General features: G+C 40.5%; 2 protein-coding genes across 3 annotated transcripts; both read left to right on the top strand.

The window, feature by feature from the left end:
• Positions 1 to 39,155: 39,155 nt before the first annotated feature.
• NDNF (neuron derived neurotrophic factor) lies at positions 39,156 to 43,742 on the top strand. Its single transcript, XM_065405659.1, has 3 exons — positions 39,156 to 39,343; positions 40,689 to 40,813; positions 42,349 to 43,742. Exons 1-3 carry the CDS (start codon positions 39,156 to 39,158, stop codon positions 43,740 to 43,742), a joined length of 1,707 nt encoding a protein of 568 aa, XP_065261731.1.
• Positions 43,743 to 81,941: 38,199 nt separating this feature from the next.
• On the top strand, positions 81,942 to 222,817 carry PRDM5 (PR/SET domain 5). Of its 2 annotated transcripts, XM_065405376.1 has the most exons (15): positions 81,942 to 82,156; positions 94,610 to 94,693; positions 106,031 to 106,153; positions 118,367 to 118,562; positions 119,295 to 119,469; positions 121,957 to 122,078; positions 131,884 to 131,963; positions 137,849 to 137,933; positions 139,192 to 139,349; positions 146,404 to 146,497; positions 155,648 to 155,808; positions 168,755 to 168,848; positions 190,565 to 190,650; positions 211,903 to 212,007; positions 222,653 to 222,817. In XM_065405376.1, the coding sequence occupies exons 1-15, from the start codon at positions 82,064 to 82,066 to the stop codon at positions 222,815 to 222,817; spliced, it is 1,821 nt and encodes a 606-aa protein (XP_065261448.1). In that variant the 5' UTR covers positions 81,942 to 82,063. The 2 variants fall into 2 exon arrangements, with proteins under 2 accessions (XP_065261448.1, XP_065261449.1); XM_065405377.1 differs by lacking the exon at positions 211,903 to 212,007.
• Positions 222,818 to 270,531: the final 47,714 nt, after the last annotated feature.

Below are 270,531 nucleotides of genomic sequence, written 5' to 3'. Positions count from 1 at the left end.
GCACCCTTTTGCTGCTCACATCCAAAGTTATAGAACGTCTCCTATGGGTAACAGGAGATTCCTATGTACTATGTTTATTTGACCCTGCCTTGTCTCAGATTTGATCCTGTAGACCAGAAGAGTTCCTTATGTTTCCACTATCACGTAAGGTAGTGTCTTCAATGTCTGCTATCATGTGTCTGCCAGTAACCCAGATTTTTCAACAGAACTCTGGCTGGAGCATTTGGGAACACACCCTAGCATCATGCTGGTGGTTATTTCTAAGGGCTCCTATGGACCCCAGTCAGACCTAGGCAGCAAGCATTTCTTAATTTTTCTCTTAAATTGGCAACATTGTGATGATGCATTTCATAAGCCATCTCCATTCTCTGATATGCCAAAGCATGAGTCTATGGATGATCAGGATTCTTGCCCGAACATCAGGAAATACAGCCTGACTCCAGTAGCACCGTTCTTTGTGGCATTGTATGCATGCACCAAAAATGCAACATGCAACATGCTGACTCCAATTTGATTTCTGCTCCAGTCATAAGGTCTCTAGCGTATTCAAATAGGTCTAATTAAACTGCTCTGACTGAAAATCACCTTGTGGGTGAAAATCACTTTGTGGGTGATAAGGGGTTGTTCTGGACAATTCCTGCCATCCTTCAGGAGGTGACTTTCAAAATCCCTTGCTTGGACTGAGCATATCCAAGCTAGAAATCCATACACTGAAATGTATTTCTCCTATAGCACCTGAGCAACAGGGGTGGCTCTATGGTCTTGGGTTGGATATGCCTGTTCGTACTGAATAGAATAGTCAGAGTGTCCTGGATATCATTGTCCTAGAACTGGGCTTCTTGCCAGTCAGCTGCATTGAGCTGAGATAATGGAGATTGATCCAACACAACAGCGTTCAGAGGCTAATGGAACACTTTCAGAGGGCTGACCCAAAGTTTCTGTGACCCTAGGTGATTTATACTGTAAACAGTTCTTACTCCTTCCATAGGAATCACAACCATCTCTATTGCATGTGGGTGGCAGGATAATGCATCAGATCTATATCATTTCTCCCTGATTGGTACTGAATTCATATCTAGCTAGCCAAAGTGGATACTCATCTCTGCCCTGTAGCATCCAGGTTGGGACGTGTTAAGACATAAGTCAGTAAATTGTTGTCCATTCACATTTGAAATTGAACAACATACAGATAATCTTGAAATTTTAAGACCAAAATTCCAGCTTGTGAATGGAGCACTGAGTCTCATTATCAGAATCCTCAGCTGGCAAAAGTGACAGGTTTCTCATTTGCCTTCACCTTCTTACTTTAGCACTGCTTCCAAACTAGCATCAATTTGTAGAATAAAGGGCTTGTTTGGTTCAGCAAAGACTAGGACTGGGGCATGAATTAAGGAGTTGTTAATCTCCTGAAAGGCCTTGTCTCATCTCATCGGGTCCCAAAGGATTTCCAGGGATCATAAAGTTTCTGTTCAAGAAGTAGGGTTGCCAGGTATCCAGTTTTCAACCGAACACCTGGTCGAAAAGGGATCCTCTCTAGCCTGGTGAAAATGAGTGAGTGAGTGAGGGTGGGGGAGAGCAAGCGATGGGGGGGGGGGGGGGATGGAGGGAGCGGGGCCTCGGAGAAGGTGCAGGGCAAGGGTGTTCAGTTTTGTTCGGTCGGAAAATTGGGAACCCTATCAAGAAGCTTTGTGGACTTAGTTTTTTACTTGCATTTCCTTTTCTCCGTGCTGGGCTAGTATTCTCTGGTATTCATTCAATGGCTTCACACTAATAGCATAATTCTTCACAGATCTGCAGTAGTTGCCACTAAATCATAGAAAGGTCTTGAGGTCTATGTAATGTTGTGGGCACAGCCATATAAGTGTGTGCCTCTATTTTATCAGGATCTGTACCTTCACCTTTTTAAGACACAATATGACCCACCTATTTGATCTGCGACAGAACTGACATTTATCAATTAATAGCTTCAGTCTATAGGCTTCTAACCAGTCTAATGCTTTTAGAAATCTTTCTTCATCTTCCGCCAGAGTTCTTCCAAACACAATCAGGATATCCAAATAAACTAATACTTGTAGCAAATTCATGTCTCCCACAACTTTCTTTGTGAAATGTTAAACACGGCAGTAAAGAAGTAAACTTCAGATCCTACCTTTGGTGGGAAGAAAGCTCTCATTCTTGTATTACATTGATTCAGTTAGAGTCATAATCAGAGCCAGCCCCTACCCCCCAACTTGATTTACAATAGAATCTCAGAGTTACAAACACCTCAGGAATGGAGGTTGTTCGTAACTCTGAACAAAATGTTATGGTTGTTCTTCCAAAAGTTTGACTGAACATTGACTTAATGCAGCTTGAAACTTTACTATGCAGGAGAAAAATGCTGTTTTTACCATGTTAATTTAAATGAAACAAGCACAGAAAGTTTCCTTACCTTGTCAAATCTTTTTTCAAACTTTCCCTTTATTTTTTAGTAGTTTACATTTGACACAGTACTGTACTGTATTTGTATTTAATTTTATTTGTCTCTGCTGTTGCCTGATTGTATATTTGCAGTTCCAAAGGAGGTGTGTGGTTGACTAGTCCGTTCATAACTCTGAGGTTCTACTGTACCTGGAAATGTTAGAGCCAATCTCAGTTTTATTTTAAAGGATATTTGTTGCAGGCAGAAGGTGAGAAGCTCTCAAAGCTCCTTTGAAAATGTAACCAATGCAAACCCAGGGCTGCCCAGAGGGGGGGCAAGTGGGGCAATGGAAGGGGCCCCCGAAATTGCTTTTTGCCCCAGGCCCCCTGAATCCTCGGGGCGGCCTTGTGCAAACCTTTAGCTGAGGATGAAAGCTGGTTGCTGATTTTTAAGATATAAAGACCTTGTTTTAATTCACGTTCCCTCTATGATGTGGTGTCCTCCCCACACTTGCCCTGACAGGGTTAAGGCAAGTCTGAGGGGCTAATTAGCCTATTAGGCAGCAAGCTGGGGGGAATTAAGACTGCAAGAGAAGTCTTAATTGAAGAAAGTCATCTGGGCAGGAAAAGGTGGGGCCTATATAAGCTGGGAAGCTGGTACAGATGGAAGTGCTGGGAAAGGCTGTAGTCATTCCCTGGAAAGAGGGAGGAGTATTTGAGAGGCTGCAGAAATGTACAGGCTGCAGTTGCTCCCTGGAAGGAGGGAGCAGTGAAGCTGGCAGACCCAGAGTAGGAAGGAAGAGCAGGTAGGTTAGGAAAGGATTCAGGGAAGGTACAGGAAGGAACAGACCTTGACTGCTGACTAGAGGATCCCTGAGCTGGAACCTGGAGTAGAGGGCAGGCCTGGGTTCCCCAACCACCAGTGGCACCAGTGGGGCAATGCATAGGCAGACTGAGTCACAAAGAGGCCGCAGCAGCTCCTGGAGCAAGAGAGGGGTGAAGACAAAGAGATAGAGGTGGAGGGATGGCTTGCAGCCATGGGGAGAGGGGTCAACCTGGTGAGCTATTCCTCAGAATGCCCAGGAGGAGGCGCCATAACGATGGTGAGTACAGCAGTCCATCACACAGCCACGCAGGGCTGCCCTTTGGGGACTGTTGAATCTATAGATGTGAGTCCCTTGATTTGGGTGAGGAGCACCGCTGCCCAGGCTGCCACCGGTGAGACTAAGGTCACTGCAAGCCTGCCACAAGAAGGGCAGCTCAACAACATGAGGGCTGGTGTGGTCTCCTGAACAGAGCAAGGGCCAAAGAACAAAAGGATGCCTGCATTTTAATCCCCCGAGCATGTACTCTATCTACAGCCTTGTTCATGGAGTTTAATCTTTCCTACACTGTAAAATGGGTATTATAATAATGCTTCCTCACTGCCTAGTTTTAGCAATGCACGTTTGCATACAGCTGTATTAGTGCTCATAATCCCCAGAAGGCTCACACACACCTGCAGTGGTCTCCCAGACTCAGCTTATTTGGATAGTTCTCCCTTGCAAAAAAATTTAAAAGATTGTCATATATGTATTAACCCCAGCCCTAGCTGCTTGGACTCCAATTCTCCTGTAATAGGCAGTTTGGGGCTCATGACAATTCTTGCATGTGTATTTTTATATTAAAGTAGATTGATTAAATGTTGGGGTGTCCCAAAGAATCATCTTGATAACCATCTTCAAAATCCTCAGGCCTAGTTGTGTTTACAATGGACAAATGTTGGTTATGTTTGCTGGGTGTGAAGCTCGGGAGGCAAACTGATCAGGCATGAAAAATTGTTTCACTGGCTTGTCCAAAAATGCTTACAGTGACTACATAGAGTAACCCATCTTTAAGTAGATGATTCCAGTTTTTCCAGGCTTTTAGTTCAAGAATACTCTTTCCATCCCATATATCTGGTTTACCTGATTTTTCTGTGCTCCTGCAATCAGTATGCTAAAAATGAGAGGAAGGATTCAATAAGTTTATCCTGTCCATTGCTTGCTGGTCTTTAGGACTTTGGTTGTAAGCGTGTCTACACAGATTTCCTAATATCTTTAGGAATATAAATATCAATGACCATGGGTTCTCCATAAGACCACACACACATCTTCAGTTCCTTCTCCAGTTCTCTTTGCTAACTGTCCATCATCTAGCAATCCTCACTGTTATCAGGATTTCCAAATAAATCTGTTTTGAATATCCTCTGGTGTGCTGCGGAGCTTCCCCCAGGAAAGTGTAAATAGAATTTCTCTCTGTTGTCTTTTGTTCTTTATGAAACATTAATAATAAGGGAAAACCCCATTAACACTGTTTACTAACTATACATAAACACGTATAGCTAAGCCTTGCATATCTTGTTGCTCTGGCTGATTTCTGGTGGCTCCCATAGCATAGAACACAGTGAGCTCCACTAGAGGGCTCAGGAAACTATTTAAAGGGCTACCACTCTATTCCTATACACTACACTCTTTTTAACCAAGAAAAGATTGCTGGTGTGGTGGGTATCCATAGTCTAATTTTTCCAGTTGTTATACGATTGTGTATTCTTTGGATTTGCACATGTACCCAGGTACACTGTATTGGGCAAAAATAGGGGGGAAATATTACAAAATTAAATATTAATTATTGATTTCTTGGCCAATAAAGTCAGTGAAGTGTTTGTTTTTTCAATGTAGAATTCATTTGTAATCTTCTGCATTGGCTTTTAACTTCCATTCATTTAAGACAGGAAGCACAGATCCTTGAAAGAGCTTTCGTAAGTAGACTCAGCAAAATATCTGTAATAGTAACTAAACACTGACTCAATGTCCTATTACAGAATTCACAACTATAACAACAGTCTTAAGAACAAATTTGGAAACTCTCTCTGGAATATCTGAGTTGTCTGTTTGTCCCATTAGGTGATTCTTAGTTATACAGAGAGGCCGAATTTCTAGAGGCTAGAATAGGCAACTGGGAATGGTTTCCACTCCTGATTCTGTCACTGACTTGTGTTACCCAAAGCAAGTCACTTACTCTCTCTCTGCCTCATTTTCCCCATCAGTAAAATGATGATACCTGCCTCACAGGGATGTTGTAAAGTGTATTTAATATTTGCAAAAAGTGCTACTCTGTGCTATTTTGACCTTTTTTATGATAACCCACTAGATGGAGCTGTTGTTTTGATGGATAAAGCTCTTCTGAAGAGGTTGCTGGAAGAGCTGATAAAATAGGATGTAGAACAGATCTGCACTGAATTTTTCATGTCACAGAGCTAAACTGATCAACAGTTCTGACTTTTAGAGATGCTTGCCTTTAATGGACAACTCCTTTGGGGTTAAACTTTCATATTTGAGAAAGAAATGCTTTTCTGCGGCCATCCTTATTTGTCTGCTTCAACCCTCTTTGATTTTTTTAATCTCTAGTTGGGGGACCTGCTGAAAAGTTGCTGTGTTCATTCTTCCTCAAACATATCCCTCCCCCGCTTCACGGACAACAGTTTAAAACAACTTAAAACACCTTAGTTATAAAACATGTCTAAAATCTGTGCACTGAGAAAGCTTGCTTAATGAGTTAGAGAGAGAAATATACCATTGGGAAGGGGGAGAAGGAACCAACCGTAAGCTTACAGTGCTTAACAAAAAAGTTATTCAAACCTTTAAGTGTGAGAAAGAAAACAAGGATTAAGTGTGATTGTCTATTAAGCATGTTTTCCAAAAGAATAATATTATGGTGTATTCAGAAACCACAGATACATCCACACACCACTGCCACCGATACCTCCGCATATGCTATGCGGGTACCCATGGCTGCTCACAGAACTGTCTCAAACCTTTTCAGAAGCACATTTGTTATCCAGGTAACCAAATAACTAACCTAATACATTACTGAATAGTGTAAACAGTTTGCCTGTGAGGGGGTTAAGCTTATCTTCAAGATGGGTGGTGCAGACAACAATGAGATTACCCCCCTCCCAAGAGTATAATGTGTAGTGACCTGTCCTAAGAATACTTCACCCTCTTCAGATAAAGGGGAATGAGTGTACACCAGTTATACAACATTCTAATACAATAGTCCAGAAATACTGGCTAAATTCTGTTCTATTACCCTTATGTAACCCTTCTAACATCAGTGGAGTTGCTCTGAGAGCAGAATTTGGCCCATTGGTTCTTAGGCTTATTTCAGGCTTAGAGTTTAAGCAAGCAAACAATGTTTAATCTTTCTGTTTAACTATCTGATTCCATGGCAACAAATTTCCCTGGGACCTAGATCAGACCCAGTGCCATTCAGATTGGGATTGCAGCGCTGGGAGTGTTTTATGGGAGAATTATTTGGTACCAATAAGTAGCTTCTGCCTCATTTGAAGCTAGCTAGAATGAGTGTTCTAAAACTGAAAGCTGTTAGACACAAATTCCAAAGTTCAAAAGCATCTAAAGTATCTTTCTGTAGCCCAAACTTCCAGAAGAGGCTTTCCAGAATCCGGAAACATCCAGAGCAGGCTTTGCATGAATCACCCCAGGTTCTCTCTACAGTTCCATGACATCCATGACACTGTTATAACAGCAGCTCTCCTTAGTTTATAACATTTGTCTCCACTTATTTTTCCTTTTTTAAATGTTGGATGTCAGAAAGGAACTAATATGCAATGTTTCAAAAGGAAAAATAGTAAATCCCTGTTCTATGGGGAAAGTGTGATGCAAGCCAACACTTCAGAGAGAAATGAAAAGTTTCAACCATGTGGTGAACTCTGCACAAAGCACCATGGCTTCAAAGGCACTTAGGGCCAGATTTTTAAAGGTATTTAGGCACCTGGTGGGATTTTCAAAAGCATCTAGGCACTAAAACTCACTTATTTCAATGGGTGCTAGGCAACTAGATGCTTTTGAGAATAGGGTCTAAATATCTTTAAAAAACAGGCCCTTGCTGATTATCTACTGTATTTGTGTGTAATGCTTTCAATTCTTATGTTTACTTCAGTTTGTCGAGATGTTAGTCAGATGCTGCTCATAACCACCAGAAGTATGTTCATTTGGCTCTGTATTTGTACCTCTGAATTCAATCTTAAAGCAATAGCCGCTCTTCAACAATGCCTTTGCTGTAATTTGCTAACTGGTATGTCGTACCTTTCTGTCCTTTTTCTGCATAAATGAATGTCTAGCACACATGAAATGTTGTAATTAGTTGTTACACCCAGTGGGAGCGCTTGGGTGAGAGAAAAAAGAAGTAGGACATCTAAGTTAACATAGATGGATACACTCTTTGATCTAAGTGCTTTATAGCTGCTAGTTATTTTATAGAAGCCACATGCTCTATCATGCCTAATTTAGCTGTGTTTAGTTGCTAACGTTAATAATGCAGAATTTGAATTAAAACAAATAAGGCTGAAGCCCAGAGGCCATTTTCTTTTATTTTCAGTCACTCGGATAACCCCTAGTCATGATACCAGCTTGTCGTCTTCTATTGCTCCATGTCAATAATTGGGGAGAATCAAATATGATTTGAACTCTTCCAGACAAAGACAATAACGTTACCTTATTTTTCAGGATCCGGCCAATAACCAACTATTTTCCTTTAGGTTCTTTTTTGGTGTTCCCCATAAAATAAGCTGTTCCTTCCAGACTGCGTGTTCAGATTTTCTCAAACATAGTTGCTCATGAATTAAATAATCCTGTCATGTGAGCTTGATCAATGTATTTTCAGTGTTATCTTATACAGTGCTATATACATTTATGGTGATATTGTATACAAATAATCCTCCTAATAATTCTGAATTTAATTACCTGTTGTCTAGGCACTAAATGATCCCTTGTGGATCCTGGTTTTTCTGGGGAAATTATGATAGAAAAAGGCCTTCACTAGTTAATTCCAGAAACTTTTATGCAGTTCTGATGAGGTCAGTTTTCAAACTGTTTTCCCAATGTCACTGGAGTTACCAAATGGTCTTAAAATGACAGTTCAAGATGCCTAAAGACCGTATATTGCCTTGAGATCAATGGAAGTTCCATGCACAAACTGAAGGCAATATATAGCCTTTAATGCCATTAACAGGTACCAGATTGATATTCCTTGGCCTTGAGAGTGTCACAAATGCCTTTGCAGTGTCATAGGTTCTATACAATAGCTATTCCTTCTGAGTCATAAAATAAAACCAAATCCCCAGTAGTTTAAAACTATTCTAATTTTATGTTTGTTTTTTACCTATACATGTTAAGTTAAAACCATATAGAGAGAGGGAGGGAAATGTTTAAGGGGGCCTTAGGCTGGGCCTCAGAACTGTAGATGTCATTTTCACATTTAGGATTTTTCATATGCAAAAAGTCAAACTTGTGTGTGCAAGCTGCGTTTGCACGTGTTAGGTAACGAGTTTTGCGTACAAGTTCATAACTCGGGTTTTGGGTACACAAAAATTAAAAAAAACAATTTGGGATACAATTTTAAAAGCCACGTCTGAATATCTGGCCCTTAGTGTCAAGAAATCAATTTGTTGGCCACTGCAAGAATATGATACATAAACCGCTTTTGACAAAGGGCTTAAGAAGAAAATTAACAAAGGAGAAAGTACAATAGGAATCTTGGCCTGGAGTAGCTCTATGGGGGAATCTAGCTCCATCAAAATTAAAGAACAAGTGCTCAGGATCAAAGTGGCCTACACCTATTATTTAGTGCACTGAATTCTCACACCACCTCGCCTTTAACAAACTCGCATGTTTTAACTAGAGCAATACACATTCTTACATCAAATTTTAATGGGGCCATCGTGTACTTGAAATAATTTAAATGATTCATAGACAATTTATTATCCAGAAAATCGTTTAATCTTTTTTAAATAGCTTGATATAATGCAGTTCTTTTTTTCCCCTTCCCCTCAGAGTGTAATTAAGATTGAGAAACAGTGCTTGGAACATGAGGGAGCCCTGTTTCTCATTACCTTGCACATGCAGATTTTGGATTTTACAGTGAAGCCACTCATCTTTGATCTGGTTTTATACTATTATTCAGATTTGGCAAGCTAAAACAAATACCCACACATTTTTTTTCACAATAGATGTTTTTCAGTTGAGATGTGACAGCCCTGTGTTAACTAGTCTGATTTAATAAACCATATTTTGGTGTTTATATTAATCAGTTCATAATACAGTAGGATTTTAGGGTGAATATACTGTAGATATAAAATTACCTGCATGAAGAGACTTGTGTCCCAAATAAATAGTGTGTGTGTGTGTGTGTGTGTGTGTGAATATATATATATATATATATATATATATATATATATATATATATATATATATATATATATATATATATATATAATATTGTCCACATTTTATTAACAGATTGGATAATGAGTCCAAAACCAGCTCCAGATAAAGAATCAAAAACAGCCCTCGTGTAAAGTGGTATAATTCCATTGATTTTAAATGTTAATATGACAGTTTAAACCACAGCTGGATTTGGCTTATTGGGTGTGTCTTAAATTTACATAAATCACTGTTCACTGCTGAGTCTTCTCATTTCATCCTGACCTTCACTCACACCAATGCATTTAAGTAATGCAGTATAAATATTCTGTTGAATCACAAGCTGTGCTCAAACTGCTGCATATGATTTTGATTTGTTTTCTTGCTCTTGTGAGAGAAAATAAAATCTCTCATTAAAATCTATAAGAAACCATAATTGAAATGACAGTAGATCCAAGACAACATCTACAGAATTATTATAGTCCTGCCATTGATTGTAGTGGTTGCTGTGAAGTATTATGATCTGAGTGGAAGTGTTAGACACACTGCTTTATGCTCTTTGAGGATTTGAATTGTCAAAGTGGCAGTGCAACTAATGCAAAGATCGAAATAACTCAACAAATTTACCAATCTGATTAAAACTTATGCAGTGTATACAGAGGCCATCATTTCATCCATCTCTGAAATGCAACTACCTGTCAGGTGCGTGCAAGTCATCATACTTCAAGCCGCACCTGCTTCAAGCCACACAACAGTTGAGAAAAGAAAGCCGATGTCTTATGCAATTGAAACTACAGGACAGCCTTAAGTAAGCCAATATAATTGCCAAAGTAGAATGTATTTAGGACACTACCATTAACACTTCTATTCTAGTGAAAAGTGCCATTACAAGGTCTTTCAGCTTATGACTCATGTGAAAGACAACAATAGCCAGAAGGATGGTCCCACTAAGACATACCAGGGCACTAGTTCTCTGCTGAGTTAGAAAAGTGACAACTAGAGAATCTCAAACTCCACTTCCTAGATTTCTATGGAGGCCTCCACTTGGACCTGCTTTGCTTATGTGATGGGGTGATCACAGCCTGAGGTGATATGGCAGCAAACCTTGATGGTCCATGAAGCATTCCCAAAGCACCTCATAATGGACTGACATAAAAATCCTCTAATTGCCCATTATGCTCAGAATTTGTTAGTCTGCCATCCCAATGGTTACTTGGGGAATCCTTAATTTGCTGAATGTTGGCACACTAGACTGTAAGTGCTTCTGTTTTGTCAACATATATTTAGAAAATTTTAATCTATGGATAATTGACATAATAGACCTTCAGTAGCTACTTAACTTTCATGTAGATGCTAGACAACATATTTTGAAAAAAAATATTGTCACTGCAAGCATGGGTGTTAAATTTCTTTTGGAAAATGCCTTTAAGGTAAATTAGCACAGAGAAAACAATTTACAATGAATTATTTAATGGACGAATTCAGCCTCTTTTTCTGCTTAATGGAATTTTCAAAGGCTGATTTACATTTTCTCAAAAGTATTTGTTCAATTTTATTCAATAGATGTATTTCTGAACTCTTACTCCCCTTTTTATAACAATAATTAATACATTTTTATAATGGCAGCATCTAAGAACTCTAGTCTAGTAAATAATAATAATAATAAAAAAAGTCAGTTCCTACTTCAGAGAGCTTGCAGTCTACTCCATGGACTTATTGCAAATATTCAAGATTTGAGATGTTTATTTGCAGTTGGTCAGATAAGTCACGTGGTATTTATTTTCTGTTCCCTGACTGAATGAATGCTCAACAGCTTCCAATGGCAGTAAATGTACATGTGAATGCATCATTTGATTTCCATTAATACTTGCATGTACAACTTTGACACTTTTACTGGCAAAAATACTCACAAAAATTTGATTGCTTTAAAGTTCATAGTGAACACAAACAGGGAAGAAGAAACATGGCCAAAGTAAATTAATTTAAAAGTTCAAAAAATTTTCATAGAAAATGTTTTGTATTTTACTCAGCTCTACTGCACATACATAAATAACTGCCTTTCAAACCTGCACTGCATTGCATACCATTAGATGCCATACTCTGACTCCAATCCTGCAAAGACTGTACCTGGTGAGTCTTTGCAAGATCCAGGTGAATAACTCCCATGGTCACAGGTGCTTTAAAAGTCCCTAACATCAACAGATTTTCAAAAATCTTTGTCCAATAGAAATATTCCCTATTGTGGATTAACATCATTTAATTTAAAAAAAAAAATCAAAAGTGCGTATTCTTACTGGTAGGTATTGAAACCCAAAATGTCTTTAGACTACAATTCTATATTTCTGCTCTCTAAAAAAGGTTTATGCTTCCTAAATTTACAAAAGTATAATTGTTCTTTTGCCTGAGAAACTTCATGCCATCCTTTCCAACCCAGCAAATATTAATAGCATTGTACACATCTAAAACTTAGAAATCTTGTTCTTCCCAGCAAATCACATCCTTTGTGTGTTATCTTACTTCCACTGAAATCACAAATAGTCATACACTCCAAGAACAATAGCACTAAAAATTGTCCTCAGGTTAAAAATAGTCTGCTTGTTTGTGTTATATGCACAATCTCATGAACTGTGGTTTTTTGTTTGTTTGTTTGTTTGTTTGTTTGTTTTTTCTCACCAGCGATATTTTACAATTGACCTCAGAGAGGCAAAATCAAAGCCAGCCTTAGTATTTTGGGCAGGCTCTAAAAATATGTTGCTGCTATCTTCCCAAATGTAACTGCTGCCCCTACTCTGATCAGAGAGCACTCCAGTATGTTCAGGGCTGGCCTGACGGTTTAGGAGAGGGTTAGTGAGATCATTCTTTATACACACTCCAAATTTAACTGACTCATTTTACATAAAAAGTGTGCATGCAGGCGTTCATAAGCGAGAGATCGTTAGGTCACCTGAATCCCTGAGGCAGAAGTGAAGTCTGTCTGACTTGATCTGAGATTCTGGCAGATATGCCATTATTTGAAAAGATTTCTTTTTCCAAGAGCAATTGTCAAAATAAGAGGGGGTCTTGGAGTCCCTGCAGGGCTGTGTATGAATTCTGGTGACTTTTAGCTTTTCTACAAACAGTCACAAATTAATTATGAATGCCTGTTGCCACCCACCATGTGAATCAGATAAATATTATCCCAGTTTTTAAAATAGGGAAACTAAGGGAGAAAAGTTCAAAGATTCGACCAAGGCTCTCAGAGAGGCCTTTTTCTTAATCCCATATTTTGTATTTTTGAGCTACCCCTTGCAAGAATTCTACCAGTAGTAGAAGAATTAAGTCACCTTCAGGTAGCCAGGTGCAAGGAAGTTTGCAGCAGTCCTAGTGTCATTAGCAACTATCTGGCAGAATTGGCCCCCAGAGCACTGAATTTTCTATTATAATATATTCTCAGGGAGGCGAGCTGGTGTAAATAATTTACACTCTGATGATCTTCCCCTAGATTTATATTCCAATCCTCCCCCCACTCCATGGCTTGTGTACTCCAAAGGCCAAAATGTGGGAGGGCATAGGAACGAGAGTGAATAAACTGATCTTTAGGAAAAATCAGTAGCAGACTTTTATTACTAGTGATTAGTTTAAATATGTTTGCAACAGTTCATATTTTCAAAAATAAATTACCAAGAAAAACCAATACAGATTCTCTTTCACATTACTGCCCCCAATAAATAATAGTGAGCCATGTGCTTCCTTTCACAAATGCCAAAGCTGTCTCTAGTTGTGACATCAATGTGATAAATTCCATTTATCATGCACTCTTGACTACCTCACCTGCTCTTTTCTAACTCATCCATCTCTTCTGGGCTGTTTCCTAACATTCCAACAACCTGAGCAGCTTCAAACCATCTCACTTTGTAAAGAAACTAGAGCAATGTTTCCTCTTTTACCCCAATTTGCAATTTACTCCCCAAGCAACTCTGGCCTGAGTTTCAGGATGAATAATAGTCCTTTTCCAGTCTGACATCTTGATATATAACAGGGATAGAAATGAGTTGTATATAAGGCCCTACTTAAATTGTGGGATGACTGTCAAAAAATTGTAGCTGAATTGTGGACAAGCCATGGAAAATTGCAGAAAAATAATTATGGACCTTATTGTTTGCAGTAATAAATTCCATTATTATTTTTCTGAGATTTTTCTGCTGTTGGCTGCCTGGGGCTGAAAACAGGGGCTCCCACTGTCAAAATTGAGATGGAAGCCTAATATTGCAGAATCTGCAATATTGCAAGTTAAGTAGGGGCTTAGTGTTATATCATTGGAAAGTAGAGATTCATATTTCTAAAAGAGCTGTTGGATTTTTTTTCCTCTGGCATATGCAGAACCCATGACAGTGTGGTGGGGTATAATTATTTTTTTTGGCACTCATTTGGGATAACTCATTGTTTTGCCACTCTTGAGTAATGTTGCCATCCCAAGTTTTCATATCAATCTAGATCAATACAGCTCTTCTAGAGATGGGCCTGAGCCAAACCTCCAGAACTGATCAACCCAGAATACTGGGAAGGGGTAAAAGAGCTCAGATCAGAACTGAGGTCAACTTCTAAACTTCACAGCTGGTCCCCATGTCTTTAGTAGACTGAAGTAAAAGCATGTCTCCAAACCCCCACAAACTTTAATAGATTTGAATCCACTCATCTTTTTTACAAATGAGGGCCTCCTTCAATCATTATTTATACAGCGCTATAAATGAAACATGCCTCCTCAGTGACTTACTGTGTGACCTTGGGCAAATCACTTAACCTCTCTGTGCCTCAGTTCCCCATCTGTACAATGGGGATCCTATTAATGACAATGCTAATCATAATCTTTTACCAACCTGGGAAAGGTGCAGCAAGGATACATTTAACTATATATTAGTGAGACACTGGGCTGCTCTATGGACACGGGTATGAATGGCGTTAGTTAGCCTGGTCCTGCAAAACTCTACTCTTAAGAGCAGGTCTGTTGAAGCCAGCGGAACTATTTTTGCCCATAGGCATTGAACCTATGAGCAGTGGCCTGGAGGGTCAGCTCCTAGCTAACAGAGGTGCCCTGCCCTGCTCCTGTTCTGCATGCCAAGTGCCATGCTCTAGCCCGAAAAGCACTCACTCCCTAGTGGTGGTGAGGTGGGCTATAGCCCCCTCTCTCGCCCTGCCCTGCCTTGGCTCTCCAGCGGGGGGAAGCCCTGGCGCTTCTCCTCCCTGGCAGAGCCCCCACCCTTGTTCTCCAGACGGGTGGGCTGCGTTCCCTGCGGGCCGGGGCGGTGATAGGCTTTGCCTAGCTCGGTGTCCCTGCGCTGTGTGTGTGGCAGCGAGGGGAGGAGGGAGGGGAGCGGGCTGGCTGGGGGAGCGGCTCTGCGCTGCACCAGTGACACTCGGTGCGAACACGCTCCTCACCCAGCAGCCGGGGCGCCGCGCAGCGCCGAGAGCGTCACCCAGCGCTTCGCGTGGCAGCCCCACGCCCAGAGCATCTGCCGGGCGGCGGCCGAAGGACCCTGCTCGCCCAGCCTCCGCTCCCTCTGCCCGCGCCGCAGCATCCTCAGCCCCGCACCGCCGGCCGGCGCTGCCCCTCTCCGCCTCCGGCTGATGCTGCTCCGGCCGGGGGCTCGCCAGGAGTTGCAAAGACCCGAAAACACCTTGTCGCCGTCTGGTGCGGTCCCGCCCGGGCCACTCGTGCACTTCTGGAAACTTTGTCCGCCCGCCTGCCCCCGCTGCTCTCTCCTGGGGGCTGAGCTTCCCTGTTCCCGGGTCGCTGAAAGGCAAAGCGGGGACTCGCCTTTTCTTGTGGCTGGGATCCTGGCTGTGCTTGGGGGGAGGGAGGCCAGACAGCAGGAGGGACGTTCCCCGTGTCCTGTAACCAGCACCTGCGAGCCCGGGGCTTTTACACATCTCCCCGGGAGGAGCAAGACTTTTAAAGGTAAGCAAAGCGGAGCGACGTGGAGTTCCTCTTGTGTGTGTCCCGGGGGGAGCTGAGTCCAGACCCGGGGAGAGGGGGCTCATCGGGGGCGTTAGAGAGGAGGGTCCCCATGGATGTGGGGCGGGGGGAGTCATGCAGCGGGTGTCATGCATCGCAGGGCTATGAAGAGAGGGGGACCATGCATTGGGCGCCAGGAGCATTAGGAGAGGTCCGATGTGTTTTAGGCGATCGCCCATCTCTTCCCAGCACTGCCCCCCAGTCTGTGCGCAGGGCTAAGGACTCTGGGGAGTGGGATGAACTCTTGGGCAGCAATGCGATGGGGAGTGGGGCCCCTGACTCCCGGGAATCCCGGGGCTGAGCAGCAGTGGCCCGAAAGTTGTCTTGCCTGAGAATTACCAGTATTGGGGGGTAGGAAGACGGGGCGATAGAGTACCAGGAACGTTCCCGCTTCATCAGGCACCGGTGCTGATTTACTCCAGATTTGGAATGAGCTTTGGAAAGCAGGTTGGTGGATGGGGACTGGTTGGTTAACCTTGTGTGTGTCCCCCCTACACACACACACACCTCTCTCTTCCAGCTGCGGGTTGCTTCACATAACACACCAACCCAACCCACGGGGATCCAGTGGCAGGAAACTTTTGCTCTATGAATAGATTTAATGAGCAAAACCTCGTGTCTGTCTGCCCTGATACTGCGTCTGATATTTTGTGTCTTCACCCGCCGTGGCTTCTTCCCTGCAGGGGCGGAGGGGTGAGAATTAGCCCAGCCACAATTAAAACCCCTTTAGCTATTCAGAGTGCCAGCTGCCATGCTGTAAACTCTTTGTAAGGTGCTGTTGTTTTATGGGTACTTCTTACTAAGGGAGAGCGATGATACGGGTGATGAGATGCAGACAGCTCAGCTAAAGGGATCAACACAAGTTCAACCACTGGAGGCCTCTGTATACCAGCTGCAGATACTTGTCTAAACGGGATGCCATCCGCTCCCCCACGGGATTGGATTCCCCCCTCTCACAATCCTCGATCCAATCCCGTCCTGTCCCTTCTCTTTCTTCCCATCCTATGCAGGGTCAAATCCCTGGGGCCTCAGGTGGGGTTGTGGACCAAGCGGTCACACAGCTTCGGTTGTGGAAGGCTGCCTCCTAAAAAAGTCACCAGGAGCATGCGGCTCTGATCAGATTTCCTCTTTTCTGTGACGTTCGATGGTCTTGTTTTGTGTCTTTTTCTACTTTCTCTAAACTCCCAGTGTCTCTCCCTGTATTTATCTGCCGCATCCCAATACATCCACTTGAGAAAAAACACTTTGGCTCCCTATATTCTCTTTCTCTCCCGCCACCGGGAGCAGTTGTTGGGGATTTGCTGGGGTTTCCTTTTTTATTATGATTATTATCCCGAAGAATAGGATGGATGGAAAGGTGAGAAGGAAATAGGCAGGGATATAGGCCAGGGAAAGTCATGCTTTTTAATGTACTTTTATGCCCCCCCTTTTGTCAAGCTCTGATCAAACAGTGCTAAAAGTCCTCTGGGTATGACACTTTCCCACAGCTAATCGCATGCTGCTCAGAATAAATATCAGACAAACTGCATTTTAACGCTGAAGTTGGAGTGATTACTTGAAATGCTGGGCTAAGGTTTTCAGTGGGATCTAAATGCCCTTATTTTTCTCTTTCCTTTTTTTTTATTTTTATTTTTTATTTTAACCCTAAAAGGGACAACTAAATTATTTACATTCCCATTTTCAATGTCAATGTGTTTTAGGGATTATTTTGAAATTCTTCCAATACATTTTTATTTTGAAAGGATGAGAGGAGATGGTTTAGATAAAGTTATATTCAATCCTTCTGGGAAACACTCCTATTCAAGAGAAAGAAAGCTGGCTGCTGACACCTTACCCGCCCCCCGCCAACTCTAAACTATGAATCCTTACCAAACACGCTAGAAACAAACATTGTTTTCAAACAGCCTATGTTGTTTTTATTTTTGTCTGCACTTTTTAAAATAGAGTGAACGGGTACATCAACTAAGCAAGCAATTCAGGCAATCACACCATTTGAATTAGTAACTATAATTTAAAAAGAAGGCTGTAGCAAGATGAAATTGCTACAAATTATGTGTCGTTTGGGTTACACATTTACTTCAAAAGAACAGAGACAAAGACTAAATAGTATCTTTTAATCACTTGCAGATACAGCTGTTATCCCTTTTAAAAAGTATTTAATTGAAGGGTGTCCCTAATCTAAAAAAGCCAGTTCCACAAGTTTATTTGTTCTGGACCCTTTTAACATTCAAGTGGTAAAGCATCGTGCTTTCCTCAAAAGCTGGTTCGCTTATTGTTATGGATAAATGCAATATCCTTGCCAGTGTCATAATGACAGAATGCTGCATTAGAAATAGCCACAGCGGGTCACTCTAGGGATAAGGTCGTTTCTTTAATTATTGGTTTCAGGAACCTGCTGGTGCAGTTTTCAGTGCCTTCTTCCCCAACCAAAGGGTGGGGAAGAGTGTCTTCTTCCCCAGACTCACAGAATTATATCATTATAATTGCTTTTTTTTTATTTATGTCTATTAGTGTGCTGGACAAAATCTAGAAGAAGACAGGGGCCCTAACAGTGAATATATTCTGTTTGTTTGTCAGTCGATATCAGACAAGGTTTTATGACTCAAATGGAGAATCCGTTCTCAATCCTGGGATCTATGCCAAGGCCCGTGTAAGGCAGTGGTTACTCCAGTTTTACACGAGTGTAATTCTGCTGATTTTTAAATCTGATGAAATTTAAATCAGTAGTTATATCTGGTAACACTGGTGTCCTGTCACAGTGAATCAGATACAAGATATCCAGTAGTAGGCTAATATTGAGCTATTATATCAGCCGCTGACAGGTAATGCTGATTTAGTCATAGTCTACCTTGCATAAAATAGCACTTAGATCTGTGGTGATGAATGCTATCAGCATGTGGAATTAGAGATTTCCAGATCCATTTTAAGCCCCATGCTCCCATTCTATCCACTCTCAATTCCTGCGCCTTACCTATTTTAAGAATGGCAAGTTTCAATTGATTCTTGTCAGGAATAACTTGTGCTCCCCACGCCTTTCTCATATTTACTCAGGAGATATGTACCTGCAGAAATAGATCTGCTGAGGTCAAGCTCACAGTACCACTGAAAAAGCCCTTTTTATGTATTTGGAACATTGTCAAGAATTTGTTAATATTTGAGGGTGGAGGGATTTTTGACTGATGTTGCCTCCTCTTTCTCCTACAGTTTTGACCTTGTTCTTAAACAGAACTTGACACCACAGAATATATGCACAATCTTGCTTCTACGTTTTATGCTATTTAAAGGGGAACTGTAACAACGTTTCTTAGACCTACATTCTGATATGTCAAAAGATGACAAGTATGTCTCAACTTGAATAAACTCTAAAATGTGTCAGAAATGTGTTGGGTTTTGTTGATGTTGTTTGGTTGGGGTTTTTTTAGTGTCATCTTTAGGCATGGTGTCATATTTCCAAGATGAGAACTAAATGGTAGAGCTCACAGCAAAATAAAAATTGTTTCTCTAATTTTAGGGTGGGGAATTCAGCTCTTTGTCATATGCATGTAAATGAAGTGAAGATATGTCACACATCTGTGTATAGACTGCTACGTGCTATCTAAACTGTATCAATCTTATACCAAATTAGCAGTGACATTTCATGGCATACATGACATGTCAGAGCCAATAGCATGTGTATGACATGTTTTTCATTTCATGGAAATATACCTCATGCTACACAATGCTGCAACCAACTTTCTTTCTTTTGGAAGCTTAGCACAATGATAATAAGCACAATTTAATGGAGAACAGAAAAGTTACACAGTCCAGGGTTGAACAGCATCTATGTTGTGGAGCAGTTACTCATGCGAGTAGTTCCATTGAAATTAGTAGGGCTGTTCACCAATATCAGGAAGAGTTCCATAGTTAGTTGTGTGTGACTATTTAGTTTTGGCTGACTGCTTTGGAAAACATTATCTGAGTATGGAACAATATTTAGGTTTGCACAACATTTAGGTTGCAAACAGTCAAGCAAGCTGTTTAAAATCATGTAGTGCCTGCGCTATGTCGCCAATTAAGTTTAGATGCATTATCCACCATATTTTCGATATTCGGCTGATAATTGAAGATCCCAGCATAAAACTGTGGGACTATCTGTCCTATTTCCAGTGTTTTACAAGATGCTTCTGATTCTCATATCAGCTCCATTGGAGGTTCAGGATTAGACTGAGTCAGATCTCCGAGTATTAATTTACTAAAAGGTCTAATCCTGCAAGGTGCTGAGTAGCAACTCCCATTTAGGGCAGTAGAAGTAGAGGATGCCTAAAGTCTTTCAGGTTCAAGCTCCAAAATTGTAAAGGCAGAGTGGTGTGTTTAAGCTCAATCTGTCACCCACTATGTCCTTAGTCTTTTTTGTTTGTTTAATTTGAATTAAATTTATTACACTCAGAGCCATGCTTTTTCTTCTGTACTTTATTTGGAAGGACCTTAAAACAGTTTACTAAACGAAATCCCAGTTCATTTCTACAAGTGGTTACACTTCAAGATGGCATCATACAGATCTGTAAGAGACCACCTTTTATGCCTCTCATGTCAGTTTAAAAGATTGCTAGAAAAACAATCCAAAAATCTGACCAGGTTTGGATAAAGGAGAGCCAGTAATGTGTTTCACTGTATGTGGTACTTTTATGCAATGAAGCGACAGATTTAACCACAGAACATCTGGGTACTGGCTTCTGTTACAGTAAAGATTTTTAGGGGAATAACAAGCCTTGTTTGACTTTGCATTCATTTTGAAGTCATTAAACTTTACATTAATAATAAAAGCCATAAAACCATTACATCGCTATTTTCAAGGGGTAATGTCAGTCTTCCCTCAATATCTTACTTTTCAGAATCTGCATTTGTTTTGCTATGTGTGTATTTATCTTTTCACTCATTCTTCAAATTTCTTTTCAGGAGGTAGACTTTGTAATTTATGCCAGTGGATACAGTACAGATTTAGTGTTTCTACACATTTTTGCTAACTTGGTACTTTTTCTCCATTGTAGGTCGTCTAATGGAAACAGCACATTTAACATTGTTCAATACATAGAAAACTTAATTAATGTGGAACAGTATGTAGGTTCTTTGGACTGCCTTTTCAAACACTAATATTTAAAATAAAAGAAAGTATTTGGGTTGTTTTTAGCTTTCACTGCTTGATTAAGAGACAGAGCAGAGTGGGATTGAAATAAAGGATAGAGGGTGTGCATTTTATGAACAAATATGCTTGTAAACAGCAGAAATGCCTAAGAATACTCTTGAGATGTATAGTTTTTATTTAATTACAAATAAGTAATATGCAGCTGGAATAAGGGGTGTATAATATAATGCATGCACTATCCATATGTTGTAATGCTTACAAATGTGGTGAAGCTGATAAGGTCAAAGTACTTTTAAATTGTACATTTCAATATCTTTTAGTGTGCCTTATTTTAAATGAAAATAGAAAATATTCTCCTTTCTCTTACATCAGTGCAAATCAGGAGTCACTCCATTCAAGTCCATAGAGTTACTTTTTTACATCTATGTAAGTAAGGCTAGAAGAGAATCAAGTCCTGTGTATTTAACGTTTATAAATGTTATATTTTCCCAAATGCACTTTTCTTCATAACTGGAAATAAACTCACTGATAACAATGTTTAGCCCTTACAAAACAGAAATATCTTCTATATGCAGATGCTTTACAAGGTGAAATAAATGATAATTTCTTTCTGAGACAAGCATTAAAATAAACTAATGATGTTATAAAGAACTGTGAAGGGTGAGGAATGTTTTATTTTTGAAAACTTGAATGAGGGAGAAGTATTTGCCCCTTAATTTGGGGAATGAGTTAGAGAAATCAAAACTCAATAAGAACATTTTAAAAGATGAAAATAAATGAAGATCTAGGAGGTATGCAGTTACTCTGAAATCTGTAAAGAACAAGAGTAAATTCAAAAATAATTTGGTTATTTTAGGATTAATTACTTAACCTTAGCTTTGTTAGTTCACCCACTGGACTGTAGAAGAATCAATGTTTTAGCACACTGTAGTGAAACGTAACCAAAAGAAATTCATATGAGCGACATAGATGGCTTTGATTGTACTCTTGCGTGCAGGTCATGTGTGAGGTATGTCAAAAGCACAAAGTTCTTGCCAGGGACGACAACATTTTTTCAGAGTAACTTTCTGAGTTTCAAAATGCATGTTTAAGGAAACAGGTGTGAAATCTGATACTTCTTTTTTGAGAGAGAACAGAAGTGTTTTATGGGATGGATACTCAGCGCACATAAATCAGCATAGCTCTATTATAGTCAATAGATATATACCAATTTACACTAGCTAAGAATCTGGACTTCTATTAAGTATTCTGATAAAACAAAAATGTATTTATGTTAATATGTAATAGCTTGAAAACATCAAATTGTCTAACACTAAATGTTACTATATACTTAACAGATACCCAGTATGACTTTCATTTTCTGCATCTCATGGGTACACTGAATAAATTCAGATAATTGAGATAATTTTCATTGTAATTAATAGTCTATTGAAGGATACATGAGATTGTGATAACTGAGGTTCTGGTAATTATACCACCCTGTTTTTTGGATAATGGAATCCAGTAATTGAGGAGATGTTTGTCTGCATTATGGCTGAGATCAGAAGCAGTGGTGCTAGCCCACAACACCTGGAAATCTGAAAAACAAAAGGCAATAATTTATTTCTTCCACTTCATTCCCCTCACCACTGGTCCCGGATATGAGTGCCCTTCTAAGTATGACCCTCAGACACTTACAATGTGACACACTAATGAAACTGACACTTCTACCATGAATCATTGTCTTCTTAATTAAGTATATTATTACTTCTTTCCAAAAAATAACTTTAAAGAATATTATAATTTTATTAGGCTCAAAGTTCGATACTTTTAATCTCCTTCCATTTTAAACTCATTGCTGCCAAAAGAACAGTGTTAGGGAAAGTGTTTCCTCTTCTAAAAACTTTAATAGTTAAATGAGTCACACTTACTAATGGGGTGTAACAGATTCCCAGGTTCTTTGCACAGATCAACAAGAATGAAGTAGTCTGCCTCATTTTCCAAAATTTCCATGATGGCGTGAGGTTGAGAGCACTTTGCTTTTTTGTTTAGATAGAGTATATTTACTACTAATTTGTTTATATTCAGCCATTCTAAATTTAATTTGCATCAGGTTTCTGGATTTCAAAATACTGAGATAAACTGTTTACAAATTGGGGTGATGATGATTGTTTAAGAAAGCCAAGTATCTTAGAACTGCCAGCTGGGGTTAGGATGCAAAGGGAAACAAAAGGAAACAGACATAAAGGTTCCTATTCTACACTAGTTCTGTTCCTCTAACAAAACATTGGGTTAAAGAAAATAATTATTCTTGAAATGGGGGATTGGCTACTAAAGCTAGGCTCAATTCTCATGGGATTATGTTCCTGAGTAGAAATTGTGCCTATGAGTATAAGTTGTAGGACTAACAGTGACTTGTATTTATTTGGGGAAGAACTCTCTCTCTGTCTGCTTTTTCACCAATGGCAAATAATGAATAAAAAATGTATAGTCATATGTGATATTGAATTTCTAATTTCATAAGAAAGATTTTATATCAGTCAATTAAAACATTTATACTAAAATTAAGGTGGATTTGTTAAGTTTTTAAAAATTACCGTATTAAAAATAAGTATAGTTAAAACCTTTTCACCTTGCATGAATAAAGCAAACAGGATTTGGCACTATACTTCAGTGAGGTTTTTTTTTTTTTTTACTTAATGTAACATATGGAACAATCAGGCATTTTAATCCAAAATATCACATGTTCCTTGAAAACATGGAATATTTGAGATGGAATGGCTGAGAGCAGACTCTGTAAAAGAAACATATCAGTTTAAGAAAAGGAAGCATTTTCAAACTCTCAGTCAAAAATAACAAAACAGTACAATAACGTCCAAAAAAAATTGGACAACTGGCTGTTTCGATAGAAAGCTCTCAAAGTTCATAACTCCCTGTATTAGAGCACGTATGTTCAATGGGCAGTAAATTGTGCTTTCATGTAAACTTATTCTCACTCAACGATTCAGAATTGTGTATGATATTGTTAAACCTCTAAGCGTATGTGTATGCTGCACACTGTGCCTGGGCCTGTGAGACCTGGGCTTGTGAACTCAGTGTTTCCAGGCCCATGCTTGAGCGTCCACACTGAATTGTAAACCTAAGTTTACAATTGCTGCATCTGGGTCCCATAGTCATGCTGATATGTCCATACTGCATGAGGCAGACCTTCTGAGTCAGGTCTGTAGCTTGAGCTGCATCCACACTGCAAAGTGACAGGGCTTGGACCCAAGTCACAGCAGGATCCAGGCTCTAACCTACCCCCTAAGAAAGTGCTAGGACCCAGGCCTGAGTGCTTGCCAACCTGAGTCAGACTCATCTGTGTGTACATGGAAGGAGGGGCTTGGGCTCAAAATATACAACAGTCACTTCAGGAACAAAAATTGACTTGAAGTTCTTGGAGATATTTGGGGTCTGATTCTGAACTTATTATCATCAGTGTAAATTAACAGTAACCTACTGAAGTCACATTATGGTAATACATTCATATGATAACTGAGACCAAAATCAGGTTCTTTTCTAGTTAAGTTTTTAGTCCTAAATTAAAAAATAACAGACCATTTATTAAATCTTTCCCTATTTGGCAGGATGGACTTTACATTCTGACAAATGTAACATTCTTTGACCCTGAAATCCCATCATCGGCAGCCTACTCTTTTGCTAATAGTGAAAAAATATTTAGCCAGGTTTCTGAATCTTCATGTCTGGATACAATAACAGACAGCAGTAACTAGGTCCCCTCTTTAATTTTACAGTAGCAGCATTAACAATAAAACAATATTTTGTGTTGATTAGTAACTTTCATCCAAGGATCTCAAAGTGGTTCACAAACATTAGCTAAGCCTCATAACATCCTTCTAAGGCAGGCCTTTGGCCCTCATCAAAGCTCTCACCACATCTTCTGCTTCTGCAAAATGAAATTCCCTTGACACACATACCAATCATCTCTTAATCCGGAAATAATAATGCAAGACAAGAAAGAACTGAGGCAGATCTCCCACTGCCTAGTCTCTACATATGTCCTCGAAATCCCCTGTCTTTGCCAGAAGCATGAACATCCTGAACTTTGAACTAATTAAAGCCTTTCTTCCAGAAACTGTTTTCATTCTCTCTCTCTCTCTCTCTTTTTTTTTTAAGCTATGTTAAAGCTCACAGATGAGGAGGTGGCATGGTGAACATATAGAAGGTCTGAAGGTTTCCAAATTGTTTCCATGGCCATTCACCCAGAACAGGCTGACCTATCTGCCTGTATGTGTTCCTTCTGGTTTTGTTCAGAGTAACTACATAAAGAACTAACCTTTCACCTGCAAGGCTGGACAAATAAACACTAGACCAGCAGCAGAGTGAAGCTGATATCTATCCCCTTGATAATCTGATTTTGAAACCCCGTATCACATCTCTGTATTTGACCATGACAGTTTTGAATACCCCTTAGCACTCTTGTTTAGACCATAAGTCTTTCCAGTCTCAGCAGAGTTTTTGCAGCTTTTGATCTCACAGTAAGTACATGACTAGAGCTGTTTAGAAAACAGACACCAATAAATCAAAAAGCATCACAGTGACTCAGTCAATGTACTCAAGCCTCAAATATGTCCCCATCCCATGTCACTCTTACATTGTTCTAGTCCCAAAATGACTCTGGAAGGAAAGTTACAGCATCTTAAAGTCAAACGAACTAATTGCCCCTACTTATACTTCTATCTAGGAAGGAGCACAGAGGAAAGGATTATTCCACCAAAACAGTGTGTGCAGCCAGTGAAATGGTCATGGGCAGGGTTGGGCTTGACATCGGTGGTTCAAGCTTCAGAAAGAGCCACAGCTGCTTACATAGGAGATTTCCCTCCAGGTTTCCACTATATCAAAATTATGCTTACTGAAGGAGCCTCATAGGGAAAATAGGATAGGTTCAAAAAATATAAAACTAAGCTAAGCAATCTAAGAAAGGAAAAGAGCGCAAGGGCATATGCAGGGTTAATGTGAATATCACACTGTTTGGTCTAGCACTGTCAGCTGTGTTCTTCCCCTCACACCCCACATGTACCACTTAAGGCTCACCCTCAAGTTAGAACTCTGAATGCAGACTGACCTGTGTGGGAGGAGTTTCAGGGTCTGCTCTTTGGGCACAGTTTCACCATATGGAGGCTAGTACCTTCTCTGCTGCTTGGATTCTTGGTCCTGGAAGCATGGAGTGAAGGTGTCTGCTTCTAGCTACTTAAGAGCACACTCCATTGCCAGACAGACTACCTCTGGGAGTGTGGTGTGCAAGTTATTGTCTTGTGGCTCCTCCGGGAAGTGAGCATGTCTGTTTTTTCTGATAACACACTGACTTTTTGGGCAGTACAGTAGCTTGGAATACGCCATGTCTGGGGAGTAGCTGTGGGAATAATATCAGTGCACTCTTTTGGGGGCTGAGCTCCCCCTTTAGATGACCAAGAGGTGCACATTGCTTGTTATATTTCTCTCCCTTGTACAGAGTGACTAGGCAGCGAACACCAGTTCCATACATTTTAGGATTCACAACCTACAGACAACATGTCCAAGATTTTGAATGTCTAATGTTTCAACATTTTCCTACTGGGAAAACAAGAGAACCTCAGAAATATTAGAAGTTGAACATTCCGGAGGTAGAGTATGGTGGTCAGTTCCCACAGCTAAAATGCTTTGTTTCTAGTATTATTTTTTAATGCTGCTGATACATCATTAATAGAATGATATAAAAATACTGTAGATGCAGATAATTTGTATTGACAAAGAGAATATTAATGTTCATAGCTATTGCAAGCTCTTTTGTCCTGTAGCAAGGCAATTATAGCAGAAAACATGACAATTGGGTTCCTAGGTGTTCGGGTAATACAAATAATAATAATTGCCAGGGAAAACATATTGTCAGCACAACTGGGGGGAAAAAACAAAGAAAAAAAAAACAATCATCCCCATCTGGACTAAATAGAGACAGTTATAGGAAAAAAGTCATCAGTGATGAAACAGAAAGTAGGTCCAAACCTGCAAGTTTCACTCATGTGACTAGCCCTATTGATGTCAGTGAGCCTACCCATGTGAAGAGTCCTGTGTGAGTAATGCTGAAGACGGTAAGCAAGGGCTATGAGCACAAGTAAAGCTATGCAAGACTTTCTCTCTCTTTTTAGTCCAGATGGGGATGCATGTTTTGGTTTTGGGGTGGGGTTTTTTCCAGTTGTACATATCAATGAACAAAACAAATAATGCAAAGAATCTCGCAGCGAAGCTATAGAGAATTTAATGTACAATAAACATTCAGGGAAAAAATTGCAGGGATAACAGTTTAATTTATATTATGGACATATCTGTAAGTTAAGGACCATGCTGTGCTCTTGTTCCATGTACACAACTCCCAATGACGTCAGCTGCAGCTGCACCTAAGGACCAAAAGCTGTATGGCCATGAGTATGACATTTTTCAGGAGTGATGGGAATCAATTTAGTGTTTATCGACCTTGACAGTGTCATGAAAAGTCTTTGTTTCTGTAACTGTGGATGATGTCTGAGTGTATAAAGAAGGGACCATCCCATCTCTTCGGTGCTGAAAGCATTGGTAGAGATATGTAAATAATTGTTAATATTCTTAGCACTTACATAACACTTTCCCATTTCATAATACTCTAATACATTCCTGCTAACAACACTCCATTTTATAGCTAGGGAAAATTAGGCACAGAGAATTTGTAACTAATAACAATAAAAAGCAAATAATTAAACCATCAGGCATACCATTTGGTCCCATATTAGTTCAGTAAGGACTAGTAGGGGTATCTCATGCCTGTGCAGTTGAAGGTATATAATGTTAGAGATGATCCAAAATTTGGCCCATAAATTCAAATTCAGATTAAATTTTGTAATTTTGAATTCTGGTAAATGGCTGAATTATAAAAACAAAACTTCTGTAATCCAGCTGTATCATTTATATTAATGTGCCCAGTAAAAAGACAGGTCCTGACTCTCAACTAATGTAAATTGGCATAGCTGAGGATCCGGCCTATACAGTTCAGATATATCCAAAAATAAGGCAGGTGAAATGCCAAAACCAGTAAAACAAGCAACATTACAAATTTAAATATTTTTTCCAAAATTAAATAGTCTCCTCTTGCTCTCAACTACTAAATAAATTACTGAGCCTTCCAGAATTAATAAAAAGCCAGTAGCCCCAGTTTACAGATGTATTTGGAGTGGGTTGTCTGTTAAAGTTTTTGCATTGTGCTCCATGGCTAGTTCACTATTCCAAAGGACAAGGGTTCATGTGAGAGCCATAAACAAGCTGCCCATACAGGACACTGCTTCACTTGCATTTCAGTCACTGGGTCAATTACCATGGAAGCAGGGAGTAGCCTACTGGATTCATGCAGTGTGGTATGGGCCATTACAAAGGCTACTGCCCTGGTGCTTTGCTCTTACAACTGAGAGATAGCTATTGAGAGAGCTGTTGTTGTTACCACCCTGGGTGTTCTGTATGTTTGCACTAGTAGTTGTTATCTCTTAGACAGGAACCACTTGTCAACCATTGAGAAACAATAACCACAAATGCAAGGTATTGTAAAATTACAAATGAGGAATTTGAGTAGCTATTCAAGGAAAACAATTAAGAAAGGAGGGAGAAATAGCCTTTGTGTGCTTTGCAGACTCTTCATAAAATAGTGGAACAACCTCTCCCTACTTCTAACCCACCAAAAAGTAATACAAAAATGTGAGGAGTTTCAGTGCACTCACAACCACTGTGCACAAGACAAGCACTCCTATGTAGACACACATCTTTGTGGACTCAGCCCCTTTAGCAACAGGATGAGATGCAGAGGTAATTCATATCCAGATTGGCCCTGCCCTCCCCTGCCTTTGTGCCCTGCTCCTGCTTTGGGCCCTGTAAATCACAGAGTTAACCTGGAGTCACTCTCAGTGCTTCAGTGCTCGCTCTCTCATAACTCCCTGTGGTACTCAGTCCTTTTATTTTTTCCCTCTTCTATAAACAACCTCCTCAGCTGTTGGCATCTGCCAAGGCTCAGCAAACAAGTGCTCCAAGGCTACTAAAAATGGTTCAAGTAACTATAGCTGCTAGTTTATACAGGTTGTTGTTTATTTATGTGGAGAGCTTTCTGAAGATCCCCTCTTACCTCCAGTCACAAATCCCAGTAGACTGATAATGGCATCCAACAAGAAGTGTAGGTCCTGTTAACTCCCCCAAATCTCTGTTTGGTTTTTCATGCTAACTTCAGACCATTCTAACCATAGTCACCATTGACAGTCCAGGGTTTCTGCAAAGGCATTTAGTCCCATCATCATTCAGAACTGCCCATATTTGTGCTTCTATAATAATAGTGACAAACTTGGTTTGATCCGAAGCCCATTTAAGTCAATGGAAAGACTCCCATTAACTTCAATGGACTTTGGATCAGACCTCAACGAAGCATTCTGAGATCAGTATTTGACATGGAAGACTAGACTTCTGTCAGGGGAGGTAATGAGCTTTGATTTTTTTTTAATTATTTTAAAAAGATGTTGAGGGCTTTTGTAAAGTTTTTGCAGGGTGAGTGAATATGATGGTAACAGTTGGACCAACCTTTATTCAGTCTGCAAAGTGAAACTCTAGGCTGCATTGGAGACTAACAATGAGCAGGCGCTCATCGTTATTACTACAGTACGTCTCTTGGCCCGCATCACTTCCAGCAGCTCCCATTGGCCTGGAGCAGCGAACCGCGACCACTGGGAGCCGCGATCGGCCGAACCTGTGGGCACGGCAGGTACACAAACTGGCCCAGCCCGCCAGGGGCTTTCCCTGCACAAGCGGCAGAACAAGTTTGGGAACCACTGCTCCAGGGAATTAGATTCTCTCCACAGAAAGATATACAAAAAAGCCAATTCATAATTGAAGTGCTGTGTGGGTTTGCAAAGAGATTATTGCCAAACAGGAGGCCAGATTCTCCTTTCATTTTCACCAGTGTAAACCAGAAGTGACTCCACTGAGTCACACCAGTGTAAATGAGAGGAGAATCAGGAACATCGTGTGTGTGTGTATGTAATATATCTATATCTATAATGTCTTTCCTCACAATTTACCTTCCTGGAGCTATAGCCTTTTGCTTTTGATGGCAGTATGTATAGGCCGAAATGTGCTGGTTCACCTTTCTCTGTAGCATCAGACAAGCTGGACCAGTGGTCTGCTCCAGAATGGCAACTCCACAGTAGTCATAAACTATTGTAATTACCTGAAAAGTGGAAATATAAATCTTAGTTTAGAAAACAAAATACTCCTTATAACGTTTGATATTTTTGGTACTATATTTTCATGAGTATTTCTATTTTCCTTTTCACCATGCCAACACTGAGACATTTCCTGAATATTACTATCACAAAATCTCATCACTTTGCAGGTAACCTATCCTATTTGTTGCAATACAAGTCTCTAGTGGTGTTCAATCAATTGAAAATATAAACCTGACCTTTATTGTATTTTTATTTTTCTACAGATTTTTCTTTTGTATGCTACTGTGATTCCCTTTGTTAAAACAACACTTACAGCAAAAGAAAAACAAGGTTTGAATTTGAACTGCAAGAGAAGGTCTCTTAATCCACAGATGATTGACATGATGGACCCTAAAAGCTTCAAAGGGGCCATTATAGTCCATTTTGTCAGTCTGGATTTAGGGAGCTTTAATCCATGGATTATGGAAACAATTGCATAAGTGCTCTTTCCCCCACAGTTATAGTCTGCCACACCAATGAAAGATCGGATGTTAATCTGGACACTGTGCTGCACAAGCACACTCACTATGTGTATTAAAAATCTTCTGAGAAAAGTAAATACTGTGCATGCCCTTATAGCTGTTTTCCTTTGTTTGTCTTTCTAATCTATACTTCTGGACAAAGGGGCAGATTCTGAAAGGTGCCAAGCACTTTCTTCAATAGTCCATGTGAATTGAAGTGAATGGAGTGCAGGGGGAGGAGGGAGAGGGAGTTTGCTGAGCACCTTTCACAAGACCCTGAGCACTAGGAGGAGCAGACCTAAATATGCAAAGTTCAACTTTTAAAAAAAACAGATACTTGCTGGAGAAACAAGTAACCCTTCCTCAAGTAATTTGAAAATACAAACTGTCCATTTTTCTCCCTTATATACTAATAGCCAAATACATTTCAACCAAATTTGATAAATAATTTTTAAAAAATGCTCTTTAGCTGAGACTCTGTATTGTTCTCTGAGAATTTTTTTTGCAGATGAGTTATAAAACCCTGAAAAATAGGGGTTTATAACGGAAAAGCTTGTAGATCCTTAACACTAGTGTTCCTATAGTAAGTCAGAGCCGACATAGCATGTCCTTTTATTTTCCAAGGCTATGTTCTCTTTACAGTTTACAGTTAAATCAGATTCTACAGATTTATTATCAGATGTGGCATGGTTAACACAAAGGAAAAATGAATGCCCTCAATTTTAAAAATAGGACGTAGATTAAAAAAAAGTTTACCATTCATACAATAAAAAGAAAAGAAACACAACACAGGAACCTCTGTGGCAGACTGTGCCTTGAAATTATCCTCACTAAATTACAATCATGCACTTTCCACTCCTTGTAATTAAACATTAGGTTTTATTTATTCCAGATGCATTTGCTTCAAGTAAACCCAGATCCTTTTTTGTTGTTGTAAATCTTTTACAGGACTCTGTGACCTACAGACAGTTGGGGAATAAAGGAAATATTTTCCATAGATAAGGCATTTGATGAATAATTTGTGTATTAAAATTTATGATCAATGCAATTTGTTGACAAATCTCTATTGGTCAATCTAATATTCATGCTACCTTGTAAGAGAGTATTGTGTGCCTTGTAAGAGAATCACGTGTATATATGCAGTATATGTGCAAGGAAATCTTTTAAAAAGTATTTATTTTCATCTTTGCTCTGATCACAAACAGCAAAGCAAAATGGAATCACAAGCAAGCAAGTTTCATAAGAGACTTACAAAAATCCAGAATGCTAAGGATAGTATAATTCATATCACTATCTCTTACCATCCTTGGTAGATTAGTGAGTTTTAATAAGTTTTTTATTTATTCCACTCAGTGAATGATGTTTTATTTGCAAATAAACATGTAGTTTAGATCTGTCTGAAAATGTTTGAAATTCAATTTTTTAGATGAAAAAAGGGACAATTTGTTCACAAATTACAGAACAAAATGTATTCCTTTTGTCAACCAGCTGTAATTTAAATCAGTATGTGTGTTGTCGAGAAAGACAATGTGATGCTATAACTAATTTAGGGATAACCCCTGGCTTTCACAGAAGCAATTCCATAGACCTGAAAGTTGGATGGGCCCAAGCTGGAAGCTAAAATATGAAACATGCACCCTAAATTTTGGGAGAGGTCTCCATATACTGGAAACTACTACCCCTAAGGTTTTGTTTCCAGGTTTGACCAAAATAGGGTGACCAGATGTCCCGATTTTATAGGGACAGTCCTGATTTTGGGATCTTTTTCTTATATTACCCCCCACCACCTGTCCCGATTTTTCACATTTGCTGTCTGGTCACCCTAGACCAAAACCAGGAGGAGTCTATTTTTGTATCTGGTTCAGATGCAGCCCAACATGTAGAAATTTCTTACTACCTGTGTATCCTGCAAGAATACTACCATTTTGGCTCAATATTTTGTGAGAATATCTTGTATGGTTTTGTTGCTGTTGGACCTAAACTCTAATCTAGTTTGGCCCCAAACATAAATTCAAAACACAGGCTAAACCTAAATCTAATCCAGATCCAAATACAGAGACTGATTTCTCCCATCATTCTTCCCTTCCCGCTTTACTTTAAAAATACAAATTATCCAGATGTTTGTATTCACTTTCTGAGCCCTAAATATATAGGTAAACTGCAATTATATAAATGTTTTATATAATTTATATAAATGACTTGCATCTGAAGAAGTGAGGTTCTTACCCACGAAAGCTTATGCTCCCAATACTTCTGTTAGTCTTAAAGGTGCCACAGGACCCTCTGTTGCTTTTTACAGATTCAGACTAACACGGCTACCCCTCTGATACATAAATGTTTTGAAGACCATCCAAAATGTTTATGTAATTGGAGTTTTGGATAAATGAGATTGTTTGCATATGAATTTTGCATTCAGGACACAGACATGAATTATGGATAATCACAGCCTGGATGATCAGGTTTAACCTACATAATTTTCATGTGTGTGTTTTTGTTCATAATAATACACAATATGTCATACAATATTCATTTATTATGGTATTTTTGAAGGAACAGTATTCTATCTGTCTATCCATCAAAAGGTGCCTGCCATTGTGGCCTCTAAGCTGTTTTATTTGCTCTTTTGAATTCACAAATTAATCGTACTGTATGCATCCATTGATATATTTAGATAACTATTCAGAAGCATATACTTTTAGCCCATTACACAGTGTAGCCAGATATTGTATTTCTATTAGAATGAGTGAATATTCAAACTGTTTTAAAAGCTGATAATTTTTTCAGTGGCAATTTGTTTGGCTCTTTTTATTCTAGGTCTAGGGCCTGTGCGTGTGTTCTTTCTGTATATCTGTCTGTCTCTGTCATTCAAATGGTGACTTATTTTTCTTGTCCTTCAGTGAGCTACTTGTGCTTGCTTCGCAATATTTTTCTTTTTTGCTTTTAAATGAGGAAGATTGGAGTTATGGCGTTGTAAGAGTGACAAGTAGTCCCATTTCTTTTTGAAGTTAGCGGGAAAGGCCATGTCAGTATTTGCCCTTCTGAGGATCAGCAGCACAAGCCATGTCTCCTAATCTCCTGTCTTCCAGTTCTAAATATCCAGAATTTAGAGATCAGACTCACAGAGGCGACCAAGCATCACATTCGCATCCAGATTCAGGCTCGCAGCTGGAGAGAGAGTTGGGGGGGGGGGGCAGGGAATGGGGAGAGGTAAAGATGGGCCATTAGAGGGCACTTTTGCAATCCTAGAGAAGGAAAACTGTGTTTATTATTTCACTTAGGACTGTCTACTCCAGCTTTTGCTTAAAATCAATGATAAACAGCAGGCAAATCCTTCCAGTCAGCAGGAATATATCAATAAAATATTGACTCTTGCTTTAAAATCAAACAAACAAAAAAGTAACCAAGATAAACCTGCAGAAAAGGGAATAAAAGATATTTAGGAGGTGGCACAGCCAGGAGAACAAGAAGTCACACAACATATTTCAGATAGTTGTACAGTTTCAGAGTAGCAAAGTTTAGGCCTCTTCTTGTACATGTGTTCTAAAAATAAACCAGGCTCCGACCTGGTTACACAGAACAAATAAAAACATTCTTGGTTGAATGTTTCCAAGAAGCGGGGATGGGGAGGGGGTGAGGTGGTTTGGCAATAATTATGCACTCTCAAGCAGTAAATGAATTTTAAGAGAGATGTCATTGAAATCAATGGAGTTTCACCCACCTATGCCAGTGATAAATCTGACCCAAAATATATTTAAAAAACAAGAAGGATTTACTGCCACAATGCATATGTTGTGTGAGTAATCTGTACAGGGTGTAACTCAGTTTATGCCAAAATGTAACTGCTCTGTTGTAGAAAATTATGTTTAGTATGAAAGGATTGTGCAAAACTAGTGCCTTAAATTTTCAAAACCAAATAGTGATTTTGGATGCCTCAGTTTTTCCGTGTCCAATTTCAGAAAGTGTTGTCCATGAAAATTAATCCCCTTTAAAGTACCTCAGGTTGGGTATTTGAAAATGAAGGCACCTAAAATCACTATTCACCTTTAAGTATCAAGGCGAGGGATTATAAACCATTCATTTTCCATTTACAATTTTAAAAAGTATGGAGTGGGCCAGGGCTGTCATCCTCACTCAGGTAAAATTCCCATGGACTTCATTGGGTGTCATGCCTGAATAAGCACTACAGAACTGAACCCAACATATCTCTAGTGTTGTTTTTAATCCAAGGAATACTTTGATAATTAGATACAGAAAATGAAGGTAAAACTGAATCTTTTCTACCTCTCCAGTTGTTAATGTTGACAACCCATCCACAAAAGTATTTTGTGGAGGGATAGCTCAGTGGTTTGCGCATTGGCCTGCTAAACCCAGGGTTGTGAGTTCAATCCTGGAGGGGGCCGCTTAGGGATCTGGGGCAAAATTGAGTACTTGGTCCTGCTAGTGAAGGCAGGGGGCTGGACTTAATGACCTTTCAAGGTCCCTTCCAGTTCTAGGAGATAGGATATCTCCATTAATTTAATTTATTTAAAGTGGATTATCTGGTGAAATAATTTAAGAAGTCTCGCTAATCCTATAATCAAAAGTAGTTTATTTTAATAAAGGTTAAATTGCATTGGAGCTGACACTGAGAATATACAGTATTGGGATATCAGGGGGGTTAATTTAGAGGACGCTGTCTTCAGAAACTATCAGCGTTTCTTACCTTACCATCATCTGCTGTAATTGTTCTGGTTAAGTCAGAATTCTTCTCCCCATTGGTTGAGGATAATACTTCAAACATCAATAAACAAAGTGTTTCATTACACCCAAAACTCATTTGACATGGTATAAGGAAAGAGTTTTTTGCTGACTTTGGTGATTCGAGTCAGCAAATATTTTGATTTATGATCTTTGTTTCCAACATGTCAAATGTCATTAGCTTTGCTGATAAGTATAAATGCTTCAATCTGAGTTCAAGAAAATAGGAGCTAGTTAGGATGAAAGTTGACAAATTTTGGAGAGACTGAATCATGATTTGACTATAAAAAAGACTAACATTTTGTCACAGAGGTCATGGAAGTCACGGAATTTGTGACTTCCAGAGACCTCCATGACATTTTTGCTTCAGCCCCGGTGCAACTCCCAGCTACTGTGGGCAGGGGGGGGGGGGGGGGCCTGCAGCCCCGAGCCGCTGCAGCTCCCAGCTGCCATGTGCGGCAGAGACTCCCACAGCTCCAAGCCACTGCTGGCAGGGGGATTCCACAGCTCCCACCCAGAACGGGTGGCAGGTGAAGGACCCCGCAGCTCCCAGCCACTATGGACAGACTCCACAGCTCAAAGGGCTGCCGGTGACGGGGGACCCCATGCTCTCAGCCACCATGCATGGGGAACCCTGCAGCCCCAGCAGCAGTGGGTGCTGGACTCTCCTCCCTCCCTATTTTCTCATAGTTATTTTTAATAAAAGTCAGGGATAGGTCACAGACTTCTGTGAATTTTTGGTTATTGCCCATGACCTGTCCCTGACTTTTACTAAAATTAACTGTGACAAAAATCTTAGCCTTAACTGTAAACAGTAATACATTTTCTTAAATAAAGCACCCATGCCTTTTTCCTACCAAAGTGCTTAGCACACTGCAGCATAATAACAATATAATTAAAAATCAGTGAAGAAGAAGAATAAAACATGCATTTTAAAATACTGCAAGGGTTACATATGCAGTATTGTAAGCTCTGCGAGGGAATTGTGATCACAGAGCCTCATAGTCGTGAGGGCATGTTACTATTGTGAGGCTATCACAGAATAAATAAGGGGGCAACCTACTCAGATTGTGCAGCTGAAAAATAACCATGTCCAATACATTGACGGCTTTCCATAGAAACGGTGTAAATGAGAGTAATGTGTAGCTTTTTAAACTTACTTTGGTGGATTCCACCCAGTTTTCTGGGTGCTCTAAAAGGGGCCTTGAGACCATACCAAGGTGAACCATCCTTAAAAAAAAGAAAAAAAAAGAAAGAAAGACGAATATGCAACTCTGTGAGGTGAACCTCGCTCCATTTTCTTTCCTTCAAGTCTCTTTCCTATGGATTTTCCCATGGGGTGTGGAGTGTTCTGGCCCTAACTTTAAGAAAAAAAACATGCAGAGGGAAAACAACACAATGAGGAGTAGAGGTCTTATTTGTAAGGGATGACAAGACTAAAATTAATCAGATGATGATGGGATAGGTTAGCTTTGCTATAGAGGCATCTGGATGTGTCTGATCTTTTTATAAATTTGGGTTTTGTTATATAATATTTTCTCCCTCCTCATTCCTTCTCTTCTATCCAAGCCTTCCACTTGTGGGGAAGTGCAGCGATAAGGGTAAGGAGTTGAACTGGAATGTAGGCGTGGGAGAGGATGGTAGGCAGGAGAGTTGGAGTCAAGTCCGGGGAAGGGAAGAGGAAAGGAAGATGCAAAGAACAGGAGGATACATGAAGGTAGAAAGTTTAAAAGGACAATGTGGATGGAAGGGGCAATGATATTATAGGCAGATGTAGCAATTTAGTGGGAACAAGAATAGTATCAGATTCCATGAGAGTTGAAGCAATCTATAGTTCTTGCTGTGTATGAAAGGGGAGCTGACTGTATCCCAGAGAGAAGATCTCTGAAGCTGTTCTCAGGGCAGAATTGGAGAAAATGACGATGGAAAGGAGGAAGAGGCCTTGCTTGTGCTCCATATGGCGGGAGTAGAGAGGAGAGAGCTGTTGGGGACCAATGTCGCTAAGCAAGTTCTACCAAAGGTCTGTGTGGAGGGAGGAGAGGGAGGCTGCCAGTCTCCTCCTCTGTTGATTGCCTGCTACCACTCTTCAGCGGGAAATGGAGCCTTTGGTAGACTGGCCCCCAGAAGAGAGAAGACGGAGACCCTGCTGGGGCTCCATAATGTGGAAGGGAGTGAGGGGGAACCCTTGGGATCTTGTGTCTTTGGTAGTCTCTGCTGAGGGTCCAATGGAAGAGAACAGGGGATGGGGGATTAGAGAGAAGGGGGTACACCGGCTGGCAGGGACCTGCATTCAGCTCCTTGCTGGCTGCTGCTGTTCTTTGGGAGCTTGTAGTAGGCCTTCCCCTGGAGTGGGAAGGAGGAGGCCTCTGGTGCTCCCATTGGGGCTGGGTGTTTATATTTTCATAAAGAAGTTGAAGGGGAAGAGTAGGTTTATTATGACTGAAATTACACACGCTGCTTCTCAAGGAGCCATGGGTTTGATATTTCACATAAGCTGTCAGAGAATGGTCAAGCAGGGGTAAAAAACACTTTGTAAGATTTGATCTAAAGAAGAAAGTGTGTGTTATAAAGATATAATCAACCTACCCTGTAGAATAGAAGAATATTGTAAATCCAAATACATAGCCCTAGTAATAGCAAGGAAAGTAAAATAAAAATGACAATACAAACTGGATCCCCAAACTCACTGAAATACACATGGTTTAGGCAGCTGCCTAGAAATCTCAACTAATTTTGTAACTTTCATCAAAATATAATTTAAATTCCCTTTACTATTCTTATAATTGGGCTGTTCTTTTTTTATTTTTCCAAATCCATTGCATATTAGATCATGTACTGTACTGAATGGGGAATTTAATTCCATCCCACTGTATATCTAGGGATAGTCATTACTGACCTAGTTGTAGACATAATAATGAAAGTCTGGTCTTATGAATTATTGTGCCTAATTTGTAAAGGATTTTTTGCCTTTGTGTTTTGGAATTCCCATCAGGCCCAAGGATTAAGCACTGCTGAATTGCATGCTAATATCAATGTGCTTTGAATGTATATGGGATAATATTTCATATTTTCCTAATTCACTATTTTTATAAAGGGTAATTTGATTGGAAATATTTACTTGTCAAAAGGATTGCTAGGAGTCCAACCAAAATCTAAGGAAAGTGAAGTCGACATAACCTCTATCTGCCATGTGTTAGTGCTCGCTCCCAGGTCCAACAAGTTATATTTCATTGTGGCAAAATGTCAAATTATAGATCTACAAAAATATGTGGAAGGCTTTGCTCACTGTTAATGAGTAGAAAGAGAGAGAAATACCAGACAATGGCTCATTTTGAAATCAGTGGGTGGGCTCAACTTCATAGAAGTTGGAGATGGAAAAAAATTCTATTTAGATACTTTAGTCAGTCCCTCTCGTAAGATTGTTCCTTACCATATATATTACTAATGCTTGTATAGTTATCCACATGAACTGAAGGCTTCCCTGAAATATAAAGCACATGTGTAACTACTACCATTAGTGTTGTATGTGCATATCAGGAATATACTAGTCCCTTCAGTTTGTATTCTTGCTAAAAAAAATTTTTTTTTACAGCTTTGGAAAACATCTACATATTCTGGTACCATTTATTTTAAATATGACTTGCTTAAGAACACAGTAGGTATAAAGGGCCAGGTCCTCAGCTAGGGTAAATTGGTGTAAGGTTCAACACCAGCTTACACTACCTAAGAATCTGACCCAAAGTCATGAGAAAAATATTGCTTTATTAAAATCTCATCTTTTCTGATTAGATATATATGCATAATAATAAAGCCATACTATTAAAATGAAACAATAACACTGTGTATCAAAAAGTAGCAGTTACTAGTGAACTTTCCATTTAGAATTCATCAGACATGAATTCCTTTTGTTGCTGTAGGATGCTCTTGCTCCATTGGTTTGTGTTCTTGCTGCTGCTCCCGCTCAACTCCAGGACACAGAAGTTGCCTACCAGAGATGAGGAACTTTTTCAGATGCAGATCCGGGACAAAGCATTTTTCCATGATTCATCAGTAATCCCAGATGGAGCAGAAATTAGCAGCTTTCTCTTCAGAGATACACCTAAAAGGTATGTTGACTAGTATAATTTATAGGGTTGTACATGTAACTTAATATTTATATTTGTTTTGGATTTGTTAGAATCAATTTTTAGATCCAAATATGAAAAATACAAATATTATCTTCTTGCATCAAAAAATAACTGTGTGTTTCAGTCCCAGTAGGTCACACTGACCCAGGCTGAACCCCAACCCCATCCCCATTCAATTTATTTTCACTTTCTGTGTGAGTCCAGAGGCCGCACAAACCACAAAATTTTCCTGAAGTGAGGCCACAAACCAAGTCGGGGGGGGGGAGGGGGAAGGAAAGGAAACCAATTATGTAGGGGGTCTTCCACCACCCCATTTTCATATACTTTTACTGAGACCCAAATACACACAAAACAAACCCCAATCACCCCACCAAAAATAAAACAAAAAATAACAAAGATCTTTAACGGAATTCTCTCTCTGGTATGTGGAAACCAGAGTATTAATTTTACTTTACAGTACTGAATGGATTAAACAGGCTATGTGATAAATTGAAGAGAACTAGTCATATCCTACTGAAAAACAAAACAAAAACCAACCAAACAAAAAACCCCAAATAAGTCCAGGAATATACATAATATTTAACTAACCACAAATAAAGAGTTAAGTGAACACTTTTTGCTTTTCGATATTTTGACACTTTGAATTAAGTATGGAGAAGATAAATTTTCAGTTGGTCTGAAAGAACATTGAAGGAATACATCAAGTGTGAAATCAAATCTATAGGAGTTTTGCCAGTGACTTGAGTGAGGGCTGGATTTCACCTCCAAGTAAAAATTGTTGTAGTGTAAAACCATCAGAGTCTTGAGCTGATAATATACAAAACAGAAAACATTGCTTTTCAAGGATTTGTGTTTTCCAGTTTGCCTTCTTCCCCCCCCCCCCCCATGTAATAATATCTATGTATAAAATAAAAGCAAAATTTGATTGTTCATTTGAAAGCACAAGTATTTTCACTCACTTTGGGGGTAAAGCAAGAACTGTTTACATGGACTTCATGGTACTTGGTATACCTCAAACAGTTAATAAAAGCACTTTAATATGCCAGAAAGAGAGAGGCAGTTGTGTGTGTGATTTTTATATATATATATGCATGCCTAGAGGGTCCCATTGTGCTAGACACTGTACAAGCACATGACAAAGAGATGGTCCCTGCCTCAAAGAGCTTTCATCTTAAGTGGTAGGTAACATCATATTTGTCCTCATTTACACCTTTCTTGATTTGTCTCAGTTACCCCATGAGTACCAGTCCAGAAAATTTAATGTCAACCGCTATTTCTTGTCATTATAGTTTATTAATGTTATACTTTTGTTAATCTTTCATAGGTATTTCTTTGTGGTTGAAGAAGACAACACTCCCTTAGCAGTTACTGTAACACCATGTGATGCTCCTTTGGAATGGAAGCTGAGCCTGCAGGAACTTCCAGAAGAGGCCAGTGGAGAAGGTTCAGGTAATAAACCAGTGAAAACTCTAATTCTGGGACTTTATGGGTCAGAGAACTGATAATGGGAGACTTTCATCTCTACCTGATTCAAGTCTGCCCAAATCAGTAGTGATGTGATACACACAGTTTTGTGGTGTGTGTAACATTTAAGAGGATGTCTGAGTCCTTACTGTTTGAATATGAATCCCAACCTTGCATTAGTTTAGAAGGCAGGCAACAGTCAGTGACATGGAGAGTGAAAGAGAGGAATACACTCCCCTAGGGTTAAATAAAGGAAAAGGTGACTCTGTCAGTCCTCCAGGTGAGTTTGACACATTGGGATGCACTAGTCTCATCTAAAGGGAGCTTCAAGAGAAAGAACTAGGAGTAAACAGATCAGAAAGTATGTTATAAATCTAAGCAGAGCAATGATCAGGGAATGTAATGGAGAGCAGAGGGAGGGAGTATGCATATTTGAAAATAAAACATCTCATTTTATATGGAAATATGATAAAGTAAAACTTTGCTTATTGATATCACGTGGATTTCATTTGTTAACAAACCACATCATTCTGAACACTCAGCCTGACCTCCTGTGACACTGGCCATAAAAGTTCCCCAAAATTATTCCTAGAGCATTCCTTTTGGAAAATCATCCAATCTTCATTTAAAAATTGTTAGTGATCGAGAATCTACCGGAATCCTTGGTAAATTGTTCCAATGATTACTTATTCTCACTGTTAAAGATGATTTATTTCCAGTCTGAAATTGCCTACCTTCAACTTCCAGCCAGCCATTGGATTGTTTTACAAGTTTATCTGCTAGACTGAAGAGCCAATTATTAAATATTTGTTCCCCATATAGGTACTTATAGACTGTCATCATGTCACCCCTTAACTGTCTCTTTGTTAAGCTAACTAGATTGAGCTCCCTAAGTCTATTACTAGAAGCCACATTTTATAATACTTGTGGCTCTTCTCTGAACTCTCTCCAGTTTATCAACATCCTTCTTGAATTGTGGGCACCAGAACTGGACACAGTATTCCATCAGCTGTTTCACCAGTGCCAAATGGATTTGAGTTCTCTCACTTCCCTCTCACCCCTAGTGGTGTTCCTTTGAGAACATACCTGTTGTGGGGTAGTAATATGGGGAAGCCTGCAAATGGGGCTTCTCTCCAGGTGGTAGCTGTTCTATAGAGAAAGAATGTGATATTTGGTTTCCAGAACCTTTTGTAGAAGCATTAAAAACCAAATACCTGCCTTTAAATACAAAGTGAATCAGTCTTCAAAAATGATCACATACCGTACAATTTCTGTTGTACTTGTAAATAATAGGATCTCTAAATCAGTTTCACTGTCTATTTAGACTCAAGTACTACTTGCTCAAAAGTGGATTGATTTCACTAGTGCCTGATCATTATTTACGACTGGAGTATCCTATGCTCCAGAAACTGTTTCATCTGGCTCTGACATTTTACTTACAAGTAGCTATTAGAGTTTCATTTTCGTATATCATCATATATTGACACATTTTCTAACATTTTTCTATGTTCATATTCTAGGTGAATCAGAACCACTTGAGCAGCAGAAACAACAGATTATTAATGAAGAAGGCACAGAGCTGTTCTCTTACAAAGGCAATGATGTTGAATATTTTGTCTCTCCTAGTTCCCCATCTGGTTTGTACCAATTAGAACTGCTGTCAACTGAGAAGGATACACATTTTAAAGTATATGCCACTACAACTCCAGAGTCAGACCAGCCTTATCCCGAATTACCTTATGATCCAAGAGTCGATGTCACCTCTCTTGGACGCACAACAGTCACATTGGCATGGAAACCAAGCCCTACAGCATCTTTATTGAAACAGCCAATTCAGTATTGCATAGTCATCAATAAAGAACACAACTTCAAAAGCCTCTGTGCTGTTGAAGCCAAGCTCAGTTCTGATGATGCCTTCATGATGGCTCCAAAACCAGGCCTGGATTTCAGCCTCTTTGACTTTGCCCATTTTGGCTTCCCTTCAGACAACAATTCTGGCAAAGAACGTAGCTTCTTAAAATCATCATCAAAGCTTAGTCGCCAAATGTCTTCGAAGCCAAGAGTTGACCTGCAGAAGATTTGCATTGGGAACAAGAACATTTTCACACTATCTGATCTAAAACCTGATACACAGTACTACTTTGACATGTTTGCAGTAAATGTTAACACAAATATGAGCACTGCCTATGTTGGCACCTTTGCCAGAACTAAAGAGGAAGCCAAACAGAAGACAGTTGAACTGAAAGATGGGAAAGTTACAGATGTGTTTATCAAGAGAAAGGGGGCCAAATTTCTACGGTTTGCTCCTGTTTCGTCACACCAAAAAGTCACCTTCTTTGTTCATTCGTGCCTGGATGCTGTTCAGATCCAAATTAGAAGAGATGGAAAACTTCTCTTGTCTCAAAACGTTGAGGAGGTCCGTCAGTTCCAACTTAGAGGAAAACCAAAAGCTAAATATCTAATTAGGCTGAAAGGAAGTAAGAAGGGTGCTTCCATGTTGAAGATCTTAGCTACTACAAGACCTAATAAGCAGTCATTTCCTTCTCTTCCTGAAGACACAAGGATCAAAGCCTTCGATAAACTTCGCACATGTTCTTCAGCCACAGTGGCCTGGCTAGGCACACAAGAAAGAAACAAATTTTGCATCTACAAAAAGGAAGTCGGTGACAATTATAGTGAAGAGCAAAAGAAAAGAGAACAGAACCAGTGCTTGGGTCCAGATACAAGGAAGAAATCAGAAAAAGTCCTCTGTAAATATTTTCATAGCCAGAATCTACAGAAAGCAGTTACCACAGAGACAATTAAAGGCCTGCAGCCTGGCAAGTCCTACCTGCTGGATGTTTATGTCATAGGGCATGGAGGACACTCAGTAAAATATCAGAGCAAACTGGTGAAAACAAGGAAGTTCTGTTAGTGACCTTGTGTATAGAAATATATGGAACTCCAGTCTGAACATTATCCTACTTTCAATAAAGAGATTGACTACTTTCACAGCTGAGAAGTTGTGACCTGTATTTGTACTGTGTAGAAAAATATCAACTTGTATATTTATGTTTACATAAGTAATTGTCTGGAGAGACTAAGCCTGGTGCTTTCTGACGGCATCTGGCAGTTGTATTATCATGTGTTCGGTGGTCCACGTTTGATGCTCAGTAGATGTCCAAGGTAGCAGGAAACCTTGAAGGAACTTCCATTCTTTTGCTTCCATATTGCATGAACTGCTTCTAAATTATTTTATTACTTAAAAGGCTGAGACAAATCATTCAACTGCCTTGTTATTCACACACACAACACACACATACAAACACTTCCGCTTTATGTAGATGGTAGGATTTCTGTAAATTATTTTATAAAGTTTCATTTTAAATGTTTGTTTATATGATTGTAAACTATTAAAATCATGCCCTATTAAAATACAGATTTAAACTAAGTATTAACTGGGCTGCACATGAGTGTTTCATTGCTAATGTAAATTCTTATCTGGTTGATTTTAATGTTTAAATACTGTATGTATTTCATGTACAAAGTTGTCATACATTATATTCCTGTACATAAAATTAAAAATATTAGATTATATATTGCTTCTCTTCTCTTGGTATTCTGAGGAGGAACCTAGGCACCCTGATACATAAAAGTGTGACCATGAACTAAGAGATGGGGGAAAGCCGTCTGCTGCAGAGGAGCATGTGGATTGGACAGAGACTTCTCTTAGAGGAGAGTCTAATGATAGAGATTCTCTAGGTTTTAGTCAGGAGGAGAGGATGGAAGAGGATAAAGTAGGGGCCAGATCAGACGAGAAACATTCACATAAAAAAGAATCTGACACATCAGAAAAGGGCAGACAAATAAACAGTGACAAGTTTTTAAAGTGCTTGTACACAAACGCTAGAAGTCTAAATAATAAGATGGGTGAACTGGAGTGCCTTGTGATAAAGGAGGCTATTGATATAATAGGCATCACAGAAACCTGGTGGAGTGAGGACAATCAATGGGACTGAATCATTCCGGGGTACAAAATATATCAGAAGGACAGAATAGGTCGTGCGCGGGGGGGGGGAGAAGTGGCACTATATTCTTTGCTTCAGTCTTCACAGCTGAGGATGTTAGGGAGATTCCCAAACCTGAGCAGTCCTTTATAGGTGACAAATCTGAGGAATTGTCACAGATTGAAGTGTCATTAGAGGAGGTTTTGGAATTAATTGTTAAACTTAACAGTAACAAGTCACCGGGACCAGATGGCATTCACCCAAGAGTTCTGAAAGAACTCAAATGTGAAGTTGCGGAACTATTAACTATGGTTTGTACCTTCCTTTAAATCAGCTTCTGTACCCAATTACTAGAAGATAACTAATGTAACGCCAATATTTAAAAAGGACTCTAGAGGTGATCCCGGCAATTACAGACCGGTAAGTCTAATGTCAGTACCGGGCAAATTAGTTGAAACAATAGTAAAGAATAAAATTGTTGGGCAAAAGTCAACATGGTTTCTGTAAAGGGAAATCATGTCTTACTAATCTATTAGAGTTCTTCAAAGGGGTCAACAAACATGTGGACAAGGGCGATCAAGTGGACATAGTGTACTTAGATTTCCAGAAAGCGTTTGACAAGGTCCCTCACCAAAGGCTCTTACGTAAATTAAGTTGTCATGGGATAAGAGGGAAGATCCTTTCATGGATTGAGAACCTGGTTAAAAGACAGGGAACAAAGGGTAGGAATAAATGGTAAATTTTCAGAATTTTCAGGAGAGGGGTAACTAGTGGTGTTCCCCAAGGTTCAGTCCTAGGACCAATCCTATTCAACTTATTCATAAATGATCTGGAGAAAGGGGTAAACAGTGAGGTGACAAAGTTTGCAGACAATACTAAACTGCTCAAGATAGTTAAGACCAAAGCAGACTGTGAAGAACTTCAAAAAGGTCTCACAAAACTAAGTGATTGGGCAACAGAATGGCAAATGAAATTTAATGTGGATAAATGTAAAGTAATGCACATTGGAAAAAATAACCCCAACTATACATATAATATGATGAGGCTAATTTAGCTACAACTAATCAGGAAAGCGATCTTGGAGTCATTGTGGATAGTTCTCTAAAGACATCCACGCTGTGTGCAGCAGCAGTCAAAAAAGCAAACAGGATGTTAGGAATCATTAAAAAGGGGATAGAGAATAAGACGGAGAATATCTTATTGCCCTTATATAAATCCATGGTACGCCCACATCTTGAATACTGCATAGACATGTGGTCTCCTCATCTCAAAAAAGATATACTGGCATTAGAAAAGGTTCAGAGAAGGGCAACTAAAATGATTAGGGGTTTGGAACGGGTCCCATATGAGGAGAGATTAAAGCGGCTAGGACTTTTCAGCTTGGAAAAGAGGAGACTTGGGGGGGGGGTAAGAGAGATTAGCCGGGGCTCATCTCTCTCCGGGGTGGCGGGGAACCACACCGCCTCACTAAATTGGGGAATAGATCTTGCGGGGAATTAGTCCGGCTGCAGGAGTCGTCCTCTGCGGCCTTTGTGAAGGTAGAAATAAACCCAGTAAGCCCAGGCCCTAGGTCAGGGTGGGGCACTGGTGAGTCAGGCCCTCAGGCAGGGGCTGAGCAATAACAGTATATAATAGCAAACCCAGGCCCTAGGTCAGGGCGGGGCAATGGTGAGTCAGGTGCTCAGGCCCTCAGTCAGGGGCTGAGCAGTAACAGTATTTAATAGCAATAGGCCCAGGCCCTAGGTCCCAAAGGGCCTGGGAGAGGGGGATACTGCCACCCGCGAGTTGGGTGGCAGGGGGGACGCAGGCCCTCCCACTCCACTGCGTCCCAGCCCGGGGCCCTAGCAGCGGCAGAAGACCCGCTGCTGTGTCAGCAGGGATCCTGGCCACAACACACTGACATGGGCTCTGGCAGTGCTGCAGCCAGACTAGGGTCGGCTGCCCCCGGGCTACTTCCAGACTCCCCCTCATATGGTACCTGGGTCAGGGTACCTGGCAAGGGGTAGACTTGGCAACTCCTCCGAGTGGCTGGCGTGGGGCAGGCTCGGCCACTCTTCTGGGTAGCTGGCATTGGGCAGGTCGGGCCAGTCCTCAGGTTTACTGCAGGCTGCTGGGGTTTCCCAATTGTGAGCTATGCTGGAGGCATCTGGCCTCCCCGGTGACTGCTCTCTCTGTGAGCCCTGAAGTCGGACCTTTTTACTTCTGGGACAATGCCTGATCCTCTGGGGGGGTGGGCTCAGAGCTCCCTGGCTCCGCCCACTCTGGTGTCCAGAGGGACTCGTCTCTCTCCGGGGTGGCAGAGAACCATACCGCCTCACTACAGGGGATATGATAGAGGTATATAAAATCATGAGTGGTGTGGAGAAAGTGAATAAGGAAAAGTTATTTACTTGTTCCCATAATATAAGAACTAGGGGCCACCAAATGAAATTAATGGGCAGTAGGTTTAAAACAAATAAAAGGAAGTTCTTCTTCACACAACGCAGTCAACCTGTGGAACTCCTTGCCTGAGGAGGTTGTGAAGGCTAGGACTATAACAGGGTTTAAAAGAGAACCAGATAAATTCAATGAGGTTAAGTCCATTAATGGCTATTAGCCAGGATGGGTAAGGAATGGTGTCCCTAGCCTCTGTTTGTCAGAGGGTGATGATGGACGGCAGGAGAGAGATCACGTGATCATTACCTGTTAGGTTCACTCCCTCTGGGGCACCTGGCATTGGTCACTGTCGGTAGACGTAATACTGGACTGGATGGACCTTTGGTCTGAGCCAGTATAGCCATTCTTATGTTCAGTTAGGGCTTGTGTGGTGTTGAGTTTTTAATGTATTTAGAAAAGGATGTCTGAAGAGCTCTAGAATTACTAATGCTACTGAGGAAGTTTGTTAACATTTGTAATTGAATATAGGACATTGAAAAAAGGGCAGCTGTTGCAACATTGAGATTGCCATGATATAAATATTAAAAGAACAGGACAGCATAGAAAGTCTTTAAAATATACTTTGTGGTTGAAAATAGATTCCATTTTGTTGTGGGGTTTGGGTTTTTTTTGACTACTGACAGTATGCTTGGCACTGTACATGGTCTCACAATCTAAACTGAACAGACAGTACAATTCAAAGATATAACATGCCAGATGACCTAATGATATGAAAATGGTTGACGTATGTATTTAAAAAATATTTTTGACAGATTATCATTGAAAGCTTTTGTCTTTTGGACATATAACACCTTCTGTTATAAACCGCAGAAGTAAGAAACTCAGAGGATATTTTTCCATTGATTCAATCGATGTTGCTAAAGTATTACATTTAAATGAAAATATTCTTCAGTTCATACCATGGTGAGCCATGGTTGCTAATAGGAGAATTATCTAAAACTTTCTATCACACATATTAAGCTCCTAGGTTTAACTTGTTTCCAATCTTTTTTATTCCTTTGGTTTTAAGGTTTCACTTGTTTAGACTCAAATCTTTAGGCTTGATATTAGGAAAATTTCTTAATAGTAATAAGAACTAATGGGTAGTGAAAAGCACTCCTAAGAGAGGCAGATAACAGGGTGTCATTATAGACGTGTAAGAGCAGTTAGATACAGCATTGGTGGGAATACTACAATAAGATTCAGGGCATCAGAAAAAGCTGTCCCAAGTGGTCATTGTGTTATTTTCTGGTCCTATATTATGTATGGGTGCAAATTGTTAGGCCCAATACACGAGGCAGTGAATGCTAGGGCTCATGCAAGTAAGGTCCCTATCCCTTTTCATCTCAAATGGTTCTCCACAAATTGTGTTCCCCATCTCAGTGCAAGGAATATGGACTCTACTGAACCTTTGAGGCTCTAATAATATATATGGGGCAACCATGGGAGGAAAGAGAGGACCAAAATCCATAGTTCCTCAGAAAATTAAAACAAACAAATATTAACTTGATGGTAGTAGCCATGTTGTGTCATCATTCCTCCCCTTTTATCACACAATAGAGAAGGAAGAGTCTTCACCAGCATGGGGTTGCCAGCCTTTCCCTGGCTGATAACTTCACTTCAGAGCTGAAAATCATGTGTCTTTGGCTTTCCATTCTATTTCTTCCTGAGATTTCCCCAGCTGCAACCAGGCTCTGGGTCATGCATGTATTAGAGAAGGTGGCACGCGAGCTGATTTTCAGTGGCACTCACACTGCCCGGGTCCTGGCCACCGGTCCGGGGGGCTCTGCATTTTATTTTAATTTTAAATGAAGCGTCTTAAACATTTTAAAAACCTTATTTACTTTACATACAACAATAGTTTAGTTATATATTATAAACTTATAGAAAGAGACCTTCTAAAAACGTTAAAATGTTAAAATGTATTACTGGCACGTGGAACCTTAAATTAGAGTGAATAAATGAAGACTCGGCACACCACTTCTGAAAGGTTGCCGACCCCTGTATTAGAGTCAGGATTTGATGCTATGAGTCTATGAATAATACACTGGACATTTCTTACAGACAAACAAAAATGGCTGTAGTCTTTAATGTGATTATATAGCATCTATAGTTACTGAAGTTCTGAGGCCTATGTAGTATGAAATCTCAGTTATTAATTGCTTCACTAAAAATTTGGCTGCCAGTTCTCCATTAAAATATATAGTTCTTGTAAGGAATAGTGTCTACAGACAGAAGTCCAAATGTGGGACTGGGATAACAGCGCTAGCAAATGCCAACTCAGTTGTTCTCAAGTAAAGCAGCATCTTTCCTATGTTCCACTGCCCAAAGAGTTTTGTGAGGGTTACACTTGCAGGGAGAAGTCAACTTTCTGCAGTTCTATAAACATTCCTTTTGATCTTATAGTGGCACTGCTATTAATAACAGAACACATAGCACTGACATTACAATGTATATTTGAAAAGGCATTTTCATGACCATTTGGGGTCATTTAGGTACACTTGAGCCTTCTTTCTCTATTTGGACTTGCAGCCAATTCACCTTACTCTTCCATACTCCAAGCATTTCTTTAGCTGGTCAGAAAGTGGAAATTTTCACACACAAAAATGTGTCCCTCTTTTTTTACTGAAAAATTTCAAGAGTGAATTTTTCATGAAAATGTTCACCAAAAAATTGTCCCTTTTTGTTGGAAGAAATTAGTGGGTTTTTTGTTTTGTTTTGTTTTTTTAACTAGCTCTATTTATTTTTTCTACTGGGTGCAGCAGAGAGAATACTTACATTGTTAATAATCACTCTAGTATGGTCCGGCTGTAATGCAATCAGGTAAAGTAGGCATGAAGGCATGTCGGTCTCACTTTGGAGGATGGATTAGAAGAAGAGTATGGATTTTTGTATGAAAATATGTCCACAAACTGGAGGTGGAAACAGAGTGGAGAGCATTTTAATGTGAAGTAAGTGCTGATGGAAAGGTCCACTTTGGCAGTGCTGGAAAGCAAAGCCCTCAGATGTACTGTAACGGGCAGCAAAAAAAACTTTCTTATCATCGGTACACCTCAACCTTGATCTGAACTGATCACTTCTGAACCACAGTTCAGGCTATGTATCTGTCCAGTCTTTGGTTTTTTGCTGATCTCTCTCCACTGAGAGCTAAAAATTAACTTCTTAACTCATTTCACACAGTCCACAAAATAGTTGTTAGATGGCAGTACCTTTTAAGCTACTGTCATGGATGGGATTTGATGCAGTCACCATTCTCCCTGAAATCTCCAGTATCCCAATTTTTATATCAAAACCTGAATATGAATCACCTCAAAGGTATCACAGATGAGGATCTGTCACTGGAGAAGGACATTTTTAAAAAAAAATCTACATCCTTTAAATCATATGGTTCAAGAGGGGGTAAATAAACAGGACTCTGAACCTGGAAACAAGAAGGTGCAAGGAAAATCAGCAATCTTACTAATAATGCATGCCTTGGGGGGGAACCAATATCACATGCTGGAATCTGCTGGTGGGGAAAGAGCCAGGCTATGGGAAAACAGCATATTTTAGTGAATGTGGGTGACCGACTCTCATTCAGAAATATGTAGGGCAGGAATGTGTAATAGAGAAGATATACTGTGCCTTTTTTTCATCTCAAGACCAGTGAGGAGTCACAGAGCCATTTCACACCACATCAAGATAATCTTTAACATCTTCATCAATCAAAGCCTATCTAATTTGACTGATTTACTTACTGACAGCAGCCGTACATTTACAAGCTTCAAACAGCCCACGAGACAAAATGGTTTATGAATTACAAAACTCAAATTAAGTTTTTGATGGTAGTAGCAGTGGGAGAATAAATCAATGAGCTATAAACCGCTTTATAATTATACTTTAAGAACAGCAGCTATGAAAATTATCTCTTTGCCTCAAAGCAACAGTTGCTTGTGTAGTATTTTTATGAACTGAAGCATGCAAGGGAAAAATTCCCCCTTCAGAGCAACAAACAGTTCCCTACCATAACACCTGGCAGAAAGCATAATCTTTGTGGTTGACAAGCATAAGCTTTGTCGTTGACTATCTAGCACAAAGGCCTTTTTTTCTCTCTCCACATTTCTAGTTATTCATTGATGTAGGATGTGAGAGTGAGTATGTGCTTTTTGATTATCTAGTCCAATGCATAGGTAACTGTGTAGGGCGAACCACATGGAATCCTAGCCCCCATTTGTGGCACCAGAGAATGCAGATCATCCCAAGAGTCTTTTCGTGACTTTGCGTATCTTTGGTCCAATAAGCCTCATCTGTTTGCTCTTCCTTCCCATATCATTTAGTCAGTAACCTGCATGCCAATACTGAGTCAAATTCAAATTACTATTACACCGAATGTGTACCACATTAGAACAAGGAAAAGCATTTAAACTTACTCTCACTGAATGGTGGGATCCAGGTAGCATGCATATTTAGTACAGGCTGTAAGAACTGTTGCAAAGATTAAAGGTTAGTAGTCATAAGCTTTACTTACATATTAGTAGAGGTTTTGCTCTCTGAGGCACCCATAACCGAGTCCAACCTTCACCTACCCCCAGTTCCATTGGGTGGTCAGCTAGAACTGGGTGAACAAGTTATTCTGCAAATCTCACAAAACTCATCATACCCATTATTTGATGAACAACTTTATCCATTATTGAATTAGCTTACAGAGCTATGTGAATAATTTGTGAATATATTAATCAGACCAATGTTTTGAAAATAATAGAACAAAGTATTCAATTATTCATTTTATTATTGGCATAGCTCTAGGCATGGGCAAGCTGCATTAACAGTGTGCTCCCAAAGTCCAACATTTTTGTTTGGATCCATGGAGATCTTATGCAACAGGGCTCTCTTTGTTCTTGGGGAATATTTCACTAGCATTTTGGGAAACAAATTCATCACACTTCTGCTAGTTCATAAAATATCAATTTCTGTCTGCATATTTGAAAGGCCGTTCCATCACTTCAGAAGGTACTGCTGAAGCTGCATAAAGTGTAAGACTTATGACAGGATAGCTTTCTCTCCAGCTCCAGAAGACGTCTATACATCTTTGCTAAAACGCATTTCTTTAGTATGCTAATTGCTGCTGCTCCCCAGAAATTCCTGAATGTATTCCCCGCCCCCCAAAATTACATTTTAACAGATTTCCTCATATTGATTAAAAAGTACAGAGGCAATGTAACTTATCAAACAGTGACAATATGGTTATCTGTCACAACATAAGTTAGAACACAATGGATAACTGGGGAAATCCACTCTCCAATACATGGGCAGGATATGAGAAAGCTCCATGGTCCTGCCCCTCCCACCGTTCCAGTGCTTGTGTGTTCCACAAAATGTCATGATACATTGTGTGTTTGCATCAGACATGTACAAATAATAATAATGATGAAGAAAAGAAAAGAGACAACACAACCAAACAATAACTTTGCACTTGGGATTGTAATTTTTGGCCTAAAATTTAAACTGCCAAACAATTATTATAATCTGGTAGGGAATAGCTTCTGGATTCTAAGTGCCACATTCAGTGGAATCAGTGTTCAGTGGGCCACTGATTTCAATGGAGTTATTTGAGGGAAAGCCCTCATTTTGTATCTTAAATAAACAACCAACCCCAAAAGCCACTTTTAAGGTAATGCTTACATATTGTGTCATCACACCCATGCAAGTCCAGTGATTTCATTAGTATGTCATAGATGTATAAAGTCACAGTGTCTTTTGTCTGCTTCTGCCGAGCAAGCCCATTCACCAGAGGAGTCAAACACACCTCCTCAGAGCTGTGCTGGCATCATGTATGAATATAGCATGCAAACAAGACAATATGCAAGGAAGAGCCATAATGCTAACAGCTCTGGAGATTGGTTTGTATCTAAACTGTTTTGTCTGTATATTTTAGGCCCTACAATGGGATCCCCATACATTGACTGGGGCTCCGCATAGGTGCAGGAGTCTGTCCAGACAGATCCAGTTACAGGATTTGGGTTTTAGATTGTAAACAGGAGAGGGACTCTGGTCCAGATCCTGAAGAGCTGGGCCTACGTCTTCTTCTATGGATTGTACAGGGCTATGCAAATTGACAGCACTCAATAAATAATAAAAGGTGTGGGATAAATTATATGAAAATTATGTTGCATTTTCCAAGACTATATTTGACTGGGACTTTTTGCAGTAGTAAATTTTACTCTTCTTAACCCCAAAGTAATTGCTTTCTGTGAACTAAAATTGACCATTTAATTGTATTTTTCTATTCTATTTCCTTGCTCCAATTTTACAGTGCAAGCATTCCTCCAGGTCTAAGTTAAAATACACATTTAAATTCCTGGGCTATGCAAAGAAAATATTTGATAAAGTTTTGGGTGCCAAAGTATACAGGAGGGTCATGCACCATTCTGGAAAGTTAGAAAGGGAAGAAGCACCTCTGAGGCATTTTTTCTTTTATATACTATTCTGTTTCACAGTGTTAGCTATTACTTTAAAACTCTTCTGGCATTCAATGATATTATAAAGGGGATGGGGAAGTGTGAACGTTCTTTCTTGCCTCTTGTGGAATTCTAGCCCTCTGATTTTAAATCAAATACATCTACTTAAAAGTAGGAAGTAGCATTAGAAGGGGATATACCAATACACTAAACAAACTCAGAATCATTTCACCAGTGGCAAAGCAAACACCCAGCATCTTGGTGAAAGATGAGCAGCCATATAAAGGCTGTTGGTGGTGGCCTGTGAAGCCAGTTACTGCTCACAGAAAATTCAAAGACATATATGGCCTGATTCTCTGTTGTCCTGCAATTTGTATAGGCGTGTACAACAATGCAAGGTGAGGGCAAAATGGGTGTAAAATGCTACCAGATCAGAGTGGTGGTATTTCACTCCCACTTTACACTGGTGTAAATGACTATGCAAGGTGCAAGGCAATGGAGAATTAGGCCCCTCGGGCCAGATCCAAAAAAGGACTTAGGTGCCTAAAGCCCAGATTTAAGCACCTAAGTCTCACTTTTATGCAATCCACACAACCTCTTCTGGGCTGCAACCTAACTCTGTAGGCACCTAAACTCACTCAGTGCCTACTGTAAAAGTCCCCTAGCTGCCTAAGTTTCTGCCTCTGGTCACGTGCACCCAAGGAATATAGACATTTCTCTGCCAGTCTTGCCTGAGGGTTCCCCCCATCTCAGGCGAGTGGACTATAGTATATTGTGATGTGGACCTCTCTCCGTTTCTCTTGTTGAGTCATTCCATGTTAGTGAAATATTAAGTGGGCCAGAGAGAGAGTCTAGAGGCCAGTAGTTAGGGCATTCATTCACCTAAGAGGTGAGAAACCCCTGTTCAAATCCCTTTTCCTCATCAGGCAGAGGGGGAAATTGAACCAGGGTCTTTTACATCCTAGGTCAGTACCTACACCCATGGGATGAAGGGATGCCTTCTCCCCTAGCCAGTTTGTGGCAAGTACCTAAGCCATTCTCACAATAAACAGCTCAGCCTAAGCCTAGCCTAACAGGAGCCTAAACCGCCTCCAGAAGACGGGTTCCTAGTTTTGGATCACAAGCACAGATAGGCACCTTCCTTCAGCCCAGACTTGGCACTGAACTCTGTGGGGGGGCAGAGCTTAGGACACACCCTTTTCATCAGCCTCTCCCATTGGCTAGTTTAGGGAGCTCCCTGCCTAGCATGCTGGCTTTTGTGGATCCCATTCTCAGCATCTATGTCTCCCCCTCTGTTCATTGTATAGAAGCCTTGGCACCTAAATAAGGCTTTTTAGATCCCTGTGATTTTCTAGGTGCCTAAGCCTCTTTGTGGAGCTTGGGCCCTAGTGATCAGGAGTCTACTGGAGTCTCATGGGTCTCTGGTAGTGGAACTCTTGAAGATTAGCTGGGTTTGAGTTCTTCCCTCTCCAGTTTGTCTAGGGCTAAGTGGAGGCAAGTGTGCCTCATTACTAACTCAAATAGTACGGTCAGGTGACCTTGTTTCCTCAAACAAGCCTTTTAAGGTGAACTATAAAAGGTGCTTGTCCTGGTTTAGAAAGGTAGGGAGGCTGGAGAGTAGGGTTAGGTTTTATTCTGTAGGGAATGTTGGACTACAGAAGTTGTGTTCTAGTTTTTGTTTGCTATTAGTTTTGTTGGGGGGAGTATAGCCTAACCGTAATACTGTTATTTCAGCCAGGTGTTTACAAACACACTGTAAATATAACATTATTAGGGTTTTTTTTCTTTCACCTGAAAACCTGTATCTATGTCCCTTGTCTTTTTATCCCTATCAGATCTCTCAAGCTAATCTGGGTCTCCGCTTAACTGTTCCTAGGAGAGGACTCTTCAATGTGGCAAGTGTTGCAAAAAGGCTTTATTTCTGAATGTGATTCTCTTTCCTCTGAGTGAGTAGTGACTTAACGTCTGTGGAATGGTATATCAGTCTCCAAAACTATTGTAAACCTATTACAGAAAAGTAATTCCAACAATACACTACTCCCTAGCAGCAGGCTAGGATGCTGACTCAAAGGGTAGAATGTTACCTAATGCATATTACAATACTTCCTATAACATCTGAATCTATATATCTATCTAGGTTCTCATACTGTGCCCATATCTGAGTGCTGAATTCAGATGTCTCCCCACCATATATTGATGAGCAACCCAGATCCTTCTTAGTTGAGGGGATCACAGATCTAGGTAGCAGAGCTGCAAGTCAGGCATTCGTTTATTTCTGGCTACTAAATGTTGTTTGCTTTCTTGCCTTTTCTATTTTGTTTAATTACAGTTAAGTCAACTGTAAGTGCTGGATGTACTATTAGCTTTATATCTATTAATCTGTTTTATAAACCTTAAAATGCTTTCTCAGGAAGGTATATAATTTATCTTCGTTAGCAACAGGTATGCCAATATGTTCCTTGGTGTCATTATATCCTATAAATATCTGCAGGAAACAATTTCCTGTTTCATACAGCTGGGGTGAAATTTGGCCCCAGTGAAGTCAATAGATTTTATCTCTGTTCTTTACCAATCATGTATTTGTCCAATAATCTTACCAGCATAGGCAATTCTGAAAGTAACCTCTTAGATTCAACACCAGACATTAACTTATTTTTTCCATTGTAAAGCAAATGGGATTTGGGAAGTATTAAGTAGTCTTAGTAATTAGAGGAGGGGTTTTCAGAAGCAGTGAGCTCCTCATCCCATTATTTTCACTTGTGATAGAGTTTGGCAAATTCTGAGATGTAGATCCGAAAAGGTATTGAGGCACCAACTTACACTGATGTCAATGGAAGTTGGGAACCTAAATGCCTTAGTGAATCTGGGCCTGAGCTCTTTTGAAAATCGCACTTGCGGTGTCCAAGTCAAGCGTGGATAAGTATCTGGAGAGTACAGAGCTTGTACAGCGGTTTGGCCTGACTTGTTTATATCCTGTTGCACCCATCTGAATCTCCTCTCAGATTTAAGCAAGGTATAGGAGGACATCCTTCCAACAGAAACAGATATGTGCAATTGGGTTAAATCTGTGCTCATTGACAACTGAGGTAAGTGAAAACTGCTTTTACGGTTTAGCTAAAATAAGTTTGCTGTAACACGATTATTAACTGTTAATTTTAATAAACTTGTTACATGTACTTTAAGTGTGCAAGAGTGTCTCTCTGACTCTAATGACGACTAAGACTCCTGTCCTGCAGTCCCCAAGAGTCTGGCCACACAGACCCAACTGTGGGACAGGGCCCAAGATGACTCTCCTGCTGTAGAAGGAGGAGCACCGATGATTCAGGAAGCCTCTGTATACCATGTTATCTGTGAATTTAATTAACCTGCTTTGTTTCCTCACATGTGAGTGGGACTATAAACACAAGAGAAATAAGCTCTGTTTGTTTTAAAAACAAAATGTACTTTTCAGACAGCACAAGAGCTAGGAGGACCTGAATTAGAACATGCAATATGATTAAATATGATTCAATGCCTGTTACTCATTGGTCCCATGTAAGTCCTGAAGCTTATAACAGTTTTGATATCTGTGCTCTTGTAAAGCGTGGGATTGCTTTAAATGTAACTGAACTTCATGAATATAGAGTTAAAGCTAACTGAAGTACAAAGTATCATGGACAAAAGAGCATCTATTATTTTGAGGTTATAATGCTTTGCTAAATGAAAGGTTTTCACATTTTCCAACAGCTTATTTTTCAGTTGCTCTCCTGAATGTTTCCAGCATGATTATTTCTATTTGTTTTGTTCACTCAAAGCTGCTGTTTTGCATATGTAGCCTTCTTCTGCTGAGCAGCAGCAGCCGTTGATGGCTATGTAATTTAAGTCCACATGTAGTACAGGCGGCTCAGTTTTCACATAATTTTCTTATTAATTTTTTTCCAGTTGTTCCATATTTATGCCTGTCATTGGGGAAAGCTTTGATTAGTCTCCTTTGGCTACAATACGGATTTACAATACATTTAATAGCTTTTGGAGTAAAGCAGATATATGCTACTATTAGCAATTGGTACAATAAAGAGAAGATTTAGCCTACTAAACAAAATAGTGTTTAAAGTAATTTATAAACATACAGTATTAATTCAGCTGGTGATGATACAAATTCTTATTTGACTTCAATTATTAAACAGTTTCAGCGCAGGAGTTCCAGATTCAACTATCCTGCATCATAGTTTTTCTCTTCTATCTGCCTTCCACCTAAATCATTATGGCTATAGGCTGCCCTCAGCCTGCGCAAGCAACAACTTTTGTTGTCCATGTGAGTTGCGTGTATGGACTCTATTTCAGCATTTTTTCTTTAAGTCTAGCAAAAAATGAGTCATCTTTAAAGTTAAATGAACTAATAATGGTGATCACTTCCTAAATACAGATGGCTGTAACTCCAGTACGAATAACCTTTTAATAACAGGTTTCAGAGTAGCAGCCGTGTTAGTCTGTATCCGCAAAAAGAACAGGAGTACTTGTGGCACCTTAGAGACTAACAAATTTATTAGAGCATAAGATTTCGTGGGCTACAGCCCACTTCTTCAGATGCATAGAATGGAACATATATTGAGGAGATGTATATGTCTCCTCAATATATGTTCCATTCTATGGATCCGAAGAAGTGGGCTGTAGCCCATGAAAGCTTATGCTCTAATAAATTTGTTAGTCTCTAAGGTGCCATAAGTACTCCTGTTCTTTTAATAACAGATTTCCTATCTGTAAAATGGGGACAACACCACTTACCTCAGTCACAGGATTGTCATGATTGATTACAGTCCTAGATTTTAAGGGAACAAGGGACCACCAGATCATTTAGTCTGACCTCTTGTATATCACAGGCCACTAAGTGCCATCCCACACAAATCCCAACCAACGGAACTAGACTAGACCAAAATTTTACAGCCTCAGGAAACTATTGTGTGCCACAGACAGAGAACGGGCAGTGCACCAATGCTCACGTACCCTGCAATGGCAGGGAATTGATTAAGTGAGAGAGATCCAGATGATCCTAGCGAGTGTCCTGCACTCCCTGCTGCAGAAAAAATTAAAAATAAAAAACCAAGGTCCCTGCCAATCTCACCTGGGGAGAAATTCCTTCCTGACCCTGCATATGGCAATCAGTTAGACTTGGGCATATGAGCAAGACCCACCAGCATCTGAGAGAGAATTCTCAGTGCCACCTGAGAATTCATTTTGATGTGCCTGATCTTGCATTCCTTACACATCCAGCACTCCCACTGACTACAAATGGATTTCTGGGTGCTCAGAGAAATGCAGAATTGGGGTCCTTCTTTGTGAAGAGCTAAATAAATGCTCATGATTCATATCAATTCTCTCTCTCTCTCTCTCAGAGCGACTCCGTCAGTGATATTATCTGACATAAGAAATGTATGGAAAAGGGTGAAAATGTTCATACTTAAAATGCTCTGCTTATAATCATGCTTATTTTTGTTTATTAAACATCTCATTCACGGCATGGATCCTGTGAACACTTATTACTGGGTGAAATGCTTACTACTTTTAATTACTGGTATTTAATTTTATTTATTTGTAAAAATTGCTCACAGGCCTGGGTAAAGGGCCATGTGGTGCCACGGTGCCCTGGGGGAGTTCTGACTAGGAGGCAGAATTTCTCTCCCAGTGTCTCTGCTGCTGCATCCCTTCAGATGGTGCAGCACACTCTGCGGCTGCTGTTTGCCAGTGCAGTTGTGGCCTTTCTCATCCCCTTATGGGTGGATTGCATCATTTGGGGCATAGGGCTAGAACACTACTTGGGCTTCCTCAAGAATAGGATCGGCGATAATGGCAGGCCCTTATGAAAGACATAGATCCTTGTGCCTCTCCCCTCCCCCACCCCCTCTTCCCATGCACTTGTTTGAGTGCCAGCCAGTCTGGTTCTTCTCTCCCCCCTCGCCCCCCCATCCTCCCACCATTACTGTGTTTAATTTTTGTTCAGCTTCCCAGATGCTCATGATGGGCAATTTAGGAAACAATAAAATAAACACAAATACCATCTGCTTCAAGATATCTCGTATAGCATTATAATTAGACGCAAAGAAGCCAGGACAACTCTCTCCCTGGATTGTTTGGTGAGACATTGTTTTCTCCTCTGTTCTTGCTCTCTCTGTTATGCTATATTTTTTTTTATGGTTTCAAGTAGTGAAAAGATCTTTAATGGTTAATGAACTATGCTAATGCATATATGTTACTTGCACCGTAATTTTATTTTGCCCTCTATATAAAACTATAATATAATCAGTTTTAGTACCATTCACAATGAGATTTTTGTTGACTACCCTGCAGATGCTGACTGAGTGCTTCCATTACTGCTCCTCTGATTCCTTTTGGCTGGTACTGGGTAATTGCTCATCAGCCCTTGGGGTTTTCTGATGTCTGGTTCCACTGGCTTCCTTTCTGCTACCTCCTGCTGCTCAAAGTGCACAGGAGGTTTGCTGGGGAAGATGGTGAGAGAGCTTGTTGTAGGCTGCAATACCATTAGTGTGTGGATGACACACAACTCTACTGTCCAGCTGCAATGGAAAAAATATATATATAGTGTCTTTGCTTTCCAATAGCTGGTCAAATGGGGCGTTGGGTGAGAACAGCTGGCTAATGTACCATCCAGAAAATACATAGATGACTTTGGTAGGCTGGGGAAATACAGTTGCTTGTCTCTGTGATGGAGGGGGTTTGTTGAACAGATTTGCAGCTTGTTGGTGATTTTGGATCCCAATTGCTCCTCAATTCCCAGCTGGTATTGGTGACTGAAGTCCCTTTTTTTCTACACGAGTCTTGTAGGTGTTTGTGACCACAGGTCTCTGATCTGAGCCTTGCCTACTTATATATGACTTTGCAATAGTTCAATCTAGTGGTCACAATGCACTTTTCATGGACTTCCCTTGAAAAGTTTTGCTAACTGGAAGTTGAGAGCTATGAAATACATTTTTCTTGTTTCATCTGAGCCTGACAGCTGATTTTATACATCAATACAATGAAGGCAATAGCGTTACTGTGGATTTACAGCACTATAACTCAAATCAGAATTTGTCCCTGTGTCTTTTCATCTTCAAGCCATGACATGGCTTCTTTTTTCTCAGATATTTGTATGAATGAAGGTGGGTAAGAAGACTTGATGGAGCTGTTTTAAAATCTTCTTTATAGTAGCCAGAGACTTTGGGAAAAATTTAAGACTAAAATGTGTATGCTAAAATACAAAACAAACAATAAACATAACTCTTAATGTATTTTCAATTTACCTGCAAATACAGTTAACATCTACATTGTGAATGAGATGTACCATATAAATGTTATACAGTTATGTAAATATAATGTTTATATAGAATACCTAGCTGTGACCTGTCATCACTCTTGCTGGTTATGTTTTAAAGATTGCTTGTGGATTTTCCCCCTGTGTGTGTGTGTATATATCTATATATTTTTATCACCCCTTCTCTTTGGATGTGTGGTGTAAGAACCACTTCTACATTTTTGAATGAGTAGATTTTTAGAAAATCAAACAAGTTAGTCCTTTGCAAATGAACATACTTTCCATCTCATGCAATGATCACACTATGCTCCACCTAAAGATGGATCTGTTTTTTATAGGAGCTTATGATCCTGGGGGTTGGGCACAGCATTCTAATTTGTATTGTCTTGTTCTAATTTGCCCATGTGAATTTAACTGATAACATGCCAGGAGACCTTACAGAAGTGGTGAAGCTGGACTTAGTGATAAATGGTCACTTACACTAAAGATCATAATATTCAGGTTGCTTCCAGTCCCAAGAGACCAGTCACTTAACCTAAATCAGCTGCTACCCCAGGTCTGACACCAAAGACAACGCTTGTAGCCAATCCTGTAATAAACTATTTAAAGGTTTAACAACTCATTCCCCCCCACCCTCCCGAGTTATTTACCAGGTTAAAGCAAGCAAACATACACATAAATGAGGTTACCATCTATGGTTCCTAAAGGTCCCAGAGATTTAGTAATCTACACATTCAAAATGTCTTTCAGGGCAGACCCAGGTTGACCATGGGAATCTCTGCTTTCATTTAGTGTCTCTGGTCCTGTGGCAGCTCAAATAGCAAAGAGAACCATTTATTTTTGTGAGTATTTTTATGTCCTTCTCCCAGAGTTCAAACCAATGAGAGGAGGGCTCCTGAACGTACATTCTTCATGGGTGGATGGGGCAATCAACAAAGCTTTTTGTCCTGTATGGCCCATTAAGTCTTGATAGCCCTTCTTGAGAGGGAGTGGGAGGTGGGAACCACTCTGCCCAAGTTTACAAGTTCAGACCAGGCATATTTACAATTATAAAATAAACTTATATTTTACCTTGTAGCATGAAATACAGACATTACAAATGAGATTAATGCATGTAGCAACTTACAAGCATTTCATAGAATCTAAACACAAAATACATTCTTATAATACTAATACCTATTTTGAACAAAACTAACATATGGGTGAGCCGGTTTGATTTCCAGCCAGGAGTTTCAGTTCTTGGCTAATGCCTATGGCCTGGGCCAGAACTGGTACTTGATTTACCAGTGTCAACTACATGTGTAAGTGAAATCCGTTTGTAAATAAACCACCACTATCATGAAAAAAATTATACAAATATACAGCATCTACAACAGTTCCCACCATCAACAGAGAAATAACAAAATTGTGTTAAAATGTTATGGTAAAGATATTAAGGAGTTGAACATACATGAAAGGAATAACCAAAAACAACAATAAAACTAGTAAAGAATCAGGCTCATTAAATGAAACAATCTTAAACAGTGACCTTTATGACAAACCACAAAAGTACCAAACATGCAGCCGTTAGTAAGGCTTTCCTTTTGGATTTTTGCACACCTACCCCCAGGAAGCTTAATTCAGTACAAATGTTTTTGCTGTTGCTGTGGTTGTGCATTTCCTCTTTGCCACATCTGTTCAGATGAACAAGGGGTGGTTTGCAGGTGACCCAGACAGTACAAGACTATTGCCTGAAGCCCCCTTCCCACCACTCCCTTTTCTATTCAGACATGAATTTCTGTTGTTTTGTTGTTTTACAGCCCCAATATTCTCTGCCCTCAGAATTTTGGGTGAAACTGTCTGTAGATGACCTATCCTCAAAAGGTGAGTGTAGCTGTGACAAGGTTATTTTACCCAGAATTTTGGGCCTACAGTCTGGAGCTGTTTTGTAGTGAGAGAGATGTTGTACTACATTTTAGTAGTATAGTACAGTGGAAATAGATCTCTTGATTTTATGATGACTAAAATTTTGTTACTTTTAACTTTGCATATATTTACAAAATGTTTAGTGGTCAAAGTTAAAGGTGGGTGGGTGGTATAAATTAGATGGGTTGACAGTGAGTGATGGCCAGATCCCCATGGACTAGATGGCAATGAAGGGTTCACTCCCAGATTTTCTAATATTGTTTTTTTTTTTAAAGAGTGTAGAATTTTTGTGAAGAAAATCATTAAAAAAAGGGGTGTTAATTGGACTCTGTTGAAACACTTTTAGTCTGACTCTTCACTAGCAAAGGGGTGTTTGTTTTGTTAGAATGGTCTATCAGATCCAGTAACTGTTTGGTTCTTATGTCAGAAGGCTCTTGTGTGTCTTTTACCTGTTAGAACGATGTGCGTGTTAATAACACAAACTGTAAAATGGCAAAACCCAAACCTAGAACATTGTGAAGATTAATTGCATTCATCTATGGATAGATTATTAAGGAGGAAAATGCCTCCAATATAAGATAAACATACCTCCACTATATCTGTTTAACACTGTCCCTCACTTCTATGATTTTTTTTTTTAAATCTCTTACACAAATTATGCTGCTCCTGAGTGGTGTGTAGCTGTTAAACTTCAGCTATTAAAAATTCTATGGCCTTTAAACATTTTCATTAAAAATAATGCTTATACCTAATGGCTGCAAATCTGTGATATGATGAAACACATAGGTTTAGAGGACCAGGAATTATCACCACTCAAATTTAATGTCCTTATTTCAGAAAGGAAACTCCTTTCTTCCCCATCCACCTAGTACATTTGCTTACTACAGATGCAAAATAATCTTTTTTAAAGTACATTTTAAAAACAATTTTTTACATACAGGGCAAAATCCAGTGATTCCAAATTCAGAGAAAGCAGCATGTTTCCACTATAGAGAATGATTTAAGCAACTGGAGACCCTATAGAAGTTCTTTGCTCTGTGCTGGTGGCTCTCCCTTTTGGAGGGAAGACTGTGTGTGTGTTGGGACTGTTGGAGGTGTGACCAGTGGTTTCAGTAATTCTGGTCCAGAATCAGGTTGCAGATTTAGTAGCAGCTCTGTAGTGGTTGCTCTGTATTCTACATACTCTTCTCTTCCCCCACAGCTCATTTAGGCTCTGTCTACCCTACAAGAATAACACAGTTGAGGCCAATCCATGTTAGTCATGTCATAGCCTTGGTAGCAACAGAAGTTATAAAGGTTTCCGTAATATATTGTTTTTCTGTCAAAACACAAAAGAATAAACCATATTCATAATAGAATTTGGCCCCAAACATGTTTAGCCAAGGGTGTGTAACATGTTTAGTTCTGAAGTGTAGATGGCGTTATTCAGGCTTTTTGTGGTAAGTTATTAAAGCTTAATAGCAGTCACAGACTTTAATGTAAAACCACTTCAAAATAGGGGCACGTCTTCAATTCTTTGGAAGGCCCCCCTTTTAAATAAGATACAGATACGTTATATTTTCAATCCATTTTCCCCTCTTTCTTCTTTAAGCGAAGAGATGACTAATCCTTAGTTAAGGCAGTACCAAGTAGTAGTAATTTTTCAAATTTATGTGGAAACCCAGTGACTGAATGCCTCTGGGCACTTGACAGACTAACTAAAAACATAATGTTAAAAAGCAATGTGACCTAACACACAACAGAGCTGATGGAGAAACAGAAACCTAATTGCACAATAAATAAAACAGCAACCCACAAACAATATAATTTGCAGCCTGACCCAGAAGGGAATGTAGTTGTTCTCTGAGAAATGTGAAGGAGAAGACTCTAGAGTCAAGAATAAGCAGGCGTTTAGGTCTTCTCGTATGATGCAGTAGAGTCAGTCATAGCTGTAGAATTTGCTACTGCAGCTTGTTTCCCTTCTTAACCTAAGAGGGATATTTAAGAAGAAACAACCTACATTTGTAAATATTTTATAAAACCCCTTCCTGGGATACCATATTGTTTTTTGTGTCCCCTTTTCCATAAGAGGTGCACAAATTGTATTTCTTTAATTTCCACGGAGCTCTTTCTCAACAAACGTATTTGGAATAATATGTTTTAACACTTTCAAAATGACCCTAGTTACTTTCCCTCCTCTTTCTCATGTTTGTTTAATTTATAATGGACACAAACCATGATATAGTCAATCCATAGATTATTGCTGCTAATGCCTATACACCCAGAGCTGTACACTTTTTACTCTTGTTAAAGATTTCTAAAGCCAGAAGGGACCATGAAGATTGTCTAGTCTGACTTCCCACATAACACAGGCCCTGGAATCGAACTCACTTCTTCCTGTAGGGGAAATTATTCTTTCCCACTACAGAGATATTGTGAAAGATTGATCTTGTGCAACACTTCTCTCTCATCATAATAGCCCTATGTTTATAGCTTTTAGTAGTGGTAGCTTTTGTTCTTGTATCTGGAAGTAAAATAGCCTACTAAGTCTTACACACAAACAGGACTATTTGCAAACAAAACCCAACCAAACAAAAAAGCATATTTCAAAATCAAATATTGACCCTGAGGCATCTTAATTAAATGGCACTGACAAACAGCATACAATGCCCCCCGAAGTTCCTTATTCATAGTCTGTGTGTATGATGGTATTGGAATATGTTGTGTATCTTGCCAAGGGACGGTGAAATTCAATTAAAACATTCATTCCAAAAATGTGCACTTTCACACAGATATAATAAATTAAATGGATTGCCCAATTGACAGGTTTACAACTCACTTCATTTTGCATCAGTGTTATTCAGTGGATGGCTATGAATCAAATGGCAGATTTTTATTGAAATAAGTTCCCCCAAAATGTTATGAAGTTGCTTTAAAAGTTGCCAGAATATAATCTCCTTTTGTTTATGTTCTGTACACAGTGTATTTAGTGTTCTGTGCAAGTTCTAGGTCATATGGCTTCATGTAGTATTAAATATGAAGACAACAGTGCCCACTATCAAATGCTAGATTCAAGCCATGTACCTGGATGTAGAATACACCCTAATAAGGTAAGTGAAATATTAATAACTATAGCAGACACTTTGTTGTTTGGCACAATAATTTTTACTCTTGCAAAAGAAAGCAATCCATGCCACAGACTATAAAAATTCACACACAGTTCTACGTCTGCAGTTTCAAAAGGTGGCTTGTGAGTCCGAGTGCCTCTAATTTGGAGCATACCTAGGCCACAGCCTTCAGAGCTCCTAAGCACCCATAGGTTGAACTGAAATAAATGGGAGCTGTAGCTGCTCAAGCAGTCACAAGTTGAAGTACCCAAAATTGGAAGCCATTTTTGAAATGTTGGTCCTAAAAGCTTATTAAAGACCTAAAAATCATACCAAATGCTGTTTTGTCGTGTATGTGAGATATATATATAATGTGTGTGTGCATGTATGTATGTATGTAAAATAGAATCTACGTGTCCGTGTATATATATCATTCAGGTCCTTGAACTACACAGAGGAGTTTATACCCGCAGGTACCATACCCAGTAAATTCTACTAAGATACATTACTTAAATAGTTACATAAGTCTTTATTTTAAATTGGGGTATACAGCACTGTGCAGCCTAATTTTCCCCTTTTGGAAACATACAGGTGCAGCTGGAATTGGGGTGGTCATAGAGTGTTATGTACATCTATTCTGTAACATTCCTTTAAACAGGCCTCAGAAGTCACCATTTAAGACTATGCCATTACAGCATCAGTACTGTCAGAAACACAGTCGGTATTTATTGAGAGTTATTAATCCTTTACCTATTGTCCTCCACTAAAAGCAGTATTGCTGTGAATTAAAAATTATCCGTGCAGAAGCACCATAACGGGGGTACTCCCAATTGGCAAAACAACTTCTGCCCATCCTTAAAACTGGTAGCTCTTGCTTGGGTAATCTAACTTAGAAATTAATAAAATGCTCCAGTAACATCCAGAGAGGGTACGTCTACACTGCGATAAAAGACGCTGTGGCTGACTTGGGATAGCAGGGCGTGGGCTGCAGGGCTATAAAATTTCAGTGTATATGCTCAGGCTGGAGCCTAGGCTCTGAGCCCCTCCCTCCTTGGGGTGGGGGTGGGGGGCGGGGGTCTCAGAGTCCAGGCTCCACCCTGAGCCTGAATATCTATATTGCAATTTTTAGCCCTGTGAGCCCAAGTCAGCTGATCCAAACTCCCCCATCACCAGCCCAGTGGCTGAAGCCTGGAGCCCCGAGCCCCCCTCATTGGTCCCTGGAGTTTTTATAGAACGTTGGGGTTGGGGATTAGAGTAATAATCTGAGAATTTAAACCCTGCAATAATGAGAGATTTAGCAAAATAACATTGCTTCAAAAATCATTAAAAACCAGAAGTCTGGCTGGTGAGGAAGTTTGATTTATACTAACAGATTTTGGACAAATAAGTTTTTTAAGGAGGATTTGAATTTTGCCTTTGGCCAATGTTCAGACAAGACTTTATATGAATCCAAGAACACTGACTTCTGTTTGTAAAGAAAAAAGATACTGATTCCTTAAAACTGATTCCTTAAGTACCTATCTACTCCTGCTAAACGGAGATTGAGTTGGTTTTCCTCAAATCATTTATTCTGATCTTGACTTCAACAGATAGTTTGTAGTGTTGGTCCCAGGATATTAGAGAGACAAGATGGGTGAGGTGACAGCTTTTATTGCACCAGCTTCTGTTGGTGAAACAGACACGGTGACCTGAAGAAGAGCTCTATGTAACTTCAAATCTTGTCTTTCACCAACAGAAGTTGGTCCGATAGAAGATATTACCTCATCCACCTTGTCTCTTCAACAGATAGGACAGTTACAACAAGAATCTACTCCGAGTTAGAAAGCTGACATGAGAGATCAGAAATGAGACTAGAACAGGAGCAACTTTTAACTTGTGGTACAAGCAGGGCTCAGTATTAAAGTCGCTGTTGCACAAGGATATGTAAAGGTATAAAACTTTATCTACATCTATTAATGTAAATGCAAATTACAGGACATGTAATTTTAAAAAAATTAGCAACACTTAAATGAATGTGTACTAAAATTGACTTTCCTGCCACTCTTAGTGTGGTTAGCGGTACTGAGTATACTATAGGCAGTTTGTATGCATGGGACTGGTCAGGAGTTCCTGCGTTTTAATTCCAGCTCTGGGACTGTTTAGCTTTATTGCCTTGGATAAGTTATACCACAAAATATTGAGAACATGGATTCCAATAGCCCTAAAAATATCAAAGGACTCAGTTATGCTCTTGGATACTGCATACTTGAAGTCCAATGAGAGTTAGGGTTGCAAACCAGGAGGCACAGAATTGTTTTTGGCTACCTGATTTTGTTGTGTGTTTCATTTAAAAAAAAAAAAAGCCAACAAAATCACACCAAATATTATGGAACGATATTAATTAAACACTTCATAAAGAAAAATCAGAGTTCTAAAAACATCAGTTAATTGTCTTTCATTGCTTCCGGTTTCCACTTCTGGGCATATTCCCTTTGAATCTAAGCTTTACACGATTAGTCTCAGTTTTGTAGCATTTCTGGTGTGGCGTACAGACAACACTGATGTGACAGCATACAGCAAGAAGGTTTGGAAGAAATGTTCTGAAATATCAAAAATACTGATGGGCTGGAAAAACTGTTTTCAGCCCAGCTCTATGGCTTTCCACTAAAGGAAAGAGGGGGAAGCCTTGTCCCAGGAGGGGCTGTAAGGGAAACCAGGGCAAGGTCATTGTAGGAAGTGTCCCTCAGAAACAGAAACAGGGTAGTTTTGAACTGAGGGCACAGTCCATGGTGTTAGGATTCCAGGCCCAAGGGCTTGTAGTAGAAGGAAAGCATGACCTTGCCTTTTTAAGATAAACCCACTCCTGACCTATTTCAAGAAACTCTCATTCTTATGCTGTGTGGCACCAGCTGCAGGGGTGTTGTGTAATCTCAGCATCCCTAATCATCTCAAAATCATGAGACTGGCTTAACTTTTCCTAGTGTTTTTTTTAATAATGAATTTTGCAGTTTTATTTGCCTTCTGGTTTCTGAGCCTTTAGGTTGTTCTAAGGTCACATTCTCATGCTTTTCTCTGCAACCATGAATGAAATGAAAGCTGAAAATCTCTAAACACTTGATTCCAGCAGTGGGGGCTTTAAGAAAAACACCGGAATGGAAAGAATTGCTCAAGTAAGCAATTCCACTGTTGCCATCTGTTATTCATGGTGGACTTGCCGAATGGTAGAGTTGCAGGGCCCGTACATCCTGTATCTAGAATGGTCTGAAAAGGCTGGGGGTGTTAACCAGCTGCTCAAAGCAACAGAAAATCCTCCCTCCTTCTGCTAGGCAATAGGCAGCTGAGGTACAGTGATGCTCCATAAGCCCTTGTAAATAATTGCTAGGTAAACCCAAGGGTTATGTTCCTGGAAAAATAAGGTACTATCTTTTTTTTTTCCTGAATGGCTTAAAGAAAACACTCAAAATGTAGCAACACCCTCTAAGAAAATGAGTCCAAGTTGCTTCTTCTAACCCACCTAGTTACATGCAGTAGGGTCAGCCAAAAAAAAGGATCAAAAGAAATACCATGTGACTTCCACTATGTAATTAGTCCTAGCTCAACTTTTGAAATTTCCCAGAAAAAGCTACCTTGGAAAGTTTTGGAACATCCAGGGTGTGCAAAATAACTTATACTCTAGTCTTCCACTTCTTTTGTGAACATGAAATCCTCTCTGCACAAATCACTGCAATTTTGCTGAAGGCTCTCATCTCAAAGTTAGCAAAGTGTGAGCCAGATACCTGGCCTCACATTACCAGTTCAGTTTCCCCCTTGCCTTTGCCATTTTAAGATAAATCCCTCCTGCCCTATTTCAAGATACTCTCATTCTTATGCTGTGTTTGCATCAGAGCCGATATGGGTGTAGATACATTGAGACAATTTAATTTAAATGCCAATATAAAACCATAATTTTGATGACTGACCATAACTCAATCTAGCATTTACTTCAAAAATAAAACTCAAACAAAACCCCTCAAGTACTACTTTAGAAGGAAGCACCATGAATGAAAACTTAGCGTGCAGACAGCATGGAACTGAAAGGGCAAGTTGCTATATTTTTGATGTAACCATTTGAGTAAAAAAAAAGAATGTCAATGTATGTTCTAGGAACCTATTTGAACCTCTTCAAAGTTCAAATTTCTGAGCAGTAAACTTCATGCAGCTATAACTAAAATGTGAAAGCAAGTGATTTGAAAGCAGAAAACTAAATTTTCTTGGATTTCATGTGAGGTAGCAAATGATATTATAACACAAGTTTAATAAGCAGTCCACAATGATTTTTTTTTTAAAAAAAGAAACACCCACATTGAATACTTTATTGATTGATTGGGAGGGATTTTTGGGGGTGATAATCTACACTGAAATGTTAATTAAAGCCAAAAGGCTTCGAAAGAAGTATTTTTAAAAAAATGCAACTCTTTTTAAACAAAAAACTTTAAAAGGCATTTGCTTCTAGCAAATCAAAGTATAGTAGAGAAAGAATAACATATGTTTTTCAAATCACCAAAAATGTAGACAAAGCAAACAACATTATAGATCTGAAAAAACGGAGACACTTCCCTCTAGGGCAGAAGGGGTTTGCTTGAATCCTGACAAAAGGCCTGTTTAATTGTTTAAGAAAGTAGATTACGTCTTTGATTTCTTGTACGGGATTTAGAGTTTAGAATCGGTAGTGTAACATGTGGTTTGTGTTGAGTCCATGTCAACACAATTTGTTCCAGGTCTCCTGTCTATAACTGTCCTGTTGCTATCAACACCAGACTAAGACAGAAAAAAAGAAATCGAGGAGCTGAGACAAAATGGTGACTTAAAAGACATAGTGTTCCGCACAAAAAGTCCTTCATGTGACCCTTTCTGGTTGTGCCCTGCAGTGATTCCACAGCTTTTAATCCTTTCCCCTCCTAATGCTGCAGGGGGAATCCCCCATCATGAATAATTAGTGCAAAGAGACAAATAAAAGTGTCACTAGTAATTACTGTAAAGTGGCAGTGTCACTTCAGCTGGGAACTGTGAGGACACTGCCATAACTCTTACCCACTGATGCAATGTTCTCACCTCTTTTATTTTTAACCAAATGTTCTCTTTACTTAAGTGGATGTTTTAAAAATGTCTGGCTCTAATTTTTTTCCTTTGAAAGTAGGCTTAAAATAATTGCTTATTTCATACTTACAACTTCTCTGATTTTTTTTTTTTTTTATTTGTGTGATTTTGTTTTTACATGGTCTGGATCACAACCCTACACTGAAGGGAATTATTTGAGTGTTAACAGAGAATATTATTTAAGCTGTTAAGAGCAGTCCTACAATATTTCATATAGTCATCAACCTTGGCTGTGAATGAAGTGACTACGTTACCTTGATTCTTGTTGCCTCAGTTCTACTAATACAGTAGAACCTGAGTTATGAACACCTGGGACTGGAGGTTGTTCATCGTAACTCTGAACAAAATGTTATGGTTGTTCTTTCAAAAGTTTACAACTGAACATTGGCTTAATACAGCTTTGAAACTTTACTATGCAGAAGATAAATGCTGCTTTTAACCATCTTAATTTAAATGAAACAAGCACAGAAACAGTTTCCTTCCTTTGTCAAATCTTTTTTTAAACTCGCCCTTTATTTCTTTAGTAGAAACACAGTACTCTATTGTATTTGCTGCTATTTTTTTTTTGGTCTCTGATGCTGCCTGATTGCATACTTGTGGTTTCAAATGAGGTATGTGGTTGATCGGTCAGTTCATAACTCTGGTGTTCGTAACTCTGATGTTCTACTGTATATCTAATCCGTAGAGGATGTGTCTAGTTCTCTCTGCCAATGTGTGAGAAAGGAACATGAATGATGGGAACAACAAGGAGTCTGGTGGCATCTTAAAGACTAACAGATCTTAGTTAGTCTGTTAGTCTTTAAGGTGCCACCAGACTCCTTGTTGTTTTTGTAGATACAGACTAACACGTCTACCCCCGATACATGAATGATGGGAGGAGCTCTTAAATAGGCTCTTGGGGCCTGATCCTTCACCGTTAAGTCAATAGGAGCTGGATCAGTCACACAGCCAGAGACTCCAGCCAGTAGGAGCAGCCACAGAAACAGCCAAAGAAGGTACTGCTACACTGGTGGGGGAAAGGAAGTACAGTACGGTCCAGCTGGGGCTGCTCCTTCCCATAGCACTCCCTGGACCCCACACTGTGAGGGGGACACTAGGACCCACATGATGTCAGTCTTGGGTGACCAGAGAGCAAGTGTGAAAAACCGGGACAGGGGGTGGGAGTAGTAGGTGCTGACAAAGCCCTGAATATCGGGACTGTCCCTATAAAACTGGGAAATCTGGTCAGGTCACCCTATGTCAGTCTCCCCTACACGTTGTGGCCTTAAGTGGAAAACTGCAGAGAGGAACCAACCAGAGACTCCATTTGATAGGAACAGAAACAGCCAAAGCAGGAACCTGGACACTCAGAGAACTTTCTACAGTTTCCTCTGGACTTTCTCTGCCCTGGGTTGCTTTCCCCCCCCCCCCCCAAGTCTCATTACCTCTGCTTCACTCCACACCTGTCCCTCTTACCCTCTTCTCCTCTGTCTGTCCTCTCTCCTTTCCCTTCTTTTTCCATTCAGCTGAACCCCTCCCAACTAACCCCTTTCCTCATCAGTCACTGTTGTATTTTAGTGCCTTCCAGGAGTGCCTTAAGCCATGTGACACTGATCCTTGAAAATGGCCAGAGCTCCCAGGGACAGTGAGAGTTCGACTAACCCCAAAGTGGGGCAGTGCTTGAAAGGCAGAAACTGGCTCTTTCTAAGCTGTGGTTTTTGCCTTGAAGTCTTCTGTTTGTAAAGGTTTCTTTTCTAAAAGTTAATATCTTTGAAAAAGAACTATCGTGTCTGTGTGCTGGGCAGAGGCTTGGGCTCCAGGGCCCCCACGTTCAGCTAGTCGGACACGTTTCAGCCACAACTTCTGTTGCTCGCTCTAAAAGAGTGTTCTTTCTCTACGTATTTGACTGCAAACTCTTTTCTGTTCACCAGTATGATTGTGGGGAATAGCTAAGACAAAATGAAAAAAATTGGACTCTGTTTTAAACCACACTCTGCCTGGCTGAGCAGTGAACAAAGCACAGAGGGCATGTCTACACTGCAGTTGGGAGTGCACCTCCCAGACTGGGTAGACAGACTTGCACTGGTGGGGCCCGAGCTAGTGTGCTAAAAATAGCAGTACAGTATGTTTGTTGTGGCTTGGGCTACAGCTCAGCCTCTCAAGCCTAGGGGGTCAGGTGCACTTGTCTGAGAGTTATGCTTACTCACTGGTTTTCAAGACCTTGATTAGGGCATGGATGCCACTCATTAGTTTAATTAAACAGACCACATAACAAGTTCTATTTTTATGCAAGGAAGTTCCCTCCTCTGTAATAAAGCACGTGCACATATGCCTCTATACTCAATTGCACCTGTTGATCTAAGGGCCAAGAAAAGAATACGTGAAAAATGGAGGAAAGAAACAGACATATTATGGCTGCCAAGATGAGTTGCTTAGCAGTAGATTCCTTGAAAAAATATGAAGACCACTAGCAATGGGGGAGGGTGAAGGCAATTACTGAATTCTACAGAACTGGTAAATCTTGCCAGCAGAGACTACATGTTTGAGTAGTCTCATTAGTGAGATGAAAACAACCAGGCAAAGTGACTCATAATCCAGAGCCTAGAAATACCGGTGGTCAGGAATAAACACAGACCGTGCTTTGTCTTTCCCTATTTTCACTCTGAGACTCTGCAAGTGGGCTAATATTGCTGTCCCTTCCTGCTTCGCTTAGCAGAGTCAATACAGGGAAGTGGAGAGTGCTAATGAACTGTTCCATTCTAGTTAGGAGGGGTGTGTGTGTGTGGGTTGTATTGTCTAAGTTCACAGGAACTTTTGATGCCCAAACCTGAGTTAGATTCATGGCAGTTGGACTGTAGAAGATGATTCAGGAGAATCTGTGGCTTACACTACAGATAAGACTTTTTGCCAAGCCATACCTCTATTCAGTCAGGGGTTTTCTGATCCCAACAACCGCTTTTTGGCTTCCTTGAGAGTTATCCATCAAATCTGGATGGATGCTCCTCAAACATCACTTTTTTCCCCCTCCATAGAGAACTTAAAAAATAAATTTGGTGAATATGCTGTGGTTTTTACATAGATTCAAAAGGTCTGCAGTGTATTGCTCTGAGTTGTAACGTTTCCAGATTTAACATGATGGAGGTGCCGTGGTAGTTAGGGTTGTGTTCTAAAATAGTCTTAAAATGGGGCATAAATCACTGTCTTTCCTCTTAAAGTAGGTGGCCTTTTGGTGTGAAATTATACACCGGATAAATTTTTAGACCATTTGAATTTTCTGAGTAATTTTGGTTTGGTTTCTGCTCATGTTTTAATAAGAAGGGTTAGAACTTTGGTTCAGGCTGAAACACTTAGTGACACTAGCCTTCCATGGCCATGTTTACCAAACTGCCTTAGCAGTTAGCATAGCAAACCACTACTCCCAATAGTGTAACAGTGTTAGGTGGTGGGAGGAGGATAGATTGGTAAACGTGTATATGGAGAAGGGAAGCTTGAGGGAGGCAGAGTTAAGGATGCAATGTCTGGCTGGTGATGCATCGGAGTCATAGCATGATGAGGGGTTTGCCTGTGGGTAAAGGAAAAGAAGAAATGTACTGTTAGGAGGCTTAACTTTTCACTTCCTTGCATCTGTGGGTTTGTATCAGGTATGTTGTATGTAGGTAGCCAAGCAACCCTAATTACTTAACACTAATGGCAAGATGGGTATTTATTATTAGCCTATCAAAAAAGTTAGGAATAGAGAAAATGAGATCAACATTTTTAAACAGCAGTGCCTAAAGGTAAGCACTTTGGCCTCAATTCAAGAAAGTATCCCTACTTGAGAAGATCAATGCTGGACTGGATGTCAGGAGAGCAGGGTTCTATTCCCAGCTATGCCACTGACCGGCTGGGTGACCTTGGGCAAGTCGCTTCTCTTCTCTGTGGCTCAGTAGCTGCAGCTGTAGAATGGATATTGATAGTAACCTCCTTTTGTAAAGTGCTTTGAGATCTGATTACAGCTCTATATAAGAGCTAAGTATTACTATTAAAATTAAGCATGTGCTTAAGTGCATTTCTGAATTGGGACCTTTGGGCCTGGTTCCAATAAAGGCAATAAGAATGTAGCCATTGCCTTCAGTGAGAGCAGGGCCAGCTATTTAATCCATGTTTAGGCAGTTAAAAAGGTGCCTTATTTTCAAATGTGCTGAGAAGCCACAGCTTCCATTGACTTAAATTGATTTAGACACCCACATTTGAAGTTCTGGTTTCTATTGACAGCAGATGAGTGGCAGTTCTAGAATTAGAACTTGGGTGTCCTCAAATACTGTTTCCAAATCCATTTCTCTAGACATGCTGCATATAACAGAAGCAGCCACCTCCCAAGCACACCCTTCTCCCCCTCCCATGTCCAGATTTCCCTTTGCAGCAGCCTCCTTCAGATCTCCCTCTTGAGGCATGCCTACACTGCAGTTAAACAGCTTTTTAGCCCAAGCCAGCTGGCACAGGCCAGGCTTGGGTATCTAATTGCAGTGTAGACATACCCTTAGGGTATATCTAGATTGCATACACACACACAAAAAGGCCAGGGCAGCAAGCATCATAGCCCAGGGTCAACTGACTCAGGCTCACACTATGGGACTGAAAATAGCAGTATAGATGTTCCTGTTCATGCTCTGAAATGTAGTGAGATGGAGTGGGTGTCAGAGCCCAACCAGGAATGTCCACACTGCTGTTTTTAGCCCTGCACGGTGAGCCTGAGTCAGTTGACCCTGGCTCTGAGACTTTTGGGGAGGGGCAGTGTAGGCATACTCTTGAGAACACCACAACCCACAGGTAATTCACACTATTCCCTCAATTGGTCCCATTTATTTAGTTTTCTGGGAACACACGGGCCCTTCAGGCCCCAAAGTTAGTTCAGTCTCTCTCGATAATCCAAAATAACACACAGTCTTTAAAAACAGAACACTAAGGGCATGTCTACACTTACCTCCGAAGCGATTGATCCAGCAGGGGTCGATTTATCACGTCTAGTAAAGATGCGATAAATCGACCCCTGAGCATTCCCCTGTCAACTCTCGTACTCCACCGGAGCGAGAAGCGGAGGCGGAGTCGATGGGGGAGCGTCAGCAGTCGACCTACTGCAGTGAAGACACCATGGTAAGTAGATCTAAGTATGTCGACTTCAGCTACATTATTCACATAGCTGAAGTTGCGTAACTTAGATCAATCCCCCCCAGTGTAGACCAGATCTGATTCTCACAATCTTCTTCCAGTTTCAATTGGGCACCTCCCCTCCTCCCTGAAGGCCTGTCTGCATCCTTCCCACTACTTCTGCACTGTAGTTTTTCTTTTCCCATAGGCTTTCCCCTAGCTATTACCTACCCTGCTGACTCAGGGCCCTGCAGGAGACTTCTTACTACTCACTACACTGTCTACAACCATAATTACAATTTCTTGTGCTTCTCCCTTCATTGTAACTTCCTGTTTCTTTTATACTGGAATCACCTACTGCCTCTCAGGTGGGGCTCATTGTGAATCAGGGTTGGCTTAGCCCCAGGTTCTCCAACCCATGGGGCAAGCCATGCTGTTACAATGCACAAGAGATTCTATATTTCTTTCAGTTCTTTTATTCTTTTTTGCTATCGGGTAAAAAGCATATCTAGTCAGGAGTCACAACTGACTTATTACAGCTGTTGTCCATGTATCAAAAGAAACTGTCACACAGGTAATTTAAAGTATAAAGGCAAAACGGTTGTTTAAATGGCTGTAACAAACCATATGCAAACTATAGCATGGCTATTTTAAAGAAGTGATTGACTGCAATCTAAATGCCTGTCACTTTTGTAATATGTACTGTTTTGAGTATAGATTACTGTAGTGATTTGGAAGAGTATGATAGAATATCTGTGTACTGTACAATAAATAAAGGCACTCTGTGTATTGTAATGTTGCAGTTAAGCTTCAGAAGGCATCTTCATTCTAAGGGCTAAGTCCTGCTTCCATTGATGTCAGGGGAAGTCTTTCCACAGACTTTAATAGGAGTTGGATGGAACTCTAATAATAATAATATATGGAGATATACCTATCTCCTAGAACTGGAAGGGACCCAAGGGTCATTGAGTCCAGCCCCCTGCCTTCACTAGCAGGACCAAGTACTGATTTTGCCCCCAGATGGCCCCCTCAAGGATTAAACTCACAACCCTGGGTTTAACAGGCCAATGCTCAAACCACTGAGCTATCCCTCCCCTACTGTCAACCACTTGTAACTTTCTCCCATCTATAAATTAATTTGTGGAAGTCTCTAAATATTATAAGGAAAATAAAGAAATTATACTCTGTAGAATACTTCGCAAGGGCTGCTATGTTAGTGAGGTCCTTCACAAGACAGCCTAATTCAAAAGAACAAGTGGCCTACTTATTAAAAGTATAAGATATGAACACAGAATTTTAAATATATAGTCTAAAATACCAAGTGTTTATCAATAACTTTTTTGATCTTTTCCCTTCCCTTCTGCCTGCTTCAAATGCCTTTACACTTCCTTTTAACTTTTTAATCAGATTTAAACAAACCAACCTCTCCATTGGAAAAAGAATGTTCTTTTGCCAGTTACAATCTTCACTACATTTGGTAAATTGTTTATATATTGAGGCAACTATATATGCATTCTGGATTGAATTCACAGCTAAATTTAATCTGTTTATTAATGAAAATACACTGTCAGGTCCTGCTGTCCTTTGTAATACTGCAGTCTTACAGTTTATTATATTATCAAACTGTTAGGGTGGTTAGTATTCAAACTAGGTCTGTGTACAGTACTTTTCAAAATGTAATGTCACAGTTTGTGCTTTATTTTTAACTATATATTTAATTTTTCTGTATAGAAAAATATACAGATTGGCAGATGTTTTTGGTTCTCTTTGCTCATGCTTTCTAAGTTTCTGAGATTTTATCTAAACTTCTTTGAACAGCAGTGCCTAAAATTGTAGCATTAACTGATGTCAAAAGTGAAGGTAATAGTCAGAATTTACCATTCATGCAGTGAGTTTAAAGCAGGGGTGAATTTGGACTAATACATAGATTGGTAAATGGTGTCTAAGCGTCTCTCCTTAATTAAAAATGTTTAGGGACATGTCATGCTCATAAAAGGTCCTGGCTTGACAGACCATGTAGAATGAAATCTGTTCATAGATCAAGCACAGGCAGCAGCCATACAAGTTAATATTGGCTCGGAGATGCTGCAAAAAATATCAGTACTTGTTTCAACTTTTATCTATGCAAGAAGAAAAATATGTTTTTACGTTGCTAACATGCAGATTCTGGCTTTCATTTTTATATGAAGGAAGGAAAAATAAACAGAGATTTTTTTTTATGTATACATTATTGGCAGAGCTAAAAGCATTAGGGCTGGCTGAAAATTTCCCATCAGCTTTTTCCAACAGAAAACTGGGTTTTCAACTAAACAAAACTTTTGGTGGAAAGTGTTTGCTTTCTTTGAAAAAAATTGATTTATTTTTTTCACCAGAAAACCATAAGCTCTGACAAGATTTTGGTTTGGAGGATTTTCTGTAAAAACTCAACATTTTCTGTGACTCCCCCCCCCCCCCCCGCTCAACCAACTCTATTTCCTGTAGTTAAGGTTGAAAACGGAATTATAATAGAAAGTGTTAAGAAATTGCCAACCTTTTAGCAGGTCAGGCTGACAGCTTCCATGCTTGGTTTCTGCTTCAGACTGATTTTTTTTGTTTTTGTTTTTGAAAGATTCAACAAAAATAGTTTAGCTGTTTCTAAAAATGGGATAAGGGAAACAGGTAGTTTTGTCAGTGTTACTTGATAAGGAAAGGGCAGCATAACACATTAGGAAAAATTCCCTGGTTGGCAAGGCCAAAGACAATGAGAGGGAGTTTAGGTACATCAGGAACAAAATAAATCCTAACAAAGGAATAGGCCCATTACAGCAATTTTTTAATATATCAAACGCACTGCTCTCTGGACACGGGGAAATGATACAGATCTAGAGCTCTGGATGGGGGAAGTGATACAATGGCAGCAGCTGCCACCTTTACCCTTTTGGTCTATGGAAGGGGGAGTTTACCAGAGGCTATGACCATGAGTTCTAGTCTCATCTCTTCCAATGACTGGGGTTAATAAATCTGTGAAGTACACAGAATTAAAATGGAGTAAGGCTCATAACCAATATTGCCAACCACAAGCATTAAAAATCATGAGTTAGGACCCCCAAAATCATGAGCTTGATGTAAAAATCATGGGTTTTTTTTTCCATGGGATTTTTTAAATATATATATATATATTTGGTTCTTTTTATTCACATTCTGGTTTCTGAGCCTTTAGGGTGACCTCAGCTAATGACTGAAGTTATTTTTTCTCTCTGCAACCATGAGGCCTAGAATTAACTTAGTTTTTCTTTTAAAGTGAAAACTAAGATTTTCATGCAATCTTTTGACTCCAGCAGCTGGATTTTTAACAGAAACATGAAATACTGCAAGACTTGTGATTAAAATCACAGGCATACTACATAGAGGTTACACCAGGTCACTTCTGGCTGGGCTAGGAATAGAACAAGGACCAGACTCTGGGCTGCATCTTTCAGGAAGTATAGCACAGAAGGTACTGACCTGGAAAGGGGGTGCAAAGGTGACTTAAAGCCCCCAGCATAACTTGGAGGAGCCCTGGGGTCTGCTCTAACTTACAGCAGACTGACTGTGGGCTTCTCCACAGTGCAGAATTACCAGACTGAGTGCTCTAGCCATTGCCCCTCTTCTCCTTCCGAACGACTGTGCTGACTGCCACTTCTTGTCCCCAGCATAGCAGGCTGCGAGGGGAGAGCTGTATAGTGCCACCCTAAATGGCCCTGGTGCTCGGGTTCTCCTTCCAGGGCTCCTCTGTCTCTCTATGTCCTTTGTATAGTACACGAGGAGCACAAAGACACTAAGCAGATCCCAAGTCTCAGCTACTCGGCCAGCCTGCCTTTCAGATTGAAAATGCCAAATGTATATGTTTGACTATGTTGTCTGTGACCATTAGACCTCTCTCTCTCTTCCAAAGCCAGGACTAGCACTCAAGGCTTCTGGTTCCTAATACACAATTATTGGTTAGCTAATAGAGGAGTAAGTCAATGGCAAGTGTCTTGCTTTCCTTCCAGTGGCTGATCCACATAGCACCTACTACTGGTACCAGTAATATTTTCAGCTCAAGTTGTAGAAGTCTGTGCTGTGTACTTAAGAGTCCTGGATTCCAAATGTGCTGATGATCCATGCACAGGGGGTCACTATAGTTCCACATGATGTAATTTCTGATTTACAAAAAACAGAAACCTAAGATGATATATACAAATCAACCCCCCCCCAAGTTACAAATATTAAGGGTTTTAAAACACTCAGAAGTAAGGAAATGCCAAAATTAAGGTTGCTTAATATGATACCTTTGTGCATATGCATTATGATAGTCTTTAATTACATGATCACATGTTATTTGTTCTGAGACCCCTGTGTCATTCAGTGCACAGGATGGAAGGTGAGTGAGGAAGAGGGGTGCTAGAAGAGTAAGGAAGTTCCTTTGTATTTAAGGCATTGGACTGGGGACCTAGGAGAAATAGAAGTGTAAGTGGTTTTTTACCCACAAAAGCTTATGCCCAAATAAATCTGTTAGTCTTTAAGGTGCTACCGGACTCCTTGTTGTTTTTGTGGATACAGACTAACACAGCTACCCCTGATACTTTCTATTTCTGACTCTGCAACACATTTGTCGTGAACACAAGGGGGGCAAATTGTGGCTCCAATACTTCAAGAAGATCTGCTTGGATGGATTCTTGCACCTGTGCAGAGTCCCAGTGAAGTCAGGTGTCTCTCATTACTTGGATTGGGTCTTTTTGAGTCTGTCTCCACTGCAGCTGGGAAATGTGGTTGAGTATTATGCAACACAAATTAAAGAGAAATAACATAGATTCAATAAAGAGGGAATAGAGAGTTTAGCTTTGCCCTTGATGAAGAGCAGGATGCTTCCTTTGCAGGCAGAAGAGAGCAAACCTGTATGGAAATGAGACAGGGCATACAGAAGGTGGCAGGTAAAAGGTGTATTCACAATGTTCTCTGCCCTAAGTAGGGTGACCAGATAGCAAGTGTGAAAAATCGGGACGGGGGGTGGGGGTTAATTGGCACCTATATAAGAAAAAGCCCCAAATATTGGGACTGTCCCTATAAAATTGGGACATCTGGTCACCCTAGCCCTAAGAGACTAATTGTTGGTTAACTTTCACTGGTGTTACAAAAGGAGAATCAAAGCCTGAAACTGGGGCCATTTTTTGTCCTGAGTGCTGGATTTTCCACCACATCCATATTTGAAATCGAAATGCCTTCTTAGGATAACAATTCATAACTTGCATAATCATAATGAATTATAGTGGCAGTGTGTTCATTGTTGCAGGGCTTCAGTCACATCCATGCATGGCATTTGGCAAAGGACTGTCCAAGATTATGCAGGATCTCAAAGTTATGGATCTTACTTATTGAGCTAAACTGGGTCAGGAGCAGCCTAAGCTCCCTCTCCCGTTTCCCTGAAGACCGCCAAAGGATCGGGTCCAAACGTGTGGGCCTGCCTCTCTGTCTCTAACGGGCTGAACTAAGCGGCGCTGGATCAGAACATCACTGAACTTCCGTTAGATCCGGAGCCAGATCTCGTGTTTTCGGCCAGTCTGGGCCTGAGCCCCGGAGTGTACAATCTGTGGCGGCTGAAAAAATGTCCCCCCTCCCCCCGGGCCCTGCAGCCCCCGCCCGCCGCGGTGCTGCCTTAAGGAGCGGCCCGTTCTCTCTGCAGAGATCTCCCCCGACCAACTTTCAGCCAATTGGAGGCCAGGCTTTCCCATCCAGCTCCTGCAGCCGCCTCTGACTCCACCCCTCTCCTCCAGGAGCCAGCCGGGGTAATCCTGCAACCGGCCCCTCTGTCCCTGCCCCCTCCCCCATCTCCTGCCCTTTGCAATGAAAGCCCCTGTTAACTCTTCTCCCCTTTAGCAGGCGGCCCGAGTCAGTGCAAAATGCTGGGCATGTACGTGCCGGACAGGTTTGCCCTGAAGTCGTCTAAAGTTCAGGACGGGATGGGGCTCTATACGACCCGGAGAGTGAAAAAGGTGGGTGATTTCGCTGCTGCTCCTCGGCACCCATGGGGTCGGCATGACGGGGAGACCAGGGCGCATAGGGGGCTGTGCGCTGTCTGGTGGGTGTATTGAAGAAGCAGCTAGGGCAGCTGTGTTGCTTGCAAGCTACTCCACCCCCCCTCGCTTAGTTTCCAAAATGCTGGGTTCTCCAGAGAAAGCCTGCCACGTAGTACCGGAGTTCACTGCAGCGCCTTCTCCTCTCGCTGCCTGCAGGGTTTTCGAGTTCAAACTTAATCCCAGACTCTCTCTTTGCCAGAGCTCTCTCCACCGTCTGCTTTGCAGCGGGCAGTGTCTTGCTGAAATGAAAAAACCTCAGTGTTAAACTGAAGCATGTTCTGGTGCATTTCACAGAATCTGTTGTTGGCACCCAAGGACTGAAACCGTGATCAGAAACAACAAAAAAGCACCGTCCCCTAGGGATCTTTGTTTCTTTGGGGAGTGGCATAAAATGGTTAGCCCAACTAGGCATATCCCCGCCCCTGTACATGCATAAGCAAAGAGTGGGTTAATCGTGTGCATAGGAAGGGGTTAGTAGGATGTTTTTATTTTGGTTTGGTGTTGCATTTTTATTTGTGTTTTAAAACAGTTTTTAAAACCCAGGCAGTGCCCCTGTCCTGACCTATTTCTCCATTTCCATCTCATTTTCCATCTAAATATACCTCCCTCCCCACCAAACTCTTGCTGTTTTTTCACTTTTATCAGAATAAATGATTTAATTTGCCTTACAGAATAATGAAACTGTGGCTGCTAAAGATGTGATACAGCTGAAACCTCAATTAAGTGCAAATCCCTCTTATTCAAAACAGGTCACATCCCCTGACATCTGTTAATTAAATTGAGAATTCTCTTGATTATCCACAATCTCAGTTATCCAGAAATATTCAGTGTCCCCCATTCAATTTAGATAATTGAAGCGGTACAGAACTAAAATGATCAGTCCCACATTAATTTAAGCTTCTACCTTTTGTTTTTCTTGGATTTTTTGTGTCTGTCCCATTTTTGGATCTTACTGGTTTGAGAGAGGTGCTGTTTGGGCTTTCTTGTGGTGTGTGCAATTCACCTGACTCCATAGAATACAGTGAAATTCATCAAAATTATCTATTTCAGTAGTCATTACAATTTTGGGCCTGATTTCCCTCTCTCTTAAGTATAAATTTCACTGCTGTGAAACTGGTGAAAAAGGAAAGTAGAACTTGCCTACACTAAGTGCCAGAATTCCTCCATATTGTTTAGGCAGATGTCACCAGGTGGTGCTTTTACACATAGCCTTCCAAGTACTTTTTTCTTAGTTTGGTGGCAAATGTTCAATGTTAGGAAGGCATGCTAAATATTGCTGTTAGTTTTGTTATGCAAGGCTCTGAGTAGAGGTATCTGTGTAAGCAGCAGACCTTGCTCTCTTCCTTGGTCAACCGAGGCCAGTGTTACTTCCTGGGAACCAAGCATTGGTGTATGGCTGAGATTCCTGAAAGAAGGACTTGGCCTGCATGCTATTTGTGACCACCTCTGTTCCAGGACTGGTGTACATGCATAAATAAAATAAATTGTTCATAGGATGTAACCAGACTCCATGTCACTGGGAAGCTTACCTCAGCAGAGGGGGAACAATACTAATTATACTATATAATAGCCATCTATTGTAATGGCCACCAAAGTCATTCCATTAACAATTTTTGGGAGGAGGTGCTGAATGTGAAATTAGACATATATTTGAGTAGCAAATTCTGTAGTGTACACTGTGTTGTCTGACATCTTAACTGTATCTTTCTTTCCTGTGGTTAAAGTGCTCCTTTCAGATGTCCTTGTGTTATCATTAGTATTGCTAACCCCAATTGCTCAAAAATAATGTCACGCCCCTCAAAAATCGAGTGATTTTAAAAAAAATATACCATATATACTAGTTCGTAAGCCGAATTTTTTTAGTAAAAAAGGGAAGCACCAGAGAAGCGGGTCGACTTATGAACGGGTTTAGAGAGGGAGAGGTGGGACACAGCCCTTCCCCCCAACAGAGGCAGCACAGCCAGCAGAGCCAGAAGGGAAGAGGCAGGGCCAGAGTCTCTCCGCTTCTGCCCATGCTGCTCTCCCCCCAGCCTCTGAAGCAGCTGCAGCTCCAGAGCTGGCAGGCTGCAACCCTGCCGTTCGGCTCCTCCTCTCTCCCCCCCCCCCCCCCCCCCCCGAGCAGGCTGTGGCTGCACTGCCCGGGCGCTGGAGCACGCTGTGGCTGTGCCGCCCAGCCCACTGGAACGCGCCGCCCGGTCTGGCCTGCTGGAGCAGGCTGCGGCCGCACTTCCCAGCCTGCCAGAGCAGCTCCAGCCAGGTCAGAGACATCCTCTCCAGTTAAGGTGGGAAGGGATGGGATGGGGAGAGTGTGGGGGTTCTGGGCTAGGAGTGGGGTCATGTGGGGGGTGGTCACAGGGGTTACTCCCCTGACTCCTAGCTTCTCCCCCCTTAGCCCCCCAAATTTCCCCACCAGTTGCTGTCCCTTCCCATCAGGGTAAGCAGCTGGCGCGCCGGGACACTTTGTTTACTTAGGTTTACCTCTGTGCCTGCGGACGCTCGAGGTAAACAAACCATCTCGGCCCACCAGCGGCTTATCCTGATGGCCCGGGAGCCAAAGTTTGCTGACCCCTGAATTATAGGTTCGGCTTATGAACAGGTTATAAAAATTTTCCATTTTTACTTATCCATCTTGGGGAGGGTCAGCTTATAAATGAACCGGCTTATGATCGAGTATATACGGTAATCCATTTTGCATCCTTTTTAATTTGCCTTTCGGTGTGAGCCCTTAGGTTGCACTCGGGTCATGTTTTCAAGCTTTTCTCTGTTACTACAAGGGCTAGAAACTTCATATTTTATTTTATTTTTTTTAAAAGAAAGCTGACATTCTCATGTAATATCTTCTCTCTATCAGCTAGACTTTAACTCAAACACCCAATATCACAAAACTCTTGATACAGTCATAAGCATTGGCACTATTGGTTTCTCAGTGCTTTGCTGGAGATGGAACAAGATCAATTGTTGCTGCCTGACTTTCTTTAAAGTTGATCCCTACTGTGTTTTCTGCCATTTTAGTGATATGGCAGTTTGTCTCCTTTTAGTCACTGTTTCATTCATTATTTTTTATTGACTTGAGAGGAAATGAAGTGTAAGAATCTGGTATTAGTTAATATATATTGGCATATTATAGAATATCTGTTTGCTAGAACTGGTAAATGTGTATATATCTGAAGAAAAGAAACTTGTAGTCATCAAAAAAGGCTGTTACTTACCTCTGGGACCATTGTGTTGCAGGACATATTGGTTAGCTGCCTACAACTTCTGTTTCCTCTCCAAGTCTGACAAGGTTATTTTTACATTTAAAAATGCCTGCAACTTTTTAAAAAATCACTTTAAAATTCAGGTCTTTGGGCAGGTCTTCACTTACAACGCTGCAGCTGCAATGCTGTAGTGTTCGATGAAGGCCTTGTCTACACTTCCACTTACAGCGCTGCAACTTTCTTGCTCAGGGGTGTGAAAAAACATCCCCCTGAGCGCTGCAAATTTAAGCGCTGTAAAGTGGCAGTGTAGACGTGCACCAGCGCTGGGAGCTACTCCCTTTGTGGAGGTGGGTTTTTTATAGCCCTGGGAGAGCACCCAAGCGGTGGGGCTTCGGCTTTCTTCCCTAGGCCGCAGCAAGTCTAGTGCTGGCCCTGTTTGACAGACCCCCTGAAACCTGCTCGGAGGGTCCCCCCCATGGGCCCCGGACTCCTGGTTGAGAACCACTGGTCTAGGGTACGTCTACACTTGGAGCTAGGGGTGTGATTCCCAGTTCGCCTACCTACTCATGCTAGTTCTCATCGAGCTAGCATGCTAAAAATAGTGTAGGCGTGGTAGCGCAGGCAGCGACCAGCTGTGGCACGTGCTAGCCACCCTGAGAATGTACCCCGGGGGTAGCCTGTGCTGCGGCCACTGGCCACTACCCTGCTACTGTGGCTACACTGCTGTTTTTAGTGTGCTAGCTTGATGAGAGCCAGCACGAGTGTGACATACCAGGGTACAATCCAGACCACTGAGAAGCTGTGTCACCCCTGCCCTCTAACCTGGGGTGCCCTTTACAATGCTTTGCTGCTGTATCCTCTCCAGCCTGGACTGCTCACAAACTGCCTCCAATGTGTAAGTCGCTCCCAGCTATGTCTGTGTGGGCTACAGCCAGCCAGCCACACCTTGGCTCTTACCAGCCTTAAATATTACCACCGGGTGACCCCCCAACACGCTCCCAGTCCTAGATTCTCCTGCAGAAACGTGTGTCCTGTACTGCCCAACCCTCTCCTGGACAGTGCAGATACACTGAGTCCGTTATTCCTTTAAGGGAATAATATGCACACAATTTGTTACCCAGACACTTGTCTAATCCAGTGTGTTCAAGCTGAAATAAATAGAACAAGTTAATTAACTACAAAGAGAGATTTTAAGAGTACAAGTAATTAGAAAAAAAGTCAGAAGTAGTCACAAGAAAAATAAAGACAAAACACTTACTGGTGCTTAACTTTGCTATGAATCTAATGTAGTTTAAGTTTTCTCACCCCATGCTTGCAGCAATCTTACTGACCCAAATCTTTAGGTCAGGACCCCTCCCCCAGAGTCCAGTGGCTGCTTCCTTTGTCTCTTCAGGTACAGTGAATGCAATAGGCAGGGAGAGAGAGGGTGTCTTGGGGTTCTGCCCCTTCTTTTTTTAGTCCTGCCCCCTTTTGAGAAGCATTTCTTGCTGAGAGCAAGGCAACAGGCAGTCTGTGGAAGGAAACTCCATGCTGTTTCTTTGCTAAAATGTATTTTTGCCCCCCACCATTTCCTGCCAAAGAATGGCCACTTATCAAGTAATGGTCCATCAGCCTTGTTTACACCTGGTTGAAGCATGAGCTTGCTCTTCGTCTCTGAGGAATTGGTTTAGCCACTCACCAGATTTATCTGGAAAACATACTTTTAGTCATGATCTCAGTTGGTTTATAAATTCACATATAACACTGCTATGTGCATTTTGCCATGATATTACTGATCAGCAAATTCAGTTTTTAAATGATCCCTCACAAGACACGCCTTGTGCAAAAATATTACACTAGTGTGTAGGATGAGAACGCAGGGGCGTATTCTGTCACAATGAGTATGTATACTCAAGCAGGGAATCACACTCCCAGCTCCAAGTGTAAATGTAGCCTAAAGGTTGCAGTAGAAGTTTATTGGTTTTGTGTGATTGGTGTATGAATCACAGAATTCCTGACTTCTTGTCCTTCAACATTATGCAGTATGAAACTATTGCTGTGTTCCACCCCAGAGATGTCTGCATTTTGATGGTTGGTGAAGTGATTCCTGTAGGTACTTTGTAAGGTGCCTGGGGATCCTTTAGGATGAAAGGATTTGTATAAATGTAAAATAGTGGAGCTAACTGACCCAGGGACAGATATAGTCAGTGTCCCAGGGCAAGTCTATACTACATTGGTGCAGCTGCACTGCTGTAGCGTGTCTGGTGAAGACGTGCTATGCCAACGGGAAAGCACTTTCCTGTCGGCATAATTACTCCACCTCGGCAAGAAGCGGAAGCTGTGTTGGCGGGAGAGTGTCTCCTGCCAACATAGTGCCAGTGGGGACAGCACGAAGCTTGCATCGCTTGGGAGGAGTGTGTGTGTGGGGTTCACATCCCTGAGTGACATAAGTTGTATTGATTTTAGACTGTAGTGTGGACCTGTCCTTAGTCTGCACTACAAAGTTTTGTTTGCATATGTCAGCTAAGAGTGTAAAAAAAATCATACCCCCTAGCGCTGGCACAGCTCTTCTCCCTTGCATTAATCCTATCAAATCTACGAGTCCTGCCCCCATCACTCCCCCCCCCCCCCCAAAAAAGTGCTCTGTCCAGTGCCATATCCTCTATCACACATCATTTTCCTTTATGACATCCTACCACTTCTTCTTGGGTTGGCCTTTCTGGGTTTTTTCCCTTCATTCTTGATCTGTTGGACTCTTACCACATAGTTGTCAGGACTGTGCTTAAAACGACCAACCCAACTGAGCCTGCATTCTCTCATTTTTGCATTTATTGGTATTAATTTGAGCATGTCTCTACATACACATTTCATCCATCTCAATATTTGCCTTTCTGTGGAACAGATCATTTGCTCATGTTTCTTCTTTGTTGCTCAACACTCAGGGCCATACATTAAATGTGGACAGACCACTCTTTTGTAGATTTTGCCTTTTAATCTTACTGGTATCTTCCTGTCACACACTATACCACTTAGCTCTCTCCATTTGGGCCACACATTTATTATCTAAGCTCTAATTTCATCTTCCATTTCCCCATTTTCCTGGACTCTAAAACTCAGATACTTGAAGCTTTGCATTTTCAGAGTTGTCTGCCTGTCCAGTTTCAAGGATAATTCTTCAGTGTTCATATTATTGAAATTACATGCCATATATTCTGTTTTTTCTCTGCTTATTTTGAGCCCATGTCTGTCCAACACATCTCTATTTTTCAAGAAGCTATCTTTCTCCTCACTGCATAGAATATCATGTGCACCAAGGTGCCGCCTTCTGTATGTTCCTTGTGAGGGTGTCTAGTATGAGGACAAACACTAAAAGGGCTTAATGCTGACATAGCTGTGCTGCAAAATCCTCAGTGTATACAACACTGCCGACAGAATGAGTTCTTCTGTCAGCTTAGTTAATGTCATTCGGGGGCGTGGTTTAGCCATGCCGGCGGAACTCCTTCTGTTGCTGGTATAGCTATGATGGTAAAACGTTTGTAGCCTGGGAAACTGATGGTTTGTCTAATCTTCTTTCCCTCACACACCTATGAGGATAATTATATTAAAGATTGTGAGGTCATCAGATACTGTGATAATGGAGGCCATATAAGTACTTGAGATAGGTACATTCAGCTTCTCATCCTCCCTTTGAAAGTTTGTAAGTAGATTGTTTTCTCACTGTCATCCTCACAAAACAAACCTGGTCATGATAGTCAAACTTTCTACATTGTTAATTGCCATCAATAATTAAGGTTCTGCAGATAAAATTATGTCCTCACCTTCAGCCATGCAGCTCCCTTGGGCTGGATTCTGTGTGCTGCTAAGGCTATCTTGTGCTATGTAAGTGGCTGGAAAAGGCCCAGTGGAGAATTCCCCTACAAAAGGGAACTTCACTGGCATAAAGTTGCCTAAAGTATCTTTACTGCCTTTTGTGCCAGCCACTCCCCATAAGAGGAAGGATGAGCTCTGTTACACCTGAGCCGCCAGTGGCATAGAGTCCTTGCACTGAAGCTAACTTGCTATGAGATTGGGTTGCCCTACATCAGGAAACCCCAACCAACTCCCAGGCCACCTCCTTCTGCTCCATCTAAGCACACGATGTGGCAGATTATGCCCATTGCTCTCAGATTATGCCCCGTGTAACCCTGCACCATTAGAGTTATGTAGGTTTGCTAGGGTCTCATTGAGGGCATAATCTGAAAACAATGAAGTCTGCATGGGTGTAGCTGTGCGCCTAATTTGACCTGCAGAACTTCCATTACTGGTAAGGTGCAAGAGGGAGAGAATCCAGTTTCAGAGCCAAGGATGGCATGCTGAGGACATTTGTTATGGAGATAAGTGAGGCACGGGGAATATGGTGCCTTAGAAAGCCAGCATTTACGGTCACTTTTAGGTCCTGCCTGTGTGTACACCTAATGTTCATCTCCATCATTCCCTTGGGCTCCAGTCTTCGGCTTCGTCTTCACTATGGGGGGGGGGGTGTCGATTTAAGATACGCAAATTCAGCTACGCGAGTAGCGTAGCTGAGTTCGACGTATCGCAGCCGACTTACCCCGCTGTAAGGACGGTGGCAAAATCGACCTCTGGGGCTTCCCGTCGACGGCGCTTACTCCCACCTCCGCTGGTGGAGTAAGAGCGTCGATTCGGGGATCGATTGTCATGTCCCGACGAGACGCGATAATTCGATCCCCGAGAGGTCGATTTCTACCCGCCGATTCAGGCGGGTAGTGTAGACCTAGCCTTCTTGTTTTGCTGCTCTGTCTCTTCCTGCTCTCGTTGTGCCTTCTTTTCACACAGCTGTCTGCAATGACCTCCTCCTTCCTGTGCACCAAGTGTCCTCACTCTCCTCTTTGAAATCTCTCTTCTGCACTCTATTTGCCTTGCTTTCCACTGCTGATTTCTCTTCCACTGCTGTCCATTCCTCTTGCAGCTTTTATTTTAAAATATAAGAATTTACATTGCCTGCTGTGTAATCTCTTTCCTTCTCCCATACTCTTAACCCTCATCTATCCTTTCCCAGGACCCTTCCTTTGTCTGTTATCTTAGTATTCTGTGTTTTGTCTCTTGCCCTGCATGGGCTACCCTTATTGCCAGTTACAGAGCTGGGGAGGCTGGGGCGGGGGAAGTGATCAGGCACTGCAGGACTGCCCCTGCTGGTGGGTGGTGGATGGGGCCACGAGGGGTGGGGTGGGAGTGGGGAGGTAGGCAGAACCATGATTCTCCTTCCCCCACAATTCTCTGGCCAGAGGAACTAAGCCAACATAAAAGAAGTAATCTGCTGCTGGAGAAGGGCGATCACAGACTACTTTGCCTCTGGATCAAGAGACAAACCAGGGAACTAATTGTGACAGTCAGTCTACACGCTGGCCTGCTCCTGGGGCAGTGCAGCTATGCAATGTAAGAGCTAGTTAGTATTATTAAACACTTCCCTTTACTTGGGGGAAGATTGCAAAGTTACAATCCTATCCTTATGTTATAAATTCTTTTGACTAGTGACCTTTTAAAGATCTCTGTTCAGAACCCTCCAAAATTATGGAGCTATACAAATGTTTATCAACAGTAACCAAAATGATCCATATGTCTACACCAGGGGAGGAAGTGTATTTTTAACATGTGTTGGCAAACACATATTAACTAGGGTAAACAAAGCAGTTACAGTTTTAACATGATTTGGCTGGTAAAGTAACCCCTTACCTCATCCAAGAAACACACATTAAAGCTACAGCTGCCTTGTCTACACTAGAATTTTAACATGTTTGCTAGCATGTGTTTAAAAATACCACACAATTTTTCCAAGTGATGACAAGGCCTAAGTGTATGTAATATTGTGCTTGCTGATATTCAGGTTTAACAGTGTTTTCTAGAACTATAGTGCTATCTTGTGTGTAAAGGAGAATCTGGCATTATGTTCTTTTTGCTTACAGGAACTAAATTATAAAAGTTGACTTTTTAGCTGAGGTTACCTTGACAGACAGGTCCTATTTAAAGTGCACTCATACATAGAATACTTAGATATTTAATTGGGTTGTGTTGATACGTTTTTATCTCTGATTAGATCTGTGCTTTAGATTTCTGCAGTTGTTTTATCCAGTTCCAAGAATAAACATTGCATTAGGGACACAGTGATGGAGAGAGACAGTAAATAGAAATGGATTACAAATACTAGACTGACTGACTAATGGCCTCTAAGCATTGCTAACCTTACTGCTTTAGTATATGACTAATGTTAAAAGATGATGGAATATTAAAACTCACATTTAGAAATGAAATGAAAAATGAGAATTAAATACTAAAAATAAAATATAGTTTTCAGTCAAACTTTTAGAGAAGGACAGTACACAATATGGTATAAGTAGTTGTTAATTTGCTGGGGTTTCAGTGCTGAAAAGTAAGGGATTGGATGATTCTGTTTGATTAAAAGCAGGAGCCCTTATTCATTGTCTTTATACTTAAGAGTATAAAGACAACTAATTTATTATAATATTGGTTTGGCTGAGCATAGCAACACAGAGCCTTTTTCATGCAATCAGCTGCAGCTATTGGAGTGCAGTAATCATCCTGTTTCTAGCTTCTGAGACTCCTTCCTCTCTCATTTTTACTTATGTGCACCTAACTTAACCTCTAGACTTCAGCCTATGCTGCTGATTATGCTTCCCCAAAATTGCTGCCATAAATGCTCACTCTTCCCTCCTAGAGGTTTGATCCTTGACCGTTACTCTCCCTCTCCTAGCTCTGTGGGATGAAATAATGACGAGCCCCATGGCATTATCTCTTGTGACTTGGTGGGAAGGAAGAATAGATATCCTTTCCAACTTGGGTGGCACCTGTCTACTCTCCCTTCTATGGCCTAGTGTAAAAGGGGACTGAAGATCTTGGTGTCAGGGAGGAGTATGTCCATCTTGCAGAAGAAGGATACAAGGGGAATGCTCTCTGTTTCCCTAGCAGGAGCTCTTGAATGCTGAATAGCATGTTGGTGTTGTCTCTTGGAAAGATGGGGGAGAAGGAGCCACAAACGGCCATACCTTACAGATTTGGGCCTTGATCTTGTGTAAAAACACACACACACACACACACACACACACACACACAAAACAACATAGAAGTTGCACTGGTTTAACATCACACCTTTAGTTAAACCAGTGCAACTTTGTGTGTGGACGCTCCCATGTCTGTTTAAACATATATTATATCAATTTAGCTAGAACTACTTGAGTAAAGTTAAGCATCTGCATAAAACATTGCAGGATTGGGGCCTTGTTGCCTTCTGTTACAGCTGAACTTTTTGGTATGTGTCACTTCACATGTGTATCTTTTTACACTTAAACTGTTTTCAGTTTATAAATCCAGTCTTTGGACACAGCTAAGTCACAGTTAACTTGTATCACTTTATTATGCTTCAGCAGTGAATAGCCATTTCAGTTAGCCTGTACAAGACTGGAATACTTAACTTCTAGTATGCAAATTTCATCCCACCAAAACTAGTCTGGAGAAGAGAAGACTGAGAGGGGACATAACAGTTTTCAAGTACATAAAAAGTTGTTAACAAGGAGGAGGGAGAAAAATTGTTGTTCTTAATCTCTGAAGATAGGACAAGAAGCAATGGGCTTAAATTGCAGCAAGGGCGGTTTAGGTTGGACATTAGGAAAAACTTCCTAACTGTCAGAACGGTTAAGCACTGGAATAAATTGCCTAGGGAGGTTGTAGAATCTCCATCATTGGGAATTTTTAAGAGCAGGTTGGACAAACACCTGTCAGGAATGGTCTAGATAATACTTAGTCCTGCCTTGAGTGCAGGGGACTGGACTAGATGACCTCTCGAGGTCCCTTCCAGTTCTATGATTCTATGATTACCTGGAAGAATTTTGAGGGACTGGGTATTATGTAATGTGGAAATGTGACCTCTATCAGGTAAATTGAGGAGTTTCTACCATGAATTACAAATCTTAAGGACTTTTCACGATATCGTTTTAATCTCTCTCCTACCATTTTATACAGTTGACCTTATATCGCCTGTATTTTTCTGCTGTTTCGAACAAACCTTATCTCTGAAATTTCCTTGTTTTTCCCCCAGTTGGCCTTCTGTGAGTTAGTCTGAGAAAGTTACAGAGCATGGAAGCTGAAAAGCCACCTAATCTGATTGAGTGTAGGGAGGCAGGAAAGGGATATGGTAGACAAGAACATATATTTAAAAATGTGAACATATACTACATAAAAACACTTTTTTTTTTTTTTTTTTTTTTTTAATTGAACAAGAGAAAATTATGCCACAGAGCAAGGAACATAAAGCATTTCAGTTAGGATAATGCCTACAACAAAAAAGTATTCTGAAGCCCAACAATATACAAGGTCTGTTGCTGCAAACTGAAGACAACACTATTATGGGAATAAAGTCGTAGTTAAATGGTTGACCATGCTGCTAATGTGATATGTTTGGGACAAAACTGTTGGGGGAACATATCAATTCATATGTTCATGGCATGTGTTGTGAATAACAGGTAATATTTTACAATTTTTATTTTGTTTACATAGGCTTGAATTAGTTTATAGACATGTACATGCTCAGTGCTACTTAAACAGATTTTCTGTATGTTCAAAAACCTCAATGTTGAGTATTTTGATTTGATACTTCAAAAAACAATGTTGAAATCATGCAAATCTAATGTAAACTCTATAGCTGCCAAATACTTTACCCCTTATAAGGTTGCCTGTTGCAAAATACTTTCTTATAACCTTATGCAGAGATAATATTGGTGCTGACGTTTTGTAGTTCTTTATTAAACAAATGTCATGTGAATTTCAGCCTCTTTCAAAATACAGAAAAATATTATTTGCCAAATGGAGGATATATGTGGTAGGGGAAACTGTTGTAAAATAACAATGTCACAAAATATGAAAAGAAAAACCCCAAACACGTTATCTTATTGTATAATAATGTCTGTAGTTCTACATGATAGACACAGCCTTAAATTTGCAAAGTGATGTATGAACTTTAAGTTTTAGCCATCCAGCTCTCCACTGCAACCCTGTTTAATATGTGCTCCTTAGGAGGATGGGAGGCAGATAGAACAAAATTGTCTTTTTCTTCTGAAGCTAAAGGTGATACAAAAGATTGTAGTTTGGTAACTCATGCATTCTTTGTGTAATCATTATTTAGGGTGAAAAATTTGGCCCGTTTGCAGGAGAGAAGCGAATGCCTCAAGAACTGGATGAAAACACAGACTGCAGACTGATGTGGGAGGTGAGATCTATGGGGCCGATTCTGCAAACGCGTACTATCACATGTAGTGTTTGCTACCATGAGTAATCCCAAAGTGGTATCACACCCAGTAGAAAGCATTTGCAGAATTAGGCTCTTAATTACTATATATTAAATAATTTTTTATTAACTTCGAGGGACTATTTTGACCCGAAGTAGGAGTTTTTACAAAGCCTAACATCAATATAAATGTTTTTTTGATTTTTTTTTTTTAAAATATATTTTCAGGGAAATAATTTCCTTTTAAGGGAATAAGGAATAACACCTAAATCCTGCTAATTTATGATACCCTAAGAATGAAACTAATTGCCATCCATGCTGAGGAATGTGAAAAAAGTAAACAACAAGCAAGGTGAAAAGCTGATTATGAACGCTGAAGCCTTTTTTAAAAAAACAACAATGTATGTTAGTGATGGTTAAGAGACTGTTTGTTATGATGATGATGATTATTATTTTATTAAAATTTTAGCCTGACCATGCCCCTTTAAAAGCTGAACATATTGCAATGGAAGAGATTAAAAAATTACATTAGGGAGCAGCTTTGTGGCCTGATCATTGGGTTTGAGATACCTAGGATTAGGTCCTGTATTTGCTAGTGTTTGAAAACTTTTTCAAACACTGTTACAGTCTAACGTGGCTGTAAGGCTTTTTTGGGCCCCAACCTCATGCTGCTTTCGAACTCTTCCAGTTGTATTGTAGATCTGTGCTGTAGGTTAGCGGGTAATTGGCTCCTCTCTTCTCTCCATTCTGCAAGTGTAGAGGAGGATAAAGAAAGGAACTTGTAAAAGGGCCTAAAAATTGCAGAAGGGAAGGAGCAGTGGCTGCATGGCACAATCTCCTCAAGCTTTGGAGACACATAGCTGGGTGGGTGGAGCTCTGTGGGACTGATAGTAGGGAAGAGCCATGGATCAGCTACTCTATGGCATGCTCCCCTCAAGATCCCACAGTTTGCTACAGAAAAACTGCATTACTTTTATATAGCACTTTCCACATTCAAGGTGTTTTAAGCAAGGATATTTGAAAGCAGTATTCAATAAATCTGGAAATGTTTCTAACTCTTCATTGATATGAATTGGGCGTTGTGTTATACAGGTGGCTACCATTTTTTTTTAATGACAATTGCAGTACAATATATAGCTGTGACAGGTTGTACTCCTCCCATCCGGGATGCCACCTGATGTACTGGGGTTTCACTGAGCCTCTCCTGCTCCACCAGCCTGGATTCCCTCTCCTTGTTTAAATGAATTAGGTTCTCCAGCCTCTTGCAGCACACACACACAGCTAGGGCCACACCTAGCTGCAGACGCAGACTGACGTCAGCTCTGTGAGAGAGGATTCATCCAGCACTCACTTGTACACTCCTTTTGGGAGATAAACCCAAAATAATACTGTCTTGCACTGTATAGAAAGATCTGCACAGCGCAAGCTCATAAAAATTCGCTCTCTCCCTCAATGTGGAGAGAGATGTGCACAGCTTCTTGTCCCTCCTCCTGAGGTTGGAGGCATAAAGGTTACTATAACTTGTTTATTGTGTGGCAGCAGATGAAATGTCCCGTTCCCACTATGTATTCAAAGAATTATCTATGCATTTCCTAAAAGGGAAATGAGGCTTTTTAAAAAATAATAATTTAGTATTAACATAGACTACATACACAATATAACCTGGTCTCACCACAATCAAGCTATCTGTAAAAGCATGCTAGAAATCAGATTCTGCATAGCTAAACAACTTGTGAAAGAATGCTAAAAGACAGCCTCCTGATACCCCAAATCAGTATAAATCTAGTGATGTGGGAACAGCAAAAGGTTCACAATTGGATGGTTTATTCAATCCTGTGAAGGTCTTCACCACTGATTGGTTCTCGTTTTGACTGGTTGAGAGAATATATGCAGTGCAAACACACCTATGTTCCTTCTTTGTATGAGTGGGTTCTATATTCCAGGAGAGCAACTGATAGTTGTGGTGTCATGGCAACTGGCTTTATTTCATTGGCCTTCATCAATTTAAAAAAAGTATGCATTTGAGGTCAGTTGTGTACTGAATGCCCTACAATTTGGTATCGTAGAACTATCTCACTTTTTCACTACATTTCTACAGGTTACCTTCAATCAATAAGATATCCTACCTGGGGTAGATTTTAGAACACACTGGGTAGGTAAAGGCACCAAGATGAAGGCCTTCTAACTTAGGTTGCTCATGGAATGCAATAATCTTTCAAATGCCTTGTTGCTGATGTTTATATTGAATGTATCCTTTCTTTGTAAGGCAAAAAATAAAAGCCAAACACATGTGTTTACTGACAACATTAACATGACCCCATTGATAGCAAACCAGAAAATGAGTTTTTTTTTTTTTTTTTTTTTTTTTTGTGAGTTGTTCTAAAACCATTGCATAACATCTTACTCCAACCTAGTTTTGAGAGTCTTGAAAAGTTTCCTGCATACCAAATTTTATGATTTCCTGGATGTTTGAACCCAGGCAGTTTGTGTTTACTAGAGTTGATCTGAATACAAGTTCTATAATGTAATTTTAATCATGCTGAGTAGCCTGGAGTTGAAATTTGGGGCCAGGAATTTATAAAGTTAAAAGCAGCTGAACAGTCCAAATAGATGGTTATTCCAGAAACTCTGTAGGGCAGTTATAATAGCTTGCTAAGTTAGTAGCCATTTACTTGGACCAAGTGTAATATGAATACATATTTTAGTGACTATTAAGGCAAAATTACTTGAAAGTGTAAATCTGTAAAATCAAAATACTGCAGTTTTGGAGGCTAAGAAGGAAAATGCTCTACTTTTTCAGAGATTGGATAAATATGGATAGTGACAGAACATGTTTTCTCACTGTGTCATATGTGATCTTAGCCTCCATTTAGTGAGACCATCTTCTAGAAAAGTCAGGGGAAATGTAGTCTTTCTGCCGGGCTCACCTGAAAATATATTACCACCATGCGTTTCTGGTTGTGCACAATATGTTGTGGTCTGTGCTTGATCTGTGATGAGAACAACATTCTGAATGAGCTTTTTTAAAAGGTCACACTGAAAGAGAACTGTACTTCCATGTTTTTCTTTGGTCTTTGTAAAACATAGTACTTAAAAGAATTATTGTGTTCCAGTGATCTGCAGTAATTTTGTTAAATAACGATCTGAGAATATCAATATTTGTGATTGTTATATATAGCAGAATGTCCTTATTCTGCCTGCAATTCCTATGCGACTTGTACTCTTTTGAAGAAGTCAAACATTTACACTTGCTCATTCAAGAGACTCTCTAAAGGATTGATACAAGAGCATCCTGGATTCAGCTGTCAAATTCAACTCAGTAAGAGCTGCAGCTTGCAATTTATTATTGAAGAGTTAAGGGGGTGAAAAAACTGAAGGGTAGATAACCAAGTAGTTGTATTTTTTTAAATGGTTTCTAACTCAAACATTTTCTCTAAGTATCAGAGGGGTAGCTGTGTTAGTCTAGATCTGTCAAAAGCGATAGAGTCCTGTGGCACCTTACACGTCTGACGAAGTGGGTATGCACCCACGAAAGCTTATGATCAAATACGTCTGTTAGTCTATAAGGTGCCACAGGACTCTTTATCGCATTTTTGTCTAAGGTCATCAGTCTCTTGGACTTAACTGCATGTCATACTGTTTAGATGCAACTAATTTTTGATGATGATCTGTGAAAGAGAGCTTTGGCCTCATAATTTTTAGGGCCACCCAAATGCCCTGATGGAATTTATATATTCATATGCTGAAGTCCATCTATTTTATTTAGAATATAATCCAAAGCATGGCAATTTTAAACTTTGCTTTATTTGTCCAAAGGGAAAATAAAGGCAGAACAGAATACTCTTTGGGCATCGTATTATTTTACATAACTTTTTACCTCGGGAGGCTACTTTAATGTTACCCCCAGTATTTGTTTTCTGCAGGCTATGTGGGAGGGGGGAAGGTGTTCTCTTGCATACATTTTCTCATTTTCCCAGAACCAAGCAAGTGGCTTTTCATTTTGAGTAATGTTGGAATATGGCAAACATTGTTTTAGCATTGATTTTTGGCAAACATTAATGCAGAGAGGACTGGAAGGACTTAGTCCTTTCCAAATTTCCTGACAAACCATGAAGCAATGTTGGTCAGGATAAGCTGGCACATAATACACTTATAGCAATGAACATTTATATATTTTAGGTTTGGCTTCTGTCTATCTGCCAAGATAATGCTGTAAATTAAATATGAGAGGCGCAGACACATGCTAGAAATCAGTCTTTTTATGGGAGCTATTGCTTATGTTTATTTATATTAGAGAATGAAATGAGCTTTTGTTTCTGCTACTTACTCTCAACACTGTTGCAGTGACAAATTGGTTACAGTTATAAGACCTGACTTCCATTGACTTCAGTGGGCTTTGGATCAGACCCCTAATGTTTCTGTTCAAGGTATGAAAAGTTGAAAGTTTTTAATTTAATCTTTGGTAGAATTATATCATCTTTCCTGCTAATCAGAAATGTGAGCTAGAATGGGAGAAGTGCCTTTTATACACAATGTAACAGCTCACAATATTTCTGAGATTTCATAGAAGAAAAAAATCTTGAACTGAAGCTTGTTATATTTTCTTGCTCAGAAGATTGCTTGCAATGTCAGTGAAATGGGATTCAGCAATGTAGTGTGCAGTTCTTCTATGACATGATGGAATGTTCTTCTGATGCTTTTATTCTTTAGAGAATGTTTACATTTTAAGGCATCTTCTAAAATGGTTTGCTTCAATGGCTCTGTAGGCAGCTTTGTTTCCTCCTCTTTCCAGAAATATTCTTTGTCTAACTATTTCCCCTGCCATTCTCACAATCATGCACAGAAATGTATGTGCCTGTATTTAAAATTACCACCACATCCAAGCTCAAACATTGGAAATAGGGTTTCCAGTTGTTTTTCCCCTACCCTGATTTTAATTTTAATTTTCAAATTTTGGCATAAATTTTGACTCTTCTAGAAATGCTTTTGGTGGGGTTTTATGGCCATCCTAATTTGACCAGTAATAATTTTTCTTATCACAATTTTTCATCAGTTATTTAGTATAGATTCATGTATTTTATTAAGTGCTTGGTTTAAGCTTGATTTTTATCACCCTTACTCACTTTAGCCCTAATCAAAGATATTTACTTCAGTGGTCTTTGGAACAGGCCCATTGAGTAGCACCTTGCTGCACATTTAGTCTAGTGATTCCTGTGGGACTACTCTCGGAGGTGGTGTGGCTTGTGGTGAGTGAAGAATCAAGCCCTTAATTATTAAACTTCTTTAAAATATTAAATGTTTTTGAAATGGCTTTAAGAATCCGGAGTTGATTGAATTAAGTGTTAGTACTCCAATTTAAACTTTGTTAAAAAAATGCGTCACAGACTGTGACATCTGGTCTTTTCTGTGCTTTTACCCTGTACTACACAGATTTCACAGGGGAGACCAGCATTTCTCAAACGGGGGCTCCTGACTCAAAAACGGTCTGTGTGTGTGTGTGTGTGGGGCGGTTTGCAAGGTTATTTTAGGGGCGTCACGATATTGCCACCCTTACATCTGAGCTGCCTTCAGAGCTGGGCGGCGGCTGTTGGCTGGGCACTCAGCTCTGAAGGCAGCATCCCGCCAGCACCATCACAGAAGTAAAGGTGGCAATACCATACTATGCCACCCTTACTTCTGCACTGCGGCCTTCAGAGCTGGGTGGCCGGAGAGTGGCAGCTGCTGACTGAGGGCCCAGCTCTGAAGGCAGCAGCGCAGAAGTAAGGGTGGCAATACCATACTATGCCCTCCTTATTTCTGTGCTGCTGCTGGCAGCGGCTCTGCTTTCAGAGCTGGGCTTACGGCCACCAGCAGCCGCTCTCTGGCCACCCAGCTCTGAAGGCAGAGCCGCTGCCAGCAGCAGCGCAGAAGTAAGGGTAGCAGTACTGCAATCCTCCAGCCCTTTACAATAACCTTGCAACCCCCCACAACTCCTTTTTGGGTCAGGACCCCTACAATTACAACACCATGAAATTTTAGACTTAAATATCAGAAATCATGAAATTTGCGATTTTTTTTTTTTTTTTTTTTTTTTTTTTTAAATTTCTGTGACCATGAAATTGACCAAAATGGACTGTGAATTTGGTAGGGCCCTACTTATACATCCTTACCTTTCTCTGGAGAAAGATCAGCAAGATATTAATAGAAATCTGAGAATTTTCTTTTAGAGACATTAAATTGATCACATAAGTCTCAGTTATTTCATTTATTGTAAAAGAAATTTGACTGAATTAACTCAGTAATGTATTTGACACCACTGTGTTCAAGCTCAGGTAGATATTTTCCAGACATTAATATGAAAAGTGTGCTATCATCCACTGCACACTGTAGATATCTTCATGCATTTTAGATATCTAATTATTTATAATGCTCTACTAGGATATTACCTTACTGCCGCTGATGCTAGAACATCAGGCTCCACCTGTCTGCAGATTTGCCCTTCCGTTTAGAGGTCTGCGGGCGGGGAGGATGGGGATCACATCCTCTCTCTCAGTTAAATTAAATCCATTCTACTCATTCATGGAAAAACTTTTCAATCAGAGGAATGATTTTACAAAAATAACTTGATTGCAGTGTAATGGTGAAAGGACATGTTTTTTGGCCCAAATATTGAGTTCCATTTCCAGCTCTGACACTGACGTTCAGTGTAACCTCAGGCACATCATTTAACTTTTCAGGGCTTCATTTTATCCCTGGGTAATATTGTAGATGCCTGAATACTTATTTACCTCACAGGAGTCTTGTGAGGTTTTAAAACACTTCAAATTTGATCTTGTTAGGAAACCATTTAAAAAACCATTTCAGCTGAAATAATTGCCAGCTCTGTGTCTGGGGTATACTGTTGTTTGAATGGTTTTTAAAATCCTTTCTTGGACTATGAGGCCAAACGTCACTTGCTGATTTTCAGGAATTGTACTTAAAACTGGGCATATCATTTTGCCGGACACAGACTAGACCCATTATTACGAAGCTGGAAAATATAATTTCAAATATATGTAATTATTCCTGCAGTCAGGTGTCAGCACCCTGTTTACTGGCAAGGTAGGGAACATGAACATATTGCCACTAGCAATATAAACTTTGTCTTCTTTTAAATAGGTTTTCTACAGTCTCTTATGAATGGCCACTATTCAGATATATATTTGGGAGTGTGGAGAATAGGCAATGCTGTGCGGTTACTCTTTGCAAAAGGCTCCCTCAAACACGTCCAGCCTGAGTCTGTGATACATGTGAGTTTCCCTGGTTAAATATTCTTTCCTTCCATCGATTCCATACAATTCCCTGTTGACAATAGTAGTGGCAGGCAGATTCTCCTGCAGCCTCTAGTTGTGGGATGGTTGGACATACAGGGAGCACATCACTTCTGGTCATAGATTCCAATGCCAGAAGGGACCATTGTGATCATCTAGTCTGATCTCTTGTATAACACAGGCCATAGAACTTCTCCAAAATAATTCTTAGAGCCGATCTTTTAGAAAAACTTCCAATCCATGACCCTTGGTAAATTGTTCCAATGGTTAATTATCCTCACTATTTAAAAAAAAAAAATTATGCCTTATTTCCAGTCTGAATTTGTCTAGCTTCAACTTCCAGCCATTGGATCATGTTGTACCTTTCTCTGATAGATTGAAGAGCCCTCTATTAAATATTTGTTCCCCATGTAGATACTTATAGACTGTAATCAAGCCATTCCTTGATCCTTAGTCTTGTGTGGGAGTGTGTCACCATTGGTGGGTGGATGGGGATAGGGGCCTTTGGAGCCAGGAAACTCTAGTTTATGTAGAAAGGGGTTGGGGTAGGGTAGTGAGTATCTCTTAGCTGGGGGTGATTATAAGTGGAAGCCATTTTCCCCAGGGTGGTGGTGGGGAGAGGGCAAGTGTAGGCTCCATGTTCCATTCCAGTATTGGCTCCTGAGGCTCTAGTGCCTGCTTGCCAAGCCTCAGTCTGATGAGGAGAGAGGCAAGCTGCTGTGTCTTCAGGATTGTTGCCCAACTGCTGCTTGACATCTTCTCTTGTCTTCCTTTCTCACTAGCACAGCTGGAGCAGCTGCTGTGGCGTGGGTGAGATACTGAAATTACATAGTACATTTCTTATGCTTTCCTAATGGCACTGGTGGGGTATGAAGGAGGGGAAACCCCTTTGCTACAATGGTTGCGGCTATGGCAATTATGAGCACACCTGCAATACAGCATCTGTCTGAGTGGCAGCCATCTTAGTTCTATCCCCTTGGATGGCTGAACAGTTTTACCAGCACATCTGAACATAGGATTTTAGCACACATCTGTGAAACGTGTTTTTGAATGTCTCCTACTCCCCCAAACATAACTTATTCCTGTGCTCCATGACCACACCACTAGGCATGGGGGCCAGCTGAAGGATTTTAGGGAAATGATTCTTGGAGGTATACCCCAAACTTAATTACTGATGTTTACAGTGTCTGCATTTAGGTTCCCCATGCCTCAAACTGTAGAACTGGAGTCCAGCTGTTTGTTCCTTGTGATTGATTTGCATTAGTTTACCGTTTTAGAGCTATCTTTGCAAGGATAAGAGCTGGAGGCATTCTTTTATAAATAAAAGTTGTTTTCTTTCATGGGGCTCAGAGGCTAGCTCTGTTAAGAAAGGGCTCATATGAGCCCCCGCTGGCTCATCAGTGAGAACAGGGCGTCCGTAAATGTCACTAATCCAGTCTAGTGTAACATACAATGTTTTGAATATATTTTTCTTGACTTTTTTCCTCTGTTTCACATCTGTATATTTAATGCAACATTATGTCTTTATGAGGTGAAAAAAGCAATAGAAAATCAAACACATGTCTTCAAGGGTTTTATGGGATTATTTTGGTCAATAGTTTCCTTATGTGTTAAATCCTTGATGCACGTTCGACATCTCTTCATGCGTTGGCAGGCACTGAGAGCGCCCAACTGAGATGACTGTAAAACTGAGATGAATATAAATTCTTCCAATATAATTTGAGGATTAAGCAAATGAAAAAATAGATTAAAAGGAAGGTAGAAGAACATATGGCTTTTATAGTATGAACTTGATTGTTTCTCTAAGTCAAGATCTGATGAAAACCTTTCTAGGACCAGCTTGGTGGGCCTCCCTGACTCCCACTCTTGGTAGTTATTGCCAAGTCCCAAAGCCATTAGCTTGTCTTTAATTGCTCAAAGATGTAAATCTGTGCTGATAAACATTTTCATACAGAGATTGTGTTCTGCAGCTTACATATTTAGAACAGTGTGGGCTTAGCAACGTAACTATCGCGGTGCTCACTTATGGCTTTCAGGTCTTTTTAGGCTGTGAGTACAACATAAACTTGTGCTATTGTGGAAATACAGAGTTTACTTGTAAAGTGTGATTATGTGAATTCCATCTATATTCTTAATCCAAGCAGACATATTTTGTCACCAACCCCCAGATGTGTTTTTAGAAGGGGGAGTGAAGAATAGTTTAGCCAGTTGAAACTACAGGTGGAAACATTCTGCCAACCTGAGTTGGAAGGTAGACAAAACACCAGGGATGCTTATGGAAAAAAAATGCTATGAAATCTTTAGTGATCTCTAGCAGTACGTGGCTCTGTAGGACAAGAACATTTCATGCAGTATACCTTCTGTGTGGTTCTCCCATCCATATACTGACCAGGCCTGACCTGAGAAAATCTGACAAGATGGCCTGGTTCTAGATCAATAAACCTTGGTAGAGAGGTTGATTTTTCCCATCACTGGCATTTTAAGGTGGAATGAGTGTGATGATCACTCATTCATCAGTTGCACCTGTGCAGGTAAAATGTACCTTTCATGATACAGTGCAGTCTTTTGAAGTAGCCCCTTCACTTAATGAGGCTCATTTCCGTCGCACTCTAATTAAATAACTTACAGCCTTTCACCTGTATATTACATTAATTTGATTTTTATCATATCCTCCACTGCTCAGGTGAAAGTTCAGCCAGGTATAATTTAAGATTGAATGGTGACCATTGGGGCCACATATTTATACTTTGTGTCAAGATCAGTATAGAAAACAAAGCTTAAGGAAGTGATGGGACTAAGAGGAGATGCACAGTATGTTTGTACATGGGCCTTGACTGAGGAAAAGGCCTGGAAATGATAGGAGACAAAAATATAATTGGAGGATTTAATGAGGGATGTGTTACAAGAAGAAGATGACTTTATGAAAGGTATTTGAATAAGTTGGTGGGAGAGATGAGATTCAGGGGGACAGGCTGCAGCTCAAAGGTAGGAAGTATTTGGAGATGCGAAACCGTGGGATAGGTGCCTCTCCACCTGGCTGCGGCAGGTCTGGGGCTTGAGGGGAGAGGTGCCTCTCCCCGCTGTGGAAGGTCCGGGGCTGGGGGAGACATATCTCTCCCCGCCGCAGCCCTGAGCGGCTGCTGCGCAGCTATGCAACTTAAAGGGAACGTAGGTGAGGGAGGTGAACGAAGGTGGAGTGGGAGAGGAGGAGGATGTAGTAGCAAGGGAGGAAAGGGAAAGTGCCCTCTTGATTGTATCAGTTTTTGTTTTTTGAAACATTTGGTAAGATCCTAAGCAAAGAAGGAATAGAAGGAAGTATGTTTGTGAAGAGTCAGAGAGAGGAGGCAGATGGGCGTCAGTCAGGAAAGAGAGAGGTAGAGTTCAGTAAGGAAGAGATTGAGGCTAGGTCTACACTACAGCGGGGGTCCGACCTAAGATACGCAACTTCAGCTACGTGAATACCGTAGCTGAAGTTGCGTATTTTAGGTCGGCTTACCTAGCGGTGAGGACGCGGGAAAGTCGACCGCTGCCGCCGACTCCGCTGCCGCCTCCTGCCGAGGTGGATTTCCGGAGTCGACTGCAGAGCGATCAGGGATCGATTTTACCGCGTCTTCACCAGACGCGGTAAGTCGATCCCCGATAAACCGATTGCTACCCGCCGGATCGGCGGGTAGTGAAGACAAAGCCTGAGAAAAGAGAGAGTAAACATAGTGGAAGAAGCTGACACAGTTGCTGGAGTTCTGAGTAGTATATCCACCGTGAGATATCGTAAGTAGATAATGCATCATGTGCTTGAAGGCAAAAAAAAAATGTTTGCCAATATCTGAGCATATGTGCTGAAAGCAGGATTCACCTGCCAAACACCAGGTGGACTGGACACTTTCAATGTCTTTGTGCTTGTGTCTAAAACATACAACAAAAATTAATCTAGCACTTTGTTTTTTTCTTTACATATAAGATTTAATCTTTCCCCTTTCTCCGAGATACTGTTTCTGGTGTTCATTTTGTTCAATGGCTTTTAATATTTCAGGTTCGAGGGAGTAAAGGCGAGGTCCTTTATGTTCTGGATGCTAGCAATCCACGATATTCTAACTGGCTGCGTTTTGTCCATGAGGCACCATCGCAGGAACAAAAGAACCTGGCTGCCATCCAGGTAAATTTGTTGAATTCTTACCATTCACTTCATGTTATTAATCTGCTTAAGGTTTGTTTGTCTCTTGTTTAGTCTTTATCTCTTGCAGTAAAATTGCAGATTATAAGAAACAAAGCAACTTCAATACTTTTCTTTCCCTGTCCCCCCCCTTTTGGGAGGTGAGTGTTTGTCCTCAAAGATGTACGATAAATAAACATCTCACCATTAACAAGCCCAAGGACTGAGGGCATTTTAAAGCATCTAGTGTAGTCTTTGAAAGGTTTTAATTAAAATCACTGATTGAAGTTTGCTGTACAGAATTTGAAACCATCTAAAATCCATTTCTCTTTCCATTTCTAACACTGTTTATATTAAAAAAATAGTTTGAATTCATGTTTCCAGAATAATGACAGGTTTCAGAGTAGCAGCCGTGTTAGTCTGTATCCTCAAAAATAACAGGAGTATCCAAAGAAGTGGGTTGTAGCCCACGAAAGCTTATGCTCTAATAAATTTGTTAGTCTCTAAGGTGCCACAAGTACTCCTGTTGTTTCCAGAATAGTTCACACAATACTGCTTCTGTTAGATTTTCTCTTTACAGCCCCGTTTGAGCTAGGTAGCTAAGCCTCTGTCTAACTTCAGTGGTACTACTCCTATGCTTGAAGATAAGCATGTGATTATATATCTAGTTGAATCCGGGCTAATTATTTAGGGGTTTATCCTATATCCCTCGCACCAAACTCCCACTAAAATCTTTAGGAGTGCTCAGAGAAATCAGAATTTAAAAATAATTTTCAAGCAAATAGTCAAAGATATAAAAACAAACAAAAGATATTTTAAATATTCCAGTTGAAGCTTTAAGAGATTTAATGGGTTTGCAGGATTACCGGAAGGTAGTAATTGATTAGTCATTGCAGAAGAGCTAAATGATTTTTTTTTTTTTTTTTTTTAATCACTCTTCATCACAGATGTTCGCTATATCCCTACTCTTTTCAGGTAATAAAGATGAGGCATTGCCAAAAATGTAGGGGTCAAATGAGGGAGGTGCAACTTAAATATATTGTGGAGCGCAGCGTTTCTCAAACTGGGTCTGTGGACCCCTGGGGGTCCACGAGGATACTCCAGGGGTCCACAAGCCCCGCTAATCAACTTCTCCCCTCCCTCCCTCAACTCCTCCCCCTCCCTCCCAGCACCTCCTGCACGCCGGGGAACAGTTCCCCGGCGTGCAGGAGGTGCTAGGAGGGAGGGGGAGGAGCGGGGATGGGGCAGAATCATGTCCGGGGCTGCTGGCCCCACTGATCAACTCCTCCCATCCCTCCCAGTGCCTCCAGTGGGAACCAGCGGCGTGCAGGAGGCGTGGGAGGGAGGTGGAGGAGCCCTCGGGGGTGGGGGCAGAAAGAGGCGGGGAAGAGGAGGGTCAGGGGTGGAGCTGGGTGGGAAGAGGTGGGGTGGGGGCAAGGCCTTGGGGGAAGGGGTGGAGTGGAGGTGGGGCCTGGGACTGAGTGGGGGACTTGGAGGTCCATGAAACAATTTAAAATCAAAATGGGGGTCCTTAGGTTGCTAAAGTTTGAGAACCACTGGCATAGCGTGCAAGTTGTGTACTGTGCCCACATGGATTCAATTGGCTAGAGTGGGGCTCTGTATGGGCCTAGCAGTCTACCTGAATGCTGTATGTTGCAGAACTGAATAAAAAGTCACAAGGTATAGCTGGTTTAATACAAGAGTTATGAAATAATTTAGGAATAAAGTGCCTGAGCTGCTTACGAAACTATGTAATCTCATTAAAATCAGCTACTGTTATTAAAATCAGGTAGGTGAATGGGCAACATAATGGCAACAGAGAGTTGGAATGGATGGCTCGCTCCTGGGGTATCAGCAGGACCCAGGTGGATCCATCCCTAGAGGAGCCCAGGGCAGTGCGGCACGGAGTGGACTGTGGATCCTTGCCCTCCCTCCCCATTGCCCAGCGACTCTTGGTGCCGCAAGCTCCAGAGGATTTAAAATATATGGGGCTGCAACCAGCTGAGTGTCCAGGCCAGGGCTGGACAGCAGTGGGGTCAGCATGCTGGGAATCCCCAGTGATGAGGGAAGGAAGGAGGGGGAGAGCAGCAGATTGCTACTGGGATAAGGCAAGGCTGGGTGGGGGAGGGTGGGGCTGCTTGTCCCTGCCCTCCCCCGAATCATTGAGACTGCCTGCCCACTCTCCATCTGTTGCCCTGCCCTGACTCCGATACCTAGCCAGCCCCGTGCCCCTCCTTGCGCCCCCTTGATAACCTTGTCGTGCTCCCCCCAGGGGGGACGTTCCGCAGTTTGAAAACAAATAGTTCGAACGACTCATGGCCTTTACTGGATTCTAAATTAACTCGAGCCACTCAGGAGAAAAAGAGGGGCATTCCTGAGCAGAGATTTTAATTGAGCTGGCTGCAATATGCAACAATGTTTAAATAAACCAACTGCACAAACAAACACCCTAAGAAAGTGTTGGGTTGTATAAATAACTAAATAGAAAATACTGAAAATATTATACAATTGGCAAACTGTATTGCCTCGTCTTGAATATTGGGTTTCGTTTTTGTCTCTCTGTGCCAAAACCAGGGAGAAATGGAAGGAGTTGAAAGATGGGTGACAAGAATGGTTAGAGGCATGGAAAGACTCCCATGTTAGAAGATATTGTAAAGATTGGGAGTGTTTAAGTTAGTGAGGAGACAGAGTGGACATGATAGAGGTATAGGAAATAATGAAAGGTAAATTGGGCGCTCCTATTTCCAAGTTGTGTTATAAGTCTTTGGGCATCATCAGTAATGGTTTACTAAAATTTCCAGATGTTTTACTGATTTGTTGTACCCTAAGGCCCCAGTACTGCACTTCATATACGTGCTTAACTTTACACAGTGTGAGTAGTCGGAGAGACTACTCTCAGTGCATAAAGTTCAATACATACGTCTTTGCAGCATTGGAGCCTTCTTTAATATATAGGATGCCAAAGCTCTGACATTTGGTGTAATTCACGAAAACCAACCCATACTCCTTTAATATGGAAATGTTTTGGTAGTCTAATGTTTTTACTGTTATGCAAATTTTGGGCCAATTTCTGTAGTTACTCCAGGCACCGGATCAATGGGAGTTTTGTTTGTGGAATGGCTCTAGTAATGGAACCCTTATTTATTATTAAAGCAAAATACAATATCTCCCTGTATAGCCTTTGTGACAGACTGACAATTTCCTGCAGTATCCTGAATGGACTTTATTGAATTAAGTTAAACCTTATTGAATTAGTCTTTGGAGTTCATTGTACTAAAAATGTAATTATGTATGTGTTATTGTACAATTGTATGTATTTCCATGGTGAGGGTAAATAGGAAAACAGCAGGAGGTTATTAGGCAAATTCACTCATGTTGTTACATCTCCATAGAAGCCACCCCCGGGAAAGGTATGCATCTACTTGTTCAAACTGGATTCTCCAGGGACCCACTGACAAAGAAGGTTTTTGGTTGAGTAGCCTGGTTTTTAAACTGGCTAAGGGCTTTCTTCCTGATGCAGTAAATGGACAGGGCCCCAGTCCACAGAGGCCCTGATCTTAGGGTACAGTTGGACTGAGCCTGCCAGAATTCATGTTAGGGTTAAGGTTAATTCTGGTAAGCTTGTTAGTATGTGTGGAGGTTTATTGTTTGTTTTTAATGTTTTTTCTGTAATGCTTTTAAGCTTAAGAATAAAGTAGGCTTGCATAGGAAGTCTGTGTGGTACTTGTAGCAACTATAATTGTTATCCATCTCTAAAGAGAAAGCAAGCAGGTGTCCTGGGGCAATCTGTTTGTGCTGGGAAATACACAGTGAAGGCAGGGAACTGTGCAGCCTGGAAGCACCCCTATCAGAAGAGGGGGAGATGTGGGTCTCCAGTCAGAAAGGCAATGGTCAGGGAATTGGAAACCTGAGAGTGGGTGCCCTTGCTGAACCACTCAGGGGAAATACAGGTGTGGTTGCCCTGAACTGTGGCAGCCTTCATAAAGATACTGCAATGATACTCTGTTAGACCATGTTTTGCAATCATTGTAAATAGGACATTTCTTAATTTAGATCAGCAAAGTGAATTCAACTTTGATATCATTAACTCCAGTTACTTAGCTGCTGCTGCTACTATTACTGAAACTTATTACTGAAGTTACATTGCTGAAAAAGCAGTAAAACAATTAAAACATTAAAATCATTCATAATACAGATTATCTATATCAAACACAAGAGAGTCCTAATCTTAATAGTTCAATTGAATAACGTGGAATATGTCATCATAATTACATAGAGTACAGGGCTAATTTTCTAATTAACAAGAGAAAATGGAATATTTAAATTCAGATGGGGTTCCAGACCTCTTGTTCTAACTGGCACATTGTAATTACCCTCATGAAACGTAGAAATTCTTATAATGTTAACCTCTCAAGACATTTTTATTGTATGAAAAGGAGGAGTTCTTGTGGAGTTTGTTGGGATTGTAAAGCTACTACTGGATTTTAATTTTGTCTTTCTAACCCATTGTTCAGTTTTCAGATTGTGCTGTGGGTAAATGCTCTAATGATTTTCATCACCTCAAACCATATAGTTAGGAATAAATATTTGTTGCTGGTACTTATGATGAGCTATAAAATATAAGAATACTGGTAATTAGAGAACAAAGATGTCTTAGGACAGAATGCTCTCTTGGTATCACGACTGCTATAAGCTTATCCTAACATTGATTGCAAAGGGTACTTTACAGGAGCTTTTTTTGAAGTCCATTACAAATTCCCCACATGAATTACCAGAAACCCAAACAGATGCTAAATTGCACGTCCCTTCACTGGCAAAGCTCGTCTTTTCAATTTTTATAGAATATAGGTGGAACTGCTTGATCTAGACTGTGGGGAAAACCACAGAACCAGATTCTGTCACCATAATTATTGCAGAGTAGTATCATATAAGGCCTTACTCAACATAAGTGTGACAGAATGAGCCTGATAGTCAATTCAGTGTTTGTAGAGCAGTTCATGGTCTTGGATTTAAAAGGGGATGAAGTGTGTATATGTGCCACACACACAAATAAGATGAACCACATCGCTGAGTGGACTGGAATACGTACAGAAGAATAACTCACCCTGAGATGATTCTGTTGAAGGATCACGCTTAAGAGCACCGATATCTAGGTTTTAAGATTTGTACAACGTGCTTCCTTTTGTGCATATAAAGGGAATTTACCGTCCTGAAGACGCATTTTTTTGAAGTAAGCTGGTTGTGCTATGTACCTGTTTTGATAGCTCAGGTAAAAGCTGTTTCTGGTATTGCTGGAGTTTAGGATTCTGTAATAAAATAGGATGCTTAGATACTCCTTTGAGTCCAACAACCAGAAAATATTTCTAAATAGTTGTTTAATAACTAATACTGGCATGTGAGCACCAGGAACAGACTGAAAGGTTGGGGTGTACTTCTGGATATACCCATTTTAATTTCTGTGTACTCTACAAATCTGAATTGAATTGTGGGAGGCTTTTCTCACTTATTCCATTAAAGGAGCTTGTGATAGAGGAAGTGTGGTCTGTTCCATTACCCTGAACCCAAAGAGGAAAAATTCAACACAGAAAAATCTCAATTGACAATTGAGTTACAACTTTTATCCTCTGTTGCTATACATCTATAGCAGGGGTAGGCAACCTATGGCACGCATGCCGAAGGCGGCACGCAAGCTGATTTTCAGTGGCACTCTCACTGCCCGGGTCCTGGCCACCGGTCCGGGGGGCTCTGCATTTTAATTTAATTTTAAATGAAGCGTCTTAAACATTTTAAAAACCTTATTTACTTTACATACAACAGTAGTTTAGTTATATATTATAGACTTATAGAAAGAGACCTTCTAAAAACGTTAACATGTATTACTGGCACGTGAAACCTTAAATTAGAATAAATGAAGACTCGGCAGACCACTTCTGAAAGGTTGCCGACCCCTGATCTATAGAGTCATTACTCATGGATTGCATTGATCTGGGCATCTTCATCAGTGTCCTCAACAGTGACACCTGATGGTGTGAACTGGAATCTAGGCCATGCCTTGCAACTGACACACACATTTGACTTGTGAAATCCAAACAGTCCATTGTATTTGTCATGATCAAAAGCAAAGGGCTGCTATTAAATATCTTATAGGAGCTCTTTAAAAACAAATTGGTCTGGAAGAGTATTGTATTTTCAATATTCTTAATGCTGTGCACATACATTTATCTGTTTGCCAATTGTCATTTTGTGAAATGATCTCTGCTGTAGACTACTGTGCAGCAAAAGCCACTTGGTTGTTAATGTCAAAACTATTTTATAAATAGAATCCTAGCCAACCAGAGCTTTAAATTCAGATGCTTTGTTCATTAACAACCAGACATTGTGGTGGTCTGGACTAACTCAGCAAACTATGAGTTAGAATAATGAAATGGCAAAGGTTAATGTGAAAGGAGGTATTTACTGTGAAGCAGTAGAGTGGTTTAAAGTCATACTTAACAAATGTAATACTGGAAGATTAGTATTTGAGAATCAGTCAACACTGTAATAAATATAGTGCAACTGTACTATCTCAGCCTAACAGGCGAGAGTGAAGCCGGGGGGTGGGGGGAGAACACAAGGAAAGCAAGGACAAACTGATAAGCTGCTTAATAAATTTACATATTACAGGACAGTTTTGTGAAAGTCTAAAATCTACTAGTGTCTTAATAACTACAAAGGCAAGATTAACTTGTTATGCAATGTAAGTAGTAAAATGAACACCGTGTTAACACCCTGGATGCTCAGAGGACAGAATTAAAATGGTTGCTTGATGCTTTCTTTATTATTATTTTTTTTTTAGGAAAAAAGACTGAATTATTTAATTCCAAGGTCATACACATTTATCAAGTTGTTGAGTACACCGCATGTTTAGTGCTTTTCAGATATTCTTTTACTTACAAAAACGAGCAAACAAAATGGGCAGCTTTGGAAGAGTGAAGTAGCTATTTTTCTCCGACAGGCTTTTCAAACGATAGCTGCATTATCAATGTAGTTTGATATCAATCGGAGTTTGGGTTAAACTTGACGAGTATGAGCCTGAGAAACAGTAAAGCCGCTTAGCAGCACTGTGGCTATTAGAGAAGTCTTAAGGTGAGTGTCAATTTAATTTATGTCGACTTTAAGACCTCTTTTTACTGCCAGAGTGATGCAAAGGGGGCCTTGGTATAAATGAGAATCAGGCCCCAAATTTTTATTACTTTATGGCCTTCAAAAGCCTGTAGGTGGTTATTTGTCGGCCAGTCTAGCTGCTGTTAATAGTTTTGTTTGCTGACGTACAGTGTTATAAGGTAGAAATTAAAAAATAACTTTTTGCCATCAATACTACAGTTACCATGGTAATTTCCTCTCAACTATTTGGAAAAACTGTTGCCATCTGGGTGGTACTTTATGATAAATGCTGACTTTTTAATGGTGACACTCTTGGTCAGTTATAGGAGTAATTTTGAAATGGGAGTGGGGGGGGGGGAAGAAGGTAATATTTACCCTTTGGAATTAAAGCCCTGTTGCACAAGAACGCTTAAGCATATGTGTAACTAAGAACATGGGCAATCTCAATGAAGTAAATGGGACTTCTCTTGTGCTTAAGATAGGCATATGTAGAAGTTCTTTGCTAGATTAGAGCCCAAGTGTCTTGTGTATTGTCTTGGCTTCTCCGGAGCCAAGTCCTTGATAGACTGTAACACATTTTGTAAGCCAAAGAATCAAGGTGACCTGATCTTCCCTTCTGTGGTTCCTGTTCATATAAGGCTTTATATAACTGCCTCTGATGTCGGTCGGAGTCTTTGCATTGATTTCAGTAGGGACTGGATCCAACCTAAAAGGCTCAATCCTGCAAGCTCCTAGGTATCTCCTGGAGGTGCCAGTCCCCATTGTGCTGTGCTCCTGTAATGTCCAGTGACTTGAATGGGGACTGGGGCACTCAGCACTTCCAGGAGATGCTCGGCACCTTGCAGGATTGAGCTCGTGAAGATCTAATTCTCTTTAAGGCTTGTTAAATTGTTGATTTTGATGGTTTCATGTGGCAGTGAATGTTTTAGGTTTGAACTCCTTATGTGTGTTGCACTTTTTATGTCTTAGTAAGTCAGCCTTTCTTAAATTAAATAAAATAATCTTTTAATCAGAGATGAATCCAAACTGGAACAGCAAATCCAAACATCCCTGAACTTTGAGGGGAGTTTGGATTTAGACCCAAAGTCAGAGCTAATCTTCATGACTTTGGCTCATCTGTGTTTTTTTGTTTGTTTGTTTTGTTTTAAAAAAGAACATTACATGCTCTCTTCTTTCAAGGAGGAAAAAGTAGATCAGATCACCCATGGCAAATCCTGGAAATAGAGACTGGCATGAGCATTAATATTTGCTTTATTATTGGAATGTTGGTCAACATACTTTGAAATATACGACTGCAAAAAGCAGCATAATCTCACCAAATCCATGTTAGGAATGCCTGGTATACCTGAAGTGAACATGGATATGACTTTAAAGAGTGGGTGCAATTATAAGTGAGGGATTCCAAAGCTAGGTAGAGAAGAGGGACTTCAAACCAGTCATCCAGAAATCTACAGGCAAATAGTGTATCTGAGAAGATGAAGCATGGCACTTTGCATGGTCATCAGGTGTGTAGATGGAGGCTGGGACTTCTGGGTCTTAAAGCATGAACCTCTGCTGCCTGAGTAAAAGACCTTAGTTAACCAAGGCTCTAGCAAGTTTATCAACCTCTACAGGTGTCCTAGCTATCGCTAGAGGTGGACAGAGTTCCACATGGAGTGGGTGTAGGTTAGCCAGCCTGTTAGAATGCTATGGGAGAGAATCTACCTGAGAGAGAGGAGGGTGATGTATAGAGCAAGTTGGAAAATGGGTTTTAATTTCCACAGAAAATTTAGAGCAAAAAATCAAAACCCAAAATATTTGGACCAAAAACTGAATTAGTTTGGTTCAGAAATGCCATTGTGGTGCGTGCTGGGAGTTGGGGTTCCTTGTGCTCACAATCTTATCTATGGGCCAGGCTTCCTGGTTGGACCACACTTCCCAGATGCACCATGGCTTCCCTCTTGGGTAGAGGAGGCCATGCGTCATGACAGTCACATAGCAATGTCTTAAACTCCAAAAGTGCTGTCCATTTTTAAAGTGTACAGAGGACAGCTCGCTTACTTACCAGATCAGCAATCGTGGGTCACTAGTGTCCTTAGATGTTTGTTTGGCTGTGTGTGTATGTTTCCCCTGTGTGCTGCCCCAGCCCTTCAGAGAGCTGGCATGGCAGACCTTGAGCGAACCACCCGATGACCACAAGATTCGTTAAAGGACGAAGGCACCCAGCCATGTTTATTGTTGATGAAGCATGGTACTAGTATCCCGCAGACTTTACTAGACCACTAATACATGTGTGCCCATAACAATGGACCAGCTTAGTGCATGGCGGGACTTTTTGTTTTTTTCTAGGCCAGACAAAGATACTTTTTTTGAGATATATATTTTTAATATATCAAACAAATTAGTACTGCCCCTCTGATATAGTTACTACCTCCTTACGTGGCTAATTATTACTCATTACCTTGTTGTACATGTTGGTTTGTTTAAAACATTTTTATTACATATTGTCATCCTGACCTTATCTGTTAGGAGGGGTCAGTGTGTTCCTGTTATCCTTGGGGAATGTGTTTGTACCATCCTTGGTATCAGGATGTTCTGGTACCACTTGATATTGGGATGTGTTTGCGTGAGTACTTTGTGACTTGCACTTTTTAGGAATGTGTATTTCTGCAGTATCCGCCCTGTTCTTGCCAGATTCTCTGAGCAGGTCCTGCCTCATACCAGGGCAGCCCTTTGCTGCAACTACTTATGTTTCAGGCTCTCTTCCTACTATACCCTTGACTTCCCTGGAAATTCTGTATGTGGAGTAGTTGCAGAATAAGTCCCCATAATATGTATTGTTACTTGTACTAATAATTATTTGTCTAGCACATAGAGTGCTAGTTGTTGTAGAGATCGATAAGAAGACAAAAGGCCAAAATTTCAAAGGTATTTAGGAGACTAAAAATGCAGGTGTCTAGTAGGATTTTCAAAACCACCTAGCTGCCTAATGGTTGATTTCAATGGGAGTTAGGCATCTGGGTGCTTTTGAGTTTCCCATTTGCCACCTATTTGCATCACTAGGTGCCTAAAGTCTTTAAAAATCTGCTCCAGAGCCCCTGCCCTGAAGAATTTTAATCTAAACAGTCAACAAGCAAAGGATGGAGGAAGTTACTGCAATTGAGTGGTGAAGTTTAAAATATGTCTTGTAGTCCACAATATTTGTATGTTTAGTAAACTTCAGTGGGAATACAATCTTTAAAGGCATAATACCAGATCCTTCATATGAGTGTGTTAAATGCTTGTGTGTGAGCAAATCCTATATTTTACTTTGTTTGTGGGTGTTGTTTTGTTTTTTGTTTTCCAGTGGTATACTTTCCCCTATAAGAAACAGCAGGTACATTTCACCTACATCTATAACATTGCCTTTCTTTTAGAATGAGTTGGGCTGTGCTGGACAATGATATAAAGACAGCATCTGCCAGTGTTTGCATCCGGTCTTTGCTGACAATGAGTGGAGAGAGCCCTTTTTACCTTACTTCAAATCAAAGCTACAGAAGATAAATTTTTTTAACTTACATTGTAGTAAATTAAAGTTCTCTGAAGCACATGACAGTGTTATATAAAAACCAGTACCTCTTAGATGTAGGCAAGAGTTAGGATGGTAAATGGATAGCTATCTAGATTGCACTTTGAAATACAGATCTTGAAAACAAAATGTGTAATTAGATTTCTTTTCAAATTGCCCTCACTGATAAAGGCAAAAAATGGTCCTTGAAGACTGCTGCTTTTAAATAGTTTTCACTGTTGTATGAAAATTACTTTTTTAATATATTACAGACCTTCTGAAGTATTAGAAATACTATATTCCTGTTGACAGTTTAAATTAAAAATCATTATCTTGTCCTTGTGTTATGAAGCTTGCTACAATCTAGATATACTGTAAAGAAGGTTCTATTAACTTTACTGGATGTTAATCAGATAAGGATTAAGATTTATGACAGCACTTGGAAGTCTTCATTAGGTAAACATGATTTTCCTTTAGTTGCCTTGGGTAGCACCCAAAGCACTTGGCTTATGTACAGCAGAAAAGGCAGCCTAGTAGATCAGCTTATGAGGAGACAGCTGCTTTTGTTAAATGGCTTTTTTTATTTATATATATATACAAATTAGTGTATATACATATACACACTAATCTTAAAGTCAAATCCTCAGCTGGTGTAAATTATTGTTGCTATGCCGATTCATACTAACTGAAGTTCTAGGCCAAATACTGTACCTGGTGTGTGTGTGTGTATACATACATAAGCTTTGGTTAAGTAAACATTGTGAGACACAGAGTAGTTAGCTCATGTATCTATTTGGCAGCTTACTGTTCATTCCAGATGCTTCTGGAGATGCTTTTGGGGCTTTTTTTTTTTTTTTTTTTTTTAAACCAGGTACAGTATTTGGCCTAGAACTTCAGTTAGTATGAATCAGCATAGCAACAATAATTTACACCAGCTGAGGATTTGACTTTAAGATTAGTGTGTGAAAGTGTGTATTATGAGTGTGTCTGTTGTAATTCTATAGTTTAAGCTTATGATCAGAGTAGAAAGCCTATTCAATAAGAAGGCTGGGGTCCTGTGGAAAAAAGTGCTATGTAACCATGTAAGTGAAGGCTGTATTATAATGCATACAGACACACACAAGGGGCATAGCTTGGGTTGCACAGGCTATTTCCTTCTAGCACTTCCTAATTTTTGAGTGCTTCACTTTCCAGCCCTAAAGTTCTTGGTGTGCTGAAGATGATGGTAGAGGAGGGCAGAGGTACATCACCTTTACACACCCTTATCTTAAGCCTATCCCTTAGCAGAGGTTATAGATCATTCTCAGAGGATATTCCAGCATCCAAGCCTCACCCAAGTGATAGGACCCTCCATCCACACACCCTACACCAGGAGAGAAAGCTGAGAAGGGCTATGCCAACTGGTGCCACTTGGAGAATTGACTCTGTCACCTGAATCCTTCAGTAGCTATTTAAGCTGGCTTTGTGCCAGTAGGATCCAGGACCTGACTCTAGAGTTTTATTTTCTGTCATGGTGATTCATTGCTTGTATTTACTCTTTGCAATAGGAAGGTGAAAACATTTTCTATCTCGCTGTTGAAGATATTGAAACGGATACAGAGCTGCTGATTGGCTACCTTGATAGTGATATGGAAGAAGCGGAGGAGGAGGAGGAGGAAGTGATCCTTAACCAAGAAGATGAAGACAATAATAATAATAATAGTAACAACAGCAATAAAGAACTACAACAAGCTGGTGAGAAAGGTACAGATGAGACATGCGTGAGAACTAAAGTAGCTTTTGTGTGTTAAAAACTATATCAAAACAAGAAAACAAAAACTTCTGACAGGTGAGAAACTGAAGATGTTTGTACACATATTTTACTCATTTGTGTGGCAAAACTGAGGGCCCTGTCTTCTGTTCCCTTGCGCGTGTGGAGTCATTTACCTCCATTGAAAGAGAGTGCGAAATGGTTGTAAAGCTACTAGAGCAGAATGAAACGTTGCTGCAAATGCCAAAAGTGTGTAGAGTATTGATGAATTGGTGCTCGACCTTTAGATTACTTTTTACTCCTGTTAGTAAAGGCAACACAGCAGAGAGACAGTGAGCTGGATTCTGTTCTTTATTGTGGAGCATCAGCAAATTTCAGTAATCTGCACAACCACACTGAAGGGAATGAGGTTGCATAGGCATAACTGAAGGCCGAACTTGGCCTGCAGACCACTGATTGATATGATGCACCAAAAGGAAGGAATCCAGTTTGTTTGCAGTGTTGGCATTTAGCAAAAGTAACCCTGCTTGTCCTGGGATTTGGTATGGATAATCCTTTGAGAAACAATGGACCCACTGAGCTTGGTGAATCCCATGAGGCCATTTTACATAGTCCCTTTTCAGAGTAGGACCTCACTTTTAAAGTAATCAGAAATATAATTGCCTAGAAACTATACCTCTACTAATGTGTTTTTTTTTTTTTTGCTCCCCCCCCAAACTGTGTAGATTCTCTCAGCTGCAAAGAGGACCACACATGTCCAAATTGTGAATCCAGTTTTGCCAGCCAGGAGATCCTAGCTGAACACCTTCAGACGCTGCACCAAAAACCTAGTGAGGAAAAGGAATTTAAGTGCAGGAACTGTGGAAAGAAATTCCCAGTTAAACAAGCCTTACAAAGACAGTGCGTACACACAAGAGTGCTTTCTATAAATAACCCTTTAAACCAATCAGTAAGCTTAGTCACATCATTAACTACAGTTTCTGTTGCCTGCAGCTTTCATGCCTCTTTTCCAATGGTGTTGTGATTTAAGAGGCTAGGGCTGCACTAAATTTCATTGCCTTTAGTAATTTAATTAGCCTTTCATACTTTGCCCAGTACATTAATTTTTGAATATGTTGACTTGCTGTACTTCATACAGACCTTTAGTTTGAATCACTAGTGCCATTAATGTTTAAATAATTGGTGCCTTTAGGAAGGCTGGTCTGGGGGGAAAAGGCTGTGTAATTCATGTATTGTATTGCATAGCAGAGCTGTTGTGCAATGCTGGAACTTTGGTCTACATCAGTGGACTATTTTATCAAGGAGCCTCATGGAAACAGATGGCATCTCAGCTATCTCCAACGGGTGCCATTGTGGAATTAGAATAAAACTTTGAAGTAGGGAGATGAAGATGTAAAAGGACAAAGAAAGAGGAATAAAAACCACTTCATGTTGATTTAATTGAAACTTTGTGGGCAGAACAAAATATAAATTGAAACATGAAAAAGAGGCAAGATTTAAAAGCAAATCGCTTTCAGTTCTGTCCATTATTGTGTATATTTAGCCTTTAAAGTCATGTACAACATACTTTACATGAAAACTTTCCTAATCTAACTGATTATTATCCTGTGTTTTTCTTCTAATACACAATGCTTGTAAGTCAATCAAATTGTGGATGAAATGGATGCACCATTTTTTTTTTTTACTGTAGATTTAGTTATAGAGGGTACCCCATTTAATCTAACAGTTTCATATTGAAAAAGAGTAAAATACCGCATTAAACTGTTTCTGTAATGAAGCAATCTGTTGTGTTCTTGTAGATAACATCATATTAATCTCTTAAATGATTATCTCTTACTTATAAGCAAATGCTCTGTGTGCTTTTCTGAATAATGTGATTTTCTGGAGTAGTATTTTGTAGAAGGAACAAAATGTTTTCAAGCAAAAATAAACTTTCGTCCTTATAATCTATAATTTGGCATTTGATTTGTGCTAGGTGACTAGTTAAATTTATTAAAAACTAGGTGAAAGCCTTTGCTGTCGTCTTGGTGTAATTTGCAAAGGGTAAAAAAAAGCCAAAAATGGCTGAGAACTTAAAAATGGGTTGGTAACAGACTGTGAATCCCAGTGATGATTGAACCTGATTGAACATTTTTTCTATATGAAACAAGCTCTCAACCATGCTTGTAGCTCTTCCCATTGCTTCCCATTGATTCAGTTGACAATTGTGGAATCAGATTTTTATTTATTTATTTATATATCTACATAAACAGCACTTGGGGAGAAAAACACAAGTGCATTGGTAATTGAGAATAGCTTTCCATTTTATACTGTGGCCCCAAACTTTAGCCATGTCAGTCCCAGGATATTAGAGAGGCAAGATGGATGGGTAATATCTTTTATTGGACCAACTTCTGTTGATGAGAAAGACAAGCTTTCAAGTTTACACAGAACTCTTCTTAAGGTCTGGGAAAGGTAATCAGAATGTCATAGCTAAATATGAAGTAGAACCTCCAAAGATTAGCCTCAAAACTTAAAATCATAACTTTGCTAATCACTAAAAGTCATGGACTGAATAGAGGCACTAGATTTATGGCTCATTACAACAGTCTACAACAGTTAACCTAATAACAGCCCCTATACTCCCACACTCCCAAGCTGCTTTCACAACACCTTTCTTTCCCTCCTTTGATTGGAGGGGTGTAAATGGGCCACTTCACCTTGAACGGTCCCTTGAAATATGAATTAACTACTTATGCTAAACAATCTGCTCACCTTGTATTTAGCTGTGACACTGAGTATGTTTCTCAGATCTGAGTAAGAGCTCCATGTAAGCTTGAAAGCTTGTCTCTCTCACTAACAGAAGTTGGTGCAGTAAAAGATATTACCTCATCCACCTTGTCTCTCATATTTATGCATGTGAGTAGTCCCACTGAACTCAAAGTTTGTAAAGTTACTCGTATGTAAGATTGGGCCTGTCTTCTCTAACTGTTACAGTCAAAACGTTGTTTAGAGAATATTTGCCTTATATTTTGTTTTATCTTTTCCCCTAGCGTCCTTCAGTGCACAGAGAATGTCAATCCAGGAGACACTTGGAGAAGTTTTCAGTGTTCTGTTTGCAATACGTCCTTCAGCTCAGAGTCGAGGTTTTGTGTCTGAGTTACTGGACTGCTGTCATATCATTGCTGGCCTCCCTTTGCATGTTTGCTTTCAAGCTTATTAGTTTATGTGAATCCTAACAGTGAAAGAAGTGAAATACTTTCATTCCTACCAGCTGTAAGTAATGCATGAGGTGGCCCTGGAACTCTGCTGTGTGGCATGTGTTAAGCTCAGAGTGCTTGCTATGAGTCTGTGTTCTCTAGCTATGTCTTCATGTATTATTTTTCCTTTGCTGGTTATCCAATATAGTTATGAGCAGCACAAAGAGGCATGCAAAGGGGATGCTAGATTCATATGCAAGGCTGATAGCTGCGGGAAGAGGTTCAAGAGTAAGGATGCTCTGAAAAAGCACAAGGAAAATGTTCACACTGGTAAGAAATGATTGAATATGACATTATTAACAGCATTGCTGATCTGTTGCCTAACAGACAACTTTTTATTCACAAACCAAAGCAAGAACCATCTTTCATTCCACTTCAAATGGCATTCTTGATACATATTTTCATTTAGTTGCATGTCCTATTTCTGTAATGTTTTGATTTGAGTAAAATTAATGTAACCTTCCCACTTCTTCCAAAGGCTGTGGATATAACTAAGTATATCAGAAATAAAAGAAATCCTAACAATGGTAAATGGCCATTACTAGAAGGAGATGGCAAAATTGTTAAAAATGATGGACAAAAGGCAGAATTGTTCAATAATATGTCAGTTCTGTATTTGGAAAGAAGGAAGATGATGTACTCATCTCTCATGTGGATGATAAACTACTCTTGTATCCATTAATAACTCAGGAATATGTTAGCATTTACTAGGCTAGACATTTTAAAATTAGGAGGCCCATATGACTTGTACCCAAGAGTCCTAAAAGAGGTGGCTGAGATGTCTGGCTTCCTGATGTTAATTTTTAATAAATCTTGGCATACCCGGGAAATTCCAGAAGATTGGAAGAGTGCTAATGTATGCTAATATTCAGAAAAGCAAGGCAAGGTGACCTGGGTAATTTAAGTATAATTCAGCATGAATCCTGAGCAAAATAATGGAAAACTGATACAGGATTCAGTTAATAAAGAGCTAAAGGATGAGACTATAATTAACAACAGTCAATATGTTTGGATGGAAAATGGGTCTTATCAAACAAACCTCATTTCATTTTTGGATATTTCAGATTTGGTTGATAAAGTTAACTGCATAGATGTAATATACTTAGATTTTTGTAAGGCATTTGACTTAATACCTTATGGCATTCTAATTTCAAAAATAGCACTATACAATATCAGTAAAGCACATCTTAAATGGATCAAAAACTGCCTGACAGATCTAAAAAAGTAGTTGTCAATGAAGAATCATCTTTGAATGGGGTTGGTTTTTTTTTCTGGGGTTCTCCAGGGATTGGTAGTAGGTCCAACACTATTGAATATGTTCATCAATGATCCGGAAGTACATAGAAATCATTGATGATATATCTTGCAGATGACCTAAAGATTGGCAGAGTGGTAAATAATGATGGGAATAGAGCAGTCATTCAGAGCAATCTGGATCACTTGGTAAACTGGGCCCATTCAAACAAAATTTGTTGTAATACAGCAAAATGTAAAACCAAAGGAACAAAGCATTTATGCCATGCTTATAGAATGTGGGACTATATCCTGGAAAGCAGAGACTCTCAAAAAGATTAGGGGTCATAATGGACAAGCACTTAACGTGACCTCCCAGTGTGATGCTGTAGCAAAGAGGGCTAATGCGATCCTTGGATGTTGGAGAACCAGGGAGATAGCTGTATTATTTTGTATGCATTTTATATGTACTCAGTTTATCTGCTTGATATTATTCTGGCTGACTGCAGGGAGTTAAATCAAAAGAGGCTGTTAGAGAGGAGCAAATAGGAAATGAAACAATGACAGAGATGAGATATGTACAGGGAGAATATGCAGGGTCCTTAAGAGAAACAATCGGTGAGTTAGCCTACTTGCTTGTTGCCAGAAGGGCCAGAGATTGAGATCAAAAGAACACTAAGCAATTAAAATTCTCTGCATAAAGGAAAAAGGAAGTAGGCTGGCAGCAGCCGCTCAGGGAGAGCAGAACCTTCCATTTTCTATTGGCATTGCATGTTTAGGGCCAGCCTTATGCAGTCATGCAGGGGTATCAGACTTCATCAAACTTTCCTGTGGCCTCTGTGCATTACCACTTCAAGCATGGTGGGGAGCAGTCGCCATGGGGCTGCTACTTTTCTGCCTGCTTAGGTGGGTGGGGAGTGGGCAGAGCCTTGATTCTGCCCCTCCACCATACTGGAAAACACAAGTGATTAAAAATGCCTGAGGGAAAGTAATCTACTGGTGAGGAGCAGTAGCAGATTATGTCACTGTCCCACACCTCTCAAGGAGGAAGGTAAGAGCAGGAAAGGAGTTCCTTGGGCTTCTCCTTCTCCATGCACAATGAGCTCTGTGTACATGTGCCCCCTATACAGGACTGTGCTTAGGCACAGTATAGCTCTCAGAGAGAAGTTTGTAACTCTCACTCTCCACTTATTCCCCAAAAAATCTCACTAGTGCTCTGATATAAGCAACTAGGTATATTTCTTAATAATGGTTACATGAAAATGTCTTGAAGGAGTCATTCCTAGGAGCTCCCAAAGAGTGAAATAAAGCAATTCCCTATTGGTTACAAATTAAAAAGAAGGACTGATGACTGAATATATTGCAGTAAGGTATCGACAGTGTGTTATACAAGTGCAATCTGCTCTATGTACATGGACAACATTTCTAAAGATGACAGGAGTACTTGTGGCACCTTAGAGACTAACAAATTTATTAGAGCATAAGCTTTCGTGGGCTACAACCCACTTCTTCGGATGCATATAGAGTGAACCATATATTGAGGAGATATATATACATTTCATTTTCACTATCCATTGTGGCAGAGCCCCAGATCTTCAGAGGTATTTAGGTGTCGGTCTACCTTTGAGGATCTAGGCTAAAATGACTTCTTTAAAAAAAATTGGGTAAACTGAGTATTCAAGGCTCTTGAAATCTTATGCATTAATATTTACAGCATGCTATTAACTTCGTTCATTCCTGCATATAGTGAGTGCATTGTGCAAAATGTTTACTAACTATATTAGTGTTAACTTTGAAATAAAACTGTGGAGTAAGAAAGATGATCTGGAAAGTGATAGAACACTATAGACTTCCCTTCTTAACTACAGGTTTTTGGTACATGGCTGTGATATATGCAGACTTTATTTTCTAGCTTAATGTCTTTTTAGTTTTATCCTAATCAATCTTCTGCAGACTGAAACACCGAGGATTAAGACCTGTTTTGTTAAATGTAGTCCCCACAGGCTATGGAATGTTCGTTTCTAGCTACCTGCGGCTGTGGCTCATTTGAGATTAGAAGTCTTTTCAGCATTTTTAAGAGAATACAATTGTATATTTTAATACAGTGCTTAAACTATCTATATTGTAGTAAGATAAATAATGTATTTAAATTAATTTCAATTTTCATGTTTGAGTAAATAGTCTTTTTTTCCTATTTATAAATCAGTATTTTATATTATCAGTTGAAGCTGAAATACCGTATGGATGGTGTTTGTTTGAAAGTAGACCAAGTGCACCTCTGCCTTTCTTCCATCAAAAAGCAAAGGGGGTAGAAGAATAGATTGATTTAGCAATCATCTTGGAATAAGGTGCCTTGGGACACTAGATACTCATGTTGGTGGGGATTATTGTGGAGGGACAGTCTGGGTGTCCAGGATGATGTTACTCTTTTGTCCCATTTTCCTGTGGTGTTTGGTCATCCCAGAAGCCACCCACATTCCTTCTCATTAACTTTACTGTGTGTGTCTCACACAGCAACATCTCCAGCAGCCAGCTGTCAACTGTTTGACTTACCAGTCACTTCAACTGATTACCAGGGAAATTAGGTGTTCTAGTTGTGGACCAGGACACATTGTACTAGTTGCTGTTCAAATACAGAACAAGCTCCCTAAGCAGCTTGAAATACAAGTATAAGACAAGGAACAACAGATGGATACAGAAACAACGAGACAATATTGGTCGTCATGATAGGCTCTGGTCTCCGCACACCAGCAGCCTAACTGTTGTCAAGTGTTTTGTCATCGTCTGTGATCCCTCATCAAGGATGATCTCTTCCACAAGTTTTATTTTTATGGGTCCTTTGGTGATTAAGGAGTCCAATCCCTGAACCACAAACTCATTGGCAGACGTTGCAGGTGATGTTGGAAGGCAGGGATGGGCCAAGATTGCTGCATAACAATCATCTGTCCTTTTCTGGCATTTTTCTGCGACCACGGCAAGGAGATTTTCCTCAAAAGTGATTGTTCCTTCTCTGACAAGTGTTCGCCAGAGAGCCTGTCCTAGGCTACTGTCTCCCAGTGCGTGGTATTGATGCCACATCTCTTGATATTTGTTTGAGGGTGTCTTTGAAGCATTTCTTTTGGCCTCCCAGTTTCCTTTCTCCTTTGGTGAGTTGGGCGTACAGCAGTTGTTTTGGTAGGCATGCGCACACACAGTGTCCACTCCACCTCACGGGTGCTGCATAATCAAGGCCTCAGTACTGAAGGTGTTGGCCTCTGTAAGGACACTGATGTTAGTGAGGTCACTCTCCCACTTTATGTTGAAGATTTTTTCCGGAGAAAGTGCTTGTGTTCCAGGTTTTTCAGGTGTTTTCTGTAAGTCACCCAAGTCTTTCACCCACAGGGTTGAGATTACCACTGCTTTATAAACTAAAACCAGTTGGAGAACACTTCAATCTCCCTGGCCACTCGATTACAGACCTAAAAGTCACAATATTACAACAAAAAAACTTCAAAAACAGACTCCAATGAGAGACTGCTGAATTGGAATTAATTTGCATATTGGACACCATTAAATTAGGCTTGAATAAAGACTGGGAGTGAATGGGCCATTACACAAAGTAAAACTATTTCCCCATGCTTATTCCCTCCTCCCCCGCTACAGTTCCTCACATCTCCTTGTCAATTGCTGGAAATGGGCCATTTTCATTACTACTACAAACAGTTCTTTTTCTCTCCAGCTGATAATAGTTCACCTTAACTGATCACTCTCCTTATAGTGTGTATGGTAACACGCATTGTTTCATGGTGTGTGTGTGTGTGTGTGTGTGTGTGTGTGTGTATGTATGTGTGTGTGTGTATATATATATATATATATATATATATATATACACACACTTCCTACTGTATTTTCCACTACATGCATCCGATGAAGTGGGCTGTAGCCCACGAAAGCTTATGCTCAAATAAATTTGTTAGTCTCTAAGGTGCCACAAGTACTCCTGTTCTTTTTGCGGATACAGACTAACACAGCTGCTACTCTAAAAGTCTAGTGTGTGTTCTGATGTCATGGTTGTTGAACACAACAGTCGAGACAGTCTGCCAAAGGCAAGGCTGGCAAAGCGGATTCTGTGCTGAATCTCAATGTCTATGTATGCCCTCTGTGAGAGGTGGTTGCCAAGATAGGCAAAATGTTCTACATTTTCCAGTTCTTCTCTATCAATGTAGAACTTCCTTGCTAGGTCTGATGATTGACTGGGAGCTGGCTGGTGGAGAGCTCTTGTTTTGACAATGTTTACTGTTAGCCCTAGCCTTTTGTAAGCTTCAGAGAAACAGTTATGGGCTGTTTGTAGATCCTCCTTTGAGTGTGCAACTACAGCACAATCATCAGCTACTGGAGTTCAGTTATTGTTTCTGATGTTGCTTTAGTTCTGGCACAGAGGCGAGAGTGGTTGAAAAGGTTGCCATCAGTCCAATATTGGATGCCAGTGCCCTGTAGTGGACAGTCTTGGATTAGCGTTTTCATAGCTGCTAGGATAATGGAGAAGAAGATGGGTGCCAGTACACAATCTTGTTTTACACCAGTTCAGATGCAAAGAGCTCAATAGTAGAGCCACTTCACAGGATGGAGGCAGTCATCTGGTCATGGATGAGTCTTACAATAGTGGTAAATGTGCTTGGGAAGCCAAACTTTGACATGATTTTCCACAGAGCCTCACAATTTACAGAGTTGAAGGCTTTGGTCTGATCGATAAAGGCCATATACAATTCCTGGTGATGTTCTTGATGTTTTTCCTGGATCTGCCTGGCTGCGAAAATCATGTCAGTGGTGCCTCGTGATGGTCTGAAGCCGCACTGGGACTCTGGAAGTACTTGCTCTGCAAGAGGGAGCAGGCGAATCAGTAAGATTCTATTAAGAATCTTGCCAGCGATGGAGAGAGAGGCAATGCCTCGATAGTTGCCACAGTCGGCCTTGTCTCCCTTTTTGAAAATGATGACGATGTTAGCATTACGTAAGTTGGCAGGGATTTCTTCGGTGCGCCAGATTTTGAGGATCGGCAAATGAAGCTTGTTAGTCAGTGTTTCTCCCCCCACTTTCAGTACTTCAGCTGGTATACCGTCAGGACCTGGAGCTTTGTTCTTCATTTGCTTAACTGCTTTGCAGACCTCCTCAGGTGTTGGTGGTTTGGCAAGAGTTTCCCAATTTGGGTATGGAGGGATGGAGTCAATGGTGTTGTCAGTCACAGTTGAATCTTGATTTGGAAGCTTTTGGAAATATTCCTTCCAGTGCTCTTTGATGCATTCGTTGCCTTTAAGAAGTGTGCTACCCTCTTCAGATCTCAGCAGTGTGAGGCCACATGCGCTTCATCCGTACAAGGTCTTTGTCTCAGAAAAAAATCTGCATATCATATCTGTCAGTAAATGCTTGGATTTATTTTGCTTTGTCCTCCCACCATTTGTTTTTGATTTCTCAGATCCTCTTTTGAACCACCGCTTTAAGCTGATGGAAAGAGCTCTGCTTCTGACTGGATAATGGATGGTTCTGCCAGTCACCTAAAGCTTTCCTGTTCTGGTCCAGGAGGGCTGTAATCTCAATGTTCTTGTCATCTAACCAGTCCTGATGGCAGCGGGTAGCAAGGCTGATGGATTCCTCATAAACGGTCTATTTTAGGACTTCCCAGTCTTCTTTGACGCTTGTGTTGTCATTTCCAGGTATGCGTGTGGTCAGTTTTTCACTGAGGTGTGCTTTGAAGTTCTCTTGGTGACTTGAGGATTGAAGTTTTTGAATGTTGTATTGCTGTCTGTGTGATTTGAATTGCTTTCTGTGTTCTGGTGCTATCCTGACGGACATGACTGACCTCACCACGCAGTGGTCAGTCCAGCAATGGTTTGCTCCTGGGTAATTTGGATGTCTTTTAGATCCTGCATTCTTACAATTACTTAGTTTAGGAGGTGCCACTGTTTTGAGCGGGGGTGTTGCCAAGATGTTTTTTACTTGTTGCTTTGTCTGAAGATTGTGTTTGTGATCTCAAGGCCATGCTCTGTGCATTTGCTGAGTAGAAGGATGCCATTGGAATTGGTCTTACCCACTCCTTCCTTCCCCTTGGTGCTGTTCCATACGTTAGAGTCTCGGCCCACTCTTGTGTTAAAAGTCCCCTAAGGAGATTCTTGTCTGTTTTTGGAATGGACGACAGACTTTTGTCAAGGTCAAGGGTTTTATAGGCCTCGTAAGAAAGAAGAATTTTAAGGATGGAAGTCCTCTCTGTTCCTGATTGGAGCTTAGAAGCTAGCAGACTGCAGCAGGAGTGAAAGCAGTTCCTGTCAGGAAAAAGATCTTAACTTTTGTCCAGGCCCTGGCAGGGGTGGAGAAGAGAGGGACAAGAGGCTTGTGCGAAGAGGAAGAGTATGAGAAGATATTGGAGATGGGAAAAGGCATAAGACAGACCTAGAAATGAGGTAAGAAGAGAGAAAATGAAAGAACAGAAGGATGACAAACACACACAAATCACTAGAAGAATAAGAAATAAGGGAGGACTTGGAGCCAGGAGAAGTGGGAAGAAAAGTAGTAAAATATACAAAAAGAGCAAGGCAACGAGGGAAACAGAGTAAAGGTATACACAAAGGATGGGGCATGGGAGGAAACTGTATACAATAGAGGTGGGAGAGACAAGGATGGGACAAAATGGCAATAAGGAAAAATGGTTTGTAAACATGTATGCTCTACAAATGGCATTGTTCACTGCAGCCCTGGCAGGCACTGAGAAAAAGGCTTGTTCTGCTACCAAGGTGTCATACCTCAGAATCCCTATTTCTTTTCAGCAGCAGCCTGCTGGCCTTCACCAAGTATACAGACTCAAGGAATTTGACTCCACTTGGCTATAATCTAAACATATTAGCGCACCAGCATTTTGACAGAGGCTTCCGTCTATAGTCTTGCTACATATGCACTGGAAGTCACTAAAAAGTTTATCATGCTAACTTACCAAGAGACCATGGCACAGCTCTTAGAAGAGAATAGTCTGCCCCAAGGTCCAATGATAAATTGATGGTTGGATATTTAGCTTTTAGTGCCCTCCTCTGTAAGTGAGAATTTGGCTCACAGAATGCCATTTGTCTCTGAAATCCGTGTCAGTGAAACAAGCCCTTTTTATTTCATCCACCAATTCCTTGTGTTCAATGACTGATAAAGACCTGAATGCAGTAGAGGTTAGATGCCATCCCTAAGCATTGGCAAGGCAAGAGTGAGATTTTGACACAATTATCCGGGCCTTTGTTGCCTCAAGATTAGGTTGACTCAGACCAGGGCTCATGATCTATGCTAGCTTCAAGTAACATTGTTGGAGGAATTCAAGATGTCGATTTTAACTTATAAAGGCCTAAATGGTGTGACACCTGGTTTCCTGAGAGATTGGCCCTCCCTGTGATATACTGCCACAGTAGAGAACAGCAGTGGTGCTGAAACTGGAGGTCGCTCAGTAGAGGGAGCGGCAGGCAGAGCATTCTCTCTGAGGCGTCCTCTGGTTTTTTGGATAAGAGTCCAGAGTTGTTAACCTTCTGAGCACACTGTAAAGCCCATCTTTGTTCCCTCATTGTTAAGGCTGCTGTGGATTGCGGTGGGGTATATTTATGGGCAGTCCTTTGTCTGTGCTTATGTTGTAATTTTTAATTTATGGGCTAGGTGCCCACACCACTCATGTATTTTAAATATTTGAATGAATAAGCAGATGGGGGAGGGGTGTCTTTATTATTCTTGTTAAACTGATTTGTTTAACAATTTTCAGGGAGGATAAAGATCAGATCCAATTCAAAAGCTGATTTAATTATTTGTAAAATATTCTGAAGAAAGAAATTGGAAAAGCAAATAATCAAAAGAAATGTACAGTCTTCAGGAGGACAAGTGCGGAGAAGATCAGACACTTGAAGCCTGGAAAAATCTTGAGCTGGAAACCTTCTGATGTGTTAATTTCTGATCTATGCTTCATTGCTCTTCCAAGAAACACCATTTTGCCTCCTGTTTAGCATTGTGCCCTCTCTTTTTAGTGTAATGTAGTGTAATTCTTGGAGATATGTCAGGAGACATTTCACGTGGAACTTTGGTTATAAACAAAGAACTACGTTTGTAGTAATTGTGCCCTGTATTAAAACAGCTTTGTGTGGTACTAACATGAACTTGAAATCACAGTAATTAATAGACAAACCTAATTAAATGCTCTGTCACTTTTTAAACGAACTGTGAAAAAGGAAGGGAAATACATCTGGTAGCTGACCTTTAACTGGGTTTATAGTTTTGCATGATAGATTAGATTTGTATTCATGATGCAGTTCTATTACAAATGCCCTAAGTTAAGAAAATGTTAATAGAATTCTGTTTCTTACTGCACACCTAGCAGGGTGTAAGAATACTTACAACTTTTAGGCCAGGCTGTCATTACAGAAAATGGAAGCTTTGGTGTTGACTTCAGTATGGATCTTATTTCTCGTTGTTTCACTGATTCCAAACATTCATTCATTAACTTGTAACATGAAGTTTTTGTGGATGATAATTGTTTTGGCTTCTGAATAACAGTGTTTTTTAGTTGACATGAAGATTGGTATTAGATGATACGTCAATTTTATTGCATTCTTTTCTTTAAAAAAAAAAAAACAACCTTTCTTGATTTACATTCTATTGAAAAAATAGCTTATAGGACACCTACAGAGAACTCTTGTAACCCAATACCATGAAGATGGGTTACAAATGTAAAATTTTCTGTCAGTCAAATGACCTGTGAAAAATCACACACCCCGTGGAAACATTTGGTTTCTTTCTTTGCACTTCCTTTTTAAGATGTTTCTTGTTAAGATGTATTTTGTTTCTGTTCTAGGAAATTCTAGGAAGAAGTTGATGTGCTCTGTGTGCAATAAGAAGTGTTCCTCGGCTACAAATCTTCAAGAGCATCGAAAGGTCAGTAAGATGAAAGCTGACCCCCAGCAGGCTTTGACTTCACCAAGATGTAAGGCCAGGGAGCATGAGTCACTTGAGAGCTGCTGTAATACAAACTATTGGGTAGTCTTTTTCGTGGTTACAAAAGCAGTGCCTTTTCTTTGATTATGAGTATTTATTTTTGTATCTACAGTAGATGAAACCAAAACTCCTGGTTTCATTCTAATGTATCTTTTTTACCAAATATAAAATTTCATGTGTGTCATGTTCACATTACCAAGCTAAAACAAAATTGTCTGCCCTCCCCCCCCCCCCTTTTTTTTGTCTGCAGTTCACAAAGAGGGAAGTGAATCCAAGTGTATTTTAGCCCATTAAAGTAAATCTGTGAATCTCTTTTCCTATGCATAAAATGCAAACCAGTTTTGTCTTACTACCCTTTGTGAAAATAACATCACAGTCCTAAGGGTGTTGTATGCAATCTTTTTGAGTTATTTGGTTAGTATAAAAAGTGCCACTTCCCCCCCCCCCCCTAATTTTTGTGCATAAATTGAAATAGTGTAATCTTTAATAACCTGCACAGAAAGAGTTAATTTCCTGAAAATAATGGAGTTAGTATAGAAATACAGGGTTATGAATATGAGATTCGGAATCCATTCTATGCAAAGGAAGACCCAGCAAGATTAATTTGATAAATCACCAAAACCCTACATTTTAATGTTTATCAGATTAACTGTAAGTCTTTAATAATGTCCTAGTTATAATCTAAATCCAGTGAGGAAGTAGATGGTATCAATTAAAATAAGATGTTGCAAGGGGAGTGGTAATCCCTTGTACTAGCTTTTTGTGATTTGCTTGCTATCATTAATGTTCTCCTGTACTTTTTCTTGAAAAAGCCTTACAAATTCTACCATGCCTTCTCAAACCTAATCAAAATGCATCCTATTTTGTTTTAGCATGGTACCCACAAACCATTGCACACTAAGGTAGCCATGTGACTCTGCAAACCAGGAATGTCCCACTTTTGTAGGCATGTCATTGTTAGGCTAGTAGATAAGATCATTACTTTGTCTGAGTTGTTATAAATCCCTGCAGATCCTGCCAGCCAAAGAATCCATTGGCAAGCTTTGCCTGTGACACTAATGGCAGATTGACTGAATGCCTATTCAGCCCTAGATCAAGCTTGTCACACATGGAAAATTACAATAGGTTAATAGGAGCAATAAGATGGAAAACAGTAGTGGAATTTGCCCAACATCTTAGATGTATGTGCACAAATGCAAGGAGTATAGGGAAGAAAGAGGAGGAACTGGCAGTATTAGTCCATAAAATAAATTATGACTTAATTGGCATCACTGAGAGTGGATGGCATAAATCTCATGACTGGAGTATTGGTAAAGAGGTGCATACTTGTTCAGGAAGGAGAGATGGAACAAAAAGGGAGGAGGTGTTACATAATACATCAAGAATATATACACCGGTAGGAGGGGAGAGGCAGACCCATTGAAAGTCTGTGGGTGAGGATAAAAAGGGGAAAAAGCAGGGCCATGTCATGGCAGGGGTCCCTTATAGACTACCAAATCAGCAGGAGGAGGTAGATGAATTATTTCTAGAACAAATAACAGAAATATCCAAAATGCAAGACCTGGTAGTTATGGGAGACTTTTCCAATAGATGTCTGGGTAGTTAAATTAATACTCCAAACCACCAAATGTCTAATAAGTTCTTGGAATGTATTGGGGACAATTTCTTGTTTCAGAAGGTGGAGGAAATAATCAGGAAGGCAGCCATTTTAGACTTGATTCTGAATAAGAGGGAGGAATTGGTTGTGAGTGTAGAAGGCAATTTAGATGAAAGTGATCATGACATGATAGATTTCATGACTTGAAGTAAAGGAAGGAATGAGAGCAGCAGAATAAGCACAATAGACTTAAAAAAACAGACTAACAAACTCAGAGAATTGCTAGATAAGGTCCTATGGGAAGAAAATCTAAGGAAAAAAGGAGTTCAGGAGAGCTGGCAGTTTCTCAAAGGGACACTATTAAAGGCACAACAGCGAACTATCCCAAGGCGAAGGAATAGTGCAAATATGTAGGGATAAAATGAGAGGCTAAAGTACAAGGGACACAAAAGGTAATAAGATGAGGTTGTATAATTACATTAGGAACAAGAGAAAGATGAAGGAAAGTATAGGTTCGTTAATTAGTAGGGAAGGAGAGTTAATAACAGATGACATCACGAAGGCTGAGATGTTTAATGCCTATTTTGCTTCAGTCTTCTCTTAAAAAAATTAATGGTGATCAAATACTGAACACAATTAATATTAATAGCAAGGGGGAAGGAACTCAAGTCAGAATAAGGAAAGAACAGGTTAAAGAATATTTAAATAAGTTAGATGTATACAGGTTGGCAAGGCCTGCTGAAATTCATCCAAGGGTACTTAAGGAACTAGCCGAAACAATCTCAGAACCATTAGCCATTATCCTGAAGAACTCATGGAGGATGGGTGAGGTCCCAGAAGACTGGAGACACGCAAATGTAATACTTGTCTTTAAAAAGGAAAATCCATGTTTGCTATTTACCCCCTAACTCACAGTGAGTAATACCCTTCCTCCACATGTGGTCTCACTGGCCCCAGTGGAACTGGAGTGAGGTAGCTCAGTGCGAGTAAGTTTAACAGAAGCTAGCCTTTTTTAAACTATACTCTGCAAAGTTAATCCACCTCTGCAAAGTTATTCAAAGGACTTTTGTCCTTTTTAATAGGCCAAATGAAGATTTCTGAGAGTGTCACTTTTTAAAATTAGGCAATATGATTTGTTGAGGGTACATAGACCTTGATCAGATAATCACAATTCTAAAAATGTGTCTGACTTTTTAATCCCTCTTGATCTACCCTTGTAGGGCTGTATGTGCAACCAAATAATTAAATGAAACTGTTTCTGTGTGAAGTCATTCTTGATATAGGGAGAGGCAAAAAAGGCTTTTTTTTTTTTTTTTTTTTCCTATGTATAGAAATATTTCCCCCTGTTTAATTACCTACTAAGACTGCCACTTTCTTTTTAGGAGAAAAGCAAATTGTGTAGAACAGAAGTTCATAAATTGAAATCAGACTGTTACATGGAATTAGAGAGCAATCTAGACTCTGATGCATTAAATAGTAGTCTACTCTAAAGAAAAACAAACACTCATCTCCTGAAATAAAGTGTCTTAAATATTTGGGGAGGAATTACTATATTGTGAGGAGGCAGGTCTGTGGAATTATACAAATCTGAACTTCAACCCCAGAAGAAGAAAAACCAGTGAAGCTGAAAAAGAATACACTAAAACCACATGAATCAATAGGGAGCAGGGAATACGGAATTTATCTGGATAAACAAGGAATTTTTCAGTACAAATGATGTCCACTGAGGGGCATAACCTAATTTTGGATAAGAGTTTTTTGGATAAATAAGACTTTTGTCCTGTTTACATTGAACAGTATGTAAATGGAAGGGCGTGGAAGCCTTGTGGAGTATTATAACTGGTTTTTAGACAATTAAAATATTTAATTTGCTTCAAAATACAGTCATTAGTGCAGCATCAGGTCCAGTCCAGGCCTTAGATGATTGCTTGGACAGATCCATCCTGTTGGGTGCACATACACCCAGTGGACTCCAATAGCATTTCATATTTATTACGCTTTTCGAAAATTATTGCATGTGTGTTATTTTGTTAGAGAGACATGGTGGGTGAGGTAATATTTCTTCTTCTTCGAGTGATTGTTCATGTCCATTCCAAGCAGGTGTGTGCGCGTCGCATGCACGCCAGCCGTAAGATTTTCCCCTAGCAGCGTCCGTAGGGTCGGCCTTGGCGCCCCCTGGAGTGGCGCCTCCATAGCGCCCTATATAGGGGCCCGCCGACCCTCCACCCCCTCAGTTCCTTCTTACCGCCGGTGACGGCTAGCTGGAACTTTGCTTGCTCTTGCAGCAAGCATAGCAGTGTCCCGTTTCAGTCTCGGGCCCATCCAGGGTGGCCCTACCATTGATCAAAACGATAGCTGATACGTCCCGCACTTTGTGGCAGACGCCAGCTTCGTTGGTCCCTACGGCCAAAAAGACAGAGGCGCTACTTCGTGCCCTCCAAAGGCCACGAGCACCTGTATGCCGACCCTCCCCCGTACTCTCTGGTCATGGATGCGGCCAACCAAAGGGAGCGTCAAGGGTTCCAGGGATCTACACCGAAGAACAGGGAGGCCAAAAAGTTGGACCTGTTTGGCAGAAAGGTGTACTCAACAGGGGGACTACAATTACGTATAGCCACATCTCAGTGTTCCACCCAGGAGTGGAAGGTGGTTCAGTTTTCGCAAACCCATTGGTTGGTTGCTTCTTCAAGGGCCTGGACAGACTGTTCCCGCATACTCAACAACCAGCACCGGCTTGGGACCTCAATTTGGTCCTTTCCGCCCTCACAGGGCCCCTCTTAGAGCCCCTGGCTACGTGCTCTCTGTTGTATCTCTCATATAAGGTCACATTCCTAGTAGCTATCACCTCGGCCAGGAGGGTGTCGGAACTCAGAGCACTGACGTCCGAGCCTCCATACACTGTCTTCCACAAAGATACAGTCCAACTCAGGCCACACCTGGCGTTCCTTCCGAAGGTGGTCTCCCAATTCCACATGGGTCAAGACATTTTTCTCCATGTGTTCCACCCTAAGCCACACTCCTCCGGCACGGAGCATAGGCTGCATTCCCTAGACGTTCGCAGGGCCCTGGCATTCTATATTGAAAGAACCAAACTGTTCAGGAAATCAACGCAACTCTTTGTTGCCGTGGCCGACAGGATGAAGGGACTCCCTGTCTCATCACAGCGGATCTCCTCATGGATCACGGCCTGCATCCAAGAATGCTACAGTCGGGCTAAGGTGCCTGCCCCACCGATCACGGCCCACTCCACAAGGGCACAGGCCTCCTCTGCGGCGTTCCTGGCTCAGATCCCGACACAGGAAATATGCAGAGCTGCCATGTGGTCCTCAATCCACACATTTACATCGCACTATGCCATCACGCACCAGGCCAGAGACGATGCAGCCTTCCGCCGCACAGTGCTCCAATCCGCAGTGAACTCCAACCCCACCGCCTAAGATCAGGCTTGTGAGTCACCTGCTTGGAATGGACATGAACAATCACTCGAAGAAGAAAAAACTGTTACCTACCTTTTTGTAACTTGTTCTTCGAGATGTGGTGTTCATGTCCATTCCAATACCCACCCTCCTTCCCCTCTGTCGGAGTGCCGGCAAGAAAGAACTGAGGGGGTGGAGGGTCGGCGGGCCCCTATATAGGGCGCCATGTAGGCGCCACTCCAGGGGGCGCCAAGGCTGACCCAACGGACGCTGCTAGGGGAAAATCTTCCGGCTGGCTTGCACCCGCCGTGCACACACCTGCTTGGAATGGACATGAACAACACATCTCGAAGAACAACAGTTACAAAAAGGTAACCGGTTTTTACTGGATCAACTTCTGTTGGTGAGAGAGACAAACTTTCAAGCTCTTTCTGTTATTTATAAGCCCATGCTTACTGGAAATAAATGAACTGAAAATATTTTTGCAAGGTTTTCAACATTTATTTATTTTTTGCTTTGTTTCCATATTGATGAGATTTAAAATGAATGTGATATTACATATTTACATAATCTTCATTCCTGTGTGTTGTCTTAGTGATAAATGTTGGTTCAGAAGTATGAAGATTTGATTTTTGAGACACGCTGTTGTTCAGCATGGGATAATTAAGAAAGAAATCACAATATCTCCATGAGTATTAACATAGCTACTAGCTAAGAAATAATTACAGTCTGTTAGAGATGTTCTGTATATCTAAGATGTGTGATCTTGTTTGAGACACATATTTAATTATCATTAAACACTCATTTTGCAGGTTCATGAGATCTTTGAGTGTCAGGAATGTGACAAGAAATTTATTTCAGCTAACCAGCTAAAACGCCATATGATAACTCACTCAGGTAAAAAAAACCCTGTGTTTTTTTCATGTATAGTGGAATTGGTCCTTGAGGTATATTGCCTTATGTTATTTTTTTTATAGACATTTTGATGGATTCTGCAGTGTCTGGGAGCTGGTGCAAGTAAATCTGGTGCCAGCTAACTCTCTTTGCACCAGTGAAAGGTCCAAATTTAATGGTGCAACCTCCGGCTCCTGGCAACTTCTTCAAGCTTCTCCTTCCGGCTAGCTGGGATGGGAGAGTGCAATGCTATGGGGTTTGGGGAAGAAATAACATTGCTGCTTGTTTTGTGTAGGGGTTTAGGTGTCTAGTGGTTGAATGGAAGGGGTGCAGAACTGGGATATGACCCAGGCAGGACTGTGATAAAAGGAGAGACATTCAGATTCTCTAATGGACTCGCATTATGAGCACAGAGCTCCTAGTCAGAATAAAGCAGTTTATACTCCACACCATGCAGTAGACCACACATTAACATATCAGCCTGCCTGATGTTTGGTAGAGCAGGTCACTGTGACTGGCAGCACCCTCTGTCTGCAGGTCTGGCAGTATTATATGAATTGGCACTGCCAGCATTTTTGATCTTTGGAACCTGGCGTTTCTAGGTCTTTCATCCAGTAATTAGAAACATCAACGAACACAATGGAGGCACAAACTTGGTTTTGTCAAATACATTAAAGTTTAAACATGCAGGATTTTGTAACAGCGGAGCCTTTTAATATATCTGCTTTCTTGGTTGCAACATACTGCAATCACATTTATTTTAAAATAAGCTTTATCCAGAGGCTTTTAGCTTATTGATGCTTTTGGGTGAGACTACAGGGCTTGTGTTTGAGTCACCAGTTCAAGCAGAAAGGCTTTTGCATAGCAACTTTTGGTTTTTGAAACTAATATGATATGTATATTGTTAATTAACTTTTAAAACATTTAAACTGTCATGTCCTCTTTCACATTTGTAATCTGGAAGCAAGCTTTTCCTCTTTGAACTCATTTTCTTTTGATTTAAGCTAATTAATCAGAATTTAGTGTTAGCAATGATTATTGCAAAGAATGTGCCAATTTCTTGAGATACACCATAGCTCATCTTTTATGAAGTGACTTAACTGTCTAACATAAAGGGCATTAGATGTCTTTCTAATTGGTTTAATCTTAATTGGGTTGACTTAATTGCAAAAATCTCTCTGAGGAGATGACTGTCTCTGCCTTTCATCTTCTCCCCCCTGTATAAACAGGAGATTAAATGTCCCCCACTCATTTTCTGCAGAAAAACGCCCCTACACCTGCGAGGTTTGCAATAAGTCCTTCAAACGACTTGATCAAGTGACTGCACACAAAATAATACACAGTGAAGATAAACCTTATAAATGCAAGCTTTGTGGAAAGGGATTTGCCCACAGAAATGTTTACAAGAATCACAAGAAGGTAAAGCACTCTGCTGTTGTTGTTTACAGGTCTGCCAGCCTCAGATATGCAGCTATTTTTCTTTTAAATGGTTGATCATTAAGCTCTGGCATGCTTATAAACATGAGATTAAAGTATTAGAAAATGTATTTTCTAGTGTTCTTTGTTATAACCAAGATCTCAAGATAATAAATGAATTCCAGTAAAATACAAACAAACACACACAAATGATTCTTCTGCTAAATGCACTGAATAAATCCCTATTTTGATTTTTCTGGTTTGTTTTTATATGTTATCAAGTCAAATATTTATCTGATCTAAAAGGTCTTCAGTTTTTGGCTTAAAAAAGAATGATCATATTTGAACAAAATGAGCAATAATGCTGCTGCAGTCATTCCTAATCGTACTTATCAGGAGATACTTTCAAACAACATATTATTTGCATTTGGTAGTGTTAAATAATACATTTCTGAAACAGCAGAAGAAACACTACCTTGAGAATGTACACATGAAGGGATGCTCTACTTCTGTTAATTTAAGCTCAAATCTGCCTGTCCTAATTTCTGTAATGCCTGTCATTACTTTTAACCCTACGTTACATTTTCAATGGCAAGGCTACCCATGACTGCTGCTTCAGAATTACAAGACTGTAAAAAAAAATTATCTGGCTGATTTCCTGCCCAGTCTTTGGAACCCCTTGCTTCCCCCCTCCACTTTGATGAAACTGATATACCCATACTTATAAGGTTTTCACAGTGTGGCTCATGTTATATGCCATCTGGGAATTTGGCACAGGATCTTTGCACCATCTCTTGTACTTTCAGACATAAATCATATGAAAGTAATAATAATGTCTCTTACAGGATGAAACAGGGATGACATTTTCCCCCTTAAAACAGAACGCATGCACAATCATGCTGAAAGACAAGGCTAGCTGCCATATATATTATGATCATAACTTGTGTGTAACTTCATTTAAAAAAAAACAGCAACCAAAAAACAAGACCTTACCAAGTGGATACAGTTTTATGAAAATTCCTGAAATACATAATCTGGGCAGCCACTTCTGTATCTAAAAACTAAGAAAATCTACAGATTTTGTTATGATAACCTTCATCTGATGTCCAGTAGAGAGTTTTGCCTGAACTAAGAACTTCAGGATCAAGCAAGAATAATGAATGAACTGCCATATCATTTTGGCCCCATAATGCAACCCTTACTTAAGTCAGTGGCTTTGCTCATATAACTAAAGATTCTATGAGTAAACCTCGCAGGATCGGATCATATATTTGCTGAAGATTACCGATTCTGCTAACCGAGAGAAATATGCAAACTTTATAGTTGATTATCTGGTAAATATCTTGTTTAGTTTTTGTCATAATTATTCTCACACTTTGCAATAATACTTATTTCTTGAGTCTGTGTGCTAGTAATGCAGAGAGTATCTTAGTCCAATTAGATAAAGACAATGCACAGAGAAACAAAAGAATATAAGATCTGTACATTTAATGATACAACAGCAACAAGTCCTGTCAACCCCTTCAAATCCAAGCAACTTACCTTCTTTAAAACACAGTAAATCCCTGTGTACATTGAACAAACAGTGTGGCACAAACTATATGATAGAAGGGGTACTAGTCTATTTGTATGGCCATGATTTTGAGAGGACTGCACTATGCATAAGAGGCAGAGGGCTCAGTGACTTGTTGACAATGTAGTTATCCCAATAAGATGGAAATTTAAAACATCATATCATCCCACTCCATCATATATTTCATTTATGCATTTTTATCATATTTGTGGTTTTGTTTGTTTAAATCTACATCCTCCTGATTGGGGTGTGTGTTTGTGTGTGTGTATAATCCTATGGGAATACTGTATCTGTTTTATTTTCTTTGGGTGAAAGTAAATGTTTGCACCCAAATCGGCCGACAGCGCTTTCAGTTTCAGAATACTTTTACTATACTGAAGCAGCTTGGTTATAAATGTGCAGTAGGAATGATGTGTGCTATGGTTAAAAAACAGATAAATAAACAGTATGTAATGGAAAACATATTTTCAGTTTTGAAAAACCTTTTTGGCTTTTACATTGCATCTAGCATTATACGACAGACTTTCATTTATAATAAGAAACAGGATGGAAGTGTTTTGCCCTCTTTGAATTTTATATGTATTATTTGGATGAAGGTTTGAGTTTTTTTTTTTTTTTTTTTTTTTTTTTTTTATTAATGTATAGAGGATACCTAAGCTGGTGTTGTGTGGAAGTGTCAGAATAAAGTAGTACTTTCAAACATGGCTCAGGTTTTGGGGAGTGCTGCCCACTGTGCAGTTTAAGACTGGGCTTTTCAAAGAAGCTGAAGAGAATTAGGTGCCCAACTCTCATGGGACTTCAGTGGGAGGTGGGAGTTAACTCACTTGGGATAAGTCTACACAGCAAAAAAAACCACCACACGGTAATGAATCTCAGAGCCTGGTCAACTGCCTCGGGCTTGTGCTATGGGGCTAAAAATAGCAGTGCTGACATTCAGGCTTGGGCTGGATCCCGGACTCTGAAACCCAACGAAGGGGGAGGGTTTTGGAGTCCGGACTCCATTCTGAGCTCAAATGTCTACACTGCTATTTTTAGCTCTGTGGTTCGAGCCCTGTGAGTCTGAGTCAGTTGACCCAGGTAGGAGACCTGCTGCCATGTTGTTTCTTTTTTGGGTGGGGGTTGTTGTTTTTTGCAGTGTGGATGTACCCTTAGGCTCCTCTGAAATGCCCAGTCTACAGAATTAAATAGGCATTTCTGTGGAAGAGGAGAGCAATAGTATTTAGGGGAGGTGAGCAGTGTTGGAATTGTGCTGAAGAGAAACCCTGTTACCTTCCATGATGGAAGGTCAGACCTGACGAAGGTGGGCGTATAGTACAAATTATTTTTGTACCCAGAAGTATCTGGCTTTGTTTCCCCCACGTCTTCATTGCTTGTTGACTACATGTCGCTAACGTTGTCAGGGAAGAGAATGTGAAGATACATGACCAGTAAACAGTAGTAGCTCAGTAGACACAAGATGCAGAAGAGCCTAGAGCTAATCAAGGGATATTCACTCAAGAAAAGACAGAGAATTGCACTGATGGCACTACCATGGGGGTTCTACTAGAATAAGCAGCTGTATGCTGGGGTTGAGAATAGAATTCCACAAGACCCGTGCTAGCAAAAGCTTCCTAGGGAAAGTTCCACAGCAGCCCTTTCCCCAGCTGCCTTGGTCTCATCACCCTCCAGAATAGAAGCCAAGCCCTTTTAGAATTCCAGTGGCTAGCTACAACCCCCCTGGCAGAATAAGAGTTGTAGGTGTCTTGGGTGTCACATCCTCCCTCTGCAGACTTTCGAACACGAAGTGCCCTGTGCCGGCCCAGATTCTGAATGAATCAAGTCTATAGTATATGCATGTCTATGCCATGCAAAACACTGGAATGTATAAACAATGGTTTCCTAATAAGGATAAAATTCAAATGAGGGAAATTATTTTCAAGCATCTCTGCCTGTGTTGCACTTTCCTCTATTTACATTACTGCGTGAGCTGCACTAATGCAGTAAAATGCTTACACATATTCCCAGTGTGGATAGACATTTTCTGTGCTGATACACTTTCAAAAAACCTGGGTTCAGTCCTGTATCCAAATTTTCAACATACGTCAAGGCTCGGTTTGCCACTGACTTGTAGAAAAGAGCTTTGGATAACAATTGAGTGGATTAGATACTTTTCCAAGGCCCTGATTCAGCAGTGTACTCAAGCCTGTGGATAGGGCGCTAGCCTAGGACTTGCAAGACCCATGCTCAGTGTCGTGCTTTGCCACCAACCTTTTGTGCAAGTCACTCAGTCCGAATGTGCCTCGGTTCTCCATCTCTAAAAATGAGGATGATAATACTTTCCTATCTCACAAGGGTATTGTGAGGATAAATACGTTAACAATTGTGAAGCACTGTGAGGTCTCTGGATGAAAACTGCTATATTTTTAGCTTTTATTTAAACATGTGAATAGTCCTACTGAAATCAATGAGACTACTCACATTGTTAGTATTAGGCAGTTGCTTAAGTACCTTGCTGAATCAGAGCCTAAACCAGTAAATGCAGCCCAAGGAGTACCATAAGGATAATGGGCACCCTCCTTTTGACTGCAGAAACTACAGGTCTTGGTGCTTGCTGCTTCAGCTTGCTCCCAGTGGAGGTCAGCTGCATATGAAAGCAGCTGCAATCTGTTCTGTTACATTCAAATTAGGGGCAGCTCCCCATGTGGCCATCACCTGGTGTGTGTGTTGGGGGGGGGGGGGGGGAGAAATTGGATATATGATAGTCTACACTTGTATGATTATCTCCTGCTCAGTGTATTTGCTACTGCATGTATCTTAATTGTATCTTTTAAAATACAAAAGTTGAAGTATTGTATACAATATACTGTGTGTGTACTATTATACAGTATTTTGTATATTTATTATATACAGTTAGAAGTAATTTTGTAACAGCAACTAAAGCCTTATTAGTTGAACCTTCAAATTTCATGTGAGCACAACAAAAATACTGGGCCAGTTTTCCAATTTGGAGTCTCCTACTATAGAACCCATGTGCATTTCTAGCAAACCCAAAGAACTCCTGGTGTGTGCAAGTGAACATGTGATTGTGAGAAGTGTGTGATGATGACAATGATGCATTCATCTCAAGGTGCACTTTCGCATCTATTACACATTTAGGTATTCGTCTCAATTATGAGGCTTAGAAATACAGTTGGGCTCCTATACTGTAGCTAAAAGGCCATATATGAGAGAAGCTATGAAGGGCTTTTAAGTGACAATGGAAGGGTCCCACAACCATAGAACTAACAAAACAGAAAAGCATTCTAGAGTAGGGTGTTTTGGGGAAAAAAAAGAAGTGACTTTTGCGCTCGTGAAAAGTGCCAGATTGACAGCCCTGGAGACTGAACCCTTCTATTTATCCACAGAACAGGTACAGCACAGACAGCAGCACTGCAAGCTTCCCCACAGTGTCTCATCAATGTGTCTCAACCCTGTTCTGGAGGAACCACCTATTGAGGTGAGAAGGTAGTTCAGTCTCTTCACGCCCAGTCAATCCTTGGCCTCTCTGCTGAGACTGCCAATAAGGATATCAACTAATGCTAATTATGATGTGAACCACTAGGAACCAAACTGAAATGATCAATTTATTTTACATAGCTATTTGATGGTCATTCAGTGACCTTTCTACTATATGTGATTTTAGGCTGGATTTGAGCTACAGACTGAGGTTGAAAGCCTCTGTATCCCATTTTCAGTCATTGCACTGTCTGAGCCATCCAGCCTCAAGGCACCTTCTTAAAGGTACCCCCTCTCTCTTGTGGACATACACCAAGAAATAGGTGTAAAGTAGCAAGGCTTTGTTTTTTAATAACAAACAAAGGAATGTTTGAAATAATAAGTATCTAGAATGAAATCGTCCTGTGCTGTTTTATTTATCTAATCAGTTCTGGCTGTGGTTTTTGTAATCCACTACAGATGGCTATTAGTATATTGTAACACAGGGATTGGCAACCTTTGGCATGCGGCCCACCAGGGTAAGCCCCCTGGTGGGCCAGGCCGGTTTGTTTACTTGCTGCGTCCGCAGGTTCGGCGCTCCAGGCTGAGGGATGTGCTGGCCACTGCTTCCCACAGCCCCCATTGGCCTGGAGTGGCGAATCGCGGCCAGTGGGAGCTGCGATCAGTCAAACCTGCGGAGGTGGCAGGTAAACAAACCGTCCCCTCCCGTCAGGGGGCTTACCGTGGCGGGCCATGTGCCAAAGGTTGCCAATCCCTGCTGTAACATCTTGCTATTGCTAGCCATAAGAAAGGACATTTGCGTTAAAAATGAATGTGAGTATGGGATCCAAAAGGGCTAAAGGCTGCATGTAAATAATTTTACCGCCCCTTTTTCCTCCACCACCTCCTGTTTGTGGTGTAGCTATGAAAGTCTTATGACATTAGGGATTTCCCTGCTACGAGGAGAAAATAGATTGCGCATTTATGTACTATATTTATGTTTACCCTCAGGCTATGAGATTCACTGTTTAATATACATAATTTTATTAACCATAATCCCTGTGTGTGATAAAACACTTCCAGTCACTCCCCTTTCCCTTGGGGCACAATAGCTTTCAATTAAGGTCCTTGTGCGCTAAATGCGGTATTTAGAGACTGATTCTTTAAAACTTCCCTGTATCAGAAAATTATAGGCAATTTGGTTAGATAACATATTATACAGCTTCATTTACTGGCTATAGTGGGATAGCACTTCATTGCAATAAAAAAACCAGAGGCAGTGATTTGAAATTTACAGAAGTAGGATAAAAGCTGATTCTTTCACAAGCTCCAGAGATCAGCATCAGCAGCTATGAAGTTTGTTTACAAGATTCAGCCAAGCTTAGCTTTCCATCTTGTTTATGACTTTGATGTGACTATTTCAGCTATGATGAATTTTTACTGGGGTAAGCAAGGCTCTCAATACAAATACTTCTGTCTTCTGTTTTAAATTAGCAAATGAAGCTGAGACAAGAGGATGGGGATAGGTTCTAGATTTGAGAGATTTTATTTTGCTAAATTTTAAATTGGTGTCTTGAGAATAGGCAGATCAGCAGTGGACTAAGAGTGGACTGTAATTAACAGAGAAAATGTGCTTTTGAGGGTGCACTTAATTTTGATGATGTATTATTTGGTGAACCAGCAAATTCTAGCTTGTAGCTTTCCTTCAAAATATAGGTATTCTCTTTGTATGTGTACACACAGGCAGACACAGATGAGTGCACGCACACACACACCCACCCACACCCACACCTTTTACATAACAGAATTCCAAGAATTTGTGGTGTACAGCTATTTAATAGCTGCCAAGTTGTCTTGCAAAGTTCCACTTCAATGAAGCATGATCGTTATTTGAATCCTTTGTCACCTAGTATGTGGAACTGCCATGATGTCTTCTCTGAACGCAGCCTGCCAGGTTAGCTACAATTATTGTAATAACGCCTAATTGATTTCCCTGATCCTTCCCCCTGACTCATTCTCTTTCGTCTGCAGACCCACTCTGAAGAGAGACCATTCCAGTGTGAGGAATGCAAGGCTTTGTTTCGCACCCCATTCTCTCTGCAGAGACACCTACTAATACATAACAGTAAGTGCTAATTCAGAGAGGCAATGGGCCTCATCAATTCACATCACTGACTTGTGGGAGGAAATGCACTGTTACACAGTACAAAATTAAAGTACATTCTCGTTCTGCTCCCGAATACACTAAATTATGTTCAGTTATTATAAAGGTTCAACCCACAAGAGCCAGGAAATTCAGTAAAGTCTGAAAGTTTACCCTTGACGACACCTGCTGCACAACATGGAGGCTACAGATAATCCAGTGTTGTTTCGAAGTCCTTTGGCAAAGGACTTCTGCATCTTCCAGATTAAGTTGTAATATTACACTCATTTATGGATGGGGAACTGAAATCCCGAGAACTGAATGACTTGTTCAAGGTCACATATGAAGTCTGTGTCAGAATTGGGAACTTATGCTATAGCTTTTAAGTCCCAGTCCAGGACCTTAGCCACAAACCAAGTCTTTCTGTCAGCAGCATAAATGCTAGCAGACTAGACAAGTTCCTATGCCCTCTTGGACCTGTATCTAGTCTTCTCAATCATTGTTAAGAGACTTTGCCTTGCTTTGAGGTTTTGGGGCAGAGGTGCCCTCTTTACCTCTTCAGCAGAAGACAGGATTTAGTCACTTGTGAGAGTCTTAATTTCTTTTATATTTTGTTAAATGAGTTAATTAAAAACAGCTTTATAAAAGTATATGGAAATTTCTCATTATTTTACTACTACGTGAATATGCATTAAAGAAATTTTTGGAACAATGTTTGTTTTTTTTTTAAGGCTTTCAAAGCTGCTCTGATTTATTGTTTCAGTGAGTATTTAAGTTTGTAGAATCTTGTTCTCCTGATAAACTTACCCAGAATGCTAAAAATCTTTATTCAATGTATATATACTCCACTGCATAGAAACCCCTTTTTAAAACACTGATTTAGGGACTGATCTAAAGCCCATTGAAATAATTGTTTTCCATTGACTTCAGTGGGCTTTGTCTCCCCTCACCTCCAAAATATCCAAAAGTAGTAATGCACATTGAGTTACAGGCTCTTGCGAATCTCCATTTAAAATGTATCTTTTGGTTTTTCACATTCCCAGAGCTCAAAAATATTCAAAAATTCTTTTTGGTTTGTACTTTAAACATCTTCGGGGGAGGGGGGGGAGGGAAAGGATAAAGCACACTTTTATCCCAAGTTTATTAAAATAAATGTTCTGGCTCCTGGCATCAGTACCAACACAACTTTATTTATTTATTTATTTATTTATTTATATAAAGCAAACTTAGCAAAGTGAAAGTCATCACTATCATGTACTGAGTAAGAAATAGTTTAAATACAAGATAGTGGCTAAAACAAGGGTCCCTGCTGTTTTAAGAGCAAAGCTTGTATTCCAGGTAAAGAACATTAAAACTCCACCCCTTCTGACCTCATCCTGATATTCACTATGGCTATGGCCATGATTAAGAGCCTGTCATTTATTTAATAACTCAAAAATAACTGAGAATCATAGGCATTGTCATATTAGAGCAGACCAGTGGTCCCTCTTCCAGCACTGAACTATATGTGCTGCTTCCGAGGAAAGAGCAAAACCAAACCAAAAAAAATCCACCTAATGTTACAGTTTTACAATGCTGTGTCATCGGGAAGGAATTGTGTGGTAAACTTCTTCCCCACTGAGCAGTAAATTCAGGAAAGCATGGAAAACTCAGAATTAAAGCATAACCTCCATCATAAATTCCATCTAAAATCAGTATGCAAATTGTACACAGTGTTGTTACTTTAAAAGTGGGGTATCCTGCAGGCAATGGTATCGAGCATACTTAAACTTTTAAAAAATAATGTTTAAATTAGAACAAAAATAAATATATTTAATAAAAGAATGCCTAGAAGTGCGGTTCCACTCTGAAAAGTGGATCTATGAAAAATGGTGGTATGGGGTTTGATTTTATATATAATTTATTTATTTATATGTTTTTTGGTCTTTCAAGATTCCAGATCAAATGTGTTTAGTTTAGACTTCCCGCTGTCCCCAACTGCCAGCTCTGCAAATTCAATCTGGGATCTAAAAGTAAAGCTGAGTTCATCCCTATTCTTGCATATCACTGCAAGATTACTAGGTCCTGCATGCTAAATTATCAGGGTGCATTTGATTTAAATCACTAGTCAGACTCAATTTAATCATGGATTTCTACATAAAAATGTCAGCCAGGTCAACATGAGAAACATAAAATATTGGCTTCTGTGGCTAACTCAGTCGTCTTCACCTGTATTTTCCTGTTTGTTCATAATCTGGAAAAGAAAAACCAGCTTTCCTGCTTTTTCAGGTCCCAAACAATTTCTCAATTTGGAATGAATTAGTCCAAAGGAAGAAAATATTCTTTCTACACCGGCAGAAGAAGCTACTGCTGTTAAAAGTGAGATTATCACTTCAACAGTCTCTGAATCCAAGTGCTTAAGTGACTTCCACCAGTTCACTGGTGTGACTTTCTTTAAAACATCATCAGCAAACATATATTTCTTGAATGGTTCACCCTTATCTCTGAAGTTTATTATAGTTGGCATTATGGAGGGATGATTGCTGGATGTCCATGTCATAGCCAACTCCTCTTCTTCAGCAGTTAAGGTTTGACCTTGGTACCGAGTATTGAGAATATTTGCGAGAAAAAGAGCTGGAGATAGTGCTTGTCCCATTTGTTTTTTTTAATGCTTGTAATTTAACTCTGTCACTGCATATTTCTCTTTTTAAGATCTCACTCAGTTCCAAATTCAACAGCGTCAGCAATAAAACAGCTATTTCCCTGCATTTTGTTCAAGGCTACAGAAATAGGCTTCAGGATACTCAGCATGTGTTCAACATTTCTCTTAAGCCCAATGTTGAGAACTTTGGCTGTGACAGTGCCATCTATTTTTTTCACGATTTTGTTCATCAGATTAGGCCAGTTCTTGATATAGTGCTCAAAACAGTCCACTACTGAGTTCCATCACACGTCTTGTGGGAGAGTTAGCTTGGTTCCTCCTACTTTTTTCAGAGCAGCTGGTGCAAAGTGGTTGTTAGGGAAGTATTTTGCAATTTCAACAACATTAGCCTTTATTTCTGGGACACTGAAGTCTTTCGCTAGGAGGTGAATCAAATGAGCGCTGCAACCGTATTTTATTAGGTTGGGACTCTTCTAAATAATTTTTTCTCATCTTAGATATATTTGCAGCATTGTCTGTGTGACCAAGCTGCGTACGAGACATTTGAATTTTTTTTCAGTTTGTTATAGCTTTTACTGCTACTTCTTGTAAGTATTCTGCTGTGTGTGCATTTCCTGATGTATCAATTGTTTCTGTAAGGAAGACATTTCCTTCTTCTGTTGTCACACACACACATATGACAGGATCATTGTGGACATTGCTCAACCTGAATCTTGATGGGTAAACAATTTTACCCTCTAGACCTTTTGCACACTGCTCAATTTCTCTTTCATACACTTTATCCAGCACTTTATCTGTTGGGTGGACTGTATCCTGGTCTTAATGATTAAACCATGTTAATGAAGTGTGGGTTCTCAATCATACGGAAAGGAGAGTTTGTTGCATAAACAAACTGGATAATTTTTTCATCAATGACCTCTTTTTGTAATCTGCTGGTTCTTACCACAAACTTGTCTATGGCTGTTTCTGGATGATGGAGATTTTTTTTTTTTTTTTTTTTTTGGCTACAGGTGATATACTGTGGCTATGTGACGTACATAATGTGACTGAAACACTATCATTGGCAGATAACTCTGAAACTATAGAAAATGATGGTGATCTTGAAGGTGGATAGTCTTCAGAATCCTGTATGTTGAGGATGGATTCTCCTAAACAAAATATGTCAATGCAGTATTATTACCATACTGCTCATTTAGTATTACTCATTGCATTCACTGACACTCAGTACTGCTTTAAAAGTGAAATTGTAAAAGGAAGCTCTGCCTATTTCAGTTATTTATTTTTTATCACAACTGCATCTAAAATGATAGTACCATAGAGTAACAATTATATTTTTTGCTCAAACATGAGAATTCAAGAATAATCCAGAAGGAAGACTGGCAGTCCTTAAGAAAGAAGTATGAAATAAAAAAATTTACCAACCTGACGATCCTGCATGTTCAGACACATTCCTTTCATCATCTTCAACGCAGCTTCCTCCTGAGAAGGAACACTTCTCATGATGAAAGAACAGGAGTACTTGTGGCACCTTAGAGACTAACAAATTTATTTGAGCATAAAGAAGTGGGCTGTAGCCCATGAAAGCTTATGCTCAAATAAATTTGTTAGTCTCTAAGGTGCCACAAGTACTCCTGTTCTTTTTGCAGATACAGACTAACACGGCTGCTACTCTGAAACTTCTCATGATGTTGTTTCATTCAAGTAACCAGGTCTTGCATTTCTTTGTTGCACTGTTTGCATTTTGCACACATGCCTGTCTTACCCACAGGTAGAGAAACTTCATTAAAATAATGGGGGGAGGGATATCTCAGTGGTTTGAGCATTGGCCTGCTAAACCCAGGGTTGTGAGCTCAATCGTTGAGGGGGCCATTTAGGGATCTGGGGCAAAAATCTGTCTGGGGATTGGTCCTGCTTTGAGCAGGGGGATGGACTAGATGACCTCCTGAGGTCCCTTCCAACCATGATATTCTATGATTCCCAAACTGGGTCTCTTTTTTACAGCCTGCTGCCATTATAGGTTTTCCCTTCTAGTGAGAGTATGGTATGGTAGATCTCAAATCAATGAGGCTATTCTCAGAAAGACCTCAAGACTTCTGGAATATGCTGTTCAAACAGTTTCATTTTTGTTTCTACTGCCTGGCCCTCCCTTCTCACATTTATCTCCAGACTTCTTCTCCTTGTCCAGATCCATTCCGCCCTCCGTCCCGTCCCCCCCCATCTTCTATTCGTTGAACTTTTTGAAATTTTTTGCACTTTTAGAGAGAGGTAAGGGATTGACTCTGTGTACACAAATTTGCAGAGGGACAATAAGGTTGATGTCTGTTATTTCTCACCTCTATATATTATTTATTTAAAAACATTTTTGCTGTTAACAAGCATGTTATCTCTGGAGACACAAATCCACAGTTTGAGAACTGCAAAACTAAGCATCTCTGATGGTATCTTCTAGACTGAGCACTGAGTCCCATTGGGTAGATAGAAAGATTAACCTAAATAATTTATACAGAAGCCCCTGGAACCCCATAAGATTGGGTCCCTAATCCATGAACTATTGGAACTCATTTACAAAACTTTTCTTAAACATTACATGAATATATTGTCTCCATACTACGGAATTAGAATTTATAATCCCTATTCCATGATGAGACATTATAGCTCAAAGATGTATCTTAATTAAAAATATCTTTAGATAGGCTTTTTCCTCTTTCCTTTTTCAAAAAAATCCAATTTAAATAAAAAAATCAGATTTTTTTTTAAATCATTGATTTTTATCCACTCTGTAAATTATGCTCTGACTAACACTTGTGCAACCCTTCTGATTTCAACAGATTTACACCAATGTAATTTATAGATTTTAGTAACAATTCTGTTGATAATACATGAGAAGGAATATAATCCGTGTTACGCACCTCCGAGCCAACGAGAATTAAAGGGAGTGAACACTTACTTTGGTTACTAAAGCAAGCAGGTAGGACTCTAAATATGTACATATGTAAGAAGATCCACTGAGCAAGAAGACCCGATTTTTACATACTCACTTTCCAGAGTACAAAACTACACTTGTAAAAACCTAATAATAATAATTAAAAAATTAAAAAGCTCTTGCTACTGTGTCCAGCAGCAGAATTTGTAGGAGTAAAAGTTGGGGAAAGTTTCTCTCCAAAAAACACAATGAGGCCTATGATCCTTATAATCTGTACCAGAAGGAGAGCACAGAAATGGGCAGAGCAAAGGCCATGAGGCGTGATTCCCATGTAAGCCATTCAACACGATCAGTACATCTGGGGGAAATACATTTTTGGGTACATTATAACAGTGCTCCATTGGGTCCCTGTTTTGTTTTTGGATGCAATTATAGGTACAGATTTTGCATGGTAAAGCTCTGTACGGTTTGGGTTCTAGCTGTGTGAGAAACACTCCCCTCCCTGTGCACTGTCACAAGAAAGTAAGATGCATTTTCACTTTTATTCTCTAGCTTTGACTGCCTGGGCTAAAGGCAGAAAATTTTGATTAGTATGTTTTTAATTTTAAAATTGACTTCCTCTCAATCCAACGGAGCCAAAGTCTGTTGACTTGGAAATAGAGAATGGAAATACTTTCTCCATTTTGTATGTATGAAGTGACTTTTTTTTTCCCCAATAGCTCTAGAGCATAAGTAGTAGGTGGAAGAAATTTGGCGGAGAGAGTCCATAGCCTGCAGACATGCTTTACAGTAATGAAAATAGATTGTGATTTATCAAAGTAATGAGGTGTTGTAAAATATACTCTGTGTACTGTAAAAAAAAAAAAAAAAAAAAAAAAAATCACGCACAGTGGATTTTTATAATGCTATCTTTTCAAATGTATCTAAGGGATTTAGGTGCATAAGTCCGATTTGAAAATCAGTTATACTAGTGTTCCTAAGTCCTGTAGGGGCTTTTGAAAATCTCCTCCATAACTGTCTACCAATGTTCTATTGCTTTGGTGCAGGAGTATGTTGGTTAGGAAAGTTTTCCTGTGTCTTTTCTGTGATTAATGAAGGTGTGTTGTGAGGCTAAATTGATTAATAAAGTAGAGAAAAGTCTCTAAAGGAAGGAGAAATTCCCTATTCAGTACAGTGTTTGGATGGCATGCAGTTAATGAGGTATGGGGCCGCACACTGAATAATTAGGCTTAGAAAAAATTATTGAATAGTTTCTTTGTTCACTGAGTGCTATCCATCTTGTACATTCTGGCTCTTACTCTGCATAACACTTAAAAATACTCACCCATGAAAGCTTATGCTCCAATACTTCTGTTAGTCTATAAGGTGCCACAGGACTCTGTCGCTTTTAACTTAAAAATATGTGCTTAACTTTAAGCTTGTTAGTAGACCCATTGACTTCTGTGTGCTTAAGTGCTTTACTAGATTGAGGTGAGTACATAGCACCTAACAGGATCCATTAAGGTCTTTTGGGGAAAAAAATAGTACATAGTCTATGCAATTAAAGACTGACTGTATCATAAAGTGTGCACACAAAGGGACAGAGTTAAGGTTCTGTTTGCAGCCTCAGTTTTGGCATTTCTAACTTGGGTGCTTCACTTTAGAACTTTAAAAGAACATTAATACTTTTTTAAAATGGAATTTGTCATAGAATTGTTATATCATTGTGGAAATACAGAACTGAAGCTGACTGGAGTGATTACATTTAAAAGTGTTTTCAGTATTTTTTCTTTAATGAAGCAGATTACTTTCATCAGAATAACAACGAGGAGTCAGGTGGCACCTTAAAGACTGAGAGATTTATTTGGGTTTTCGTTACCCACGAAAGCTTATGTCCAAATAAATCTGTCAGTCTTTAAGGTACCACCAGACTCCTTGTTGTTTTTCTGGATATAGACTAACACGGCTACCCCTCTCATATTTAATCAGAATGTTAATTGACTTCACTTGCACTTAACACAGGGAGATGTTACTACAGGAAAGGGATTCCAAAAGAGACATCAGGCCATGAGTTTTAAAGGTTGAGAATGAAGAATTTCATTAAATATTTTGGTGCAGTTTTGGTGTAAAATCTTGTCTCCAGATGCCTCAGACGATGGTGCTTTTGCTCCCAACTGCAAATCAAATACATTTTTTAACGATTGATGTTATTGGGAAGTGAAACTGAGGCTGAAGGATGATGCCTAAGTGTACTTGCTGAACCATTAAAAAAAGTTCTAATCTTTATTGGCTCTATGGATAATGCTGCTTACCAGAAGATAATAGGTACAAGATCTATTTCCATGACCAGTAGAGTCTGTTATGAGCGAGGACTGTTGCTAATGGAAAAATGAAATGTTTCATTTATAATAGTTGTATCTTTAAATAGTAATGTCAGTGGAGAGGTGGATTAATTTGGTGTCATCAGAGTAAAGTTATGCAATAAGGAAATGAGTATATCAGCACCATTGGCATGTACTATCAGATTGGTCTTTACCCAAAGACCATTGAAGCAAACGGGAGTCTTTCCATTCATTGGCCTTTGGACTTAGCCCAGAATGCACAAAGAAAATGGAATCCAGTGGAACTGAGATGTCTGTATTGTCTAATAAGTGGTATTGAGAAAGTATCCTTGCTAGGGTTCAGGAGTCTGCAGATCAAAAAACTGAATTGGGAAGTGGAAGGTCCAGGGGATAATGACTTGCTTGGACTTTCTTTTCACTTTGATTGATCTTTGTTTTTTATTCAAGTGCATGGAAGTTACTTCAGGACAGATGCACCCTGAATTCCTGTTTTTTACCAAGATTTTGTGGGCGTATAGCTATTTTAAATATGAAGGGTTTCTGAATGAATTTCATTTTACAGATCAATACATAGTAATATACTTAGCAGGAACCTGAAATTCACTTCTATATTTAAGGTAATAAGAACAGTAAGATTTTGTAACTGTTTACCTCCAGTTTCACCTTCTTGGATTTTCTTATCAAAAATTTTGTGTAGATTTTCATAATATGATACTTCCTCTCCTTTATTTTCGTTTCTTTGATGACAATTAAAATATCATCACTGGCATCTGAGTTAGCATTCACAGAAATGAATGAGGCAGTTCTAATCTCAAAGCCATTGTTAAGGATTCTTTGCAAACTCAAGCAGGCATCTCTGCATCAGTTATATACACTTACCATTTTGAAATTTTTCTTTGCAACCATAATAGCTAGAGACAGTGTTGGGCGTGTTGCTTTTCAGATTAGATATAAACCCAAAGGTCCTGACCACTTGTGGTCATTCAAGATCATTCACTTTCGACAAGGGTAGAGAGGTTAATCCCAACTTCCTGGCTAAATTATTTGGGTGATTACATTCTGCTTTCTTACATTGAAATTTATATTGGATATGGTGTTCTTTCACTTCTTGTTCCAGAAACATGTCAGTTCAACTTCCTCTACGTGGCAGATTTATACACAGTGTTCCCTTTCTCAAGGGATTAGAGAGTTAACACGATTCCTGACATTAGTTAGTGTGTTTACACCTTGCTTTTCTATTTTATAAGGTGAGAGGACCTTCAAGTGTGATCACTGTGATGCTACCTTCAAAAGGAAGGACACGTTAAATGTTCACATCCAAGTTGTGCATGATGGACATAAGAAATATAAATGTGATCTGTGTGACAAAGCCTTTGTTACACCTTCAGTGCTTAAGAGTCATAAAAAAGTGAGTATAATCAACTCCCCTGCATTTTCATTCATTTCCTTGTTTGTTTACCCTCAAGACTGTGTCTAAACATAATATCCCTCAATGTTCCTTTATGGTGGGTTTTTTTCAGTAAAAAGTTATCCGTTATTGTTAACAAGAACAAACATAATGTATTGAAATAAGCAAACTGGGGTTGCTGGTGGCATCCAGAGTTTAAAAGGTTCATAGGTAAAAGTCCTTTCTAAACACTCCAGCATTGGGTGTGTAGCAGAGGTGACTTGTTGCACTGCTCTTACAGCACTCCTATCTACCAGTCCATAGAGCGGCATTGGTGTCAGCTTTAGAAGAGGCCACTTGCTCACCTTCCTGGCCAGAGGTAAGGTGTCAGCTTAAGCAGTTGTTAATAGGGGTGAATGTGGAGAAAGTAACTGAACAAAATGACCAGCCACAATAAATGATCTCCAGTGCTGCCACCAAATGTAGAATGAGCGAATCTGCTAAAAAAACATTGTGTATGTATTCGTAACTTTACAGTTTGAATTGGCGTGTGTGTGTGTGTGTGTGTGTGTGTGTGTGTGTGTGTGTGTAAAACAGAAACCCTTATAACTTTTTTTATAGATTAATAGCAAAACCAAGTGTAATTGTGGTATTTATGTACAGCAATTTAAGCGGGAGACTATACGAAGCACTGATTCTTTACATTATCATTAGGTTCCTACCAAATTCATGGTCCATTGTGGTCAATTTCATGGTTATAGGATTTTTAAAATATTAAATTTCATGATTTCCGCTATTTAAATCTGAAATTTCACGGTGTTGTAATTGTAGGGGTCCTGACCCAAAAAGGAGTTGGGGGGTGGGGGATGGTGTCACAAGGTTATTGTAGGGGGAGGTTGCGGTACTACTACCCTTTCTTCTGCGCTGCAGCTGGCAGTGGCGCTGCCTTCACAGCTGGGCAGCTGGAGAGCAGCTGGCTGGGAGCCCAGGTCTGAAGGCAGAGCTGCCGCCAGTAGCAGCACAGAAGAAGGATGGGATGGTATGGTATTGCCACCCTTACTTCTGCGCTGCTGCATGCAGTGCTGGGCTCTCATTCAGTATGCGCCGCTCTCTGGCTGCCCAGCACTGAAGGCAGCGCAGAAGTAAGGGTGGCAATTCCACGACCCCCCTAAAATAACCTTGTGACCCCCCTGCAACTCCCTTTTGGGTCAGGACCCCCAATTTGAGAAACTCTGGTCTCCCCCCGTGAAATCTGTATAGTATAGGGTAAAAGCACACAAAAGACCAGATTTCACGGGGGGAGACCAGATTTCACGGTCCATGACGTGTTTTTCATGGCTGTGAGTTTGGTAGGGCCCTAATTATCATGCAAGTGAGTTTAGCATTGAGGGTGCTTATACAAACTAACTACAAAAGGGAATTTAAAGTTTGTTGCCATTCTATCCTTATGTTGTCTTACGGTCAGTGCTTGTGTATGTGTTAGCACACACCTTTCAGCCCACCGCATAGCCTGGGCTTGATCTCAGACCTCTGAATTCTTGAACATAGTGGACTGTTTCATCATCTTAGCTTTGTATGGCACCAAGCACACAGTCACAGATTACAAATAGTACTGGGGCCAGTTAAGGATAGAATGGATTTCTTTGGTTGTTTTTTTTAGTTTTTTTGTTTGGGTTTTTTACAGTTTTAACCTTTACTTAAATATATTTCAGTGCATTGATGATCTGTTTTTTAATTTACTGGTATCTGTTTTGAAGTCACAGTTATCTCATTTACTCACATTTAAATACATATTGTATTACTATTTAATATTTATATTAAAATATTTAATATTTATATTACAATAATGCATAGATGAGAATAGTATTTTTTAATATTAACCTTTGATGGACATAGTAGCAAAATCACTGGAACCTTTCCTACGCTATAGCTTCCACCATTGCTACTACCAATGAAGAATTACGGTTATGAAATTGGCTTGTTAACACAAAGCCAAAGAGCATTACTGAAAGAAAGCTGCAATAGAAAAACACATCTATAAGGAGGGACACTTGTGAAAACTGGTAGATGATGGGTGTCTTATGTTTAAGCTTTTCAACAAAGCTAGGGATGGGGAGTTTGGAGAATTCTTGTTCCTTTTCCACATTTAATCTTGTAGTTCTTCCTCTTGTTTCTGGTTCCTTTTTCTTTCTGCTCCATCTCTCCCTCTTTTTGGGATATGCAAAGGACTAGAGTGTAGGCAGTTGGCCTAATGGTCACAGCTGGGCTGGTGTCCACAAGTCAAGGATGGCCATGAAGTGTAGTCAGCAAACAGGGATCAGAGTAATTGCTAGAGGCAGGATTGATAAGTGAGAGTCAGGGTTAGGGTCAGGCTGGGTCAGAGACTGGAGATCAGCAAGCAAGGTGAGATCTGAAGTCACAGCAGGCCAGAAGTCTGTGCGGCTGTCTGGGCAATTTTCTGGGAAACCTCCAGGGTTAAATAGTGGGCATGGGCCAATCAGAAGGCCACAGGATGCTATCACTAGAGCTCCTATAGGCTCCGCAGGAAGTACCACCCAGTTTCCACAGTACTCCTCGGACATGGCTCTCTATGGCCTCCTGCTGGCAATGTGGGAATGTCAGCTGTCCCAGGCTCTGCAAACCTGGGTTCTAGTTCCATGGATCCTCACAGGATGTGACTCTTTCGGATGTGCCTATCAAACATTAAATACTGTGGCTAGCCCTGCCCCCTCAAGAAAATGGATGCTAGATTTTTGTGAAAAAACATTAACCAATTTCACCCAGTGCTTATAGTGTGAGTATGTGGGGATTTTTTTATGCTTTTGTGTTGATGCTGGTTTATAGTAAGTTGGTTATGATTAGTAAATGAAGCTCGTTTGCTGAAAGCTTCACTTGTAATTTACTGTATTAGAGCAGATTAAAATAGTAGAATAAGATATTAATTCTTTGGAACAATGATGATCTGCTCTTCCTCCGACAAAGATCATCATGCTCATCAAATGGCTACTTAATTAGATTTTTGTTTGAAACTGCATTACTTTGAGATACCACAACAAAATGGATTGCTTTCAATATCTCAGATTGATTTTTAATTAGTAATGATATGTTGAGTAAACAAAGTACATTAAAATTGTGGTCTCCTCATCAAGAAAACCAAGTTTGTTGTACAATCTATATATTTATTTTTAACCACAATAATACAGAGTGTAAAATCTAAAAATAATCTAAGTATTGTTTTCCATTTTTTCTTTCTGTTTTAATGAATGAGACAGAAAATGTGTGGAAAAAGAATTTGTGACCCCTCTCATCTACTACGTATCATCAGGGTTGTGTGTGATTTTTTTTGTTTTGTTTTTTTGAGAGTACAGGAAAAATTTATTTTTAAAATAAGATGGTCATGGAATGCTACAAAAATAGCAGAATCCACCTATAAAAAGATGGGCCTAAGAGGGATAGGGATAGTTTATGCTGCCACTGTCCAATCCTTTATGCATGTAGTTGTTCAGCAGACTGGAAACCCTGATCCCTTTATAGGCACTGTTTAATTGCATAGAGAGTTTGAGGATAGATCAAAGTTGAGCTACTTTATTCTCTCTAATATATGCTATTATGTCTAAATGTATAGAAATAATTTCTAAAAGGAAGATTATAAACAATAAATATTTAATACTTAACTTTATTATTAAATTAATAGGATTTAAATACATTAATATACTTTATACTATATAATAAATATTTATGTAAACAAACTTAATGTAAGGAACAAATAGAAGGGTCTTTAAAAAAACACTTCTGGGGACACTGTTTACCTAAAACACAGTGAGCATATGTTTATAGCTGTAGTTATGAAAATGCGAACTCGCCCTTAACACTGTCAAAACATGACGGAGGAAATAAGTCATTCCTATTAGTTATACACATTGCTAGAAGTTTTGTGGGATAACCTGACCAATCCATTTCTTCCCTTAATCAGCCCTTGCGTCTAGTATTATGCTTTGAAAGAATGTTACTCCTTGATATGCTCAGTAGGACTGATGAATGATGGAACTCTAGTCCCTCTTCCAGGAAGTGACTTCTGAGTTTCAGGTTCTCAAAAAACCAATGTCACCACATCCTTTCTTGAGCTGCAGGGCAATACAGTATCTCAGTTGCCTTCTTTTCAACTGGTTTCTTCCTGTCTGTTACCCAAGCAGAACCTCAGACTTGCAATTCTGTCTTGGCAAAACAATGTCATCATTCAGAATGTTCTTTAATTTGTTGGTGTTATCCCCTTCACAAAGCGTTATGCCAGCTCTTTTTCTTTAATTTTGTACATATGCAGTACTGGCTAGAACGAGGCACATTGTAAGCATTTGTTCATGTACACCTTCCTTGTCACACTGTGCACTTCTGTATATGGCCTACGACATCTCTGCTTTCCAGTTGTAAGCAGTTTTCAGATGAAGATGGACATCCTGCAAACTATGGAATGGTTTTGTTTTGTGTAACTAATTCCCTTTTGAAGACTAGAAAAAGCTGCCAAACTCCTTTTCACCCGTGACTGGTCTCAGACACGGTTTGAACACAGGAGTCCAAAGGTGAATAGCTAGTGTAGAAATACATTGTGCTACTTAGCTTTTCCTTTCTTATGTAACTGTTTACAAATGATCAGTCATTTCTTTATTAAGGGCCCCATGCAGGAAGGTGCTGAACCACTTAACTCCCTCTGGAATGAGTAGGAGACACGGCCACTTAACAAATCTCAGGATCATAGCCTATAAAATATGCCTTTGTGACTGTTTTTTGAAGCTTTTAGTTTATTTTCTATTAATTTTTCTATTAAAAGATTAATTTTAATTTCAAATGCATCTCTTCAACACTGATCTGAAGTCCTTTATTAAGTCTTTTTACAGGCAAATCTCCTATTCAAGTTCATAGGAGCTTTGCATGTGTAAGACCTGAGAAGTGACTTCAGAATCAGACCCTACTGTATGGTATGTATCTTTCTGTTTTTAAGTTTTATACCTTCATTTTAAAATAGCTGAGATGGCAAGTAGTATAGAATTCTGATCCGCACACTAATATGGTTTGTGGAAAAAATTGGAAATGTTAAGGATGTAACTATAGCATACAAAATATCTCATATACTTACAGATAATGGCATCTGTTTCTTTTAATTGCTTTTAACTGAACTTCTGAAGCTACAAAAACATTTCAGAGATGTGCTAATGACAGAATTTAATTAGTCTTAATTCTTATATTTTCAAAGTTTGAATGAAATGGTGATATTTGCTCCTTCTTTGATGAATATGAATCTATTCTGGTATATTTGTGCATTTAGATTTGAATACGTATAATTTATATAAGAACTCTGATACTAACTATCCCAATGCCACAGGGATACTTATATACGTTGCACATACACACACTTTTATATATTTGTGTGTGCATAAATATATATGCACACAGAGACATAATTATATATGAATCAACATTTTGAAAAATGGCTTCTAATTTTGTGGGCACAATCATATGACCCTCCTCAAAAGATACAGTTTGTGGTTGCAAAACGCAGTTGCTTTGTGTGCAAATCTGAGAGATATCTGTCCAGCTTGTGCTCATGCAGATGTTTGAAGTAATTGTGTCTTTTATGGGTGCAATTAATGGTAATGAAAACGGTTGGTACAAATTTACAGCATTGATGTCTGATGAAAGATATTTCTCATAATTTGCATGTAACATTTGTTTTAAAAGCACATTAAATCCTTTATTTGAGAAATATAAATACTATTGTCAAACCGAGGTCACTGGATGATGATTTGTGTGTGTGTGTGTGTGTGTGTGGAACGTTTTATGCAGGGGAAAATCCTGAAGGATCTACCAAGTGATAGCCAGTAAAAACACCATATGAGATTTTGAGAGATTACATAATAACACTGGTCTACAATTTTTAAGAAGTTGTCTGCTTCAGAGATAAAATGTGCTATTTATTATGTATTTTGCTGTGCTGAATTCAAATATGACAATTAAAACAACTGATTGGCTACTGTTTCTAAGATATTTAAGTTTTTACATTTTATGTCTATGTATATTGTGTAGATAGTAGAGTTTTAATCATAAATTGTAAACCTAGGTCTTTTCATGTGTTTATGGTTGCTTTACATGATAATATTTCACCTGTCCTGTTTATGTAACGCTTTAAAAATCAGCAAAAGGGTTATATAAATAAAATTTATTATGAAACAAAAGGCAAAAAACTATTCTGTACATAGTTTAGTCCTATTCAGTGTCTACTCGGCGCTTCTTGGCTTGTCTCTTGTATTCATTAAATGGAGCATCTCTTGTCACTGTCCAGCAATAGTCTGCAAGCATTGATGGGCTCCATTTGCCCTGATAGCGTTTCTCCATTGTTGCAATGTCCTGGTGAAATCGCTCGCCGTGCTCGTCGCTCACTGCTGCGCAGTTCGGTGGAAAAAAAATCTAGATGAGAGTGCAAAAAATGTATCTTTAGTGACATGTTGCAACCAAGGCTTTTGTATGCCTTGAGGAGGTTTTCCACCAACAACCTGTAGTTGTCTGCCCTGTTGTTTCCGAGAAAATTTATTGCCACTAACTGGCAGGCTTTCCATGCCGTCTTTTCCTTGCCATGCAGTGCATGGTCAAATGCATCATCCGAAGAAGTTCACGAATCTGAGGACCAACAAAGACACCTTCCTTTATCTTAGCTTCACTTAACCTTGGAAATTTTCCGCAGAGGTACTTGAAAGCTGCTTGTGTTTTGTCAATGGCCTTGACAAAGTTCTTCATCAGACCCAGCTTGATGTGTAAGGGTGGTAACAAAATCTTCCTTGATTCAACAAGTGGTGGATGCTGAACACTTTTCCTCCCAGGCTCCAATGACTGTCGGAGTGGCCAATCTTTCTTGATGTAGTGGGAATCTCTTGCGCGACTATCCCATTCGCAGAGAAAACAGCAGTACTTTGTGTATCCAGTCTGCAGACCAAGCAAGAGATCAACAACCTTCAAATTGCCACAAAGCTGCCACTGATGTTGGTCATAGTTTATGCACCTCAAAAGTTGTTTCATGTTGTCATAGGTTTCCTTCATATGGACTGCATGACCAACTGGAATTGATGGCAAAACATTGCCATTATGCAGTAAAACAGCTTTAAGACTCGTCTTCGATGAATCAATGAACAGTCTCCACTCATCTGGATCGTGAACCATGTTGAGGGCTGCCATCACACAATCGATGTTGTTGCAGGCTACAAGATCACCTTCCATGAAGAAGAATGGGACAAGATCCTTTTGACGGTCACGGAACATGGAAACCCTAACATCACCTGCCAGGAGATTCCACTGCTGTAGTCTGGAGCCCAACAGCTCTGCCTTACTCTTGGGTAGTTCCAAATCCCTGACAAGGTCATTCAGTTCACCTTGTGTTATGAGGTGTGGTTCAGAGGAGGAGGATGGGAGAAAATGTGGGTCCTGTGACATTGATGGTTCAGGACCAGAAGTTTCATCCTCTTCCTCTTCCTCGTCTGACTCAAGTGAGAATGATTCTGGTGCATCAGGAACCGACAGTCCTTCTCCGTGGGGTACTGGGCGGATAGCTGATGGAATGTTTGGATAATACACAGTCCACTTTTTCTTCTTTGACACACCTTTCCCAACTGGAGGCACCATGCAGAAGTAACAATTGCTGGTATGATCTGTTGGCTCTCTCCAAATCATTGGCACTGCAAAAGGCATAGATTTCCTTTTCCTGTTCAACCACTGGCGAAGATTTGTTCCACAAGTGTTGCAGCATATGTGTGGGGCCCACCTCTTGTCCTGATCTCCAGTTTTGCAGCCATAGTGGTTGTACTGCGCTTTTGTGATGCAAAAGTCACTTAACTTCTGCTATGTTTGTGGTGATCTGCACTGTTCACACAAGTACGAGGCATCTCTGCTCACTTTGGCTAAACAGAAATGTGTCCCTTTGCAAAATCAAACACTGACAAATAAGAGAGCACGACACTGTATGATTTCTAGAGCTGATATAGGGCAATTTGTTCAGCAGAGTGATATAAGCTTCGTTATGATTGCATCATCCATGACTTCTAGGAATAACATGATGCAATTCATATCATGCATGACGCAATACCAGCTTCAGATTGCATCATTCATTGTTTTGCCTAAAAAGCAAGTACTGTCCAAACCCAGTCATAGATTTATTCATAGATCCAGTCAAAGATGTATTTTAGTCATTTCTGGTTTAAATTGAGAGCCCTTCCCTTTATAACTCACTTATCCTCCGCCATTCCCAAGTCAAGGGTCGTATATACTGACCCAATAGCATATCTTGAAAACTAGAGCCAATCAACAATTTTAAGCCTCATTTTCGTTCTCAGTGACCCAGAATTAGTAAAGTTTGACTACATTTATTTCAGAAGCATTTTGGCTGTAGAGCAGTGTAATTAGACATGGACTGAGCCCTTTGTCTAAAAGTGCCTTCCCACAGCCCCTTGAACTTGGAGGCAATTCAGATATGAATCTAGATCTAAACTTAAGCCCATCTCTAATAATAACTTTGTAATTGTTACCTGGTGAATAAAGTCCTTGTGACAGCTGTACATCACTCTACAATGTAGCCAGGACCTTAAGGCCCAATATCCCCAAAGAGAACCGTTGTCCTAACTATAAATCCCCCCCCCCCCATCCAAACTAGTCCTTTACCTTCTGAAGAACTTTGTTGATATGAAAAAGTGTCTGTTTTATTGTTATCACTAAGTATTCTGTGCATTATAAAATAGAAAATTGGGTAAGAGTCAAACATCCAAATTCTAAAGTTTTGACTTATTCCTCACATCAGCAAATATTCCTTTGAAGTCAATGGAGTTTTGCTGCAGTAAGGACTGAGTGAGAACTTCATGGCTTGTGACCCATAATTTTAACAGTTTTTCTTGTTAAGATATTTCTAAAAACATACTCTCATTTTAACCCCAGATGACACTAAGAAGTTAGATCTAAGAAGTCAAGTTAGTCCCAATGAAGGACTTATTGTTCTTTATTTTTCTTTTCATCCACGTGTATTAGTCACACAAACTTGAATGGAGAATTGATCCATAGTATATCTAAGATTCAGATTGCAGGGTTTTTTGGGTTTTTGTAATGCTTTCCTATTTTCTCTTTTCCTTGTTGAGAGATCCTTCTAAGGATGAATCATAAGATCTGAGGAGCATAAATATCAAATTGGGTTATTGACAGGTTCTGTGTAAATAAATACCAGACTTTAAACTTATTCCTAAAAATATTTTTTTTAATTAAAAACCAGATAACTAGTTTTTATTTTAAAAAACGAGAAGTACCTGTCCTTTATCCCGTTGGTCCCTTTGGTTCATTCTCTATTGTAACCACTACCATTTTGTGCTGCTATTACAAATAAGACTGGCCATTTATTTGAGCAACCAAGAACTCCTGCGGAAGTTATGTATTGCTTCAGGGAATCCTGTGATTTTTGGTTCTTTGGACTGAATTAGTAGTTGTCTATCTGGAATCCCCCAATGTTGCCATAAAAGATATATAAAACTTCTAAACAACCTTATCCTAATCAAGATGGATTTAACATTCATATCCCTGGCGTCATGGAGTAAAAAGTGCATGTTTGTTGGATTTTGAAATTGTATCCCATTTACTTTAACTTCGACTACAGTATAATGCATACCATGTGAGTTAAGGTATTTACTGAAGAATAAAGAATATATAACTTTATAATGGCTGAGGATTTTTCAATCAAAATGAGAATTAATTTCCTGACCTGTGAAGAATTAAATGCAAAGTTTTAAAAACTGAATTTGTCATTTGGATGAACGGTTTAGTAATCTTACCTCTGCTATCCCATTTGAAATAAAGTCAGTAATCCTAAATGAAGAATGTTAATGTTTTCAAACAACTCCCCAGAGACGGGTAGACACCATCCTGTGTGTATACAATTCAGTAGACAGATAAATCTTTATTCAGAAAAGAAGGCTAGAGGTAGCCCTGAGATGGCTAGTGTTCAGGTTATTTGTGAGGTAACATGGTGATGCTCACATTGTAATTGCTAGATGGAATCCCTTTTAATTCCAACAAAACATATGTTCAAATGGTTCAGCCTTTCATTGTGGGAAGAGAATCAGTTTGAGCTTATTGAATGTTTTCTGCTTTTTCAAAATTAATATTTTGATGTTACCTTTTATTTTTGTATTGAAAACATTTTTGTCTAGATATTACTGATATTATGAGTAGTAAATACACAGTTTAGACACAAGTACAGTCAAATAACTTCAAATGACTAATTCTTACCGTCAGTAATTGGTAAAGTAAAAAATTAAATAAGGGCCAGATTTTGACATCCTTACTGTCTTTGAGTAGTACCTTCCATCATGAGTAGTCACATTAAGTAAATGTGCTTACGTGTGGAATAAGTTGCTGTAAATCAATCTCTGCTGTTAGTTTCAGCAACATAGAATGTTTAGAACCAAACGGGAGAGCATCTTTTCCAGGTTAGTTTGAGCTATACTGTTAGACCCCAGTTAAGGAAAACATCCATATTAACATTAAGCACATACTTAAGCACATGCTTAAAATGCTTTCCTGAATTGGGGCCTCAGAGCAATATGTGAAAATCTGCAAGAATCCAGGCCCACAGCTTTCACAGCAAAGTGGTCCTTCTGTTACCTTTATATTCAGGGTGGTAGTTTTGTTCCTTCAGAATAGTGTGCAATATACCAGTATGACTTTCTAGTCATAAAAGGACCAATTATACAAAGGTAGTGAACACGACCTCTAAAATTCTGAATGATCTTAGTTCCCATTGAAGTCAGTGAAAGTTACAAATGCTCAGCATATCACTCAAGATTGGTTTTTATAGTTGATAGGTAAAGGTATTGGCCAGTAAGTACAGTCTTAACTTTTTGATTCTACTGTGTTTCTATGCTGATGCATTTGATAAGATGAGCTATGTCAACATTAAATATCTCACTAAGGCTTTTAATAAGTAAAGTAAACATGGAAATTGAATTTTTAATCGTTGTAGGAATAAAATTATGGGGAGGGGCAAAGAGACCTCGAGAAAGTCATGTGTTCTATCTGTGTATGACTGATAGTGAAGTTTATAACCTTAATTAGATTATCAGTTACATTAAATTTAAGAAAACAAGTTAGTGTTTTCATGGTAAAACGTATCTGATAATAAAATACAGAAAAGCTGACGTTAAAGAAATTTGCTGCTCTTTCAGATAATGATGAAAGCAGTTTTCCCAGGAGAGGAGTGTGCTCTTCTATTATCCACAGGGAATTTACTATACGTGTGTACACACATGCACATATCCTTTTGACTTTACCATAACTAATATTTTTCTTATTTATACAATAAAAATATTAACTCTTATCTCGGTAAACCTGGAATATAACTGTTAGGAGTAGGAAGCACAGTCTGAAAATATAACTGCATACAAAAATAACTCCAAATAACTATAATTTATTGTCTACAGTATTGCCTAAACATGGCAATCTGTATTTTTCAGATCTGATTTCTTAATTTATGTATGTCACTCAAGTAAATTTAGGTGACATACATAAATGATAGAGCTGATCTTTTTACACAAAATGTATACCAAATTAAGGGATTTTTCTTGCTGGTTTTAAGCCAGCTGATAGTGGTCCAAATAATTTTGAGTATTCAAAATGTAGACTACAATTTTTGTATGGAAAGTGTTTTGAACAAAAAATAGCTAACTATGGTCTAACCTCAAAAGATGCTAAGTATCCAACAGTCTGGGTGGTTATCTCAACTTTTTAGGGTTCCTGAACATCTCGCAAGAAAGTCTGATTTTTATAAGATCTCCAGCATTGCGTCATTTGGTTCAAACCGGAAATGCCACAAGAACACAGTCTTTCACATCATAGTTTGTCTTGAAAATGGAGATACATATGAAAATAATTGTATAGAATTTGAAATTGTGCCCACAGATGTTCATAATTGGTTTATAGCAATTCTTGCCTTGCAACAGACTTTTTCGCTTTCAAAGCTGCCAGTTAACACAAGCGTACCCTGAAATATACACTTGAGTAGATTCCTTATCAAAGTACAATATGCACAAAAATATTTTACAGAAATTTCCATAAATGGATGAATCTAATATTTATCATGCATTAAATATAGAGGGTCCAGTCTTGCAACCCATATGTATTGAAGTGAATTAGAGTTTTGTATGTTGAAGGACTGTCCATGTTAGTTGAGTTATATTTAAACTCTACTCCAAATTATGTTACAATTAGATCTCATTATTATAAGCCAGTTAGAAACAGAAGTTGTGGAGAGAGTTCTCCCACCCTTTCTCCAAATGAAATTTCATAACACCAATTCCAGTTCTTTTTCCTAGAGAAAAAATTATCTGTAGGACAAATCGAACTCTATTCTATTTTGTAATAAAATAGGACTAGACAAAAACACAAACTTTTAAGCAGTGGGTTCATTTTATTGAGGTTAGTGGTGTCTTGAAGAAATCAATTCACGGTTTCCTGTTTTGTACTGTTAATAGTATTTGGCATTGAAAATACCCTGCCCCCCAATTGGGTATTTGCAAAAGCACATAAAGATTAATCAAACTTTTATAAACCAAACTATTTAAGGAATTATAAACTCAGTGAAACTGTAGTTAGATTTGATAAACAGGGTTTATTTTACAATCAATAATGAGATTAATTTAGAAACTTTAGCTATTTTGTGGACTAAAAGGACATCCATGATTAATTCTTTAGAATCTCTGCCTGATGGTGTGGAATCAAATATGTAATGACTGTGGAAGGAAATATAAGCTTGGAAGAAAAGAAATACAATAGAGAAAAACCAAAAGAAAAATGGTCAATGTCAAGTATATTGACTCTTCTATGGATCCTAGTTCTTTAAGGCTATGCAAAATCTTCTTTACTTAACTTTTTTTTCTCTTTCCTCCCCATCCAGACACACACAGGGGAAAAGGAGAAAATTTGCCCATATTGTGGACAGAAGTTTGCAAGCAACGGAACATTAAGAGTTCATATTCGGAGTCATACAGGTACAGTAGCTTATGTGATAAAGAGAACTTAGTTGTTTAGACATATAACTATATTACAAAAATATTTCTTGCAATCTAAGTACCGTTTTACACACAGGCTGACTTAATACAGCATTTTGAGATTAAGTGCTCTTTTGCCTGATTAACTTGAAGATCCACAGCTACCATACTTCAAACATAACAATTACAAAAATCCCATTAGACTTTCCGATTACCCATCTGTTTGTCCATGAAAGAACTTTTCTTACTAATCAGCCTGCTATTCTGGCCTGATTAATTTAGAGCCAAATCCTGCTACCCTTGTTTGTGTAGTCCCACATGACTTCAGTGGAGCTATGACAGTTTGCACCAGTTGAGGATCTGTCCCAGTGACTTGAATGGAACAACTCCCATAAGTAAGGCAAGCAGGATATGGCCCTTAGTGTTTTGAGACATCACCATAGTTCCCATGGTAAAGAATATCGGGCTATCAAATATGGGATTTGATGCATCACTGATTGACTAAAAATTGATTACATATAAATTAGATGGTCAGTTTTGTTATTTTCACCTTTGGAAGCAAAAATTGATTCTATAAATATATCACCATGTTAGTGATTTCTGGTTCTTGTGGGCAGTACAAGATGAGGTGAAGTTAGAGAGATGCTTCACACATGCCAGAACATTAGCGGAAGAGACAAGTTTGGTGAGGGAATATATTTTATTGAATCAGCTTCTGTTGGTGGAAGGGACAAGGTGGCAGGAGACTGGCTCATAGGCAGTCTAGTGGTTGGAGCAGGAATCAGGTCTAGGGCTCGGAGTCCGAATGTCTGAGCACAAAGCCAAAATAGAGTTAGAGATGGTGACTGGAGCCAAAGGTCAAAACTGAGTCAAAATCCAAATGCCAGCGCCAAGGGTTGAGACAGAGTCAGAACCAGGGCCAAGGGTCAGAACCAGATTACCTCATGTCAAGGGAGGCAAGAGCAAGGCTGGGACAAGAGTGGGTGCACGACAGGGTCTAGGCCGGAGCAGTGTAGGAGTAAGCAGGAGCAGAGCTTGGAGTAAGGTGAGCACAGGGAGGCAGACAATCTGTGGGTGTGTGCATTATGCAGCTGCTGATCCTCAAAGCTGCTGGGCTTAAGAGCAAGCCACCTGACTGCCATAACCAATCAGGTGGTTCTGCTGTGGGCTAGCTGCGATTGTTGGCTGCCTGACAACTGGGCAAGTGCAGCTGCAGGGCCTCATTCCTGAGAGAGTCTTTCAAGCTTACACAGAGCTCTTCTTCAGGTCTGGGGACGGTAACCAGAGTGTCTGAGCTAAATACAAGGTAAGACAGTGCTGAGCATAAAGGGTTTATACATGCTATAGGAGACCACTTAAAATGAAGTGGGCAGTTAAGGGTTAGCAGGCAGTAGGATGTGTTACAAATTGTCATGAGCCATAAAACCAGTGACATTGTTCAGTCCGTGGTTTTTAGGGTCTAGCAGCGTTCTGCATTTAAGTTTCCCAGCTTGTCTTTTGAGCTGTTGTACATTGAGGGGCACGTGTTGCAGACAAATTCTAGAATCTACTAAGATTGTCTTTTAGGGACAAGTGGAAGGATCCTTTTGGGGTCTGTCTTGCTGCATTAGGAGAGTGTGGGGGTCACTCTTGCCCTGTTAAGACTCTTTGGCCTGAATTTACAAAAGGAGCTAGGCACCTAAGTCTCTGTTTTGGGACTGCTGCAATGCACAAAACTCCCACTGAACCCTGTAGGTGCCTAAACTCGATGCCTAAGTTTTCAAAGTTCCCTAGCGGTCTATGTTTCTGCCTCTGAGCATGCTGCCTCCCTGTAGGCACCTGGGTACCTATCTGCTGCCTAAGCCCCAGAGTAATTCACAAACCAGGGGAAGATAGGCATTCTTCCGCCTAAGTCGTGTGCAGGGCTCAATCCAGTAAGCATGCTCAGAGAGAACCTACTGGATCCAGGCCCCTTGGGTGAGTTCACACAAAACAGCTGGTGTGGGGCAGGCGGGGCAGGTCCCAGTGGGTAGGGTACTCAGCTGGGATATAGAGGACTACTAGCTGAAGTCCCCTCTCCACCTGAGGAGGAAAAGGGATTTGAACTGGAATCTGTTCAGGTGAGTGCTGTAATCATTGGACTGTGGGATATTCTGGTATGCAGCTCCCTCAAGCTCTCCTGGTGAAGCTGTTGGATTCTGAATAAATAGTAATTGGAGCAGAGGGACTGGATCCTCGGTCTCCCACCTCCCAGATGAATGCTCTAATCACCAAACTATAGAGTGATTCTAAAGCTTGTACTTCCTCTCGGGCCCAAATGACTCTGGGAGAAAATGGAAACATACCAATCTTCTTGTGACCATTTTTAAATCTTCATAAATGAAAAGGGTGCCAACAGCAGGATCTCTCGAATCTGAACGCTTTCAAATTTCAGATAAAGCAGTATGGGTTTGAATCCCTAGATCTGAACTTCACCCCTATCTTTTGGTTTCTGGGTTGAATCCGGAATGATCCAGGGGCCTGTTTCCTAGTTCATTTTGATACGCCTGAAATCTCCCAAGAAACTTGCAAAATTGCAACAGTATAAAATCCAAATTCAGACCCGAGTCTTGATCCAGCCTCAGATTCTAACAATATCCTATATCTAATCCAAATCCAAACACTCCATTCCTAAATCCAACTCTACTCAAAGTTGTTTTTGTCACAAAGTCTCTTTCATTATAATGTCCTGATACCCATTTGTGTGTGTGTCAATAATCTTATATACATAATTACACCCAAACCATGTTATTATTTTCAGTGTACACAGGATTTATACAAACATGCTGAAAAACAAATCAGTCATACTGGAGGATTTCAGTTACCACACACTACAGATGCAATTCAAGGAATTGGCATGTAGCTGAAAGTTTTAGTGATATTTTGCTTCCAGCATGAAAGGATGTAGGTTTGAGTTTGACATGCAAAGCTGCTGTTAACAAATAGGCTTCCTGTGACAGTCTGTTCACTTTTGCATAAACAAATTTGGGTAGCAGGAAGATGACAACATGTGTATGTTTAATCACTTGGCTTTCTACTATGTTTGGTAAAAGTCTTAGCCATGATATTGGGAAGTGATTATCGGTTAAGATAAAAGCTGTTTGTTTGTTTGTTTTGTGATACATTTCACAGTTCTAAATGCATCCAGTGCAGGATATTGGTAATTTCAATGGTCCCACATCTGATCATGTAGCCAGACAAAAATCTTTTATGGACTGGCTAAAAGGATGAAATTAATTTATATTTTTAGCTCTTATTCTCTAATGAATGTGAAAGTTATCTCTCATAGCAGGTGTAAAAAAGAGAATTCTGCTGAAATAGTTGTATATAGTTTAGCTAAAGAAAATAAAAAACAAACTAGAAACACAAAAGGAAATTAAGGCCAGGGCAGGCATAATAAATAATTGCAGTGCAACCTCTCCTTTCCTCCTTCTCTTTCTGCATGTTCTGTCTCTGACAACCCAACTTCTCAAACTCTTTGCAAGACTTTCATCTACAAGCTTAAACCCATATCTCTTCCTCCTTCTATCCCTAATTTATCTGTATTTCTTCTTCTGTCCTCCATATCTGTTTCTTCCACAACATTACAAGCAGTGGGAGCTTCAGATGCTCTCTGAAGTGTGAAGGGCAGCAACCCCCTTTCCCTGCCCTCCCCTCCTCTTTCCCCCCTCCCCCAAAAGTAGAGAAAATGGCCTGTGGGTGGAAGAAGCCTGTGGTGACTCTGCCCTCTCCAGGAAGCACTAAACACCTCACCCTTGAGGGGAACATGTGAAAGAATTTGGGGCGGGATTGTGTGTTACTGTACAGCCTCTAGCAAAATGGAATCCCAGCCTAACTGGGGTCTTTGGGTGCTTTCACAATACAGATAATTAAATATAACTCTAGTAAGGAAATGAGCATGATCTAATATATGTTGGCTTTATACCTTATTTCTGTTTCATAATAGCATTATAAAGCACTGTAGGTCTCACATATAGTTCATAGCAGAACCACACTCCCTTATAAAACATTCTGTACATCTATTTGCAAGTCAGTGTAGGGCTTGTGACTTTGTTTGTTGATCACCATATGTCTGGATTTGTTGCTGTACTGGTACAGTGTCAGATTTTCTTCAACCTACTCTATTTAAGGACAAAATTATTTTTGTTTGCTTCCACCAGATGTTCCTTAGGCAAGTGTTGGCTGATTATTATCTCTGTTGTCCTTTTTAGGAATATGGCTGTCCTTTTCTCTGAACTATGTCAACTTTGTCTTCAAGATTTTATTTTTTAATCAAAAATATTTTTTCTTCCTCACATTGCCATCCCACGAGGAACTCTTTCACCTTTTAGTTTTCCTATATCTTTGAATACTGGACATGAAAATTATGAGTAATTTACTGCTTTTCCGAAATACTGTTGTCTACAATCTCATAGAGTTCAGGAAATTTCAATATATTACTCCAGTTCTTCATTAAAAACTCTGGATTCCCACTCCCCAGTTTGTTGAACGTAAAATCTTTTCACCTGCATGGCTGCATAAATCATTATTTGCCTTGCTTGGTATCAAAATTAATCTTTGTGGAACATAGATTATCTGTGTGTTCCATCCCCATCTTTTAGATGAAGTGCTTTAGTTTTATCTCCTCACAGTCCTATTATGCTTTTTAAAATTTCTATTACAGACTATTGTTTGTTCTTGAATGCCACACCTTCCCTGTTTCTATGAACTACAGATGTTAGACTTCATTTCTCAAGTGTAAAGTGGTGTTAGTTATTTTCAAATCAGACAATAGATCTCTTTTGAACAGGGGGGATTTTATAACTGTTAGGTTGAAAATTCTATTTTCATGTACAACATTATCCATGACACTTAATGCTTTGGCTCCTTCAAGCAGGATTTCTCAAATTTTAGGAAATGGTTTCATGAACCCACTCCTTGCAAGACCTCTAATGGGAACTATGATAAAGCAACAATTTGGAGCCGTAACTGTACCAGAAACAATAACTACGACATTTTAGGAGGCTTACTTGAATCATAAAGGAGTCCAAAAAAAGTATACTCACAGTTCGATGTGATGGATGAGCCTGGCTGAAAGATTATGATCTACACAAGATATTGGAGAAATATGCAGGCTTAAGTCATTCTTTGATCAATAGATAATTGAAATGCTTCAGTATTATTGCCGCCATTAAAGAAAGGGGATGAGAACTTTCAAGCTTTTTGTATCTAAAGCTGGAAACTCCTCCTTCACAGAACATGACAAGATAAAGGCCTGGTCTACACTATGGGGTTAGGTTGAATTTAGCCACGTTAGGTCAATTTAAAAATGAATGCGTCCACACAACCAACCTGTTCCGTCCACCTAAAGAGCTCTTAAAATCGACTTCTGTACTCCTCCCCAGTGAGGGGAGTAGCACAATATCGACTTTGCTGGGTTGAATTTGGGGTAGTGTGGATGCAAATTGATGGTATTGTCCTCCGGGAGCTATCCCAGAGTGCTTCATTGTGACCGCTCTGGACAGCACTTTGAACTCTGATGCACTAGCTAGGTACACAGGAAAAGCCCCGGGGACTTTTGAATTTCATTTCCTGTTTGGTCAGCGTAACGAACTCAGCAGCACAGGTGATCATGCAGTCCCCCCCAGAATTGTAGAGCGTAAAATGTTTCTACGCTCCCCCTATCATCTCCGTCCCTGAGGTAATCGCAGATTAGAAGGCAAAAAAAACGCACTCGCGATGACATGTTTTCCAAGCTCATGCAGTCCTCCTGCACTGAGAGGGCACAGCTTAATGCATGGAGGCATTCAGTGGCAGAGGCCAGGAAAGACTTAAGTGAGCACAAAGAGCGGAGGCAGGATGCGATGCTGAGGCTAATGGGGGAGCAAATGGACATGATGAAGCGTCTGTTGGAGCTGCAGGAAAGCCAACGAGCACAGACACCCACTGCATCCTCTGTATAAACGCATGCCCTCCTCCCCATGTTCCATAGCCTCCTCATCCAGATGCCCAAGAATGCGGGGGGTGGGGAGGCTTCAGGCACCCAGCCACTCCACTGCCAGAGGATGGCCCAAGCAACAGAAGGCTGTCATTCAAACAGTTTGATTTTTTTAGTGTGGCTACAATGTGGCCTTGTCCTTCCCTCCTCCCCCACCCCACCCTAGCTACCTTGTCTGTTATCTCTTTTTTTAATTAATAAGGAACGAATGCATGGTTTCAAAACAATAGTTACTTTATTTCGAAGGGAGGAGGGTGATTGGCTTACAGGGAATTAAAATCAACAAAGGGGGCGGGGGGTTGCATCAAGGATAAACACACACAACTGTCGCACCGAAGCCTGGCCAGTCATGAAACTGGTTTTCAAAGCCTCTCTGATGTGCAGCGCGCCTTGCTGTGCTCTTCTAATTGCCCTGGTGTCTGGCACGAAACGATTGTCTGCCGTTGCTTTCACGGGGGGAGAGAGAGGAGAGTGACGACATGTGCCCAAAACCACCCGGGACAATGTTTTTGCCCCATCAGGCATTGGGAGCTTAACCCAGAATTCCAATGGGCGGCAGAGACTGCGGGAACTGTGGGATAACTACCCACAGTGCACCGCTCTGTAAATTGATGCTAGCCATGGTAGTGAGGACTCAGTCCACCGACTTAATGTACTTAGTGTGGACATACGCAATCCACTGTATAAAATCGATTTCTAAAAATCGACTTCTATAAAATCGACCTAATTTCGTAGTGTAGACATACCCTAAGTCACTTACAGTGCCTTGTCATGGTTAAGAACTGTCTATTTGCTTGCAACAGACTAGTTATTGCTACCAAGTCATTAATATTTTGGATGGTGTTTGTGATTCACATCTTTCCTCTCTATGATTCACCAGATATATGTTCCTAGATCTACAGAAATAGACAGTTTAGATATGAAGTTTTTCAGACACTGATTTTATGAGTTCCTTTTGGTTCCTGACTAGTTCTTCAGTTACCCTAGTGAAGTTTGAAATAAAAGGGAACAACTGCAGCGTTATGCACTTGGTTAAACTGATTGCCAAGTTTTCTGGTGAATGCTTTTACACCATCTTGCATTGAGAGAAGAGTTCAGCTTTCCCTGGTAACCAAAGATGTCAGCAAAGTTTAGACCATGTGTAAAAACAACCAGGAGTCCGGTGGCACCTTAAAGACTAACAGATTTATTTGGGCATAAGCTCTCTTGGGTAAAAAACCACTTCACCTGAAGAAGACCTGTTCCGTCTTCTGAAGAAGTGGTTTTTTACCCACCAAAGCTTATGCCCAAATAAATCTGTTAGTCTTTAAGGTGCCACCGGACTCCTTGTTTGTTTTATGGATACAGACTAACATGGCTACCCCCTGATACTAGACCATGTGTACCACCAAGATGAATTATTGAAGTTGTCAAAAAGGGGAGGTTGTCCACAATGAACAGCAATCTGTACTTCTCCAGTTAATTGAAAGGGTCAAAGTAGTGCTTCACCTTCTGAGGGGCTACATCACTGCAAAGGGAAATATGAGTTGCCAGTGAAGGGAATCCCTGTCATCAGAAAGCAATGCAAAAAGTCAAGAAGTCTTTTGAGGGCCTTTAATAAAGTGCATTACTTTGAACTGCTCTGGGAAAGACCTGACACAGGTTTTTAGGAGATTTTTTTGAGCAGTAAGAGAGCTTGGCTGCGTATTAAACATGAAGCCATGGTTTCTAAACCTTGCAATAATTTTGAAGACTTCATGCTGTTGGCATGCACTAAACACTGTGTTTTTGAATTAAATCAATGCAAAATTATACCCTCCTATGTTTGTCATCACATTTCTGCATATCTCATTTCGTTCTGAGCTCTGAATGAAACAATCCATCTTTCTCTCTCTCTCTCTCTCTCTCTCTCTCACACACACACACACACACACACACACACACACACACACTCTCTCTCTCTCTCTCTCTCTCTCTCTCTCTCTCTCTCTCCCGGGCTGAGTTTTGGCCAAGACTGAAAACACAGTTATGAATGTCTCAGAAAGGCCCTCAGGCCTTAGTGATTACAGCTGACATGGCTGGTGTCCCAATTCAGTGACGTGGGTTGTCATGTTCTCTCAGCATGGGTACTGGTGATTCATGTTGTATATAACTATGTTCAGCGGGGCTTGTCCTGTTTTGTATGAGATAAATCCAGGCACACATGGGCTCAGATTAATTTTCTTTTATTAGTAGGCGCTCTAGCATCCTGCACTAATCCACACTGAACTCCTACATGGGATGTTCATGTTACAACACTACATTGGCCTGAAAGAGACCAAGTCTTACAAGTCTTCTGTTATGGATCCAGTATTATCATATGATGTATTGTATTTATTTTATATGACCCATTGTGACCCACCTTGACCCCATTTGCAATCTCACCATGAGCCACAGTTTGAAAGACCCTTATTTACAAAGTATCTTTCACAAGCACTGTAACCCATCTCTAAAATTTTAAAGCAAACATCTTCACTGTTATTTAATACATGGCACATGTTCTCAAATGGTGTTACTCACAGATGTGTGCACGCTCCCTCACTAAGCAATTTTCTGTTCTCTTTTATCTTAGAATAGGACTCTGTAAATGAGGCCTAACAGTACTTGCCCTTTCAGCTGTAACTGCCAGTTTGGGGTGAGTGAAGCCGTCTGTGTATGCATGTGTATAAGAAGGTGGATGTTTGGGTCTGAGCCTGGCATATTGCTCTGTAATTCATCATCTGGGTTTCCAGCCCTGGAATGACAGAGACAGCACTCTGTAGGTCAGCTGAAACACTATAGCACATTCTCTCCCTGCTATATCCTGTTGGTTTATGACTTCTCAGGGTCAGAGGGAGCTGGGGTTAATTCAGCAAAAGAATCCTCTGACTGTGACATAAATTCCATTGATTGTTCATAAATTGTGAAAGAAATTCTATGAACTGCTTTTTGGGGTTTTAAAGCTATGGGCCAGGAGGTTAATTATTTGCCTAAAGTTTCAACCAACTTTCAGTGCTAACAGATACCGGCTGTTGTTTGTGCTTTTTTGGGTCTGCCTTTACACACAGTTATTTAAATGTGATAATAAATCACTGTCTCATATTTAAAAAAAATAATTGTGTGGCTGGTCTCCTAATTGATTATGCCATTTAAATAAAGAATAGAAACGCTTAGGATACTGTATTTGAAGTTGTGCATTACAGTTTGGTGTGTGATGAGTTTATTTTTACAGCTACTTTTTTTCCAATACATAGTAGCAAGGATGTGCTGAGTGTAAAGTCATTCCATTCTTTACCAATTCCAATAAACAGGACTTGGGGGCTGGTGATGGACGATCGATGATCTTGCACATCAGATTTTTGAAGATATTCATGTGTGTGATGATGAGTTAAGCATAGAGGGATAGACTTGATTCTTTCTCTGTTTCCCCTCCACTTTTAGCCAAGGAGCCTAATGCAAAAGCTCAATTAAGTCAATAGAAGGACTCCCAAAGAAGTTACTTTGGATAAGCCCCTAAATGTTGTCCCAACATATTTATTTCTTTAATGTTGTATCTTTTAAAATTAATCCATAGCATACAGTGTAGCTTTCCTATATATTGTCACACTCTGTACAATAAGCTAGCTTTTAATTCTTGAAATAATGTTGAGAGAATTCCTTTTAGTTCTAATTCAGAGTAGATAAATTACAGATAATACTAAAGTTGCATTAAAATGACAAAATCAACTAGAACCTTGTTTCTACATCTTAATTGTCAAAATATAAAGGCTTTTCTTCCCATTGTTTTCTTTTCCATGTTTAATACATTTTTGGCAGTGTTTTGAAGCTCTTTTCATACTTTTAGAAAATCATATTTGAAGATATTTCCCCCTTCACGTGGACCCAACTGTGTTTAAAAATTGAGGGCCAAATTCTGCTCTGTTATATTATGCAACTTGTTAATATGAATTGCACAGATATAATTAAGAGCAGAATTGGCTCTGCATATCAGTATCTTTATGCATCAGTATCTCGTCCATGAACAGCTTCCAAATGTCTTTAAATAGGTTGTCTCTGTTCAATAACCTGTAGATACACTTTTTTTTAAACCAATAGATGAAAAAAAGAGATCAAGACCCAAAGCTAAGGACTCTGCATTCCTAAACCTTTCAGCTTATACATCATTATTCTATTTATCTCCATGCAAGAGTTATATCTTCAAAAATACCTGTAAAGTCTCATGAAGCTGTCAGGTTCTTGTTGTCTACTACTAGTGGATGAGAAAGATATATTCTTAGAAAGAATAGTTTTCTTGAATGCAAGAAACTTCTTTAGATCAAATGAGTTACACACCTAATAGTTTGATTAATGTGTATAGTTTAAAAGAATACCAGCACTGGGTTCACTGAGGTCATAGATTTTAATGCTCCTTTCTTGGGGAAGCAAAATCATTCCATTCCACTGATAGGTGCAAAGAATCAAACTTGAGCTGTTCTCATTCTTTTAAGTAATGTTTGGTAGAGTTATGGCTAAAATTATTAATTTGATTATAAAACTAGTAATGTTCTCTGTCTGATTAATAATTTGCTTCTTCCTTTATTGCAACAATTCAAATAACTTATTGACTTTTGCAGAATTGTAATTTCTGATTGGCCTTTGACTTTTAAAACAAACAAACAAACCTCCTACCATTTGATAAAGCTTTTGATGGTCCATCCTGGTTGGATGCTTATCTGAAACTAATTTAGACTCTTCAAACCTCTTCAGTCTGTAACATTAAACTAGAAATCTCCAAGAACAGACTTTCTCTATTGTTGCTCTAATGCCCAAGAATAAGGGATGGCTGAGCACATAAAAAGGAAAAAATACTAAAAGGTCCGGTTAAAACAACCTGATTTCTTTTCTTTTTTGGAAAGAACAGTTTTTCAGGATTTCCCTTTTGGTGGTTCTAATTTTACTTGAGAGTAGGAAACACATTTGGTTGAGTCACAGAAAAGCAGTTATGGTTCTCCCTTGTAGCTGAGGATATACACGTGTTGCCTCTTGGCTAGGGAACATCCACAACAAAAAGGTTCTGTTTTTATAATCAGGGGAGCAAAAACAAAATACAGAAATACTTGGCCACTTGTGTTCAGATCATGTCCAGTTAGAATCCTGATTAGAATGTAGGAAGTATAGAGGTCCTTTCAACAAGAAACCTCCAGCCCAAGAAACACCTCTTAATGAACCACAGCTGAAGACCTTTTCTCCATTTTTGGCAGGTAATAGAATCATTATGTCTCAATGCAAGATCTCTTCTCTCACCCCAGTGAAGGAATATAACCCCACCCCTCATATCCAGTTAAGTTCAGGGTATATAATTGAACGAGAATTTTGGCTTTTCTGGTTCTGGTCCCAATTGGAAACCAGAAATATTTGAAAACCTGTATTGTATCTTTCAAACCATTATAAAATAGCTTGCCTTTTGACATGAGAGAAATTTTTAAGCTATTACTAAATGGTTTCGTTTATCCCTTCTGAAGCCCTGAACATCCAATGGTACATTTAAATGATTGATGTTAAACCAAATGAGCAAAATATTTGGGAAGGGAAAAAGGGTAAAAATACCCCTCTTATATTTATTGTCTGCTCTATCCATTGAGCTTAATTGTCGAGTTTGTAAACAGAACAGTTAGGTACAGTGGTTGGCCAAGCTCACTGCTTGAATACTGACCCATTTGGTATTACCCAGTTTGGCCTTGCTAGTATCCAGTGGTAACAATTTCAAACGTGCCTTATTTACCTAAGCCACACAGGCACATTTGAAAATTTGACCCCATAACTGTAAAATTGGGGAAATGGAAATTGCACCTTATTTGCAATGAGATTTTTATCTCCTCTGAGTCCATATATCATTTTACACTGCATTTAGACATAAATACTTAATTTAGTATTATCTTAAAGTATTTGGAAGTTGAAAAAGTGCTAGCGAAACCAATATTAAGTATTTAATCTTCACAAGATAATCCACCTGTGTGGTGATTTTTGTTCCCACTATTCCTTGTTAAAGTCAATGGGAGCTGTGCCGTTGATTTCAGTAGACAGTGAATCATTTCTTAGTGATTGTTGTGGTTTTTCCTCTCTCTTTCTCTCTCCCTCTGTAGGTACGTATATAAAATAATAATCAAATTAATGCTCTATATTCTTATGAACACAAAACTCCTATTTACTTTAGTGGGAGTTCAAGGTGTGGAACTGTAGCAGTATAAAGTATATGTGTAAAGAGTGAGGCACTCCAGAACAGATAAAATTCTAAGCATATGCCACAGATTATAATTTTGTTCTATCTTTTAACCTTTTGCCCATCTCAACTTGCTATTGAATGCTGTCATCACCCCACATTATCTCTGACTAAAAGGGGCTCTTGCAACTCCCTTTCTGGACTGCCCTATTGATCACCTGGTAGGGGGTGTTGCATATGTGATCCAGATGTCCCTGATGCATAACCACTTCTCCCCAGGAGAATTGTCTCCATTCCTCCACAATTGTGTGGTGATGGATTTTTTTTTTTTTTTTTAAACTCTAATCAACTTTAGGCTGCTCTCGAATCAGGTATTTAAACGCAGGGAATTTCAGAGCTGCAGTTCAACAAAGTCCCTTTGAAAATCACCTTTTAAAAATAATACATTTAAAATGCCCCTTCTATAGAGCCTCTAGTAATCTTTATAAGACAAGTTCATTGCATGTATATGAGTTGATCCTACAAGATGCTAAGTGCCTTATGGAAGGTTCTGAGCGTCCTCAACACTCGGCAGGATTGGCTCCTTAAAATAATTTTCTGCAAGATCATTTTAAAAAAAATACATTTTATTTTAAATTAAGCACATTGGGCCTGATCCAGTGCTCACTGGAATCAGTGGAAAGGCTGCCTCTGGCTTCAGTTGACCCACTGTGCAAAATCTTCAACTGAACCAGCATTCAGGGCTCATATACTTTTAAACATACTATCTGATACATTGGTGCTCTAACTCTGTCAAATTCTAAATTAATTAATATAAAGAAACTCCAGTAAATCAGACAGGATGATACAAGGCTAGATGAACCACATAGAATAATTGTTACACTAATAATTGTAACCAGAAATCACCTATCCGTGAGAGAACAAGCTACACATTAACCATTAGCAGTATCTCATGGATGGATATTAATTTTTTTTAAGTGGAAATTAAACAAAATGAATACCAGTGCAATGTAATTAGGCTTGGAAATATTTGTTTTTTATTGGTAAATGTCAGTAACTATTGATTTCACTGTGTGTACACACGTACACACACACACACAAAATATTTCCATTGATCATGATTGAAATTTACAGATAGACAAAGTAAGGACAATGCTGCTTGAGAACTAGTTTGATTTTAAGGATATTTACTTTGCATATTTTGACCTGTAATGTGGACAAATTGTGCTTTAACAGGTATAAACTTCAACTTTTTGAATCTCAATGTCTGCTGACATTAAATTGTTGTCTGATCCTCCACCCCTAGTTTCCCACAACTGAAAATTTAAATAGATAAAAATAAAAAAAAAGCTTACAACCCAAAATTTTGCACCACTGTGAACATTTTAAAAAAATGAAATAAACATTGAAAAAATGCTTAAAAATAAATATTGATATTATCCATTGAAATTATTTAAAATATTTTTTGCCAAACCTAAGTGAATGAAGATCCTCATAAGACTGCTTAATCATAGATACAGTAGTTCTTCGAATAGATGCCACATTTGTGGCTCTTGTCTCTATGCCTGTTTCCCTTTCCACCCTAAAGAGCTTACAAAAAGTGGGACTCTCTCCTATTATGTGTTTGTAAACTGTCCTGATCTCAATAGAGACCTTTAGACCAGTGGTCCCCAAACTTTTTACCTCGTGCCTCCTCCTTACCCCTGTCCGCACCTCCCCTCCCAGGCCGCGGCTCCAGGAGTGGTGTGTGTGGACAGGGGTAAGGAGGCTGGGGCCACAGCTGGGAGTGGGAGCAGCTGAGGCCGGCAGCCAGGGCCCCCGGGCGCGGGGCCGGTGGCCGAGAGCGGGGCTCCCAGGCGTGGGGCCAGCGGCTGGGGCCAGGAGCAGAGCTGAGTGGCACTCCCACCCTACCCCCCGGTGGGGTCTGGCCCAGGCAGCACCTGTGCGCCCCCGCCCCGAACGTTCCTCCTTGCCCCCTTAAGGCGGGTGAGTCCCACAGATTGGAGACCTCTGCACTAGACATTACTGTAATAAATTTTTTTTCAGAAATTGATCATTTGTTTAGTCTTACACAAGTGGTTGTTTAATAATTAGTAACTTCTAACAAAATATTATTCTAATGGTTTTTATATCCAGTTTTTCCCTAGATTTTTGAAAGTGAGAGTCAATTTTGGGAACTCTGGTTTATTACAGTGACAGCAAAATAAGTTGGGAGGTATCACCAAGTAAGACACATTTTAGTCCCCTGTGTCACCAGGCTCAAGACATTTGACCACAGCTGCTGAACTCATTGATAGGAAAATAACGTTTTTATAGTTCCAGAAGATATGAGAAGTTGGGGCCAGATTCTGATACCCAACTCATGTTGTAGTTACTTACTCCACAAGTGGTCTGATTAAATCAGAGGAACTGTTCATAGGGTAAGGTCCTACAAGATGTGGCGGAATCTAAAAATTTGTATGTATTTAAAGACCTAGCCAATTCAATTTGAGATCATTCACAATATGTACCGGACACTAATACAGCTTAAAAACTAAATTTATTTAAAGTAATACATGGAAATTTAATAATGACATCTTACTTTTCATAAAACTCCCATATGGTTTTCTATCGTGTTGTAGTTTTGTTTGATTCCATATTAGGATTAAATTTATTTTTATTAAATTGAAAGTTTGGTTTTATTTAAATAAAAACTCAAAATAGTATGTCTAGACCTGGGGTCGGCAACCTTTGGCACGCGGCCCATCAGGATAATCCACTGGCGGGTTGCGAGACATTTTGTTTACGTTGACCCTCCTCAGGCATGGGCCCCCTGCAGCTCCCAGTCGCCGCGGCTGCCGCTTCCCACAGCTCCCATTGGCCGGCAGTGGCAAGCCACGGCCACTGGGAGCTGTGGAAGGCCGTGCCTGCAGATGGTCAATGTAAACAAAATGTCTTGTGGTGCCAGCGGATTACCCTGTTGGGCCGTGTGCTGAAGGTTGCCAACCCCTAGTCTAGACTTTGAATTAATTCCAAATCCTAGTGTGGCTTGTCTGAGGCATCTGATGGTTTTGTCAGAGAAATTTAAGTAATTTGTTGAACAGTTTGACTTTGAACAATGAAGATGTGACAGTCAGTGAAATGTAACTAGAAGGATAGCTGCAGCATTTACTATGTTTGTCACTCAAGTTTGTTGTGCTCTTTTTAGTCAGACAGCTGCTATTTTTTTATTTAGTTGATTATTATGGGTGTCAGATATCATTTGCATTTATAAAATTATTTTGGGTATGTTGTCTGAGGATGTTAGCAAATGTAGTATGGTCAGATACAGAAACTGTCTGGTGAACATTGAATGTAGGAAACCTCCAGCAATATTCAGACTGGGGTATACAGATCAGATTGGCTCACATGGGGCTTACTAGCAGGGCCGCAGCTGTCAGCGTAAAAAAAAATCAGACCGGCTCTTACGAGGATTATAGGCATAAGGGTGTTGAAAATTTTTTTGTTTATTAAAAATTGGCCTTTGGCATAGATGTTTTTCAAATTATATGTATCCAAAATATTTTATTAGATCAACATTAGGGGATGGGAAGGATTTTTGCCAACATCTCATCCTTCTGTGTTACACATAAAATAATTAAATTAAGATCTTTCATTTTTAAAGAGAGATCAGTATTTTAAAACATTTTAATTTGTTGTTTACTGTAAAGAACATTGATGCTACCGTAGACAAGACCACAAATTGGTCCATCTCCAACATTCTGACCCTGAAAAATGTTTTATTTTTTTACCGCCTATCTCAAAACTTAGAGTAGACTGGTTAATGTTGATGCTAACATCCTTTAGTCTAAAGCAGGCCTGCACAACTCGTAAAGCGGCGAGGGCCATATTACTCCAAAGAAAATAGCCGAGGGCCGAAACCCCCCGGCCGTACTGAAACGCCCCCCCCCCCCCCCGCGCGCCACCCAGCCCCCGTGTAAGCAAGCAGGACTCACCCCGGCGGCGCCTCCTGCTGGTCTTCTCGGGAATTAGCTCATCCAGCCGTTGGAGGGTCCGGGGGCATTAGCTGCCTTCCCCGCGGAGCCTCTGGCCCCCCGGCCCGCTGGAGCGCAGCCGAGCGGGAGAGGTGCGGGGCTCCCCGGCAGCGGCGGGGAAGTTTATCGGTTTGGGGGACCCTGACCGGCTCCTCGCTCCTGTACGCCGGCCGCCCCGCCTGGGACAAGTCTCGCCCCGGCAGCCCCTCTCTGCCGCGTGTCTCTGATGGGTGGCCCACACCCCCGGGCCGCGCCGCCCACCCGGGCCCTGCCCGCTCCGCGCTGCCCCCGGACGCACCGTGCTGCCCCGTGGGCTGCAGGGCTGGAGCAGCCGCCGCGCTGCACTGCAGCGCTCCCGGCCCCGGCCGGCCATGGCCCGTGTGCCCAGGCTGCTGCACAGGGGCATCTCCTCCCCAGGCCCGGCTCGGGATCCAATGGGGCAGTGAGGGGGCGGGGCGGGGCTGGGGGCAGGGATTTGGGGAGAGATCCAATGGGGGAAGGAGGAGGCGGAGTGGGGCGGGGGGGGGTGAGAGCCCCTCCGGGCTCCGCCTGTGCGCCGGAGCAGAGGGCAAAATTGTTTGTTTGTCCAGTGTCCCGACCGAACATCGTTCAGGACGCGGGACAAACAAGCAAATATCAGGACAGTCCCGATAAAATCGGGACGTCTGGTCATCCTAACGCCGCGTCCAGGAGCAGCCCTGGACAGCGCTGCAGCGGCGCTGCTCCAGAGAGGCCTGAGCTCCTCCCGCTCAGAGCCGTGTGGTAAGAGGGCGGGGCTGCGAGCTGCAGCCGAGCAGCGGGAGCTCACGTCCCGCTGGAGCCAGGCCGCTGCAGCGCTGTCCAGGGCCGCTCCTGGACGCGGCGCGCTGAGGCTCTGGGAGACGGGGGAGGCGGGGGTTAGCAGCATGGTAAGGCTCTCTGAGCTGGGCATCCCCCCCCAGCCCTGACCCCCAGCTCCGAGCACAGCCCCTGTGAGCTGAGCAGCCCCCGACCCCATCCCCCAGCAGCCCTGACCCCCAGCTCCGAGCACAGCCCCTCTGAGCCGGACACCCCCTGACCCCAGCCCCCCCCCAGCCCTGACCCCTAGCTCCGAGCCCAGCCCCTCTGAGCTAAGCACCCCCCGACCCCATCCCCCAGCAGCCCTGACCCCCAGCTCCGAGCACAGCCCCTCTGAGCCGGACACCCCCTGACCCCAGCCCCCCCCCGGCCCTGACCCCTAGCTCCGAGCCCAGCCCCTCTGAGCTAAGCACCCCCCGACCCCATCCCCCAGCAGCCCTGACCCCCAGCTCCGAGCACAGCCCCTCTGAGCCAGACACCCCCCCCCGACCCCATCCCCCCGCAGCCCTGACCCCTAGCTCTGAGCCCAGCCCCTCTGACTGGACATCCCCCTGACCCGGACATCCCCCTGACCCCAGCCCCCGTGAGCTGCGGCTAGAGCCCAGGCCGGATGCCTCCCCCCTCGCTCGGACTTACCAGGTCTGCCTCGTGCCCAGCCAGCGCTTCCCGCCTCAGCAGCCCTGGAAGTGACGCTGGACGCCAGGCAGGAGGCGCGGGAGATGGCGACGCGTGTGCGGGGGGGGGGCCGACCTCACAGCCCGCGCTGTCAGGGGGCGAACCCGGCAGCCGCGCTTCTGACTGTCAGGGCAGTCAGAGCGCGGCGCGCGGGGCTGTGAGGTCGGGCCCCCCGGGCAGTGGGTGAACCCGGAAACCGCCCCCCACCGCTTGCCCGCGGGCCGCACAGTGGGCCCACGCGGGCCGCATGTTGTGCAGGCCTGGTCTAAAGATTCTACTCAGGAGATTTTTCTGTGTGGTGAGATGACTTGCATATTTACACAGTATCTCAATACCAGTCTTATTAGTGGTATATCTAAAAAAGAAACTGAGTGTGCTGTACAAAAAACATGCTACATTATTAATCTTTATTTCTTTTTAAGGTTGGTAACTTTTTTTTTTTTTGGTAGGGAGAGGAGAAAAGAGGTGGATATGCAAGGTCTGGGAAAACATGAGTTGCTGAAGATTTTCATTTCTTAACATTATTCATCTTATTTTTAATCTCTTCCACAAACACAACAGATCGATTCCCTTCCTGATCACAGAAGGTTTACACCTGTAAATCCCCAAGTATTTATTGTGGTTGACTTGATCTGAAGCTAGGATTGGACTTCCAATGTTTACATTTGACTTTTGCTGGTTTTTGGTTCATCACAGACAAATCCCAAAGCATAGATGGATAATGTCACCTCCCCAGCAGCATTCATTATATAGCACTTGCTCCTCCTGTTTTAATGTCTAATACTTCTTAACTTTCTTAGAGTGAGAGAACCTCTCATTTCAAGACTTAAGATATATTCCAGTATAAAATACACCCTCGGGCAAAAGCTTAACAGGAAAACACAGAAGAAATATATAGTTTTTATTATTTTTGAATATGCTTTGGAACAAAGGTGTTTTTCTTCTTTTAGGACAACTTGAAATTTAGCCAGTAGGGCCAAAAATGGGCTTTATTGTGCAATCTGCACACACATTAGAAAGCACCTGTTCACTCAGATAGTCTCATTAAGGAATCCACTATTGGGATTTATTTTGTGAGCAGGTGATCACTGATATAAATAAGGGTAGCACAATCTAATCCAAAGTGAGGAAGGGAATTTTTGGCCAGGTATACGGAGGATTGAGGATTGCATACATCCCAACTCTTGAAATCCAAATCAGGTTTCATTTATTCAAGGGGGGGGAAGCACGCAATAATTTTAAAAGCTGACATAATACGTTTTCATTCCCCATACATACATACATATATACACACATACACATGCATTTCTGAGTCAGTTACAAAGAGGTTAGGATTTGGGGGTTGTACTAAAGGTTCTGTAGTTGCAGATTCAAATTTGGCTTGAATAGGACCCATCATTAATCCTGCAGAACCCTAGGGATATATGTGGGAGAGGGATACTTGTACATACTTGTACATAAACTGGGTAACTACATGCTTACAGTTTAGTCATGCAGCCAGTTTGCCTGCCTAAAAGGGCCAATTGCTCACAGAAGAGCAAATAAACATAGGTGTGTTCATATTTTGGGCACATATATGAAATGTTTTAGAAAATGTCACTGGTAAAGAAATAACAAAAATAAGAATAAGCATAAAATGAGTTAGGATCTTATTAAAGATGTTTTATCAATTATCACTGATGCTATAGTTATGGTTGAGAAGACACTTGTATAATTCAGTAAAATATGAGGCCATAATGACCCCATCAACTCACAGTATCCATGTCTGTTGAATGGTAAAAAGTAGATAGGAATTCTGAGCTGCATACCAGAGAGTTGTAAGGTGCAAATTTACATTGTGATGGCTGAGCATAGGCAGGCTTTATCAGGTACAACATGTTGATATAAAGTCACAGTGTTGCCCTCTACTGGCAACCGCTGAAAGTTGTTAAACATCTATTCATCAAGAACCATAAACAACACAATAAATTTGTGAAGAACAGTATTAATAAATTTCAGACCAGCTCTAAGCTATCCCTGTAAGCAAAAGTCTTCCTCTGTATGAAGAATGGGGGGTAGCACTTAGCTGTCAGCACTCATCTGCTTACAGACCTCTGCAGACTTTACCTTCAAAATACAAAAGCTTTAAAACATAAAAATGTCAGCTGGATTAATTAAATGTTTGAGCACCAGCAGCTCCTACAGAGTTCGAAGGCTCATGGCATAAATTAGGGACATCAGGGGTCATGAGAGATAGTGTCATGTTTCAAACAGATGTGAAACTTCTAATTCAGAACACACAGAAGCCTTGTTAAAAAATACTTTGCCAAGTCCATACATTTGTACTTTATAAGATAAGGCAGGGTGGAGGTAAGGGGAGTGTTTGCATTTCACAAGTACTCCATTGCCTTATTTCTGTTGTTTTTTCATTTAGGTGGGATCTTTCCCTGCAGGCATTAAAGAACGGGCCAGCCTATTAAAGGCCAAGTTGTACAACCCTTACTTGAGAGTTGGCCTCACTCAAATGAATTGAGTCAATGGCTCCAAGAAGGCTATACATGCAGCAGTGAAACCCAGTGGGTCAGCTGTAATGTAACCAAAGTGTGTCACTTTAAAAAACTTTTTCTCTAGACTGGCTCCAATGCACGCTTTTGCAATTCCTCAACTTTTTGTTCATACGGAACAAAACATCCAACATCTTTCTGTCAAGCACTCAAGGACGAGCATCTCAAACAGTGAAATGAAGACCTGAAAGGGAGCGGGGGAGGTCTGCCTTGCTGCAAGTCAGAATGAATGTCCCCATAGTCAGCTGTACCTTCCCTTCACTCGCTCTGTGGCCTTGGGCAAATCATTGCAACTTGTCCTGAGTTTTCCCATCTTTAAAATGGAGATAATCTTTCTTACTTACTTACCTTACAGGGTTGATGTGAAGGTCAGTTAATGTTTATATAGTGCTTGGAACCTGTCAAAGTTCTGCATGCATGCAAAGACTTTTTTTTATGAACAACTGAGTTTTCCTAGATTGTCTGAAAGGGGTTTGTTGTATCTGCACATAAAGGTGTGTTCTCCAGGCAGCAATGTGATTAGCTGGAACAGATTCCATTTAGTTGGAAAATTAGTTAGCGTAGATTAGCTTGTTGAAAAATATGTTTAGCGATGGAAGCAATCTGATTTTGTTGATAAGCCTTTTGTGTGCAATTAGCCTAGATGCTGGAGTCTTATTCCAGGATATTGCCTAAAATACTCAAAGAAAAATTTACGTAAGAAATTGTAAAATTTATCATTAGTTTTAAATTATGGAATAGCTACAGAAAACCTCTACTGAGTGGATCTGAATGGCCCAGCCTCTGAGTTACATAGTATAAATTCAGAGTGACTTCAATGAAGTCAGCAGAAACTATCCTGATTTACATCAATTTCAGTGTCCAATCCCTGTGAGGTACAGCAGGCTTCTTGTGAGGTGCTGAGTGCTCTCTACTCCCACTGAGGTCATTGGGCACCTCACAGAAGCTGCTGTGCCTCCCGTAGGGCAGATCTTGCTGCCGTTCTTTTTGTTAAATGCAACAAATGAACAGAAGTGGGTTTTGTAATTAAATTGGCTTGTGACACTCAAATGGCTCTAATGATGAATAGATGTGAAGTGAGGGAAATGTACTGTACTTTGAGAACAGTTAATGACTAACCATGTACTAGCCACGATAGAATTCATCCTAGCATAGTTGTCACCAGGACTGCAGCTTTTTTTTTTTAAATCCCTCTCTGCATGTATTCATATTTCATGACAAAATCAAGCAGCTGAAAGTGATACTTTGATCCAGCCTTGCATGCTGTCCAAACAGATCTTTTGTTCTTTATATGTAGTTTCCCTAATGCTCAGATCTTTCTCTCTGTTTGAACTGAACATGAACACTAGAACAGAAAAATGTTTGACACAACCATGCTGTGCTGCCTTGATGTACTGAGGCAATGCTTTCTTTCCTCTGTCTGCATTTGTTGACTCTGATGCTTATCTTATTTTCAGGTGAGCGCCCTTACCAGTGTCCTTACTGTGACAAGGCTTTCAGCAAGAATGATGGACTAAAGATGCACATTCGCACCCATACAAGGGTAAGCGTGGCCCACTTGCTTTAATTGTTACTTAAGAACCATGATTGTCCATGGACAATGCAGGGAAATAAATTATTGCTGTTTGTATAAAGGGGGGATGTTTCAAAGATATTATTTGTGCTTCAAAACAGAGGAAAAGGGCATAAAAATTAATAATCTTAGAATTCTATTTCTGATTCCTACATTGATCTGCGTGTGACCTTGGACAAGTTGGTTTATTTTTTTTGTGCCTCATTTTTCCACATATAAAAAGGAGTAATTATTACTATCTTCCTCACAGAGTTGTCTTGGGACTTGTTCAGTGTTTAAAATCAATTAATAGGTTAGTGTCTCTATAAAAACATCATTATTATTAAGAGAGAGAGTTAAATGCCCAACCTTTTTGTATTTCTCGCACCTCCAAATCTAGTCTCTGGCAAACTCTGTCTGACTTAATAACAATAATAGCATGTGCAGCGCTTTTACCCTATTAATTGATTATAAATATCAATTAAGTCTTAAAACAACCTTGTGAAGAAGGTAGAAATAATATCTGTAATGCAGGCTGGAGATGTCTCTGAAGATTATTCTCTGACCTTAGGATCACAGATATCCCCGGAGTCATCTGTTCTGGTTTAAAAGGCTTGTCATGTATATCTATTTACTGAAGACAACCCTTGCCCCCACTCTGTCCCCCTTGTGCGTGTCTAGCAAAAGGGATGGCTTTAAACAGGCAGCTGTGAATTCTGCTTGCATATGAGAATCCCAAGTGATGTAAAGTCATCATAACCAGCTTTATGCTATTTACTTCTGGTCTCCCCTACCCCCTCGTAGAAACCATGTTGGGGACAGATTCTAGGCTGGGTGTGCGCTTAACACCCTTTGTGGAATAGAAAAGTATTGTAAATTTCACTCTGTGTAGATAGATCTTGATCACCTGCATAATGCAGACAATGAAGTGCTCACAGATGCATATTATTTTTGCAGAGGAAATTAGTCATTTCAAAGAAGTAAGAAGCTTTTATTTGCCAGAACTGGAATACTTACAGAATTGCTCTTCTGAGAAGTGTAATTCATTGGGATTTTCCTTCTGTTATTTATGCGTTTAGGTATCCATAATAACTCACCTCTGTAAGGAATTTTTATATATATACATATTGTCTTCTCAATCTGGCAGCTTGCTAGAGCCTTTTACGTAATACGTTGCTTACATGTATTCCCGTATGTCTTTCCACATTGCCACTGTTGTATGTAAGCAAAACACCTTTAAAATTTGCCAGCTGGCTTTAAAAGACATGTAAAATATGGGACTGAATGAAAGATGGACTAAGGACTTACGTGAATATGAGGTAGGAGGAAAAAGGAAATAGTTCAAGCTCTGCTTCTGCATGACAGAACAGCTCAACCAGACACGCTAACTATTCAGTCTGCAGCAACAAGGAGACATTGGTAATTGGATTTTACTGAGTGGAAATTTGTTTTCTATAAACGTTGTGTATTGCTAAAGAACATGATAAAGTTCTTCTTCAAGTGATGGTCTCTACATGTATTCTGTTTGAGGTGTGCATGAGCCTGAGATCAGAAGATTTTTTGCTAGCATTAACTGGAATTTTTCAACATATGTGGTCCCTATCTATATTCCACTACCCACTCTCCTTCGTCTCTGCTGTGGAGTCTTATCCTGGGGCTATTCATGGTAGAAAGGTAAATGGAGAGGTAGTCAGTCCACATTGCCATTTATACCCTCTGGAGGAGGCGAAGGGCACAGGTGCAGACCAACAGACACCGCTAGCAAAAATCTTCTTGTCTCAGGCGCATGGTGTGCATGCTCACCTGGAGTGGAATACAAATAGAGACCCCACATCTCAAAGAACTCCATTTATTGAACAGGTAAGTAACCTTTCTATTTGATGTTAAAAATGGCTCAAATAGAATTTATTGTTGTAATAATACAATTATTTAATCAAAATAGCATCAGTTCAGAAACCAAGAAAACAGCATTTCCTCAGTTTACTCAACTCATGCCATACGTAGTATGATGATTTCAATACATCTGAGATGTCATGACTGCCCAATAGGCGGCTGGAATGTCATATTTCTCCTCTTTTTTGACAAGCAAATGAGTGGAAATCCTTGCAGCCATGTTGTGGGCAGACACAGAATTCTCTTTGAATTCCTGGTTTTAGTGCTGTCAGGTTGTTTATATACCACTTAACCCATAGTTCTGAAGTTTAAAAGTCAAGTTTGTTTATATATGAGTGACATTTTATATAAGCTCACACCAGAGTAGGGATCTTTCATTTCAAAATAGTGGGGCTCAGTACTGGCATGTTTTTAGTAAACAAGCGTATCGCTATAATTAAGTTGCTTTCATGCTCCCCTCTCCTTCACACCCCAACTCCATATTTGCATCTGGATAGCAGAAAACTTAATTTCTATGAAGGTGTCATTGTTTGAAAGGTAACTAATAGTGTAAAATAAAATACTATCGATTTTAAGACCAGAGGAATCATTATAATCATCTAGTCTGACAGAAAACAAGTCATAGAATTTCAACCAGTAATTCCTGCATCGAGCCCATAACTTCTGGTTGAGCTAGCGCATATATTTTAGAAAGACATTCAGTCTTCATTTAATGACTTCAAGACTTCATGTGATGAAGAATCCATCAGTGGTTGTTCCAATAGTTAATTATCTTTGCACATATTTAAATACGTAAGCAACTTAACCACTTAAATTAGCTTAATTCAGATAACACATTGGAAACTGTGATTTTTTTGTAATGAAAGTACACCTCTACCCCGATATAACGCTGTCCTCGGGCGCCAAAAAATCTTACCGTGTTATAGGTGAAACCACGTTATATCGAACTTGCTTTGATCCGCCGGTGCGCGCAACCCCGCCCCCCCAGAGTGCTGCTTTACCGCGTTATATCCGAATTCGTGTTATATCAGGTTGTGTTATATCGGGGTAGAGGTGTACCTTCCATCCTGAGTGCTTCTGACAATTCTAGAGGAATTTTGACCATTCAATATTCCCTCTGCCGTCAAACCACTTCTGCATCCCTGAGGTTACACACTGCAAACCCCAGTTTGATCAGTAAATAGCTAGTGGATTTGATCCAAAGCTCATTGAAGTCAAAACTTGATTAGACCCTATGTGTGCACAGATGCAGGTTGAGGATTTGGGTTTCCTGAGAAACTGAGCAATCTTCAGCCTCACACGAAATAAAACCCCAAAAGTATTTGACATTTTGACTGATTTCTGCTTAGCTATGATTATCTTTATCCTTTAATGATATCCTTTCAGAATTTAAGTAAAAGTACATTTAAGAGTTTAAATAAAAGTATAAGATACATTAATTTTCCTTTGTTTCTAGGAAACTGAAAAATAAAAAGACAAGATCGTGAACAATTACTCTTTCAAAGGCAATTTATAGCTCTTAAGGAAAAGCAGAAAAAATGTACATTCTCTTAATTTATATAAATGGGCCAAAAATCAAAATTTACATTTGCATTTCCAGTAATTCTTAAATATTTTAATAAAAATAGAATAAATAAACCAGTAAACATTCTTAAGTGGCAACATTTCTTGGAGTTACTTTTTGGGTTAGGTGGCTTAACAGTTCTAGGTTTAAATTAATACACAAAATTCACTATAAAAGACTGAAGGGTCTAAATTCTGTTACCTCATCTCTAATATTCTAATTTAACTTTAGGCATATCACAAAAGATTAAAAATTTCAGTCTGTGATTTATGTGCCAGTCCTTCTTCACCTTTCACCCCATCTTCAAACAGATGTTATAGTATAGTTGATTCTCACACACATTGCCACACAATTATTTTCATGAACTCTAAGGATAGGGATAGCTAAAAGTCTAAAGAGTCTTCTGTCAAGTATTTTTGCATTAGCTAAGCACAGAAGTGTGGAATTAAAAAAAAAAAAAATCATTTAGCACGGTTATTCAGAAGCCTTATACATGGTTCTAATGAAAACAGTGCCACAGTGTTTTGCCCAAACCTTTAAAATGGAAAACTGTAAAATCTACTAAATGCAATAACAAGTCATCCACTTCACCAGTGGGACTAGGTGGCAAATCATCCACAGAACAAGGAAGGCTGCAGGAAAAATCATTGCAGAGTTTGATTTAGACCTGGCAGCTGCTAAATAGTGCACAGGAAGGGAAAGACAGAAGAACAGTCAAAACTTCTTCCAACAATGAAAAGAGGAGAAAATACCGGCAAACTTGACTTTAAAATTTTATGTAAGTGCGGATTTGTTTGAATAAAAGCTACTATTTTTTTTTTTAAAGGAAAAATAGAAGCACCCAAGGAATTGTGAAAGGGGAATGCATAGAAGTTCTTGATGTAGTGAGCTTACAAATCATATTCGCTTTGAGGAGATATCATGTTCTACCTACCTACCCAGTGAAGTAGGTTTGGGGTTTGTTCCAAAACTCATGTACAGTATATACCAAGATGCTACTTGCTGCAGGGCCCAAAGCTTAATTGTTGAGAAGAAATAGCTTACTGCATTTTACTCAAATACATTTTTGAATATTATTAAATGTAACCATATATGTGTACTCCAAAGCCATCGTTGTGTTGAATCAGCATTTTCATTTCTTTTTAAAACACTCTTATTATATTAAGTTCCAGATTGTACATGGCAATAATGGAAAACAGAAAGAAGAGAAGGGCACTTCCAAATGCTGTTTCATCACTTGTATTAAATATTATATATATATTTGCCCTTAGAAAACATAACGAGACGTATTACTTTTGCCGTTCGTTTTAAATCTAATTACTAGTGGTTTGAATACTGCTGACTATAATGTTAAGAATACAGAGAGAAATTACAATATAATGTGTGTTATGTTTGTCTGTTACCTCCCTAGGTTCCTGAAGTTAGGCATCTAAATCAATGTTGAGGCAAACTAAACAAGTGGCTTGGTTTTCAGGGTTCTCCCGTTGAATGAATGCAAGAACAGATGCAAGCACCTCTGCAAATCAAGCCAGTTATTTAGGTGCCTAACTTTATTTACCGAAATTTGACATTTTTGGCCAGTCTAATTATTAGACAATGACCAGGCAGGGGACTGCTGATGCAGAAGATTGCTAATGAGGCCAACTAGTTTTTCACATTTAGGCCACCACATTTGATACTGCCTTTGGTAGCTTTAGCTTACAGGCTAAGACCGAGGGCTTGTTTGCAGAAAGTAAGTGTGTGTGTGTGTGTGTGTGTGTGTGTGTGTGTGTGTGTGTGTGTGTGTGAGAGAGAGAGCTCTCTCTCTAACATTTAATTCATTTGGAGTTTTATTACTGACTTCAGTGCAAACAGGTTCAAGCCATGAATGAGCATAGAGGCCAAGTAAGCTCCCCGCTGAGGAATTCCCTCCAAATCAGAGTTGCATTTTATTGGCAGGACAATGTGGGAAGGGCTATCTCCAGTCTCACATTTCGCAGAAAACTCAGGGTGATTCGCTTGGCCTGCCAGGTGTTTCTTCCTTATCTGTCAGGCAAGGCTGTGCGGGTTCTCACAGACAATATGGCCTCAGTGTTCTATATCAATAAACAAGGGTTAGCTTGCTCCTCGGCTCTGTGTCAGGAGCTGCTACAGGTGTGGGAATTCTAGTCCAACATGCAGTTCGTCTCAAGGTGTCACACCTTCTGGTGACTGGAATACACTGGCGGATCACCTCAGCAGGTCCTTTTTCTCTCGCCATGAGTGGTCCCTCCACCTGGAAGCAATCAGCGACATCTTCCAGAGGTGGGGGGACTCCCCAATTGGACCTGTTCGCCATGAGGCATAACAGGAATGGCCTTTCTCCCTCCTGCTCCTCACTACAATTCATCTTAGACTATCTACTCCACCTAAAGCATCTTTTGTCGATTAAAGGCCACTTCTGCCTTCCATCCTTCAGTGCATGGTAGATCAGTCTTCTCCCATGAGATGGCGATCAGGTTCCTGAAAGGATTGGAGAGGCTCTACCTGCAAGTTTGCTACCCGGTCCCCCACTGGGTCTTGAACCCAGGGCCGGCTCCAGGCACCAGCCCACCAAGCTTGTGCTTGGGGCGGCACCTGGAGGGGGGCGGCGCGGCGCTCCGGCTCCGGGGAGAGCGGGGCCGCAACCGGGCTCGCCGCCCTCCCCGCGGCGCTCCGGCCGCTGGGGAGAGCGGAGCCCCGGCCGGGCTCGCCGCCCTCCCCCCGGCGCTCCGGCCGCCGGGGAGAGCGGAGCCCCGGCCGGGCGCTCCGGCCGCCAGCGGAGCCCCGGCTGGGCTCGCCGCCCTCCCCCCGGCGCTCTGGACGCCGGGGAGAGCGGAGCCCCGGCTGGGCTCGCCGCCCTCCTCCACGGCGCTCCGGCCGCCGGGGAGAGCGGAGCCCCGGCCGGGCTTGCCGCCCTCCCCCCGGCGCTCTGGCCGGAAGAAGAAGAAGAAGAAGAAGAAGCAACAACAACCTACCTTTTGTAACTGTTCTTCAATATGTCTTGCTCATGCCCTGCACTCCTACCCCTCTGTTGGAGTTGCCAGCAAGAAGGAACTGAGAGGGTGGGGGCCTGTCACTGCCCCTTTATACCGGTGCATAAGCGCAGGGCTCCAGGGGATGCTAGGACCGGCCCTACAGATACCACTAAGAGAAAAATCTCCACTAGCCGTGTGCATGGGTGCTCAAACACCTAGCTTGGAATGGACATGAGCAACACATCTAAAAGAACAGTTGGAAAGGTAGGTAACTGTTTTTTCTGTTTATATTTTCCCATTGGTGAGACATGAGTGAGTTCCCAAACATCTGTCCTCTTGAAGATGATGCTTTTGCAAGTACTGTGGTTGCTGTATATGAAATCTCTTTGTTTGCATACAGGAGATAGAAGGTATGAATCCCACAGGGCCTACATTTTCACACCCTTTAGTTTCTGCAGTTGCCTGATGACTTTTTTTCCAAGTAGAGGGAAAATATATTTTGAAGTAGGTGTTGCTCTTCTTTTAAGGATAGATCAACATCTGCTCACATTTTGTCATGATTGTTTAAATAAAGCCTCATTTCACTGAATCCCAGGGACAGAAATTATTTCAGGTTATATAGAACTTCTTTGCAGTGGATTGCCATAAACAGGCAGAGATACACCTCTACCCCGAAATAACGCTGTCCTCGGGAGCCAAAAAATCTTACCATGTTATAGGTGAAACTGCGTTATATCGAACTTGCTTTGATCCGCCGGACTGCGCAGCCCCGCCCGCCCCGGAGCACTGCTTTACCGCATTATATCCAAATTCGTGTTATATCGGGTCACGTTATATCGGGGTAGAGGTGTACTGTGAAATACAAGAAGTGAATGTGATAATAAAACCAAGCTACAGTATATACTAAAGCTGGTCAGGATTTTTTTTTTTTGGGGGGGGGGGTGAGAAAAATTTCAATATTAATTTTTTTTTTCATTTTTATCAAATGTTCTTTGAAAATGTTCAGGTTTTTGTTTAAAACTGAAAATTTTCCATTTAACAAGTATTCGATGGAATATGGCTTTTATAGCAAAACAGACATTTACATAAAACATGTCAGTTTTTATTCAATTTTTTTTGGTCACAACTGAAAACCAAACACATTTTTGGGTTTTCGGTAACTGAATTTTTTCAATCAGCTTTATTACATACACAATACAGTACAAGTAAACTGAAAGATTTCTCCTGCTAAATTTTGACAGCAGCAGATACTGTTCTTCATTTAATAGTAGAAAACATGCTATTCATAATCTAATGTTCTCTTGTCTATAAATTTTACAATAATTTAAATCACAAAACCCTAATATTTCTGTCTGGCCAGTCCAAGCATTAGGAATTCCTATCAGTGTTTGATCTAAGTGCCTATTTCCTGAATAAACATTACACTGATAATTGTATACTTTTGGACACTTTAAATAGACCTCTGTCTGTGAAGGAGACACTTGCTCTGATTTCTAAGCAATCTCCAATGGTTGAAAAGACATTTTATTAGTTCTTTCAGATTTTTCATGTTAGTACAAAACTTGACCTCATTAACTCGTACCATCTGTGATCTAGGTGACTTATCTTCTCTTCTCAACAGGGGATGTTACGCTGGTGGAGGGGACCTAACAAAATATTGCCAATGTTTTTGAGACATTAATCAATTTAATGCCTTCTGTAAGACTGAAATTTAACTGTATAAAAATCAGCTAGATAAGCGGCCCTTGTTGCAGCAGACATGATTCTGCCTTTACCCCCTCTCTCCCTCAGATCCTTCATTAAGAGGAGAGTCAGTCCTTACAAAAAATAGACAAATACATTCTGTGTTACCATTTGATTGGTAGTAAAATTATCCTTAGCCCTTTTTTTACTTGTTTAAAACAAAAACCAAAAAAACACCCTGTCACTGCCACTGGAATCCACAGAGGCTCAAAGGTCTGTTACCACAGCTGCTAAACTAATAGGTTTTCTTGTAAAGAACTACCCAATAGCCATGCTACTCTGCATCATCTGGTAATGTCTACAGGGGGTTTCTAGACCAAGCAGAGGGGTTCTCAGAACTCTGTAAGATTTTCATTGCTTATTCATTCGTTGTCTGCTTAACTGTGAAGTAGTTTGCTGTTAGCTGTTTTGTTATGATAGATTACACATTATTAAGTACATCTTTGAATACAGATAGTATCTAATGCAGACAGCTCAGGGTGTATTACCAACAAGGGAAAAGAAAATGCCTTTGTTTAATAATAAAGCATTTACAAAAAATCAGAACACGCTATTTAAAAGCTGCTCTATCACAAAATTGATTTTTTTTTTTAAAATATAGTCACTTTCATAAAGTCCAGGCTCATAGTTTTTTCTCTAAATGTGTTTCTTCCATTGTGAGTGAATATGCGTTTTTGCAAAAGCACAACTGTACACCACATTTGCACAGGACTTTAGAGATGATTGAGGCTCCGGCTTACACCACCCACATATCATCAAACTACTACAACCCATACTTAATGGGGACCACACTCTGAAGAAAAAAAAATCCCTGAACCCCCTCTTCTGGCCTTCAAATAACCCCCCAGCCTCTCCAAGCTCATAATCAGAAGCAAGCTCCCACAGACCAGGACACACCAACTCAAAATGGAACCAGACCCTGCCAGAACAACAGATGCAAAACCTGCAGACATATCTCCACTGCTACAATGATCAACATCTCCCACAAAACACCTTTCAAGATCCATGGATCCTACAACATGTGGTGTACCTCATCACAACATGTGGTATACTTCCATCTGGACACTAAATGCCCCAATAGCAAGTAGGTGGATGAAACCAGCCAAACACTATGCTCTCAAATGAACTTACACAGGAAAATAAGACAAAAACACCATGTCACACGTGGGTGAACACTTTTCATAAAGCAATCACTCATCTGACCTATCAGTCCTCAAAGAAACAACACTTTCAAAAGAGAAGCATGGGAGCTTAAATTCATAACTCTGGTAGACACTAAAAACCATGTCCTGAATGGATTTATGGCTTATTACAACAATCTGTTATCCACTAACAACCTTCCCAGCTGCTGTCCCCCATCCTCTTTCCTTGCCTCCCTATGACTGGAGGGGTATTAATGGGCCACTTCACCTTGGCCTCTTGAAATGTGTGTTAACTACTTATGCTAAGCATTCTGTTAAGATCCTGTATTCAGCAAGTGACACTTTGAGTTAGTTTCCCAGACATGAAGAAGAATTCTGTGTAAGCTTGAAAGCTTTCTCTCGCTGTCAAGCAGAAGTTGGTCCAATAAAAGATATTACCTTGCCAACTTTCTCTCTAACCAGCCACATCTGACAGTCTTGCATAGATGTATTGGAACCCAGAATCAAACTGTAACTTTTACCTAATCACATAACTGTTTTGCCCCTGGACTTGACAACTTTATACCCTTATACTCGTCTAAATTACATTAGTGTGTGCAATTTTACTGCACAAGGTTTAGAAAAGTGGAGATTTGGCCTTAAATTGTGGTTTGTGTCTTTGTACAGCCATTTTACACTGAGTTGGCACGGATGTGAATGTTTACACAGGGCACAAGGTAATAGAGAATCAGGCTTTGTGTGCGCTAATTGGAGAATGTTCTCTTCCCCCTCTCTCAACACTTCCATGGGCAGGCAATTTAAGGAACAGCATTTTCAAAAACACTCAGCTGGTCTAACTCAGCTCCCACTGAAGTCAAGGGAAGGATTACTATTGATTGCAATGGGAGCAGTTAGGCTGTCACGTAGCATTTTTAGAGTTTTAGGGTAGGATCTGCAATTCTGGTGGGTGGGTGGGTGGTATGCTTAGATGTGTGAACCTGGGCATGTGTGGCCTATACAAGAAAGGGGTGCATCTGGTGGATGGGGAACAGAGTGTAGAGAGAGGTTTGGAAGTTGGTGATGATCAGGATTAACTGCTGAAGTCAATGGAGACACACTGGTATAAAATCAATATAACTAGAAAGATTAGGTCCTAGATATTTCTGGTATGGTTTACAGTATATGCTGCATATGTGAATTGTACTTGCTACCTTGTGAATGAGATGTATTCTTCTCAGTCTAATTTATCTGACTTTTGAGAGGGTTTCTGGAAAAACAAGCATCAATCTAGCATCATTTTCTTGTCTCTACTGAAGAGCTAGTATTTTACACATTCATTTTGCTAAACAATTCCAAATTCCTATGAGGATTTAGAAAATTATTTGGAGACATTCACACAAAACCACAGCCATGCTTTACTTGTTTATTACCTAAACAACACAATAGGTATTAACCTTGTAGTTTTACCATCAAAATGCAAGAACAAGCAACCATCTATGTTAATTTGTATATGGCATATGTTTTCTGTAAGAAAGACATAAGCACCCATACCAGCAAATATTTCTAACTTTGTGTATTTTCATCCATCGTGGTTGTAAGAGACTGAACACACATATTGTATCTATTTGATAAATATGACATAAGGGAGGTAGTTTTAGGTATTCATGCACAGCTCTGAGCTGTAATCTAATAAGACATTAATGCAGTTGCTTAGAAGTCAGGGTCAAGACCCATGATTCCTTAATTCAAAGACAAAGAAGATTTGCAATTTTGAGACCTGCAATCTTGAGGCATCTGTCTATCAGATCTATTAGTTCAAATACTAATGTCTCTAAGGGCTGGTCTACACTGCCGCGCTAGTTCGGCGGCTGGGGATCGAAGTTCCGGGTTCGATTTATCGCGTCTGGTCTGGACGCGATAAATCGAACCAGGAAGTGCTCGCCGTCGACTGCGGTACTCCAGCTCAACGAGAGGAGTACCGCGGAGTCGACGGGGGAGCCTGCCTGCCGCGTGTGGACCGCGTCTGAACCGCGGTAAGTTCGAACTAAGGTATGTCGAATTCAGCTACGTTATTCACGTAGCTGAATTTGCGTACCTTACTTCGACTTGGGGGGTAAGTGTAGACCAAGCCTAAGTGTTTACTTTTATAAGGCCAAGATTTTCAAAAACAGGAGCCTAAAGTTAGACTGCTAAATCCCATAGCTAGGCATCTACCTGATTTTTCAGAAAAGGCTGAGCTCCCAATCGGGCTCCCGTTGGCCTCTTAATGTTTTGGAAGAAGGAAGGTTTTAAATCCTGTTTCTTCTACCATAGATGTTTCTATTTATGCCCGATATACTTGAAACGTGTAATACTAAATCACTTTGATGTTAATTAGATAAATAAGAGACGAGACAGTCGCAATGTAATCAGTACAAAAATACATAACTTTGCTGCCATCATTGCTGTAGCTTGGGATCATGCTGCATTTAGACAATCTGGATTTATAACGCTAGCAATCCTAGACTCAAGTGAAGTCAGTTTTGTTATCTTCCCAGCGACCTTCTGTTTGTTAATAGTTAGCAATGTTTTCCTTTGCTTTATGCTCTAAATCTTTCCATCTTTCTTTTAATTTCTTCAGTGTCTCCCTTGTTCTTTCCAGTGACACTTATTTTCTGTCCAACTTGTTGCTAGATTTTAATCTTTATTTTTTTCCTGCAGATTTTCTAGAGGGGAGGTTGTATCAAGCACCATCTTCTTTCTCCACATTACAAATTTTCTCTTCTCCAAGTATCAGTTTCTTGTAACAGAAACTTAGTTTTTTTTTCTATAGTGTGATTGGTTTTGTTTTGAGAAAGCAGCTCTTTATAATATGAGGTCATCCCCCAAGACAGAAAAGTTGTTCTTCAAGTGTTTGCTCATGTCGATTCCATTCTAGGTGTGTGCGTGCCCACATACACAGTTGTCGGAGATTTTTGCCTTAGTGGTATCTGTAGGGTCAGCTGTGACTGCCCCTAGAGTGCCGCACTAATGGGTCGGCATATCAGGCGCTGCCAGTTCTATGCCCTCCCAGTTCCTTCTTACCACCCATGGTGGTTGGTCAGAGCGCCTCTCTCCCTTGCCTTGCAAGTGGTCAGCAGTTCTTTCCCTTTCAACTTCATGTTCCAGCTGTAAATAGTTTTGTTCATTGTAGATTAGTTAGTAAGTATCTGTGAAGTACTGTAGTTAGTCAGTTAGGGCATGCCATGTGGAGGGTCTCCGAGTTTTAAGCCCTGCACTGATTGTAATAGGCCTATGCCTGTTAGTGACTGCATGGCAGCTGTCTGAAGTGCCTGGGGGAATCCCACGTTCAAGAAAAGTGTCACATCTGTAAGAAGTTTCATCCTAGGACACAGAAAGAATGTGACATTTGCTTGAGGGCCCTCCACATGAAGGCCGCTCTTTGCACAGCCTCGGAGCTGGCCTGGCCGGATGCAACGCCAGCACTTTGGCCTCGGTGCATAGCGTGCCCCTGGCACTGGACTCCGCCCGGCACCGATCCCCTTCGCCAGTGTCCAAGAAGAAGCCTAAGAAGCGGGACCTAGCCGCCTGCCGACACCAGAGCTGCAAGGTGGCACATCCCCGAGGGGACCTCCTACCCCCCATAAGGGATGCACCACTAACTCCGGGAAGCAGTAAGGGATCCAGACTGATGGCGGAGTCAATGCCTTCCCAGTTCCCAAGGAGCAAAGGACTCTCCCACTGCAGCCAGCACTGCATGCTGCCATGGACCCAGCAAAGGCTCCCTATAAGGGCAAGCCAGGGGTGAAAGCCGCCCAGAAGGCGAGTGAACGCTGCCGGTCTACAGAGCTGAGGCAGATCCGTTTATCGCCGTGCCCCCGGTCTCCGCATCAGCCCAGGTCACCAGTTCACCGCCACAGATCACCAGCACCATGCTCCCGGTCTTCACCCTCATGCTGGGCCTAACCCAGAGGGAATCGTCGGTCGCTGTATAGTTGGCACTGGTCATCTTCGCGCCGACCCTCTCCACGCCGATGATCACTGTCACCTAGACGCTCCCCAACACGGTGCTGCTCCCCCTACTCCCGGCACTGGTCTGACTATTTGAGGCACATGTCACCCATGGCGACGGTTAGCCGCCAGACTCTGGCATCAACGGCCCCGCCCTGGTCACTGGAGGAGGGTTCCTCCGGCACGGGGAGGGAGTTCAGCCCTCTCTGAGACCGCACTGTCGCAACTGGGCTCCTGAGGTTGCATCAACCTCGGCGGTGCTGGTTATGCGAATGCCCGTCTCACCAATCGTCAGTCACCACATCAGGCTCCAAACGGCACTGATGGCACTGGGCTCGGTGCACAAAGCGCTAGCTGACGCTGAGGTGGAGGATGATGCCCCAGGCCCTCTCCCAGTGGTTCAGTCCTCGTCTCCAGATGAGGCTGTGGCAGGGCCTTCCCGTGCTAGCCCACCAGATGACTTTAAGGAGCACCAAGCCCTGCTCCAAAGGGTGGCCACTAACTTAGGCCTAGAGGCAGAAGAGATGGCGGAGCAATCAGACACTTTGTTCAATGTGCTCTCCATATCCACCCCTGCATGTGTCGCATTTCTGGTGTACGAAGGGGTCCTAAAGATTGCCAAAGCCCTCCGGCAAACCCTGTCCTCAATCCCACCCACTTCCAAGAGGGCTGATAAAATGTATTTCGTCCCCCCCAGGGGTTTCAAATACTTATACACTGACCCAGCCCCCGGGGTCATTGGTTGTGTCGGTGGCCAATGAGAAGGACAAGCAAGGGCATTCTAGTTCCATCCCCAAAAATTAGGAGGCCAAGAGACCGGACCTTTTCGGGAGGAAAATTTATTCCATGTCCAGTCTTCAATTCTGAGTCGCGAACCACCAGGCTCTTTTGGGGCGATATAATTTTAACCTGTAGGACTCCCTCCGTAAGTTTAAGGACTCCATGCCCCAGCAGGTGACCCAAGAGTTTGGACCCTTGTTGATGAGGGTACCGCAGCGGCTTCATACTCGCTCCAGATGGCCTGGGATGTCGCCAGTGTGGTTGGCTTGGCTGTGGTCATGAGGCGCAGTGCCTGGCTTCAGACCACAGGCCTACCCCAGGAGATGCAGTCCTCAATACAAGATCTCCCATTCGACGGAGTTGAGCTGTTTGCAGAACAAACGGACGCAAGGCTGCATGGTCTGAAAGACACTCGGGCTACCCTCCGTTCCCTGGGGTTAAATACGCCTCCGTCAGCAAGGAAACAATTCCGGCTGCCCCCACCACCAAGACCATGGCAGCCTTGGCAGGGTTTTACAAGAAGGGACACTCGTTTTAGTCGCCGCTGCCCTTCCTCCTCCCATTCACCTGTGCAGCCTGGCCCAGTGAAACACCACGGGGGCCAGAAGAGGGCATTTTGAGGGCGCACTCTAGAGCAATGCCCCAGTCAACTCCCTGGATCCGCCCCATCTTTTCCTCAACTGTCTCCATCCCTATCATTCGGCCTGGTTGCGAGTTACCTCAGATTGCTGGGAGCTAGAGATTGTGTCACTGAGCTACGCCGTCCAGTTTTTGGCCTCCCTGCCCCCCCCCATCCCTCTTCAGGGACCTGTCGCATGAGCAATTCCTCGTTCAGGAGGTAGACAACCTCCTACAACTGGGGGTGGTGGAGGAGGTCCCTCAGGAAATGAGGGGGAAAGGTTTCTACTCCTGCTATTTCCTGATCCCAAAAGCAAAAGGGGGACTGAGATCCATTCTGGACCTACAAGGACTCAACCAGTACCTCAAGAAGTTGAAGTTTCGCATGGTTTCACTGGCCTCCATCATCCCCTCCCTGAATCCAGGTGACTGGTACACCGCTCTCAACTTAAAAGATGCTTATTTCCATATCTCTACCTTCCAATGACACCATTTTATGGTGGACCAGTGCCATTTCCAGCTCACGGCGCTTCCCTTTGGCCTCTCCTCGGCCTCGCAGGTATTTACAAAATGTATGGTCCCAGTAGTCGCTCACCTGAGGTGTCGGGGGGTCCAGGTCTAACCTTATCTAGATGATTGGCTCATCAAGGGCAGATCACAGGATCAGGTGCAGAGCAGTCTCGACCTGGTGGATTCTACCTGTCACGACCTAGGCCTGTTAGTGAATGAAAAGAAATCGACCCTCGTACCAGTGCAACAGATAAACTCTATCGGGGCAGTCCTCGACTCCACACAGGCTAGGGCCTTCCTTCTGGAGGGCCTTCCTTCTGGAGGCCCATTTCCGAGCCATGTAAGGTGTAATCTCCCATGTAAGGGGCCACCCTCTCACCACCACCCACACTTGCCAAAGGTGGCTAGGCCACATGGCTGCCTGTACTTATGTGGTCCGTCATGCCAGGCTCCTCCTCCGGCCGCTGCAGACATGGTTGGCATCTGTCTACATCCCCAACAGGCACGATCTGGACCTGGTGGTCAAGGTGCTGGTCCACATCCCGTCATCACTGGCGTGGTGGTTGGACCCTGTATCAGTGTTGCAGGGAGTTCCCTTCGTGTCCTCATCGCTACCTCTGGTTTCTGACGCCTTGGACCTTTAAATGCCTTGGCTGGGGAGCCCACCTGAGCGAGCTCAGTACACTAGGCTGCTGGTTGGGGGTCGACCGCTCCCTCCACATAAATGTCAGGAAGCTCAGGGCAGTTCACCTGGTCTGTCAGGCTTTTCGGTCCCACTTACAAGGCAAAGTGGTTTAAGTCCTGACAGACAACACCGCCATGATATTTTATGTCAACAAGCAAGGCAGAGCCAGTTCGTCAACCCTCTGCCAGGAAGCCCTATGTCTCTGGGATTTCTGTGTGCAGCATGCCATTCATGCTGGAACCAGGAACGTATTGGCAGATCACCTCAGCAGAGCCTTTTCGTCTCACCACAAATCGTCACTCCACCCGGAGGTGGTCAACGGGATCTTCCGAAAGTTGGGATCTCCCCTGTGGACTTGACATTTCCTTTTCTAACAAGGGGCGAACATTTCCTTGTTCTGCACATTTCTGGCGGTCAACGGGCTCCTTGTTGGACGCCTTCCTACTTGGTCGGGGGCTCTGATGTACGCTTTCCCACCAGTGCCATTGCTTCACAGAGTCCTCATGAAGATCAAGCAAGACAAGGCCAAGGTTATCCTGATAGCCCCGGTGTGGCCTCACCAACACTGGTTCGGCACGCTGATGGACCTGTCAGTGATGACCCTGATGCAGTTGCCTGTCTGGCCAGATCTCCTGTCCCAGAATCATGGCAGGCTCCTGTACCCGAATCTGGCAGCACTGCACCTAACAGCTTGGTTGCTGCATGGTTAACTGCCGAAGAGCAGGAGTGCTTGGCCCGCATCCAGCAGGTCCTACTGGGTCCACTAGAGCGACCTGCCTGGCCAAATGGAGATGATTCTCATGCTGGGCCTCAGCCCAAGGGGTTAGGTCCGAGCAGGCCTCACTGCAGTCGATCTCAGGCTCCCTCATGCATCTCAAGCTCCAAGGCTTGTCCCTTTTATCAATTAAGGCTCACTTGGCCACCATATCAGCCTTTCACCCTCCATTCCAGGGCAGGTCGTTCTTCACTCATAACATGAGAGTCCGGTTCTTGAAAGGTCTGAAGCGACTCTACCCCCAGGTCCAGAACCCAGTCCCTCCATGGGACCTGAATCTGGTGCTCGCGTAGTTCATGAAAGCCTCCTTTGAGCCCTTGGCATCCTGTTCCCTTCTACTCTCCTGGAAGGTGTAGTTCCTGGTGGTGGTAATTTCTGCCTGAAGGGCCTCCAAGATTAGGGCACTTACCGTGTCCACCCAGAGAATCTCATCTTGGATCACCGTCTGCATCCATTTTTGCTATAATCAGGCGAAAGTACCTCCACCGGCGATTGTAACTGCCTGCTCAACTAAAGCACAGGCCTCATTGGCAGCCTTCCTGGCCCATGTGCCAGTTCTGGATATCTGCAGGGCAGCCACCTGGTCGTCCATTCATACGTTCACATCTCACTATGTGCTTACCCAGTAAGCCCGAGGCGCGCGCACACCTAGAATGGAATGGACATGAGCAACACATCTCGAAGAACAACCGTTACGAAAGGTAGGTAACCGTTTTCTCCTTTGCAGAGAAATTAAAGGCTACAATTCTATCCTGATTTACACATGCAACCCCACTGATGTCACTATAAAAGGGGTATATGTGGAAGATAGGGAACTGAGAGGAGAGAGAAGTACAGGGGCTTGTGTAAAGCAGGAGTAAGTCTCCTAAAGTCAGTGGATTTATACTGATTAAAAACTGATCTAACTAAGTAAGAAGATTAGAACTGTGATATCTCTAGTATGTTTCCCGTACTACATATGTGAATTGAAATTTATATGCGTAAAAGAGTGCAAGGTGGCTCCTCTACGGTCAGCCAGGTCTTTTCAAGGGGTAATATGAATAAAAGCCTAAGTAAATTAATAGAAAAAGAGTAAACAGAAAGCTCCTTATGGTTGTGGGTTCATCCCATTGCTATGTCCCCTGGGTGTGGGGCCCTAATTTCTTAGAGAAGTTCTTGCCCTTTTCTCCCCCAAACAGCCCAGCCACTCCTATCACCCTTGAGCACCTGTAAAATGGGCAGGAGAAGCTGTGATGGCATCAACACTCCACTGACTGGGAACTAGGTAGGTTTCCTGCATGGACAGAGAGGCAACAAGTAAAGCAGGTAGAATTTACACTAAGGAATCAGTGATTGCCATGGAGTATTTATAGGCCACACAGATGTATAGACTATTTACTGTGTTTTATTTTGAGTTTTCTATGGAAGAATTCATTTTCAGAGAGTTTACAGAAAATGTGGTTTCCATTAGCCACAATGCAAAACCAATTAAGGGCGTGTTATGGAAACCTGCTTTTCATATGGTTTATCCATAAGCTTCCCCCAAAATTACAGGACCTAGTCTGTGAAGTCTCTACTCAGTCAGGCAAAATTCCCATTGACGTAAGAGCTTCAGGACTGGACACACATTTTTTTTTTAAAGTTCATTGTTTGTGAGGAAATGGGTATGTTTTCTTGTATGTTGAAAAATCATGCAAGCCACAAAAGTAAGATAATGATTTTAAAAAGCCACAAACCATATAAACTATGTGTGAAAGCAGTATCCTCTGCACAGCGCACTTATCCGTCAGAATCTAGTCACTGGTTGCACAGACTGAGCTACTAACCGGATTTGTGCTGTATACCACATTGTGATTTGTTTTCTCTCTCAATTTATGTGCATTGAATATTAAAATCCTGGAGAAATATTTCTCAGTAAGTGTAAAACTTGTTACATGCTTGAAGTTTAGCATGTGCTCTGGTGCTTTGCTGGTTGGGGCCAGACTGCTCAGCACCTGGCGGGAATACACTATACAAATAAGCCATCTATTCCCTGCATACTAGAGGTAAAGATTCAACAGCTGGAGGGGCTTCAGTACCCCTGTGACTCCATCACCTAAGCTGGGAGGATTGATTCTTCCCCTCACTTCCCTGGGTCTGAGTGTATCTCCCAAAATGAACTAATGCTGTATGATTTGTTAAACCAAACTCTACAACACTTTCTCCTCCTTAGCTGCCAGTAACAGGAATTACATTCTCCACTCTGGAAAATATTTGGACAGAAACATTATCTAAATCTCTCTGAACTGCACAGGCACTTACATTACTTATAGCATTAGTAGTTTCACACTCCCTCTGGGCACACGTACAGACTGCTAAGCAGGCTGATTTATTCTCCTGGACCCCATTTACTTTTTAAATAGTTGTGCTTAGTTTTAAAATTCAGTGTAAGTTCCTAAATAAATGCCATGTGCTATATAAATATACATTTATCTCCGTGTACTTATGTGAGGGAAGATGTCTATTTAGGTCTGTGTATTGATGTGAGGGAAGATGTCTATTTAGGTCTGTGTATTGTTTTGGTTTTTTGGCGGGGAGAACAGATGTGTTTGTTTGTGCACGCATGCGCAAAGACCGTAAGCTTCAGAGACGCTGCAAGACTGCATGATAAAGGATTGAGAAAATGTGGGGAATTTGCCATTTTATTTCAGGAAAAAAGTGTGTCCATTGGATATATTTTGATGATCTCTATTTTTTAATTAATTACCAATACTACACTCTGATTTTTTGGAGTTGTTTTTAAAAAGAGGCAAAGATTCATTACATAGTTTTCAAATTGTCACTGAATTCTTGTTGTTCTTCCAAAACAATGCATTTTAACCACAGATGATTCTCAGGGGACAAAGAAAACATTGCAGAACAGGCTTATGTCAGAACTACTCTACCTTCTCTCACTAGGCTATTTAAACGTTTAAAGTGACAGGTCTTTAACATGTTTCTTCAATGCTCTTTAAGGACAAATTCCGTGCTTGATGTTGTGGGCCAGCACAAGACCCTCCATATCTCTTTTAACCTTAAACAGCAGCTGCACAGAGGGAGGGTAGGCAGAGCAGTCACCCTGGATGCTTGTGTAACAACCATGTTGTAATCAGATCTCCTGATTCTGTTACAGTTGTAGTGCAGATGGGTCATTGTAACATAGCTGTTTAAGTACAAACAAAAGATAAACCAAGAGTCTCATAAAATACCTTGGTAACTTTCCAGAAATGACTCACTTAAACCAAATAGGGTGAAATCCTACTCCTACAGAACTCAATAGCAAAACTCCCATTGATTTCAATGGGACCAAAATGTCACCCCCAATCTCTTAATATAGAAGGCCTGATTCTCTACTCCATTACAATAGTTTTCTGCCACTGATTTCTGTGGAACAGTACAACTGGAGTAACAGCACGATGAATGAGGCCTAGAAAGTGTCCCCAGTCAAACTTTGAGTTTGTCAGAGACTGAACACTTGAGTAGTGTTTAAGTGACTTTCCCTACTCCTTAAACGCCACTCTGCATATCGCACAACTTCAGCTATGAAGTCACAACAATGACTTCGTATTACTGGGTTACATAGAATTTGTATTTACTTCCCACTTACTGATGTTTTATCATTTACTTACTTTATTGTTGTTTTAATTCAGAAAACAAAATCTGATAGTTTTTGTTTTCTCAAATAATCCACAAATTTTGAAATTGAAACAATATGAAATGTTGGGCCAAACAAAAACCTCACATGAAAGTGAATGACTAGCAGTAATTTGACTTTGAAAGGCCCTTTGTGTATTTAAAACATTAAAAATGACCATTGACTGTAAGTGCAGCGCCATTTTTATTCATTCAGTCACTTATTTTTTCTGTTATGCCTTTGGATTACTGTTAATGAAGAAGGATTTGTCTTCCCATATAAGGTCTTTGATTAAGTTAAGTTTGGGAAGGTTGTAAAGGGCTTTGAAGAAGAAAATCACTATATAAGCAGTTCTTGATATATGTTCTTTAAATGATTTATTCCAATTAGATTATTGCAACTGTTACAAATAATCGTGGGCTACAGTAGCCACTAACCAATAGTTCCAGTGAAAATACAGATGAGTTGGTGATTCTGTATTTTATTGGGAGATCTTGTGATGAATAAGTGATTAGCCTTCTGTCACCAACTTTTTAAGAGGTGTATTTTGTTTTGTTTTTCACTAACTACTCCCCAGAAAAATGTGGATGGAAATCCTGAGAGTCTAATAGATAACTCACTTGTCTTTATGCTTTAACCTTTCATAGAGGGGAAAGGAAAGTACACTGGGATTTTGTTTTTGTACCTTTCACATTATGAAAAACAGACCCCCAAAACTGCTGTGTTTGAAAGACTAAAACAGATAATTAATTCATAATGGGTGTTGAAGTGGAAACTGTCAGGCCACAGGTTTCCCAGCTTTCACTTAATCATTTGAAACTCATTTTCTGTTGTTTTCACTGACTGCAATCCCTTAGAGAGAATATAAAACTTGCACCATCCAGCATGGAATTCCACTCACTTAATGCCTTGTGCTCTGTGTAAACTCACTTTCACTCACTGTTGTCATTGCTTACAGGAAAAGCCATACCAGTGCTCTGAGTGCAACAAGGCTTTCAGTCAGAAGCGAGGCCTGGATGAGCACATGAGGACCCATACTGGAGAGAAACCATTCCAGTGTGATGTGAGTTGAGCTTTCCCTTTTTCTTCTTGAATTCAACCCAGGAGTCAGACTTTATTTTCCATAAGAGTATTGGCCTATATGTATTTTCACTTTACAGTTACGTGCAACAGCATAAACTAACACTGTTTTATGGTCTTTGATTGCTTAACTAATGAGATCATTGAAGTAATTTTATGTAGCCTCTTGTGTTTCCAAGAGCATCACTGCACACATTTTTATGGCTTATATCCCTAACGAGTTGTTTGCACCATTCTTAATGTAATTTGGATGTTGTGCAGTGCAAATTCATTACCATTTGAGGCATACCTTTTGTTCATTTATAAGACCTTGACAAGTTAATAGCTGGAGATTAGCCTGGATGGGAATATCATTTACTATATTACAGTAGAATCTGAATGTCTGTAATATATATTTTCCATATAATGGTTGTAATGTTGCTGAATAACAAGTGCAAATTCAGAATTTCCAGTTTCTGCTAATCAAAATCTGAATTGAAACTGATAGTACTTTGGCACATGGTCACCTTGTTAAATGATCTCTAAAAGTTGTGCGTCTTGGGTAATGGCTGGAATGCAGTTATATATTTTTATAATATATCACTAGCATGCTCTTTGCGATCTGTAACGTCCCATCTCATAAATGGTGTAGAGACCCTGTGCATGGAGTTTGCAGATGAGAGTGCTGTATCGCTCAACTTTTAAAAATTGATAGTCATCTAAATGGTTGGAATATTCTTTGGAAAGGGTTTTAGGCAGAAGTACTAAATGCCAGAATAAAATTTGTTACTCCGTGGTTCTAAAAAAGTACACAACGTTGTTTCTGTGTTTTTTATCCTTTTATGAATAGTTCACAAACAGACCATGACTTTTACAAATTTATTCCTTATTCTAAAGTGCTCAACAAATAGTTTGTGAACAAGTTTCAGAGAACTCAGAACTAGATATGTGAGCTGTGTGATAGCTCACCTAAGAGCTTTTCTACATGGTGTGTTAGTCCACACCAGAGGAGTGTAAATTCTAGTGAGCACTAGAGTGTTGTGTGCTAACTGGCCTGTGTGGAGCCTACTGGTGTGCACTCAAAGTTCTCTAGCGCATGTTAACATAGTCCCATTTCAAACACTACTACCGTAATGCATGCTAGGGAACTTCGAGTGCACACCAGCACGGTCCACATGGGCCAGTTAGTGCGCGACATGCTAGTGCAGACTAGAATTTACACCCTTCTGGAGTGGACTAAAGCACTGTGTCGACAAGCCCTCAGTTACAAGGCTCTGTTTGCTGAGGAGAATGATCTGGCCTTTACAAAGTACTTCTGATTTCCTTTCATCAGTAAATAAATACACTTTGTTTCTTGATTTAAAAGGATTTCCACTACCATGCCTGAAATAGACTTTCCATAAACTTGGGCACTGATGGGTGCTTGGGACAGAGCCTCGCTCTCTGGCTGACAACTCCAAAATAGATGAGTTAGGCCCCATCAAGCTGAAGATCCCCTTCATGCTCCAAACAGTGAGTGAGTTGGAGAAAGGGAAGAAGCCCTCCAACAGTATCAATAGGTGTTTGAGGGCTTCACCAGATCTGGCTAGCAGTCAGGAACAGGAGAACTCCCAACTCCTGATCCCATTTTTCAGTAGTGGTCAGGGTAGAGGAGCACCCCACCAATGAGCACAGGGCTTTAAATAAAAGTTGTGCTGTGGGTGTTGGGAGTTTCTTACCCTAAACTCCTTGACTGGGCAATGCATATGGGTTATTTCAGGGTTAAAGTATGGATAACTCCTATGGGAATGTACAGACCCAGTGTGGAGAGAGGATTTGTGGTATCCAGAAATAAGGAGCTCATTTACATGAACTTTAAGCCATAGCCACTCCTCAGCTCCCCGATGTGACGATTTCCTCCATTTCTAGTCCTGATTTGCTCAGGTCTTGCCCTTTGTATGTGCTGGCCCAGTGCAGAGTCAGCATGTGGGACTTGCTGGGGTTTGTGTGCTCAGAAGACTGTGTATTTTGGTCTGGATGAGACTGTTATTCTGTAAGCCAAAATCCTGATAGAATTGTGGAAAATTATAAGAGCCATGATGTTCACTAACCAATTTGAAACCACAGTATGATCTTATTAAATATACAGAAACAGAAGTGAGTCCAGCAAGTGAAAGATCAATTGTTTTCCAAATGACCCCATTAGAATCAATCCCAGTTTCATGTTGAGTGCAAAAATGTTTTCTGGGACACCGCAATTTGCATTAACGGCAACATCTCAAATAGTGCACACATCTACAGATATTTAATCCCTCTTACTGGCTCAGACAATATTCTGTTGGAGCAATCCTACTCCAGTTTATATAGGATTTCCTTAATTTAGAGTCATTGTCAATGCTTTCTACAGCTTTCAGATTGCTGTACTTCCTCTCAATTTTTTCAGCCAACTTTCAGTGTCTGTGTAATTTTCCTATAGTGGCTGAGGCTAATGTCATCATCCATAATTATATGCTTGGCCTGCACACACCTTTAAAAATATCTATTTGCGGAACCTTTTTGGAGTATTACGTACCTATGTGATGGTAGAAGCAAAATGGAAAAATTCAGTCATGCTCCAGCAGCCCCCTATATTTGCCTGATTAGTCAGAGGGAATAGTGTCTTCTCTAGCTTTAAAAAAAAAAAAAAAAAAAAAAAAAAATTAAACTAAAACATAATCCATTCAAAACAGGCTTACTCTAAAGGGTTTGGGGTTTTTTTCTTTGTTTTTTGGGGGTACTCATCCATCTCCTTTCTTTTCCCATAAGATTTTTTCACTCTATTCTAAAAAATAAATTACTGCCCCATCTACCCAAATTACTCTTCATTGATGTTCTCTTATCAGCTCCACGCTGCTAGTGGATGCTACGTTTCCTTAGGTGGTATTACCCACACAGAAGCTTCCACGTTATAGTGGTTCAGACATTACTCAGTTACGTATCATTATCTACCACCGAGTGCAGAATTAGAGTGGATAGAGAGTTTTCCTTCCAATTGGAGTCCCAGCTGAAGATGTTACGAACCTAGAAACCAAACACTAGCATGGGTTAATCTAGTCCAGTGTCTTGTCTCACATGCGGTCTAGTACCAGAGTCATTAAAGGAAGATGTAAAAAGCCCAAAAGTGGATAATCTGCCCATAGAAGTTTCTTCTTGACTCCCATCAGTTACGAGTTGGCTTATGCACTGAAGCATGCAGATTTATATTATTTGTGATTTTTTTTTTTTAGTCCTATCTAAGGTAATAGTAGATATTCTCATTAGCTGGTTAAAAAAAAATTCCTACGAAGCTCTTGACCTCAAAGACATCTTGAGTCAATGAGTTCCACAGGTTAATTATGCATTTTGTTTTTTTAAATCCTTTGATCAGTTTTAAATGTCTTGCCATTCACTTTAATTAATGTCCCCTTGTCGTCCTTTTGTTATAGGAAAGGGTTAATAGGAGTGCATAATTTTACTCTATATCATTCATTATTTATATACATCTATCATGTCCCCTCTTATTCTGTGAGCTAAATGGTCTCATTTTTTTCAGTCTGTCCTCATGAAGATTCTCCATGTCACTAATCATACGTCCTGCTATTCTCTGGACTCCTATTTTTGATATATGTTTTAGAGGCAGTAAAGCATCCAGGAGAGAGTAACAAATGCTCATTGAGTCCTTTTTTCACTGTGATTTCATGTATGCAGGGATCAGGATTGAGATGTCGTATAGGGCCAGTTCTGGCAAATTCTTACTTAAGAGAGTAGTCCAATAGAGCTATAATAGTTGCAGTGATCAGGCCAGTAAAGAATCCTTTTAAGGTACGACAAATTTAGTTTCTTTCAGTGACCGTTCTGTTTACCAATTCAAGCGTATATGTGATCATACTGAGGGGGAAAAAAAAAAAAAGTCTGGTAATGAATCACTGATTTTTCTTACCTGGTATCAAGAGCAGTCATAATGACTATTCAGTGCCTTTTAAATAACCCCTTTATTCTAGGTGTCAAGCTTTGCCATTGTTAATACTAATGACTTTAGCATTTAGCACTAGGAAATGCCTCTAGTGCCAAAGGGTTAAACAAGATCAGGTTTCATCTGTTGAAGTAAAGCATTTTTATTGGCCTCATGAAAAGGCTTCACTTGCCCCTAACAGAAATAATTGATGCACTTTTACCTTTGAAAATGCTCCTTGGGTGTAAATATTCTTTGCCTTCTGGAACCAGAAATAAAAACAGCAGCTTCTCCTTTTTTCTCTCTCTCTCTCTCTCGGAGCAAATGTGATGGATGTTATGGTATTGGGCTTTAGTGAGTCAAAGTAATCCATGCACTACTTTTGATTAGTATATTATATTTATTTTGAAATCTGCTTAGTTTTTAATCAAAAATATTGTCAAGGTTTTTGTTTTAATTACTTCACCTTCATAAGGGTAACGGTTCAAAGTTGAATCCTGCACAGATCTCAGTAATATTAGTGGAAATCAGCTTCCCACATACTACAGTGAAAATCTTAGCATATCATCTACAAAAAAAAGTGCACTAAACTGGAATTGATTGTTTTAAATATCTGTCCTCTGAAAATATGCATGTTTTTATCAAAAAGACAAATGAACCATAGTTGCTTTTATAAGCAACAGATGCTTCTCTAGGAGCAAAAAGGGCATGCATTGCCTATCCTGGTTTATTTCTGGTATGGTACAATCTCTTCACACTGTTCTTTCAGTTGACCCTAAACATACCTTTGTGTGTTGGCTATCACCATCTTCCACACTAAAACCGTTGATCATTGTAATGAGATTCAATGTTCAAGTGAGCATATAGTAGGACTTTGTAAATCAATAAAATGTAACAGGTTAATTACAAAATTGAGATGAAAAGCAAACACTTTAAAACAATTTTACAGTTACATAGAAAGCATCACAAGAAGGATCATATATTCAAGTAATGGTTGTTATACTGTCTGGTCTCTGTTCCTTTCCAAAAAAAAGATAATTAGAACGGTTTAAGGGCTTGAAGCAAAGCCTGTAACATGTAATGCTAAATCCCGTCATTGTATGGCCACTGAAAATGAAATAACGTGTCCTTAATACAACCTTAATAAGCTTTTTAATCTAAAAATATAGAGGAATTATTCTGGAGTTCTAGGCCTTGATTCAGCATTACATGGGAGGCAGTATTGCCTAGTGGAAAAAGCAGTGGTCTGGGACTCCGGAGACATGGATTCAATTTCTAGCTCTGCTACTGAGCGCTGAATGATTTTGCCCCTCTATGGTAATATAAATGGCTGCCCTTTGTAAAGCACTGTGAGATCTACTGATGAAAAGAGCTAGGTGTTATTACTTAAGCATGTGCTTGTGTGCTTTGCTGGATTAGGCAATTAAATTGTCAGCTTTATCAGCCGAGTTCAGAAACCTTTTCCTTCAGCATTCCATGGTGTTTTTCTACTCCAGAACTGCTTTTCAACCAGTCAGAAAGCTCTGTTGTCATAATGTGATTTTTACAATATGTAAACATAGTAATAATCAGGAAATGATGCATTTCATTTTAGGTGAATTACATTTGCAGTTTAAAGCAATATTTCTGACTAGCTAATCTTATTCTTAACACTGCTACATTTTGTGGCCTCATTCTAAGGTTTAATCTTGGTAATGCACTTTTTTATTTTTGCATGGAATTTTGCGATATTGCCATTATTGAATATAAAGAGGAATTAACATTGGATAACCTGTGTCTGTAAGCAGTTTATCCTTCTCCTATGGCAGACAATCTGCCATTGTTAAGCTGTCATCGTTGTACAATGGGGATTCATTAGAATTTACTTACTCAAAGGTGAACTTGACATACTGCATTTTATTCATGGAGGTATTCATATTGGTTATTGTACAGTATATAGGTTTTGTGTGCATACAAATATATGTATGTAATATCTGTGTGGGCATATACAATGTCGGTTTCATGGCTGTCATGATTATTACAAAAATAGCCATTATATTTGACATTTTTGGATTTGTGTATGTGCATGTGTTTGAGTGGAACATGATGGTCACAGCTGGACAAACTTTACTCAAGCCTTAAGAGCAACAAGGTTACTTCCTGGGTTGTATGGGAGTGTAGGAGAGAGCAAGAGATCAGCAAAAGCCACTGCACCAACATAAGACCAGAGCAATGGCCTCTATAAGTAACTTTTATTTTCAGAGGGCCATAAGGTTCTCCTGTTGCCTGGGGTAAAAGGATAATTGCTTGATCACCACATTTGCTATTCAAAGGTCAGCATTGTTACATCATCTCATCTATTTAACACTGCTCCATTGCAACAGCATATGTACTGTTCTTGTTGTTTGGAAAAAATAAGTTATTTTGCATACAAAATATTGCCTTTGACTATTGCCCTTTTCTCTATGACCATCCTATGACTTTTCCTTAATTGGCATAAAACAATTACATTCCAGGTCAGAATAACCTATTTATATAAACATATTGAACTGGTTTTATTGAGTTAGAAGGGAGCCGCACCATTTGAAATGCAGCACCAGCACTAGTTAGCACAACTACAACTTTAAAACTCCACCTTTCTTGATAGTGAATTCCACTGCTACTACCAAGGTCCCATACTTATAAGACACTCCTTTCCTGCAGGAAAGGTGGATGTTGTGATCCCAGGACTGCAGCGGTTATTACAAGAGTGCAACAAGTTTCACTCTTCAATCACCGTAAGGACATGCTTAAAAAAAAAAAAAAAGTTATCGCCTAAGAAGTCAATACACAAATACCAATGTACCAAGACGAAAGTCAGTATGTGAAAATATACCTGCAATCTTTCAAAACAACGATTAAGCTATCCTACATACAGAAGAATTAATTTCTGAAAATGGGTATGCAAAATCGATACCCCTTAAAATGGTGTCGACAGAACTTAACAGTTCAGCTTGGATACAAACTGATGGCATAAAGCCTAGCACGGTGGAACCCCCTTTCTCCCCCATTCCCCCCGGGCTCCTCATCATCATCATCATCACGCCCATAATGACATTGGTCGTTGGGGCACCATCATTGATGAGTAATCAACCAATTGTCTCCACCCCGATGACTGTGTGTTAGTGCTTGAGTCTCCACAAAGTCCATTCCTGTCCACTCTTTTATGTTTTCAATCCATCTCTTCTTCTGTCTACCTCTTCTTCTCTTCCCCTGTACTGTCCCTTGGAGGATGATCTTGGATAGGCCAGATGATCTTGTTACATGGCCATACCATTTCAGCTTGTGCTTCTTCGTGGTCGTCAGGAGGTCTTCATATGACCCAGCGCATTGGGTGATGATATTGTGGACCTCTTCATTAGTGACGTGATGGGAGATGCCCAGGATTTTACGGAAGCATCTCATCTCTACTACCTGTATTTTCCGTTCAAGTTCTGCCATAAGGGTCCATGTCTCGCACGCATACAGAAAAATGGAGATGACAATGCATGCAGCAGTTTGTTTGGATTCCAGGGAAATGTTCTTATTCCTCCAGATTGGCTTTAGCTTTGTCACGGCTGTTGCTGTTTGCGCAGTTCTTGCCCGAATTTCTGCCTTGGATCCTTGATCAGTGATGATTGCCCCCAAATACTTGAACTGTTTCACTGTCTCCAGCTCTTGTCCACTGATAGTGATATGTGAGCTGATCGCATCACGTTTGTCATCAGCTTGGTTTTCTCTACACTGATTTCCATGCCATATTTTGCAGAGGTTTCATCCAATCGTTTCACAAGGTTGGCAAGGTCATCTTCACTGCCTGCCAGGCCATCAATGACATCAGAGAACTGAAGATTTTAGATTGTTCGCCCCCCCCAATGGTGACTGTGCATATGTGATCTTCTAGGGCATCAGTTATTATGCAACCACCAGACAAATGGAGATCCTAGTGTCTTAGACAGCCCAGATTCAACAGAGGAGGATGACTTTCCAGTACTACATGAAGAAGTGGAGACAGCTGTGAAATCACTCAAGAATGGAAAGGCTACAGGTATTAACAACATCCCAGCCAAACTGATGAAATTCGGAGGAGAAATAGTAATAGATGTACTCAGGAAGGTCTGCAACAAGATCTGGCAGACCGGTGACTGGCCCTCTACGTGGACACAGTCACTAATCATCATTCTGCCAAAGAAAGGCAACCTGCAATTGTGTCAAAATTACTAGACCATAAGCTTAATTAGCCATCCCAGCAAAGTGACATTGAAAGGCATATTGAACAGATTAAAGCCACAAGTGGAAAATATCATAGTTGAAGAACAGGCTGGCTTTCGTGCTGGAAGAAGTACCACAGAACAGATTTTCAACCTTCGTGTTCTATGTGAGAAGTACTTACAACACCAGCAGGACATCTACCATGTCTTTGTTGACTTCAAGAAGGCGTTTGACAGAGTATGGCACGAAGCTCTCTGGGCAACCATGAAGAAGTACAATGTTGGTCGTAAACTTATTCTTACCATTAAACAACTGTATGCCAAGGCCAGCAGTGCAGTTCTCGTCAATGGCACAATAGGAGAGTGGTTTCACACCACTGTTTGAGTCCGGCAAAGCTGCCTTCTTTCGCCCACACTGTTCAACATCTACTTGGAGCGCATAATGACTGATGCCCTGATGTTCTCTTCCCCCCCCCCCCCCCCCCGGCTACTACAATACAAATAATAATATTGGGAGCTTACTGTAAGACCTTGTCTGTGTGAGACCTTTTTGTACCATGGCATAGCAAGTGTGCTCATGTACTCTAGGCCACCATTATTCTGAGATCAAGGCCTGGATTATCTCTATATGTATTTCAGCACAATGTTTTTGCAACAACTTTCTATGAAACTAAAATAAAAACTTACCATGTCTCTGTTTCTCTGCTTTGTATTAATTCATTCCTTTTCTCCTCTGTCTGACATTATTTCCTCAGTCTTTGTCTATTTTATTGCCAGTTAACTTTCCTTTTCTCTATTTCCATTCTTTAAATAGCTACTACCATTCCCTTTGTTCTTTCACTCCTCCTATTTCTATTTTCCTCCTTTCACTTCATCCTTATGTAAAAGACCTCTGAAGTTTAATAAGTATAGATATGATTCTATAGACATTACTCTTAAAACTATACAATAGAGAGTTTATTATTCCTATTATAATTTTTTAATATTTCTATGATAATCATGCCCAAATGCATCAATAAGGTCCAGACCCCAGTGTGTGTGTTTTAACTGAGTGTCCCTTTAACAGAAATATATAAGAAGCTTTCTGTTGGTGGCCACCTTCATTTTGTTCAGCATGTTACTGTTCCTCTTCACTAATATAAGCATAGCATTGTGATTCTGCTCCATGTCCATGCACACCAAGTTATTTCCTGGGGGAGAACAATCATCTTCTGACAGACATTCACAGCAGTAGCACAAAGAATACAGAAATTGCTGACAAAACAATATTCTTTTGTTTCAGGTTTTCCAACAGTGAAAGTCCTTCTTTAAAGTACATACATAGCACTTGAAAGTTCAGTGCCCTTCGTCCACCTTTCCTCTTGATATGCCTACAGTAATTTTAATTTCGTTCCAAAGTGCTATGAAAAGCATTTAATCAATCATTATAGTTTAATTCTGGACAAGCAAACACAGTCAGGGCATGCAGTGAGTTTTTTTTCCTCGTTTTCTGGCTATGGGAAAGATCCTGTAACTTACTTTTAGGAGTATTTTTTTCTTGACTAGTTGCAGTGACATTAATGCACTTGTATACTACTACTACTACTACTACTCAATATAAGACAGGGTTACAGAATCAGAACTTAAGTTAAGGGAACATTGAATGAGCAATAGGGTACTTAGTGGATTATTCCCTACTGGTATATTTTTAGGTTCAAATCCAGCTCCCAGTGCCCAACCCAAATATCTGGGCAGGAAGATTGGCAGATATACAGGGAGGCAGGAAGGAGAAATCCTCTGCACTTCTTCCAAACCATGAAATGGGTGCAGAGCCACTCTGTAGAAGCTGTGCAGGGTTGAGGGGAAGAAATGGAAATAGTACCATGTGATTGATATGACCAATCATGACTAACAACACCGTTCTTATTTCAAATGACAAGTGAATACTTTGCATGAGCTATACAAAGAGTTTAACATTCATTGAGTGAAGGCAAATAAATAATTCGGAAGAAATTGCAATCTGACAGTGTGCAGAAAAGCTAAATTTGTCTACTAACATTTTGTTCAGTTATTAGATTGGGCTTGTTCTATGAATTCACAATATGCAAGACGTATACATTTAGGGCCTAATTTTCCAAATATGTACATGTGGGCACTTCACCCCACATGAGCAGTCCTTTCAGCTTCAATGCAATTCTTTTGAAGAACTAGGAAGTCATTGACTTCAGTACGACTATGCATATGAACAAGTTCCTCAATGCTTCCAGAAGTGTGGTTTTAAAAAAAAAAAAATTGCCCATCTTGCCAACTGTTAACCTAAGAAGGCAAAGATATAAGAAACAGAGCAATATAACTTAAAGGGAGTTAGTCTTCCAAAGTCTTAGCTCATGTTCTCAGTTTTGCAAATACATAAGGCTAGAAGTTCACGTATCATTGCATTGATGTAAAATGTTTTACACATGTTCAGGTTTTTTGAATATTTTTTTATTTTTGTCGTGTTTTCCCTGCTTTAGGTTTGTGATTTATCCTTCAGCCTGAAGAAAATGTTGATCCGACACAAGCTGACTCACAATCCCAATCGTCCAATGGCTGAATGCCAGCTTTGCCACAAGAAGTTTACAAGAAACGACTACCTCAAAGTGCACATGGAAAATGTACATGGAGAAACTGACAGCTAACCATGGCTTATGCAAGAAGAGTGTGTCTAGTGTTCAAGAGTGTTCCATTTGTACATGTACAAACTCCAGACTTCTCACCTGATGACTGAGCAGAGACAGGAAAAATAACTGTAATATGTCCACAATCTTTTTTCCATTTGGCTTTGTGTTTATGTTACTAGAGTTTTTTTTAATCAAGTAAAACACAGTTTGAAGATAAAAGAACTTTTCTTTCTCTTATAATATACACAGTTTTATTTGCAGCCTTGGTACCTTAGATGTTGGTGGTGTTATCCTGAAATTTTGGACATAGATCAGTGTATCTGAAGCTTCTGGAGCACAGTAAATGCAGTTGGATAAATTCACTTTCATCCTGATTGACCAGTGATCCAAACAAATTTTATTCCAATATTAACACCGCACTTTATTAGAACATAGTTTCTTCACACTTTTAGTGCCTTTAATTATTAGATAAAATGGACTAACTTTGTGGCATCTCAAGGTCAATTTAATGTATGGTACAGAAACTGCAGGAGTCTGCACTCTCACGCACTTTAACATAATCAGCAAGAAAGACATAATTTCTTCTAGTTGCCATTGTGTGAGACAAGAGCAAAAGCTGTGAACAATTTAGGTTTTAAAACCATATTAATGCCCACAGTTGTAACTGGCAGGGCCAGGAGGGAAAAAAACATGGCTTCTGCAAATACAATTGTCTGGTTAAGGCAAAAAATGTGTATTCAATTTACTGGGGAAAATGCTGTTCCCTGAGGTTTTATCCTGTGGAAATCAGCTGCCCTGATTATCCCACTTAAATGGCTTTGGTTTTCATAAAACTGTTAATGAGCACCAGGAAAAAAATATTGTGTACAACTGCGTAACAGTCAAATTCTCCCAGATGTTAAATTAAGATTTGTATTCCACAGTTCTTAAAAAGAATTCTCATATGCTATCCATGTATGCTACTGTATAACAAAGAGCTCGTTTTTACCTAATGAGACTGTGAAAAGCATAACTCTAGCAGTGGATTGCATTTGAGGTTCTATCCAATTCCTCAGTAGTCTTCACAGTTAAACATTAGGGCTCTGCTTCTGTGCTCACGTTCATTTTAGTTTGTGGACCAATATTGTTAGGAATAATTTGTAACTATACACCTTGTTCCTGCTAGAAGCTTATCTCAGTTGCTGATGGGAAATGTTGTAAACTTCCCCCTGGACTGCAACAGTGACCAGACAGACACTGGATGGATGAGCAAGAGGAAATAGAAGGTGAAATCCTGGCCCCCCCTGAAGTCAATGGTAAAACTCAATTTGACTTCACTGGGGACAGAATTTCAACCACTGTTTCCATTCTGGAAGGAAATGAGGGGGCCAGAAGCATCATCTTTTCTTTCCCTATTAATGGTCTTACGTGTATTTTGGATCCAATCCACTGGATAGCCTACAGTCAATTACACATTTTCTCTTCAGTTTTGAGAATTATCAGTAACATTATTAATTTTCAAAAATGTGAACAGAACACCTCATGGGTTCCTGTTGAAACTAAAAAGAAAGTATATCACTAATAAGTATGTTCTGAGGAAAGGACTATTTCAGGGGGTTGCCCACATTTCCATAGTGTTCACCATATTTTACTACAAGACTATTTTTTTGGACCACTTCCCTTCCCATTAAAGTTGTATAATACTGTGGGGCAACTGTGGCAATTGTTTACAAGGTGTCATTTTATAAGAGACTTTTAATGTACTTACTCGTCTTTTAATGCAATTAACTAGGTGGAAGCACCATCATTTTGGGCCAGACCAATGACCTTTTGTTTAGGTACCATGTGACCAGCCAGGTCACAAGGGACCCTCTGCTCTATCTGGATGACACTAAAGTCTGTCATCCAAAAACTTGCTTATAAAACTAGAATAGACACAGTAATAAGCCGACGGATATGATGCTACACATATAAGATGTAATTATAATGTATGGGCCACTCTCAGTTACGCTAATGTAAATCCAGTGTAGCACCACTGAATTAATCCGATTTGACAGTAAATTGAGGAGAATTTACCACATGCATATGTTGTCATTTTATATTTGATACATTATAACCTATGATATTTAATTTTAATTAAAATAGAACTTATTTTCCTATATTTTATAACAGTTTGTCTCCATGTCATATTTTAGGCACAAAGTATGTTTCATTTTATAATTCATTATTCAGCAATGGTTGGTTCATTTTATTGCATTGTTTGATTTTTGAAATACATATTGAATCTTATTTTATTGAGTAGGACATCTGTAAATTTGGGAAGAGGAGAATCATTGGGAATGTTTTGTTAGTTTGGAATCTCAACTACCTTTGTGAAACTTCTAAATGTAGATTTCTTTATACATAGTTTGATTTCTGAGAATCTTATGAAACTCTGAAGACTTACCAATTTTGTCTGCTTTAATTATATATATATATATTACAGGTGTGTCAGACAAATATCGCAAAAGCCTAAGTTGAATTTATGTTTACTCCTCTTTTGGGAAAGTTCTCGTGAAGGAGTTTACTGGCAAGGATATTTGCAGAAACAGAGTATTTTAAATTAACTTGCTGCTGTTATTAGTAAGAGAAACCTGATACCAAGAGTTACATTCAGCCAATAAGTGAACAGAAACATAACGTGTGTTGTTGACAAAAATAAAATGAAAAAAAAATTAATTTGGGTGGGATTTTTTTTTCTTTCTCCCCACTAGCTTTCTCCTCCTCTTTTGTTTTCCCACTTTTTAGTGACAGAATATGAAGAGGAGGGAGGAAACAAACCTGAAAAATATTTTTTTTTTAAATTGATTTTTTTTTATTTAATTTTCATTTGAAAATGTGTTTCTTTTCAAAACCCCATGGAACACTTTTTTCAATTTAGTAATCATTTCTACCAATTTTTTTCTAAAACAATTTGGTGAACAATTTTGAATAATAGTGATTTTTCTCAAATGTGATTATCTGCATGAACATGAAAAATCATTAATTTTTATTAATTTTATTTAGTGTCAAAGCACTACTGAATAAATTGCAGCAAAAGTTCAATTATACTTGTATACACTGTAAATGATAGTTGCAGCTGTGTATTTGACAAGCTCTCTCATTAGCAGGGATGGTTATGGTCAATATTTGGAGGAGAGACCTCCAGGGAAAACAAGCAGGAGCTGCAGGAAGTTATGCTGAAGTTTCAGCAGACTATAACCTATCTCAGAGCTGAATCTTGTAATGATGCCCATCTGGAATTTCAGGAGTTTAAGTATATTAAGAACAAAAAGAATCCTAGCAATGGTATTGGTCCTAGGATGACCAGACAGCAAATGTGAAAAATCGGGATGGGGTGGGGAGTAATAGGAACCTATATAAGAAAAAGACCCAAAAATCAGGACTGATCCTATAAAATCGGGACATTTGGTCACCCTAATTGGTCCATTACTAGATGGAAATGGAAGATTATCAATAATAAGGGAGAAATATACAATAAATATTTCTGTTCTGTGTTTGGGGAAAAAACAGAAGATATCATCATCATATGATATGGCTAACACTCTTTCAATTCCAAATTAACATCATCCTGAGTTACAACAGCAACTATTAAAGTTAGACATTTTTAAATCAGCAGGTGTGGCTAATATGCATCCAAGAGTTTTCAAAGAACTTGACTTTCAAAAAGTCTTAGAACACTGGGGAAGTTCCAGAAGAAGAAAGCCCATGTTTGTGCCAATATTTAAAAAGAGTAAATGCAGTGACTCAGGTTATTTTAGGCCTGTCAGTTTGACATGGATCCCAGCCAAATTAATGGAGTAGTTAATATGGGGACTTGATTAATAAAGAATTAAAGGAGGGTAATATAATTAATGCCAATCCATATGGGTTTATGGAAAATAGATCCTGTCAAATTAAGCTGTTACTTTTTTTTTAATGAGATTAGAAGGTTGGTTGATAAAAGTAATAGTTTTGATGTAACAGACTTCTCTAAGGCATTTGACTTGGTACTACACAATAATTTGATTAAACAAACTAAAGTGACACACAGTTAACCTGGCACACATTAAATGGATTAAAAACTGTCTAACTGATAGGTCTCACAATGTATTTGTAAGTGGGTTCTAAAGGAATTATTTTGGGGAAGTTCTGTGGCCTGTGTTATAAAGGAGGCCAGATTCAATGATCTCAAGGGTGTCTTCTGGCCTTAGAGTCTATGAATCTACTCCTGAGTCAGTACAGAACCAATGCCTGTCTTTAAAGCTGCAGGTAATTCTATTATAAGAGCTGCTGTGATCTGTCCAAGGGATACAACACATGGAAGAACACTGGTTTGGGAGGTAATGTGACCAATATTACAGTATTCACAATACTGAACTGTATACTGAGTTTATATCAAGGATACAGCACAATTATAAACCCTGTTTCCAGTTGGCCATAACTTTTTTTAAATAATTGTTCTTTCAGAATAAAAAAAAATTTCCATTGATTTCCTGATACCATATATGATTTTTTTTTTAAGCTAAAGAAAATTCCCTTCAACCAATTTTGCGTAATGGGAGAGTGAAATATGCCATTTTATGTCTCCCCTCCCCCCCACCCCGGTCACCACCTGCCATGCATGCGCACACTTGGGGGGGGGGGGGGAGGGTTGGGGGGAGAGGCGGTTCGGATAGTCCAATGTAGGAAACCAAAAATATTAATTTGTTGACATGATTCATGTCTCTTGGGTCAGAGACAGCCAACTGTTCCAAAACAAAACATCAGCGACAGGAGACAATCATATGTAAAGGGGAAAAAAATTAGATATTTAATATATGGAGATATACCTATCTCATAGAGCTGGAAGGGACCCTGAAAGGTTATTGAGTTCAGCCCCCTTCCTTCACTAGCAGGTCCAAGTACTGATTTTTGCCCCAGATCCCTAAGTGGCCCCCTTAATCATTGAACTCACAACCCTGGGTTTAGCAGGCCAATGCTCGAACCACTGAGCTATCCCTCCCCTCCCCCCAATCTGCAATGATTCCTGTACTGTGTAACTTTCTTCATATCTTAGCCTTCTATTTTTTCTCTTTGTTCTCCACTGCAAAGTCCATCCCAATGTAAACTGATGAACTCTTGCTAAGAAACCCATCTTGCAGAAAACTCTTCTATATGGCACACTTGGAGAAGCTTATATTTTTCCCCAAACAATTTTCTACACCATATATACTGTAGTTTACAGTCCACTTAACGGGGAAGATTCTGAAAAACAGTCAGGAGAACAAATACCTCATTGTGAGGAGGATTTCTTCAGAGTAGCCTCTGTCTCTGTAGTGTCTCACTATTTCTTGACAAATACAGCGTTCCTATGCCCGAATCTAAAATACTCTGCCACCACCACATTTCACCTGACTACATGGCTTAGCAATGACTATATACTCCAGCACGCTGGACTGGCTCGTGACAGAATAATGTTTGTGAGCAAGAGCGAACCACCAAATACCAGTGGAATGTTGCAATAAAGTAAGTCCGTATTTATAAAGTCTTTTAAACTAGAACTCCCAGGTCTGTCTATCAATACAACTGACAGCTGAAGGTCCATTTAGGAATGATATCTCAATGTAGACTAGGCACAATAGAACATTGAATCTCAAGTTACAGAAGCCAGAGCTTGTAAAACAATATTTGAACCCACACTGGATTACTGAACTTCAGCAATGAAGGGCTAAAACCTGCCCTCTGACTGTGTGCAAACACAATAGCTGTCTTTGTATAAGATGCCATGATGCATGCCATGTAGCAGAGATCAGCAATAAATGGTGAACTTTTCCTTTTTTAATACAGCACATTAACATAAGAAACAAATATAAATCCTTGGATACAAGTTCCTTTTACTCTTGTCTTCTCAGAGGCCTGCTCTACACTATGACTTTAATTCGGATTTAGCAGCGTTAAATCAAATTAACCCTGCACCCGTCCACACAACGAAGCCATTTATTTCAAAATAAAGGGCTCTTAAAATCGATTTCTGTACTCCACCCCGACGAGCGGAGTAGCACCAAAATCGATATTGTCATTTCGAATTCGGGTTAGTGTGGCCGCAATTTGATGGTATTGGCCTCCGGGAGCTATCCCACAGTGCACAATTGTGACCGCTCTGGACAGCAATCTGAACTCGGATGCACTGGCCAGGTAGACAGGAAAAGCCCCGCGAACATTTGAATTTTATTTCCAGTTTGCCCAGCGTGGAGGGTACAGGTGACCACAGATAGCTAATCAGCACAGGTAACTATGCAGGCCGATAATCGAAAAAGAGCACCAGCATGGACCATACGGGAGGTCCTGGATCTGATCGCTATATGGGGAGAGGATTCAGTGCTAGCAGAACTGCGTTCAAAAAGACAAAATGCCAAAACTTTTGAAAAAATCTCCAAGGGCATGATGGAGAGAGGCCACAATAGGGACTCAGATCAGTGCCGCGTGAAAGTCAAGGAGCTCAGACAAGCCTATCAAAAAACAAAGGAGGTAAACGGTCGCTCCGGGTCAGAGCCGCGGACATGCCGCTTCTACGCCGAGCTGCATGCAGTTCTAGGGGGGGCCGCCACCACTACCCCACCTCTGACCGTGGATTCCGAGGCGGGGATAATCTCATCAGCTACACCTGAGGATTCTGCGGATGGGGAAGAGGAGGAGGAGGACGAGCTTGCGGAGAGCACCCAGCACTCCGTTCTCCCCAACAGCCAGGATCTTTTTCTCAGCCTGACTGAAGTACCCTCCCAAGCCAGTATCCAAGACCATGACCCCATGGAAGGGACCTCAGGTGAGTTTACCTTTTAAAATATAAAACTTGTTTTAAAAGCAAGCGTTTTTTAATGATTACTTTGCCCTGAGGACTTGGGATGCATTCGCGGCCAGTACAGCTACTGAAAAAGTCTGTTAACGTGTCTGGGGATGGAGCGGAAATCCTCCAGGGACATCTCCATGAAGCTCTCCTGGAGGTACTCCAAAAGCCTTGCCACAAGGTTTCTGGGCAGTGCAGCCTTATTCCGTCCTCCATGGTAGGACACTTGACCATGCCATGCTTGCAGCAAGTAATCTGGTATCATTGCATGACAAAGCCTGGCAGCGTATGGTCCCGGTGTTTGCTGGCATTCAAAAGAACATCTGTTCTTTATCTCGCTGTGTAATCCTCAGGAGCATGATATCGCTCATGGTAACCTGGTTGAAATACGGGAATTTAATTAAGGGGACAGAGGTGGCCATTCCTACTGGGCTGTTTGCCTGTGGCTGAAAAGAAATCCTTCCCTGCAGTTAGCCAAGCGTGGGGGGGGGGGGAGGGGAATTGGCCCAGAGCTTTTCGCATTTGGCTAGCAGGGATCTTCCCTGATACCAGCCACGCGGTGGGGGGAGGAATAAAGTGATCATCCAGAGAATTGGATGGGGGGGGTTAGTTTGTTTTTTGCTGCTGAAGGTTAACAGGAAAACCGCAGCACTCAACGGGCTTTGCTTGGTATGTGGGAAAGGAGGGCGCAGAAGCCGAAAGACAATGGCTTACCATGACCGCATGCAAGCCGAATTCTGTTGCCCGGACCTGCATCTGTGATCTCTAGCAGCAAAGCCACAGGCACTCAATATTAAGAGGCAAAATGCGACCTTGCACAGAAATCACGTGCTATGTAATGTGAATAGTGTTGGTCACCATGAAAGAGTATAAGCATTGTTCTGCAAAATGTATCTTTTTAAAAAATTCACTCCTTTTTTCCCTCCCTCCAGCAGCTGCAAATTCTTCAAGCCTCCCTCCTCCGTCCCGAAGGCTATCACAGATAAGGCGTCGGAAAAAGACGACGCGAGATGAGATGTTCGCAAAAATCATGGAATCCACCCGCAGTGAAAGAGCTCATCTGAATGAGTGGAAGGACACGGTTTCAAAGTATAGGAAAGAAGCCAGTGAACGTGAGGACAGGAGGGACCAACGTGAGGACAGGAGGGACGCTCGAGATGAGAGGTGGCAGCAGGAAGATCAGAGGAGTAGGATGCAACGCTGGGGCTGCTGCGTGAGCAAACAGACATGCTCCGGCAGCAGGATAACAGAGTGCCGCTACAGCCCCTGTATAACTCCCTTCCCCCCTCACCATGTTCCATAGCCTCCTCACCCAGACGTGTAAGAACGCGGGGGGGGGGGGGGGAGGCTCCGTACACCCTCCCATTCCACCCCAGTGGACAGCCCAAGCAAAAGGCTGTCATTTTTTTAACCTTTTTTTAGTGGCCTTTTCCTTCCCGCCGATCCTCCTCCCAAACCCCACCCGGGTTCTCTCCCTCTTTTTATAATCAATTAATAAAGAATAAATGATTTTTAAACGATAGTGACTTTATTTCCTTTGAAAGCAAGCTGGGGGAAGGGGAAGGGTGGGTTCCTTACAGAGAATGAGTCAATAAAGGGGGCGGATTTTCATGAAGGAGAAACCAACAGAAATTTCACACTGTAGCCTGGCCAGTCATGAAACTGGTTTTCAAAGCTTCTCTGATGCACAGCGCTTCCTGGTGTGCTCTTCTAATCGCCCTGGTGTCTGGCTGCGTGTAATCAGCAGCCACGCGATTTGCCTCAGCCTCCCACCCCGCCATAAAGGTCTCCCCCTTACTTTCACTGAGATTGTGGAGCACACAGCAAGCAGCAAAAACAATGGGGATATTGGTTTGGCTGAGGTCTGAGCGAGTCAGTAACGATCGCGAGCGACCTTTTAAATGGCCAAATGCACATTCTACCACCATTCTGCACTTGCTTAGCCTGTAGTTGAACAGCTCCTGACTCCTGTCCAGGCTGCCTGTGTATGGCTTCATGAGCCATGGCATTAAGGGGTAGGCTGGGTCCCCAAGAATAACTATTGGCATTTCAACATCCCCAACGGTTATTTTCTGGTCCGGGAAGTAAGTCCCTTGCTGCAGCTGTTTAAACAGATTAGTGTTCCTGAAGACACGAGCGTCATGAACCCTTCCCGGCCAGCCCACGTTGATGTTGGTGAAACGTCCCTTGTGATCCACAAGTGCTTGCAGCACCATTGAAAAGTACCCCTTGCGGTTTATGTACTGGGTACCCTGGTGCTCTGGTGCCAAGATAGGGATATGGGTTCCATCTATCGCCCCACCACAGTTAGGGAATCCCATTGCAGCAAAACCATCCACTATGACCTGCACATTTCCCAGAGTCACTACCTTTCGTAGCAGCACCTCAGTGATTGCTTTGGCTACTTGCATCACAGCAGCCCCCACAGTAGATTTGCCCACTCCAAACTGATTCCCGACTGACCGGTAGCTGTCTGGCGTTGCAAGCTTCCACAGGGCTATCGCCACTCGCTTCTCAACTGTGAGGGCTGCTCTCATCTTGGTATTCTGGCGCTTCAGGGTAGGGGACAGCAAGTCACAAAGTTCCATGAAAGCGCCCTTATGCATGCGAAAGTTTCGCAGCCACTGGGAATCGTCCCACACCTGCAACACTATGCGGTCCCACCAGTCTGTGCTTGTTTCCCGGGCCCAGAATCGGCGTTCCACAGATAGATCCTGCCCCATTAACAACATGATCTCCAAAGCACTGGGGCCCGTGGTTTGAGAGAATTCTGTGTCCATGTCCATGTCCTCATCACGCTTGTTGCTGCGCTGCCGTCGCTGCCTCCTCCTCGCCTCGTTTTTCTGGTCCTGGCTCAGCATAAACTGCACGAGAATGCGCAAGGTGTTTACAATGTTCATGACTGCTGTCTTCAGCTGAGCGGGCTCCATGCTTGCCGTGGTATGGAGTCTGCAGTGTTCAGCCAGGAAAAAAGGCGCGAAATGGTTGTCTGCCGTTGCTTTCATGGAGGGAGGGGTGTACCCAGAACCACCTGCGACAATGTTTTTTGCCCCATCAGGCACTGGGATCTCAACCCAGAATTCCAATGGGTGGGGGAGACTGCGGGAACTATGGGATAGCTATGGGATAGCTACCCACAGTGCAACGCTCTGGAAATTGACGCTAGCCCCGGTACATGGACGCACACCGCCGAATTAATGTACTTAGTGTGGCCGCATACATTCGACTTTATACAATCTGTTTCCAAAATTCAAATTATATCAATTCGGATTAATCCCGTAGTGTAGACATACCCAGAGAAGAACCTTTTGCCTTTTCAGTTGATCAGAATGTTTCTCCTTGTTTAGGATAACTTTCATTACTTTTTAGGATGTTTTTAAAAATAAAGCTTGAGACACCTATTCCAATGCTCAAATCATAATACTGATAACCAAAGATTAATGTAACATTTCTTTCAGGCCTCAAGCTAATTTACATAATCATAAATTATGGCATCAATTCTGCAAATTGTACATGCTTAATTTTATGTTCTGTGAATAGTCCTAGTAAATTAAGTTAAGCAGAATAGTGGCCTACATTCATACAAACAAAAAATTAAGGTTGCAATTTTAAAACATGAGTCAGAATATTATGTTCTAAGAGTAATATAATTAATTCTCTCATCTAGGACATGTATTTTCCATATTAAACTATTACTATATATCCAAATATATGTATATAGTATATTGTGTACATATGAGGTTACGTACCCTACTCTTTTCCTTCCTTGTGTGTAGAAATTCATGACATAAATTAAACTCATTTAATGCATTTAAAACTTATTCTTTACAGAATAATACTTTGCTTGTGCATATTAATGTTAGTATTTTATGCTCATGACAGCTTTGGAGCATTCACCTCTTTGGAAGGATTAGGATAAGGGAGAGGTGAGTTCACAGCTTTGCTGTTGCTAATGTTAGATGGAATGTATTTTTGCAGAAAAAAATGTTAGTCTTATGCCACCTGTTGAAAGGCTGTAATTTTTGGCTACTGGTGCCCGGAGCATAACATTCACACGAGCCTGGCGCTGTCCTACATTAAGAGCAGTGCAGTCACACAGCTCCGAAGGTTTCAGAGTGGTAGCCGTGTTCGTCCGTATCAGCAAAAAGAAATAGGAGTACTTGTATGAATTTGTTAGTCTCTAAGGTGCCACAAGTACTCCTCCTCCTTTTTACAGCTCCAAAGGAAACTCCAGGAAACACTGCCTCTCCAGGAGACAGAGTGCCTCTCAGACCTTCCCAAAGCACATGGGGATTACAGCATGCACAATCCCTTTGGCTGGCCACCTCTGATAGATGGAGATGGGTGGGGGAGGGGTGCACCATTAAGGATGAAAAGGACTGTAAGTTGTTGTGGGCCAGATGGAGGCTTCAGAGCAACCCAGCACTGCCTTTTTGGCCAATAGTAGTTCAGAATTTGACTAAGACACTGTAGCCAATTATACTTATCAAGCCAATTTTTGAATTGACTCAATCCCTTATGAATTTTTGCAGAAAAAGGTAGGTTTTAGCACCACAATATCAAAAATATTAACGGGTGAATTGACCCTAGATTTTGAGGTGCCTCATGTGAAGTAACATGCCACATCCAGCTTTCCCTACCTCCTCAATCCCCCCCCCCCCCCATCTGCCTTCTCCCTAACCTTTTTGTCCCACAGCTATTTCTGAGGCTCTTCAGCTTCTAGTGCCCCATACAATGGGAATAGTTGTTTGAGCACAAGAAAAAGTTTCTAAAGACAGGGCCCAGGTGGATAATTCAACTACTCCTTTGGTCTAATAGGGCCAGAGTCAGATAGGGCCACAAACAAAGAATCAGATGCACATAGGATTGCACAGATCACATAAGCCATAAGGCTGTTACTGATCAATAGTCCCTCTTGAATTAAAAGCATACCAATTCAAATTTTAACCAGTGAATACTGTTCTTAATTTCACCTAATAGTTCAAATAGATATTTTCCTAGCATTGTTACTAGTGTATTTGTAATACAAATATACATTTTTAAAGCTGTATTATTTCCCAATCAGGCTTTTATTATTTTTGTAAGCTGGGACTGAAATTTGCTGATCTTTTAATACCACATAAATAAGGAACAAAATGGATATACTGCTTCACAGCAAGAAACGTGGTGCATAAAGCATTCACTGACACTGTCACTTTCACTCTGTTCTATTTGTTCTGTTCAAGTGACATTTATATTTCAGGCTACTAAGTCGCTGCTTAACCTTAGCTATATCTCCAGTTACACTAGAAGTGAGATCAGAGGCCTTGTGAGACATGCACTCTGTCATCACCCTCCAATGAGGAAAGAAACCAAGAGGAAACAACAACCCAGAATGGCACAGATAGAGAGACCAGATGCTCCGTTTCTGACTGAGGTAGGAGGAAAAGCATTTCTGGACCTCCTTTACTCTGTGTGGTATAAGGTTAGCTACCCCACAATGATACAGACAGCAAGGTGGGGGAATGAAAGCAAACAAACCCTATGTAATTTTTAGCTTTTTTGGGGGGGGGGGGGCTGGTGGTGGAAGCAAATGTTTTTTCTTTTTTAATGGTAACTTGTTTTGATGCTTATTTTTTTTTAAAAAGTGGTTTTCCAAAGAGTGGTACAAAATGCTTTATGACTGACAAACCTTGATCTGAACTAGCTGCCAGAGAGAGAGTGCAGCAGGGGGTTTATGGATATGAAGCATTCCAATAAAAGGGATTTTTTAAGTTGAAACCTTCAGCACATTTCCTGAGAGTCTGGCTCTTTTGATTATTTTAAAGAGGCTGCACAGTGATCAATAGCAACCAAAGGAATCAACTAAGTTTTGAAAAGATTCTAATTGCTGGAGGTTTAAGTGTCTCATAGTAAGCTGAATAGGATGTCATGAAAGCAATGTGACTTGGTACAGTACAACAAATGCTCTGTACAGACCAGTTGAAATTGCATCATCCAAGGAAACTATCTATGGCTAGGTCTACACTGCAGCGGGGTTCCGACCTAAGATACGCAACTTCAGCTACGTGAATACCGTAGCTGAAGTTGCGTATTTTAGGTCGGCTTACCTAGCGGTGAGGACGCGGGAAAGTCGACCGCTGCCGCCGACTCCGCTGCCGCCTCCTGCCGAGGTGGATTTCCGGAGTCGACGGCAGAGCGATCAGGGATCGATTTTACCGCGTCTTGAGTAGACGCGGTAAGTCGATCCCCGAAAAACCGATTGCTACCCGCCGGATCGGCGGGTAGTGAAGACAAAGCCTATGTGCCTATGATTCTTCTCTCCCCGCCCTCTACCCTCCCCCCCCACACACACACACTTTGTCTCTCACACACACACCCTTACAATAGAAACAAAAAACTCTGCCCAGGCCATTTCTGAAGGAGAAATGTCTCACTGTAGTTAATGGCCCTGAGTTATGCCTCAAGCCATCAACTCCTTCCAACAGGTTGTTAATCTTCAGGAAATACCCCAAGCTTAGTCATTATTGTTTAATTGAAATGAAAAGTAAGAGATAGAAGAATTGTCATCTAGGTTTCTGAAAACAATGTTAAATCCAGGCTCTAATCCTGCAAGCATTCAGAGGAGCAGTATTCAGAAAAAGAGCATTGTCATTGCAGTAATTTATTAAGCGAGACACCTTTTCCTGACCAGGTGTAAACACCAATTAAGCAAAAGCATGCATTTAAGTCTATTCATCGAAGAAAAGCAGAAGGTTAAGTGTTTTGCTGAACAGGGATGCAGAGTTGAATTGGGGTTGGGAGGAGGGGGGGCATGTCTACACTACAGATGCTACTGTGGCATTGTTATACACTGTATGGCCATAGTGTAGACACAGACTGCAGCAACAGAAGAGTTTTTTCATCACTGAAGTAACTGTATCTCTCTGAGCTATGGTAGCTAGGTCAAAAGAAGAATGGTTCCGTTGACCTAGTCGAGTCAATAGGAACTGGACATTTAGGTCGCTATAGTTTTGGCGCTCTGGGATCTGAATTTTTCACACCCCCGAGCACTGAAACTATTTCAATTGTTTTAAGTTTAGGCCAGGCCTTAAATCTGATTTCTCACCAGAGTAAATTGGAAGTGATACCCTTTAAGTCAACAGAGTCACACCAATATAATCAAAAGGACTTTTACTCTATCAGTATGACTTCTGCACAGCTAAACATATTATAACTGCCAAAGGAGAATCAAGATAATTGCATTTAAAAAAACAAAACCCATAAAAACATTGTAAGATAGTAATCAAGCAAAACTGAGGTTCTGAGCATGGACTCTTGTATAAGGCATTTGACTGAGGGTTGGCTACACTCGAAACTCCAAAGCGCTGCCGCGGGAGCACTCCCGCAGCAGCGCTTTGAAGTGCGAGTGTGGTCGCGGCGCCAGCGCTGGGAGAGAGCTCTCCCAGCGCTGCACGTACTCCACCTCCCCGAGGGGATTAGTTTACAGCGCTGGGAGCCCGGCTCCCAGCGCTGGGGCACTGTTTACACTGGCGCTTTACAGCGCTGTAACTTGCTGCGCTCAGGGGGGTGTTTTTTCACACCCCTGAGCGAGAAAGTTGCAGCGCTGTAAAGTGCCAGTGTAGCCAAGGCCTGAGAGTCAGGAGCCCTGGATTCTATTCCTGGCTCTGCCAGTGACCTGTGTGTGACCCTGGGCAAGTCACTTCACTTTTGTGTCCCTCTTTCCCATCTCACTCTTCGTCTTCTCTATTTAGACTGCAAGCTCTTCAGGACTGGGACCTTTTCACTATCTGTTTATACAGTGCCTAGCACATTGGTGCCCTGATCTTGGTTGGTGTTTCCAGGTGTAACTAATACAAATAATTGTTAATAATAATAGAAGCATTTCCTCAAAATTACTAACTTGAGGGAGGGACTTGATTGTTGAAAATGCAGTTGAGGGTTATTCATCTAAATTGGCCACTAATCCCCAGGAAATGCCCTTTATTGGGGTTGTTGCTGTTGTTCACTGGAAAGGAAAATAACTGTTATATATGGACTTTTATTTAATAGATTATGCAGTTTCTGTTGGCTTAGTATTAATACCCCATAAATGCTACCAAAAAAGTCAAAAAAAAGTTTGTCTTCGTTCTCATTAAACATACTTTCTCTGAAAAATATAATTTAATTCATAAATGTTTTGTTGCATTGTCCTCAGAATGTAAGTTCTTTGGAGCAGGGACCATATCTTGTTATGTTTCTGCACTATGCCCAGCACAAAGGGGCCCCAGGAACTACTATACTATAAATAATAACAATATTCCTCTCTTTTGATATGTTGAATAGTGGAGGAAGCACCCATACAGTTTGCCAAACAATGTTTTATTGGAGGGAGTTTGTTTTAATTTGTGTTACTCCTCAAACAGGGCATTTAACAAGAAGGGGACCATTAATAAAAAGGGGTCTTATTATTCTTTTATGAAGGCAAAGACTATAAGCCCTTAAATCCACAATCTCATTTCCAGTTTAACAGCTGTTTAAACAAAACTGGGAGGAAGTACTACAACAGTTACTGCTTCTGCTGCTGGATTATAGGCCTTCACTGGTGTTTTGTCAAGGTTAACCCTTTGGTGTGCACCGTGATCACTTCTATAGTGTCATGTCTTCACATTTTAACATATTCTTTAACATATTATACCTGCCAGATTAAGAGTCTGTCGTGTATCAGCTTGCAAGTCAATGGAATCCCAAATTCTTTCACCACTTTCTTTCACAATTCTTTCACTTTACTAAGATCTTCTTAGTAGATCTTCCATGCTTGAAAGTCCATTTATCTTTACCTAATATGACATGTACAGGGCAAGAGCTAACTTTTCAAGCCGGTCATTTATACTGTGATAAAACATGGAAATTTCTTTGTCAGCATCTGTGAGTGACATGTTCATTTTCAGAGCAGACAGACTGAATGCTCAACCAATAGAGACTAGATGTTATTAGAAACTACTTCATAAGAGGAAAAGAATAAATAGGTTGGAATTAAATGTGAGTTTGAAGATGCCCTGATACTGAAGGAGAAGAGTTTTGCAGTTATAGATAACTCTGTGTTTTTTGTATCCCCCTCACCTAGAGTTGAGTTGTAAATATCATAGGATAATAGAATCTGAGATTGGAAATATCTATCTGATTATTGAGCCCAAATCCCAGCAAGTGCATGATGGAGGTGGTATTAAAAATTAAACTTTTGCTATACTCGACCTTATCCAATGGACTAGCAAAGAATTTTCTGTGAAATATACACCAATCCTACTGTAACAATCAACTAAACTGTTAGGTGAACTGTAACATTCTCAGGTACAATGAGTCACATATGTAATGTTACTGCTGCATGATAGCTTCTAGAACTATGAATGAAATACTAATTTCAACAAAACCAAATAGCTGATATTTTCCCTGAAAGGAATCTTACAATCTGCCTTGAGTAAGGGGAAGTGTGTAGTTGCAGTCTGTCCTGGAGCAGAGCAGGGATAAAATTTGTCACTCAGAGTCCAATTTGCTCCTGCTCTCTCTCCTCTTGTTCCAGGCAGGAAGTAAACTACACAAGCCCTCTTCCTGGCGTAGCTTACTTCCCCATCTGTACTGGCCAGCACATGGAGCGGAGGGACAGCTCAAAGCATCTGTCCACTCCTCACCCACTTGCGTGGACTGGGGAGTCAGGGCTTGGCAGCAGCTGCTTTCTCCCCCTGCACTGCTCCTTGTAATATGGGTAGCAGTCATAGCAAAGTAAAAGGGCCTCCTTAAACCGCATGTAGCCAGGTTGATTGCTTACAAAGATATTTATCTAAGAAGGAGAGAATATCTACCTCCCCAGTCCTAAATAAATTACTGGCCTTTAAAATTTAGGATTTGCCTGTGATTTCTCCTCTTGGTAAAACACTTAGCTTAATATAGCAAACATTTGCTAATCCAAATTAAAATGCATTAACAAACATAAATGCAGCTAGTAAGAAAACAGCTGATAAAGATGACCAGTTTGCCATTGGAAGGCAGAATTTTCCCATGTTCTTTAACCATTAAGGGCCAGATTGTGAACTCCTTATTTCTTTTGGCAAGCTCCTACTGAAGTCATTGAGTCTATGCTCATGAGTCAGTATTTACTATAATAAAGGCTCTACAATCCACCCTAAGAAGGAAAGATCTACTAGAGAATTGAAAATGAACTTTTCCTAATAGACTGAATTTCATAGTTCCTGCTCATCTCTTTTGTGAGCATAAAAGTCCAAGGCCAGCATTAAATTTTGTTCCTAATTATAAGTTTCTTGTAGTTGATTCTGCAGTTTCCTAAATTAGAGTCCCAGCTGGGTCTGGTCAGGATATGGGCTACAGTCATATCCACAAGGATGTGGTTCATCTAGCCAGGGTTCATCTCTCCATCAATGGAGGATAAATATTTGGATGTTTTGCTTCAAAAGATCTCTTCAGAGAGATAAAAACAACCTTTACAGGCATTTACTCCAAAGGAATTTAGAGCCCACATAGTTAGTGTGCTCCAAACGGCTGTGGTGTTAGCCTTTTTCTAAAAGTAGATCCTTGCTAGATAAAGCAGCTGGTTTAACTGTTCTTTCTCCACCCACTATCCCTCATGACATGACTTTGAGAAGAGCCAGACAAAAAGAACAAAAAAAAATGTACATTTTCTGAAATCCAAATAAAATGGTTCACAGATGAGTCCTTGGGTCTTTATTGTATTTCAGACTTGTAATAGGTGAATCCACAGCTGTTCTAGATTTTGGCAGTATGTTTGTAGACATACTGAGCGCATAGTCTGAGAATCACAAAAATAATTCTCATCTCATACTGGTTTAACTCCACTGACCTCAAAAAAAAGAAATGTTTAATATGTTCACAGAGAGAGAAAGAGAGAGATACACACAGTAGCAAAGAGCTTTTCTCAAATTCAGAATTATTTAAAAGTTGAGTGTTAAACAAAATTAAATCTGCCTATATCCTTTTGCAAGATGGAAACCCTGCCTACATGAGAGGCTGGTTTTTTTTTATCTGATTGTCATTTTATATTTGTTTTAGTCGAGTGGGGCACAACTGACTAAAGTTAGAAGGGCCCTTCCCAATTAAGATGCATTGAATAACCTGTAGGGAGAGAAACCACAGCTCCAATTGTGTGGGATAGATGGAGTTGAACATCTAGTGTATGAGTAAAATTTTCATAATACTAAAGTCTATTTGCAAAAGTGAACTTAGGCATTCAAGGCCAGATTTTGGAATTTGCAGTCCTAGTGGGCTCTGTGCCGCCCATGCTCCCTACAGAGTGCACGAGGCTAGTTAAACACCGAAGAAAAGGATTTTCAGAAGCCAGCCAGGTCTCTCATGCTCATTCATTTCCCCCTGTCCCTTGCAGGTACTGTGCTATTCTCCCCCACCGCCAATTGTGGCCTGCATCTGACAGATATCAGGTCTTAGGTGTACTCACAGCATACCTAGACCTAGAGGATGGGCCCTGCTGGAGAGACAGGTGTTCCCAGCCTAGGGAGCCTCCAGGGCTTTGGCTTCAGCTAAGGCTGCTGCTAGCAGCTTCTGAGCTGTGCGGGGTGGCAGTAGGGCACACACTGCTTTTGTAAATACTGACCAGCAAAAAAGTAGGTGCCCCAAAGACTTGGGAACCTAGGAGAGGATAGTGGCATCTGAGCTGTGGCTTTGAAAATGTCAGTGGCAACTACATGGTGGATTTAGGCACATATCTGCCCCTTTAGGGACTGAGCACCTTTAAAAATTTGGCCCCTAATTCCCATTGAAATCAATAGGATTTCCCGCCAGATTTTAAAGGTATTTAGTCACCTAAAGATTCAGATTGGTCCTTAGTAGGATTTTTCAAAAAGCACTCAAGCACCAAAGTCTCCTAAGTGCCTGAGTCACTTTTGAAAATGAGACCTAGGTCTCACAATGCCTAGCCCAGCAATGATTCAATGCAGTTAACAATCTAAATGTTAAGTACTTCTGAAAATTTTACTCAGTCTATTTAAATCCTACCAGCAAACAGTGTAGGATACCCCATAGGAGGAACAAACTTCAAAGTTCCAGCTTTTAACTGAGGAAGCTGTTCTACAAACTGATTGGATCATTCCCAAGAAGAAATCAAGAGGATGACCACACTTCTGTACATTTTTAAAGTTACATCTAGGGCCGGTAGTTAATAGTGACTTTGCAGTTGAAATCAATGCACAAATGGGAGACTAAAATTGGGGTCATTGCCTGTGGAATTGGAGGAGATCAGCATCACAGATTTCAGAACAAATGAAAAACTGGGACTACATTTGGAAATGGACTTCATATTTTCAACACGTGGCAAGTTTGTGAGTTCGAGCAAACACAATAGCAACAAGTTTTCCACAGTACATGGTCAGTTCTGCTTTAAATAATGTCAAATCATTAAGTACATAGAGCACATGCTGTAATGCTCTTTACCTTTTTCCCCCTGGTATATTTTGTCTATTCCACATGCACCTGTTTACCTGTGTTTCTGCCCTCTTGTGGATTTGAAATGTAATAAATACTGTAGATTTATATTTATTGGATTTAAGTATCTGTAAGCATTTTATGGCTGTCTAATTTTCATTATCTAGAGAAAAGAAAATGAAATTAGTGTGTGCTGTGGCTCTACTGGATTTATTTGTCCAAAAAAAAAAAAACTTGAGAGTAAACAGTATTTTAAAGACACAGATTAGTAAAAATTGACATAATTCATCAGAAACTTCAAATGTGGTCTTCATTTCTGATCCTGCCTAATCTCACGCAGTTACTCTTCCAATTTTGACTGCTTCAGGAAGCCAGAAGTAAAAACAAGGATGAGATGTATGAAATATCACGTACTTATTCTGAGGCTCATAAAGCCCTGGGAAACTTTTCTAAGGTCACTAAGAGATCAGAGCCTTTCACAACCCTCGCATATAATATATAATCTGTATCTTGAAGATTGCTGCATGTACAGAAGAAGAAAGCTTCAAAGCTGGATAGCAAGAGATTAGTCCCTGTACTAGTAAGAGCCAAGAGGATCAGGTCTATGTCAAGCCACAAGGTGGAATTCTGAAAATGATGCCAGGAAATCTGAAACCCAGGCTTGAATATTAAAAACAATATCAGTACAATGTGTGGCTGTTCTGAGTCATTCAAAATATCTTGGCCATGTTTATTTTATTTCTCTGCATGTTAAACATACAGATAGTCCCATAACTTTGCACAGCATTACACAACTTTAAAAAAACTTTTAAAAAGCCATGGTCCCTGCCTCACAGTCAAAGGTCCAGACCCTTCAAGAAGAATCACATGGGTGGACCCCTGAGCATCGACAGTGCCCCCATTGACTTCAGTGGAGCTCTGCATGGCTGCAGTTGTCCACGCCTGTGGTTTGGTTCCCCTGTCAAGATCAAGACCTAAATTAGACAAATATAAAACATGAAGGTACCAGATAATGGAAGGGAATAAGGGAAAGAGGAGTGAGGCGTAAAACAAACAAATCTTATATATTGTGATGCTTTTAAACAGAGACTAAGGTCGGGCAAGAGGGGAGGAGTGGAAGTCAGCAATAGAGAGCTAGAGGATACTGTTTACATTTTTCTCTGTACCTAGTGTTTATTATTCACAATCCCACACTGTCCAAGGTGCTGACGACACCTTTTGAGATATATAATATCAACATTATATAGACCGTGTCCTGTTTTCTGGAGCAGAGACAGACAGCAGTCTTGCAAAGGGCCTAGTAAACTCTTGTTACAAATCCTTACTAACAGATGGTTTTGATGTACTCGCTGGTATTTTAGATGATGATTGTGGTTAAGCATTTAAATCCCATTGATGTTCAATGGGACTTAGGCACTTAAGTCAACTAGGCTTTTTTTTTTTTAATTGCTTTCTGAATGCACTAACACATGAAGAACAACTGTCCAATGGCTGTTTCTCTGTTTTAGAACAAGTCTGAGTTTACATGGACAGCGAGTACAATTCCTATAGCTTTTTTTAAAGAACTAAATATATGAAAGTTCAATGTTAGATTATTAACTTCAATGGCCTGTATTCTCCTTTTGTTTACACCAGTGTAAATCAAAACTAATGCCAAAGAGCTAGGGATCCACTGTTTTAAAACAGCCACACGTTAATGCATAATGAAGTCTTCAAAATATGTTACCTCACTAAATTAAAAAAATAATAAAGTCCTTCAGAATCTCCTACATGCTAATCCCATTGCTTTCAATGTTGTTTATTTTCATTCCTATTTATACAAGGTGCACGTTGAAAAAGGTTATGTATACCAAGGGTGCACAGAAGCTTAGTTTCATTAGTATTCCACCTACTGAGAGGTGCAGCTGTCCTAGAAACTCTTCTCTCTGCCCCATCCCGCTCTTTTCAACATTCAGCAAGGTCTTATTTATCAAGTTCCTGACAAACTGCTACAATCTGACATTAGGATCAAAACTGGTAATTGTTCACTGTCTTTAAGCTCCATTTATTGTCAGTAATGGCTGTTTAGGATCATTTAGGTCTATAAATAAAAATCTTAAGAGCTGCTGTGCAGATGTTATTGTTTCCCTTTTTTATGGATCTCCAGATACCCAAAGCTGTCCATTGGCCATGATGTACCAAGCCGCTATCCCAAGCTTGTTTTTGGTAATAAAATCAATTCATAAACCATAGTTCTGCTTCTGTTCCAACTTTAATGATTTTTAGGGGTAAGGCTTGAAATATCACTTCATTAATATATGTTTTATTAAATGATTGCTAGATTCTACTCCATGCTTCAGTAACTTTTGCTTTAGTATGTTATTCAAGATATTGGGGATAAATTCTTAACAGATGAAGCTATAACTAAACGTAACACAGCTTATTAGAACATGTAATATTAATGCAATGCACATCATATGCCAGTTTAATACTTGAATGTCAGGTTAGTATAAAGTAAACTGTAAACTTCCATATTGTTTTATCAGTTACACTAGTCAAGTATTCATAAATGGAACCGTGCCAGTTCTCAAAACAGCACCTGCCTTATAAGTGGAGAGCACAGTTGTTTGTAGTTAGCTGACTGACAAATGATAAAGCCAGAAGGTTTGGCAGCAGAATCAGAGACTTCAGACTGTAATTAGTTTTTATGTACTCAATGTGTTTTTACTAAATTTTCTAATTTTAATAACACGAGGCTGGGTGGCCTCACGGAACAAACTGGGAGCCTTGTTTTAATTGAGTTCTAATCTAAGCTCTGCCACTGATGTACTGAGTGGCCTTGGGCAAATCACTTAATTTCTGCCTCACTTTTCTCGCTTGCTCTAGGGTCAACAGCAGACACTCAGAAATTATGAGACTAACAAGACAAAAGAGCTTAAAATAATAAACATTGGTTTCTTTTTATTTGCCCTCTGGGCAATAAGCCTTTAGGCTTTGCGTTTTTGATCTTTTCTCACCAAATGTGAGGGATAGAAATTGACTTAAAAAAAGAAAAGAAAATGGAGATTCTCACATAATTACATGGGGCTTTAAGTGTGAGACTTTACTATAAAGGCTAAGTATTATGATGATTTCTGATTACAATGGTTATAACTATATCACCTCATAGTACAATATCGTAGATCATACTGTTATGCTGCTTTTGAAACGTGGCCCCACTGTTGGTGAGATTATTATTCCGTTCTCTGCGTAAACAGGTGTGTTCTCACTAATGCACCAGTTGAAGAAAGGACTGAAGAATGTGCTTAAGTTCCATTGAAGTCAGTAAAAACAACGAGGCATACTTGTGGCATCTTATAAGTCAATGTGACTTAAGTACAAGTTGGCTGTTAAACATGTACATGAGTGCTATCCTGAACTGGAACTTTAGGATTAGATTCTGACATGCTTATTAATGCTGCATAGTGACTTATGCTGCAAGTAGCCTCTTTGTAAAGTGCTACACAGTGTGAATTGGGGATTTAAAATCCATCCCGCAGTACTATCGTACTGACTGGAAAAGCCTCTTCTTCTGTAATCATAACATTTCTCCTTTAAGTGAAGAAAGATAGCTCCTAATCCACCAACCTCCCACTGCAGCTCATCTTGCAGGTCCAATAAATCATTCTTTCAGCCACCTCTCTTTACATCTTTATTTTCACCACATTTAGGTACTCTGTGGGGTTTTGCGTTGTTCTAGCCTGGGCTCATTGTGAGACATTAATATAGCTTTGACAAGGTACATGAAGTGGAACATTTTGGTCTATAGCACCAATGAAAACAGATGGGAAAGCAGAGCCACGTGTGACGTAAGACATGAAGAAATGTGGATCTTTCCAATTAATCACAGGATGCTGCTGACAAATAAGTGACAGTAATTGATGCAGACCTTTGAGAAGCAATCTGTAACTACTGCACTCTGGGAAATCTTTCTTTCGTTTGCTGCATTAATGTCAAATAACTGCCTTGTTTAATTGCTGCCCAACACTGCTTTATGAGATAACAGTGTCACTGACAAGCCCTGCACTAAGTTTATCATCACTGATAAAATTGCAGATGACACAAAAAATGGTGGAGTGGTAAATAATGAAGAGGACAGGTCACAAATTCAGAGCTCTCTAGATGGCTTGATAAACCAGGCAAAAGCAAACACTATACATTTTAATATGGGTAAGCATAAAGGTATAGCTCTGGGAACAAAGAATGTAGGCCGTTCTTACAGGCCCTACATACTCTATTCTGGGAAGGAGTGACTCTGAGAAAGATGTGGGGGTCATGGTGGATAATCAGCTGAACATGAGCTAACAGTATGACACTGTGGCCAAAAGAGCAAATGTGAGCCTGAAATGAATTAACATGGCAATCTCGAGCAGAAGTAGACCACTGCTAGAGTACAATTCTGGTGCCCAAAAGAGATGTTGATAAATTGGAGGAGGTTCAGAGAGGAGCTACTAGAATGATTAAAGGATTAGAAAACATGCCTTATTGTGATAGATTCAAGGAGCTCAGTCTATTTAGCTTAAAGGTTAACAAAGCGAAAGTTAAGGAGTGATTTGATTACAGTCTGTAGGTACCTATGTGGGGAACACATTTAATATAGCTGAGAAGAGTATAACATGATCCAATGACTGGAAGTTGAACCTAGACAAATTCAGACTGGAAATAAGGTGTACATTTTTAACAGTGAGATTACTTAACCATTGGAACAATTTTTCAAGAGTTGTGGTGGATTCTCCATCACTGACTATTTTTAAATCAATATTGGATGTTTTTCTAAAAGATATGCTCAAGGTATTATCTTGGGAAATTCTATGGTCTGTGTTATACAGGAGGTCAGACTAGATGATAACAATGGTTCCTTCTAGCCAGATTAAGGTACAAGATAACCAAGCTACATCTTAGGGCCTCACAATATGCGGGGCCTCTAAAAAAGAAAAAACTGACTATTTCAAATTTTATCAAAATCATTTGATAAATAAAGGAGATATGGGAAAAAGAAGATTCTCTCTAAATGCAGACATTTTCAATAAAATATGACAAAAATAAACACATCTGGCTACACAAATACCCTTACCCTTCACTAATTGTTCGTTATTGCCTGGCAGGAGGTCAGGGGTGAGGGGGAAAAAATGATAATTGCACTTGTAAAATTAGTATTTCTACGAGTAAGTCTGCTATCAGTCTCCTAAGGCAGCGTTTTGTTGGCCAGCTGCTACTAGTAAAATTCTGACCATGTCATCATAACTTCTTTAAATAAATAAATAATCTCATTGCTGATAAAATGGGGAAAAATATGAGGTCAGAGATGGCAGTGTCGTGAAGCACTCCTGCCAAGATCATACTCCTGTGTTACTGTGTTCTTTCTTCTTTTGATCTGTACATACATACAATTGTGTATTTTAGTGTGCATGCCGCTTTCTGCTTCATGCACTATCCATGCTTCACATGATTATAGGTGATCATCTTATGGACTTGGGTTGAGTGGATCTTAAGGAGAATAAATTTGTGTTGGCTTCCCTCCGTCAGTTTCGGGAACCTTCACAGTAAATATCAGAGAGTGCTGACAAAAGGTTAAATAGAGGGTTTTGAGAGAAGTGAAGGAAGATATACATATATATCAAAATATTCTGAGTACTTGGTGAGCAAATTATTTCAAACTATGTGCATATATGATTCATAGGCTATTAAAGCCTATAATATTAATTATATTTGCTTGAATATAGGCTAGTTTTTCTCACTTTCTCAATGACTCTCTAGAAATTACCAGTCTTTTTTCTGGTAAATTCTTTTTCTTTTTCGCGCATGTAGCTTGTTGTCACTCGGTGTGTCCGAGGTGTTTACTCAAGATTAATTAGTGGTCCTGGGGGAGACAGAGGATAGAGAAACAAACGCAAAGAGAGATGTCTGCCTCGAAAAAAGACTGGGATTTTCTGCTTGGCAGGTTTGGTGCACGGAAGATAATATTTTATTATAGTAGTGTGCTATGTAAAAATTCTTATATAGACTTAAAAATCACATATATGCATAATACATTGTATTTTTATAGTAATAGGCAAAAAATATCCCAACATTTATTGTTTCATAGCGAAAATTAAATTGGAATAAACATTTGTAAATATATTTTATATATAGGCTGGATAAACTTTGTATTTCCCTAACAAAATTAATCAAACATTTTTCCATTTATTCATATAAAAAGGATAATTTTCCTTATTCATGGTGTAAAAAAAATTATATATCCTCTGTTGTTTTCCTGTGAGAACATAGGGCTTGTCTTCACTATGGAGGTAAGTCGACCTAAGTTACGCTACTCTGGCTACATGAATAATGTAGCTGGAGTCGATATAGCTTAGGTCGACTTACCCCGGTGTCTTCACTGCGCGTGTCGACGGAAGACAGGAAAGCAGCCCATAGACAAAATAGCACTCAGGCCTGATCTACACTAAGGGGGTAAGTTGACCTAAGTTACGCAACTCCAGCTACGTAAATAATGTAGCTGGAGTCAACGTAGCTTAGGTCGACTTAATGCAGTGTCTACACCATGCTTGGTTGACGGGGGACACTCTCCTGTCAACTTACCTTACGCTTTTTTTCCAGAGTACCAGAGTCGTGGGGAGAGTGATCTGCAGTCAATTTAGCGGGTCTTCACTAGACCCACTAAAATCGACCCCCGGTGCATCAATTGCCACAACGATGATTCCCGGTAAATTTAGACATGCCCTAACTTTCACAGAAATATCCTGGTAAAATAACACAGGTTTTGGGCATATATATATTAATAAAAATATTATATGTTGTATAGATATATAAATTAAAATTTTTACTGGTTTCAATAAAAACTTTGTTACTAATTTTAGTACCAGTATTAGGTAATTCAGCATAACCTTCTATAAAAAGAAAACAAATCAATTTACAGTATTAGAAAAATACAACCCGCATACAATTTTCTGATGGTTTGCTTATTACCTAGGTGTAATTCATATTAATAAAACTAACAGTTGACCTTTAAGTTTGTGGTTTATCTGCATCCTATATCTTCTATTGCCTCTTGTATTCTCTATTGCCATCTATAGCGTATTCAGAAAGGAATTCCGCAATTTAGATGCCCCAACAGAGAAGAAAAATTTCTTGAAAACTCTTCTAGTAAATTGTATTTTTCTTGTATTTTTTTTATTTTGTATATTGTATTGTTTACTTCTACTTTACTTACATATGCAATTAGTTCAAAGAATGTGTCTAAAATTTATTTCTGTCATGATGTCATTGTGAAGATTATTATTCAATTTTTATAACTTCGCCTTTGTATATATGCAAATATAAATCTTTCGTGTTTATATATTGAGTGTCCTTTCTGTGAAAACAATAAATGCATTTTTTTATGATATGGGGCCTCTTACACTTGACGTAGTTTAAGGCCTCAGAATGTCATAATCCGGCCCTGTGTCTAGCCTTAGAATCTATGAACAGTATTTTTTTTATTTTGTATATTGTATTGTTTACTTCTACTTTACTTACATATGCAATTAGTTCAAAGAATGTGTCTAAAATTTATTTCTGTCATGATGTCATTGTGAAGATTATTATTCAATTTTTATAACTTCGCCTTTGTATATATGCAAATATAAATCTTTCGTGTTTATATATTGAGTGTCCTTTCTATGAAAACAATAAATGCATTTTTTTATGATATGGGGCCTCTTACACTTGACATAGTTTAAGGCCTCAGAATGTCATAATCCGGCCCTGTGTCTAGCCTTAGAATCTATGAACAGTTAACACTATCAATCTGGCTAATTCCTGCGTGTTTTCTAGTCCCGCAAGCTAGTGAAATTCCAGCCTCAATGTCTGACCACTTTAGAGCTGGACATAGCACATCCTATAAACATACAAGTCAGCAACTATTTGCTGTGAATACTCTAGAATCCTTTAGGACTGACTAGCAAATAAGTCTTGAACAGGTGACTTATGTCATCTTATGTTTGCCATTTAGGTGGTGGAGTTAGGGTTTTCAGGATGCCAGCAGATTCCAGTGATGCAATTTCTTCCCTAGCCAGGAACTTGTCTATGCATCATTTATATATATATATATATATTAAAAACCATAGTCTGCTGCCCAAATATAATTTATTGTTTATCCACAATGCTAGAAAGTGAGATTTCTGCTGCCTGGCAAGGAGGAGAATCGGTGACTCAGACCCAAGCATAAGATATGAAGGGTGTTTCCATGTAGTGAAGAGTCACTGAATTCCCTCTCCAGTAGGCAGCAGCCATTCCCATCACTCTGCAGGAAGTTTCCTTCCAGGAGTCACCGGGGATACAACAATGGACTTCATTATTACTGGAGGCCGGCCAGAGTATTTCACTACAGTGCAATAATATTATTACAGTAAAAGAGCTGCTGAATGAGGCCTCCTGTGACCATAACAGTTGCAGCCATAACCACTCCATTCCCCATCCATGATTTAGATCTGAGGCCATCTTGCTTGTGATTATCAAGCATAGAAAACTAATGAACAATAACCTTTTCCTCAGCTTCCTATTTGCTTTCTTAGCCTCTTCCGGCTGCAGCAAACAGGTGTGCACAGCTGCAAGAGAGGGAAGAGCAAAGCAAACATGGGAGGCTGAGTAGCAGCGAGGAAAAAGTGTGAATAAAAAGAAACATACACTTTGAGTCCTATGTCTGGTTGCTCTGGTTATTCTGTCATATAGTAGTGCAACTAACGTGGCATGTGAAGTTAGTGGGACAAAGTAATTGATGTATACACAATTACAGTCAGAAGAAAACATTCAACATGCAATAGGGTAGAGTGCATAGTCATATCTGGCACTCAAACAGCTCTTTTCCTCAGAGAATGTCCAAGCACTTCACAAAGGAACATAACATTACTCCCATCTTACAGAGGGGGGAAATTGAAGTACAGGGTGACTAGTGACCTGGTATTTAGACATACTTAGCACTCACATCCCCCATTGATTGGAATAGGACCTGTGGGTGCTCAGGACCTCTATGAATTGCAATTATAATTGACCTGCCCATGCCATGAGTCAATGGCAGAGCTGAGCATAGAACCAAGGGGCTAATTCTCCATTGCCCTGCACCAAATCAGAAAGGTAGCATTTAGTCCCCATTTTGCACAGGTGTCAATGGCTACAAGTAAATAAAGACGAGGAAGAATAGCATCAATACTATGATCTTGTAATAATAACCCTGCCCCTTTTGATTCCACACTCAACCCATCAGCTAGTATAACTGCAGATGCACACTGGCAGAATGACATCTCCTCTTTCTACATGTGAAATCACTCTGACCATCTACAGTTAGTTCACTACTATATATCAACAATGCAAAGATTACCTACCACAGCTTGCCATCCACCAGAGAGACTGTAAATACTATGTAGGTGTGCTAATGGGGCAGTGGTTGTGGGGAGGGAGAGAAGCAGTATCTGCTTCACAGTTTCTATGGGTTTAGTTTCCTGCTTTTTTCTTTTCGGTACATCCTGCTAGGATTAAGTACAGCATCAAAGCTGTTATGTTATGCATGCAGGGGTTACCTCGGTAAATGATTCCAAAAACCTAGGTTTAGGACAGCAGGGCCCCTGCAAAGCAAGATGTATGGGGCCTCAGGCAGATTTCCATAACTCACTTAACATGACTGGAGGAAGCAGGGACTTTGCAGCTGGGCAGATCAAGGACAGTGGCCTTTAAGGCACGAGAGGAAAAGCAAGCAGCTGGGAAATGAGGATCAGGGAACTTGTCATTACAGATGAGTCAGAAGTGTTTCATAAATGAAATGGGGGGAGCAGGGAGGGCTTTGGATATTGCAAGGGTGCTGGCCCAGCACAGTTCCTCTTTCAAGGTTTCTCCCCAGTTGTTTTCTGTGTGTACGTACGTACGTACACACACACACACACACACACACACACACACACACACACACACACACACACACTTCACTGCACAAGCCCTCTACTGTGCTTAAAATAAAACAACGCCTCTCTGTGCTTCCCCAACAGAACTTCTCCCTCTCCCCATGTCCCTTCTTTGCCTTTTCCCTCCATGTTGTTGCTGTTGTAAAATTCAGATCTCACCCCTTTGTTCCCTGGCTCCCATGTTTAAGATCTTCCTCCAAGAAATCTGGAAAGATGCACTCATCTGTTTTCCTTCAAAGTACAAGAACAAAAGCACAAAATGAACCCTGCCTTCCCTGCTGATTTCCCAACTTGAACCAATATGTTTCACAGTGTTTATGGAAGTTTTTCTCCTGAGACACCTGCCAGAGCTCTTACTGTTGTGATCAAGTATTGCTGCTGATTCCTGGGATAAGATCTGACCTAAGAAACTGTTACAGACACTGGAAAGCACGTTTTTTCACCTTATGGACTGTCAAGGCTGATTCCCCACTCTGGCACTTTAACTGCAGAGGATGGGAGCCCACAAGGATTCTAACAATTAATACTGGCCACTCCAGGCTTGTATTAAACTCCCAAGGTTACAGCTTCTCTCTGACCTTGGATGGGTAGATGCTGCCACCACCCAAGTGCAAAAACCCCCTTGAGAACCCAGAAAGGCGCACTTGGGAATTCCTTCTTGTGGGATACCCTCAAGCCCTTTCGCTCTCCCCCCCCCCCCCCCAGGGAAGAGCTAAGAAAGAAAAACAGCCGTTGCCACCAGCTAATTAAACAACATGTGCACAAATCTCTTAGGACACAAAAATCCAATCCTGTTCTTAAAAAAGGTAAATTTTATTAAAACAAAAAGAAAGAAAATACATCTGGAAACTCAGGCTACTGCTCGATTTAAAAAGAGCAACTACAAGCATCAAGAATCGTTCTTGGGGTCCAACTTAAAGGTTACAAGCAAAACAAAAACACCTGGGGTTAGCACAGAGTCCACAAGCCATAAAGAAATAAAAAAGAGATAAGCCTAATTGCGTCTTCCTAGACATTCCCTGATCTTCTTACATATCTGGGGTTTCAAATGAGTAGTTTCTAGGTATGATCTGATGATTTTTCATACCTGGCCCAAAGCTTTTTACAGCACCTCTGCTCTGTTCCCTCTCTCCGGAGAACAACAGACAAACAGACAGACAAAGGGGAAGTTTTCCCCCCAATTTTAAAAAGTTCTAGCCTTCCCATTGGCTCTTTTGGTCAGGTGCCCACTCCCTTCCTTTTACCTATGTATCGCAGGGAGACTTTTTAACCCTTTACAGGTAAAGAAAGTAGAGAACAACTACTAAGAGGGATTTTATAGCTAACTGGCTGGGTGGGTGTCCATAAAAGGGAGCTACTCCCCTACACTTTCATTTATTACATGGACAAAAAAGTAACACTTCACACATGAGTCTGTTTCACCATCATTAAGTAGGGTTTGAATTGTCCGAAAAGTGGCATTTCCCAATGGCTTTGATGGACCACTTTTCAAAGTCTTGTTAGTTATGTCATAAAAGTAGTAGATTAAATTGCTGATTAAATACTTGTTATATGATGGATGTGATTAACTATTTAACTAACCTGCAAGTACTATCAATCAGATTTTTGAAACCACGTTTTTTATAACATTCTCAAAATTGCATAAATATATGCAGTGAGCAGCCTCTTGTCAGATTCATTAGTTCATTCCAATACAGTGCGCTGTACATTAACTGACATCTTCAATCCATTCAAGAAAGCATCCCAATTCAAGAAAGCACTTAAACACGTGCTAAGTCAATGGGACTTAAGCACATGATTAAATAAGTGCTTGGTTGTATTGGGGCCTCTGAGGGTTTGGCCGGAAGCCTCCTGGAATTGGGCTCGATCTCCTGAAAGCCAATCTGGGAGATTTTAGGCCGCTAAAATTGCAGTGGCGCAGCGGGGCTAAAGCAGGCTCCCTACATGCCCTGGCTTCGCGCCACTCCTGGAAGCAGCGACATGTCCGTCAGCAGCTCCTAGGAGGAGGCACGGCCAGGGGGGGTCTCTGCACCTTACCCCCGTCCCAAGCGCTGACTCCACAGCTCCCATTGGCTGGGGATGGGGAACCGCGGCCAATGGGAGCTGCAGGGGCAGTGCTTGCAGGCAGGGGCAGCGCACAAAGCCGCCTGACCACCCATGAGCCTAGGAGCCACTGCCAGACGTGCCGCCACTTCTGGGAGTCACCCGAGGTAAGCAACAACCATCTGGAACCTGCACCCCGAACCCCCTCCCACACCCCAACCCTAGCCCTGAGCCCCCTCCCGCACCCAAACGCTGAACACCCTGCCACACCCCAACCCCCTGCCCCAGACCTGAGCCCCTCCCACAGCCCACACCCCGAGTTCCCTCCTGCACTCCAACCCCCTGTCCCAGCCCTGAGCCCCCTCCCAAACCCGGAGCCCCCTCCTACACCCCAACCCCCCGCCCCAGGCTCAGCCCAGAGCCCCCTCCCAGACTCCAAACCCCTTGGCCCCAACTCCCCATCCCAGAGCCTGCACCCCCAACCCTCTGCCCCAGCCCCGTGAAAGTGAGCGGGGGTGAGGGAGAGCGAGCGATGGAGAGAGGGGGGCTGGAGTGAGCAGGGGGGCAGGCCTCAGAGAGGGGGCAGGGCAGGGGTGTGGCCTTGAGGAAGTGAGGGGGGGGCAGAGGTGTTTGGGTTTGTGCGATTAGACAGTTGGCAACCCTAGCCTTCACTTCAATAAAACACCTGTTGCTGCTCTGTGTCAGCTGACTCAGGCTTGCAGGGCTCAGGTTGCGGTACTGTAAAATTGCTCTGGGTCCTTGTGAGGGGCCCAGGCTCCAGCCCAGGCCTGAACAACTACACTACAATTTTATAGCCCCACGGCCCAAGCCCCAAGAGCATGAGTCAGCTCACATGGGCCAGCCACAGCTGTTTTATCACAATGTAGACATACCCTCAGAATACAGCAACCCATTTTTAATTAGTGTATCTGTGTGGGAGTGTATGACAACAATGGTCTGTGCTAGCTGCCTGCTGGTCTCTGGGTGGAGGATAAGGTGTTGGTTTTGATTAATAAAGCCCTCAGTGGCCTGTGACTTGGCTTTTTGACAGGCCTCCGTGCCATATTATCACATTTGAGATCAGAAGAGGCACTTATGCTTGACCCTCTTTCCTCACATGATAAAAGAGAAGGGGCAGTGGGATAAAGCATTTGCTTTGGGGTTCAATTACCTTGTTGGTGTGAAATAGATCTGAGGCATGCTGGAAAAATGATCAATTTGAAAGGGCTTCTGGGGATAGCTGAGGGAAAAAGGTTTTGGGTGGAATGTAATAGCATATATTTTGCCTCTACTTGCCGGTTGCTATGTAACTTTTCTTACTGTATTTTATGGCTGGACAATATTTCTACGGATTGCAAGTTTAATTTTTGTCAGTGTGCTTAGAGCTCATGCATTGGTATTAAAAAGGAGATAGAGGGTAATATTTTTTAAATGAAGTGATTTAGAGCCTAAGTCCCATTTCCAAAAGATTTTCTAAATGTTATGGGACCTAGGCTCCTAAATCAGCTAAGTGCTTTTGAAAAATTTTAATTAACTTTGGCAGCCTCCTGAAATTTGTGATATCAATGGGAAAGGGACTAACTGGAGTGTATATTGAAAAAAATAGTTAATGATTTTATGAAAAATATTCACAAAGCTGTCGAAAATCCCATATTCACTGATTGCGGATATTTTGTTAGGAAATAACTGTGGTAAATCTGAAGCATGTCATCTGTTGGCAAACGTAACCTTTTTAATGATATCCATGGGGATGGGGAGTTATCTTCTTCATTGTTCTGTAATATTATTTATTTAAGATCCAATTCAGAATGGTGTTCACAGGTTATATAAATTATTAGCCATTTCTCTAACCAATTCATGAATCAGGTACATGTATGAATTCATAAATCTAAAAAGAGATTGCTGTTTTATGAATCTGATGATAATTCATGATTCTGATTAAAAGCTATGATTTTTCTTAGTGACTTAGGAGCCTGTGGAAGCAGAGAAAGAACTGACAGGAAGGGGATGCAATGCATGACAGTTCGTTAGCAAGAGTTAGCCCATTAACTTTCAATAGGACTTAGGAACATAAGTAATTTAGTTGCTGTTGAAAAGTTTCCCCTATTGTGTATACTGTAAGTATTCATTCCAGATTATTGATAGTTGTATTATGGTAATATACTAGGCCCCAGCCAAGAGCGGGACCCCATTGTGCTAGTCACTGTTCACACACATAGTAAGATACCATCCCTGCCCCAGAGAGCTTACAATCTAAATTGATCAAACTGACAAAGGAAGTATTATCATCTCCATTTTACAGCTGAAGAATTGAGGCACAGAGAGATTAAATGACTGGGCCAAGATCTCACAGGAAGTTTGAGACAGAGGCCTGGTCCACACTAACCCCCCACTTCGAACTAAGATACGCAACTTCAGCTACGTGAATAACATAGCTGAAGTCGAAGTATCTTAGTTCGAACTTACCGCGGGTCCACACGCGGCAGGCAGGCTCCCCCGTCGACTCCGCGTACTCCTCTCGCGGAGCAGGAGTACCGGCGTCGACGGCGAGCACTTCCGGGATCGATCCCAGAAGATCGATTGCTTACCGCCGGACCCGGAGGTAAGTATAGACGTACCCAGCGCTAGGAATTGAACCCACACCTCCTGAGTGCAAGTCAAGTGCCTTAACTTCAAGGCCAACCTCCCTCACTTGAAGAGAATTATAACTATTTGAAAAATTGATAGCGGTTTGGCAGTTGCTGTTTCATTTTTATATTGTGTAACTCACTTATCAGGCCAAATTCTGTCCTAATTTATACATGGGTATCTAAGTTTCTCCCTTTCCTGAACAGCTTTTTAAACTAGTTTTTTTTTTAAAACATCACTAGACCCCCTGCCAAATAGTCTTCACATGCACATGGTTTGAGTGCACTTACTGCCAAGGAGCATGACATTCTCTGTGATGCTGGGCCATCAAAAAAGCATGAAGTGAAGTTTGGATGCGACAGTAACTCAGCCAGTGTTTACGCAAAAGAAACAATGATCTTCTTGTTATGGAGATCATTAATGAAACATCAGCACTGATCTGCAAATGCTATCATGTTGTGATCCAGCTGAAAAAGCAGCTTTGTGTAATATGAGTATGTTGAGTAACTTACGAGCTGGAAAAAAAAGTTTGAATTTTCAAGGACTATTTATTTTTTAACTCAAGCTGAATGAATAATCCAAAATGAATAATGTATTTGATTAATTTAGCCTATTTTTCTGCTCAAAGTATATCTGTCTGGGGACCCTCACATGTATTTGTAATTCAAATTTACTTAACAAATATCTTTTTAAAATCTTTTATTATATCATGAATCTCAAATATTTGAAACCCAAGCTGCATGTCTTACTTCTGATTGGTCAGATAAGTCACATGGAATAACTTCCATTGCTTGATTGGATGAGGTACAAAAAATACTTCCAGAGTAAATATATGTGCCTGAGTGTCAAAATTTGGTTTGCTTACATGGTGCAACTTTGAAATTTGCTTATCATTAACTCTTTCAATGGATTAAAAAGCATTCATTCAAATGTTTGTAATATGCAAACACGTGGTTGAATGAATTCATTAAAACATTCTTATAATTTACATTATGTTTGTCCCACTGTAATTAAACATTTTCGATGCAAATACTTACACAACAAAACCAGGTTTTCCTCAAACTTATTCCCAGCTTCTTCATTCTGTAGTTGTATTTCATTACAGAAAAAAAAAATCTGTTGCCAAACACAACATCAGGGGAGGGCAGAGATACATTTATAGTGAAACCAAGCAACCTTTCAATCCTCTTCTTACACTGCTCGCCATTTCCAAAAGTGCTAAATACCTACCAGCTCTCAGTGAAGTAAATATCACTCAAGAAGCCTGGTTTTAGACACTCAAGTTTGAATATTTTTGTCAATGGCTTTAAAACTCCTCCTCTGATGTTTTCCAAAGCTCCCAGTAAAAAGACTTCTTTGGGATGAGATATGGCATGTGAAATTTCATCTAATTACGGAGTCTCTTTTGGGGGGCATTGAATTGGGGAAAGAAGGATGAAAATCTGATTCAAAGTTCAGCCTAGCTTCATCTTTAACTATGGAGTGGCCAACACTGCTCAATAGTATTACTATTAATAAAGAATACACTTCTGATATGGAAAAAGTTTTCAGGCCAGATCCTCAGATGTTGTAAGTTGACATATATGCATTGAGTTCAATGGACTTACGTTGATTCACATCGGCTGAGGACCTGGCTTTGTGATTCCACTAATGAGAATATAGGACAATTTTTGTCAACAAGGAGAGATTGCTCAGCCATAATAAAGGGTATGTAACCTATGACACAGGAATCAGTAGCCCGCACAAATTTCATCCTAATACTTATAATAGTAATAGTGATCTTTCTGAGTAACACCTCTATGAAATGCTGCATGTCACTGAAGACATTACAGTATTCAAAAAATATGGGTCCCTGCCTGCAGCCAAGAATCCATTTGTTCTAATTCAAGCTATGACACTGTATTCCTGTGAGACCTTTGGCAAGGTACCAAACTTCTCTGCCTCAATTTCCCCATGTGTAAAATGGTGATGAACTTTGAAATAAAATGGAAACTATTGTGTTTGAAATTGCCAAAGTGCACATTCCAAAAAGTCAGACCATACCATGGTTAACTGAGAAGGAGGCTGAGCAGGTGGAAAAATGACACAGAGTGAAAGAGAATGGCTTGGAGATGGAGGAACATAGGAGAGAATATAAAGAACTAACAGACAGATTCAAAGGCAGACTAGAAAAGACAACAGCAAATATATAAGGGCAAAATGTATGAACTTCAGAATCATAAAGAAGGTAATAATACAACAGGTGTGTTCACAGTGGTCAGATTTCTTACCACAAAGGTTTTCCCTGTGATCAAACATAATAAAAGATCATGACAGCAGAGTCCTCACGGAGGATGATATTAAATGCGGGTGGGGAGATTATGCTGCCACTCTGTATGAATCACCAGAGCCACTCATAATACAGGGTGACAGAGAAGGGAGTACAGAGCTGGAGCCATCAATCCTGAGAGGGAAAGTGGTATGTGCTATTATGAAAATGAAGTGTGGGAAAACAGCAGGGGTAGATAACAGGCCTACAAAATTTTTAAAAGCAATTTGCGAATGCGGTGCTGATCTAATATGGAAAATTTGTAATGAAGTAAGCATGACGAGAAATTGGCTGCAGAACTGGAGAAAGGGAATTTTTCTGCCCTTACTGAAGGAGGGAGACATAACAGTGTAGTAACGATCATACAATCTCCCTGATATTGCACATGAGTAAAGTTCCATTCTATATAATCCAGGATTGCATGAAATGAAGGACAGAAGCTGAACTACCACCACCACCACCTTGTTTCAGAGTGGAACAAGACACACGTGACCAAACTATGAATATCCATCACATCATTGAAAAAAGCAAAGAGTACGTTTACCCATTGATCATGTGCTTCATTGACTACTCAAAAGTGTTTGACACCCTCGGAGGATACTGGCAGACATGGGGATTCCAAAGCATCTCATTGAACTCATTGCACGTCTCTTCCTCCACCAACATATCACTATGGGAACAGCTGTAGGTGACAGTAAGTGGTTTTTGACTGGACAGGATGCGAGACAAGGCTGTATTTTGTCCCCAATCCTTTTTAACATATAACCTTTATTATGAGACAAGCCTTGGAAGGTTTTGACAAACTGGAGGGAGCTGGGATTTCCATTGATGGACTCCTCTTAACCAACTTCAGATACGCTGAGAACACAATGCTCCTTACTAGAACTACTGAGGCAATGCAGCAAATGTTGGGAGTCCATAAAAACAATTAGTGAGGAATATGGACTATTCCTGAATGTGACAAAAACAAAATGTATGTACACTAACATGAATAACAAAAACAGGATGTAAGCAGACATCACAATTAATGGACAAGCTGTAAATGCAGTAGTAATTTTATTATTTGGGACCATATATATATATATATATATACATATATATATATATTTCCAACCAAGAAGGGTGTTCCAAAGAAATCGGAAGATGACTAGCGATGACTCGCTCAGCTAAGGCCTCCCTTAAGAAAATGTGGGAAAACGGTGACATTTCAAAATGTACAAAAGCCCAATTTAGTGAATGGTGAAAAGCCTAATCTATAGCATAGTGATTTTTGGATATGTATCCTGGGAAGCTGATGCTGCTGACAAGAAGAAAATTGAAGCTTTTGAAAGGTGATGCTGACAAAGACACTTGCATATCTACTGGATGGGGGGCAAAGGCAAATGCCTACATTAGAAATACTATTGGAGAGAAGCAGACTGATGTCAGAACTCAACAGATGCTTATTTGTACTTATGTACATGACACAGAGAAATAACCTTAAGAAGGAATGGTGGAGGGTCATTTTAGTAGTGGATGATGAGTAAGGAGATAGATGAATGGTGTGTGGCAGATCACTGGAAAGTCAGCTGCTGAGTGCTCAAAGTTAGCAATGGATTATAATGGTTTCCAAAAATTCTACTCTGATGTCACCAATATTCAGACATAAATAAATGGATTTTCTTATTTTAAATTGGTGATAACAATCCTCGCCTACCTACCAAGAATGTTGGAAGATATATTACTAACATTTGTGCAACAATATGAAAAAGAAATTTACTATGTAAAAGATAAGCACTTTACAGACTTTACTGGCACTTTAAAGAGGATATAAGAAAAGGTTCTTAAAAGCTGTAGGTATAGGAAAGACAGGAACTTGGATTTTTAACTTTAAATAAAACAACTTTTTGTGTTATGTTTAGTTATCACATTTTAAAATGTTTTTCTCCAAATCTGGCAGTTAACCAGGATATGTTTTATTGGCTCTAAGGATGAATTAATTATAGATGGTACAGACTTTGTTTTATGACTCTTTCCAATAAATGTTAGCATGCTAAAGCTGAAGCTCTTTATAGTTTCAAAGCTGGACAGAAATGCCAGACACACTTTCATTACAACTTTTTAACTTCTGTTTTGTTACTGTTGCAGTTGATATTTATTTTACAAGCTTCAGCTGCAGTACAAGTCAGAGTACATATGGGTGGAAAGGGCTCTTGTCTGGTGCAATCAGCAGTCACTGGGTCTGAGAGATGCTCATAGATAGGAAGAAATATGTGCAGTTGGATCTGAATCTACCAGATGTCTCCAGCCATCAGATGTGGCCCTTCCCATCATCAGTCATATGTGTGAGTGATTAAAAAACATTTTACAATGGATATAATTATCCTCTGATGTACAGAAGAATTAATGTTTCCAGCTCACATTATCTATGCTCACATTGATGGTATAAACTAAACAGTATTAAGTATTGTGGTTTATTTGATCAATATAACTCCCTCTTTCCCTGACCACAGATGCAGCAGTGGTTTCTTAGTTGAGTGAAGAGACCATATAATTTATGGTTGCCTGGGGATTATTTTATGGAGTAGTATCTAACTTTTAAAATTTATCTTTGTTTTTGCAATTATTATTTTTCATTTTAATTTCCCCATATGGAAAAATATGGTTTTGATATATGTTATTGCACATATATTTCAAATGTGACAATATGCACACTACATTTCAAATACTGCAATACTGGCCATTTTGCAGACTGGTTTAGATTTATGCACTGACAATATATTCTATAGTCTTATGCTATTTGACATTTGGCAAATTTTTGTGTTTTAATGTACATGTCTATGTAATAAATGTTATCAAACAAAGACTAGATGGAAAATAGTTTTTCATTAAAGAAGAACTGATGTTTTAGAGAAACCATTCTATTTAAAACGCAATTTCAGTGCGACACTAAACTGTGTAGTTTCTGATTTCTTCTTTTTCTTATTTTATTATCTGTATTGCAGTAGCACTTAGAGGCCCCTGCTCTGTGCAAATATATAATGGGAAGATGGTCCTTGCCTCAAAGGATTTACAGTCTAAATAAAAGAAAAACAAGAGGTATTATTATTGGTATAATAGTGGTAATGATCATTATTGGTATTGATTTGAGGAGAGAGATAAATATTAATAGCACAAGCTACTACCATTGTGACACTGGTAGGCATCTTCTGGGAGTTTATTCCTCACTTGAAGTCAAAATCCTATCTCTGTGACACCAACAGCCATTTCCATAGCACGTAACTGTGATGTCACAAATAGAGGATTCCATAACCTCAGGTGAGGAATAGGCAGCAGGAGCAAATGATCTAAACAATAAAATAATCTTTCCTTTTAGATGACATAGGCAGAAATGGCTCTAACTAGAATATTTTTCAAAGTTTTCCAAGAGATGTCAATGGATTTTTTAAAACGTTCTATTTTTTCCACTCTTTTCATACCTATTTCCTGATATGATGTAGCCACCCATGTTTTGTAGCAAGATATTATAGAACAATGCCATGTATTAGGGGGTTCATTCCTACTTTCACTGTCTGAAGTCAATTTGCATAGAAGAAAGACAGAAGCAAGATTTGGCTAATGATGAGCAAATATGTAAGTAGTATTGTTTTACAAAGGATGAACAAAGTCTTAGTTATGCCAGTTATCTCAGAGTCTCAGTCTGGTTCCTGCACAGGTTCTGGAGCAGCCCAGCTATACACTGTCCCTTACTTAAGCTAGATTGTAAGGTTACAAATCAGCCATAAATAAATGTGTGTGAGATAATCCTATTAAGACAAAAATGGAGTGGAAGATGAAAGCCTTAAAGGAATAAACAAGAATGTAGGCCAGTCTCTGACACCCATGAATACAAAGAACATCTGACATCTCAAAAGTCAGTGGAAGCAGCATCTGACACACAAATTGTAAAAACTTTGGTCCTGATTCTATGAAATGTTGAGTAGATCTGTCTCGGGGTTCACTCACCGCTAGTGATACCTCCCGCTGGCTGTCCTGGGAATTAGCTCTGCATGGTGTTGCACTCCTTGTCCCAGGGTGTCTTGCCCCGTACTGTCTCGCCCTGCGGCCCCTCTCACTCCAGAGACTACAGTCTCCTCTTCATGATTTGGCCCTCCTGCCATGTCACTAAGGTCCTCCCCTTCCAGGGAATTTAAAGCCCTTCCAGACCCACTATATGGCTGGCATCTCAAATGCCATTGCCACTTCCCAGCAGCTGATAGGGAAACCTATCCAGCCCAGGGACCCTATAACAAGCAGGCAAGGTCTCTGTACCATCTGACCCCTTGCTTAAAATGGGTGGGCAGGGGGGAGGAAATCTCCTCTTTAGGAAAAAGGCCATTTTTCTATGAAAATGTTGAGTATCTCCTGAGGGGCCATGAGCGCCCTCAATTTTCAGCAAGTTCACTGGCAGTACTCTGGAAGCAGAGACAATCTAGAAGTACTGGTAATTTCCTGTAACTACTTTACTCTGTGATCTATCAGACTGAGGCAACGGTAATTGAAGCAGAAGTAGCTTAGCCACTGGAAATGAATAAGACAATCAGGGTGAATGTATTTGGGCAAAGTATAAGGATCTGATCAAAGTCCTGTGTATTATCAGATGTAATTCCCTATTGTAATAGAAGGTTGCATGCTGGTACACATGTTTTTAAACAGGTAGCAAGCCCATTACCATTTTTTTAACAGAAGGACTAACTTCTGTTCAGCAGACCATCCTTTAGTAGCAGAAAGTTCAAAGAAATGTAAAGCAAATGTCACTAATCCTATTGAACTTCTGAATTCGTGCTGCAAGTTCATGGGGTCACTTGTAAAAGTGATGTAATATGCAGAAAACCTCTAAGCACAGCACATATGCTATGTGTAAAGCAAGCCACAAAGTTAACTGGAGCACAGTGGCTGAAACATGTACTCTTTATCCACATCAAAGGACTGGACAGAAGGCATTTGAGATAAGGACCTAGAATTGGTAATGATCTCTATTTCCTGACCTCAGTGACATGTATAACACTTGTATAGGAACAATAATAAAAACAGAATGAACTTTTTTGGTTAAAATTGGTACTGATTTGAGGAGAGAAATAATATTAATAGCACAAGCTCCAACCATTGTGATGCTGGTAGGCCAGATGCAAGCTCTTGCCCAGGCTGCAGGTGTTAGCTAAGTACTTACTGTGATGGGCTGGATCACAGAAACCCCCTTTGGGACTGTCACCTGATGTGCCGAGACTACCTCTGAGCCCATTTTCCCTGGCAACTTGGGACATCAGTGCCCTGCCTGGTTTGAGCCAGACACGCTTGCCTGCTACAAACACAGACTCAGGTCTGAACAACATCCCCCAAAAGCTGCAGGCTTAACTGAAAACAGCTTAAGAAGTGTTCCTGTCTCCAACACTCAAATGCCCAGCTCCCAATGGGGTCCAAACCCCAAATATATCCTTTTTACCCTGTATAAAGCTTACACAGGATAAACTCATAAATTGTTCGCCCTCTATAACACTGATAGATATGCACAGCTGTTTCCCCCCCCCCCCAGTATTAATACATACTCTGGGTTAATTAATAAGTAAAAAGTGATTTTATTAAATACAAAAAGTAGGATTTAAGTAGTTCCAAGTAATAACAGACAGAACAAAGTGAATTACCAAGCAAAATAAAATAAAACATGCAAGTCTAAGACTAATACAGTAAGAAAGTGATTACAGATGAAATCTCACCCTCAGAGATGTTCCAGTAAGTTTCTTTTACAGACTAGCCTCCTTCTAGTCTGGGTCTAGCAATCACTCACACCCCTGTGGTTACTGTTCTTTTATTCCAGTTTCTTTCAGGTATCCTTTGAGCCTGCTGAGGACAAAATGGAGGGGCTTTATAGGACTTTATATAGACTTTCTCTTGTGCGTGGAGACTCCTTACTCTCTCCTATGCAGAATCCAGATGCAAGATGGAGTTTTGGAGTCACATGGGCAAGTCACATGTCCATGCATGACTCAGTTCCTTACAAGCCTGGCCACATTCCCAGGAAAGCTCAGATGTGGATCTCAGGCGTCTCAGAGTTCATTGTTAGCTTAAGTGTTTCTTGATTGGGCACTTACTGAGAATACTCTTATCTCAGGAAGCTGACCAACTGCTTCAGTGAGGCTACAAGTACGTAGCCAATATTCATAATTTTGAATACAAAAATGATACATGCATACAAATAGGATGAATCTATCTAGTAGATCATAACCTTTGCAGAGATATGTTACATGGCATATCTAGATAAAACACATTCCAGTTATGTTATATTTACACTCATAACCATATTTCTATAAAGAATTATGGGGTGCAACGTCACACTTACATAGCTGGAGAACAGAGCGGGTCACCTGTATGCGAGTTTTGCTCAGAATAGATATTAAGTACATGAGTAATTTCACTCAGATGAGACTAAGTATTTGCAAGACTGGGCTCTGACTCACCACTACTCAATAGCCCCCTTTCCTGGTTTCCCTTTCAGATCCTTTCACAGCATCATCACACATGTTCAGACTCACCATGTGTTATAACATCATTAGCTCGTTCCTCCAATATTATTTCAATCACCAAGGGGTTTTTCATTGCTCTTAAGCCAAGCAAATGCTATAAAAGAATGCCATGTAAATTACCAAACTGAAAATATTATCAAGATTTCCCCCCCCCTTTATCTTTCCCTTTAAGATGCAGCTTCTCCCAGGATAGGGATAAATGCTTTTTTTTAAAAAAAATTATTAGAAAAACAATGCAGCAATCTGAGCAGCTCTTCAAAACCGTACCAGTGTTCTTGGACAATGGAGAAAAAGCATTAGTCCTATATGGACGAAGAAGCCATTTTAATCTCCCAGCGATCTGTGACTCAGACTTTAAGGCCAGAAGGGACCATCATGATCACCAAGTCTGACCTCCTGCACATTGCCGGCCACAGAACCTTATCACTCCTGAAATAGATCCATAAGCTCTGGCTGAGTTACTGAAGTCCTCAAATCATGATTTAAAGACTTCCCGGTAGAAGAATTCACCACTTACACTAGTTTAAACCAGCATGTGACCCATGCCCCATGCTGCAGAGGAAGGCAAGATACCTCCAGAGTCTCTGCCAATCAGACCAGGGGGGAGAGGAGGGAATTCCTTCCCAACCCAAAATATGGCAGTCAGTTGGACCCTGAGCATTTCAGCAAGACACCAGGAAAGAATTCTCTGCAGTAACTCAGAGGTCTCCCCAAGTAGTGTCTCATCACTGGCCATTGGGGATATTTGCTACTAGCAGTCACAGATTGGCTAAATGCCATTGTAAGCAGTCTCATACATCCCCTCCATAAATTTATCAAGCTTAGTCTTGAAGCCAATTAGGTTTTTTGCCCCCACTGCTACCCTTGGAAGGCTGTTCCAGAACTTCACTCCTAGGATGGTTAAAAACATTCATCTAATTTCAAGCCTAAGCTTGTTGATGGCCAGTTTATATCCATTTGTTCTTGTGTCCACATTGGCGCTTAATTTAAGTAACTCCTCTCCCTCTCTGTATTTATAAAGAGCAATCATATCTCCCCTCAGCCTTTGGTTGGTTAGACTAAACAAGCCAAGCTCTGAGTCTCCTCTCAGAAGGTAAGTTTTCCATTACTCTGATCATCCTAGTAGCCCCTCTCTCCACCTGTTCCAGTTTGAATTAATCTTTCTTAAACATGGGAGACCAGAATTACACACAGTATTACAGATTAGGTCTCACGAGTGCCTTGTATAATGGTACTAACACTTCCCCTTCTCTACTGGAAATACCTCACCTGATGCATCCTAGGATCACATTAGCCTTTCTCACAGCCACATCACTTTGGCAGCTCATAGTCATACTGTGATCAACCAATACACCCAAACCTTTATCCTCCTCTGTCACTTCCAACTGATAAATCCCCATCTTATAGCAAATGAAAATGATGGGAAATTCCTTGAGAACATCCTTTTAACTTTGATAAAAGGAAACTCTTTTTTCACTTTATTTTTTGATTTCTTCTGTAGTGAATGCAAAAGCTACCGGCTAGCAACAATACGGAAAATTGAGTTGAACTTTTTGGCACCAGAAGATAGCTGACAAGCTATCTGATGTGATGTGACTCAATGGATTAATGCATCCATTGGCATGTAAAGGGCTTAAAGGTAGCTAAAGAGCCAACTAAATGACATATTAAGGGCACCTAGTAGAAGGATTAGTGTAGTGTATCACTTTCAGACACTATATCTCTGTTTGCACTCCAGAGTAAAGAAACATATTGGAATGAAATGCCAAAAAAGTGTACAATCAGGGGGAAAATGGCTATAAAGACATATAAATAATAGCCTATTTTATGGGAATGGGGCCTTGGTTACCTGCTCCCAGCAACCAAAATCTTTTCTTTCCCTACACTGTCTGCTAAAAACGTGGATAAAGAATCTTTGACACATTTTTGTACAGTTCTAGCAAGCAGGAACCCATTGTATGCTAACTAGCACAGTTGACAACTATATGTTATGTGCTTAGCACATTTCCTATTGAACACTCCTGGTGAAACCATGGGGTCCTCAAGTGGTACTCAGTATCTTAAAGAACTGGGCTCATAATTAGGACTATGGTAGATAGAATTGGAAAAAGCCCCTTTGTGGTAGATGAATCATAAGAACATAAGAAAGGCCGTACTGGGTCAGACCAAAAGTCCATCTAGCCCAGTATCGGTCTACCGACAGTGGCCAATGCCAGGTGCCCCAGAGGGAGTGAACCTAACAGGCAATGATCAAGTGATCTCTCTCCTGCCATCCATCTCCATCCTCTGACGAACAGAGGCTAGGAACACCATTCTTACCCATCCTGGCTAATAGCCATTTATGGACTTAGCCACCATGAATTTATCCAGTCCCCTTTTAGTGTTTACTTCATTTGAATCTACACTTTCTTTAACATATTTCTTCCCTTTGCATGGGAAAGATTAATTCATTCTCTATCAATGGATTATATGATACTGCACGTAAGGTTAGTCAACCCTTTGGTTGATCTGTCAAATATATACAGTACATTGAGGACCTGATTCACCATTTCCCTGACTCTTATATAGTCATACACACTAGTGCAAAGTGAGTGTAATCCCCTGCCAACTCAGAGCAGTAATGTTTGACACCAGCCTCTGTACTCATTTACAGCTATGCAAAATGGGATGGCAACAGTGAATTGAGACTGAAATATTCCCCAGTTTTAAACACCCATCATCTAAACCCGCCAGGTTTAGGAACTTATGCTATACCCATGGTTGTTTACAATTTGAATCTTCTCAAACAGAAGCAGCAATATAATCAAGGTCCTTTATAGTGAAAAGAAACTTAAAGCTTGATTTGTTTTGATGCTCATGTTCGTGCTGATCTCTCAGAACCTTGGTCTGAGCAAAGAATATGTTGCAGGAAATAGGCCTGTAACCTCAAGGCAAAAAAGGTAATCCTGCATCCTGAAGGATGAACAAAAATAAATTCCATTTGGACACTGCTGTCACATTCTTTTACCAGGGGCTGGAAAAGCACAGAAACTCTTCAATAGATAGCTTGCATGCAGTCACACCTATGTTTTAGGGTATCAGAGCTTTTCACCTAACTACTGACACTAAATATATCCAGTGCTCAGGAAACATAGTAGAGTAAACTGTTAAAGAGTCAACAAGGGTAAAATGAAACGGAAGCTACATGAATTGACGTAAAATGATGTCTGCCACTGGAACCTCCATGCAGAGCACACAGTATTCCTCCTCTAATCAGAAGCAGACTTCCCCTTCCAGCTGAGCCACATACTCTGTTTATTCACTTTTTAGCAGCATGGATCCTTCAGTGAAAACTTCATTTCCCATAATATCTTCAGGGAAATCCACGAGGCTGGTAACAGATTATCACCACCTGTTACCACTGTGTAACAGTTGATTCTGCCCCACTTTGCTAGGTGAAATAGTCTAGCTGTGTTAATTGCAGTGATAACAAACCAGGTGCTCAGTGGATGGCCACAGGACAGCAGGGGCAACTTCACAGACATGGGCTTTCCTGCCCAGTCTTCAAAGCCCATATTCTACAAATTCAATACAGCACTAGATATCCCTGAATCCAGACACCAGCCTGATGTACATCACCTTCCTCCACCTGATTCTCTCTCCATCCCATGTCTTCTTTTCCCCATGTCTTTTCTCACCTCAGGGCTCTCCTCACAATCTCTCTTCCTCCCCTGTATTGCTCTCACACAGCTTCCCTCCCGTCTGTCACCGGAGCTCAAATCATTCTCTATCCACCATCAAAAAAATCCACTTCCTAAATTTAAACAACTGGAAAGCATGCGCATGTACAGCAAGAGATGTACATGATATACTGAAGTAACGGCCTAATATAGTTGGTAGAAAAATTTCTGTTTAAAATCTTTTGACAGCAAGTTGGGTTTTTGATTAACCTTTTTTGTATAAAACGTTTGCTGAATTTTTTTATTTTCAGTGTTTTGATGAAAACTCAAAAGTGTTTCATAATAAGAACCATTTTTCAACCAGGTCTATTGACTAACCTCATATTTGTAACCCGGGAGGAATTTTCACCCCCACTAATTGAGTCATGTCTTATAACTAAATTTTAAACAGTTTGGACTAATAACTGTGTCTTTCTTATTTGTGCAGCACACTTTTCACAGCTCAAAAACTGTTCATCGATTACCATCATAACTTAAAATTGATACAGTTCTGTATCTGGAGGATGAACAACAATAAAATTTCTTTTTTTCCTCAGTGACTTTGTAGTGAATGTAGAAAGAGGTAAGGAGGAATTCAAAAGATTTAAAAAACACAGAATTATTTCAGACAAATAAAATAATAATACAAATAAAATTTTGGACATGTTGCTGTAATAACAAGTTCTTTTGGCCTCCTCATTTATTTTCTGAATTGCTCATGTAGGTTTTCTTTGGAATCCATAAACATCTGTTTAGAAATCTAGGCACCAATCCTATGGATCTCTATGTAAGAGCAGAGATCTGCTTGTGCAGCATTCATTGCTGGATCAGGGTATTATTTGAAAAAAAAAAAATCTAGATGCCAGATTGATTATATGTTTCTGATATTTCTTCATGTGGTTATGGTGGCCTGTGGTTCTTTCCCCTTGTTTAGGATGGGATTTTCAAAAGGGCTCCGTGTTGGCCTAACTCTGCTCTCACAGAAGCAACTAATAAAATTCCCTTGACTTAATGGGAATTGTTTTATAGACAGCAGATACAATATGAGATAGCTAAATTTTCTATATAAATGTATCCTGCCAAATTTTGTAGAGAAGACAATTTATGCAGTAATTCTTCCGTGACAAGAGTCGTTATCAGCCAGTCCAGATCATATGTTTATTTAAGAGGTTCTGTAGTTGAGTGTAGAATGTTTGTTGCATAAATAGTTGAAATCTACTCTCTGGTTTATTGCTGATCAGTAGATGTTCATCATTTCTATACTCTACTTTTATATCCTATTATTAGATTGTCTTCCCTCCCACCTCAATTTAAAGT

Source organism: Emys orbicularis, chromosome 5 (genome assembly GCF_028017835.1).
Source record: "Emys orbicularis isolate rEmyOrb1 chromosome 5, rEmyOrb1.hap1, whole genome shotgun sequence".
Lineage (NCBI taxonomy): Eukaryota > Metazoa > Chordata > Testudines > Emydidae > Emys > Emys orbicularis.
The sequence above is the reverse complement of the archived record's forward strand: the minus strand, read 5'-3'. Positions and strand labels throughout refer to the sequence as shown.

Coding starts and splice junctions, on each gene's coding strand:
- NDNF (XM_065405659.1), top strand. CDS start 39,156: ATGCTCTTGCTCCATTGGTTTGTGTTCTTGCTGCTGCTCCCGCTCAAC. Junction 39,344..40,688: donor TTCAGAGATACACCTAAAAG/GTATGTTGACTA, acceptor AATCTTTCATAG/GTATTTCTTTGTGGTTGAAG. Junction 40,814..42,348: donor GGCCAGTGGAGAAGGTTCAG/GTAATAAACCAG, acceptor TTCATATTCTAG/GTGAATCAGAACCACTTGAG.
- PRDM5 (XM_065405376.1), top strand. CDS start 82,064: ATGCTGGGCATGTACGTGCCGGACAGGTTTGCCCTGAAGTCGTCTAAA. Junction 131,964..137,848: donor ATCTTCAAGAGCATCGAAAG/GTCAGTAAGATG, acceptor CTCATTTTGCAG/GTTCATGAGATCTTTGAGTG. Junction 168,849..190,564: donor TCATATTCGGAGTCATACAG/GTACAGTAGCTT, acceptor TCTTATTTTCAG/GTGAGCGCCCTTACCAGTGT.